The 249,705-nt window shown below is 34.8% G+C and overlaps 14 protein-coding genes and 3 non-coding genes across 31 annotated transcripts; 7 read left to right on the top strand and 10 right to left on the bottom strand.

Annotated features, from left to right (window-relative positions):
• Positions 1–1,207: 1,207 nt before the first annotated feature.
• On the bottom strand, positions 1,208–43,877 carry LOC132701209 (uncharacterized). 3 transcript variants are annotated; one of them, XM_060668975.1, is made up of 6 exons: positions 42,985–43,877; positions 21,995–22,194; positions 16,207–16,455; positions 10,130–10,316; positions 4,185–4,322; positions 1,208–2,736 (listed from the first exon to the last, which is right to left on the bottom strand). In XM_060668975.1, coding segments are annotated over exons 1-6 (906 nt in total). In that variant the 5' UTR covers positions 42,987–43,877; the 3' UTR covers positions 1,208–2,606. The 3 variants fall into 3 exon arrangements, with proteins under 3 accessions (XP_060524958.1, XP_060524956.1, XP_060524957.1); XM_060668973.1 differs by lacking the exon at positions 42,985–43,877 and adding an exon at positions 38,908–39,211; XM_060668974.1 differs by lacking the exon at positions 42,985–43,877 and adding an exon at positions 38,920–39,210.
• On the top strand, positions 32,212–32,807 carry LOC132701170 (probable NADH dehydrogenase [ubiquinone] 1 alpha subcomplex subunit 12). The gene is made up of 2 exons (XM_060668894.1): positions 32,212–32,466; positions 32,526–32,807. The coding sequence occupies exons 1-2, from the start codon at positions 32,266–32,268 to the stop codon at positions 32,775–32,777; spliced, it is 453 nt and encodes a 150-aa protein (XP_060524877.1). The 5' UTR covers positions 32,212–32,265; the 3' UTR covers positions 32,778–32,807.
• On the bottom strand, positions 41,349–41,422 carry Trnai-aau (transfer RNA isoleucine (anticodon AAU)). The gene has a single exon. It is a non-coding gene; the product is annotated as a tRNA-Ile (tRNA).
• A 155-nt stretch (positions 43,878–44,032) lies between the features above and the next one.
• LOC132701213 (uncharacterized) lies at positions 44,033–45,077 on the top strand. Of its 2 annotated transcripts, none has more exons than XM_060668980.1 (2): positions 44,033–44,416; positions 44,952–45,077. In XM_060668980.1, exons 1-2 carry the CDS (start codon positions 44,171–44,173, stop codon positions 45,030–45,032), a joined length of 327 nt encoding a protein of 108 aa, XP_060524963.1. In that variant the 5' UTR covers positions 44,033–44,170; the 3' UTR covers positions 45,033–45,077. The 2 variants fall into 2 exon arrangements, with proteins under 2 accessions (XP_060524963.1, XP_060524962.1); XM_060668979.1 differs by having other exon boundaries at positions 44,064–44,416; positions 44,949–45,077.
• A 429-nt stretch (positions 45,078–45,506) lies between these two features.
• On the bottom strand, positions 45,507–47,480 carry LOC132701208 (sorting nexin-4-like). Its single transcript, XM_060668972.1, has 5 exons — positions 47,283–47,480; positions 47,118–47,224; positions 46,147–47,061; positions 45,979–46,093; positions 45,507–45,926 (listed from the first exon to the last, which is right to left on the bottom strand). The coding sequence occupies exons 1-5, from the start codon at positions 47,331–47,333 to the stop codon at positions 45,876–45,878; spliced, it is 1,239 nt and encodes a 412-aa protein (XP_060524955.1). The 5' UTR covers positions 47,334–47,480; the 3' UTR covers positions 45,507–45,875.
• A 105-nt stretch (positions 47,481–47,585) lies between these two features.
• LOC132701207 (microfibrillar-associated protein 1) lies at positions 47,586–49,097 on the top strand. Its single transcript, XM_060668971.1, has one exon. The coding sequence runs from the start codon at positions 47,666–47,668 to the stop codon at positions 48,995–48,997; it is 1,332 nt and encodes a 443-aa protein (XP_060524954.1). The 5' UTR covers positions 47,586–47,665; the 3' UTR covers positions 48,998–49,097.
• On the bottom strand, positions 49,053–50,168 carry LOC132701211 (ER membrane protein complex subunit 10). The gene is made up of 5 exons (XM_060668976.1): positions 50,009–50,168; positions 49,693–49,956; positions 49,456–49,640; positions 49,283–49,379; positions 49,053–49,231 (listed from the first exon to the last, which is right to left on the bottom strand). The coding sequence occupies exons 1-5, from the start codon at positions 50,060–50,062 to the stop codon at positions 49,148–49,150; spliced, it is 684 nt and encodes a 227-aa protein (XP_060524959.1). The 5' UTR covers positions 50,063–50,168; the 3' UTR covers positions 49,053–49,147.
• A 54-nt stretch (positions 50,169–50,222) lies between these two features.
• LOC132701212 (uncharacterized) lies at positions 50,223–57,642 on the top strand. Its single transcript, XM_060668977.1, has 4 exons — positions 50,223–52,008; positions 52,075–52,369; positions 52,420–52,535; positions 57,521–57,642. The coding sequence occupies exons 1-4, from the start codon at positions 51,960–51,962 to the stop codon at positions 57,541–57,543; spliced, it is 483 nt and encodes a 160-aa protein (XP_060524960.1). The 5' UTR covers positions 50,223–51,959; the 3' UTR covers positions 57,544–57,642.
• On the bottom strand, positions 53,231–58,817 carry LOC132701206 (RUN and FYVE domain-containing protein 2). Of its 4 annotated transcripts, none has more exons than XM_060668969.1 (11): positions 58,580–58,817; positions 57,097–57,275; positions 56,932–57,041; positions 56,671–56,878; positions 56,463–56,623; positions 56,111–56,411; positions 55,916–56,056; positions 54,912–55,009; positions 53,775–53,991; positions 53,496–53,720; positions 53,231–53,444 (listed from the first exon to the last, which is right to left on the bottom strand). In XM_060668969.1, the coding sequence occupies exons 1-11, from the start codon at positions 58,728–58,730 to the stop codon at positions 53,307–53,309; spliced, it is 1,929 nt and encodes a 642-aa protein (XP_060524952.1). In that variant the 5' UTR covers positions 58,731–58,817; the 3' UTR covers positions 53,231–53,306. The 4 variants fall into 4 exon arrangements, 3 of the variants coding, with proteins under 3 accessions (XP_060524952.1, XP_060524951.1, XP_060524953.1); XM_060668968.1 differs by lacking the exon at positions 58,580–58,817 and adding an exon at positions 57,563–58,504; XR_009618733.1 differs by lacking the exons at positions 53,231–53,444; positions 53,496–53,720; positions 58,580–58,817 and adding an exon at positions 57,563–58,495 and having other exon boundaries at positions 53,941–53,991; positions 54,912–55,541.
• Positions 58,818–59,407: 590 nt separating this feature from the next.
• LOC132700958 (uncharacterized) lies at positions 59,408–76,237 on the top strand. Of its 2 annotated transcripts, none has more exons than XM_060668558.1 (7): positions 59,408–59,483; positions 60,020–60,236; positions 61,844–61,932; positions 61,994–62,127; positions 73,076–73,238; positions 75,496–75,633; positions 75,687–76,237. In XM_060668558.1, exons 1-7 carry the CDS (start codon positions 59,445–59,447, stop codon positions 75,927–75,929), a joined length of 1,023 nt encoding a protein of 340 aa, XP_060524541.1. In that variant the 5' UTR covers positions 59,408–59,444; the 3' UTR covers positions 75,930–76,237. The 2 variants fall into 2 exon arrangements, with proteins under 2 accessions (XP_060524541.1, XP_060524540.1); XM_060668557.1 differs by lacking the exon at positions 59,408–59,483 and adding an exon at positions 59,676–59,964 and having other exon boundaries at positions 75,687–76,236.
• Trnag-gcc (transfer RNA glycine (anticodon GCC)) lies at positions 72,641–72,711 on the bottom strand. The gene has a single exon. It is a non-coding gene; the product is annotated as a tRNA-Gly (tRNA).
• A 1,808-nt stretch (positions 76,238–78,045) lies between the features above and the next one.
• On the bottom strand, positions 78,046–203,827 carry LOC132701563 (protein scalloped). Of its 5 annotated transcripts, XM_060669611.1 has the most exons (12): positions 203,654–203,827; positions 150,852–150,902; positions 137,023–137,121; positions 110,965–111,083; positions 110,418–110,556; positions 86,587–86,717; positions 84,502–84,639; positions 83,395–83,435; positions 82,848–83,031; positions 82,555–82,787; positions 82,247–82,481; positions 78,046–80,608 (listed from the first exon to the last, which is right to left on the bottom strand). In XM_060669611.1, exons 3-12 carry the CDS (start codon positions 137,081–137,083, stop codon positions 80,495–80,497), a joined length of 1,395 nt encoding a protein of 464 aa, XP_060525594.1. In that variant the 5' UTR covers positions 137,084–137,121; positions 150,852–150,902; positions 203,654–203,827; the 3' UTR covers positions 78,046–80,494. The 5 variants fall into 5 exon arrangements, with proteins under 5 accessions (XP_060525594.1, XP_060525592.1, XP_060525593.1 ...); XM_060669609.1 differs by lacking the exon at positions 150,852–150,902; XM_060669610.1 differs by lacking the exons at positions 150,852–150,902; positions 203,654–203,827 and adding an exon at positions 203,048–203,179.
• Positions 189,594–207,933, top strand: LOC132701564 (UDP-N-acetylglucosamine transporter). Of its 4 annotated transcripts, none has more exons than XM_060669615.1 (7): positions 189,594–189,681; positions 189,745–189,866; positions 205,146–205,245; positions 205,805–205,859; positions 205,914–206,036; positions 206,672–206,829; positions 206,877–207,933. In XM_060669615.1, exons 2-7 carry the CDS (start codon positions 189,796–189,798, stop codon positions 207,516–207,518), a joined length of 1,149 nt encoding a protein of 382 aa, XP_060525598.1. In that variant the 5' UTR covers positions 189,594–189,681; positions 189,745–189,795; the 3' UTR covers positions 207,519–207,933. The 4 variants fall into 4 exon arrangements, with proteins under 4 accessions (XP_060525598.1, XP_060525597.1, XP_060525600.1 ...); XM_060669614.1 differs by having other exon boundaries at positions 189,604–189,681; positions 206,615–206,829; XM_060669617.1 differs by lacking the exons at positions 189,594–189,681; positions 189,745–189,866 and adding an exon at positions 203,401–203,541 and having other exon boundaries at positions 206,615–206,829.
• A 30-nt stretch (positions 207,934–207,963) lies between these two features.
• Positions 207,964–208,936, bottom strand: LOC132701567 (peroxisome assembly protein 10-A-like). The gene is made up of 3 exons (XM_060669621.1): positions 208,662–208,936; positions 208,367–208,609; positions 207,964–208,317 (listed from the first exon to the last, which is right to left on the bottom strand). The coding sequence occupies exons 1-3, from the start codon at positions 208,920–208,922 to the stop codon at positions 207,979–207,981; spliced, it is 843 nt and encodes a 280-aa protein (XP_060525604.1). The 5' UTR covers positions 208,923–208,936; the 3' UTR covers positions 207,964–207,978.
• A 47-nt stretch (positions 208,937–208,983) lies between these two features.
• Positions 208,984–210,267, top strand: LOC132701565 (uncharacterized). The gene is made up of 2 exons (XM_060669619.1): positions 208,984–209,124; positions 209,174–210,267. Exon 2 carries the CDS (start codon positions 209,182–209,184, stop codon positions 210,265–210,267), a length of 1,086 nt encoding a protein of 361 aa, XP_060525602.1. The 5' UTR covers positions 208,984–209,124; positions 209,174–209,181.
• Positions 210,268–210,390: 123 nt separating this feature from the next.
• Positions 210,391–212,000, bottom strand: LOC132701566 (fructose-1,6-bisphosphatase 1). Its single transcript, XM_060669620.1, has 4 exons — positions 211,761–212,000; positions 211,331–211,475; positions 210,716–211,222; positions 210,391–210,588 (listed from the first exon to the last, which is right to left on the bottom strand). The coding sequence occupies exons 1-4, from the start codon at positions 211,928–211,930 to the stop codon at positions 210,397–210,399; spliced, it is 1,014 nt and encodes a 337-aa protein (XP_060525603.1). The 5' UTR covers positions 211,931–212,000; the 3' UTR covers positions 210,391–210,396.
• An 18,541-nt stretch (positions 212,001–230,541) lies between these two features.
• On the bottom strand, positions 230,542–230,613 carry Trnad-guc (transfer RNA aspartic acid (anticodon GUC)). The gene has a single exon. It is a non-coding gene; the product is annotated as a tRNA-Asp (tRNA).
• Positions 230,614–249,705: the final 19,092 nt, after the last annotated feature.

Here is a 249,705-nt window from a genome sequence, read left to right on the forward strand (position 1 = left end):
AAACCGCCGGTATTTTTTTTTTGGTATCGGTCAAACTTGATTTTTTGCTGGCTGAGGGAATATTTGGCTATTTTTCTTCCTTTTACGTGTTGGTCTCTTACCAAAAAAAAGTGAAAATCCTCGACAGAAGTCGGCAATGGGCTAATTATTTCAGCAGTCGTACCGAACAGTAATTGTTATTCCCTGATTGGTACCGAGGATGGCTCGGTTGCTAATGCGTTGACCTGCCAACTCGAATTTGCCGGAGGTCGTGGGTTCGATTCCAAGCTTTGGGTGTTGTGTGCGTGAAAAATTGTTATCGGTCAATTTTCGTCGGTGGATGCCGGAAAATGCATATCCGAATTTGAGATGAGCCCAATTAAGCGTAAAGAAAAAAAATCCCTGATTATTACAAATTACAGGTTGAGTGAGATTTTCATTATACAGTGTTAGACAAGAATATTATATTCCCTTAATAATATTAAGGCGACATTGTTATTTATGCCTATTAAAACCTTTTGTAGGTCTTACTTAAAATTTTTTGAGGTAACTTTCGACAAGTTAACAAACTTTTTGTCTGACAGTGAACCGTTGTTTGGAATATATTAAATAAAGATAAACAATAATGACGTTTTTACAAATGGGGTTACAATTTTGTAGATAAGAATGAAAGTGTTCCAAGTTAAATTATTGATAAGTTTTTCGGTGCTTTGTGGTATATACAGAGACCATTACAGCAATAAAGCACGGGTAATAAAACAAATTGGGAATCAAAAATGAAAAATTCGTTTTGTCGAAAATAGGATTTCTTGATGAGCAACAGATCTATCAAGTTTAGCCGGATGTGACTAAAAAAAAACAAAGAATTTACAAGTATTTATAGTAAACACATGTATCTACACTTCATCTTTCGTGATTGCGACTTTATGAAAAATTTGGTAGTAGACGCATTGCAATATTTATATGCAAAAATACATATAGAAATTGTACTCTGTCTATCTTGCTTAAGGTTTTTTTTTAAATATTTTACAAAATTATATTTATGTTATCGCGAACTATCAGAAAGGGCGATTATTTCAAATGAAACGAAAAATGCAGTAATATACAGGGTGATCCATTTAAAATACGAGAGTAATACCTAACATCCAAGTTTTGGTTAGTTTTATATCATAATCAGGTCACTTACATCTTTTTGCAAAGGAATTAGGTATAAAAACACATATTCTGGGCTATAATAAATTTATTTAATTGATTTGTTCCTCACATTAGGACACGCCATTTGTCCTCTTAGCTAAAACTATTAGTTACATAATTATGAGTGAGCAAGTAACAATTAAGAGCATCATTTGAAGAGTATTCTTAAAGAATGTGAATACTTTGCAAAACCTCAAAAAATCAGACGCCACATTTCCGGTCGACTACTATGTAGTCGAGTGCTTTGTAAACAGACGAAGACATTAAATCCGAGTACAAGTTATTTGTGGAACGAAAAATTTCTTTTAAAATTTTATTGAGCAGAATCTAGAAGGGAAAATTTAAAATGTCTACCATATCTTACAATATAATCAGCCTTACACAATATCTAACCACATATCACTTGTATTACAATAATTTCAACACTACAGTTTAAAATTTCAAACTAGACCCCTCACAACTGCCAGCGAGACAAATTGTACTGATTTTCTTAAAGTTACCGAATACTGACGCAATTATTATGTAAATTTGCTAGTTTTTGATATTTGAGGGACTAGTGCTAACAGAAAAAATATATATTATCCCATATCATTATATGTACAATTTCACCTAAGATTACATATAGTATACAGTTATTTATTATAAAAAATCGGGTGGTGCAGTGAATGTTGTTACTGAACTATGCTAGACTCTCCTCGGATTAATTCAATTTGAGGAATGCTGAAAAATGGGGACTAAAAAACTGTTTTCAAATTTTGTGAAACAATTTCCAAGTAGAAATATCGAAGTCAGCGCCGACATTACACTGAAAGGGCGAAATACGGGCAATGGGTTTTTATTATATATTTTCTAGGTGTCGACTCCCGCATTTTTTACTTAGAAATTATTTTATACCTTAACTTCCTTCAGTTAAAAGAGAGAGCTTTCCTTTGAAATTCAAATACCTACCCGAACAATGGAAACTGCATCAAATAACTGCAACAAAATCTCAAAATAAGGTAAATTGATAGTGAGGCAGGTAAAAATACCAAATAATACAGAACAAAATCAGTCTTTTCTCCTCGACAATCGTTCATAAAATTCGGTCTCAATCTAACACAAGTCAAAAATTGATCTGGTACTTTTGAATCCGTTTTCCTAATATTAAAAATATTATACCTAAAAAATATTTCCTATAATTGAATACATTCAGTCTAAGCTGCTCGTGCAATCGGGACTATTATATACTAAATTGAAACTGGTTTACAAAATCGACGACCTCTCAATAATTATTACACATAAATAACAATACGTAAATAATCTAAGCCTACGTCTTTTTTACGCAATTATACCCTTTTAGTTAGGCGTTTGTAAAATTATAGCCGCCCGCATTACTACAAAAATGTAATGGGGTTAGTTCCCGAGCATTTTCCTGGAAACTAAAGTTCCACTGGTCATCCCTTCTCCTCGGTCGGTAACACGATCGATACCGATTTCCTTGGCACTTCTCGGTGTACCGGCACTGTCTCGAATTGAGAATTGACCAAACTTTCCTCGTCAGGGATGTTCACCAAGTTCTGACTCCTGAAATCGAACCAACATATTTGTTACAAAGCACTCAAATAACCTAAGAAATTGTATTCAAAATAGACCCAACAACACCATTTTATTTACATTCTAAACAAACACGCTTACTATTAGCGATTCGCATCTTGCATTGTTTCTTAATGCGAGAGTGTGATAATTCATTATTGAACTGTAAAACTTTGGTGGATTTAGGCGTAATATTGCACATATGATGATTGTCAAGCTTCCCGAGAGTAGGAGGTAATAGACTATTTTGGGCCTTAGTGTTTAAAGTGAAAATAATAGTAACTTTTAAGCAGTTGTTTGAAAAAGTTCGATCTTAAAACGCCACCAAAACTCAGAATTAGTTGCAAATAGTTGAAATGGATTCAAGTATGGCTGGAGATGTAGACTCAAGAATATTTCGACTTGTGTATCTATTATATTATTCTTACTTCTAATATAAGTTTTTATTTAATTATAATTATAATAATCTATAATTATTATTCTCATAATCTACTTGTAGTATGTATGCAAATTAGTGTGACCCTAATTTAGGAACGATTCGAGCTGGGAAACTACGGGAAATTGCCGTTGAAATTTGCCTGAACCTTTAAGGTGTCCACCCCGTTGAATGGAGAAAATAGGTATAGAATACCTACAAATTTTGACCTATCAGAGTTGAGATTTTATTCAGATGTTCTATAGTCACAGTTCTCTCTTATGTTCTGTGATGATGCGTTGGGACTTTGACCTTCGAAGGTTTTGCGAAGCATAATATATATAACAAAAATTGAGAAAACGTTTTCCAAAACCATGTAGCTATATAAAATATTTCTTTTCGTGCCAAAAAATTCAACTTTAACACTGTACGGTAAGTTTTTACACATTTTATTTTATGATGAAATGTTTCCTGTACTTCTGTGCATCGCGTTTAAAATTTAACATTTAACGAAATCTAGGCATATTTTTCGAAAATACAGCCGTAAAAAGACCATATCCAAACTTATTAACGATCTGTCAGCGGCCATGTTGGTTGTTAAATACCTCAAGGTCATTGCTTAAAAACGAAGTTTTAAATATCGCGTATGCGCATGTTCAATTTTTTCCTAGTTGCTTCATAGATTCCTGTATTATCGGCATAGCCTCTATATTTCAAGTAGCCATATGGGCGTTAGCAATCTCATTCACAAATTTGATTTTCTAATAAAACAAAGTTGTTAGGCGAACTCTAGAGTTGTTCGAACTAAGTTATCGGTTACCAGCGTCCAACGACGCTCATCATTAATTCATAAAGGATATCCTGTGCATCCTCTCCCAAATAAAAATACCCAACGACCTCGGGACGATACGAATTGTCGAGCATGCGAAAAAAATATCGTTATCCTTTAATTCAGCGCAAAAGAAAACCCACGCGATTCGATTAATCAAAATAAAGGGACAATCGGCGACCCACTCACACTCACCTCTCGAACGTAGTTGGAGGAGGAGTAGGAGTCCTCGACATGGGGAAGCTGGCAACCTCGCGTCCCACAGTGAGAGACCGGATTGATCCGAAAGATTGTTCGGGGGATTGCTGTACCGGTGGGACCGTCGATATACCCCTGAAATCGATAAACCTCTTGAATGAACCGGGAGAACGCGTCCGCAACAAGCTGTCGTTTGATGACAGCCGTATTTCATGGCAAGAAGCAAATTCGAGTGCATTCGAGTCCTCTCATCGAAAAAAAAAATCGTCTAATAAACTTTCATTCATGCTTCCACAGGGTTTTTCTCACATTCGTTATTTAAAAGTTGAGTTGCGACTATAGAAGGCAGTAAATTCAATTACGGATTTAATTTAGATTGAGCCACGTAATAATGGGGATTCTCTTTTTTTGTTATACACGTTAATTCCAATTCCAATTTTTGCGGGTAAATAGTAAATGGATAGTTTCTAAAAATATTTCAATTCTTTGAAGTAAGAGATTGTTATATACTTTGACTATTTTTGACGGTGACAATCTTATGTTTATAGAATACATACTATTAACAGATAACAGTAATAAAAAAATAACTATAAGAGATTTTTTATATTTATTTCTCAAAATTATTTCAATCACTGATTTTGGTAGTGCCATATTTTGACGATTATGTTTGCAGCATTTTTTAAAATGGTAATTTCTTGCGTTGCATATGGTTACAGGAATATATACAGAGTGCCTCAATAAAATAACATCCTGTAGATTCGACGAAAGAAAGTTTATTATATAACAAATATTTCTATTAAGGAAAATTATTAATTTAATTTTATCAATTGCATGACACGGTAATGTCAGTAGATAAAATCTGTATTTTGAAATCGATTTAATTGATTTAATTGTCACAAAAGTGTAAAAAGATCTTTTTAAAGAAGGTAGATTATTATAATAATTTTCATTTTATCCATTATCGTGAAATAATAATGTGTAAAAAATTTCAATAACAATTCATCAGTAAATAAAGTTATTTCTACTGATAAATTTGCCTCACTTTTTTATCACGCTGTTGTCATTTCGGTTTAGATCCATGTAATTTATCTTATTATCTTAAAATATTTTGTTTAACTATAAATCTGAAAGTTTGGTTGCCGCTTAAAGGGTGTTTGAGTGATTTTTAAATTAAATTATAATGGATAACGATTGATTCTTGATTTCAATAGCTGAGCTTTACAATTACGACGGAAATTTGCTGTGATTAAACACCCTGTATACGAAGATGTGGAGGTCGACTAAATAAAACATCGAATACATATTTAGATCGATTGTACTTTCCAATACGAACAAAACAGGTGCCAGCTACTGACTGATCGAATGACGTCTTTGGACAACATTGGCTTTGTCGTTCGATAACGAGACACTATTAATAAGCCTAAACGCTTTAAGTCATACATAATACATTAGCCCGGAAAAACTCGCCTTAATATTTCACTTTAACATATTATTAATGCAAAATTAAAAGTATGTGATATGGGGGCGTCCGAAATACACGAGGACGACTATTTTAAGTGGCCCTCGTGAATTATTAACCTGTGGAATATAATCCAGCATTATTTTATATACTTTGCGAATGTCAACCATAGATTTGACTTCCCACCGTCTCTTGAATTAGCGCAGACGTAGAAGCAGTAATTTTAATCAGCTGAGCGTCACAAAAGCTGCGTTCGTTATATACGTCGGTGCTGAGACCAGTAGGAAGCGACATTTAGCCCGACCATAAAGATTAATCTGTGATTGGGAGGTTATATGATACTGAATAAGACCAAGTATACAAGTTTCATTTGATAACGATGAATGGCGACCAAAAATGCGGCCCAGAAACACTGTGGAATAAGTGAATAAAAAAGAATGAAACCATTAAATATAAGTAAATGATTGACCAACGGTGGCTATTTGATCCGGATGTTCGTTAACTCCTCTTTGGTCAGAAAAATCTGTGATCACGTGATTAAAAATCGCTTTCATCTGCGATACAAATACTGAACGCAACATTTCAGACAAAACGCAGCTAAAACTGAAAAATGCCGAGCGAGCAAGAAGCCTTTATTAAAATAAAACAAAAAGGATATACCACAATAGAGTTGAACAGGTGGCGAGGTCTAGCAGCGCTATGCCACCTAACTACTGATAAAATGTAGTAGAATATCCAGAATTTAACAAGAAAAAAAAACGAACAAATATAAATAAGTCCCTTAATTCCACCTAAATTCACAATTTGACATTTTTAAACACATTAAAGGGGGATAAATGCAAAAACAGAAAGAAAGAAAAAAGTAGACACCAGAAAAAGCAAGGGCAATATTCAAAAATGACTAAAAGAAAAACAATAGGCAAAAAAAATTAAGCAGTTCGGCTTCTCCTTAACCTCAGCAGCCCTTTTAATTTCTTTTTAAATGTAGAAGTAGATGAACAACTAATAAAATCCTGCAGAAGTGAATTAAGTAAGTAAGTTTTAATTATTAATTAACGTTATATGTGAAAGAGCTCTGAAACGCAGTCGTACCATGCTTGGGAACATAGAACAGGTTACAGTGACGAGTCACCCTGTTATGTATACCAGTCTATCATAGAGATACCGATGCTTTTCCTACCTAATAATTTTATACACTAATGTAGACAGATGCACAAGATACCCTCAGACAGATTTAACCACTGAGAATCCTCCAGTGCTATCGTTATATGATTAAATTTACCCAAACCAAAGCTGTACATCAGGCAGGCATTTTGCATTTTTTGTACGCTGTAGTGGTCTTTCCCGTCTTAGAGCCAACCAGTATACACCGTCCTCATATCCCAGTAGAGAGAGTATAAGAAAGTCACACAATTTAAGTTTAATCTCAGTAAATAAGTAGACTTTATCAAAAAGCAGCTTACTATCAAGAAAGACTCCTAATTATTTACATTTGTCGACAAATCAAGCGGAGTACCATTTAAGGAAAGTTTCAGATCATTATACTGGATAATTTCCTGTTTTTTATTGCCAAAAAGAACAAGATGACGACAAAGCGACATCTTTGACCGAGAATGATAAGTATATTTGCATATCATCAGCATACTGGCGAGAATAACATTTATTTAGGTATAGTCTGTTCATAGATATAAGAAAGTGACCAATTGCTTTTGAATGGGATTATCCAAGGGTGATCATTAACATACAATGCAACAAGATTATTACCTAAAGTTTCGGAATTTAAATTCAGGTAAAATTGTGGTCCGTAATAGAAAATAATTTTATACCTACCTGTGTTTAATATTCTTTGGTTTGGGTATACTACTTAGTTTAAGTTTATTAGTAATCATTTTTATTTCGTGTGTAATACAGCGTGTGTTGAATCGTGTGCAAATTATGCAAAATATGTGCGAGTCTAGTGTATCTCAGGAGATGCTCCCGCCCAAATGTAAAAAATACTATTCTATTGGGAGTAAGGAAATGATAAACAATGTTTATTTGACTCTCATTGAACATGGTGCCAGCAAGCAAGCATCTTTACAAGAAACGGCCACATTGGCGAAAATTTCAACATCGACTGTATGGAAAATTGTGAATACAATTTCAGCGAGGAAAAAAAGAAGCGATGCTGACATTTTCTCGAGTGTAGACGAAATAGATCACGACATAATACGGCGCAAAATTTACCAGTTATACGAGGAACAAAGCGTGCCTACATTAGATATCAATTAGGAGGCTTGAAAAAGATGAAACCGATGTTAAATGTGGCAGAACTACCTTATGGAAATGTAGTCAACATATGGGTTTTAGTTTTAGAAAAATTGACAAAAGGCAAGTTTTAATGGAATCTTTTAGAATAGGGAAATGACGACTGGACTATTTAGAAAAAATTAGGGTTTAAAGAGAACAACAAAGGCCAATTATTTACTTGGATGAAACCTGGTTCAACACTTATGATATCTCGGAAAAGGGTTGGGTTGACTCAACTGATAAGTGTAAAACAAACGCGCCATCAAAAAGAGGTAAAAGAATAACTATTTTGCATGCTGGCTCTAAAGATTTCAAATAGACTTTCTCTGTCTGCGAAAAATATTAAAGATTTTTCTCTGGATTACCATGAAGACACCACCGCTGATTTATTTGAAAGTTGGTTTAAAAACAAACTAGTTCCAAACATTCCTCCTTATAGCGTAATTGTAATGGACAATGCAAGTTATCACAGTAGACAGTTGACTAAAACCCCTTCCTCATGTGACACAAAAGCAACAATCCAAAACTACATGTATAATAACGACATTCATTTTCTCGAAGATTATACCAAAAAGCAATTAATTGAGGTTCTACAAAAGGAATACGTCTGTGATAATTATGCAAACAATGTAGGGCATACAGTTTTAAGGCTTCCACCTTACCATTTAATCACATTGAACATGTTTGGCACCAACTGAAATCTGCCATTCGTCGTAACAATGTTTTCCCCCGTGTTAACTCCAAAGTCCTCAAACTTGTAGAAACCGAAGTTTTGGTTAGTTTTTTAGTTTTTAACATCCCACCACAAAGTTGGGCAAATTCTGTTAAACATATAGAAAAAGCAGAACAATCGTATATCCATGTTGCAAATAACATAGAACAAATAATAATTAGAACAGGCGATGATAGCGATACTGTTACTGATATATTATGTGAATAATTTTAAGTAATTTAAATAGGTAATAAAAATAATTTGTAATTTTATTTTAGATTTAAACATAAATACATACATAACTAAATAAATATTGTTTAGTGTCTTTCCTAAGAAAACCCCAAATAATTAAATTCTAAGCAAAGTACGGACCTGTTCGGCCATATTTCATTCTTACAGCTTGCCCGGGTCTTTCCTTAATTCGTATCAGTTAGCCACTTTCTTATATCTATGAACAGACTTTACCTAGATATGTCAGAGGTGTACATAGAGAAAAATGCTGCCTTGCGGAACTCCCCTTAAAATTGGTAAGTACTAGCGGTGTCGGTTAAACCGAAGAATTTCAACTTTAAAGTAAGAAGATTATGTCGAACAAAAGTAAACAAGAATTTCTTGACACATCCCGAGCCCTTAAAAGGTCATCAGTGAAATTAAGCAGTGCTGTGGTCGTACTGTGCGCGTACCTAAACCCAGATTGGGAGGCAAGCAAAATATTTTAATCAGCAACATGATTATTAAGTTGATCATACATAACCTTCTCCAATATTTTGGACATGACACAGAGTAAGCACATAGGGCAAAAATGTCAGATTTCAGATGCTGAAGCTACCTTAGGAACAGGTATTACTTGGTGGTAATAATACATTGGTTAATAATAAACGTCACCAATGGTGTCAGATGAGGAGTAAATATTCTCTCCACATCGTTTCATCCGTAAAACTCATGCGTCTGCGCGCATTCGAAATGCGATATTGTCGCAGGGCTCTGGAGAACCTTGTAAAAAAACCCGTTTCGATGAAAGTAAATTAATTTTTTTGCCGCTAATGAAATCCAACGTCGATGTTGTCATTACATTATTACCTTTCCGGGAAATGAGTTTTGCGGCAGTCGTTTTTGCACGACGGCCCAACTGGGACTTGCCCTATCAAATTTTACGGTCAAACGATAAGGGACGCGAATTAATTGCAATTTTACGGAAATGTAGGTCAACTTACGGCTGAACAAAAAAATCGTAATGTGTATCTAGTTGCAAAAAAAAAAAATGGAAAAATAATTTTACGTTTGCTTTGAAATTTAAAAAATGTTCCTGAAGGTGGATAATATCTTAATAGTAGACTATGATCTTATAACAATTTTTTTTCAATCATCTCGTCCAGCCCAAGTGTTGAATGTCCGTAATGGCACGCAAAGCCTAATTGCTTGAAAATGACGCATGCGCAATGTTCCATAGTCTGTTTTATTTTTCCTAAGATAGTAGCTTACCCTATAATTCCCGAATTGACTAGGAAGGGAAGCGGTGTCGGACACTGGCTATGAGGTGAGCTGGCTACCGAACTCCTCGTGCTTGAAATCTGACTGTGAGGACATTGAGGCGGTCCGACTGCGATCACTCCTGGACCTCTTTTGCGTGGCCAGCACAGGGTGCATTTGCCATTTTTCTCGACGATGCCTGAAAAAAAAAAGACTAATTTTCTGGCATGCCTTTTGGTAATAGTGTTTCTGATTTCTCTCCATAGCGAAATAGCGATTTGAAATTTAGAAGCACTAATATAGGCTGAATATCCAATTTTTTGACAATATGTAGTCAATGGTTGGAAAATCATTCTACATAAGATAGGACAACTTTTCTTTTTTTTTGGGTTTTTAAATTTTTATTTAATTTTTGAAATTTGCGTCTTGGAGGCTGTGACCATCAAAAATACCGGGTGACCTGATCACGAAACTTTTCTTTACTTGTATAATGGCAATAACCTAGTTTTTTCAAATAGCACCCTAGTAAATCCGGTATTTTTTTTGCAACAATTTTACACCAAAATTTTCAAAATCATAAGCTAAAGAAAGGACAAAAACCAAATACAAAAACAAAATATTGCTTATGTGGCTTTGTTTCTATTCATCATCAAGTCGGCATGATTGAAAATTCTGATACGTTTCTGATATACGGCGAATGCAGAAAAAACTCTCGGCGGGCACGTGCATTGTATGCAGCCCCTATCCTGCACATTCTTTCTTTAGAAAACTGGAATTGAAAATGTGAAATCCACAAAATAATCGACATGATAATTTGAATATAAGTGAGGAAATCGAAATCAGTGTTGTGGGATAGAAGCAAAGCCACCTAAATAAATGTATTTACTTATCTGGGTTTTTTCTTCCTGTGAGTTTAATTTTTAAAGGATATTGAAAATTTTGGTGTCAAAATGTTGCAAAAAAAAAGGACCGGTTTTAAAAAGTTTTTGTTCCTACTATGGTGCTATTTGAAAAAACTAGGGTATCCTAAAAAATTAATAGTTCATTATATTAAATGCTCTTTGCCATTAGACAAGTAAAGTGCAAAAAAATATAGGTTGTGCCACTTAAAATTCGAAAGTTACTGTCATTGGACATTCAGCCTAAATTAACCCTTCCAAATTTGAAATCGCTATCTCAATCCGTTTAAAAGTTATAGAGTGTTCCCACTTTCTTGTGTCACCCGGTATTTGGCTTATTTTGCAATTGCCCATTGAGTAAAGTTCGTTTCTAAGATATAAGAAGTTTATTTCTTCCTTGCAATAAAATCCTAAATCCTATTTGCTGTATACTGTTTAATATTTTTCTTAAAGAAATGTTTGTTGGTCGAATTGAAAGATCTGTTTTGTTGTTTCAGAAATATAAACTCTAAATCTCATTTATTGTTATCATACTGCGTTATTTTCTTTTAATAAAAAAGTATTCCAGTTCTTTTTTTCATTAAAAAAATTACTATTTTTTATTGCTTTGGGTACTTTTTTAAATTTTAAGTAGAAAGTCTATCTAAGCCACCAGCATATTCAATTTAAGGGCCTCTAGTAAATGCAAACTCGCCAAAAAAATGCTAGAGCCGTCATCAACTACTTATCAGTCACGCGTCTCACTAAAATATAACCGTTCTCGTCTTATTGACGCCTAAACCCGATTGCTATGAGAGAGAGAGTTCATCTATTTTACAAGTGCTTCTGCGCAAAAAGTAAATTATTTACAGACAGAAAACCCCCAAAAAAAATATTATTACAAATTTAGCAATAATTTTGACGTATTGTTTTACTTTACAATTTAATTTGTTGACTTGAATAGGGTGGATAAGATATATCACTAACTCTTTGTTTATAGAGGTATTTTTTTAATACTTCGTGCAAAAATCGCTTTGAACCGCTTCACACGACAAGCTTGAAATTCCGAAAACCATTATATTCGTATAAGCAATTTGTTATCCCGCAAATACCGGCCTCCAACCCCATTCCAATATCTAAATTTAGGCGTTCTTAGATTCCTATTTATAGCCCTCGCCCATACATTATTTAAGGCACCATCCCCCACCGTGCGACATTTTCGAGGCACACGTTATGGATTGGATCCCTAGGAGAAACCCTCATTATTTTTTTTCTTTCGCGCGATGTCTATCTCCATACGTGCGTCAATCGGCGCTGACGAAGATCGTTTTCCTTTTTTATATATACATATACGTCACGTCATACATTAATTAAATTAGGGTTCGGTTATCATTATCGAAACTTAATTTTAAAAACGCGAATTATTCAGAAACTAGGAACAATCATTTGGCGACAATTTGCTCAAAGAATTTGGCAGTCAATCAGTTGCCATCCAACCTGAACAAATCGCAACGCAACCCACTCCTCTTTTCTTTTTAATTTTTTTGAAAATCACACCCATAGGGAGGCAAATATTTTTAATAGTGACTCGAGTAGTTTTTGTCATACCCTTTAATATAAATGGCAGATAGCTGTAATTGTTTATATTACTTCCTGGATTTTGCGTTTTCGGGAGTACATCCTTTGCTAACGGGTACTTCAAGTCTTTAATCTAAGTAGTTCTAAAATATTTTGACTGTTTTTGACGGTGACCATCTTGTATATATCGAATTACATGCTGGTTTGTTTATTCTTTTTGATTTAATTCATTTATTTGTACTTTTGGATTTATTGATTGTATATTTTTAATTTTTCTTTAATAATATAGTATGTATATTTTGTATAACCGGCAAAAGAAATTTTATTTTATAGGTAAGCACTGCCTTTACACCTATTATTGTATATTAATGTGAATTTATTTTATTAATAAATAATAACTCCTCTAGTTGTTACATAAATAAAAGATGTAAATGTGATTTCATAATAAATATTTGATTTTATCATTTGTCCAACATGATAATACTTAATAATAATAATAATAATAATAATAATAATAATAATAATAATAATAATAATAATAATAATAATAATAAAATATAATAATAATAATAATAATAATAATAATATATCAGATACATTAAGCAGAACAACAATAACAATATAAAGGAAAAATATGTAAAAAGAAATATTAAGAAATTAACCAAGAAACATTGTAAATAAAATAAACTATTTTATGTAGATGCTCGTTCTCTGCTGTCAAAAATGTGCTTGCTCAAAAATAGTTAAGGAGGCAAACTGATCTTTGAGAGGGAGCTTACGAATAAGCTTCTCAAACAGCAAAAGAAAGGCAAGAATCCCATTAGTATTCTTTTCTATGTAAAATTTTCCTCATTTCTTAAGATCAAGTTCATTTATCATTTGTCGTTATTCAGTTTGCTGCTAATCTATGGATATTACGAAATAAATATTACATATTTTTATAGTCTATTTAATTATGTCTTTTATTTCATAAATATTTAATTAATAGTAGAACTATTACTGTTATTTTTAATTATCGTGCAATTAGCTCCTTTTAAATGACAAAATAAACTATATTATGTAACATTTCTCTGGCGTAATTGCAGTATTTTTAAAAATGTCGATTTTCGAAATTATATCCGATGGGAGGCGGACAATATCAACAGATACCCATTTTATCGAGCTTTGCTGCGCGTTCATCGCATGTTGTTAGGCTCGATTTATTATTTAACGGCCCGCAAGAGATGTAATGTAATGAGGTGTAATTTATGTCGTCCTTGGGTCGAATTGCTTCCGCATTTTGAATCTGTAAAACGGTTTTCTTGTCTATGTTTTGCGGCCAACTCAAAAATTATACGCGTGAGGCAATCATACATTATAACCGCGCATAGAGAAAAAGCAACTTAAAGGACGCAACTGTCTATTAATGGAATGCGAAACATATGAAAAAAAAACATACCCAAAACTAATTACAAATGTTTATTAATCATGTAACTGCAGCGACGCGTTTGTGCGCGCGTATAAGCGATGCAACTTTCACCGGCAGTAACAAATAAACGTCTTTATTAAACAAAGACTGACCTTTCTCAACCGCGATGACTAACTCATTCCACAATCACAACAAAGAGTTTTAAAAAGCTGCGTTCGCGTAAACGTTGCGAAATAAATTTCCAGCAGTTTGCGCATCTTTTTACTTTTGGAACGGACGTGGAAATAAATGGTTCGCTTATAAAGCCGTTAGGTAGCCCAGATGCATTTTAATCGGCCAAGCAAAGTTCAGATCTAGAGATAGGCAGCGACATTACAGTGTAAATGTTTTACGACGCACGAAAGATTGACATACGTTATATATCTATCTCCGCTTGGATTGTTTTTTAACACGCGAAACGTTTTTTTCCACAACCAATTTACAAATATTCGTTATGGAGCAATAATAATTTATTAATTTATTTTTGAAAAATGCCAGTAATTATGGTTGCTAATCAACTAGGTTAATTCGAAAAAGTACATTACATAGGAATATACAGTGTGTCCCACCTAAGAACTGTACGCCCTTGTAAAATCTTAAAAAGTTTTTTTTATTATTATTTTTCATATTTTTATAATTAAGATTTGTAAGATCTCAAAATCACATACAAAATAATCGTTATTTTTAAGGTTTACAATATTTAGTTGTTCAAAATATTCAAAACGGTGGTCATTAGTCTAGTTACTTTTAGGTAGTCCTGAATACGAATCTGTTGTCATCTTCAATTTGAAAAATCTCTAAATGTACGTCTCGATTTTCCGCTTCAAAAGACTGTGTCAGTTAGCTATGACTTTAGTCAATGATATATGAATAAACCGTTTCATTTCTCTATAGTAATATATAGCAAATATAGCAAAAAAGAATTATCAAAATTGAGCCATAAACGGACATTCTACAGGGGTAATGCTTAAGCGATATTTCGAGCACCCTGTATTCGAACTGTATGGAAATTAGTATAGTTAGGTTAGGTCCCTAATAGCCCTTCTCGATATTTGACATCAGTTGGCCATGACTTTAGGTTGATGTAAAAAGAAACATACGGTTTTAGTGCGTTTTTGAGAGATCTATGCAACAAAAAAAAGTTATCAAAATCAAACCGTAATCAAACATTTTACAACGCCTTCCGTGGGGCGCAAATGATATTTCAAACGTTCTGTATTAAAACATTATAAAAATTGGTATAGTTGCGATCTAAGTACTCCTGAATAAGAATTCGTTGCCAATTTTTCTAAAAATCCGTAATAGTACTCTCTTCTCTCCCTAGTGTTAAATAGTCCCAGTTGGCCTAAGGTCAGTTGAAGCAATAAGCAAAACAATGCAACAAAAAATTATTAAAATCACACACTGTATATACAGCACAAGTCTAGTTTGTATTACATTTTTATCAATGAAATGAACAACATAAAAGCAACAAATGAAAACATTTTCCGAAAAAAATCTTGGTGTATTATAATTTTATTTAATTTTTTGAATTTAAATTTCTCTTCTCTGCTAATTGAAATGAAAATGTTCCAAATTAATTGTTTTATTACAATTATAAATTATAATTATTGTAAATCGTTAGATAATTTTTTTCTCTTCACAAAACACGAGCTTGCCTTGTAATATAATAATATAATAAAATAATATAATAAAAAATGAATAGAGCAGATTTTTAAGTTAACAGGCGCCAGTGACAGATTATTATTATCATTAATCTCAATGTTTTTACTGAATTAACGAACCTAGATAGACGTTTTGGTTATTTTGCAAGAAATTTGATATCTTGCTCACAAAAAAAAACAATTTTAATAAAAAAAGAATTAATTATTTGTAAGAAATATGAAAAAGTTTTTGTTAGTCTCTCCTACCTTTCAAATTTGGAACACCCTGTAAAGCGAATAAAAAAAAACGGTTTCCCATAAATAAAAATGTAGTTCAGTCTGCGAAATATAAATTAAAATGAACTCCAATAACTAAAGAGGCAGTTTTTAGTGAAGAAAAACCCACGCGCAAAATTTAGTGCGGCTCAAATATGCCAAAAAACATTGTTTTCTCTATATCGATTTTTAACAACCCCACAAAAATCGCTCTATTCAAATGACCGCAGCCGTTCTAGGGTAAAAGAAACACCTTCAACTACTTACCTATAGTTCTAGATCCAGTGACAGGACTCAGGGGATAAAAATCACCGTGCAACGGACAGTGGAACCCGATCGTTTGCTGTCGTCGCCTAGCCCGGTGCGCTAGTACGCATAGCACGCTACCAGCGACCAGCATGAGGAATCCGACGACCATACAAGCGGGTCCCAGAATCCGGGAGTTGCCGGTAAAAGCAATCCGGGCGGCATAGTCATCCGGCTGCTCGTCTTCGCCTGGTCCTCTATACGATGCGGCTACAAACGACACGAAATAGCTCGTTGAAACAATATGGATAAAAAACCACCATCGGAGTTTATAAGATTTTTTGTTTTCCATATAGTATAGTTCGAAAACCAACGCTGTGCCCAAAGCGGCTTTGACGAAATGGTTTCATTTTTAGCGATAAAATACTACCCAGCAGTTTGGAAACCACTTGTACAAAAGGTGTGTTCAAAAAGTAAGGCGACTAAGTTTTATCAAAAAGTATTTATTTATTTAATTAATTTAATTAATGTTGTCCCCATCAATGTAATCCCCCCTCCAAATATAGTACACTTGAACCAACGTTTTTTCCAATCCTCGAAGCATTTCTGGTAAGCACTTTCTGTTATACCATTAAATTCTTCCAGCGATCTCCTCAATCGTTCCAAACCTCTTTTCTTTCATAGGTGTCCTTGAGTTTTGGGAACAGAAAAAAATCGCAGAGGGGCATATCTGGTGAATATGGTGGCTGAGGCACAATCCACGAATTGCTTTCCCTCAATTCCGGACGTTTTCTTCGTATTGCTTCTCGCAAACGACGCAAAACTTCAAGGTAATACCCTTTATTGACTGTACGACCTCGTGGTAACAACTCTTGGATGTACTACGCCACGATAATCAAAGAAAACAGTAAGCGTTCTTCCATTGGGACGATTGGGCTTTGGTTTCGACTTCATAACCATATATCCATGATTTGTCATGAGTTATAACTTTTTTGAGCATATCAGGATCATAATTGACGTAGTGTAATTCTCTAATAGTGATTCGACGAGTTTTTAATACCATTTGTTTCACTTCTTCAACGATTTCATCAGTTATTGACGTGCTGGGGCGTCCAGAGCGAGGGTCGTCATCGACGTCTTCTCGGCCATCTTGGAACAGCTTGTACCACTTATAAACATTTTTTTTTTCTTCATATGCCGTTGTCAACATGTCAAGTGTACTGTATTCCATTTTTTACACAAAATTTTATGCAAATTCAGACACAAAGAAAAGGTAAACGTGCAAACTGGCTGAAACTGTGAACATATGTTAGGGACATGTATACCAACATAACAAAAAAATATCGAAGATCGAATGTGCGTCGCCTTACTTTTTGAACACACCTCGTATATTGCAATTTTTTAACGCTAGTGCGCTTATATTACTTTTCAGTCATTGGTTAATTCAGAATGCTCTTATCTTATAAAGTTCTTTAATATTCAATACTAAATGAAAAGGATTTTTAATCCGTGTACTAAATGTACTACGATAAATATTATAAAAAATAAGAAATATACCTTGATATATATGTTGGTGCCCAAAATAACTCAGCAACCATGGTTAGTTTGGGTGGGGTAAGGTAACATGTAGTAATAGTGTCAGCTACGGAGCGAATAATTGCGAATATTATTGCAATTATTAATTAATTAATATTAATAATTAGTTGATTAAATTATTTTAATTTAAAATATATAAAATTAATTAAATAAAAATTTGTCCTAAATAGAAATAGAAAATTAGACATTGATAACAACTTTTTTAGTTTTTAGTTTTTTTATTCATTTTTTTAGGTTAGTATATAAGTATATTGAGATGGGATGGGAACTCACATCGTTAGTGAAAAGGTCGCATCTTTACTTTCAAAGGTAGAATGGAAAACGTTAAACAAAAGATTTAAATTAGTTTCAGTTTTAAAACAGCAATCACTCGAAATGTGGTTAACATAAGAAAATTTGTGGAAACCACGGGCTTTAAAAATTATACAAGTATTACTTTTTTTTTTTTTCAAATTTCTAAGATCGTAATACTATCCTAGGGCACTGAAGTTACTCTACAGACAATGAGACGTACAAATGTAGTTTGCGGGCAATGAGCATTATTCGGTCAAATTAATATTCTATCCTATGGCGCAATAAAAATCGAACCTGTCCTTGTACCCAGATTAGAGAGATTTTTATGCACATAATGTTAAATTTTCAAATAACTTTCGCTCTTAAATTCTCCATAAAACCAGCAACGCATAGTCAACGATTATTTTCGAATTAGTGGTCGATTGTTTACAATTACTTCCGATAAATCGCTCGAGTTTCGATAACAAAAACCTCGAACCGAGACATAACACGATCCGGGCGAAAATAAATTTTAACTAATAAATATAATAAATAACGGTAAATCAAATCGGCACTATAAAAATCAACGCGGCTAAATTTGAATCGGAGCAGATCGGGACGAAGATTTAAACAATTTGTTTAGCGAAAGGTCGGTGGAAATGAATCTGCGAAAGGTCAGCTAACAGCGATTGAATTACGGTAACTTGGTCACGACAAAATTGATCGTGTTTTAATACGACCCACTTGCGACCTTAATTTTACCAACCCACAGAGTTTGGCTAGTGGATCGCACACAACAATCCCATCATGCCATTGTTTGTTAATGTTAACGTCGTCATGTATGACATTAAAAGTACGGAGACAATTGAAATTTTGACGTCGCAGTGTTGCCAAAGTTTCGGATTACCCTATATGTAGTTATAAGTTAAATAATAACTATAAATCCAAGCGACCCATAGCTAAGTCCGTAAATTTATTTATTTTGGTAAAAAAATACATTTACAGGCGTAAAATAAAATAAGCTAAGTTTGTTTTTGTTAACAAGGAAAGCTTATCTTATATAATTTAATTGAGCATTTGGTCCATATTTAAGTTAAAGTGTGTTCATAGATATAAGAAAGTGACTAACTGATACGAATTAAGGAAAGTCCCGGGCAAGCTGTAAGCATGAAATATGGCCGAACAGGTCCGTACTTTGCTTAGAATTTAATTATTTAGGTTTTTGTTAGGAAAGATACTAAACAATATTTATTTATTTATGTATGTATTTATGTTTAAATCTAAAATTAAATTACAAATTATTTTTATTACCTACTTAAATTACTTAAAATTCATCATCGCCTGTTCTAATTATTATTTGTTCTATATTATTTGCAATATAGATTGTTCTGCTTTTTTTATATGTTTAACAGAATTTGCCCATCTTTGTGGAAGGATGTTAAAAACTTCGGTTTCTATAAGTTTGAGGACAATGGAGTTAACACGGGGAAAAACATTGTTACGACGAATGGCAGATTTCAGTTGGTGCCAAACATGTTCAATGGGATTAAATATACAGTGGTAAGGTGGAAACCTTAAAACTGTATGCTCTAGATCTTTTGCATAATTCTCACAGACGTATTCCTTTTGTAGGTTCAAACTTTGTAGGACCTCAATTAATTGCTTTTTGGTATAATCTTCGTGAAAATAAATGTGGTTATTATACATGTAGCTTTTGTGTCACATGAGGAAGGGGTTTTAGTCAACTGTCTACTGTGATAACTTGCATTGTCCATTACAATGACGCTATTAGGAGGAATGTTTGGAACTAGTTTGTTTTTAAACCAACTTTCAAATAAATCAGCGGTGGTGTCTTCATGGTAATCCAGAGAAGAATCTTTAATATTTTTCGCAGACAGAGAAAGTCCATTTGGAATCTTTAGAGCCAGCATGCAAAATAGGTAGTCAATTTTTTTAAAACTAAAACCCATGTGTTGAATACACTTCCATAAAGTAGTTCTGCCACATTTAACACCGGTTTCCTCTTTTTCCAGCCTCCTAATTAAGATATCTTATGAAGGCACGCTTTGTTCCTCGCATAACTGGTAAATTCTACGCCGTATTATATCTTGATCACTTTCATCTACACTCGAGAAAATGCCAGCATCGCTTCTTTTTTTCCTCGCTGAAATGGGATTATTCACAATTTTCCATACAGTTGATGTTGGAATTTTCGTCAATGTGGCCGTTTCTTCTAAAGATGCTTGCTTGCTGGCACCACGTTCAATGAGAGTCAAATAAACATTGTTTATAACTTCCTTAGTCCCAATAGAATAGTGTTTTTTACATTTGGGCAGGAGCATCTCCTGAGATACACTAGGCTCGCACATATTTTGCATAATTCGCAAACGATTCAACACACGCTGTATTACACACGAAATAAGAATGATTACTAATAAACTTAAACTAAGTAGTATACCAAAGAAAAGAATATTAAACACAGGTAGGTATAAAATTATTTTCTATTACGGAATACAATTTTACCTGAATTTAAATTATGAAACTTTAGGTAATAATCTTGTTGCATTGTATGTTAATGACCACCCTTGGATAATCCCATTCAAAAGCAATTGGTCACTTTCTTATATCTATGAACAGACCATACCAAGCATTTTTTTAAACCGGTTATCTGAACTGTGACCAGAGAGAGATGAATCCAGGACGCCCCCCTCCCAACTCCGTGATAACTCATAAAAACACTATATATATATATATATATATATATATATATATATATATATATATATATATATATATATATATATATATATTATATATATATATATATATATATATATATATATATATATATATATATATATATATATATAATATATATATATATATGTATATATATATATATATATATATATATATATATATATATATACATATATATTACGTTGAACGACAACTCTCAAAACCACTATAGGTGTTTCTTAATTTATAACTTATGCCGTGAAAATTAAGGATAAAGCAAATCATATTACTCAATAAAATGTATGTTTACCAAAAAAAAAATCACTTTCAGTCTCCAAGAAACATTTGTCATTGATTGTTGTCTCCAAAAAAAAGGCAGGTCAAATATAAATAATAATAATTATATATATATATATATATATATATATATATATATATATATATATATATATATATATATATATATATATATATATATATATATATATATATATATATATATATATATATATATATATATATATATATATATATATATGTATATATATATATATATATATATATATATATATATATATATATATATATATATATATATATATATATATATATATAAAATTCATCCAAGAAATCCAGCCAAATGTAAATAACGAGGCTAAAGCATGTGGTAAAATAGCAATTAAAAAAGACGAGAATTAAGCAACCCTCATTCTAATCAGTAGCGGTATCTCCGTTCTAGTATTGTCAATTTCTATAAACCGCTTTGTTTCAGCAATATCTACGTAAAGGAATTAAAAATAACCGCTTCTAATTATAAACTAGAATGATTTCGAGAAACCTGACAAATGTCCATCAATCTCGACAATCTCTGGCATTTTTGGATATTGTTCTCCACACCTATTCGTAATTATAATATTTAGATTTTCCCGTGTTCGTGTATTTTTGTATTTTCTTCCCCCCTCAACGCATCGTAGTAGTTTATTTACTCTTCTCATCTGCAGGGCTAAGAAAATATCTTTGATATAATTGGTATAGCATATTTCAGTAACCAAATGTTCTTTTGCTAGAATTTGCCTTTGGTCACTACATGTTATACATATACAAAATGACACTCTTAATATTCCTTATGCGAATTCAATTAAGGAATATAGGATTTATGAATTGAGGAGTTTTCATTTTGATAAACTTTAAAGTTGCTTACCGGTGAGGACGCAGCCGACAAGAAGAAACAGGAACCCGAATATGGGTAAAATGATTTGACAGTTGGCAGCCACCACTACCCCCGCGACCATTAGGCCGCCCTCGATTTTCTCGACTTTGAGTCGCGAAATTGGGGCGGGACAGCGGAGCTTGCCGCCCCCGCCGGACCCGCTCGTCAATCCGGCGGACACCTCGTTAGGCCTGAAAATAAATAAATAAAAATTACTTCACTTTTATTTGTTTTAATCTGATTATATAGGTATTGCATTAATTTTCGAATAATTAATTGGTGCAAAATGTCTACATTTTCAAAATACATATTATTGATCTATTTCTTAAACTTTAAACGACAAATAAGATTCTACACCGCAACATGGAATCTTTATCTCAGAATTGAATATTTTGGGAGATAATGAGAAAGAGGGTTCAAAAAGAGACACTTTGTGAGTCAGTATACTATTTTGCTTAGTTGTGGGGAGTGACGCAGTTATTAAATTGTAGAGCGAAATACAAATTAGAGTTGTACCTAGACTAGTTAAAAAATGTTTAAAATAATATTTTAAATATAGTTTAAATAAGATGCTTAGCGATTCGGGCAATTTCAATAATATAAATAAATAAATATAAATTTTATAGTATTTTTATAATTATTTTGGTCAATTGACCGGGTAATTCCACAACCATAGTGATTTCCTTGTTATATTTATAGATTTTCCAGAAAAACAGCAATTTCCAAAATAAGTTAAAAGTCAATTTGTTTGTAATTTCCTTTATTTTAAAATAAATTTCAAATTCTCAAATCACTTATTTAAATTATTTTTTACAAAACCTTTGAAAAACAGCAGCAATTTAAACAGAGAAAAATGGCTTTAATGGTGGTTGATTATCTGATTATCGAACGTTCCCGGTTACACTGTAAACTCCTTTTAAAACAAAAATATTAAGCTTGCATAAAATATAAAAGACAAAACATATACATTTTGAGAAAGTATGCTAAATTGTGCTCAAGCAGTCGATAAATAAAAATTGAGAAAATATATAATAATTGTAGGTAAAAGGTTATAAATAAATAAATAATAAATGGAGTGCCAAAAACCAACAAACTAGAAGAAAAAGATTTAAAATTTAATTAAAAGAAAATTTGAAAGAGAATAATAAAAAAGACGAAAGTAATAAATGTCAATTTGTTTATAAATTTGCATAGTTTTAAATTCAATTGCAAATTCTCAAATTACTTATTTAAATCATTTGCCAAAAAAGGAGCAATATAGCGCTATCCTATATAAATAGAGACCAATGGCATTTAATGTTGGTTATCTAATGTTCCCGGTATAAATAGAGAACCTGTTAGTTACACCCGAAGGATTAAAACTAATTTCATAATAATAATATAACAAAAAAAAGATTTTAATAACGTATACTAAATTGTCGACACTAAAAAAAAGAAATATATTAAAATAATTAGGTTAATTTAAATGAACTAACCAAAACTAAAGAAATAAAAAGAAAAAATTTAAATAAAATTAAATTTGAAGGAAGTAAAGTAATAAATGCTCAGAAGGCTCAGAAAAACGAGACAGAATCTAGTAAGCTCGAGAAAGGGTGATAAAATTAAGTTTTATTTCTAAATATCTTTTTCCTTCATTAACGCGTGGGTGAAAATTACATTGAAAATTGGCATATGAAGTACGCATGTATTTAATGACACGTCACATTTCGCATTACTTCCGATAATGGACGCCCTTAATCCGGCTGACGGAAGCAATCGAACCTACTATTCCACGGTAGGCAGAAAATATAATACAAACGACCGTTTAATAATGCACAATTATCGAGCTACTTTGTCTAATGGAAAAATAACAAAATTACTTCCTTTGAGTCGTCCGGTTTTAATAATTTAAGTTGCCGATCGTTCGTGTGGGACGATTCCGCCCATGCCAGGAAAATCACATTTCTCGGATTTTTAGATTCGTTGTCGCCAACATAATTCAATTCTGCTAATTCGAATTATGTCCACATGAACGTTTCCGATAACATTCGCAAACAAGCGGATCGTTAACGGTAATCCGTCTGACATTCTTCGGTTAATCGATTTAATACACGAGTACGCCGACCGAACACGTGTTGGTCTATCACGTGCCACCATAACAACGACATAATCACCTTTTAGTCCGGTCTATAAGCATCTAAATACTGAACTATGCGAAAATTTGCGCAGCTTTGGAGGCCGATTTCGGAAGACGCAGTAACCGTAGTGTCATGAAATAATAACCATTTTTTAGTAGTCGAAAAGGTTCCACGTCTCAATACACTCTTCAATATATTATTTTTCACTGAAATTTCTGAAAACCCTTTTATTGCTAAATATTTGGATGCCATTTTGAATTGTTAAGTTAAATGTCACCCAAATAACACAAAACTTGGTGTAAAATACAATAAAAGTTCATTTAAACAAGCGCGAAAAACTGAATTCTTTACTTTTGTCCACTTTAGGGATATTCCGATACTAGTAAATACGAGTACGTACTCGATACTTTTGATTCGATACCAAGTATTTATAGCATCGAATCAATCTTGCAATACTTACTCGGTATCGAAACAAAAGTACTTGGTATCAAATCGAATCAGCCTCACCATTAAAAAAAAAAACCCGAACGCATCAGACAAACATAATCTCTATCTGATCTATGGTGGCGCGTTGTCTCGCGCCAGCCAAGCCGAACTCGTCCGACTTCACTCCACCGAGCCCGAGCCAAACGCAAGAAAGACGTCCGCCCTTCATTTTTTTTCATTGTCAAACATACAAGAGATTGCTTACGAATAATTGTATTTATTGTAATCATCAGCTTATTATTCCAATGTTATCATGGAGTTTTTTGTTTAAAGTACGTGCTTAACGCGACGCAAACCTTTATGCTCTTCCTTCTTAATTTTCTTTAAATTATTGTCCTTCAAAGTTCATTGTTAGTTTCCTTAAAATAAATTAAAAAATAATAAAGTGCTAAAAGTAGTGATATGAGTAAGTATCGATACTTTAGGAGTATTTATTTGAGTAGTATCGAAAAAAGATTTGAGTACTATCGAAATGAGTAGGTATCGATACTTCAATGGTATCGGAACATCCCTAGTCCACTTCAAACTTAAATTCTTTGTGACAGTTTATCTGGTGCCATCTCACCCAAGAGCTGTAAAACTCTATCGTTAGTCCATGCCTTCTCTTTCGAACACTCTCTATAAATACTTTTATAGTAAAATTCCGATAATTAAATGTTTACTTTTTCGTTCACTGATAACGGAGACTGAATACCAATGTTAGATGTTAGAGGTTTTACAACATCTACGTTGCTACCTGAGTACACAATAGTTATTTTATTGAATATAATTCCCTAATTACACCAAAATTCGAGGAAACGTTATAACAGAATTCTAGAGTTTATAGGGCTTGCTGGCCATTTTTAGCGGAAGTCGATATCAGAAGCGAGCTACATTCCTCAGTGAACGTAGTAGCGAACCCAAGCTGGTTTTTGCTAAACACTAAAATGTTTTGTCAATAAGATTACATCTTAAAATACGACTACGCGTGGTGACATTCGCCAAAATTCCTATGAGGGGCCGCGCGTAACTATTTTCGAAAAGTAACTGCTGAGTAACTCTATATCCGCCATAATGTAAATTTAGATTTTTTTAGTCAGCAAAATTCCTGCCAACTTTAACTTAATTTTCTCAACGCGGCGGCTAAGTGGATAATTGATCCTACCTTTTATCGCCGAACATTATGCTCGGTGCTTTTATTGAGCCATTAAATGTATGCTCGGCGTCTTCTGGTCAATTGCCGTTTACTTATTAAATTAAGTATCGTTAACCGCTTGTTTTTTGTGCCGTCGCGGGAAGAACAACAACGTAACGAGATACTAAGAATGAAGAGCCAAAAAAACGCTTTATTATTAGTTGCTTTAACCTAAAAATAACAAAGAAAAATTTTTTGATTTAAAAAAATATAAAATTATAGATTTTAACATTCAATCTTGAAGTAGGAAGAATAAATAAGAAGGTATAAGAAATCTAAATATGATTTCCGCAAGCCTATTTTTGAGTCCCATTTCACTGCATATTTATTTTAGAGAAATTCATAAATTTTTGTTAATATATCAAAAGAGCCCCTCTGGTAACATCACTCAAAATTAAACATATCACAGGTTAGATGGGTTTGATGAAACGATAAACTTTATTGAATTGTGTTTAGTCATTTAGGAATTATAGTAGTTTATTTAAAGAAACAATGTACCACCCTCACAACTTTTATCTAGATTGGCGGAAAAGAGTTAAACAAAAAACACTTGAATAAATAACATTAAGAACCATGTTTTTTTATATATTCACTTGGTTAATTTCAGAGAAAAATCCTTGCAAAAATCACTAAAAGATGGTGGTTATACCCCCTGACGACCATATTGAAAATATGAAAATATTTTCCGCAGTCTTCTTTTGACCCCTTTAATATTGACATTTTTTACAGCAATTGAACAAAGTAAGGAGGATATTTTTATGCACCAATTGGCTGACAAAAAGATGCTTTTATTTGATTACGACTTTTAATAGTATATTATGCAACAAGTGCGGTAAACGGCATTTGACTCACGAGTATATTTGACACGAACGGAGTACAGCGGAGCGAGTGTTTAATAAACGAATGAGTTAAAAAGTTTACCGAACGTGTTGCTCGCAAATCCGTGCGGTAAAATCCAGGAAATGTCCGACACGGAACTGACGTGGTAAAATGACGCTTCCCGCACGCTAGATCGGTGGGTAATTAGGTATTTTACAGACGGGAGTAGAAAAATATAATATTACACCCTAAACTGGACATTTAGAATAGATTTTGACTTCATTCAATTCGCTGTAGCCGAAAAAATATCCAACAAAAATTGTTCACTTACACTTTTAAAAATTTGTATTTTTATAATATACAGGATGCATTTTCGTGGACAAATAACAACTTTATTTTATAACATAGAATACCCATACATTTTTCAATTGCCCGTTTCCGACATGCGTCGAATTTCACCTTAAAAGTGACGTTTGCAGGTATAAATGTATCTATCCATTTCTACTGAGAAATTGATAGAAAGAGACGATTTGCATAAATACAATGGGATCTACTTTAGCAATCGGCGTTGCTATTTTAAAAATATAAATTAAAAAATCATTGACAGCTATTGTTCCGAAATGGCATCACGCCAAGTTTATAATTTTATCGTACACGCTAACACAAACACAAAACACAATTGTCGTCAAAAATGTGTTTTTCTGTGTTTAAGTGTATAGCATAATTAAAATCTAGACTATTGTTTTAAACGCTCTTTTATGTTCGTCAATGCGTTTCTTGAAGGATCTACCTATTTGTCCAATATACATTTTAGGACAAGATCCGCATTTCAACCTGTAGACACCTGATTTTTGGGATTTTGGACATTTCGTTTTATTGTTTTTTAAATATTTTCCTATTGTGCTGTTAGTTCTGAAAGCTATTTTTAAACCACATTTTGACAAATGTGTTTTAAATTGTTCGTGTTCTGTATTAGGTTTGGGATAAATAGAGTTTACTGTTGTCTGGATTTGTTTTTTATTTATAATTTTATCTATAATGTTCAGTGCAATTTGTTTAATGATATTAAGTTCTTTGTTGTAATTTTCTGTTGAGAGTGGCGCATTAAGAAGTCTGTGTATAAAAGAGTTAAATGCAACCATTTTGTGTGTATAAGGGTGATTTGAGCTGTTATGTCTTGTCTCATAGACCTAATCCCCTAGAATTTGACACATTTGATTATAAAGTTCGAACAGACATTTCATCTATGATTCATAAAACGTTTATTAGACAAAAACTAAAGTTAAACAAATTAATTTCTAATTCAAAAATAACTGAAACCAAGCCAGTTATTATAAAGTATAGCGGCCATCAATTTTACAACAGGTTCATAACATTTTCTAAAAATGAAGTTGAATTTCTGGAAAAAGGTTTCAACTTTAACTTACAACACTCGTACATTAATAGGAGTCGATTGTGAATTAGCAATTAACGACATTAAGGATTCTAATTTAAACAAACATGTATTAGCGAATATAATAAACTCTCAATGAATAGATAACAACCAACACAAAGAAATTTCTCAAATGTCACAAGTAAAAACTATCAAAAACAAAGCTTCTGAAAATAACATAATATTTACACGTGCAGATAAAGGGAAAACAGTAATAGCTATCAATCTCCCAGAATATATTTCAAAAACCAACCATTTTCTTTAACCAGAACTTTTCCAATGTATCAAACACGATCCTACCGAGTTATATCAAAGACAAGTCAAGGAAGTAATTACTAACTTCGCACTATCAAAATCAAAATCCCTTCTAACGCAACACTATTGTCTTTTGATGTACAAAACTTATTTCCCAGTATTCCACCTATGGATGTGATAGATTTGGTAGATTTCACCCTAACTCGGAAACAGGTGAAACAAGATTTATTAGATATCTTAATAGTATCTTTAGACCAAAATTATTTTGAATCTAATGGACAGATTTACATCTTTAAATAAGGTTTGATTATGGGAAACCCACTTAGTCCTCATATTATATCATTATATTATATCATATCATACTAGAACATCCTTTAAAAGTTTTTTATGGTGGTACAGATACGTGGATGATTGATGTTTTTGCTTGCTTTGTTGGAACGGACAAACAATTGAATTCTTTTTTAAATTACATTAACTCGTTACATAATCGTATAAAATTCACTATCAAAATTGAACAGGATAATTCTATTAATTTTTTAGACCGAACTATTACGAAAACGCAAAACAAATTAGATTGTTCACTCTTTTATACACAGACTTCTTAATACGCCACTCTTTATATCAGTTTTGTTTTATTTTTTGCAGGTTCTGGGATAATAATAAACGGACCATCTCGTACACGATTTGGGCAGCCCCTTGGAGGTGGGAGGAAGAGTGTTCGAAAATGTTTAGATTCCAGATGCAACAACGGTGTTGCATGAATGTTATGTGCAGCGGCGCGTGCACTACTCGGTGTTAAAAATAACTACATTTCCGTCCAATCGAATGTTTTTAGTTCAACGAACCTCGATGTTTCGCGTTACAAGACCGCATCAGAGACATCAGATTTATTTACGTTTCCCTCCCAAACGACCCGCGGCCGCTAATCGAAATGATATTCGCGATTTTTGAAAGTTTAGATAATGTAATATTAGCGAGACGATCAAAGCACCAGACCGAATCATCAAAAGCTTTGATGGTCGTTTTATAAGTATACAGGCGCTTGGTGCCAGTTTCTAAAATGGCAATGACGAAAGCAGATAAGTAATAGAAAGTACGGTCAAGGATATTGACGTTTTAAGACTTTTACCGTTGGGCGTTTTCACTTCGCGCCGTCAAATCAAGTTCTTTTTCCGACATTTTGCCCAAATTCGGAGCGAGAAAAAGAAATCGCTTTGCGTACAGAGTGTCCGTTAAATACAGTATGTTTGTAATTTAATTTGGCTATATCAGTTTTGCCATTAATTCAATCTGGTTATATCAGTTTTGTCATGAATTTCGCATAGTGATTTAATTTTTATAAAAATTCATGGAAGTCCATGGTGAATTATTTTCTTTGTTTCATGCAAGGTATAATAACACCTTTACCTGCATTTCTACATCAAAAAGGTCTAATTACTTATTCACTGTAAAATTAGACAGCTTACACGTTCTTTCTCATAATCAGCAGCTTTTATCGCTAAATAATAAAATAAAAACGACACTTATCAAAACTGTCAGTTACGTCGCCGTGTTCTAACTTTGGGTTTCTAAAGGAAACAGTTTTTTGTTTATACATTGTCTAATTTTTGCTACATTATATGCAATTTTTTTATTTGTGGGAGATTTTTTTTCCATTGCATAAAATAATTCGTTAAAAATTTTCTGTCTTTTTCATTTCAAGTCATTGTATTAAACAGTTTCTAAAAAAGTGCTAATTTTGATTTCTACCTTTCTCAACTCGTTGACGAAACTCAAAATAAACGAGTTTTATTTTTAAGTAAACGTAGTACAATCTGTACTCAATAATAGAACTTCTCCTTGAATTTAATTACGAAAACTAATGAAAAGAAAGGTAATTTTGCAAATTCTACGCTCATTTATTTCAGTGCCAGTGAAATAGCACGACATTATACCGTTATCGTTCTAAACTGCGGCGTTTTAAAAACCTCGACGACTTTTACAACGGCTGTTTTGAATTTTGCCACAAAATCATAGTACCGTGAAATTTGATATGTCGGAAAAACTGCTGTTTTTCAGTAAAGCGCGTTTTGCCGTCAAATTAAAGAACGTTGATGTCGAAAAATCTGTATAGCTTGGAGACACGAAGGTGAAATATAATTAAATAATTTTGTAGACAAAGCAAACAGATAATAACTCAGTCGATTATCTCTCTTCGGTCCAAATTACACGGTGCGATTAATTGTGAATGGCGTATTTAAAAAACGCGTTTGTGAAAGCTGAAATTTTATTTTGAACGAAAAAAAAAACAAATTTTTCGAGTGTGACAATTAAAAAAAAATTCAATGTTCACTTATTGTTTTTTTTTTGTAATATATGATTGAAAATATATACCAGTTAATAAACAATAATAAACGTAATAATTATTACATAGTATTAAAACATTAATACTACGTAATAATTAATGGCTAATTAATTATTAACAACAGCTTCACTCAATTTGTCCATTGCTAAGGATTTTCGAGGTATTTATTTGGAAGAAACGAAAATGAAAAGCCTATATTAGTAAAGTTGGCATCCTTTTATGAAGTATTTCATTCCATTTATAACTGCGTTGAAAAGCGAAATACTCGGGAATAAGAACGTGATTATAGAGGCGACTGGAATATTCGACCCCCTGCAATCTATAAAAGCTCTGCTATACACTTACTCAGTAAAATGAAGCCTGAGGGCGAGGAAATATAAATATTATTATTATTATTATAAATATAATATTATATTATATAAATTATGGGTAATATTATATATAACATATAGTGTGCAAATAGTTAGTGTTTTTAATTGTTACTTTGGAATTCCGTTAAGTTTCACTAGGCGTAAGTTGTTTAATTTCATAGTCGCGTTTGACGAACGCTAACGATTTTAGCTGTTTCAGAAACGTAAGAATATGCCAGCTTAGCGATATTTCTACTTAACATTTACAAAAGAAAATATGAAAATGATGATACTTCTATTGACCAAATATATTGTTATATTATTGTTAAAAATTATTAATTTTTAGCAGAACTTTTTGCTCAGTTACTTTATAAATACCACACAACACAATCGTTTCATTTTCATAGACGTTAAATAGACGCGATACAAACATCAAGTATGTCCGAATTAATCGATCTAATGATCATAACAGACGATAACGAAAACGTTAACATAAAAAATGATGGCTAGGTAAATATTTACTAATTACGTACTCCGAAATTGTTTGCACGGATAATAAATCTTGGCAAACATGGACAACACGAAATGCGCTTTATCCCAAACCTAATGCGGCTATAAATAAATGCGGAAATATTTGACAATAAATGCTGTCTTACACATTTACACGGGAACATAATTGCCGTGGGTGTAGGAAGGATTAGCATCAAGTCCTTTGCTAGATAGCCACCAGTATAACCTAACAAAAGATATTACATGAATCTATTTCTTTCTGACAAGTAATACCCATGTTCAAATCCAAATTTGGAAGAAATTAAGGATGATCTGTTGGGAAATGATATCAGTGTCATATAAAAATTGACTGTACTACTCTAAAATAGGGAAGTTCTAGCCTTCCGTATTTATTGGCCAAATCCACTAGATACATTTAACGTTTCTTGAAACATATCTGTCAATTTGTGTTGTGTTTGAATTTAGAACTGGAAAGCTTTCTCTATAATGTTGAAGACTAGGATAAATCCATAAAGGTACTGAGTCGCTATGGATACCAAAGGAACTATTTTTTAAGCAACATCAACATAGACTATACTGCGCAAACATGAAATTGATATGAAAACAAACTTTATTTTCCAAGTAGATTAACATTTTCTCTGCTAGAGGTCTCATTGAATTGTAAAATCGGCAATAGCCGAAAGGGTGAAACGGGCTTTCTTTTATAGTGTTATTGATCGTTGCCATGGAATTTCACCAAAAATAGAATCGAACCGATCAACTTGATTGACGTAAAATGGCGAATATCTTGAAGTTCTTTGGCGTGGATCGCGTGATGCTACTTTACGAAACCGTCAAACAGTACGGAGGTGTCAAAGCTTGCCTCTACAAGATGTACATAACAGATAGCTTGAAGCCGGGAAAGCTGATGGGAACAGACGAATTCGGGAACACTTACTACGAGAACCCCAGCTACTTTTTCGGAAGGGACAGATGGGTTGCGTTTGTCCCTTTTTTTTTAATTTTAAGCTTACAACATATTTCTGTAATTATTAGGTAGTGTACGTTCCTCACTTCGCTTTAGAGTACGACGCCAGTCAGGTCCCAGCGGAATGGTACGGATGGTTGCACCACAAGACCGATTTGCTTCCGCACTGTGATCCGTCTAGACCGAAATACAAATGGATGGCACAGCACATCGAAAATCTTAGCGGTACTCCGGGACAATACGTTCCGTATTCAACTACGAGGCCTAAAATACAAGCTTGGGTACCACCGTCTAATAAAAATATCCTTAAATGTCCCTGAATTAAAAAGGATACTCAAATACAATCTTATCATACAAACAAAATTTAATTTTTCAAAGAAACTTCCACAGGCTTTTACAAAACTTCTGGATTCCTCCTGCGTCGGTTTTGGCTTAGTCGAAATTGCTGACGTTTCGCCAATCATCCTGTTGACTTCTTCAGAGCTTGACTGAAACTGAAGAAGCCAACAGGATGATCGGCGAAACGTCAGCAATTTCGACTAAGCCAAAACCGACGCAGGAGGAATCCAGAAGTTTTGTAGGCATATTAATCCCTATTTATTTAATGTAAACTCTGTTCATAGATATAAGAAAGTGACTAACTGATACGAATTAAGGAGAGGCCCGGGCAAGCTGTAAGAATGAAATATGGCCGAACAGGTCCGTACTTTGCTTAGAATTTAATTATTTAGGGTTTTGTTAGGAAATATACTAAACAATATTTATTTATTTATGTATGTATTTATGTTAAAATCTAAAATAAAATTACAAATTATTTTTATTACCTACTTCAATTACTTAATAATCAGTATCACTATCGCTATCATCGCCTGTTCTAATTATTATTTGTTCTATATTATTTGCAATATGGATATACCATTGTTCTGCTTTGTCTATATGTTTAACAGAATTTGCCCAACTTTCTGGAGGGATGTTAAAAACTTCGGTTTCTATAAGTTTGAGGACATTGGAGTTAACACGGGGAAAATTATCACAGACGTATGTATTCCTTTTGTAGGTTCAAGCTTTGTAGGCACGCTATGTTACTCATATAACTGGTAAAATTTACAACATTGTTACGACGAATGGCAATATTTTTCGCAGACAGAGAAAGTCCATTTGGAATCCAACCATCTTTACAGCCAGCATGCAAAATAGTTATTCTTTTACCTCTTTTTGATGGCGCGTTTGTTTTACACTTATCACTTGAGTCAACCCAACCCTTTTCCGGGGTATCATAAGTGCCGAACCAGGTTTCTTCCAAGTAAATAATTGGCCTTTGTTGTTCTCTGTAAATCCTAATTTCTTCTGGATATTCCAGTCGCCGTTTCCGAATTCTAAAAGATTCCATTAAAACTTGCCTTTTGTCAATTTTTTTAAATCTAAAACCCATGTGTTGAATACACTTCCATAAGGTAGTTCTGGCACATGTAACACCGGTTTCATCTTTTTCAAGCCTCCTAATTAAGATATCTAATGTAGGCACACTTTGTTCCTCGTATAACTGGTAAATTTTACGCCGTATTATATCTTGATCATTTTCATCTACACTCGAGAAAATGCCAGCATCGCTTCTTTTTTTCCTCGCTAAAATGAGATTAATCACAATGTGGCTGTTTCTTCTAAAGATGCTTGTTTGCTGGCACCACGTTCAATGAGAGTCAAATAAACATTGTTTATAACTTCCTTAGTGTCAATAGAATGGTGTTTTCTACATTTGGGCGGAAGCATCTCCTGAGATACATTTGACTAGCATACATTTTGCATAATTCGCGCACACTTCAACACACGCTGTATTACACACGAAATAAAAATAATTAATAATAAACTTAAACTAAGTAGTATACCAAACCAAAGAATATTAAACACAGGTAGATATAAAATTATTTTCTATTACGGACCACAATTTTACCTATATTTAAATTTCGAAACTTTAGATAATAATCTTGTTGCATTGTATGTTAATGACCACCATTAGATAATCCCATTCAAAAGCAATTGGTCACTTTCTTATATCTATGAACAGACCATACTCGCAATAACGAGGTATATCGCGTACAACTAGCGCCCTCTCCATATTAAAAATAAGAGAATGTAAACTTCAACAATCTTATAAATGAGCAAATTTGGCTCAAAATCAATATTAGGTATCATCAGTTTGATCTGGAGAATTGCTTTTCGGTACATTTATTGCCCCGCGGTTACGCCTATGTCTGTAATATACAGTTATCCGATTTACAGCTTGATGTCTAACCGAAAAAGATTACGCAAACACGATGAAAGTACTGATTGTTTTGTTTCCGTCGAGCATGGATGGGAGAAAGAACCGCTCGTACTTTTCGTTCCACTCCTGACATCTTGTCCGTTGACCCTTCGAATAACCGGTTAATTAACCGCAGAGCCTGTCTGGTCGACCATAACGTCAGGCAGCTTTTGTCGCCATACTTGGACCGTATCACCTATCAGCTTTAATCACGGGTAATTGCTTAGAGAGAGACTGGATTGTTTTGCCAGGCAGTTTATCAATGGGCAATTATTCGGGAGATAAGCGATTAAGGACGTTGGGGTTTTCGATCGAAGTTCGTTTGCTTTAGAGAGCGGATACCATTTGGGCACAGAATTATTATTAGCTATTCCGAACTATGATCACGGTTGCGTTCTTGTCCGAGTTCAATAATAAAGCTAATTAACGTTAATTGACGATCTCATCATTGTTGAAGCGCCTAATTATCTGCAGACAGCACTTAAATTTGCTTAATTGCACGGAAATACTAAACGATGCAATTAACGTCTGGTTTCGGGAATATTCCGCTTTTGTTCACAAGAGGCGGATATAATTGAAATGCAACAGTTCAAATAAACAAAGGCAAGTGTGCTTTCGTGATGAAAGAAAAACATACCTCGAAACATACATAAGCATTTTCTGATCAAAACGAGATAGTAAAAATACAGTTGAGAACAATGGGCTTGTTGGGCTAGAGACAGTTCCAGCAAATCTTGATTCCATAATTAATGTCGAATTAATCACCAGTCCTCATTTCTTCGACGCTATAAAGATCTGCAAACTCTACCTGAAATACTAGAATCTTTAATCTGAAACTTTCAGATTAAAGTAGGAAAAAAATTGTTTACGGAATTCAAAAATCGCATATTCAACCTAATGTCAGCGTGAATAAAATGTGCAAAAGGAATGAATATTTTTAAAACAATTTTCTAAGAGTTTTGCAAGTGATGGTGATTAGTCCACAAACTCAAAAGAGCAAATTTGCCAACCGGAATGATAGACTTTTCCGTTATATGCATTGGGCATATTCTCGCAAATGAAGCATTAGTAGAGAGTATTCACAACTTCAGAGTATTTTAAATTGCCTTTTGATAGAGAAGCCACTTTAAAATGTAGTTAGGTAAACTAATGCGTAGTTAAGAATGTCAAACTTTGGAAGCTCTTCTAGAATTTGTTGCGAGTAGAACTTAGTCTTCAAAATTTGAAATCTAATGTTGAATCGTAGTAATGCAAAAGACAACGCTGATAATACGAATTTGAAATAGGAAACTGTAGAGTTATAAATTAACTAAACTTCTTGTCATGATTCTTATCAGAAGTGCTTTTGTATTTTTGTGGATTCAGAATGTGATTTTGTTGACGGTTGTCTGGTCTCATTTGGGTTTATTTTATCTGAAATTCGTTGAAAATATAACAAATTTGGGTTGGGCGGTCAGAGAAATTCCTATAATCAGTAATGTATATTGAGTATTGATACAACACTGGAAAACCTGAACATTAAACTAGACCAGATAAAATTATCAAGTTTTACTTATGTATTTTATACAGGGTGTTTTCCAATAGAATATTAATAATTAACTTATATGAACATATGTCCTAAATGTCTTAACAATATCGTTAATATGACAATTATTATCATTATTAATTCTTACTTAAGTAATTGTCTATTTTTTTACGGGATCCTTTTATATAGTTTACAAATCTATTAATAATATTTTTTTAATCGTTACAATAATGTTGGATTAAAAGTGGTATATAACATAATACAGAATAATAACCTGCATGTTAGTTTCTTTAAAATGTGGAAAACATGACTCACAAGCAGGTATCCAGTTTTATTGTTTGATCGCTTTGTTTGTCCCGACGCAAGAAGGGATGATTGTCCTCGTGGAGTTCGGCATAAGGATGTACTTTAAGGGCAGAATAAATTACACTTTATAATGGTTCGGATGTTTTTACTTTTTTCTCCTCTTTATTAAAATACTTCAAAAAATCGATGTACGGATATGAAGTACTTCAACTGTGAGGTGTAGTTTTGAAATCTTTATAATTATGTCTAATCATTGTAGTAGGCTGTGTCTTATTAATTCTGTTGTTTGGCATCAGTTTTTAAATTTAAATTTATTGATATTAAAACATCCGAGCATTGTGATTTTAAAAAAGAATAGTCGAGTTTACTAATGAGGACTTAGCAGATATGCATTTTATGTATGGTTCGGCTGATGGCAGTGCGCCGGAAACTAAGGCGATTATATCAAGAGCGCTTTCCTAATAGAGTCATACCAGATAGGCGAACATTTTCAAATGTATATATGTAGAAGGTTTACTGAAACAGGGCAAATAATCATTTAAAAGGGGCCCATCGTACTATAAGAACCCCAGAAATCGAAGAAGCAGTTTTAATTGATACAAATCCTGAACTTAGTACTAGAAAAATTGGAAATAATCTGAATATCTGCTCCTCCTTGGTTTGGAAAATTTTGCGCGATTATCTATAGAGATTTTCCCTTGTGTGTTAATTTTTGTAAATGGTTTTTGGACTAAATTGCCTGGTTTGACCAAGAAAAACTATTTATACGTGAAGCTAACTTTTCCAAAAATGCAATCAGAAATTTCCACAATAACCATATTTAGGCCGATGAAAACCCCCGCGCAGATATAAAATTTAAACAAGACAAATATTTGGGCCTCAATTGCTGGAAATTACTTAATTGGACCTTTTTTTTAGAAGAGCATTTACCAGAAGAAGTACCATATATTGGGAACAGAATGTGTGTGCTCACTTTAGTGTTACAGTAAACGAATATTTAAACCATACATTTAATAGCCGATGGACAGGTCGCGGCGGACTTCAACCATGGCCTTCTAGGTCCCCAGATTTAAATAGTTTGGACTTTTTCTTACGGGAGCATCTTAAAAGTCTGGATTATCATACCCCAGTTCACACCGTAGAAGAGCTGAAAGATCGTATAAGAGCTCCCTGCAATTTAATAAGAAACACTGGATGTATACTTCAAAGAATGCGCGTAGCAAAAAAGCTGAAGCCTGTATCCATCAAGGTAGAGGACAGTTTCAACATATCTAGTTTCTATGTTCTACTTTTTTTCAAACTAACAATTTTGTTAAAAATTGTTAATAGTACGTAGTATTTTTTAAAAATAAGAATCGTTTATTATTTATCTTGTTATTAGGATTTTATGTTATTTCATTAAAACTGTAAAAGTAAAAAGAACAGTCTTCTAATTTTTTTTTCTGAAGGACACTAGTAACTAAAAACTAGATATTTTGTTTTAAGAAAGATATTTTATTTTTCACAAAAAAAGTTCTCGATTTAACCAATGCAGTGGCGACCTAATTAACCAAAATATTATTTGTTCATGGATAGTGAGTGGCACGCCACAGATTTCTTAAAAAAAATTAAATTTGCATACATTTATACGCAGATTTGATCTCTTAATTTGCAGAGAAGAGGTTTTTATTTTCTTTAGCGGAAACCGTACATCGGATTGAAAAAATCAAGAAATTTAATAACTTTAAAAATGATTGGATATTGTAAGAATAATTTTGATTTTCAAAAAAATCAATGGCGTACCACCAATGCCTGCCAAAATAGACAGTTGAAATTCTGTGCGCCCGCCAATGGTGTATTTCAAAAAAATTGTTGTGCACTAAGTAATGCCTTTTGATAGATAGTACATGTGTGCCAGATTTCATTAAAATATCTCAAGTGGTATTACAGATTTAAAAAAAATATATATTTTATTTTTGAAAACCACCCTGTATCTCAAAAGTGAAGGCGTTTAGAACATATGTTCATATGAAGTTTTCTTATCGTTTCTTAATTATTGACATTCAATTATAAAGCACCCTGCATTATTAATGACTCGATACTTAATATATATAAATGGCCATGTGGCGAACCTGGAGATGTCCATAAAATTTTTCAAGTGTCAAGCGCCCTCATTAAAATGCATATTTTCGATAGCGACCGTTAAAAACTAGGCCTGCGGGTGATCGCTATACCGCCACAAGAAAGACCACTAGCGTTCCCGCGTGCGTGTTTCTGGGATGCAACGACCGCAGCTACCGCAAAAAAAATCAATCGCAGACGCAACAAAAGCACCTACATTTTGACATACCATGCCTCTTTGACCGTTCCCGATTCCAAACGCGGCAGGCTGTCCTTGCTCTTCTCTCGCAGGTGTGACATAAAAGTCATATTCACCAAAACTCAAATGCTTGGAAAGCGATAGGCGACACACCACCACTGACCTCAATTCACATGACCGATCGCGTTCTCGCGATAACGCTCGCTGGGTAATGAGAAAGCCGCAGCTTTCACCAGACCAGCAAGTCGGTACGCGACTGACTGCTGCAGGATTGCGACGCGCGCGCTCCCGAGATTTTTCCTGCTGTGCTGCCGCCACCGCCAGCAGCTCCGGGGAGACCGTCTCCTGTTGGTACGGGTGAGAGACAATCGTCTGGGTTGCGTATCTTCCGGCGCGAATCCCACCAAATATTGAAGCGTTGAACAATTCAGATACGTTAGGATTTGACTGCGGGCCATAGGGAGGGTGAAACTACCTCACGCTACATCTACATTTAATTTAAGTGAAATTTTCGTTTGTTAGCCTCTAAAATCGTTCTTCAAATGACTCTAGTGGACACCTAACTACCTACTATACTTTTTCTACGACCTTTAGTATTTGGGAACATTTTCGCAAAACAACACGGCTCGGATCGGATCCGTGAGAAATCAAACTGACGTGGTAAAGTGACATCTCCGGCACGCTAGATCGGTGTGTAATTAGGCATTTTACAGGCGGGAGTAGAAAAACTCTTTATCTCACTCGTGCCAAATAAACTCGTGAGTCAAATGCCGTTTACCGCATTTTTTGCATAATATACTATTTTTGGTTAATTTTTCAGACACTTCCATAGGCTACTGCGATGCTATTTACAAATGTTCTTCTGCTCTTATGGCTTGTAAACGTATGCTTTAATAATGGCGAAAGTGTCAGTAATACGTCCTCAGTATTTTAATTAATCATTCTGGTAAAAAAAAGATCTTGGAGGAAGGAAAACGTGGACCATTTTGCTATATAAAGGAATTGTTTTACTGTAATTACATTGCTTTGCTTTGTTACTTGATGTTTTAGTGGCAAAGTGTCTCTTATCTTGGCATTAATCACAGCGTTCTCTGCATTTTTTCTTTGAAGATTGATTAGCTTCTGATTTCCGAGTGACTTTCATTCTTCTGAAGTGGTTTTGCTTTTGAGAGGACGATTCTGTTGACTGCTGGTCAAAATATATGAAAAATTACAAAAGTTACTGATGATATTTAATAAATTTTATTGCAATTTCTTTGTGCACTCAAGTTTTTCCAAATATTGCCGCCGGATTAGTATTGAGTTTCTTGTTATTAATTTCTTAATTGTAATAATTGTAATATTGAAATAATAAACATATCTCGAATTTTGAGAAATTATTACGCCATGGGCATTTTGTGATTGCCAGCTAATATGTTTGCGCAAGTAGTAACTGACATGTGGAGTTGACAAATGCTGACACGCGCCTACCTAGGACAAAAAAACAACATCATAAATTTGAGTGTATTGTAGAATATTGTCCCGTACCTTCTTATATTTTAAGTGATTATCAAAAATACTTTGTTTAAATACAAATAAGTCTAAAATGGACAGAGTTTGACAGCCTAAACAAGAGTACCTTTCAATGAAAAATTAAACATTCTTTTAAATGTTCATCATGTTTCAACCATAACTCGACAGATAAAACTAATCTGAATCGATTTATCTGAATAATATGTTGAAACTAACGCCCCCTAGGAGCAACATCGAAATAAGTTTGAAATTCGTAATTGTCATATCAATATTTATATTATAAAATTCAGAATAAACTTGGCGTCTATTATCTCTTATTACTCGACGGTAAAAAGTACTAAAGTAAAGTAAAAGTAAAGTTTTATTAAGTTTTAATTTTTTAAAAACGAAATGCAACTCCTTAAATATGTTCTGTTTTTACTTTGTTGACTTACAATTTCGGTTTTTGTTTTAATAAATGATTACGATTTAAGGAAATTTATTCACAATAAAGCGATATTTACAAAATATGATTTGAGATTCAGAACTCGTACAGTACATCATGTTGTATAACGATTTATTAAAAATATGATTTCTGAACATCTGTCGGTTTTAGGGAGCACGTACAAGTTACAACGTTGCCTTTTGCTCCTTTGTCAACGCCAAATGAGCTGTTGACCTCTGATCCCTTTGTCGTGACTTACACTCCAATTCTTGTAAATAATAATAGCTAACTATAAGAGCGACTCGATTACTAATTCACCTTTTATTCTACAAAGTTGAGTCAAATTAAGCGATATCAATATGGTAACGACAATTTTTTATTACAATAAGCGCTTTTCCCGGAACTTATAAATATCAATCCGAACTCCTCTCTAAAGAAATTCGATTCTATACAAAATAAGCTTAAAGAAGTGACGAAATAATTTTTAAAAAATAAATCGCAATTCGAAAATGAAAAAAAATCTTGGCCCATGAGGGGATCGAACCCGCGACCTTCGCGTTATTAGCACGACGCTCTAACCAACTGAGCTAATGGGCCGCTCAACTACAAAGTCCAGCTTTTAGTACTCCCTCTCGGACAACATTGTGACAGTAAATTAGGATATTTTCCAAGAACATGATCGAGCTCTATTTCCAATAATACCACTAGATTCGTAATTTCGTAATTATTTACAGCATCTTAGCTAAGTGGACTTATTTTTGCATGCGCCTATTAATATTTTTCTCAAGGAATTGACGATGACAGCGCGTTCGGGTGATTTGGTTAAGAATATCTTCTCGGAAATCTTGGCACGGACGCACAACGGGCATTTTTCGCCAGAAACGCGTTTAAAAGAACAGATACAAAACTAACGACGGCGAAAGTAGAGTAAAAAAAACACCTGCGGGACATCCTTACGAAACAGAGCCCTCCAAATCACTTTTGATACTATTCTAGACTCTAGGTAGTTTGTTTTTTGATTTTATCGATTAACGTCATTTATAATAGGCAACAAGTCCGTTTTGTTTGGCTTCTGGCCATTCTTTTATGTAACCAACTGCACGTGTTGAGGTTGTTTTAAGCTTTGTATCACTGTATGGGCAAATATCAGTTGCGATTCGATTCTCTGACAGCGCGAGAAGGCCGGACGATGTTCTCGAGATGCGTCTGCATTACCAAAACCGCCCCGTTCAAACGCGGCTCGCTGTTTAACGACATATTCGACATGAACAAAGTTATGTGCGTGTTTATCGTCGCAAAATCGATCCGGAAAGCACTCGCACAGCTTTAAAACCAAACCGGTATTATGGATAACCCTTCTTATAGAATGTTAAAATCAAATTTAAAAGACATTAAACTAGCGAAACCCCCCGAAAATAATCATAACCACGGCGAGACACGAGCATTAAATAAAAACAAAGTTAAATTTTATTTTTAACTTTAACACGCAATCACACGGAAAAGTGGTCTATCTGTAAAATTATAGTCGTAAAATTAAACTTTACGTGCAATAAAACATCGTTTGATTGTTGTCTTATTTACAGCGGTATAGAATTCCGGACCTATCCAACAGTCACTAAACATTTATTATAGCTAGATATCTAGCATTTTACTTAGTTACCTCTCTATTGTAATAGCAATTTTGCCATTTGAAAGCTGTAGAAGCTGAATGAATTGTTTGAAATATTATTACGTTAGAAGAGAGCCCAAACACTCTTCCCCCTTTAAAAATTCTAGAGAAACGAAATTTTTGGAAATTTCGGTTTTACGACCCCAGTTAATGATTTTTCGGTCTCGATCGTGGAGGTGGTGTCCCATTTTAAATTGCAAAGTTACCATTCGTTTCGCTGCTGCAAATGTCGACGCATTTCAATAATCAAATGGACTAAATTCTCTAAAAGCGTAATTTGTTTTTAACAAAACAACAAAATTCTTAGTAATTTCAACTTTCTACACCATTTTTTTTATCTATAAATAGATATGTCTGCACACCTGAGGTCATTGGGCATCTAACATATACCTCGAACTCAGCTTGGATTGGAAACAATCATATACTAATTTAATCATATAATAATTTAAAAATCTTACGAACTATGACTTACGGTTATTAAGATACTTACATCAATGGAGAATCCAGGATTAATAGATGAAAGTTATTGTTGACTGGCGCATTAATTACCACGGCAGGTATCGCAGTCCTTAAGTTTAATCACTCTTGTTTTAAATGAATGGAAAATTTATAAAATTTGAGCACGGCTGCAAATGAAACGATACTCTTGAGATTTTTAAAATGTCCGATTCGCACGATGAATCGGTTGAGCATCTCACGGTCTAAACACACCCTAATTATACTTCCCACAGATACATCTAAAATATAGATAACTAACCGCGATGCAACTGCACATGTAGGTAAGAGGTCAACGAACTCCAAAGCAAGACATACGGATCAAACGGGATGGACAATGGTAAGTTTCATTCGCGAGTGTGGCATTTCGTTTTATCGCCGTTTTAAATCAACCCCTACGTTTCTTTCACTCGCCCGCACCAGAACGAAACCGATCGGGCCCGTAGCAACGCCGATAATCAACGAACAATACATCAAACACTTTCTTTACAACCCGTGCGATCGCCGCCCGATTTCAAATTCAAGACTTTCGAGTTCGTAGCGAACTCGGAGAAGATTATTGCCTTAAACGTCAGAAATCCATTGTTATTGTTTACCCGACAAAAGCGCACAGGGCGAAACAATGGACGCTCGGAACGGAGTGGGGGATGCAAGGAGGGCCTTAGCTCATGGCGCAAGAGTCGAAGAATGACGTCACCAGGAAATTGCTCAATCTGGCAAGAATTAAAAAAAAAATGAATTTGGCGGATGCGCCAGGACATTCAAATTGTTATAATTGCGTTTTTGGTAAATTGTAAAAGCGAACCGCCTTTCGAAAGCGGTGAAAGTAAAGGCCATTTTGTCTTTTTTATACGACAACTTACTAATATCGATTTTGTTTGATCATGTTAGATATTATCCGCTTATATGCAGAGTCCGAATTATTTACGGTGCTACGACCTATTTATATAGGCTTCAACTTAGAAAACAAAACGAATGCCATCCCTAATCGATAGACAAACAAACTGAGCCCCCAGCAACCCAGCAAAAACCTGCTATTATATTCCAATAAATACTGTTCTTGAACGCCGTCTTAAATATTTTAACGATATCGATATTTGCGTTACTCATCAGTCGTTTTCCGTTTAGTTCGTTTGGTAAATTCACCTAATAAAAACCGCGTAAGTTAATTTTAAAAAAATATGACCAGCAAGCAGGACGATGTCATAAAAGTCGGTTTAGCGATATGGGTGTGCATTTGTATCCTGTTCGCTATATGGTTCGCTAGTAAATTCTTGAAGGGCAGGAACCAACTCCACGCAAACTTGAACGTCGTGGAAGACAGCCTGAGGAAGATGCAAGAAAGGATCGAGAGCGAGCAGCTCAAAAAGAGGATGGGTTTCGTGGAAAGTCTCGACGAGATAACCGCGTGTTTGGAGGAAGAAAACGTAATTATTTCCGCATTAACATTTCACGTTGTGTGTCAATTAGTTGTCGATTTTAATTATAATTTTTTTTCTATATTTGTTTGATCTGACGGGTAGGTAGGAGACGAGTTTAATGGGTCAAAAAATTAATTTGCCATTGTTAAGTCGGTCGCGTAAATTTCATTCGTGTGTTTATTTCTTTTGGATGGAGAACTTCAGTATTCCAACTAAACTGATTTTTATTATTTTTATTTTCATTTAGCAAAAATATACAAAACATATTTACTCCGAAAAAGAGAAATCGATGAAAACATGTTGTAATCCGTATAGTTTGTTGCCATGTCTCCCGTATGCTCGAGATATTTCCTTTTCTCTACGAGAAATCGAAACTAAAAACACTTCATCGCAAAATACAAACATGAAACACCAGAAAGTAGTTGTAAACGTGTGGAAAATGGTGATATCTTCTTGTTCGTATTTGGCGTTAGCTCTTTTGTTTTGGCTATTCCTCCGACTGTTTCACGCTTGTTTCTGGTTTCCTAAATACTTGCAGAAGTCCAGAGACAACAATCAGGAGAGGGAGAACATAGAAGCGACGCAATGTCGGGTGGAAGATGAAGACAAGAAAACCTTGTAATGTTTGCATTGTTATCGTTTTTACACAATTATATTGTTGTAGTCATTCGATATGAATTTGGTTATTTTTTAGAAAAATGTGTAAATTTTCTATTCCATTATAGAGACCTCTAATTCATTAGCAGTAAATCTTGTTGTACAAAAAGCCATACAGCCACATGTTACAAAATAAAATATCACCGAATTTTCGAGTTGATCTTAGTTTGTGTGGCGGATTTGGTCACTTTGAGGGGTGCATGTTCTTAAACGCATTTTTTTTACAAAGCCCTTTTCTTGTAAATTGATCGCAAGTTGTTTAGAATTAAACATATCTAACATTAATTTGCTTTTTCTTTTAATTTTCTCTGTAACATTGAAAATTAACAAAAGCCTAATAAATGATATAGGTCAAAACTGGGGGTAGGTCCGAGATTAATTGGACATATGCATAAAAGTTTTTAATTGATCCCTGATGACTCTTTATTGCGTCCTTTTAAAGGCAGGTATAATTTTTTTTTGTCTTAATTGATCCTTGAAAAATAAAATTACATCTTTTAAAAACAGTGCTTTAATTATTAAATAGTTATGGGTTGTAACAACTCTTAACAGCAAAAAAAAAAAGTTATATCACAATACTAAAACAAAATATTTCATCGAATACAACAGTAGTGGAATGTTTAAGTAATACATAAATATTTGGTGTAACAGATTAAAATCAATAATAAAATATGTATAAATAACACTGAACGTCATATTATTATTAGAATATCTTTTTTATCTCTATTTGTGATACATCTTCACTGCTAATATACTAACAAATAAAAGGTAAATGATACAAAAATATGATTATTAAATACTGAGCATTTCATGGAATAGTTTCCAGACAGTCACGGATCTGTGTCCATGTTTGTAGACCCTACGATATTAAACTAATAGAAAAAGCAAGATTCGTCTAACAAAAGACTCACCTTTTTAGCAGTTTTTAGCTGCAAAAATGCATAGCCGGCCAATGTTTCTCGCAAATCACGCAGCTTTTGTCCCCTAAACCTTTCTATATCACTCAAAGCTTGAGTGGTGAAAATGCTGCAACAAAGATTACAAAAGGATGCTTAAAACATCTTTACAATTTTGCAAACCTCAAAACCTCTCTGTTGTTGTTAACAGCTACCGCCCCGGTTTGTATCTGCTGGTCTAAGTTCCCAAGTTTAAACTCTTTGACTTCCTCAGTGTCAACAGCACCAAACAATCTAGACATCAGTCCAGTTTTACCTTGCTGCACTTTCGCCCTCTCTATATTCTTACTGGCCAAATTCTCTTCAGAGTCTTCCAGCTCTAACTGTAACATCTCGTGATTCCTGCATACTGATTCTAATGAATTAGCAAAAAATAAGTATTCCTTTAGCTGGTCAGCCAACAATTCTTCCTCTTCCAAAGCTGCATCAATACAAGAAGCAAATGAATCCAAATAATGTCCAGTTTTTTGAAGGGCATCTCCCATTTCTTTTTCACTGGCGCTCCATTCGCTAAAGACCCTTCCATAATTTGCATGTAGCTTATGCACATTATATTGTTTCTCCGCCACACGGCACCTCACTTTTAAAAGGTTGGTGAGGTTTGAATGCAATGACTGGCTGTATTCCTTGATATTTTCAAATTGTGCATCCGGGCGTTTCAGTCTTATTGATACGTTAATAAACTTGAGTTTATTTTCTATAACCTGCAAATAACCATTTGCTTTTAAAGATTCCTTCCAACCATCCTCATCTTGCAAGAATTCTATGAAATGTTTATCCCAGCCAAGAATTTGATGTGACGCCACTCTCAACAAAAAATTTTCCAAGCCTGCTCGACGTCTGTCTATAAAATTTGGGTCAAATGTATCATTGGATATTTTTTGCCAACCAAATAACACCCGTTTTTCAGGCAGTGGTGGCAAAACTATATAAGGGTAAGTAATTTCCAAATAATTCCTAAGCTGCTCAAATTCTGTGTATCTTCTCCATATTGTCGAAAGTTTCAAGAGTTCGCTCTCAAAATTAGGATCAATAATCCTAAAATTCCATCAGATTTATAGACAACATACAATTTTTCCATTCATATTTCTTACCTGGTTTCAATCAAGTACACAGTGAAATAATCCTTTAAGTTTAAAGCGCCATTGGTCCGTTTTTCCGATTCAGAGACCGATATTTCTATATGACTTAATAGAGTATCCTACAATAAATTTACTAGATTAGAAGATACATCAGGTGATTAATTTGATCTATATTACAATCGAATTTGCGTTCAGTTCTTCATTAACTGCCTTCTGTTGAGTATCCATAATCGGGAGACTAATGTCCTTATATACATTCAAAATAAAATACCAACTTTTAATATCACATTATTTGCTTTTTATCACTTTTTTAAATTAGGTCAAATGAACCATTTTGTAAATAAATATTTCAATTTCAATAGCACAAGCACAGATTAATAGTTTTCGCGCCATGAACAAACTAAACGCACAGAATAAATCTTATTTTAGTTACGTTACCCAAAATGTTAGGCAAAATGAAGAATATTAGTCAAGAAAAAAGAAGAACAATTGACGTTTCTTGTCAATACTTTCCATAGATATAAGTCAGTATATGTTTGTTTTCATTTAAATATTACAAAATGATGAACCCACCATTAATATTTGGAATACAAAGTACAGCAGGTGCTGTCCCTGTACGAAATGAAAAAGGCGAAATATCAATGCAAAAAGTAAAGGTTCACAGGTATGTATCAGGCAAGAGACCAGATTACGCCCAGGATGTACATTCAGACAGCGAGGAGGACGAAGACGATTTTCTAGAACGAAGGCATCACGTCCCAAGAGAGCCTACACCGGAACCTGTAAAAAGTGACGACGAACTAAATGATCCTAGATTGAAACGGCTCCGGAATGTAGAAGTTGATACTGAAGTAAGACCTGAACGTAGAAGGCATGTTGTGGAGCCTGAAGTTTTGGAGTCGTCCGAGGAAGAAGAAGACATTAACATAAATCTACCTGAGCAGAAACACACATTGGAAGCTGGTCCAGATGATGATGTTTCTGAAGAAGAACTTAGTGATGGAGAAATTGAGCGTAAAAGAGAAATTTTGAAACAAAGAATGTTAAGAACCAAAGCTGAAGAAGAGATATTAAAGGAAGAGGCGGATTCCAGTTCTACAGAGGAAGAAGAATCCGAGGAAGAATATACAGATTCCGAAGAAGAGACTGGGCCTAGGTTGAAGCCGGTATTTGTGAGAAAACGTGATAGGGTAACAATTATCGAAAAAGAAAAAGAGGCAGCAAAACAAAAACGACTGGAGGAAGATGAGGTTCGAAAGGCAGAAGAGAAACGCCGCCAGACATTAAGAATGGTTGAAGATTTAATTAGAAATAAGGACAAGGATAAGGATAAAGAAAATAATGAACCAAATTTGGCAGATGTTTGTACAGATGATGAAAATGACGAAGTGGAATATGAGGAATGGAAACTAAGGGAATTGAAAAGAATAAAACGTGACAGAGAAGAGAGGGAAGCTATAGAAAAAGAAAAGATGGAAATAGAAAAGATGCGAAACATGACAGAAGAAGAGAGAAGATTGGCATTAAGATTAAATCCAAAAACTGTTACAAACAAAGCCACAAAGGGTAAATACAAGTTTTTGCAGAAATATTATCATCGTGGCGCATTTTATCTGGATAAAGAGGATGAGGTGTTCAAGAGAGATTTTGCACAAGCAACATTGGAAGATCATTTTGATAAGACAATCTTGCCCAAGGTCATGCAGGTTAAGAATTTTGGTCGTTCTGGAAGAACCAAGTATACTCACTTGGTTGACCAAGACACTACACAATTTGACTCTCCATGGTCAACAGAGAACCAACAGAATCTAAAATTCCATTCGTCACAGGCTGGTGGTGCCAAACAAGTTTTTGAGAAGCCCGCTTTAAAGAAAAGGAAAACTACTAATTAACATTGTGAAATACCGACAACTGTGGTGGTGAAAGTGCATATTGATTTTCTTATTAGTTGTAAAAAATATTCATAGAAACAATAAAGGCAGATATTTATTATGAATGAAATAAATTACATCCAGACTCACACTATTGGGTTTGGTCATTTATTAGGCTGCACCGCCACCTTGAGTGTCTTGACTTGTGGCAGATGAAATTACCATAATTATGACAATTGGTACAATATACATCCACTAAAAATATTTAATTTAAAAATTGATTTTTTTATATCAGGAAATACTTGCATATTTTGCCAAAAATGACCTATTGTCTTTGACATCTCCTTTTTCTCGAGTCTCTTTTTCCCTCTCTAACTTTTGTATATATGTTGCAGTGTCAGGGCTATAAAATAAGAAATGATTAGAAATCAACAAGAAAACTAAATTATAAAAATCACAATATATTGGTATTTTCTTACATTGGACCAGTTTCGGCATGTCTGACATACACACTTGTAGTAAATTCCTTTAGTTTATCAACATCAAGGCTTGCACCTTCGCAACTTGACTTTGAAGCTATGACCATAGTTACAGCTATTACCCTGCCCATATAATCAAGGGACACAGAAATTCTATCATCTAACTCAGCTTCTCCTAACATACACTTTAAAAAAAGAGTACATTAATAGTACCAAAATAACTACTTGAACCCTTACAGCTTTAACGGTTGATAAAAATGTTCTTTCTGCGCCATCACTGCTAATAACTGTTGATTTAAGTCTATAGAATTCATTGTTTATTGCTAATATCTGTAACTTTTGCTTGTCCTCCGCAGTTAACGGAATTTGTCTGACAATGGCTTGTCCTAATCTTAAGCTATGGATACTTATGTTACCCCTTTCGGTAAAACTTGAATGGGACCCTCCTTGGAGAGAGTGTTGTAGTTTTATTATCACGGAACCATCATATTCCAAACTGCTCTACAATAAACTATTTAATAAAACCGATTTTCACACTGTTGCTTTTATTTACAGAATTAACAACCGAATATAAGGTTCCGATAATTAAAAATTCTTTAATCAACATTTTCACCAAAAGATTAGTTAGGTTATATTCAACTTCCTGCTATTTCTTTAGTATGCACATTTATTCCTAAAACAAAAAATGTTTTTTTCTAAAGTTCTATGGTGCCTATGGAGAACTAAATTGTAAAATAAGCCCACGTTAAGGGAAAGTAAAGAAGAAGAAGTTCTATGGTTGCTAACAACAAAAAAGCTTGGTTGTCAAGGCGTTAGCCCCGCCAGTTTCACTTGCCGGAGGGTGTGGATTAATTTCCTACCGAGAGGTATAGGTGTTACAGTCGTTATCAATTTGTTTAAAAGTTCAAAACCTGGTTGCAAGTTGACCGCACATTGTTGGGACAAATAAATAATTAAAACGTAACACAAAACAAAAAATTGTGGGAGCATTGGGGCTTATGATATGAACAAACTTTATAAAAATTTACAATTTCCAAAATATAAATAAAAACTAATCTTCACTGGAATTTGAATATTCACATTAAATATCACTTAGGTATATTTCACAAAAGACTAAGGATAAAATTAAATAATAGTATTAGAAATAATCACCCTGTTCTGCAAACAAATCAGACCCTTTACGCATAACAATTGAAGTCCCTTTTTTATGTAAATCCATAATTTCTTTTGTTAATTTGTCAACTTCGCTTTTTAATTGGCAACACTTCCTCACTTCAAAAGCCAATTCTTTGATTTTGTTAAAATCCCTCTTTGAATTGAGAAATTTTTCTCCAAGGATATTCAAATCATTTAAAGCTTGAATGAGTCTGTTATAATCCTCTTGGCTAGTCAGAGGTTTAATGTTCTGAGTACTAACACAACTAAACTTTTCTTGTAAAGCCTCATGCATTTCCTTTAGATGCTTCTCAATATCTGATATGTTGCAAACTAAATTCAGTTCATCCATGCTAAGCTGCAGTGCATTCATTTGTTCAATAGCTTCACTTTGATTTTTCAGATTTTCAATGCTGGTAACAATTTCATCATAGGTAGATTTTAGTTTTTGCAATGTCTCTGAAAAAATTATTATTTGATCCCTCAAGATGGTCTCTTGTCCTTTAATTGTGTTTTTTACAATTTCTTGCTTCATTAAAGCTTGAAGGTATTCGCTGTAAGCTAAATCATACTCTAGTTCCAAATCATTGACTGCTGCATTCAGTTTGGCCTTGGACCGTGCATTTTCAGATCCAAACATAGTTATATCCAGATTTCTCCGAACAGTTTGATTCAGATTAGAAGTGCTTGCAGACATTGATCGCGTTCCTATCAACGTTGCATTCAGATCTTGTTTTCGAGAACTTCTAGGTTTTAAAAATTTTGATCCAGAGCCCAAGGGTAACAGAAAATTCGACCGTTTTGGATCCATTCTTATTCAAATCACATTAAGGTTAGAGTGCAAATAATTTCTTGTGTGCATCGTCCATCATGGATCACAGAAATGTACGTTATTGCACACACATGGTTATTTTTTTCATGAACCATATTTGTTAAATGTAAATCAAGCTGCTGTTAGATTTAGTGAGTAGTAAATTCAGTGTGGTTAGAGACGCAATCTCAAAATCTCACACGCAAAATGTAATATAAGGAAAACCGCAACGAAAAGCGTTTTTACAAAACATTTGAAAATCTTCTATGTTGAAAAGTATTTGCTGGTTTTTAACTATCGATGTAAAATTAAAAATTAAAGTCAGAATATTTTCCATTCAACTGAATAAATATGAATAAGCTTACAGGACGTTTTTAAGTATTCGTTTTTTCGGTGGGATAGTTCCCCCTTCCGACCAATTTTGTACAGTTTATCTCTGGTAACAAGTTAAGCCAAATATTTTTTTTGAGGTTAATTCAATCAATTGTAAATAAATATAGAATTGCCTATAAAAACTGGAGCCCTCAAAAGACTCAACATGAAAGTGCATTTATTCGTACTTTTCTTGAGTGTCTTAATAAAAGATGGTAAGATTCTCGACCATTATTGGATTTCATCTATAAAAGGGTGTGGTTGTATAATGGGGACCGTAGTTTTAGGCCTATCCCTTTGGTGTTATCAGTGTGTATCCACACAGCCAGGATGTGGAACGCCATTCAATTGGCTTTGGCACTGGACTAAAGTGTGTCCAGAAGATAATGATGTTTGTGTAAAAATTATAGAACAAAAGGAAGGTACCACAGTGATAACTCGTGATTGCTTGAGTAGTATGCTTGCCATACGAACTGATATTCCAGCGGATCATTACGAAGGTTGCAGACCTGCCGCGGTCGATACTAAACTGGCCAATTATGTGAATAATTCCATCAAAGAGTTAGACATTTACAGGTAATCAGCAAAGGGTTTGAACATTAAGGTACTGAAGTTTGTTTTTCCAGGAATTACTATGATAATACAACTTGGTGTTTCTGCTTCTTGGATGAAAGGTGTAACGATGGCTTTTCATCTCGTCCTTCAACAAATATAGTTTTGTTTGGATTAATATTTATAGTTGGTAACATATTTTTATTTTTATAGTCCGTTGTTAATTTAGAAAATATTTCCGTCCATTAATATGATGCAGAAGGATAGTGTTTCCTTCATGGCTCATAGTGATTGTGGTTTTTCCATTGAAAGAAAAACAGTTATTTTTTATATACTTTTTTGTAACTTTTTATATTGAATTTGTGTGGTGCAAACAATGTGAGATATATGTTATAGCTTGCATATTTTTAAAATGTATACAGGCAGTTTCAAAACAAATGCGAAAAACTTCAGTGGGTGATTCCTTCCTTAAAGGGTAGTTTGTAAGGGCAAAAGCCAGCAATTAGGAAGATCTCGCGGTACAAATAATTTTTTTATTCTTTGATCTTAGAAATGAAAATAATTAGGACAATAAAATATTACAATTATAAAAACACCCCTATGGTGCTTTTCTGAATTTAAGGAAAAATTTATGCATTGACAAAAAATATTTTTTATTTTGTTTTATTTAGAAACTTTTGCCCCTACAATTTTTTCACAATACCATTTCCAAATGAAAAAAAAATCTAGCGGGGGTTTTAAACAAAGAATTGTCTTAAGTTCAAATTTGTTTTGCCGCACCCTGTATATTTGACATTTATTTAAAATAAGGACAATTGCTATAGTAAAAATTATTTTACATTGATTGTTACTCTTTTTGTTTTTTTGAAGTTATTAACAAAAATCTCAACAAATAACATATATTTAATATCCATCAGTAAAGTTGTGTCACATTACAGTATATCTTACTTTAAAACCTAAACTACATCACAGATTGTCTCCCCAAAAGTGTGTTGTTACATGAGTTGCACACTCTCACAGGTTTCGCAGATGACGGTAGTGACATTAGATTTTCCGAGCAAGTGTTACAGAATATCTCGCCACAATTTCGGCAATGGTGCTACAACATTGAAACTATAACACTTCAAATGATGATTCGCTGTACACCTACCCTTCTCCTCGTGATATTAAATTCCTTGCAACACGATTTACAGTGAGTTGCCGTTTTGTCATTTACCCAGGTACTATTCGCATTGTTTTTGTTTACTTCCTCTTTTAAATCTGAAATCTGCAACTTGGTGTCTCTAAGTTGAGCACCCACTTCTTCGAGAGTATGCTCTTGCTCGAGGCAGTGGTCTTTTAGAGTGTAGTACTCTTCCTGGAGGGTTGCATATTTCTATATAGACAAAAACGAAATAATACTAATTGATTTGTATCAGGTTGGGCATACCTCTGCCAATATCCGAAGCTGACTGTTTTCATGCTGCAACTTGGAAATTCTTTCCCTATCTTGGTGCAATGTTTCTTGCAATGAAACACGCCATTCTCTTTCTATTTTTAAGTCTTCCTCCTTATTGTTTACCTTTTCTTCTACTTGTACCGCTTGCATATGAAGCTCTTTTTTGACCTGTTCCATCGAGGCTCTGCTCATCTCACAATTCTTGTACCTTAAATGCAGATTCTAATAAATCTGTCACCCTCAGATGAGTGAAATGGCACCTAGTGTTGAGACACTAATAATAAGCAAAACGAAAGGAAAAACGTATTTTAAAATGAAAGGATGGCAAACCAACAATACAACAAAACCAAAGAAAAAAAAACATGCGGGATGGTTTGGGTTAGAAATAAAACCACCTCATTTAAAAGCTACAGATTTTATTTGTTAAGTAAACATTCGTTTTGGAATGAAAATGACATATTTTATAAAATAACATCTACTTACTATACCCTAAATGTTTACAAGAATATACTCCACAAACATTTACTGGTGACTAGAAACGTTGTTTTATTAAGTTTAGTGTAGTTTTATACGTTGCTAGCTTAGATCATGCAGCTGCTGTAGTGAAGGTTTGCCAACATTTCCAAGTTCGGATATTATTTTGGGTTACATAAAATTGAATAAGATCAACATTTAAAGCTATTTGGAATGCGTTTCGATCTTTTTAAGAAGCACCAACCTCAAGAACTTTCACTGGAACTAACTGATGTTTGCCATTTGCCTACTTGTTTTTCACAGCCTACTATAGACGAAAGTTCTTGTTGTCATTGCAATGATTCCCATAGCTTGCTTAGCATGGTTAAAAAATGTGATTTTTGATATGGTACACACTGGGGCAAAACACATATAAAATTGGTGTTTAAATTAGTCTTATTTCAAATGTTCATAGAAACTGTTTTATATATAGACACTGCATACCAAAACTTTTATTATTATTCAATACATGATAGTTTACTAGATTTACTTAGAGGTTATAAATAAGTCCAGTTGAGTTTTTTTTTGTTTAGTACTAGTAAGTAAAATCATTGTTTGGCCCAGTGTGTGGTACAGTAAACAAAAATTGTTAGAAACATAAAATTGTGTACCTACTTAGCTTCTAACGTCTGTATTGTATCTGTCAGAGTTTGCGCCTTAGCCTCTACCTTCGTAATTAACTCTGTTTTATGTTTTAATGATGCTTCGCTCTCCTGAAATAAGTCGATTGTTTCTCAATGTCCTATTGTCGAAATTCATTAAAGTAAATTGTGTCTTCTAACCAAAAAAAAATATAACCATGCTTAAACTTTTCACATTAAGTTTTGGGAAATACCTATTCTACCATTTATTAAAACAATAAATCATATTTATGCGATTATAAATTTAAGGAGTACTTTTTTCATCATCAGATTTCGTGTCCAAATCGAGTTTAACAAACGAATCTGTCGAATCAGACGATAACGAAATTTTCGCGTCATCATTAGCATCCTGTTCCTTATTACCCTCTTTTTTAGAGGCACACTCTTTAAGATGATCGGGCATTAAGTTTTTAGGGATATTCTCTTTGTTTTCGACCTTAGACTGGCAAGAGCGCTTATCGATTCGCCTATCGAATGATTTCTTATCGTCTTTCAACAGATGATTATACTTTTCAAGATTATTAAGGATCTTGCCGATCTGTCCAGCTTTTGCTTGTAGCCTCGTCACCATCTCTCCTTTTTGCGTAAGTTCCATTTCACACTCCTATAATTCCCCAAATATCTTAATGTACACATAAATGGTCACCTGAACGTAAATAATGCGCAACAAGTCTTTTTCCCATATCCATCGAAATAATGTTACCCGACTAAAATAGCCCAAATTTCCTTTTTTTTTGGGAACAAAATTTCTCCTGATCTTTGCTAATTGAAATAGACAAAATTTACCCCCTTGATTTGGAAAAAGTGTTATTAGTTAAGTATTAAATGATCTACATAAATGAATATATATTTTTTAATCAATCTAAATCGCTTTCTTAGCATTTTCTTAAGTGTATTTTTGACCACGACAAAATATTTTTTACATAAATTTCCGTCATGTTTGACTACTGTTAACTAAATGTTATACCACACACTCACCTGAAGCTTTTTGTACATCTCCAAATTGATCAGTTTTATATCATCCAGCTGTCGCCTCAAGGACACAATTGTGTCCTGTTTTTCGTGAATATCCTTCTCCAATAATTTCATGGCGACTTCCATTTCTGCCTTCAGACACATCTGAAAGTTCCAGTTGGTAAAAATCTCAATCTACAATCCAAAAACCAAAATTACTTGTATTTCAAGCTCGTGGTCGGATTCTTGTCTCAGTTTCCTTTCCTCTTCTAGCCGGTGCTTCAACTCTTCTAATTCGCCAGAAGCAACTTTGGTTTCCTTATCGTTTAAATTTGTTATGTGCACCCCACTGAGGCTCATTGAGTATCCTCCTGGATCTCTGCCGCACTCCTGCCTCAGCTGTCTATTCTCTTCATAGAGAGCAAGCAGGTTATTTTTAGCAATAGCCAGATCTTCTTTCATCAATGCGTTGGTCGTTGTTAAACCCTCAACTTTGTTTTGTAGGTTGGCCACTGTAGCGCTATAAAATAGAAAGGTTATCATCTAAACCTCAGCCGCATCGCTTAGGTACTTTAGATGCCGGTTCAGTTCTTCTATATAATTTTTCTGATCTAAAACTGTGGTCATGTTGTCGCCCTGTTCGTCCCCACTGGAATCGGTGGAAACTTGATTTGAAGACCTCAGATACAAAGAAAAATCAATCACACCCTGAGGACAATCCAAATCTTCCTCCTGGAAACACATAGTTGTACTCCAGTTTACAAGTTACTCAAACACACCTTAACACATAGATTGCAATCGATAACGTTCAAACCCACCAAAAGACCTATAATCACAATGGCCTCATCACTCAACATTAAAGCGTCGGGCTCAAAATATTCAACAAGAGCCTCCTCTTTGTGATCGATCAATATTTTCAAATAGTCTGCCAATTTTTTCTGCATGAGGGCCAATCTAAGCCATGCGCGAGCTCGACCCATGTGCGTTCTAAAAAAACAAAAACCTTAAGTGGAATGGAAAAATAACTGAACGGAGCCTACTTCACTGTAGGTAGGTCTCGCACACTGGCTGTAATATCTTGGGCTTCAGGAGTGTACTTTTCAACCATTTGGAGGATGTCCCATAGTTCTTTTTTTGGACCCAATAGGCCCTAGAGTAAATTTAAAATGGTCAGAAATATTCAGGAGTGGGGTTATTGGTAATACCTTTTTTGGTCTCAGACCGTGACGCAATACATGCTCTAGGACGATAAAAAAGTGTTGGAGGGGCATATGGTCTGAATCCAACATTCGTCCATATCTCAAAGACTGCTCTATCAGCTCTTTCACAACGAGTTTGCTTATGTTAACTAAGTTGCTTCTTTCAATCGACGCTGGATCCCTACCTATAAACATTTTTCTTTGTGACGGACGATATAGAATATAGGTTTATATTAAAAATTCTTTACATGAAAAATATTTTTCATTTATTTAAATTTTAGAGTATGAAAATGAATAATAAACGAATTCATGAAGCATAACTAACATGGCTTCTCAGGAAACGTAAATTTAAAAATTTTTGAGCGTCTATATGTATAAATATGTATAATGTACGTTTATTCGCAACGTTTTGTCATTCCACGATTTTCAGACAAAGGTGATCTTATCAATTAAAGACAACGCGCAAAAGTACCAAATAGAGAAACCGGAACGTCCGGGGATGGTGGGGACATTGCTTTACTGCTGACAGACTCCTGCATGTTGAATTCCACGTCCTGTAGCTCTTTGAGGCAAAGCCATTCACCATCGACGCTCACTCGGAAATTACACAGATAAATGGTGTCTTGGGCACCCGCAACTTCTTGCTCAGCAACATTCGCTACCCCAGATTCGGGCAACTCTTGAACTTTCATGGTACTAATTAGATGTGCACCAAGATATATAATTCACAGATTGATATTGTTGCGTATTTCATCGGAAAAGACGCGCGCGACACAATCAGCCAACGGGCATATTGATTTCATCCTTCATGGCGTCGCGGCGCCACCAGAATCAATAGACGGCGGTGGATTGTTCTATACGGGAGACCGTCGAAAAGTAACGTGTTTGATCACAGAATGAGACCCTGGCGCATGCGGTAAAACTTTGTATAATAACATTTTATAGTGGGCGAATTGTAAAATACCCAGGTAGAAATTGATTGAAAATTAAAATTAAATAAAAAAAAATTAAAAGATTAAAAATATCCCGTTTGAATTATCAGCATTACTTTCAAAACTAATTTTCATTGCCATTAACTGCATAAGAATATAATAAAACAAATAATATAAACTTGGCCCTGGAGGAGGGAAAATGGCATTGTTATAATAAAGGATATTTGATTAATATAATACGATAATATTTCAATTATAAAGGATATATTAGATATATCAGATTTAATAAATTTAAGAACGTGCTTTTCGAGGCACTAGTATGTCTGTATTTCTCGGGTTACTATAATTGTGATTTATGTTAACTACCTATGGAAAACGAATCAGTTTCGATTAATTTTTCTTTTCGGCCGAACAGAACATATTTTAAAAATCTATTTTAGTGCGCTAACCAAAAAAAAAAAGTTTAAACCTTCCATACATCGAGAGAGTTTGAAGAATTTGCGTTGGGGTAGTAAAAACATATGCTGATAGAATTGGAAATTCGATGCACCTCTTACCGTTCAGCTGTTTAGGCTTTTTCTGATCTGACCTCGAAACTAAGAGATTTGACCACTGGAATTCAGACGACACGGACGAAGATCTGGAGAAATTCCACCTGGTATTGGTTTCGACTGGATTTGTTGGCGAACCTTCACTACTAGCAGCCATTTTCACTGCATTGGAATAAAAATATGTATCGGTATGTTGTTTGTTTTGGGGCGCAAACGTCAAACACTGACGCTAATCATATGGAAATCTCTTCCATGTTGCCAAATATTTATCTTTTATATCAGAGTCTAGTTTGGGATGGAATTTCATTACAGCCTAAAGATTACAACACAACGTTCGGCTGTTTTTTTTATATAATAAACATCTTGGTAAACGAGACAATGTGATAAATTACAGATGAGACATTATTGTTACCTTTGGCAACCACGCTAGAGCAATTCAACTGTGTTTACCTGGTTGCATATATTTACATTAGGTCGACCTACCAATATTAAAGCATGGTCTCCAAAAAGACCATATTCTATAAACACAAAATTTTTGGCAAGCAAGAACGTATGTTTTTGATTTTTTTCTCTCACATGATGAAGTAGTGTAGCAAGTACAAAACCTTATTAAAAAGTGAAAGAACTATTTTAAGAATAACTAATACTTAATCGGCAAATAAAATTTAAAATTGCTGTCAGTTATTGTTTATATCTGTTATTTGAAGGGTTCCGTAAACTCCACCCTCTAGCCACAGGAAACGCCCATGCGTTTAACGGGGGTGGCGACAATTTAGTTCGCGCTTGCGTCCCTGCGCTACCCCTTGGGAGTTGTTTTCGCGCGGCAAGATTAGTCGCTACTTAAAAAGGAAGTTAAAAAAAGTGCGGTGCAATGAATTATTTTGACGTGATTAACGGCTATACCTCGGACGTAAGTTTTGCGCATTTGTTACTATAAAAGGTAATGCTATTTTACCCGAGCACAAGAAAAACATTGAATTCGCAAATTTTTTGGGCAATCTCGCTTATTGATAAATGATTTATTATAACGTTACAATTAAACGTCATCCCTGATCAACCCAATCTAGAGTGCTCACGTCATTTTGTGTAAATGTCTGTGGGTTCCATTATTGAACAATTCTTTTTGTGTAAGTTTTAAATTCGACCCGATCGTTTTATCGGTAACATTTTACTTCAACGTTGGTAAGATGAACTATTTCACCCAAAAAGAGAGAGACGGATGCGGAAATATAAAAATAAAATACCGCGATCCTACCGATACGGGAAGGGTGGTCTCCCAGACGTTCTCCTACCATCCAGGACAACCCCCGTCTCAAATTCGCAGAATTGTCGGGCATGTCGCGAGCAGAATCCCAAAAATTAAAATCGAAAAATCACGCGACGATCACCAAGTATATTGCAGTTGTTTCCGTTTAGGCGCTCGAGGAAATATTTACTCCATTTCAGGTGCTTTTGCTCAACGGGTGTCATTCCGATAAAGTTTCCGACATGCATAACGTGAGAAAAGAAGACTTCACTATGCTGCAGGGCTCGGTCCAGTGCGATGCCAACGACATTACTCCTAGTCCGAGAGGTTCGGATAGCGGTATCGAGTCCGATTGTGCCGATGGAAATTTATCTTGGCTCTTGAATTACAAGATACAAGAACTGCCACCGGTTCCAGGTGATTTTAAAATGTAGCCTAAAAAACACAACTCGGTTTATAACTCGTTTTATGATGCGTTGCCGCCTTATTTATTTTTCACTATTTTGCTGTTTATGCTGGTAACCAACGTGTTCAAAATTCGTTTGTTAATGGCAGTCCTGCCGTTTCCTTCAACGAGCAGTATAGTAATGATATGATTGGTTTGTTCCTTTTTTTTTGTTTAGAGAGTAACAGAAATTGCTGTTTTTGATATTACGCAGTTATATAATCCAGAACCTTCTCGTAATGTTCAGCTACATATGGTTTTTTTTATATACGATAGCTTTAGCATGTGGGGCAAACTAAAAACACACTTTGACGCCAGTCAAGTGACCGATGACGGCAAATTTGAATAATTAATAATAATGAATAAGTAATTAAAATGACATTTTAGAGTTGTATACTAAATTTGGAACAAAAGTGGTTGTACCGACTTCTTATAAATAAAAAAAATGCATTCGTACAGCGAATAGTTTAATGTTTAAAATGTTACGCCTTGTAACCGAAACTAGTAATATATAATAAATTTGAAAAATTGATATGGCCAAAAGTAAAGTGAAAAAGATCGAATTAAAAAGTGTTTAGCTTATAATCTATTGATTTAAAATGGTCACGGCATGATAGAAAAGTGATGCAAATTTAGTCTCTCTCTCTCTCTCTCTCTCTCTTGCTCTTTTCGACTTCTTTAAAAACCTTCGAAAAAGGGCATACAAATTATTCTAGTTAATTGTTATGTTCACGAAGAAAATACTTCGCTAGAAGTGCTTTCAATTATACACATCACCGACAACAGAACTGATTTTTTTCTTTCAGTTTTACAAAGCTTTGGTTAGGTTGCAGCTACTGTGCTGTTCACATTTAAGGAGTCTAAAGAAAGCATTACATATTTACTCGTTAAACAACAACAGTTATTATAATAAGAAATTCAAAATATTTAAGTCGCACAAATATTCATTATCACGTCTAGATATATTTTTATTTATGAAACAGGTGTAAATGTTGTATGTAGAGAAAACATTTTTGTTTTGACGAATATATATATTATTGCAGCCATAAGCAATACATAAAATTACCACTTTAACTCAAAAAAATAAAAATTGAAACCCTTGTCTATCAATAGTATTAATGTATATGATAATAGAAAACAATCATCATTACTATGCGTCTCGCTCTGAATAAACCATTGAAGTTTGATAGAGGTCAACAAAATCTTGCAGATCTATTTTTTTGTCGACATTTTTCAAATAATGTTTCAATTCCTTACTCGAAGGTAGAAATAAAATGAACTTTTAAATCCAGTGTGTGCGTTATTATTTTACCGATTCTTAGTTATGAAGAAACGGCTTAGTTAAAATAGAGAATCGAGTTCACATCTAGCCTCCATATTGATGATAAATGGTGGCCGAATAGAAGAGGAAGAAATAGTTGTATCGTAATAAGGTCGTATTCTTGGATGAGTAGATAAGAATGCAGCTTTGTATCGGATTCGTATTTTAATTTGATCCTGTTGTTAAAAAGCGCCAAGTTCTCGAGCGTATACCAACGCAAAACGAGCAATCAGTATGTATCCTTTACCGAAATTCCAGATGCAGCAACAGAAACCGTTGAAACGAACAATAAAACCAATCCGACGTTTGGGTCTGCCAAGTCTAATACGAAGCAAACGATTATAGAGGTGAGGGAAAAAATAAGTTTACGGTCTGTGATGTCGTTTCTATTCCTACCTATCTATCAAGGAGGAGCAGAAATATGCCAATCAACACCGCTACTCGGGGTCAAAAAAACCGCCGTTTACTTACACCGAACTAATCGAGCACGCTCTGAGCGAGAAAGGTGAATTGACCGTCTCTGGAATCTACCATTGGATTTCGTAAGTTGACTTTATTTGGGCGGTGTTTATCCTGTAAGGAGTAAGTTCTCCCAGCGAGAGAGTTTCACAGGCATTAAACGATTACAGACCGCTAATAAATTGGGGATTTTTTCATTACAAAACAATTAAATATTCAAAACTCTTAAAACATATCTTTCGTTGTTAAAGGAAACAGCTTTATTATACAGTGTGTCCCATTTAAGAAGTGTACACACTTATAAAATCTTTGTTTAAGGTTCGATATTGATTTCTTTTTTGTTGGATGGGTCTTTGAAAAATGCACTAAAACTTTGTTTTGCTCATTGTTTCAACTTCAAGTCTACTAAGACTACTTAACAACGGAGAGAGAAGTGGGAAGTGCTATTAGGGATTAAAAAAAAAATTGGGAGTACTTAAAACCCAACAATACCAATTTTTATAATGTTTCAATAAAGGGTGTTTGAACTATCGTTTGCGTTCCGCTTAAGGTTGTACATTGTTTTTTTTTTGGATTGATCTCTCAAGAACGCACTAATACCTTGTGTTTCTTATTACATCAACCTGAAGGCTGAGACTAATTTGTGAGGTCAAATATCGAGAAGGGGTATTAGGGACTTCTTGAAGAATAAATTGTCAACGAATTCTTATTCAGGACTACATAAAACCTAACTATACTAATTTCCATGAAGTTGGCTTAAGCATTACTCCTGTAGAATGTTTGTGTATGGCTCTATTTTGATAATTCTTTTTTATTGGATAGATTTCACTGAAAGACACTAACGATTCCTTTAAAATTAAATATGATTAAAAAGGATTGCAAATGAACGAAACAGACTTTACAACGCTGTATTTTTTTTAAATAGAAGGGATTTTTACTTCTCATCTAATAATGAAATGTCAAAATTGATTGACGTTGGCACACTGTTTCCTTTGTAAAATCAAGTTTGCCATGGAGAAGCGAATATTTGGCAGCGAAATTCACTGGCGAATTTATCTTTTAATTTTGTTTACATCTTTCGGATAGTAAGATTTATTAATGCTGTTTTTATTTTTGAAATTTGTATAATTAAAAATTTTAAGATCCTAACATAGAAAATAATCGTTATTTACAAAGTTTACAATATTTATTTTTTTAAAACATTAAAAACTTTGGTCATTGGTCTAGTTACTTTTAGATAGTCCTGAACACGAATTGCTGAATGTTATCAATTCTCGATTTTCCGCTTCAAAACACTGCGTCAGTTAGCCACGACTTTAGTAGATGATATACGAAAAAACCGTTTAATTTCTTTCTAGCAATCAAAACTATCTATAAACAAACATTCTACAGGAGTAATGTTTTAGCGAGGCGTCAGCGATATTTCGAGCACTCGTTATTTAGGCTTTATGTTCTTCTGAATAAGAATTCGTTGCCAATTTATTTTATTTTTAATCTCAAATAGTACTTCTCTCTTTTCTCTCTTTTGTTAAATAGTCTCAGTTGGCCATGACTTTCAGTTGAAGCAATAAGCGATAAGCAAAGTGCATTTTTCAGAGACCTAACCAACAAAAAAAAATTATCAAAATCGAACCATAAACGAAGATTTTACAAGGGTGTACATTTCTTAAGTGGGACACACTGTATAAATTTCTTTCGCCGCGCTGTCAAATGAATTATTATTGGACGTAGCATTTCAAAGGGAAAAATTAAATGGCATTACGTATTTGAAAAACTAAAAGGTTCGGGCAATCTAAAGAGTTAACCGTGAAATAAAAGACATAAAAATGGTTCCCATTTGAGCAAAATACTTACAAATTAATAGTACAGGAAATATTTACAAATAATAATTGTAGGGCCTATAAAAACGTAACTGTCTTCAAAAATATATAAATTAAATATCATTAAACGAGCCTACTGTCTATTACATGAAGTATATATAGAATTTTTCAAAAAATTGGAAAAAGAATAGCTGCGTGTGAAAATTTGGGCTGCAGGCTAAGTAGTATAACTTTTTTATTAGATTTTGTGAAACAAAATTACCATTCATGGCAAATTTTATTTGTTTGTAAAGGAAAACAGAAATAACATATATGGTGGTCCACAAATAATTAACTTGTGTTATACAAAAAAGTGCATTGTATTTACATAAAAACATAATTAAACGTTTTGTTTAAATTTTATGGGTACATGTTACATTACAACAACCTGCTACAAAAATTAATATAAATTTTTATATGTTATGTCTTACTGGAGACATTTTAATAGTGTAATTGTATATTATCAATTTTCTGTTTTTTTTTTCATTTATTGATATAATGTGTGTATAAAACTTTTTGTTCTACTGAATCTTCTAAATTTATGGTTCTTATTCTTAATAAGCACAATTTAAAATAAGAAAAACTTTGTATTGACAATAACTTCTTATAAAGTTAATTTCAAAAAAGTCGTCCTTATCCCGGAATAAGAAAATATAAGATAAACGTTTTTTTTGTAGTAAAAAATAGAATTTAAAAACAACTGCAACCTCCATTAATTTTCATGTAGAATCACACAAAATGTGGAACTAGTTGAACGGAGACATTAGAGGATCTCAAAAACCTTTTTATGAGGCGATGAGCAAAATTTGAAATTTTTTGTGAAATAGCCGTAACTTCTTCTTTGTCGAGCAAAAATCAAATGTACAAATTATATGAATACATATAGTTTGTGATTTGTAGGTATACTAAAATCAGGTTTCTATGGGGGTTGAAAAAAACACCATTTTCGAAATATATTCATTCATTGGACAAACCGGTGCCCACCCAACGGGTGCATTAGAAGACCCATTATTTATCAACCCACCTGTACCCAACGATCCGGAACGATGTGATAATAGACGGGCAATTATTATAATTGTTTTATCTACTCGCCTCGAGTCGATTTCACGGTACATGCACGGCCCTCGTCTCGCAAGGGTTATTTTATTTTTTGGTGAATTTTATTAATGACGAGGGGGTTATTTCGATTGAAGTATTGGCGAAGGGCTGTTGTTTGGTCGACCTGTGAGAAATTCGGAAATTAGTATTTACCATACGATCGGATTCACGTTCAGCTGCAGTGGGTAGAGAGAGGTGGGGCAACTAAAGTAATATTCTTTTTATCTTTGACTAATTAATCAAAGCTAATATTTGCGCTTTCAAGAACTCCAAATAGATTATATCCGATATGGTCAGACAAACCATGAATTGATGGGACAGGGATAAATACTGATAATAAAATAAGAAATATAGAGATAGGTCATTTAATATGCGCGGTCATTTGAAACTTAGTTTTCAACCAATGTTTTTTTATAATGGAACGGAAAAATTAATTTTGATAGACGGGTTTATTAGAAAAGTCTTCTGCGATATTTTCATAAAATTTTCGGTTCCCAAATAAAAAAATGAAATGTCGAAATAAAAATTTGAGAAAAATAATTTAGTTTGATGTTTCGAAACCACATTTATCATTTATTTTCTGAACAAATAAGTTTTAAAAAATAATTTATTAATTAACATCTTTGAAACTAATAAAAATAAAACATAAATTAAAAAAATGTCTTTTCGTTTTTAAGGTAATAAGTACATTATAATAAAAACATTATTATTCCGCCATATTTGTAGTGCGATATCTTCAAAATGACTGGCTTTTGACCCAACATTTATATAACAATATATATATCTATCGGTTTTTAAAACGTCCTCCGACGTCGTCCGATTCCCAATCTCCATCGATTTCTGTCCTTCCATAGGTCCTCGTCCAGTCGTCTCCATTGTGTTTCACTATCGATGCCCTCTCTCCAGCTCTTTCTCGGTCTTCCCCTCTTCCTTCTTCCTGTAGGTGTCCAGGTGAGTATTTGTTTAGGCAGTCGCTGTTCTTCCATTCTTTGGACGTGTCCGTACGACTTTAACTGTTTTGTTCTTATTTCGTCTGAAATCGTATGGCCCACCTTCATGGTTGCGCGAATTGCGAAAGTCCATCTCTGTTGCCTCCAGCGTTCTCATGGTTCTTTCTTTTAGTGGCCAGACTTCACTGCTGTATGTGACTATGCTTTTTATGATCGTATTGTATATTAGGTGTTTGTTTCGTCTCGTGATTTTTTGGTCCCACAAGAAGGTGTTCAGCATAGTAATGGCCTTTCTTCCTTGATTATTTCGTTCTTTGATGGCGTAGTCTAACGTCCCACAGCTGGATATGTACATTCCCAGGCATTTGTAGGTTTCGCAGCTTTTGATAGCCTGACCGTCTAAGAGGAGGTCGCGTTGTGCTCCACCGATATACTTTGTTTTTGGTAAGTTTACTTCCAACTCCCATTTGTTGTATTCTTCGATCAGTTTTCGCATCATGTATTCTACATCATCGTAGTCTTGCGCCATTATGACTTGGTCATCTGCGAAGCTTAGGGTGTATATGTTTGCATTGTTAAGGGGGATGCCCATATTTCTGCATTTTTGCTTCCATATCCTTAACGCTTGTTCAAGATATATTTTGAACAGGGTGGGGGATATAGAACACCCTTGTTTGAGTCCCTTGTTGTCTTGTCTTGTCTAATGCCTCCCAAAGTTGTGTTAGCGGTATGCTATTGTATACCTTCTTCAGATCTACGAACAGGAGATGTATCTCCTTATTGAAGGCTGACAATTTTCTCGATAAGCTGGGTGATGCAAAACAGATGGTCAACGACGGATTTTCCCGCGCGAAAGCCCGCTTGTTCTTCTGCTTCACTGTTTGTGTATTCGCGTTCTATTTTGGCCTTTAATATTTTACCGTAAATCCGACCGATTGAGCTCGTCACTGCGATACCTTGATAGTTGTCGCAGTTTTCCTTGTTGCCCTTTTTGTGGATAGGGGTAAAGAAGGATAATTTCCATTCTTCTGGGATATCTCCGCCGTTAATACAGTTTTGAAAGAGCTTTGTTAGATGTTCATACAGTTTGTGTGTTCCATGTTTGATTAATTCTGCGGCAACATTACCTGACCCTGGTGATTTTTTATTTTTTAAGTTTGTGCAAATATCTTCTACCTCATTAATGCTGATTCTGGTCGGTGAAGCTGAAACCTGTATTATGCTAGGGCTGTTAAAAGCTTACGGAAATATTCATCCCATTTTTTCTTTGTGACGGGAGTTACTATCTCTCTCTTTGTGTTTTGGCGTAGAGATTTCAGAAGCTTCCAGCTTTCACTACTTTTTGTTACTCCCAGGTAGGTATTTATTTTGTTGCATTTTTTTTCCCATGATTCGTTTTTCTTCTGGGTTATTTTTCTTCTTACTTGGGTTTGTGCTTCTTGGAAGACTATCTTATGGTAGCTTGATTTGCTGGTTAGGTAGTGTTGGTACTTTTGTCTTTTATCTTCAATATCTTGTTTAATTTCCTCGTCCCACCAATAGGGTTTGTTAGATTTCCGGTCATCGCAGTATCCTATCGCTTCTTGGGCTGCTTCCTTCAGGCATTGTTTAATATATTCATAATGTTCTGTATTGTTATTAAAGTGTTGTGGCTGGAGTTCCTGGTCAAGTCTTTTTTTGTATAGGTCTTTCGTACTTTCCTGCTCAAAGCTCTCAAGATTATATCGGGGTTGTCTCATTTGAGTATCCTGGTCTTCTTTTAGTTGGGTCTATTGTCTTTGTTTTCTATTTGATTTTGGTAGTGAGAGGATTTTGGCCTTGAGTCGCTGCCACTTCTAAGCACTCTAACGTCATACGTCCTCATCGATGTAGTTTGTCGGACAATCGTATAATCTATGATTTATCGTAGATTTCTAGACTTTTGTTCCCATGTATACTTATGGATCATTGGGTGCTGGAAGAATCCATTCGTTATTCTAAGTTCATTTTGTTCGCACAGTTGGATTAATTTGCGGTCGTTGTCGTTTGTTACATTCTCGCCGAATCTACCCACCACTTTGTCGCCTAGTCTGGATCCGGTTCTTCCGTTTAGGTCGCCAAGGATTATGACCTCTCTTGAGGTCCCAATGTTTGATATTTCTTAATGCAGCTGTTCGAAGAACTCGTCTTTTTTGTTCACTGGGGCGTCGTCGTTGACTGCGTACACCCCGACCATCGTTAGCCTAAGTCCAAACAGTGTCAAGTTCATTTTGATAATGCGTTCACCAATGGCTATAAATCTTCGCAACTTTTTCGCAACCAGAATAGACACGCCTTGTTGTGCTCTCTTGCCTTTGGCCACGCCACTATAGAAATGATCGTAATGTCCCAGATTTTCGGAGCCTTGTCCTTTCTTTTTAGTTTCCGTTACCACTGCCACCTGTATGTCTAGTCTCTGGCGTTCATAAATTACTTCGTTTGTTTTGTTGGAGATTCCTTGGACATTCCATGTACCAAAATTCGTTATCATTTTCCGTAGCTTGGATCGTCATAAGGGTGTCCATCCTTTCCTTATATAACAAACTAACCTTTATTTTAAACACGGAATATCCCACTAAAATTGTTTTGAAACATCCTGTATACTGAATTTGGCGCACAAGCATATTTCATTATTTTTCATTAAAATGTTAAACTCGTGAACAGATAATACACTTCAAGGAGCAGGTACGATAGAGAATAGGTAAAAAAAACATAAATAAAATAAGAAAGAAAATACCAGCGCAATGAATAATATTTTAGTGTTTTTGGAAAAAAAATAACCTTATTCTCTATGTACACAATACTTATTTTTAAGTTTAAATTGAGCAATATGTTGCGTTTAGTTCGCCATCGTTATAATACTTCTAAAACAGTTGCAACTCGTGTTGCGCTCGTGTCAAATCAAACTCGTGACTAAAATGGCGCTTATCAAACTTGTTGCATAATATATTATTATGTAAATAATTAGATTTATGTGAATATTTTAGGTATAACTTTCTACCAAATTTCAGTTTTCAAAAAATGTCGAGTTTTTTCTTTTTTTTTATAATCATTCATGCAAATACTCACTAACACAAATTACAAAAAATATCTTGCATATAAAAACGACTTTTTCTATTAATACAACAGAGAATATAAAAATTTTAATAAATTTAATATTACTTTTTCTTCAAAAGTAGTTTTGTCAGATTTGTCAGGGATACGGTCAAAAATGTTGTGTTCTACGATCTCGATAAAATACAGTAGTAAATTAAAATTCGTTTTTTTTTTTGGGTTGGAGTTATTCTACATCCTTGCAATATGCTTTGTTGACCACTTGATTTGAAATCCTACACTGAGAAATATATCAGCAAAAATTTATTGCTAATAATAGTAAGTATTCTATTTACTCTACAAATTCTTTCTTTCTCTCTCAACAAAGATGATTTTGCTGTGTCTGTCTGTCTAGGGTCAATCTACTTTTAATAAACGATTTGCAAGGGTAGTTAAAAGGTTTTATTTTTTTGTGTTGATGAATGAAATGAATCTCGTGCGTAGCTGCCATTCAAAAAAGATTCCACTAATTTATACTAATTGAAACGACTACGACAATTTTAGAAGAATCACGATTGATTTGCTAGTGCACTAAAATTTCCTATTAGATAAAATTCTTTATTAATCGGTAGGCACAAGGTTAAAATTGTCGACATTGTTTTACTTTTATGTCCAACGATGCGAGAGAGTCAAAAATTACATTTGGGATCTTTGAACGTATTTAGCCGGTCTTTATAGTTTGTCGTAACTGTTACCGAAAAATCACTTTACTGATTGGAAAATTTGGCTCGAAAACGAAAATCTAATAGTAGAACTTGAATTGGTTGGTTCCGACGATGGAACAGAATTTAATCTGAAGAATGATTGGTCCCCTTTTACCGCGTCAATCTATATATGACAGGTACGCGTCATAAAAAAAGAGCTGCGGCAGAGATTTAAAGGAAAACGAACCACCCTTTATTTATTGTCATGTTATCATTGTTTGCCCCCGCGGCAAAGGGCAAATTTGCTCAATTATTATATGTGGGGAAAACGCGGCCAGGCTCAAACGTTTCGGTGGGTATCATCGAGATCGTCAATATTCCGTACCAGGCGCCGAGGAACCGCAACCCCATCGTGTGCATGTCGCGGGACACATTTCAACTCCCCCATGCCCCGGAACTTTTTGACCCCGAATCATCTGTAGGCCTAGTTACGGCACCACTACCGTTTCGTTATAGTTGCGACCGAATCAGCAATTTTCCGATTAAACTTTAAGATTTATAACGTCGCATGTTCTCGAATAGAGACCCAAGCATGACTGCATGAAGCTTTGCCCGATAAAGAAAATTCGTTTTGCTTCGATAGTTTTTAGTTTTGTTTATTACCGTCTGACTCACTGGGTATTGACCACTAAATGTCAGAAAACGTCGGAATTTTTCCGGTTTTGTTTGATTCTCAGTTTTTAATTGAAACGCGTCAGTAGGATTTACGTGTGCGCAGTGACTATTTTCTTTTTTTTATGCGAAATTGCCATTGCTAGGGTGCAGGACGTTTCATAATAAGATGCTGATCCTTAAGTGCGTGATTCCTCGGACGACTTTAATAAAAGTTTATGTCAATGTAGGTCTGCAATCGCTTTATTTTTGATGAGCAAGGTATATCAGAAACAACCCACCAATTTTTGACAGCTTTTTAATTTTCGGGATTTAAAAAATGTCATTTCTTTTCGAAAAAAGCAGTGGCGTACCATTTTTTCGGATAAAAATAACCAATGCGTTGTCATGCTCATCCCGACGCCACTGGTGAAGGTAGAAAAATAATTTTCAGGCCAAAAAGTGCTCAAATTTCAATAAAATATCTAAATAAAATGAGGAAAACTAGTTTGTTTTTAATTTAACGTCCTGTATATGAAAAATAAAGAGGACCTACATGGACCTTAACTTTTCATAAACATATAAAAGTAAAAAAGTTTATTCTCCAAGTGGTTTTTAAGCTCATTTCCACAAAGCAGGAATTTAGTCGCTAGTTTGATTTCGGTGGTTTATAAACTAGTGAATTAGTAGAAGTAAAATTTAAATCCTCTTGGCTGTGACCGGTTGTGACGTCAATTCGCTCGTTAGACTACGCGCCAGCCGGACGGTGGCATAGACAACTCATTAGAGAACGACAACGCGTTCGTCTTGGTGGTTTTAATTTTAATTTTAGTCTTGATCCTGTCGCTTGCTTTTGTTATCTTGTTTTTAGTATCAAAAAGAAAGGTTTTAAAATGACCGAAGCCGATTTTGTAAAATCTGATCTGATAATTTACCTTTAGTGGATATGTGTATGGTGAAATCTTACAAAACACCGAAAGTTTTCCTTTTGCTCAGGTTCGCGGTGTTAAACCGATATAATATTGTAATCAGCTTAAAGTTTTTAAAATTGAAATGGTATATCAAATAAAATGTAAATTATTCGTAAAAATAAAACAAAAAGGATTTTTTTTTAAACCAGTGGAAACCTAAATACTAATTTTAAAATATCTTGGCATTGATAACTTCAAGTGTTCTTTATTTTATATAGATCGGGAAGCCATTCTTATGGAGACTGCAATAGGATGGGTGCAAGTTCGAAGTGTTAAAAATGTTTGCACGGGTAAAGCTAAAGTGACACCTGAATATCATATTAACAAAAATCGACGGATTTTATTTTCTGGTAGGCGTATAAAAAGTTTATCTGGCGTTTTACGGGTTGTACTCAAACACGATGGCACGATATGTAATATTCTTTTTGTGTTGCTTCCATTATTATCATGTAAAGCACAAATACAAACTTTATACGAGCCAAAATAAACGTAAATGATCGAAAAGCAGCGGTATGACGTCATGATCATTCCCGCGCCATTAGTGTCGTTTAAAAGCAATAGCCGGGTGTCAACTTGAATTATTTATTGCAACCTAAATATTGGGTTTTGAGTTTTGATATTTGTTGTACGGAGTAGGCAAATATGTTGAACGGAACAACAAACATTACAAATCGTCTCTTTTGCGATTACATTGCCATTAATTCAGATTCCAATAGAAAACATTTGACAAAACCCAAACGTTTCGTGGGATGGAATCCGAATCTGTAATAAAAACTGAAGGTCTCTATTTAAGATATTAAAGTTATCCACTCCTCTCCACCAGTGTTTTTGTTTTCTGATCATTTGTGTAAGTCTTGCGATATATCTTTTCTATACTTTTTGGAAATCCCGCATATTTCTATCTCTCAATTAGCGAATTCGATTTCGTCAAATAACTGACGTTTGTCTTTTGAGAAAAACCTATTTCAAAAAAATGGCCTTTATGCATTTCTTACTATATTAAAAAATCAAATCGATACATTTTCTTGCGGAGGATTTAGTAAACTGCTTCGTTGAAACACCCGGTATATAATATGGGCGATGACGTCATGTTTTCGTTCGACCCTTTCTTTGTTTATGGTAAATCAACCTATTGAATACATTAAACGGGGCATTAAATACGACTCGCTTCAGGGAGCACTTATTTGTTATAATTCGGTGGAAATACATCAGCTGGTGTTTCTAATGGTTTAAATTATGCAAAAAACACCTGGCGAGGAGTCAAGACTATTCATATTTCAAAAAAATTTAAGGAGTAAAAATAAAAAAAGACTGCATCGGCCGGGAATCGAACCCGGGCCGCCCGCGTGGCAGGCGAGCATTCTACCACTGAACCACCGATGCTTGATTTTATTTTTCGAAATACCATATAAAACTGTACCTTTGACCTCAAACAGTGTAATAAAGAATTATGTTAGCGCCAATTTCACTTATAATTGTTTGATTTACAAAAAAAAAAAAACTGTATTCCGCTACAGATTTCCATAACTTAATTTTTAATTTCCGTCAAAAGCGTTACAAGTGATGTGAGCATTTATCAATGGCGAACTAACTATTTTTCAGTGTCAAGTGTTTATTCATCATTTTTTGTATTGTGCCACTGTCTATAAAAAAATAATTTAAGGAAGTATTAAAGATGATGATAATAAGTGCTTAACTAAACGAAACGCTGTGAACACACAACTATAGAACCACCCTTATTTTTCAGAGACCATTTTCCTTTTTACAAGCAAAACGATGACCGATGGAAAAATTCCGTCCGACACAATCTGTCCATAAATCCGCATTTCCGAAAGGGCGGCAAAGCTGTTCATGGGGCCGGACATTTTTGGACAATTTCTCAGAAAGACGACAACAAAACTTGGAAGATGGTAAAGAGTTTTCGCTACGCTAAAGATCATTTAAAATACTTTTTGCAATTTTTGTGTCGACATACAGGTACCGATCATTAGTTAAAATGACGTTGGTGGGGGCAACCTGAATCAAATAAATGGCGGTAAATCCGGATATACAGGAAAATGAATGTCAAATTTCTTATTTTTTAATGGAACGCCCTATATATTATGGGATTTTTGGATTTTTTCTAATCATAACTTTTATATAGTGATGGTTCCTGTTTTTACGCGAACGTAGCGCATGTTCTGGTTAAAATTAATATAGTAATAATAATTGATGAGCTTTGATAATATTTTTTTATGGCAACTGATCACAACATGCAAGTATCTGTATGCAGCGCTAGTCTTGCCGGTTGTAGTGTTAAACTCAGATTAAGAACAAACCAAGTAAAAAATAAAACATAAACGGCAATGTCTCGATAACTTTTAATATTCGATACAACTTAATACGAAGTAGTACTAATTGTTAATTCTAAATAAGGATTATTAAAATACCCGCTTTTCACTTCAACATCGTATAATATAAATTACTGACTAAATTTGTTCAGGGTAAGTTTAGGGTTGTGGTATTGATGGAAATAATTTTAAAAATGTCATGAAATTTATATTTATTTAAATTATGCCTTACATCGTCATCATATCGTTCTGAAAACTAACAAACTCATAATAATTTATTATAAAATCATATTATTATTAAATAATCATAGATTATTGACTCGTTAATTAAGAAGTATCAATTTTCGATCAATTGACAGGTCAATTAAGAAGTGGTCAATTGACCACTGTCAATTAACTACGGTCAATTGAGCAGTCCCAACACTATGTAAGTTAATAGAGTAAAATTTTAAAGGATTTCGCGTGGTACAATTTTTCAGAGATATTGTTCGGACTGCAAATACATAATAATATTAATAATGATAATAATAATAATAAATAATAATAAAAAAAGGAATAATAAAAAAGAAGAAGACAAAAACACCCATTTCCGATATATCCGGATGTGCCGTCATCTTGAAAATATTGTAGCTAAATTGCCCCCAGTATAATCCAAAATTTTCAAATTTTAGCTACTAGTTTTCCCATAGCAGATCGCCGAAGTTTTCGGTGAAACCCCCTGCATACTAAATATTTTTGTATTAGATTTTATGAAATAACATTATTAATCTACAATTTTGCCTGTTTAAAAAAAAAATCAGTAAAAAAAAACAACCACATCATATATTGTTCAGAATAAAATTTTAAGTGTAAATGAAAATAAATATAAATTATTCTCATATTAAGCGTCATTTTTTAAATACCTTATCACAGGTGATAATGTGTTTCCTTGTGTCAATTCTGCGATTTCTCATTTCCACATCAAATTCTATTTCGAACATTTTTTTTTCTGCAGCATCTTCTAAATTGATGGTACTTTGTTATTAGTAAAATAACACATATTAAAATAAACAATTTTTTTATTCAGTCAAATGCATTAAGTACTCTTTATCTTTAATACATGTTGTGTATTCCATTTTAAATAAGCGGAATTAAATTTAAATTTTCACAGTTTTTTAATGATTTATGACAGCTGTTTCGATAACACCGTGCTTTTATTTAAAACTGAAAACACCATAGGACATTTTTTAAAAAAACAATAAAACTAAATTACGAAAAACTCAAAAATCCAGAGTCTACAAGTTGGAAGTTATGAAGATTAACAGAATGAGATATTCGAATCTATTACTTAATGACCAATTGGATTTAAATGCGTGTCTGTTGTTAAAATTAAAATTATAATCCTACCATTACTAGGGGATGGTGCGGCAAGGCGGCCCCCTGAGTCAAGGAGGCCCACCTCAAAAATTAACCAAAATTTTCTAACCAAAACTAACCAATAAAAATTTTAGATGCTTTAGTTAAAGTTAGTAAAAAATAAAACTGCGTGATGGTTAAAAGCCACAAAAAATAATAAAAAGCTTAAGGGTGCCGCCTTGCCCCACCCACCCCTACCTGTTTAGTTATATAGGTGTCGGAATATTGTCATATTTTGTATTTGATAAAAGCGCGGTGTGGCCGAAACAGCTGTCATAAATCGTTAAATGTGAAAATCTGAAAATTTTTTGTTCTACTTTAATTGTGTTCAATGGATTTTTATCAAGTAAAAGCCACCTCAGTCCAATAAAATAAGTAGGTGGAGAGGGATACTAAGTTTACGTGAATAGTCCCGTCTCTAAGTAACGATTGGTTGATTTAGAGGCAACGAATACAGCAATTTCTACAGTCAACGAACCAATGTACGAAGGACGCGAAACCGGACGAGCAGGAGGCGTTCGAGAGTGAACTCCAAGCTGCCACGCAGAGCATATTGGGAGAAATCGAGAGTCGGAACTCGGTACATCGTTCACCGTTAATCAAGTTTATCTTTACTATCGCATTTCCTTGTAGAACACCGTGAACGGTGACGAAATTCACGTGGAATTTATAAACGTTACGGAGACACCCAACGGCCTGGAAGACTTTCTAGCGCCGCCCGTCCCGCCGCAGGATTTGGTGAACGAGTGCGGTCTGGGCGGCGATTTCTTCATCACGGATATCAATCCGAACACGTTGGGATTAAATTTGGCGGACAACGTGGCAGAAGACATAATCTACGATGAAATTTCGTTCGAATATTACGGTATGAAATAGCCCCAGTAGGGTAAAATCGGTGCAACAATTTTACCTAACGGTTTGTATTTTATGTTAATAATACGAAATGCGAGAATGGAGAAGAAACGAAAGAAACAAATCTGAACGGCAGATTTTTATTATTACCAGATAGATACCTATTGTATACATTTTAGAGATAATTTCTATACGATGATGAATATTTTTATAACTTTGACCATGGCCTTGGAAAGTGTAAATTTTATTCCAATATTATAGGTTGTACTTATTGGAAAATACAACGTGCCTTTTTAAAAAAAATTGTAATCATTAACGTCCGCAAACCTTAAAAGGCGAGATTTTTTGGTACAATAATTTTGTTATAACAATTAGGTCCAATACAATAATGTCTTCTCATAAGTTGCAAAAAATAATATATGTATTCAATTATTTCAAATTTTCAAGCAAAACGCGAAATTTTGAAATCTGCTTGCCGCTTTTACTAAATTAAGTATTTGTTATGATTGTTTTCTTGGAAAATGAACACCAAAAGCTACATGTATATATTTTTAGGGTTTCATATATTGCCATTAATATATTGATTATTTATAAGTGCCATTTATCCTGTTAGTTTGGTTTTCTCATAATAAATCAAGAGCAATGCATAAGCAAATTTTATCACAAGCCGGAAAAATTCCTCCTAAGGAAGATGAAAGCTGTAAGCTTAACTCCACGACTTGTACTATATGTGGATATATATAATTAATAATTTATTATATGTTTGCAAAATGAACGCCATCTATACCGATTTAGGTCAATGATGCTTTTGATGGCATTACGCAGCTAGAAATATAGTTTTATATTTCTTAACTTGTCAATCTTACTACAAACAAACTTACCATCGTTTGAATGCGCTTAAAGACATCTTAACCCCCACTACTACTTCTCAAAACGTTAAATTTAAGCTAAAGGTACCAATTAGTCCTAGTCCTAGGAGTCCTAAGAGCACTACTCTTTAATAGAAGATTGTTTGAGTTTCAAAACAGAATGAGCAAATGGCGAAACCAGAAGAACAGTTTGCGATACTTCCTTGTGTGCTGTCTCCGATGCTCTTAAACATATAAACCATCGACCGACCAAATAGGTCCTCAAAGTGCTTTATGTACTCGGATCGCATATCAAGCAAAGTCCCACAATGGAGAATGGACAATGCCTGGAACTCAAAGTCCTGACTATTAAAGGGGAAATCAACTTCGTTCCAACCTGAACAGGGAGTAAGGCTAGACATCGTTTGGATAGACTTCGACTGGAGAACTGCTGCTCTCGTCATACCATTACTCTCAAACCTATAAAAACATATTGAGGAAACAAGACCAAACTCCAAACGAAACAAACAAACTACCATCTGCAACACGGGGTGTAAAAGCAAATGTTCTACGTGCCACGGCATTCGCCATCTTTGTCGTCCAGCCTGGAGAAGATCTGTCCATACAAAGACAATACCTACCAAAGCGGTCTACTTGTATTTATAGTCTCACATTAGATCGTTTTCAGCTCTAAAGAATGAGACAAGCAACTTAATGATCAGTAATTGTAATCACCAATCTGTACCTAGACTGAAATCTAGGCAATCGCAACTCAACCATCAGCTAAGCCCATAAAATCACTCTGGAAACAGAAATACTCGGATGTACTCAAGACGAAGTCTTCCCCCGAGCTTTCACCTGAATTAACAATATTGGAAAACTCTAAACGCTAAATCATGCCTCTTGGGCATAGGCCAATCCACACAACTATATGTAAATGTCAAGAGATAGAAACATCTTCTGGCGTCCTTTGGTGGTTACGTCTGGAGAATGCTCCCAAGCGAGATATGAAATTAATTACGTGTTTTCTTTTAAAGGTGTTTTTTTTATTTTGTTTATTGTAAAATGTCCCTATTATATATACATTCCTACATGTACTAATTTTAAGGTTTTGATTTATCAATGTGTGGTTTGTAAACGATTATATAAATATCAACTAGTGCAAAAATAATTCGACGCTACACTTCAATCTCAGTCGGAACACCAAATATTAGATATAATTTAAAAGTACCTCGCTGTTGTTGGGACATTTCTATAAGGACTCAACGATTTTGGGATAAATGAAACAATGCTTAATATTTTATTATCGTTTTATATAATTTCCATACAAATTATAAACATGATTTTTAAAATACTGTACAACATACAGAGCGGAAAATTCAATAAATTTTATAAACCTTTGATATGGCATTTAGAGATATGGACAAAAAATCTCAATATATAGCACATTTTTTATGAAGATATTTTTTATTATTATCATTAACCGGTCCTTTTTACAATAAAAATAGTCTGTAGCCGCCACATTTCGTTTCGATTTTTTAGTTTTTCTTTTTATTTAAATAGAAATATATATACAATCTGCTTTTGATACGACTGACACCAAGTGAATTTTTAAAATAGACTTTTTTTTGTCACCATTATTGTTCAGATTGAGTTCCGTCCTTCCGATGGCCGTCGTTACGACGTCCTTAAACGGTTTTTAAATTTTTCGTTTACAGCCGCTAGGGTTAGCCGTAAGTTACAAGGATATACCTTCACGGAAGATATTCTACGTATACTGACCAAGCCGATTTCCACATTATTCAAAGAAAACGAAAAGCCGTGTAAAATATTGCGCAAAACTCTGGAAATAAACTTGGTCCACGTGTGTCAGTTCAAAAATGATCGAAACGTGAATTACAAAGCTACCGAAAAATTCTATGTAAAATATAATTATTAAACACAACTTCCAAACACTAAATAAGAGATCAAAATCATTGCCACTTATAGTTTACAAGGTGAAACATACGTTACTTGAAAGTCAAAATAAAAATAGTGTAAACATTTCAAATTGCACGTTGCAAGTTATAGATCCGACTGCAAAATAATGACGTCAGAGCCCGAAAACGCTGACGTTGGAATTTAGTAGCCATTTGCAAAAACGCTCAACGGAACTTAATGGAACCATATATCGTAAAATTAAAGACAAATCAATTATTTCGTTTTGCCTTTATAAATTTTATTTTTAAATAAAAAAAAATAATATAAAAAATTTATAACTACTTATGTGAAATTGTGTTCCATTCAGCGCCGCGGATATCTATAAATGACCGTCGACCGGCAATGGACGCAGTAAATTAACAAAAAATAAAATTAAAATAATCTCATAACAAATTTTCGAAAATGAGTAGCGAAAGAATTCCGGTAAATATGCGTCTTTCAGAAATAAAAAAGAATTAAATACTGGGTCTTTCGTTCGATATCCTAGAAAAAATCAGATAAAAATCTATAATTATTTCTATACACAGTGTTAAAAATTATCATCACAAATAGCAAACTCTTATTACCTATATTGTAACGTTAAACCTAGATAAACTCTCTGCCCCGGCGATTCCGAAAGCTCGGTTCATTATTTGACGGGAAAGTATACGTAATTAAAAATTTACAATAAATAAAAATTTCGCTATCAAATTTCGAACCGCTCTCGCGTATTGCAATAGTTGTTTTACTCGCGCATTTTGGGAGTAAAATGCCCACGTCTCTTGTCATGATATAAAAAAAAAAACGCAACCGATTCAGTAGACATGTCCAGTACACCTACTAATTTTTACGCTATCGTATTAGAGTGCGCACGTTCCCAGAATCAAATTCCTAATCAGCCAAAAAAAACGGGGGTCCAGTGCAAAAACGACGAAGCTTAACTATTTATCCGAAATTGTCTTTTCAACGCCATCTGTTGACCATAAAAATCACTAAAACTATAGTCGGATGCGCTTTGTCCTTGAGAAACAACCTCCCAAGTTACATCCTCAAAATGTTAATAGGACAGATATATAGATAAATGTCAATGGTTAGACATGATTGCTTACCACGTCATTGTGTTGTCAATATACTACTGAAAGTGTGAAAGAACAAAGCAGAGGCCTGAATGTTATACACTTTTCGAAATTGCACACATTATTGGCAGTTTCGTCGCAAAAAGTGGGAGTAAACAATATGCAATATGTTTAAAATTTTATGATTCCGTTTTTGTCGACATTTGGCAAAGTAAAACCTCGTCGTTTTCCCACAGACATCTTCAAATAACATAATAAGTACAACTGAAAATAATTGATATTGCGCGCGTCAGAAAACAAAAAAAAACAACTAAAAGCTAAAAAGTACGTCTCAATAAAATAAAACTATAATCGAAAAAAAAACAAACAAATATACTTTTCTATGATTATTGAAGGTCGATATAGTCCAATACGAAAAAAATGGGCAACCCGACTTGTTTTACACTCGATTGGAGAGGCGAGCAATTTTTTCTTAACCAGCAAATAAGGTTTTTTTTTTTCGATCGAAACCGCCGCACCCGGATGCGACGACTCACCTCAAAAATTACGGCTGCCGTTTATTATTGTTGAACGATACATATCAAATGGCAATTTCGCATTAAAATTATCCGGTCGCACACGCTGCGGGACCAATTAATACTAGTATTGTGGTGGTGTAGGCACTGAAGTGAGGGGGTATAAACACGACGACGCGGGCGCCCTCTCGCTAGTCTTTCACTAACCTGTAGATGTGGTGCTGCGCGCCGTGCTCCGACGTTGACACTTCGAACACGTACGCCGTGCACAGCAGCGTCTCCTGCGTGTCTCGATTGCTTACCACCTAAAAATTTGGTCAATGTTAATCTGTAGTTAATTTCTAACATCATATAATCATATTATAATATTATATTATTAATAAATTAGTATTATATCATATAATCTAATGAGTCGGGTTCTGTTTTGCTTACAAAAATAGCGGCACATTTTACAACTCACGTGCTGTAATTTTCTAATCGTATCCAATCCAAACATCGCTTAAAGTTGTCTGTAATTTCTCATTCTACATTTACAAACACCTTGCACCATAAAGACTTTAACACATGAACAGTAATAGTTTATTCAATGGCAAAAAAAATATAAAATAGGAGTACGGGATACAAAATAAGAAATAGTAAACAAATACAGGGTGCGTACGGTATTTGAGGACATCTGTATATGTGGCTGTAACTTATGGAGAACAGTTTTTTGTTTTTTTTAAAGTTCATCGTGAATCGATATAGAAACTGTTGCAAAACATGACACAAGGAACGCTGGGACACAATTTTGTCCAACAAGTGCACGAAATCTCTTCAATGCCCGTGAGGGCAATTGTGAGGTATCTTAATGGCTCTGTCTCCTTCGAGTTGTCCACGAAAAACTGCACTGTAAGTCCTACGTTATGCGCAGAGGACAGTTTATATCGGCACAAACTCAAGACACAAGATTGAATTGCCGAAAATTTGTATGATCAGATCACCTCAAAGTTATGGCTACCCAGCTCCCTGGATCTTAATCCCCTTAATTATTATGTATGGGGCGCAGTTGAGAAAGAGTTGAACATGAAGAAAGAGCATTTGATTCGGGCATGCAGTCGTGTCCGATCTCGTATTGAGTTCGTTATTGCCGCTAATGGGGATTTTATTGAAGAATGATCTAGTCTAAGAGTCAATTAACGTTATTTTAAAAAATAATTTGTCATTTGTTTGTACGATCACCCTGTAGAATGAACTTTTCTGGACAGTATTTAATACGTGTACATTCATTAAATTATACGATGTCATTTCAATATTACACCCTGTATTTTCAATAAGCAAAAGTTGATTGAAAGAAATACGCAAAAACTATATGAAAAATGAAACAATATAGGACATTGGACACAGCGTTATTTCCCCTTAAAAAAATTTATCCACTTTCCTAATGTCTTGCTGGACACAGGAGGGATCCAGAATATTTGTGAATGAATAGTACTACAGTAGCCTGTACAAGTTTCATTGAAAATCTTAATTTGCGCATATTCAAGAGAAACCAATGACATAGGTGTGTTTTATTATTCATTCGATTGAAAACTTCCAAAAAATGGAAAAAAAACAATAATATATACGATAATAAGTGGGTTCACATTCCGGTGTGAACGGTAATACGGCCATCTCAAAAAAATTTTCAAATTCGCTTTTAATAGCGATTTAGTTTTGATACTCCGATACTGTCGCCTACTGAGAAATCAAACGTTATACTGAACCCAGGATGTATGGAAACAAGTTGAATGGGGAGTCTTAATCAGAGGTTTAACCTTTTGTTTAAGAGTTGCGAACAAAAGCAACCTACAACAAATTCGAGGAAAATAAATAAATTTTTGAGATTTTTTTTGTTGACTTGCGATCTCTGATGCATACTTATTGCTTTAGAATATTGACGAAATAAAAAACGTTCGATGATTTACCTGCAAGATGGTAAAATTCTCAAGCACGCTGTTCATCATGTACTTTTCGGGCAGGTGTTTGAGTTTGTGGATGAAGTTGATCATGTACTCGCACATGGGACTCCTGTGTATTCTGTAAACGAACCTGCCGTTCTCGTACCTCGCGTATTCCGTTTCAACTTTCTCCACCACCTGTTTTCCAAACGAACAGACCTTCGTCGAACACGTGATGGTCATGTTCTCATTGCTCTCGTACCTGCAAACGAGCATAACGCATGTAAGTTGAGCCGCAGGTTCCTTCTTACTCATTTCGTATCACGTTCACTTACGAACTGGTGACTCCATAGAAGGCTCCAGCTTCGTCTTGAATATTTGAATTGAGGTCGGCCCAAAATTTGACCAGAAAGAAGGCGTTCTGAGGTCCTTTGTCGTAAAGCTCCTTGAGACCGCCTTTTTTCTCGGGAAATTTGTCGTATATCTGTCGGACGTCCACCGCCTCCAGCAGAGGGTCGGTGTAGGACAACGCAGGACCTCCTATATGTACGAATAAGTGTTTCTGATACTGCAACAAAGAAAAACGACTTTGAGGGTCGACATTTGGTGAGACAAATGAAATACTCACTGTCTCCTCCCTGCTCTGGGATTCCATAAACGCCGAAAACTCCACGAGCCTCAGTTTGTGAGTCGCTATCGCTCTCCCTTCCCAAACTGGAGGCGGCGCTGCTTGCAGCGGTCCTACTTCACCGGCCGATACGGCCGTCGCCGGTTTTCCGGTAGAATAGGCTGCTTGGGCAAACGGCTTCACACTACAATACGAAGAAAATGTTCAAATATGAATACATATCCAATTTATTTTTTCAAGGCCTGCCTTTTCACACAACCGGTAGCTTATCTTTGAATTTGTCAGTATCATTTTCAATTTCTAATAATACATAATTTAAAATGAATAAATCTTGAAATCCTTAATAAAGTTCTCCTCTGCAGAAGCTTCATAAGAGTGCAAGTTGCAAAAGTTAATATTGGACTTGGGAACCCATTCCTATAATTATTTTAAAACTTTCAAAATATACTTGAAATGTTTGTGGAAATCTGACAACCTTGTCAGAGACAAAGATAAACTCAGGCTGAAGACAGATCCGCAATCTTCTATGCATTTAAGCGAAACTTACTCTTGCGACGTTCCAGGCTGGAGACCGGGTTGCCAAAATTGCTGAAATGGCAACAAAAAAAAATCAATCAACTAATCCGCCCTTGTTTGATTTCGTTTGGTTTTCTACATCATCGACACGAGATAAGCGAACCTAATCTGTCGCAACATCTATTTCCATTTGCGTTTTATTTCAACTGTGACCGAAAATGTTAGAACTTGACGTATTCAGTAGCCCGCAACACACAGCAAGTAAGCACAATCGGCGAGATTTCTGTTAGTCTATAGCCAAACCAATGCGAAAAGCTTTCGAGGCGCGTCCGATACGAAACTGTTTTCCAATAGTGGGTTGATCAAACTGTTTATGAGGAAAAAAATCGACTGTTCTAATTTACGGAGCATCAATGAGTGATCGAGAATTGCAATAATCCAACCGCGTGATATTTAATTGGGTTATTGATTTTCCACCTGAAACTGGCGTCTTCTGGAATTACGTGATATATTCAAGGAAGAGTATACAAGGGGTGAGGGTTACCCAGCCAACAAAACTCGCAACAACAAGGGTTTACTTCAGGTGTTAATGAAGTCTTCGAACCAGTAGATCCGCTTTAAGAATGAATTAACGTGAACGTATATTGAACATTGCTTGCATTTGATATACTTCTATAATAAAATAACAAATTTGGGAAAATAATACAAACTAGACCTCAGAGTGAAGCTAACTGTCCCCTTAATGTCTAACGCCAAAATATAGCTATCTTTGACTGATAGGTGCCTGCGTGTTTGGACCAAAACAGCTGTTTGTTCTATCCTAGGTAGCTCATCGTACAGTAGTAATACAATATAGGTTATTTGGTAATTTTCCGTAACGGATGACATTAAATTATGATTGAAACAATTTGATCAACTTTTATGAAAAACATCGACGCGATAAAACTGTGGTTTCCAATTATATCGTACGCTCGGAAGCAGCCGCCATCACCTTAAGGTTACCCAACTTAAACGCCAGATAACCTTGGTGATGCTGAGCTTCCGAAGACCACAGCCGTCTCCTAGCAAAAAGCAAATGAAAAACCACCTCTCGCACGTTCGAATAAGCGCGAGCGGCCATCAGCAGGTGGGCACTTACCGCTCCCGGATAGGAGACGGGGGTGGTTAGGCCGATGCCCAAGCCCGCCGACTTGCTGTGCATTGCAGTCGCGGATACTATCTGCGCGCTAGACATGCTCGACATCGTTTGGAGCGCCTTCTCCTTCGCGGCATGATCCTACCAAACGAATATGTCCGCTTTTAAAGATGCCCACCGTCACCCCATACGATCCCACAACCATTTTCCTGCTCCTCAAAGAGTTAACATTCAATAAAACGGGCTTGAGGTGAACATAGCATATTACCGCTGACATAAAATATGGTAGCATTTACAACATTACCAATAACCATAACCACAAGAGGATTCAATGATCTCCGTAACTTTGATATGTGTAATTTTTTTGGTTTTTGGACGCGGTGAAACATTTACAGTGATTTATTAGGGATTAATTCAGGAGTCACATAGTTTTACGCTGATTTATAGAGATTTATCACTGATTTGTGAAAAATTTGTAAAGGATTTATGCATCTGTTTACGTATTGACCCTATGATGTGCTTTATCATGGCGGTTTATGATTTGATGATTAAATGGGAAGTGAAGCTTGTAAGCGTTATTAGCTATAAGTGTTCAAGTGATAGAGTCAGCATATACTAGAGAACTAGATTGGGTTAGTTGGTGCCGGTGAACGCCATTTTTCGACAAGCGTAAGCCGAAATAAATCAATGTGGTTAGTCGGTGACGACGTAATATTACAAGAAATCTCCTTAAAAAACTTTGCACAAAATTCAATTAAATCAATTAATTTCTAAATTTAAATTAAAAGCAAAATTAATTAAATAACGTAGTTATCTGATAGCAACTTGGAATAAAAAATGATTATGTATTAAATTTACTTTCAAACCTTTTGTTTAATGTGAAAGTTGGTGCGCCAATTTTGAAAAAAAAAATCCCTGTCTTTTAAATTTGACTTCTATAAAATTGTGTAGTTTAAAAAATCCTTGTCAATAGGATTGGAAATGGATAAAAATGTTGAGGAATTGAGGAGAATTTAGGAACTTTTTGATACTGACCACAATTTTGGCATTAAAGCCCCTGGTATCATGTAAATCCAGCGCTGACCAACACAGCTCGTGACGCAAACCTTTATACATAGTCGAATTTAATTGCAGACAATAATTGCATTAATAGTGAGTTAAGCGAGCCGTCTACAGGAAATATAACGAATCTATTCGATATTAATTAACAAGGGCACGCCTTTAATAATAACAATAATTGCACGAACGCTCATGCACGTCCATTATCGTTAGCCATTAATGGGCTTTACGAAAAAAATTACACGCTCCGATTAACATTGAAAAATTCGCCGGCTATCAATTCGCAATAATAACTGGAACTTTTCCTACTGCGTTGTGTTTAAACGCGACAATAATATTCATTTAATCATATACGAAGGCGCGAATTTTTTTGATTACAACGCGACTACCTAGTCTTATAAAGGTCGGTTCTTCGATTTTCTTCAATTACCCACATTAAAAAAATTATCAATTACCCGCAAAACGATAATCATAATCATTAAATAGCAGACGAACCCTTCATTTGTTAATATAAAAATTTTGTTGGCGCATTTTATTTATTTCTTAAAATTTGAACTAATTGGTTTGTACATTGGTTGACGATCTTTATTAAGCAGAACTAGATGCTTAAAAGGCGAAGAAAAAATAAATTAAAGAAAAAAATAATAAAATATAAAATAAATAAAAGCCCAAATAAAAGTATAAATATAAAACCAGATGTAATCATTCAAAGCTAGTAGCAATTACTATTCAATACACGAAGAGTCAACTTACAACGAAAGTGATTTTCTTCGGCAGCAGTTTAGCAAATTTTTAGCAATATTAGAAATAGCTGCACATATAATATTATAGAATTACAGAAGGCAACATAGTTGAATAGTTCAACCTGATATGTTTTCAGCGATAACCTAACAAAATATGAAATGAAAATATGAAAAATGAAAAATGTCGGTAGTATTGACAAGGTGGGATTCTATTAATTTGAAGTTTAACTATGGATTGAAAAACCGGCCCTCAGGAGTGTTAATTATGGGTTTCGGTTACACTTACGACTTTAAGTTTGGCTTGTATCTCCCTTAATTTTCGTCTGGCTAAGACTTGTATGTGCGAGCTGACCTGTTTTCTCGTTCTCGTCTTCCCCGTCCTTAGCTTAATATACCTTGCTATCAGCTCGTTACGACCTAAAACAATAAAAATATGGTTTTGTTAGGATCCGTACGAGAGGATGAATTGCCTGTTGCGACTTGTTGCTGCCGATTCACAAGTGGAAAAATATAGGCAACTCCATACAACCTCCAACGTTTTCTATCTACATTCTTAAAAATTAATACTATAATTCCACAAACTTTTGATATAATTAAAGATATTTGAATCAGATGCCTTAAACAGGTACATTAAGACCTATATGAGTAGCTACCTGACAAAAAACTTAAAGTTATCAATAATTTCTGATGCGGAATACTGTTGTAATAGTTTTGTTTTGGTATAATATGCTAATATAATTAGTAAATAGTGGAAATCAGTTAAACTAACTCTTATTAAAATTCTTGAAAAGAGCTCTCATCTGTGTTCACATTCAATTGAGACCAAAAACTTTATTGCCATAAGTTGCGTTGTGCAAACAATACGAGATAGTTTGGTCAATTTAATTTGCTTGATATAAATGGATTGTGGCATGCTACATACGATTTATAGAGCGAACCTACAATATAGATATATTCTAAACCCACGTGCTTGATTACCAATGGCCGATGTTACTACGTTCCGTAATTATTTGCGACTCTATCTTCTAGCCAAACTGGGCTGAAAAATTTTTGAGCAGCATTAGAAAGTTGCCTCGTTCACGATTTTGCAAAAACATACAAATAACAGTTGTCACAGGTTAGACATATGGTTTCGCTAATTATATACTACACAAGTTTTGATAAACGCCATCCATTTTTTGTGGCACGAAATTAAATGATCAAAATCTACCGAAATCATCCGATAACTCCCAAACCCATGACTAAAGTACCGGAAACGCTCGAAGTGACCGACGACAGTTCTGACGTATTAGCAGCGACACTGCGCATCATAACTGGGAATTTCGGATTAGGGAATAGAAAAAATATTTTAATATTAGGCTCATTCTAAAACCTAATACAAGAAATCAATACGAGAATATTTTTCCAGCGAAAAGGGCTTGAGAAGCAGGATATTTATTTATTCGAAAGTTCTCATACTTCGACGACGGACTTTCATTTCGTATATCCGCGAAATATTCCTTCACCTGTTACTACCTGCAAAACCACAATGCCGACCGGAAGTCAGATCCTTTTTACTCGGTCCGCAAAGTAAACAGGCGAAACATAAAACATTTATTTATTGTCGGCTATTTGAAGTGTCGACCCCGTTTAAATACGTATAATTAAAAACATATCGCAAACTGCGGGTCCGCAAGGTGCACCATGTGTAAAAATCAAATTAAAACGGTCGCAGTAGTCTGTTTTGTTCCAAATTAACGTTCTATTTGCGAACATCGAAAAGGTCGATCCAGAAATAATATATCGACTTCGGTAAGACAAAATCACGATCGAGCGACTCCCATTGAGTTCGTTTTTAAAATAGATGAAATACATTCAATGTCTCGCCATAAAAAGTAGTGTGGCCTAGACTTTATACAGGATGTTTTCTAAATGAATATAAATATTGAAAAGGTTGAACTTGTCTATGGTAATGTTTTTAAGTTATCAAATTTTTTTAGAAATAATCATAAACTTTATTATACGTAACCATGAATGTCTGAGCAAATATAACGAACAATATGCAAGATGCTTTCTTCCAAGGGAAGGTGCAGGAATTGGGAATAGGGCAAAAAAGAAAGAGGCAAGAAATGCTAAAAAAGAAAAATGTTTTGTCACGAACATGTATGGACATCATTTATTATATACTTCTGAATTAGATAGATAGATAGATAGATTATTTATTCACAAAACCAGGTGGTACAATGGATGTTTCGTCAATAAATACAAATAATAAATTACAAGTTTCATTGTAAAAACAATGTATATCATAATCTTAAGTAATGTATAGAACGAATACGAGTATATATTTATATAACAAATATGACAAACAAGTTAATGTAATTTAAAATAAAAGAGAGTATACATTAGAAAAATCTCGGTAAACTTTTGACGTTATTTACGATGCTCTCAGGTACGCTTCAAATTCTTTCAGGCTGTAGAAAGCATTGACATTAGCCTCTTGATGTGTTTTTTAAATTGATTTATAGATAAATTTTTTAAGCTTGGAGACAGCAAATTATAATAATATGGTCCCGCGTAACTTAGTGATTTTTTATAAAACATTTGGTTGAGTTGAGCAGATGTTCTCTATTGCGAGTATTGTAACTGTGGATATCAGTATGCTTCCTATGTGAATATTTATTTTTATGTGTGATCAAAAGTATTTTAAATAGGTATATACAAGGCATTGTTAATATTTTGTGCTGTTGAAATGTCTCTTTGCATGATTGCCTCGGAGGAAGTTTAAAAATCAGCCTAAGTATTCTTTTTTGCTGTATAAACACTCTCTCAGTATCATTCACTTGTCCCCAGTTGAGAATATTGTGTGAAATGGAAGAGTAAGCTGACGCGTAGTAAAAAGCTATTAGTGCCTTCTCAAGAAATGAATCTCTAATTGTTAATATTGCGAAAAAGGTTTTATTTAGTTTATTGCAGACATTGTCAATGTCCCGGTCCCATCTCAAGGAGCTATCAATATAAGAACCAAGAAACTTCGTGGTCTGATAAGCCATCTAAAGGTTTAATGTACTGACCAGTAAACTCAACCACGACTGTCTTTTCCACATTCACGATCAAATGATTTTGCCTACAGAAGTTATTAAACTGTGAGACAACAAGAGATACATCATCCATCAACACTTCTGCATCTCTTCCAGAGACAAAGACGGACGTATCGTCCGCGTACATAAAGACACGACAGTCGCTGTTGAGAAATTCCGGCAAATCGTTCACATATAAAAGAAACAATAAGGGACCCAAAGTTCCCATCTGAGGCGTGCCCAGGCTGACGCTATAAAGGTCTGAGTACGTTCCATTTATTTTGACACTTATTTTCCTATGGTTCATATACGATATGATCCAATCATTGATAGGCCCCCTGATGCCCAAGCATTCCAGCTTCTTTGCCATTATACTGAAGTTTAAGGAGTCAAAGGCGCGCGATAAATCGAAAAAAACTCCGATTACTGTCTCTCCGATATCTAGTTTATCATAAATATGCTGGACAAGTTCATCTGACCCCGTTTCCGTAGAGTGACCAGCGCGGAAACCATGTTGCACATTTGTTATTATATCTTCTTGATCTAAGAAATGTGTCATTCGATTGTACATGGCTTTCTCTAGGACTTTGGAAAAACAACTTGCGATTGTTATAGGTCTGTAATTCTTTATGTCTGTTGAATCCCCTTTCTTAAACACAGGAATCATTTTAGAATTTTTTAGCGCCGAGGGGAATTGCCCTAATAAAACAGAGGAATTAATAATCATAGTTAAATATGGCTCATATGAAAAACACTTGTCTCGGAAATTAAAACTTTTTTTGAAGAGATACATAAAAGGATATAAGGAAAATAGTTAGCTTTTGAAAATTAGGTTCATTAAAAGTTTAATGACATGTAATTTCGAAATGCCTTTCAATTTTTGCGGTTAAGGTATTTGGCAAGTGTACTTATTTTTAAAAATATTCTCCTCCGGTTCAACGGAAAGTTGCTGTACACTTGCTTATTTCAAATGGAATGCCCTGTATATTATTACATTTTTAAATTTTGTGTAAAATTTTAAACTTGTATTAGTAACATGTCAAGTTACAATTACATTTAGCTCATTATGACGATCAAACATTAAAAGACTATAAAAATGTTGTTTAAGTTGTTTAAGCTGGAGGCACAATTTTTTTTACAAACAGTTAGACATAGGTATAGGACATTATACATAAAATATGTTTAGAAACTCAAAATGAAAACATTTTTGAAAAAAGAAGTACACTTGCCACTTGGGTGAAACACCCTTCATAGTATTGTACTATATTTCAGCTCCGCATACTATTTCAAAAATATATAGTATGCAAAATTACTATATTGGCGTTCATAAAATCTAAACACTGAACTTTGTCGCCATTTCTGATTGTTCAAGCTTCTTTTTATGATGCTGTTTTTGAAAGTATGTGTTTAGAGGAAAAATTGAAGCTTAATAAATAAATATAGACGAACTGTATTTTGCAAGGAATTTAACTCCAAAATAAAGGATTCTCATCATCTTGCAGTAATGGTTCATATTCATTGCTTTGTTAGTTTTTATCGCTGCCACATCTGCGTTTACGGAAAGTAGAGTTTTCGACAATAACCCTAAAACTGCGAGAAGAGAGAAACAGTGCTAGTTTACAATTAATAAAACCTAGCTCTTAATAAATACCAAAAAAGTTAATTTATAATGCTGTAATGTCAGAACAAAAATGCTATTTTGAAATATAAATACCATTTTTCATCAGTGAATAAAGTTTGCAAACCTAGTTCTGACCATTACGGATATGATGATCTACTTTCAAAATTATGCCATATCTACTCGAAGCAGCAATAACTTCACTTTTTAAATTAATCACTCTGTAATATTATAGATTGTTCGAACAAATTTAGAATTTCGAGAACCTAAATGCTACGGACACCAAGGAGTAGATACCTTTTTTGGTAATAAAAATTGTTCGTCACAAAATCTAGCAAATATAGCTACTAGAGATATAGATGCCCCGTCTAATGCTGATATTGCAAGAACTTATGAAGCAACTATTAAAAATATTTCTGAGAAGGTTCATTCAATACGCGCTTGCGTGAGATTTAACCAAAATGCGCTTTTATGTAAACATGAAGATTCTGTAAGATACTAAAGGTATTTTATACTGGTATTAAAAACCACGTTAATGCATTACTTATCAAAAAGCACTGATTTTGAACCGTTTTGAAGTTAAAATCAAACGGAAATTTGGTATCGCCTACTATGTGGGTGTCTCCGCAAGATCTTTTATTCTTCTTGCTCTAACATTACAGGTTTCTACAGCTAATTTCTTGCGAGTGCATATTCGTCACTCGAAGTATTTAATTTCAAACGGATTGCGGTGTTGAAAGTAACTTTTGTCTGAAAGAAGTCGCGATCGAGATATACAGTATCAGACTACAAACGATTAATTTAAAGATGGCGATATCATTATCGACCCCGGTTATGGTGTGAATTGCCAACAAAGAACCGAAACGGCCTACGGGGCCGGGAGAATCGAGTCGCCCGGGTAAAACAAGAAACAGAAGCGGAGGTCACGAAGTTAAACATTAATTACGCCGGCTCCCGACCATATACACACGCAGTAGAGTGCAATCCGCCCGTTTGTATTACTACGATTTAATGTCCTACGAGTTACGAACAAAATAAATCAGCTTTACTGTTAAACCGACGAATACCTACCCGCTCGTTTCGGCGTCCCCCTCCGGCCGCAAAAAACGAGGTCCGGATCGAAGGACCAATTTATGGGACGTTGCGATTTTGGTATATTGTTTTGCATAATCTGCTGCCGTACCGGCGAGTTGCGATTCGAACATGACGCGCCATTAGGGGCTTTCTAATTATAATTAAGTATATAAATGTAAAAGCACGGCAATTAAACGTTTGTTTAATTTAATTACAAAATCCATTTGTGTTAAGTACTGTTTCACTTCGTCTGAACTTTGAATGGGTGTTTAACGCGTTGTTAATTCGATTCGTACGTCATAGCCGCGATTAACGCTTCTTTCTGAAGTTCGTGATGATTTGTCACAGACTCAGACATCTCACGAAAAAAACAACAGTTGGTATTTTAGATTTGTCTGAGATACGCAGATGAAAAGTTGACGAGTAGGTATATATTTTATTTTTAAATTTTTTAATCGGTATAAAATGGTTCTATAAGACGAAAAACTATAATAATCTATATGCAAATTGGCTTAACTACAATGATATCAACGAATTTTATGCGTATTAAGAAATGATAGAGACAAGAAAACTTGGCCAGCTTTAAAAAAATTCAATATATAAATTTCAATATAAAAATTAAACAATTCAGTCCAATGGAAAATTTCTGTTGGTAAACCGCTACCTAAAACATTAAATCCTAATTTTAAATGTTAATGAAATTCGTATCAAAAGGATTTTCCCTGCTTTGTTAAAGATATTTTAAAAGGGCTTGATATGTTGATAGCTTCAACTAATATATTAGATGACATTCTTCAAGCTTGTGATAATAAAATGAGTTCTATTTTAGTGCTTTTAGACTTTTCGAAGGCATTCGATACAATTAATCGCGAGCTGTTGGTGGCTAAACTACGAAACTACGGTTTCAATGAAGAATCTTCTAATCCTCTCAAACCATACTTAACTTTTAGGTTTCAATCAATTTTTTCAAAATGATAAATACTCGGCGAATGTAGAAATTCTATTCGGTGTTCCTCAGGGATCAATTTCAGGCCTACTGCTTTTCCTTATTTATACCCTTCTGGTATTTTGAGTTTTTTAAAATACTATAAAATTCAAGCCCTTGTGGATGACACACAAATTAAATTTTAGAGATTGTGCCAAGAATCTGGGAGTTTTCTTAGACAGCAAACTTAGATTCAAAGAACGCTTAAAAAAATATTTCAAAAATCCTTTGCATCCATAAAAGTTTTATATAATAATAAACACATTTTAAGTAAAGAACTGAAACGAACTTTGTGTGAATCCCTGGTCCTCTCTAATTTCAATTATTGTAACTTTGTCTATAGTTTTTGTTTGGATAAGAAAAGTAAGAAGTGTTTTCAGATAGTACAGAATGCACGTATTAGGTTTGTCTATGGTTTGAGGAAATTTGATCATGTATCAATCACATTTATAAAATGATACAAAATGGCTCAAAATGAATGAATGCAGAATCCTACATTTCTCGACATTTTTGATTAATGTAATAACAAAATCGTTTGGTATTTCGTAACACTGTAGACAATAATGCCAAACTAATTATGCCATATCATAACACTGCACTCATTTTGATGCAAAGCCGTAAAGTATTTCAACTTAATTCCCAACCAGTTATGCGATATGTCATTACATAATTTTAAAATAAAATATAAAAAATATCTTTTAAATCTCTATTAACTAAACTAAAACAACTAATATATTACCTACATATCACTGAGTCCAAAATGTTATAAAACCAATTTTATAACTTAAAAGTAACTATAAGGTTGTCTGTTTTTTCTTTAACTTATTGCCACAGCTACAGTAATTTCTCTAGATAATATTTATATAGGATTAACATAGTATTGTTAACTATGTTTGTCTGTGTTTGATTCAGTAGAGTAGCCAGGGGCTAGACTTGCGCCAAACTTGGACAGGTAAATGAAATTATTTCGTTGTAATAACATATATCATATTGCCAAATAAAGTCAATATTATTATTAATATTTGTATTAATATGTGGTATATTTTTCATTTAATTATCTTTAACTTTTTCATTATGCCTAGCTAATTGTCCTCGTTATGATTGTGTTGATTCAAGTGTCAATTTCAATTAAACTCAATTGTACAGAGCATCTGGTTATAATTTGACACGATCTACAGCGTTCATTATACAAAACTTGAGAATTGTAAAACAGTTGCTTTGAACTTAAATAAATTAAGTTTCGTTTTTTAAATAGCCCACAGTCTGTATTCCTAATGAAAATGTGAATGCCCTGTTTTTTTAAAAAAGCAAACATATATAATATGTTTCCTGTCCTGTATATATAAAACCTGCTGCCGTTTGATAAGTTTTGTTTAAATTTGTTGTTAACTCTTATTAATATTAATGTTAGGTACATTGTACACCCATTTTTAAAACGTATTAATTGCGTAAAATTTCAAGTTGAAATTGGTTCCTAAACGACTGACGCCCCACCTACATCGTAAATGTGCACTAAATTGAAGGCCTGATGAAGTTGTATAATTCTACGAGCCGCATGTCTTCGCCAATGAAGGATTTTCAGCGAATCATTAGATGAACAGCTAACTCACTTTGGTTTTGCCATTTTTGCTACAAACACGTTGCTAGGGCAAATTCCGTTTTTCTTTTAAAATTAGAAAAAAAAATCGCGTTAAGGAATAAATTTCAATAAGTTTATTTTCTATAAAGTTCGACTTTAATTTTGACATTTAAAGGCATTCGGCAAATAAGCACAGTTTCGTTCTCTTTTAGGTGTTTATTCCTATAAAATATATACCTAAAAGTTACATACAGTAGATAGAATAATAAGGCTTTGGCTCTTTTACCAGATTTCTATAGCAAAATCTTCGCTAAAAATGGAAATTCTTCGCTCCTTTACCACTTACCACCAATGCACAGACCAAGGATGCACTAGCGGCTGAAAATCCAACATCAGCAAAGGAATATCGACAAGAAAAAAGAGAAAAACACTTAAAGTAACTGCCATGCATTAGATCAAAGCCGGTAACATGTTTCGCCGTGTTGGGGTACCAACAGACCTTAAATATAAACAAACACCAGCAATATTAACATGTTTGGGTCTCATATAGGACAGGAATGTCTATGGCTAGTTGAAATTTGGAAATTCTTGGGTGGCTCAGTTCATCTGCCGTTTAGTTTATATTATAAAAGCAGGGATACAAAATTTTCGAGCAAAGCGTGTGGTCTACCTTTTAAAGACAGAGTGTTCATTACACAGGTCTACAGTGATTTTGATGTTTGAAAGCTGTTTGCTTCTTTGTTTATTTTTGGGGGTCCTTTTTCCAAAAAACGTCATATTTTTGCCCTATTACGTCATTGTTTTATAGCGTTATAGTTATATAAGAGGGAGAGAGGTTTCACCAGGACATTAAGGAAATGGAAAGGCGATACCAAGGCATGGAGCATAACGATGATGGCGGACTACTGCTGGATGTTAAAACGGGATATGCCCTTACAAATGCACAGCCGAATGTCCTGACAAGCTTTCTGACAAAAAGACGAACTGCATAAAAAAAACAGCCTACCAAGATGATATAAAAATCAGTTTTCAAAATAAAAAATCTGCCAAAAAGTTTAATTTTGTAGGGCTGGTTATTTATGCCAAACCGGTACCGGGAGCTCAACAACATTTTTAAAGCAAAAAGTTATAATAAACAATGTGTAACTAGCAAAAACCGTGTTCGATGATTTATTGCTCTACACCTTTAGAAGACTATAGAATCTTATTGTTCGGAACTGTTTCCGAAAATTATCCAGTCCGATGACGAACAAATTAAATGGACGAATGCGTCGGTAAATTCGAGTAAATATCCGATTTCAATGGGCGATTTAATTTAAAAACGGACCCGAATATAATTTATCGACCGATTTACATTCGGCGTATTTCAAATTTACTCATTGTTCGGCTGCAAATGGAAATTGTTCGGCTAGTTTAAACAATAATCCCATAAAACTCGCCGCCCCCCTTTCCCACCGCGCAATCCCGCACCGATTAATTGCAGTCATAACATTATAGGTACGCGGTAGAATTAAAATAGGAATTTACTCGCAATAACAACGATCGATGCGAAAAATAAAGCGAACAATAATTTTAGCCTTATGAAGTATAGAGTGGAGAACTGCGTCAGATTAAACGAAGAGATCAGTTGGAGGGGGAAGTCTGAATAGCGCACGCTGACCACCATCGACAGGTGTCATTAGTTATAAAGTTTTGTAAAAAAGTTCGAGAGTCTGAGAAAATTGTTTAGTATAAAGCCACACTCTTTGAGAAAAAAGTAAACTTTGTAGGCTTTGGAAGGCAAAGTATCGAAAATTAATCACCATCGAAGCTATGATAAAGGAGTCTAGGGTTTTGCAACATATTCTAGCGTCGTTCTAAGGAACAAACTTTCCCAAAAAAGGTTCAATAGGATGAAAATAAATATTTTTAGTAAAAAGTGGCACTATCTGAAAAAAAAAACGTAAACTCAGGCTTTGGCGGACAAAGTATAGAAACATAATCCCCAACGGGGCTGTGAGAAAGGGGTTTAAGATTTTACATTTTCGAACATCGCTTCTAGGAATAATCTTTTATAAAAAAAATGTTTAAGGTAGCTAATGTTTAGTTAATAGTATATTATGCAACAAGTGCAGTAATAATATATTATGCAACAAGTGCGGTAAACGTCATTTTACTCACGAGTTTATTATTACTATACTTTTTCTACAACCGGTACATTTTCGCAAAACAACACGAATACATTCACTGACATGACCGTCAGAATTGACAAACGTCAAATTCTAAGCCGTGCGGGAAAATCTCCGATTTCTCCCAAATCCATGCGGTAAAATCCCGGAAATGTCCGAAGTGGCTCGGATTAATGGGAAACAAAACTGACGTGGTAAAGTGACGCTTCCCGCACGCTAAATCGGCGTGTAATTAGGCATTTTACGGGAGACGGGAGTAGAAAAACGGTATTTGACTTATGAGTTTATTTGACACGAGCAGAGCGAGTGTCTAATAAACGAGTGACTTAAAAAGTTTACCGAACTTGTTGCATACTATATTTTATCTACGAAAACATCCGATTGCTCCCAAACCCGCGCAGTAAAATACCTTAAATGTTCGAAGTGACACGGATCCGTGTGAAACGAAGCTGACGTGGTAAACTGACATTTTTCGCACGCTACATCCGTGTATAATTAGGTATTTTACAGAAGGAAGTAGAAAAAAAGGTTTTGACTTGCTTTTTCTTGCCTATACGATCTTACAAATTTCAACCTCTTAAAAGCCCTATCCTTGGATGATTTTTCTTCCAATTACAGTCTTTTTCTTTACATAAACTACTTAATGATCAATTGTAATAGCTAAATAAACAACATAACGCTTTAAAATTATGTTTATTCCGTAAATGACATATCCAATAATACATCTCATCTCTCTCTCAGTTAAAAAGAGACAATAATAGCAGAACCGATCGGAACGATAAAGGAATAGGTTTAATGGCAACTAAATATTTTGTTTGAATGGTAAGAAATCTATTAATCCGATAATCTGTTATTATTTTTAATTTGTTAAACTGTGATTTTTTCTTGACGGTCTTAGAATGGAACACGTTTGGTATAGTATATTATGCAACAAGTGCAGTAAACGGCATTTGACTCACGAGTTTATTTGACAAGAGCGGAGCGAGTTTTTAATAAACGAGTGAGTTAAAAAATTTACGGAACCTGTTGGTTCTTGGGTACATTTTCGCAAAACAACATGAATACATTCACTGACATAACTGTCAGAATTGACAAAGGTCAAAATTCAAAGCGTGGGAAATATCTCCGAAAACATCCGATTGCTTCCAAATCCGTGCGGTAAAATCCCGGAAATGTCCGAAGTGGCTCGGATTCATGGGAAACGAAACTGACGTGGTAAAGTGACTTTTCCCGCACGCTAGATCGGTGGGTAATTTGGTATTTTACAGACGGGAGTAGAAAAAAGCTCTTTATTTCACTCGTTTATTAAGCACTCGCTCCGCTCGTGCCAAATATACTCGTGAGTCAAATGCCGTTTCCGCACTTGTTGCATAATTTACTATTAAAAGCATCATATGGAAAAATGAAAGTAAACTGAGGGCAAATGTAAACTATATACGGTGCAATGTATTAACGTTCCAACAAGTGCGACGTTAGTGTTTTTTGTAACTTACTTTTTTGACAAAACAAAAGGAATTTTCCGGGTGTTCGGTCAATTTGACCGCAGCTCATTTTGACCCGCCAACATTCCAACTCTATACGGAGTAAACACGCGAACGAGAAAAAAAAAAGAGAGGATCGACCGCGATTGTTTTCCACGATCGGCGGTGAGCGGTGGCGATCAGCCCGCTTCCGGCTAAATTTGCTTTTTAAAAGCGCCACCTGTGGATCCATTCGAGCCGATTACGTCGCCGGTTTATCTGCTGGTTCTTTCGCGGCTACCGATAGACCGGGATGGTGAGAGAGAAAATATAAAGTTTTAATCATGGTCGACAAAGTTAGCCCTTTTCTAAAGGGCTTTTTGTTCTACAAAGGTCACGTGTCTCAAGGCGACACTCAAAACGCAGAAAAAAGATAGAAAAAGACGGCTAGTAACTTTTTCAAAAACGCCGGAAACAAGCGCACACAAATTGGTATACTTAGAAATTGGAAATATTTAAATCTTTCTAACATATTAAGACATATATGCGTGTTCTCTCCTATACTTCTTAATTAGAGAAAATTATGAAAGAGAATGAATGAAGAAATAGCAGGTAAAAGGTGAACTCATTAATAATATTCGTTTTGTCGATGATACCTTGGTATCAGCCAAGAGAAGCAGATTAATAGCAATGTAGATGCTGGTCTTACAGTTAATATCAAGAAGACAAAATTACTGATTATCAACAAGGCAAATGTCCAGGAAAGACTACTGTATGTTTGTAATAAGGAAGTCGACAGTGGGTACCACGTCAAACAAGACTGAAATAACATCCAGAAGCTGTAGCTGCATTTTCTAAAAAGCAAATTCTTTAATTTTGCTTAGAGATATCTCAAGAATCGAGGAAAACGGTATCACAGTTTTTTTATATGAATGCTCATTGTCTCATAAACCTTGATAAAAAATAAAATTCTGCAAAATCTCTGCCTCCCTATTTTATAAAAATTTATTAAGGTAAATTTATTAATGTAATAGTACCATTGTAGATTTTTTTATTCGTTTCCTCTCAGTTTCATGGCGAGTTTTTAATTTACAGGTTTCTCTATCTAGCGAACATTTATAAAAATGAGATGTTCAACAAAAATATATTTAGGCCTTGTTCCTCAAGCGAATTTTGAAAATGCAATAGATATAAAAAAAATAGATAATGCAAAAATAAACTTTATTTTCGACGCACGCATGTACGCATTTGTTTTATAAAGCATATTAAAGTTATTGCGGGTAATCCCATGGGCGTCACGCAAACTACTGATCTTCAGGCTGTTTTATTTTTAGAGACGAAATGTCTCACAATTTCCAGAAGATTAATGTTTGAAGCAGATATTATAATGCGTGAAATAAAATCAACTCTCTTTTCTGTATTGTGTGACACCTGTTGAAAGCACCAACAAGAAAATGTCAGTAAACTCGTTAGTCGTTGCGTTTTTGAATTCAGAAAAAGGTGGAATGTTTCCAAAACAAATCTTGCTTGAATACAGACATTAATATTTCTTGTAAACTGACTTCGACCAACTCACCTATTGTGATAAATACCGAAGAACACAAAATTTGAGAAAAAATGATATAAGTGAGCTGTCTTTGCTACAGAACTAAATCGGTTCCTAAAAAAACTACAGATTTGCCTATATCTCAGAATAAAGAATCCAAGGTGATATTTTTCTACATTATTTACTCATCCATAGGTAGATACTCTAATTTTTGGTGTAAATATTTATCACAGAATAAATTTTAGATATCGCATCTTCTATTTTCTAAATAAATGAACACAATGAAGCACCCTAATTTTATAAATTTAGTACTTTCTCATTAGTTCGGAATTAATTGCTATATCATATGATTTCCGACAAAAAACAGCCTTTTTTCCAACTTTTTGGGTCATCCTGGCCCACTGTGCGTAGTTTAAAAAAGATAATCGCAAGTTACCAATTCAGTATTCGCACCCTCAGGTCAGGTCAGTATTGTTACTTTTACTGAAAGGTCCATAGTCAAAATACATTTGGGTTGGTATATCTTATGATGATCTTATGAAATGAGGTAAATTACCCCAAATGGGGTAAAAACGAAATTTTTGGGGGTAAAAATGAAACTCTTGTGAGTAAAAAGTATACAACTTCAACTTCAACTAGAGGTCAAGCCATGTCCTCTCAGTCCGTACCATGAAGACAATGGTACAATGAAACCATAGTGTGTTATATGATGGAGGTACTGACTTCAAAATCTTTCAAAAAAAGTGAATTAAAGAAAAATTTTGTTAATTTGCATTCACACCTTTCTGCCAAACCGCGAGAATACTTTGCAAATTTAGAAATATCTGTTAAAAGACAAAGATTGAATATCAACTTGTTTGGTACATTTGATCAGCGTTCAGCATCAAGGGCTAGCTTTGCAGTAGCCTCGTTGATTGCTCGAAATAAGAAACCATACACTATTGGTGAAGACTTGGTTACACCAGCTGCTGTAAAAATGGCTATACTGGGTCATATTAATGTTTTTCCGGCTTTCGTAAAAAAAAAACCCAAATATTAACTTTATTCACTGTATGATTCATCACCAGGCCCTTATGATTAAATCTTTAGAACCTACACTGGAAGCCGTCATGCATGATGTCATCAAGAGTGTAAATTTTATCACGGGACATGCACTAAACAGGCGACTATTTCGTGAATTATGTCAGGACAGTGAAGCGGTGGTGAATTTGAAATTTTTATGGTTGATCAAAAAAATATTCTCGCAGATAAGTTTAAAAAAACTCTTCCTGGGTTGCATATCTGGCATATATCATTGCAATGAGAGAAATAGTGTCAGCGTTTGGATTAAAGCTGCAGCATTGGAGACAGAATGTAGAACAGAGCAAGATAGCTTCTTTTTCAAGGTTAGCTTTGTTTTTGGAAGATGCTCAGAAAGCGGGTTTTAGATTACTTTCCAGATCTTGGTACACGTACCGTCAGTTGGATTGTAGATCGTTTTAAATGTGAAATTGCTATGATACCGGAAAAACCTTCAGGTTTGGCAGAAGCAATTCATTAACTTCGATCTAATACTGAAGCACGAAATTATACATTTTTATATGACAATTGTTTCGAACTTTTAGTTCTTATTTATTTTGATAAATGGATTTTCATCAAGTAAAAGCCACCTCAGCTCAATTTTTCAAAATTGTACATGAAGAGGCGGTTAAAAAAATTTTGCCATTTGGAACAACATAATTGTGCGAACAAGGATTTTCCACTCTAATGAACATAAAAATGAAGAACAGAAGTCGATTAAACGCCGAAGACTGTATTCAAATCGCTCTTACAGCGAAAAGAACCCAAGTTTCAAACAATTGTATTGAACATGGAACAACATCATTTCTCCAAAACGGGAAAGAAGAATGTCTTCAATTATTCTTTGTTTTTTTTTCTATTTTTTCAATTCTAATTTTTGTTTGTACCACCATTATTATTATAATCTGTTACAGTACCCCAAATTGTCAACCCTTAATTGTAATCCAAAAAAAAATTCGCCACGACAATATAAGTATATTATATATATAGTATATATTTTTCTTGTATTATCAGACGAAAAAACTAGATTAAATTTTATATATAGCCCCCCTAAAAAGTGAAATGATTTGTTGTGGCCACGATAAGTAAAACATTTTTGGGGTAATGATTAAAAAAGTTCCTGCCATCGCTGCTCTACATGAATAGAATTATTTCGAGCAGTAGCATCAAAACTTCTAAGAGGAGACGGCATATAAAGAAGAATGATATAAACAAAAATTATCCCGGTAGGCAAAATATTTTTAAAAAATGCAAAAACATCCAAGAATCATTTTAAATATCGAACATGACGTCGTTAGATCGACATGACGAAAGGTTTCAGAACTATACGGCGCTTTCGCTTTCCATACACGCCTAATCATCCACCGTGAACCGCCCTGTATACCACCTTACCGCGAGAGCAAAGGGGACGGTTATTCAAGATGAACAACATATATCGTATTATAATCGCTTTCGCTATTCCAATAAAGCGATTTCATTGTCTCCGCGTCACATCTTTATTTATATATCGCCGAAGCTCGTTTCGGGGAAGTGTTTGAACACTGACTTTGGAATCGCGGGGGGACGAAACGGTCGGGGCCGTCTTTTACCCGACACGGACACCAGCGAAAACATCGCCACGGAGAAGTGAGTGGTAAGCGTAAAAAAAAATTAAAACTTTTTTTTATTCCATAAGCTCGTAATGAATAATAATAATAATAATAATAATAATAATAATAATAGTATTTATTTCAAATTTGTTACATAATTGAATTGACATTAATATATACTGGATGATTTGTTATTAATTGGGAATATACAAATTGTTAAATCTTGAGCCCCGATCATTTAGATAAAATGCAATAATTTGTGGCTTCTCACTGGGTGGCTTATTTAAAATTATTTCATTCAAGTACTGGATGTTTTCTTGTTAGAACTTCGCAGGAATTGTAGGTACTGTTCCTAGCCGCTACCAGAGGCGTACGACAGTTGCCAGTGATTGGGTTGACCGAAGGTTTTTGATTCTAAAATACTTTTTTGAGCGGTAGGATTAATTTAATTAATTAATAGAATTAAACTTTAATTTAATCCGTATTAACCAAAGGGCATGTTGCTACAATATAAATAAATTAGTCATATTAATAACAGGAAAATATCAAAAAACACATCTTATCTGATCTGGGTAAAATTTTAATATATTAAGCTCAGATATAATATATATTAATATTGGTAACATTTTTTTCAGATTTAAGAACTGCAAACTTTTTTAAATTTATAAAATGTTAGGTTTGGAAAATATCACATTTTTTCTCTCCAAGTGGGGTGAATGAAAACAAATAAATTTGTTTTATTAGGTACTTTCGTTTAACTTTAAAAAATGAGTTTAACAATTTCTATTGAAATTCAAAATTTAATATGTCGATTTTGAAAATTTACCTGGTGTCAGCTTAGACTGATAAGATACTTAATGCTTTCTGTCCAAAATTGGATCATTACATACAAATTTTGCCTATACTAGAAAAATGTGGTTCAAACACACGTCGAATTCAAATCTCAAAAATTGTTTTTTTTTTATTTAGTCTGGTTTGAGAAGAAACAACTCTCTTTTAAAAAAACTGTACCGCATTGAATATTTCTAAAGCTTCCTACAGGTTTTCGAAGGGCACAAACTTTTGACGCAATTTATTAGTCAAGAAGTTGTTAACTTGAAACAGTTTTGGTTAGATAGTTGCACAGTAACTTAGTCGTCAACTTGAAAAGTTCTCGGCGGCCAAAATATACTCGGTTTCATTTAGCTTTACATGTAAGAGATGTATAGATTTGTTTCAACCTAATGTTTCAGAACCGTTCCAGTATAATTTTGAAATCGGTAGAACTAGAATTCGGCACCGTTCCAAAACGATTCTTCAGCTGATTGACGTTAGTGTGGAGGTTGCTTAGTTTTCGTTGTGGGTTTTAAAGTCCAAAGTTTTGTTTTATGTTTGCCATAAAAATCGATTAAAATGTTGGTTTCATTTACTGTCCATTTATGGACTTTATTCATTACAATATTGGAGCTAGCAACGCTTGGTGTTAAAGCAGCAACAGAATGTTGAGAAAATTTGATGTATCAGAATTTATTATTATAAATTCTTACGTTTCTCGAAAAACCTTCAATATATTTTGGCTAGTTAAATTAGCTAAATTATTTCAAAGTTACCACATAATACGAGGGCTGCATTTTATATTTCGGGATTTTCTTAAACTAGTCCTGCCATCTGGCGAATAACGTTTTTATAGGGAAGTTTGACAGTTTGAGATTAGGTTTACTCAGTTAGGTTCTGGCTAAAAAGTGTTGTTTGTGTTTTTTGTGATTAAAAAAATTGTGGCGGTTAAAAATGGAACTTAATCGGGAGCATTTTCGTGCAATATTTTCTTACAACTCTAGACGTGGACTAACTCAACAACAATGCATCGATCAACACAATCTAGGAATACTGTTTATCGCTGGTTTTCGGACTTCAGTTGTGGTCGTAGTTTTCTTAAGGATTAATTTCGTGAAGGTCGTCCCAAATCAGTGGTTGTCCAAGAAAAAATTGATGCAGTGTGGAAACTAATTTTGCAGGATCATCATGGGACTTACCATCAGATTGAGGTATCTTTGGGCATTAGTGGGACCAGTATACATACAATTTTGCATGAACATTTGCCTGCTAAAAAAATTAGTTCGCGTTGGATTCCACGGAATTTGACATCAACTCAAAAAAAGGCTCGTGTGGATGGATCGAAGGAAACACGTCTATGATATCGTGACAGATGATGAATCATCGATCTATGCATATGAACCTGAAAGTAAGCACCAGTCGACTGTGTAGATCTTTCAAACAAATGGTAGCCTGTTTTTTCAGGAAAACTGGCCACGCTGCAACTGTTTCTTTGGTGAAACTTAATTCTGCATGGTACACAACTATATGTTTGCCGAAAGTCTCCGAAGAAATTAGAAAAACCAAACGCCGAAGACGAATCACTTTCCAAGACGACAATGCCTAGCTCGCTCTTACCGATCAGTGCAAACTTTTTGACCATTACAAATGTTGATTTCGTGAGTCATCCAACTGATATGCACCTTATGACTTCTTTTTATTAACACACATTAAGAATAAATTACGATTTTTGACACCAGAAGAAGCGATTGATGTGTTTAAAAAGCACGTTTTGGAGGTGCCCGAATGGATGTGAGAAAAGTGCCTTGATGATTGGTTTTATCGAATGCAACAGCGCATCGATCATCAGGGTGAATATTTTGAGAAACAATTGTTATTACAAATCCTGAAACATAAAAGGTAGCCCTCGTATATCGCTTCGCCTTTCCATATTTTATTTATGGCACATAAAATTGATCAGTAAATTGCAGTGCAACGTCGCTTTAAGTGGTGACAATGCCGTTTTGAAGAATTCCCCGGTTTCGCGATACAAAATTATTTGCTCAAACATCAAAAAGGTAATTTGGCATGCAACGAAATCAAATTTTACGCATCAACGCTTCCGTCATGGACTCGCGTTTACGCGTCGAGACTACCCCGCCGCGCGAGGGACGGGGGATACGTTAAACCGGGAAATTGCACGGGTATAGTCGTCCCCCCCCGGTAGGGTAGGGGAGGGATGTCCCGTGCAGCCGCCCTTCGACGCCGGCGTCGCCGGGGGAGGGTGCGGGCTGGAAACTATGTCAAGAATGTGCAATTAGTGAGCGAGCGCGGGGGGATGGGGACGGCGGGGACGAGGCGGGGTGCCCGGCCGGCACCACCAGAGTGCGCCGAAGAAAATATAAAGAAGGGAAATAGGTTTTCTGATGATGCCGCCGTCGTCGTTGTCATCGCCGCCACCGGCGCGGCCGCCGCCACGGCAGTTTGGTTTCGCGATGAAGAGCTCTCTCTGCTTTCGTCTCGTTTTAATGCGACGCGCGCGCTACACCAGCAATTTCGTCGCCGCATAATGTCAACCCCAGTGAAGCGGGAACTTGAAATTAACTGTGTATAATTCCATATACACTGTACAGGACGTCCTAAAAGTCATGGATGAAATTCAAACATGGAGGTCGTGGTAGTTTCTAAAATTTTGCGGTTTTTGTCAACTTCTTCTGTTGGATCAAGAACAGCTACAATAATCGTTGAAATATGGGTGTCTATAAAACGATCTGCTAATTTCTAAGTTACATAGAAAAATCAAAAATAACGTTGCGCTGGTTGCGCTAAGGAGGCCCCAAAATTAACAATTTATTGCAGATTTTAAGGGAGGTACATAGCAACTGGCACCGATGCCTTAGCTATCATATACATTAAGATATAATACATATCTAACAATCATCAGATATAAATACAAGTATTCTATTAATTTTTAATTAATTAACATTAATTAAAGCCGAATCTGCGTTACTCAATTGAAAAAAAAGTAACCACACACCACACAGTTATATTTTCTTGCTAAAACTATACCTTCGATTTCAACAATTAAACGCACTATTAAACAGAGTAATAAACAAGATTGCTTTCGAAAAATCGTCGCTGGGCGGTCAAGTTCGTAGAGCGTAGCGCGAAGCAGCTTTTTATTTAAAAAAAAAAAAGCCGCATCGCGGTTTCTTGTCGTAGTGAGATGCATTGCTTTCCTATCGTGATCCTTCGGACCAATATGGAACTTTCGCAAAATCGATGTAATTTTGTTGTGCACGCACCCTGTATAAAGAGTCGTCGAACTTCAAAGTTACGGAAAACTTCGGCAAATACAAAGGTTTGTATAAAAAATAGTGGTTTCTATTGATATTTTTTCAATTATCTCGGGCGCCCTGTATACTAGACGAAGTCTGAAACTCTTTCCATTCTGTTTAAACCAAATTTCACACTTTTGGGCCTGTTTGCTGTTAAAATCCTGCATTGGGATGCAGAATCTTTGGAGTTGATTCCGAACGCAAACGAAGTCACCCTATTTACTTCACTCGAAGTACGTGGGGTAAACAAGCTGAACCCACCTCAAGTAAAAATATTGTGAATTACTTTGAACCAAAATTTTCTCGGCTTTTTTAAAACTTATCTCAAAGGTATTTCAAAAATACTAAAGAAAAAATAATTTTTTGGCGTCCCTTCTGTGGAAACGTACCTGAATTAGGTACTTTCGGGCATTTTTTTAATACCTAAATTAAACTTACAGAGTAATGAAAAGAGATATAGGGTTATGATTATGGAAGTTATGCAAGACAGATTTATCACCAGCGGATATAGTACAAAAACTGCGTGTGTTTTCATCTCATCAAGTGGAACTGGACAAGAGATAATAAAAAATCATAAATTTTGCAGAGAGACTTGTAAAGAAAAAGGTAGTCCTGGACCGTGACATCGTCCTGAGAGATAGATAGATTACGGTGACATCCATGTATAGCTGGTCAATAGATAAAATCGAAATAATTCTACAACATTGAGCGAGATCCTCAAAATTGTTTGGCTGCGTCACTGGGCCACTGGCATCCTGAGTCAAAAATGCAGACCGTTTATTGGATGTATAAGGATTCACCACCCCGACAAATGTTTCGAAGAGGTCTTTTATACATTATTTTACGATGTTGCATAACACAACGTTCAAAGAACCTTATTCTTCGTGTTTCTATTGGGAGTGCGCAATTCGTATTCTTAAATGTTATTCTGTTAAAAACCAGTAGAATTTTATTCTCTCAATATTTTCTTAAGTTATTTTGGATAATTAATCAATTACCTAACGTCAACAAAAATGTTGTTGTCCAAAGTGATCCCTTTTTATTCTCAATTCAAAATTTTGTGAAGCTTCTTTGTTTACCAACAGCTTATCAATGTTGTTAAACCTTAAAAAAAATCAGCTCCAAAAGTTGAATTAAAGAATTCTTTGGTTTAGCCTTTTCCTTTTTATTCAAGACTACGGTCTTCGATTGCAATGATTTTGTTCTATCGCCATCAAGAATAATGGCTCTGTAAACAAAATGTCCGTATCGACGAGAGTTTCAAATTCTTGAACAACCGGGTTATTTTTCAGAACTGACATCTAAAGACTCCCACGTATTCGTGAATCTAAAACACCTTCGCAGAAGATGAGACGCTGGTATTAGATATGAAGATTTGCAGCACATAGTATAGGCCACTACTTTTTTAAGATTTTCTATCCAATAGTTGAGACAACGCCTTAGCGAAACCTATTCGGAATAAAATTTAAGTTCGGACATTTATAGGTCGTAAATAGAAGTCGAGACGGAAGTGAGAATGTCTCGACGCAAATTTCGACGGATGAGTCGGAACGGGACAGATAGGTTTTGTCCGGCGGACGGACGACGGACGGTCAATATCTTCGCGACGCTGCGCCGATGTCCGCGCCGATTCTCCGTTTGCTTTCAAATTTCCGGCAGCGTGCGAGTCTGGTCATCCCTTAAGCTATTTGTAATTTTTAAATTTGTCCCCATCCGTTTATTGCCATTCCCGGGAAACGCCGGTGCATTCCGGCGCGTCCGCTCCGCTGCGGTCAATTTTGGTCGTGTCCGGGGGACGCTCGTGAGGTCTTTATTTGCGGACGATGTCCGGTTTTTACGAACGTTAATAAGTTACGGACTTTCGGGTATTCGGTGCGTGCGTGAAAATGCCGGCAGCGTGATGGAAAACTTTTTTCATATTTGGTTTAATGGAGAGAAAGTTTTGATCATATTTAAAATTTCATGTCCGTGAAAAAATTAATAAAATATTATTACAGAGTAGTGACAGATAATATTAATAATAATAATAATAATAATAATAATAATAATTATTATTATTATTATTAATATTATTATTAGGGCTTTTTATGTTTTCTGTATTTATTTATTTGGTTTAATTTTTCCAAAGCTTGGATTTCACGTACTCCATTTTTTAAATATTTTAAAATTATGTGTTTTAATTATTATTAAGCCTTTAATTTAAATTCATTCCATTTCAATTTAAAGAAGTTGAAATGAAACAAAAAATAGGGGAAATGATTAAATAAGTTAAGCCTTTACAGCTTATTCAATTTGTTAATAGTTTTATACTTATACTTTATACTTATCTATACTTATACTTATCTAGTTGTAATCAAATTAAAGTATCTTCAGTCATCTTCAAATGAAAACGTGATACACTCAACTCCTTTTCATAAAAGAAAGCAAAGGAACCTCAAACATATCCACAAAATCATCAATTCCCCAACTGGCTACCTGACGTCTAAAATACCTTTCTCTACTCCCTTCTGTACCTAATTATACACCGATCTAGCGGCCGGAAAGTGTCGTTTTAATACCTGAGTTTCATTTCCCACGGATCCGAGTCACTTCGGACATTTCCGGGATATTACAGCACGGATTTGGGGGCAATCGGATCTTTTCGGAGATTTGAGTGAATGTATTCGTGTTGTTTTGGAAAAATATACTCAAAAACTAACGGTCGTAGAACAATTGTAATATGCAACACGTTTGGTAAACTTTTTAAGTAATTTACTATTAAGTACTGAAGTACTTAACAGTACTGAAGTTTTTGAGCTCTGTGAACTATTTGCGAGAATTTTGGCTGGTCCCCTCTTTTAACTATTGCAGTTTTTTGACTTAGGTTGAAGTGATAATTTTTTATTCCTTAGAGTTATGGATTTTGTATGTTTTCTTCCTCATATTGTTCCTTGTTGTTTTTCTTGATTGTTCTATTGTAATTGCTAAATGGGATTGACCCACTAATAAATAAATTTCGAATATACTTAAGACCACATCTGTGCATTTCATTGTCATCCATTTTAGTTTGTTTTAATGAAATTACAGTTTTACCACAGTTGCTTTCTGGTTACAAATTTAAAGAGCCTAGCTTTTTTCTTCTGAGATGTTTTGAGTGCGCGGCCCGATTATAAATATAGTTAAATTGTTATAATTGTTATTTCTAGGTCGTGTTTAGGGCTCAGAAAACCGAATTTAGATTATTTGCAGCTGGGGGTAACCTCTTATGTAAGCTCACATCCTTAGCCTTAACATCGCCCTTTCTATTTTTTTACAATAAAATTTTATATTATTATTATTATTATTATTATTACATATCATATTTTATGTGGTCAAATCTCAGCGACATGTAATAAAAAAAAGAAAAACAAAATTTTTCACGGTCATTTTCAACACATTTCGGGAATTTATTCTTAAATATTGTAAATTAATTTTTCAGGTTCCCGTCGACCAGTTCAGGTATTCCAATTTTATATTTTTCAAATCACTGACATTTCCGAGCAGTTCGTACAGATCTCGGGCATTAAAATAGCGATTTTAAAAAACGTCAATCTTAAGTGCAAAAGTGTAAAAGTAACACAGACGCAATGGGAATAAGGTAGGGTAATAGGTAAAATAGGCGAAAATGTTTGGCACTATTGCAAAAATACTAAAATAAATTTCTGGACACAAAAATTGTGAACCGTTCACATTTGAAAAACCAAAAAAATGATATATGAGAAGGGTACTTTTGTACATGAAAACTCATTTCATCCGCCACCGCTGCTTTTTTGTAGAGGTAACATGGACAGTGCAAATTTTTGAAAATTTTTTCAGAGGATCTTTTACTTACCGTACATTTTGCCTTCGTCTGATAATATAATTTTTCGGCGCCCGCAGGGCGGGTAAATGGCTAACGCCTCTTGAAAACTCTGTTCAATGTCCGGACTCCAAACCCCTTCGGCGTCGGCCGCCGCCATATCCTTTTCGTCCTAAAAAACAAAAATTGGTATAGACAACCGATCGTAGTCATGCACCGGCGCTCTATTACGCTCAGATAAAAGCAACGACCTTTTTTAGAAAAAAGTAAAAAAAGAAATATAGTTTTAAATAAATAGACATACATAGCTAAAAAGATGTAGTACAGCACGGAAAAAAGAAGTAAACTTGCATCTCCATTTAATAGTCAATAAACAAACTAAAAAAAATAAATAATTTATTTAGAAAAAGTTTTGTATATCCGGTTCCGTTCCCTTACTGGGCACGGTCCCTGCCTGAATATCGATAGAATGAATTGGTTTAGAGCTTTAAGAAGAAAAAGTGGTGGTTTAAGTTATTGGATTGGTCTTTTGTAAAACGGTGAAAAGTGTAAAATTTCTGGGATGCACCAATTAACTTACATCGCTGATGTCTCCGACGTCCAAATTCTTCGTATCCGGACCCGCCCCATTGGAATCGGTCGGCGGGCCGGTTACCGGCGTCCACGGTGAGGAAATGGTGCCTGGGGTGACAACGCTGCCTGAAAGAACAATATATATTAGTTACCAAAACCAATTCATTTTATTTCCTCATAATATTCCAAATATAAATAGGTATGCTTTATATAAATTCCCTTTTCATTTTTTCATTACTAAAGCGACCACATGGTTGTTGGGAAAATTGAACCAGAACGAGGTCCTTTCAGTATAGGCGAGGGATGATTAGCGAAACCAGACCACTAAAGGTATGACTTCCAGACATATCCAAGATGTTTAAAATAGTGTGTTGAAAGCAAGCCCAAAATTGTGGTTTTTCTAGGCACGTAACTGGCCGATTAGGACTAGCGAACAGATGTTCCATATAATCACGCCTTACTGGGGACGAGAAGCCTTAAAAGTATACGTCTAATGGTACGCACTAGCCGAGGGGCATCCGCGTACACGCATGAAATATTGTCAGTCCGTTCGTTGACAGCTTAACTAATCAAAAGCCTCTTTGTAGCGTTCGATGCGGTTACGAGGGAAAGTCCTTAACTTAAAAATATTATCGTATTCCAACGAAAGCTACAGTTTAACAAAATCAAGAAGATTATCATTCACAGAATCAAATGTTCCGTTTTTACAAATAAAAAAAAAGTGGATACGCCTGTCATATAACCCATCCACAACTAAAAATCTTCTTTTAAATTTCGTCTTCTTTCTTTCGCATAGAGCTATAGCACATTGCACCCATAACGATAGATCGTTTAAAACAAAACACATTTCTTTAGTTCTCCCAATGAAGAATGAATCTCATTAAAGGCCGTTTTACATTTTCTATTTTATTCGATTGGACGTTATTTTCTTTTTTGATGTCGTCGGCAGTTTAATCAACTGCCCGTCCTTTTTAAAGTTAATAATCGGCGATTACTTCAATTGTGTCATTTATAGTTCAATGCTTGTTTTTATTTTCTTTCAACTATTTTTTTTTCAATTCTTCTTCTTCAACTAATGAATGTTTAAGACAACAATTTGTTCTTCTCTATTCCTTGCGGTGTGTATTAATGCCTGTACATCGTGTCTGTCCACTGTCAGATATATCGCAGGCAAGACATTTTTTCCTTCCGATCCCTCTACGGCCATCGATCTTGCCTTCGATCAGCAGATGCAAGAATTGGTATTTCGTGTTTCGTTGTGCCATTTTACTCTTCTTAATCGATTCAAAGAGTTCACGTTGTTTGTTGGTAGGTCTCGTCTTTTGTTAGCTTAGCTGTCCAAGATATTTTCAGGGTCCTGCGGTGCAGCTACATCTCCAATTTATTGATTGTGTTCGCCTTATCCAACCTTCTAAATCATAAAAAAGCACCGACCAAACGTAGCATTCAACGAATCTGAGTTTTAGGTTAAGGTCAAAATAGGAACATGTAAATACCTTTTGAAAGCTCCAGAATGTCTGTCGAGCATGTTCAGTGCGACCTTTTATTTCTTTGTCTGGTGTCCATTCTTCGCGAAGTCAGATCCCAGGTACTTAAACTTAAACTATTTCTATGGGCTTTGCGTTAAATGTTATGGTGGAGTTTTCAAACATATTTTGTTTCTTTGGTGTTGATATGCAGGGCAAATTGATTTGCTCTGTTTTCCTATGTTGTTAACTAGTTGTGTATGTTATCAGCAATTTAGACCGTGTCGTCAGCATAGCGGATATTGTTGATCCACACTCCATTCATTTTGACTCCCATCTCCCCCCCGTCTTCCAAAGCCTGCTAAAAACTCGCCTCCGAATACAAGTCGAACAGGAGCGGAGACAGCACACAACCCTGCTGCACTCCCCTTCTAATCTGTATGGTGTTGCCTAGTTTGATTTTCTCAATTTAGTTTCAATATAGGTTTTCAATGCATCTGTTGTCTTTCTGGTCTGAGCAGCTGTATTAATTTGTGGTTGTATGCGATCAAATGCCTCCTTCTCGTAATCTATGAAACATGGACACACATCCTTACTCTGATCATAGCAGCTTTTGGTGAAGTACTTGTGTTACGACTATGGCTTCTCGTTTCCTCTTTTCCAATTAAATAACCAAAAACAATCGAAGTTATAACCTATATCAATAATATTTGCAACACAGTTGGTAATTTTGGATTTGAAACGAGTTTATAAATAATAATGTAATATAAATAATAATAATAATAATAAAATTACAAGGAAAGGAAAAATTGGAGAGCCTAGAGGGGCGTTGTTTTCTGATTTTTACAGTTATCCTTACAAATAAAAAAAGATGTATCACACCATGGTTTCAATTCAGATTTATATTTTTGTATATACCCCTCTGTAAGCAAAACTATAAGCTAAGTGTGCAAGTACAGGAAATTTTTAATGGATTCTAGCAGTGGTTGGCTGCCTACGTTCATGGTTTTTCGGTATTTTTTCTTCAATTTTTTCTCTGTTTTATTTTATCGTTTTCTCCTATACATTATTGATGTACCAGGGCTGTTAATTTGCTTGGAACAAAATTGAATGCAGCAGGTCGTTATATAGTTTATGGCGGTCGTAATTGAAGGATCTTTCAAATATAATAATGAATGAAATAATGATCCATGAGTGTCGATACAAATGTATACTTCGGCAGTGTCCCCCGTAGCACGCGACATTAGTTATCCCGTCGGGAGGGCCGCGCCGGGTATTACAACATGGCGTCGACCGTCTTAATTAATTTGTCTCACGTTCGAAACGTCGGCGACTGTCCGATGAACTTGGCGACTAAAAATACCAAAACGGCCCGCCGCCGCCGCCAAGCCACTTTCTTTTTTCTTTCCACTCAGCTTTTTAACGGACGTAATAATTAATCCCGCCGATTCCGCGAATCAAATCGGAATCAAACAAGTCGAATAAAAATAACGCGAGATTGATGATGGCGGACGCACGTGTGGACGTAGACGCATTCGAAACTTCAAGTGAGAACTTAATTTTCATTTTGGAGTAAACAAAAATGCTGATTTAATGCTTTTCTGAAATTGGCGCTCTCATATTAAAGGTCGCCTTGTGTCAAACCCCGAATCAGTATACGTTACAACAGTAACCCCCTTTTGAAGCCATAAACAGTTTTTACAGTTTATTTTTAAGTCTTTTATGTATTTTTTTCTATTTTCCTTATGTAAAATACCTAATTCTTACCCCATGAATCAGAGTCACTTCGGACATTTCCGGGATAATATGGCCTGGGTTTACGAACAATAGGATATCTTCGGAGATTTTATTTGTTTATTAAACACTCGCTCCGCTGCGCTCCGCCCGTGGCAAATAAACTCGTGACTCAAATGCCGTTTACCACACTTGTTGCCTAATATACTATTTTCTACTTCCTTCGGTAAAATACCTAATATACGCCGATCTAGCGTGCGGGAAGCCTCACTTTAACAAATGCGATTTTTGTTCCCTGAATCCGAGCCCCTGCGGACATTTCCCCAATATTATCGCACGTTTTTGGGAGCAATCGGATGTTTTCGGAGGATTTACTCAGCTATTAAACACTCGCTCCACTGCGCTCCGTTCGTGCCAAACAAACTCGTGACTCAAATGCCATTTTCCTACTCCCGTCTGTAAAATACCTAATTACACACCGATCTCGCTCTGCTGCGCTCCGCTCGTGTCAAATAAACTCGTGAGGCAAATTCCGTTTACGGCACTTGTTGCATAATATACTATTTTAACATTTAAATTTTGGTAGCGGAACCTTATACAAATTTAACTTACAATTTTCAGCAGCCATTATTGCCTTTTGCATGTTAAAGTTTCACTATTTATTTTCAAATATTCTTCAACCTGAAAAAGTGTGTGTGTGTGTGTGTGTGTGTGTGTGTGTGTGTGTGTGTGTGTGTGTGTGTGTGTGTGTGTGTGTGTGTGTGTGTGTGTGTGTGTGTGTGTGTGTGTGTGTGTGTGTATAATCTAGCATAATAATAATTATAATAATAATAATTCGATTTCTTTTTACCTTTCAAATGAACAAAAGGGATTTTAGGGGCGTTAATTCCTTTTGCTTTAATTTTGTTGCCTAACTTGTTAAATTTAATTTGTTATTGGATAAGCTTACAAAAATTTTAGAGACGAACCAATTGATATTAAATCTGATTTCAAAGGTCTAATTCGAATCTTTTTTCGAAAACAATATGGAACTAAGGGCGTATTTAACGTTTCGGCGTTTGCAATTCAACGTAGCGCGAGGCTTATACAATCTGCGAGTAATTCCTGTTAGGAATGCGACATCATGTACTGTTCTGTAAAAGCCATGATGGAGAATGCGGCTACTACGTGACCACGCATATTATCCCAAATCTGAAACGGTACCGATTTTAACTGTGAAATTTGTTTCGTTCCGCCATTGACTTTAGAACGACCCCCGTTTTCTGCTCTCTCGCCCCCCTCACCGCCGTCCGACTAATATAGCTTCTTTTTAGATTTTGTATGAAAAAAAAAAAACACGTTTAAGTACTTTTATATACTTTTGCTGTATTTAGCGTTGTACTGTTAATGTGTGTTGGCGTGAATAATTATCAATTTAAAAAGATTTTTTTTTATTTTTTGTGTGCAAAAGGAGTATAATATTCTTTCTTTTAATTCTTAAACTGGAGTCAGCTTCTTTTGGAGCACATGGACAAATTCAAATATTTTAAGGTAAGCATCATACAACAATTTGCAAATGTTTTTTTTTATTTCCGAAATTTTACAATCCTTAATATTATTCTCACTTCTTACTTAAAATATAAATTGTGCGTTTTGATTTGAGTTTCGTATTTACTGAAGTTTGGTTTTATTTTACAAACAAAAGATACAACCGTACAAAATCACAGTGTTGTTACCATCCATTTTTCAATATTTCACTGTCATGTGTTCTATAAATATATTAAATATATTCAATCTGTTAAGACTGTTTCGGGAAAACATGCGGCAAATCTAAATTCAAGAAAATCTAAACTATGGGTTTTTGGTAAAAAGAAAAGCAAGGAAACACTAGTTCTGTGATTCACCGCCCAACCTCGATGTCCTACTGTACTATATGTTTAAGTCATATATTTCCCTCAAACGAATTAATTCCAATAGGCACATATTAGTGTTAAACTAAAAAAAAACATTTTTGGATTAAGGAAAATATGAGAATATTTTATTAAATTAATGAGCTCCAATGGTTAAATATCCTTCACCTGTATCCAAAAAATCTTACAAGCAATAAAGAAATTTTTGGTTCCTAAAAAAAAATTATTAGTTGCAATTTATTAATTGCTATCTATTTCAGTAATTTTATTTGTTGAAAGATTTGAACGTAGTATTTGGATTGTAGGTGGTCCGATTGGGTTGAGTATAAATAGTCATGTCAGTTTTGAGTTTTGTGTCCGCACTTCTGGATACCTCCGGCATCAGCAACAGTGCTCCAAGCATAGACTTTTTAGGCTGTAAGATCTCTTTAGATTACTTTGTATTTTATGTATTTTAAGTATACATTCCTCCCACTGCTGCCAACTTCGAAGTTGAGAAGTTTTTTGAATCTTTGTCGTCGCTGGACTTGTTGTTTGGTGGATCTGTCTTGTTATTGGGTGACTTCAATATTCCTTCTTTCACTGTTTCAGCTCCTGTCAATGTCCGACATAGATCCCTACTCAACCTCAGCGCCATATTGAATCTTAAACAGCATAACTCTGTAGCTAACAACCTAAATCACCGTTGCTTAGATCTCGTTTTTGCCAATTTCGACGTTGCGATAGTGAGAAACGCAGTACCACTCATCGACGAGGATCCACACCATCCCTCGTTAATAGTTTCTCTCCAAGTCTCTTTTCCAAACATCTCTAATTTTCCAATCAATAGGAACGATCAAACCGAATTTAACTTTAGGAAGGCCAACTATCCTCATATGTATGGAGTGATGCAGCATGCAGACTGGAATAGTGTTACGGAGTGCTCGGATGTCGACAGGGCTCTAACACTTTTTTACGACATGCTAAACAATATTTTTGCCCTTTGCACGCCCACTAAAACACCGAGACGAAGGCGATTTCCATCATGGTTCACTAAAGAAATGATCGCAACTATATTTGAGAAGGAGAAAGCTTTCCGCAATTTCAAGCAACACAAATCTGCTTATTATTTTGGCCGATATACCGCGCTACGCAAGTCAATCAAGTTCCAGTCACGCATTGCCTATACTGATTTTCTTCGTCGTGCTGAGTTAAGTATACATGATAGTCCTATCAATTTCTGGTCATTTATTCAGCGGAAGAAGGCAGATTCGCGAATCCCAGCCTCGATGTCCTACCCTAGTCAGCCATGCCAAGGGCCTAATATGGTTGTTGCAGGTTTTGCTAAGTACTTTGGTAGCGTTTACACCATATCCCAGCCAGATCCATGTTCATCTTCAAGTGTGTCCTCTAATCCGGAACTAGTGAACATACCTAAGCTTACTATCCAGGATGTCTTGTCAGCAAGCAAAGCACTCAAGAACAAAATTACCGCTGGTCCTGATGGCATACCAAGTTTTATCGTGAGAGACTGTTCCCACGCACTGTGTACTCCTTTATGTCACGTTTTTAACCTGACACTTGAGACGGGTGTGTATCCAGAGCCTTGGAAATATGTCAAAGTTTATCCTATTCTCAAAAAAGGTGATCCCTCTGTTGTTGAAAACTACCGGCCCATTTCGATCTTGTGCAACTTTTCTAAAATATTCGAGATTATATAAAATAAATTTATTTTTGCTCAAATAAACTATCTACGCAACAACATGGTATTTATGCGAAAATATCATGTATCACTGTATGCTCCCTGCCTTCGTATGTCTGTGACTCTCTGAACAAGCAAGGTCAAGTTGACATTATATACACTGACTTCCACAAAGCATTTGATCAGATAGATCATCACTTACTGATTGAAAAAGCATCTCATAAAATTGGTTTCTCTGATTCGCTGATTACAGTGTTGAGGTCCTATTTGGTGAATCGTCGACAGTTTGTTGAGATTGAGGGGTTTAGATCAGTTCCTTTTGTTCCAACTTCTGGCGTGCTTCAAGGTTCTAACCTTGGACCTCTGCTTTTCAATATATTTATAGATGATCTCTTCGATCATCTGCAACAAGCTTGCCTATGCGGATGACCTAAAGCTATACGAGAGCATTGAAACTGGCATGGACTGCATGACTCTCCAGGACAACATCAATATTGTCAGTCAATGGTGTACTAAAAATAAATTGTATTTATTTACAATATGGATGGTACTGTCCTGACTAGACTTGCTACTGTGAAGGATCTGGGGATTTTATTTGACCAGTCGTTCTCTTTTGTACCTCACATTACAAAAATGGTTTCCAATGCAATGCAAATTTTAGGATTCGTAATAAGAAATTGCAGGCATTTTTGTAGCTCAGCTACTGTTAAATTGTTATTTAACTGTTACGTTAGGTCCAAGCTTGACTATGGCTCGCTGATATGGTCACCAATTTGTAACTGCCACACTCAGTCCATTGAGAGTGTGCAGAGAAGGTTACTAAAGTATCTAACGTTCAGGGAGGACGGTTCCTATCCTGAGAGGGGAGTTGATGGCGATCTTCTACTAAGAAGGTTCGCTATACTGCCCCTGAGCTTGCGCAGAGACTTGCAATCTGTTTCATTTCTCTATAAGTTGGTTCATTACGGAGTCGATTGTCCGTTTCTTCTGGAACAATCACGTTTTCATGTGCCGCGGCTGGAAGGGAGACATCAATCTACTTTGTTACCGCAGTTACCCAGGTCCAATATCCATTTTCAAAACCCTATTTACAATATGTGTGCTACCTTCAACATACTATCATCGTACTGCGATTTATATTATGATGGTCTCCAGGCCATACTTCAGCAACTTCGAATGGCGTCGGGTTATGCGTACCGATAAGTCTTATCCTTTTCTTTCTCTTTCTCATTCTATCCTTCTTCATTTTTTTTTAGATTAGTTTCTACGTCCCCTAGTATATATATTGATGATTTATATTTAATATTTACTGTAATTGGGTCATGTTACCTGTTGGAAATAAAGTGCTATTATTATTATAATTATTATTATTATTATTTTGTATTTAAAATAAAAAACGATATATTATTGTCATTATTATTTTCTTTAGATATATGATTAGATAAGAAGTATATTCACACAGATGGATATTTACTTAATTTTTACAAAACGTAGAAAGAAACAATATAAGAAAATGTGTTTTTACACAATCATTTTAAACAATCGTTGCATCACCACACAGTCCATAAAAGAAACTGTTGCAAGCTATTAATTATAAAATTACACTCATTACACTCACAAATTACACACATATTTTTTTGAATATATCTCTTCAACGGTATACAGCACAAAAAATATGGAATACTTTTGTTACAAATATTTCTTTTTTTCATAGTTTCCTTAAAATTGGAATTTACTTTCATTTTCAATTCAAAATTACTCACCTTTTAAAACAATAACCTTACGAAATTAGTATTTACGTCCCCCTCCCTTAAAATGCAGCTTCAATGCGATTTTTTTATTCGCGAAAAAAAAAAAAATGCGGCTTTCCTCCGTCGCAAAAAAAGCTGCACGAAACAAAAGGCCCACCAATCCGCGCGCCTCGCGGCACATTTATTTTTATTTGTAAACGGAATCGAGCGAAAACCCAAAACTAAACAGCGCGTCGAGCAATAAAGAAAATTCCATTCAATTCAGTATAGCAGTTAATTTATTCAATTAAATCCGAGTGGGCTTTGATCCAATTATACGAATTTCAATGAACAGGTGGATTATTAAAACACCCGGGTTTGCCGGCGCGGCGCGTTCGTACAATTCCGGCGTTCTGCCGATCTCCCGATCGTGAATGTAAGGGAAGAGGGGGGGGACAAGAAGTGGGGGTGGGGAGATAAATTCGCCCGCAAAACGAATACTAAAAACTGCCCGAGCGGATTCCGCCCTTTGTGCGTCCAAAACCCCAAAGGTGGGGATGGGGGTTGTACGCGGGAGGCGGCCGATGCGTTTCCACGCGCCGCCACACAACAGGTCGCCGATTGCAAAGTTTAAAGTTAAATAACATGGCGGATTCAATATGGAGGCTTACATTCAACACAGCAGAAGCTTAAAATTAGAAGTTTAAAACAGTATAGTCTGTTTCACTGTATTGTAGAGTCATAAGACTTCGTAATGCGAAGGACTATAAGCAGCTATACTGTAATTTTACTATTATTGGCAACAACGCAAAAATGTTACTGTAGGTTTATCTTAAACATCATTTAATGCAGTCTGTAAATATGTAGGGCGGTCGTTATTGGGGTATTTTAACAAGAAAGAAAACCCGATGTTTACAATATTTTTAAGCAAGTATTTCTGATTCGGATAAAAACATTATAAAAGCGGTTTTTCGAGACCTGCTCAGATTTGTGAAATAGTTTTTCCCTTTTTCGAATTAGTCATCAAAAATGGCGTGGATATAAAACATTCTCTACTGGATGTTTCATGTCCTTTCTTTCGCACGCTAGATGGGTATATAACTTGAACTTTGAGCTAAAACTTCTAATACAAACTGCTTTTTTCTACTCCCATCTTTAAAATACCTAATTAGACACCGATCTAGCGTGCGGGAAGCGGTACGTTACCACGTGAGTTGCGTGTCCCATGGATCCGAGCCATTTCTTACATTTCCGGGATATTACCGTACGGGTTTGGGAGCAATCGGATGTTTTCAGAGATTTTACCTTATGGCTTGAATTTTGACGTTTGCCAATTTTGAGAGTCATATCAGTGAATGTATTCGTGTTGTTTTGCAAAAATATAGCGGAAAACTAAGGGTTGTAGAAAAAGTATAGTATGCAACACGTTTGGTAAACTTTTTAAGTCACTCGTACATTAACTACTCGCTCCGCTGCGCTCCGCTCGTGTCAATTAAACTCGTGAGTCAAATGCCGTTTACCGCACTTATTGCGTATATATTTTAACGATTAAATTTTGGTAGTGGAACCTTATACAAATTTAACTTACAATTTTCAGCAACATTATTGCCTTTTGCATGTTAAAGTTTCACTATTTATTTAGTCGGATTTAAAATTAATTCCTATGCCTAAAACTGCTATAATTTGAAGTGGTTTATTAATATATTAAAACCCATATAACAAATACATACATAATAAACTAGTGGCATACCTACTCAACTACAAAAACTAAATAAGATCTAAATATAAACTAAGTATTAAAAAAATGAGTGACTTCATGTAACCACTATCAAATTAATAAGATTTTACTAAACATAAAGTAAATTTACTCATTATTATCAATTTTTTTTATGAAAAGGCAAGTCAGGCATTGTTTACAACGTAAAAAGCACACAAGCAGTCTTAACATTACGTTGATATGTGTGCCTATTTTGTATTTGGACAGTTCAAAATACTGTAAAATTTGCACTTATTTATCGATAAAAACCCCTTTTACATTGAGTAAAAACGACAGTGGTGGTTGCATTTGCGTCACTCGTTATTATACACAAGAATGAATGATTTATTCAATATCATAGAAACATTTTCGTACGCCACTGCGAGTTACACAATCGCCATCGTTACCTGGAACAGAAAACCACCTCTCGCGTTTTCTTTTAGATGCGTCTATATATGACAGCCTCACTTCTTTCAACATGTCGGGCTCTTTGTTCCGCTTAATGGAAACATCGGACCAGATGCAGGTAAAACAACCTGATCTGCGCTGGGCATTAAGTGACTGGCGGACCAAAATCGTCCATTCATAAAACAACGAGGACTCGTAAAACGGCCTTTTAAAATTAGTTCCACACGAAAAATTGCAAAAGGGACAAAGGTTGATGTGCGATTTGAACGTCACATTTAAAGATAAAAACATTTTATACATAATACATACATAATTTAAATCTTCGGAAAACATTCTTAGCCTAAACTTTACAATGTAAGTTGTTGTACACTTTGCAAGTAAGCAAATAATGGTATATTATGAAATACGTGCGGTAATAGTATATTATGCAACAAGTGCGGTAAACGGCATCTGACTCACGAATTTAGTTGACACGAGCGGAGCGCAGCGGAACGAGTGTTTAATAAACAAGTGAGTTAAAAAGTTTACCGAACGTGTTGCATACTATACTTTTTCTTTGACCGTTACTTTTTGGGTACATTTTCGCAAAACAACACAAATACATTCACTGACATAACCGTCAGAATTGACAAATCTTCAAAATTTAAGGCCTGCTCAAAAAACTTGTGCGATAATATCCAGGAAATGTCCAAAGTGGTTCGGATCCATGGGAAACGAAACTGACGTGGTAAAGTGACGCTTGCCGCACGCTAGTTCGATGTGTAATTAGGCATTTTACAGACGGGGGTAGAATTTAACTAAACCGAAATTTTATTCAATGAAAAGGTGAGCTAAATTGAAATCAAATCAAATCAAATATGCGGACATCATGGTCGTTCAATACAAAAAGAGATGTTTTTTTCTCCCAAGTGAAAAAAAAACACAATATTTTAGGAATTAGACAAGACAAAAAAAAATTGGTTGTACCACTGGAGGAGATGGCACTTTCGAAGCCACCAATGGCAACAAAAATCGTATTGTGGCTTGGTCTCGTCTTAAAAGAAAACGTGCGATTTTATTTTTAAAAAAAGGATGTTCCATGGAATGTACGTACAGAAACGTAAGAATAAAAATCTGCGATTTTCTAAACGCTATTTATGTGATGCAGAAGAAATTGGAGTTTTAAATAGCAGAAAAAAAATTCAAATAAAATGCAAGGTTTAATTTGGCAGTAGCTGATCCGGATTTATCAGAACATATCTGCTGTTGATTAATTTTGCTATTGTTTTTTAATATGTTCTTGTTAACTTGTTAAGTTTTTACAAATTATGTAAAATAATAATTAATAACAATTATTAATCAGTGTTACTTGCAGAAGTAAACAGGTCTTCTCGCCCAATGTTGCTTTCAATTTTCAAATGTCGAAAACTTACATATTGAATGTTTTTCATTGCACTAGTGCTTGTCATAGGGGAAGAAGTACTTTGTCATTTTTACGTAAAAAACATTATTAGCATAGTATTTTTCTTTAATTTAAGTAAAATAATGACTGACTTCGGCCAAACAAGACTAAAATTCACATTTTTGGAGTGGTTTTCAACTAGCATTCAGTCACAGGGTTTTAAATTAAAATATCTTTATCTTTCTCCAATTGCTGACGAAAATGCTGGGCAAACTATTTGGAAGAAAGGCTATATACAATGACAAGGATATAAACGAATGGTTTGATTGGTTCTATTCTAAATGTCTAATATACAAGAATTTCTAATAACAAATGTTATTTTCATATTCAAAGCAAAATGTCATTTTACGCGATAAATGATCGGATGTTTATTTCAATGTAAAGAGGCAGCTATGCAGTTAATAATACAAAACAATATATTTGACTTATATTGTTTTCCATTATTAACGGCCATCACAGCTACGCTTACAGGCCCACAGCCTTTTCATGAAATTCGCAAAGTGGCTGCTGTATGAGGTCTTGAATCGACGCTGGGCTATTTCAAGTGATCCCAAAGGAAGAAGTCGCACGGTGTTAAATCATAAGATCTCGATCTCAATTGTGAACACCTCTTCGAGAGATAACACGGTCCGGAAACTTTTCCCGTTTCGTTGACAGCTCAGCTTAAGACAAGCTTTATCCAAATACGGTGTAATAAAGTTTGTGGAATGCCCAATTCCAATAACGAACGAGGAATGAACAAACCTGTGTTTTCATCAACGGACAGACAGGGAGCTTCACGACGTCCCAAAAGTGTTTTAGTTTTACAAACCGTCGCTGCCAAATTTACACCATTTTTGTAGTGAATTTTAATAATTTCTGTGCATTGTTGAAGCGTGTATCGTTCCATTTTTATTAATGGCGTAGTTTCTACTTATCAAATGGCAAAAAATTACAGCTTCAAAATATCCAACTATTCAAAATAACACGTCTTATTGGAAAACCATTTATTATTTCCGTGTAATTTGCTTGTTTGTGTGTATGTAACTTACAAATATATTTGGAGGAATAGGAAGGGCAAATCTTTACTTGGGAGACGGCCTATGCCCTAGGAAAGAGCTGTACAGAACCCGCCTTTTATCCCTTTAAGGACGATATTATTAAGTGAACTGAGGTGGCTTTTACTTGATGAAAATCCATTTATCAAAATAAATAAGAACTAAGAATTGTTTGTGTTCTGTATTAGGTTTTGGATAAATAGAGTTTACTGTTGTCTGTATTTGTTTTTTATTTATAATTTTATCTATCTTGCTTTGCTTGCTTTGAATTTGAATTCTTTTTTAAATTACACTAACTCATTACATAATCGTATAAAATTCACTATCGAGATTGAACAGGATAACTCTATTAATTTTTTAGACTTAACTATTGCGAAAGCGCAAAACAAATTAGAATTTTCAATATATCATAAACCTTCACAAACAGACACAGTCATACATAACAGCTCAAATCACCCTTATACACACAAAATGGCTGCATTTACCTGTTTTATACACAGACTTCTTAACACGCCACTCTCACAAACAATTTCAAACAATTATATACAAAGGAGAACCTAGTGAAAAAGTTCCAAAACATCTGTCAAAATATGGCTTAAAAATAGCTTTCGGAACTAACAACACAATATTAAAATATTTAAAGAACAATAAAACGAAATGTCCAAAATCCCAAAAATCAGGTGTCTACAGGTTGAAATGCGGATCTGGTCCTAAAATTTATATTGGACAAACAGGTAGATCCTTCAAGAAACGCATTAACGAACATAAAAGAGCGTTTAAAAACAATAGTCTAGATTCTTATTATGCTACACACTTAAACATAGAAAAAACACATTTTTGACGACAATTTTGATATTTTACATACAGCCACAAAAAGTAGAAAATTAAATTTATTGGAAGCCATTGAGATTAACAAATTGAGACATTCAAATGTATTGCTTAACGATCAATTAGATTTAAATACCTCTCCTTTATTGAACTTAAATTCACTCACTGCATTAATTAAGGTTTTATGGTCATATTTCGATATATATAGTAACAGGTAGTTTGTAAATATTACATTTGATAAAGACACTGTGTTGTCGAAACAATTGTCATGTCAAAATATATAATTTCGTGAAAATCTGAACTTTTAGTTCTTATTTATTTCGATATTATTAGTTGAACTTGATGCAATCAAAAACCCTAGTTGCGAGGTTTGGATAAGTCTAAAAATAAACAAGTAACAACGGACGTTTCATACTTCGCGCAAAACGAGAAGCGATCATTAGAATCGATACTCGGAAGGCAGGGAGCAAAGAGACGGCCGACCGGCAAACAGTCGGGCAGGCATTCGAGCCATCGGGAAAAAAATGAACAGGCATCCCAGATCTGATGACCGATGAATCCGAATCGGGCGGCGCGATCGAACAACGAAGCCAGAAGGCGGGCAAATGAGAAACGCTCGGAATGACGCCATAACCAGGTAGAATACGCTGCGGAATTCAATCGGCCGCCATAATTAATACAGCCCCAAAACAATACAGTTCGCGCGGCATTCCTCCCGGTAAAAACCATCTTTGTTTTTGCCCCCGCGCGTACCCCACGGCCCCGGGGCCCTATTCAAAACATCCGCCGGAATGCAATATTCCGCGCTCTCTGTTGTTGTTACTGCGTGCGGTATCTGGTTGCTCGCATCGATGCTTTTTGACCAATTTCACGTCGAACTAGGCTCCGTTTTTCTTTGTCCTTCGGGCCACCATCGGTTGCTATTGCACTATTTCACAATTGAACCGACAAAGTCCACGTTACTGAACACAAAACTATCTAAGTTCTAAATCGTACAGATCAGAAAACCCAAGTGGAACAGAAACAAACATGATTTCCCTTATTTAAATGGGGATCTCAGGAAGATCTGATACCGCACGCTATCTCACTGGAGGTAATGCTTTTAGAAGCCAACATTTAACGTTGCTTTTAATTTTTAGATGTTGGAAACTTATCAATAAGAACGGGACTTGACAGCTTATCTCACACAGATCGCTAACCTAGAGTGGAGTAGAGGGGGCTAGTAAACAGAGCCCTTTCGCACACCACTAAAGTGGCACAGAAAGTCAAACAACCCGCTCAGAAGATTGTGACAAGAAGTAGTAAAAACAACAGAATTGTGTGTACATCTAAACTTCAAGTTCATGTTGATGAGATGGTAACCACTGGTGGTAAACTAAGGTGAAATAGGTACCAACATATCTTAAATCTCGGGTACAATTAACTATGCTAATGACCTTTTTTCTTCTTCTTTTTAGCGTTTTTTAACTTTCTCACTTTCAAGTTCCTTCTTTAATTTTCTTGGGATTAATTTTAAATCATCCGCCCATCTCTTCCCCTGGGTGTTCGAAGTTCGTATGACTTCCAAACCAGGACTGATTTGCGTATTCCTATTTCAGTCTTAGGGCTTTGTGCAATACGTCGGCTACCCTTGTTCTTTGTCTTATCGATTTATTTGTCCTCTTATCGTTGAGAGCAAACTAAATTGAGACAGGAAACCAAACATTTGAACCAAACAACACTAACCCAAATTTGAAGCTGACGGCCATCTCAGTTGCCTGTTTGCCTAAATATAACATATCGATTGATTTATCAAAAAAAAAGATCGAAAATCTAACCTTCCACAGAAAATCAAATATGCAAGTATCAAATGCAATTCAAATGTGGATGTAGAGTGCAAGTTGACGTCTAGCTCACCCATGAGATTACAAACGGTGATAACTGCTTATTTAACTTTTACAGATAAGTAAACTAAAATGGAATGAATGGGAGCCAAAAATATGTGACTCCTAAAACATCATAAAGAAAATCAAGGACCAAACGAGACTGAAGTGTAGATAACTAACCAAAATTTGAAATTGAATTTGATCTCATCATCACACTCCAAGCAGTTCATCATGACGACTGTATATCCAAATCGTATTTATCACTAAACTAAAGTAGAACAAACTAAACTAAACTAAAAAAAGAAGATTGTTCTGTGTTAGTCTTAGCCTAAAAGGTCTGCAAATCATCAATGCTTTTTTTGGGCGACGACAATACTCCTTATAGATAGAGATCCCGACGACCTCTGGAGACCGCAGATCGGTTTTCTTCGATCCATACAAGATTCTTTCTAAAAGAATATCGGTGAAAATGGTAAGGTTGCTATAGAAACTCGCGTTTGACTTATAAAAAAAATAATTATCCATTACAGAATTTCAATCTCTTTCCGCAAAGCGTCAGATTAGTCGCGGCGGTTCCTGCGACGCCAACGTAAAATAATTGCCGCATAAATAACGCTTTGGTGACTGCCTTAACGTGTTATTACGACGAGGCCCACGCGAAATATAATTAAAATTGAAAATGATTTAGTGTAATTCACGGTGTATATATACGGCGGGGCAGGCGATTTATTAAACCGATTGCTAATAATTAAATCTGTGTACAACACAAACTGAAGCCGTTTTAGATGTTAACTTTAAATAACCTTTGCGCTACCGCCAGTTTGCTCAGGTTTACACTAAATCAGATAGAAGCGGTGTACCTTTGATTGATGTTGCAGATGAAATGTGCACAAATTTTATTACACTTAACAAGAGGCAACAACATTAACAGACACAAACTATTCTTCATGCGATTAAAATCTGGTGATGGTGCTGGCCATACAAGAACCTATACGTTTTTCTCTGGAAATCAATCCTGAAGTAACTAAATAACCCCATAAAAACATCCTACCTTGTTTAAATGTTGACATAACATAATTTGGGTGATATCTAGTTTCAACCAGAGGCGCCAGCGTAGCATCGTGAAAGAGGAGGTATTCATTTAAAAATTTTTGAAGGCCCCATAAGATTCGAAAATCTTTAGTTGTTTACAATTTTTAGAGTGAACTGTAAAAATTACCTAGAACCAAAGGAAAACTGGAAGCCGAGAGATTATCACAATTGCGATTATAGCAAATTACTTTTTTTCTGTGTTTCTAATCCAGTTTACAATTAGCTAAAATTATGCCACATTTTAGAACTTCAAATTTTAGAAAAAAATCGCGCCTCCTAGCGCTCTTTTAAATAAGACTAAGCTGTTTGATTCCGATAAACTAGTCCGGAGTTATTTCAATTATTATTATTATATTTAAATTAAAGGCGACCTAACCTTCCCCCACCACTTTGTATTTGCAGATTAGGGAACACGAAAAACAAAAATCCAACCAACCAAATTATGTATAATTTTTTTTCCCGCACACTAGATGTTGCGCCATCTAGGACGCATTTTAGGAACCTTCCGAGGTACAGCCGAGCGTGGGACATTCGGTACCTACAAAATATGTAAAAATAGGTGTGTCCAAAGTTGCATCTAAGTGTTCCAAATACATTTTTTTTAAATCAATTTCCATGGTAATTTCTGTATATTTACAATAATTGTCGGGTTAAGAAGAAAATCTGTGCTCGTCCCGACCTCCATCGGCCGCCTCCCGTCTAGCGACACCAGAACGTGACTGCTCAAATTGCGTAACACCCGCCGTTAAAAGCCGGTAACTAGCAGCGACATGAAGAGCTAATCATCGCCAAGACGTGAACCTAAGTGCAATAATACAACAACAATGGCCACTTGGACGCGGCGTTAGATGATTGTTCATTGGGTCGGGCGCGCGGCGTTGCCGCTTCGTCGGAGACTCAATTAACAGTAACCGAGCCAATGACTCACGCAAAAACTCGTTTCGTATTATCCTTTTTATATGCGTGTTCCACTCCTGCCAGGTCGTTCCGCTGCAATTCTGTTGGCCCGTTGTCTTTACTCTACAGCGCGATGTTGTCGCACTTACGCGGTCGGAAGAGCGACGCGGTGCTGTCATTAATCTCTTCGTGTCCCGAGTATACGATTTGTTTTGCGTTAGGTGTAATGGTAAGATGAGGCGAGATCACAATCAGGCTTTAAAAGAGGTTAACAAAACTAAGTTTGAATTTAAATCAAAGTTTTATGGACGTGGTTTTATCATATTTTTGAAATCAAGAGCCAATTAAATTTTGTAAGGAGTTCTATAAATCGCGCCCAGCTTGTGGTTGTAAAACTGGTTTGTCAGGAAGTTGCTAGTATATGGCTGCAGGTTTTTAAGGTGTGCTGGAGTTGGTTTAAAGAGTACAATTCTTAAATCAAAAACTATTACCAAGACATCCATCATCCATCAACCATCAACTTAGCAATTCGTGTCGTGTCTGGATTTGAAACTGCTAAGCTTTTACCCTAATGCTGAAGACTCGGATGAGACCATGATACCAAACGGACTAAATTCAACCTTCTTTGCTTTCCAATTAGATTAAAAAAATTTCCACCAGAGGCCTAATTTAATTGTACAATCATCTATAAGTTTATTGTATTCTATGATCATATTCTGAGTGCAAAATGACGGAACCTGTGGTTGGCATTGCTCAGCTGGTTTCTGTTGAAATTTTTTGGCATCAGCTTGATTGTGTCTGTTGTGTATGTTTGAAGTGCTTAACAATTATACGTTGTTTTCGTTATTCTAGCCGGTTGGAGACCGGATGAACCCTGATGATCCGTAGCGGGTGCGGGGGAAGCTTTTTAGGTTATACCATGACCAAAAATATAGTGCTCTTACAACCGGCTCAGTTATTAACTTTGTCTACTGTTTACGACTCCAAAACCGCAACCCCTGATAGAACGCCCTGCCGAGCAAACCCTTACCTGTAACCAATCCAGGGAAGTACGTGTCTTTTTTTCCGAGCCATTCTTGAAACATGTACAGAAAAAATAGTACAAAGTAACAATTTATTAAGTTCTTTTTCATTATATTTCTACATAGTATCAATATTAATATAAAAAATATTAAATATAATCACTTAAGTAACATAAAAGGATCGTCATAAATTATAAATAATTTCTTCTTTTATTACTCGTTTTTTACAGTTCTACTGATATTTTAGCTACCTCTTTCCCAATTACGTTTATGGTACTATCACTAAATTTTAGTGCAGTGTCATTTTTTCTTATATGCGCTTTCAACTCAGACCAAATAATCTTAATCAGGTTAAAATACAATGATTCGGGGGTAATCTCAAGATACATAATATAATATATAGCCTTAAAAAAGACTGTTGTTGTTTACAAATCGAAGAACTATGCAGAAGACACGAAAATACAAAAAGAAGAATATTGTTAATCGACAGAGTACATGTGAACTGTCCAGGGAAAAAAGCCTAGCAGGGTTGAAGCTCGAGAATCAGGTACATAAATGCGTACTTACAGAAAGGAGCACATTCAAATAGGCTTCTACTTATACCCCGCAAGTTTGTACAAATATTCGTTACGGTCCATCTCAGGCAAGACCTGCTTCTCTCTTAATTGTTCGTTTTGAAACTTTATTCCGAGGCTCCGATTGTTACTATATATTCTTAACAGGATCACTTAATTTTTAGACTTTGTGACCTATAACCTTAAATTTCCGTTATAGTAGCCGAAAATTCGTTTAGATCTCGGTGCAAGGAGAAATACCAAAAAATATTTCTCTTAATATTGAACTCAGCTTTCAAATAGTTGGCGCGGGGGCGATGTTTTATCAGCGTCTTCACGACACTTTTCTGCTGTCTAGAATTACTGAAAACTTCTAATTTTCGTGGACATGACTATTCGTAATTGCCTCTTAGACTAAAGGTCGTAATTTTATTTCGAAAGTTGTCCGACAAGAAGTTGGGTTTCTTATATCAGTATAGAGTGGCCAGTGAAACAACTGCTAAGAGTTTTTCCAAAGTCTATAACCTAGAAATGTAATTAATTTTTGTGAAAGTTTCATTCGCCGAACTTCAAACAGGTTAAATTAGAGGAATCTCGGCGAAATCAGGAAACGGACTGTTTGGCAACGCCGCGATCGCGTGTCGCGGCCTGCCTTTCGCCATGGGCGCCCCATCGTTTATTTCACTTTTTATCCCAATTTGACCTCCATCTGGTTACGTTGTACGATTTGTTGCACGTTTCGTAACTCGATTCGATTCATGAATTTTTCGTTTGCTGCGGGTTCGTTAATGGGAAATGCAAATTTCGCTGGAAACGACGAATAAGCGTATTTTATCACGCGACCGATGTTTTATTGAACGCATCTTTTTTTCTTGCGAATATTATCCTCGTTTGTGGTGTCTCGATTTATATTTTTCTCCTTCCGGTATATTCGTCTAGACCTTTTAGCATTTTCATTCGGACTTGTCTGCGAATATCGCACATTCGCCTATTCGTACGCGATGGCAATTGCTTTTCCACGCACACATACTATAATTAGATTGTTAATAAAACAGAATGACTCACGGTTTTTAACCAAACGTATATTTAAACGAATCTTTTTATAAACGCAACACAAAACGGCAAAGGTCGCGTCTATGAATACATTTTCGAAAAGGCTGAAAGGCGCCCGAAGCTGATTTATTTTTCTAGCGAGAAATAATATTCATGCGAGCAAGTGAGATATATAATTTTCTTAGGCACCGCTTAGTTGCCCAGACCGGCGTTTAAACGCAATTAAGATTTAAACCGAACTGGACCGTTCGATTGCCAAAAAAAAAAACACGGAAATGCATCGGTTTATGTTCAAGGTCAATCGTGGTTGTTCGGGATCATATCTGGATTTCACTGAAGAGAATCCCCAAAAAACGCTGAATACAAAAATGAAAAATGGTATTTTTCACATGAAGCTTTGGAATTCACTAATGGGAGTTTTAAAAAATATTCTCCCAATTTCTAGGGAAAATAGAATATTAAAAAGTAACGTTGGTTTGGTTAAAATTTGACACCCCCTATTTAAAATTAAAAAAAATACTGTTTTAAAGTTATTTAACTTTCAATTTATTAACAAATTATTTTATACAATTTTCAGATAGAACTATGAGGTGAAAATATTATTTTGAACACTCAATTGTTATTTGTGGTATCTTATACAATATAATAATAATATAATATTTATAATATAAAATATAATATAATAATATAATATTATAACAAAATTAATGTAATCTGTATAAGTGTGGCTCAATAACTGATGAAATCAGCTTACTAAAGGAAGAATCATACATTCTTCTGCACCTACACATTAAGATGGGTCCATAAGGTCCCTAGTGTTTCTTAAGTTTTTCAAATAAAATAAAAATCTCAAATCCGCATATGACGTATGGGTTTTCAGATATTCTAAAAAAATATATTTAAAAACCTAATTTGACGTAACACGATAAAATTTCCATCCACTGGATGGTGCCCAGGCGTTTTCGAACAGTGTGACGAAATGAAACCAAACAATGCCCGGGCCCTGTTTTTTAAAGTGTGTGCGGTTTTATTGTATTCAATGACGTCTGCTCGCATCACAAATTAACGTCGAGGCGGCATTGTATGTTAAGTAGAGGCATTAAATACAAACGCCGTGCCATGTGAGCGCACGTGTCGTCCGGATAGGTTCGCGAGCAGCTCGATATTAGGTTTGTTCCTACACGAGTCGAAGAGTCTGTGTCTTCCTGTGCAAAAACAAACATAAATGTATATTCCGCCAAGCAATGCCGATAGTTTGACAACTATAAATGAAATGCTGAGTTCGAGTTATCACTGAGTAAGCAAAAAAAAATGTACGCCACAGGTTAGGACTTTTCTTCAAATGATCGAGGGACTTAAGCTGAATAATAAAGAAAATGTTTAGTATATAGAAACTCCTACTAAGTACGGATGTCGGAGTTGCAATGGAGCCGTGAATTTCAGCAATTTTTTCTTTTAAGAAAAGATGTGTCAATATCGTTCGATCACCTTGTCTTTTTGTTGTGTCGCACATTAGTTGCGGAAATAAGTGGTAATTGGAAGTATAGTAGTAAACAGTGGTCATTATAGGAATTACAATGGTATGCACAATATTAGAAAATTTAAGTAAATTTGGGAGGTAATCGCAGAAAATTTTTTGGTACTAAATTGTTAAAAATAAGTCTGATTCCGAAAACCTGTCAAGAAAAAATCAGAACTTCAATCTTATAAAAATAGATAAATATACTGATGAGGGTGCGTGATATTTTTGGAACAATCGATAAGAACAATAATAATGAAATCAAGTCAACAGTGTCATAGGTTTCATTAATTAAAAAAAAAACTATCTAATGTAAATAAGGAAGACTTCCGACTTCATAACTGGTTAGAGGTTGGACCGCTATTTTCAGTTAAAAGGTTTATTAAATATAAACGAAAACGGCAAAGAATTTTATAAGAACCTTAAAATTTACTCCCTATTTTGTCACTTACTTATGCAAAAGACAGAAAACTTATTTTTAAATAATTTTGGATGATGAATCTGAATCTGAATCTTTTCAATAGCATATTTCAGGATGAATTAGATTTTCGCTATTGGACTCTCTTATTACATAAATTTGTTGTTAAATTCGATCAAAGATTTGTTTAGATTCCTTGTTCTTATGTTTTTCCTGCGTTTTAAAAAAATGGCGTTTTATTATAACTTGAATATGTTCCAGAACATTTATAACGTTTCTTCAATGTTTCGATCACACTTAACTTTTAATGATAATGTTATTTTTGTAAACGGTCTTGAAATGAATAAACTTGCCTTTCGTGGTAATTCTTGGGTTAATTCCTAATTTTAACGAATTTAGTGTCCACTGCTGAAGCCTCAATCGCCTATGCTTACTGTTTCTGTGATACCGATCCGTTTGGATTTTTAGCTCGAAACGGAATCAAATTTCGACGAAAACCAGTAATTTAATATTAAACCTAATGAACCGTTTAATTGAAAACACGGACGCGAGTGTCTCGTCCGGTATATTTAACAACCAATTACATTAATCATATAACGGGTATTCGATGGTACCGTTCGGTACTGATGACAAGTACGCTTAATAAACAATTTTGCATAATTACAACTGTATAGGATAATTAGGATCGGGCGTTAATAGTTCATTAAAATTTGTCCTCGTTGATATTACACAGGGATGTTATGATTCCGACCCGAACCGAAATCAAAAATTGATCTTTTTTTTTCAAACTAACAAATCAGAGAGTGTAAAAAAAATCTAGATTAAAATGATGTTGAATATATATATGGTAATTCATATAAACAGACACATATATCATCATATTAAAATTTCTAAAGGTGCCCAAAGTTGAAACACATTATTACTAGGTCGTCAGTTTGAGCGGAAACGACAGTAACTTTCTTTGTGTTTTTGGATCCAGGAGATCATTCTACGTAGGACAGGACGGCATTCTAAAGAAATAATGTGCAGGAAGGTGACGTCCCGGATAACGGGCTGCATACAATGCACAGGTCTGTCGAGAGTTTTTTCTTCATTCCCCGTATATCAGAAGCATATCAACTTTTTCTCCATTTGTAAATTGATTATTGTTTTCCATGATAATCCAAATCGATAACACGACAAAATCGATAATCAGATAATAATGTACAAACTGTCAGAATTTTCAGTCACAACTAAGTAATGTTTTGTTTTTATAAAAATGTATTTACTTATCTGGTTTTTTACTTTTTGTGAACTTATTTTTTAACGGATTTTGAAAATGTTGCAAAAAAAGTACCGGTTTTAAAAAGTTTTTGTTAACAGTAGGGTAGTATATGACTAGTTATACCCCGTCACCGCAAAGAATTATTTAAAAGATCATATTCCTATAATATAACCATTTGCATTAACTCTATTACTAATTTTGATATTAATCAGTCCAACTCGACGTTTAGGAATAATTTCAAAAAGCAGTTGTTACGTACGCACTAATATTAAGCTCTTCTACAAAACATGTGCCCCTTTCCTTTCCTTTCCTTCCCCCTCCATTTCTTCTCTTTTCTTTTCTTTAGAATTATGTGTATCTACGCTTGGCGCTTTCAAATAAATTCTATGAAATTTTTTATTATTATATTTTCGCTGTTAAATTGAGGCCTGAACAGTATCTAGAACTCCTAGATGGCTGCCCTAACAAGGCCTATTGTTGACCATTATATCGCTTATTTAACTTTGGTTATGTAATTATTTCTATGTAACTTTGATGGTTATAACAATAAATGTCTTATTATTATTATTAAATAGAGTATCCTAAAAAATTAATAGTTCATTACATTAAATGCTATTTGCCATTATACAAGTAAAGAAAAGTTTCATTTACAATTTTTCCCATAATCAGGTGACCCGGTAAATAGCATTTATGATGGTCCAAAAATGCAAAAAAAAATAGGTTGTGCCATTCAAAAGTTACTGTCGTTTCCGGTCAAATCGGAAGTGCAATCATTGACTACATATTGTCAAAAAATTCTATAAATACATATTTTCAAATTGTTTGTAAGTTTAAAATAATTTTGTGCTTTCCCACCTTCCTACAAATATAATAAGAAACTACCACTATCGCATTATAATTATTTGCACGAAATTCTCGAGAAAAGTAGAAACCGCGAGATTATCAACACACGTGTACAGTGATTTTGATGTTTGAAAGCTGTTCGCTTATTTGTACTTTTTGGGGGGCCCTTTTTCCAAAAAAAACGCCATATTTTTGCTCTAACACGTTGGCCTCAAATAGTACGGCTCTCTAGAACAAGCCTTACACCTGATAACAAAAATGTATTAAGAGTTGACGCTAAAAAAGTTTTACTGCCTCCTTTTCATATCAAACTTGACTTGATGAAGCAATTTGTAAAAAGTGCTTCAATCATTTGTGCGAGAAATTTCCAGCCATATCTGATGTCAAGATAAAAGAAGGTATTTTTGTTGGGCCGGAGATGAAAACATTTTTATATTATATACTATAAAGACAAAGATTTTCAAAAAAACAGTGACCAATGTCGAGGAAAACGATTGGGTTTCATTTCCAGAAGCAATTGATAAGTTTCTTCGAACTCTTAAGTTCGAAGACAACGAAAGTATTCAAAATATGCTACAACACTTTCATCGCCTAGGTTAGGTAATATAAGTTTGAAAGTGTATTTCCTGTGCTCATACTTGAACTATTTTCCTGAAAACCTTGGAGCAGTTAGCGAAGACAGGGAGAGAGGTTTCACCAGGACATCAAGGAAATGGAACGGCGATACCAGGGCAGATGGAGCATACTGGCGGTATACTGCTGGAATGTTCGGACGGCGCAGCTTTCTGGCAAAAAGACGAAGATATCACTCAAAAAAGTCTAAGTGAACTTTTTTTTTTTACTTTTTTTAACTAGGATTATAAATTATTTTAGGAACATCGTTTGTTTCCTTTAATATTTGCAAAAAACCTTACGTGATAGATACAAATGCACAGAATTTTTGAAATCAGCCTTCCAAAATTACATAAAGTCAGTTTTCAAAATAAAAACATCTGTCGAAAAGTTTAATTTTGTAGACCTGGATAATGGCTACAATTGTTTGTTGTCCATTTAAAGATTATTCGGGTTTTTACCCTAATTTATTGTAAACACAGTTGTAGCAAAAATGTATAAAGCTCTTTTCCGCGCTATATTTCGACCAAATTTGAAACCTCTAACAAAACCCATCGAAAAAGATCAGCTCAAAAATCAAATTTTCGACATTTGAAACAAAGTGTTTAAACAAAACTGGATGGAAAAATTACAGTTATCTTTTTTCGACGCCCCGTGGCCGTATTAAATCTTTGAATGACGTTGTTGATGTTCGGCTTTACACGGGGGAACCACTTAATCATTAAGACGAAGCAAGAAAATGGGAATTAAATTGAGACGGACGGACGGTCTCGGGAAAGCACGAAATTCGAACTGTTCTTTCGATTAAATATTTTGGTTTCAAACGAACGTCTGTTGAAGACTAATCGAAACTAAAGGCATGCATCGGGCATTATTCCCCAGCAAGTGCTCGTATTTTGGAAACGTTCTGGGATCAAACGCGTCTCTAGAAAATTTTGATTGGTAAAATGACTTACCATTAACCTTAATTACGTCACCTTTGGCCATTATGTACTCCGACGGTACAAATGTGCACATAACCCCCTTTAATTTTTAGTGAACCTCAGCCGCTCCGTCTGAAACCAATCAATTAAGGGTTTTTTAGTCATCTGAAGCTACACAGATGATAATATTCGTTAAAAACGGGCCTTTTGCGACCAACCGAAACAAACTGTAAATTGTGTTTTGCAGAGATCCCCAAAACTTAAGGAAATAGTATGTTCATTGATTATATTTAAAAAAAAACATCAATAACAATAATCATAGCCTTTATTGAGGTATTTTTAATTATTGTACAAAATTTAATTTATACCAATACAAATTTGTGATCACAATTAACAGACCAATAAAATGTCGGTCACCTTTAATGTTAATTTTCTCCCGAACTGCTGACTCGATTGGGATTTTTTTAATTGTAGCTAGATCTTTAGAAATGTTCTTATAAAAAACAATATTTAAGTTCATGTTTGCCAGAATACAAGATGATTTTTAAACTGCCAGACCACATACTGCAAAAAGAATTATTTATTTAAATGAAGTAAATATTGAGACCTTGAATTGGCATCCGCGCAGTTCAGACATTGACCCAATGGAACATTTATGCGATCAAATGGCTACGTAGCTTATAGAGATCATCAACCCCCACCTGCCTCGTTGGATGATGAAGAAAATATTACCAAGGAAATATGGACTAATATCGTTCAAGCAAAAACTAACAAATTATGAATATGAGTATTGACTCTTAATTTGCTTAATGTTTATGATTTTGTTCTTTTTTTTTTCCAACAAACTGTAATTGTGCCTTTGATACTAAATTCGGTATTAATAAGTGAGTTAAAGACGGGAATAAAAAAGCAAAATGCTAAGCAAAAATAGGGAAACGCATTGACTTAGACAGACACCTAATAGCGTAGGAATTCCCACAGAATATGACAAATATTGAGTATAATGTTTTTTGTTTAAACAGTCTATACACGCAATTTGAGTCAAAATAAAAACATTGTTTCTGCAGATTTAAGCTGCAATTAAAAAAAATGTACCTATATCGAAGTCGAATCAGTAGTTCGCGAGAAAATTAACTTTGAAATTGACTCAAATTTTGATGATGAGTTAATTTTCATGCGAAGTATACTACTTACATAGTTACATCTCAAAAGCATGAAGTCTATTTAGCATCAACCAAATATAATACTACCAAAATATTTAATATAATTATTAGACAACTTAATAGCATTGTAGGTAAAGGAGCGTTCTAATTTACAAGAATTTAACCATAATATTAAAAGTTCTGAATGAAAATTGAAACATTTCAGTCATTTCAACTCAAATATTTTGTCTGTTATTCTGCCATTCTGAATTATTCGAAATCTGGCTTTACAAGCAACTTATAATATCTGATGGTACAATGGAAGCAGTATATAACTTATGTTCCATAAATTAAAAAAAACGGGAAAATTTATTTAATTTCATTCTCTAAATTTGGATATTCGATAATATTTGACAATTAGTTTCTGTTCTTCCGCGGCGTTTCTAATCGAACCCACAACCATAAAGGAGGCCGCCATGTGATCAACTATAGTCAACCGTTTTCGCTACATCGGCCATCAATTCGAAACAGTTGCAGAACCATGACTTTTACGGCAATCTTATTCCTGTATCGCGCATACATTTACCGCAGGAAAGCGTAATTATTCTTAGTTATTTAATCTAGTTATTCGAACCATTTCGGTATTTTTAAAATGGCCGCTGCGATAGATAGCGTCGCGAATATTTCCGCTAATTTTCTCTCAACTTAAGAGGCATTGACATTAAGTATGAGAACTTTTCATATATATAATAATTTTATGTACATATACGGAGATAGAGATTGTATCGGGTTAGTTTTATGCTCTTATGTGAGCGCGCGATATAGTTCACACGGCACTGAATCGCGATATAGTAACCCATATGGAACATTAAATTCTAACCAAAACTTGACATAGTCGAGTGATAAGCCGTTCTTTATTCTCAACGAATGGCAGTCCATGCTCGACTAAAAGTTGACGAGACGAGTATTAAACAAACAAGTATTAAACTAACCAACTATCAATACTAAAGGGGCGATCTTGGACTCATTTTAGAGAAAAAAAATCGGATGAGCATATTGACATATACTGGCAATTTTTTTCTATATTATTTGAGATGCACCGTTGCTATTTAAAATAAACAGGGTGACTGGAGGAATTTTTAGAGAAGATCAATGTCCAAGGATTTTAATATATAAAATAATCTGAACGAACTAATTAGACGAAGTTTTTTGCACAGTGCTGTATTTTAAATTACGTGAAAAAAACTCATTCTGAGTTAAAAGAATATTCTGCTCCTGGACCTGATGGAATTTCCAGTAAAATCTATTTATATTATTTGGAGAAAATCTTTAGACTCTGGCATACTACCGACCCAGTAGTTATCCGCAAATGTAACACCGATTTAAAAAAAAGAGTGACAGCTCGATGTTTCAAATAACCGTCCTCTCAGCCTAGTGCGTATTATATGTAAAGTTCTTGAACGCCTTATAGTAAATCAGATGTTACCGTTTTTAATCGACTGCTATATTATACCTACATCGCAGCATGGCTTTGTTCCCAGCAGATCAGTCATATCAAATGCATTGACATGCTTAAATCACTGGACATTATCTCTAGACTCAGGTGACCCGGTGGATATTATTTATCTCGACTTCAGCAAACTGGGGGTAAACTGCTAGAGATAGCGGCGTTTTTAAGCCACCGGTCGTTCAGAGTTCGAATTGGTAACGCTTTTTCACTGCCACAAAACGTGCCTAGTGGTGTTCCTCAGGGATCGGGGCCGGGACCAGTGCTATTCTTTGTGTATACCGTGGATTTGGTCTCCAGCATTGATTCTCATGTGAGCGCTTATGATGATGACACTAAATTATTTAAAAATCCTTCAACACATGCGGACGTATTGCAGAGAGACTTGAATACTATTTCCAAGTGGTGTTCAACTTGGCTATTGCCGCTGAATGCTCAAAAGTGTTCTGTGCCGCATGTTGACAAGAACAAGCCCGGTTTGAATTATTATATCAATGGAAACTTTGTGTCCAGTGTCGATTCTCAGATGGACCTAGGTGTGACAATAACTAATGATCTTGCGTGGTCTGTACATGTATCAAATATAGCAAAGAAAGAAAACTGCGCGTTATTTTTGTTAAAAAAGACTTTTAAAAATCCTAGTCCTCGCATCGCTTGCAGACATTTTACCACTTACACTTACAAACGTCGCTCGGACAGTGTATTCTTTCACAGCAATCACTAAATAGTTACTATATGTTTTACATTCTCATGCTACTAACTGTCAAAGTGCAAAATACGTTCTCCTCTGCACTTTATTCTTTGTATTAATAATAAATTATAATAATATTTTTTCCAATATTTTGTTTTTTCCAAAGAACAAAACTAGTTATGTTGCGGGACCTGTCTTTAGGTTGTGCTTAAATTACGGACCCCAGAATATAAAAAACCAGAACTTAACTTTTTGAGATACACCATTGCGATACTACGACGAAAGCAAAGAAATTTCATATCAATCACTTAAATTTTATATTAGCTAAATTATTACAAAAATTCTTGGAAATGCCATGCTTTCGCTACCGCTTGTTCGAATATTCCAGCATTATTTAGTATAGTTTCACATACTACATAATACTAAAGAGATAATTAAGAGTGAAGATTTTTATACATTATATTTAAGATGGCCGCATAAAAAGAAATTTATATCATTGAGATGGGGGACCTTGCCAGTCATTGTTGACGCAATCCGCTACCTATCCATCGATTCGAATAAAGCGTATCTAAATCATATCCAGAAATGCCTGTTGATGGTAGAGAACGCACTTACCAAATTTAACAAAGATTTGTTTCTTAGATACTATAAAAATATATAACATTGAACACAACAGGAACCTAAAAACTTTACTACTCATCTCAGAAGTTCAGACGTTTAGAAACTCACAGATTATCCCTATCAGTATTGTCACACCATTAAGCAACAGCCTGTATATAATGACATGCACAAATATATAACGATGGGCCATTCTGGAGACAATTTAAAAATCGCTTATGACACTAACAGTGGAGTATCACAATTTTTCGTATCTGGTTACAAGTGAAAATGTTTAAGATGAATTAGATTGGAGGTATAAACAAACTCAGTTGTAATAACAATAACAAAAAACGAAACTTTAATAATGGAATTTCATTTCCACTTGAGTAAACTAAAAAAGGTTCAACGAAAAGTATTGATTCCGATATTTCTAAAAAAAATACGTAGCGGATTTTCATTCAAGTCGATAAAATAGTAGTGTCTTCGTGTCGACCGAGAATCTGTAATCAGAGCTGTCGAAGTTCTTAGAATAGCCGGCGTTGGAAACATCACGTAAAAAGACAAAAGTAAGAGGAAACCCTGACATTTAAATGTCTTTATTTACGGTTGCGGTTCTGAAATGGAAAAGAGCGCATTCACGTGATGGCGACACCGCGGGGCGTTCACCCTATATATTCAGGCACGCCGTTCCACCTTTGTATCTCGAAAATACGATGTCATAGAAGGCACTACCTATAAGGAAAAACTCACGTGACCCAAGTGTCAACAATCAGTCAATTGAGCATCCACTTTAACAATATGAATAACAGGCAAATAGAAAACTAATCCAAGTAAATCTAATTTCGATATAGGATAGTTTTGGTTAGTTTTGGCCACCCTTAGAAGATAAAAAAACATTTTCTTTCTCGTACATTTAAATGATATGCTATCAATCTGAAATGATTTTCATTTCACTAGTTCAAGGAAATCATGAAAATATTTCTTCTATGAGCGTGTACTAGTACGGAAAACGAACAATGGATAGTTCTTCATCGAAAGAATTCCTTAACAATAACAGTAGCATTTCAAATGACAACTGCTTACAAAAGTAAGCAATAGATATAATAAGGTCTCTTTTCAGTTACAGTTGTGAATATAAAAGATTTAAAGTTCTGCCGTTATGTTATTATTCTGTTAAGTGATTGTTTGGGTCTTGAAAATATTCTTTATATTTATAGACTACTACCATTAAACGTTAATAAATATACAACAAGTACACACATTCCCTGAATATCCCTCTTCATGACTAAAATTTTTCATTTACTAAATTCTTTTAAGGACTATAAACATTTTTTCTTCTTCAGTGCTACTGCCACCGAAGATACCTCAAGACTGATACAAAATTAGCGTGATATAAGATTTTATACGTTTGACTATTCATTATTCTTCTACCATATCCCACAGTTTCATGCTTTAGACATACAGAGTAAATACGTCAAAATAAAAGTTGACTAAAATCTGTCAAAAAATCATTAGTTGGTTTGGTAGCCGGGCTATGGCCTACTATGCTTAAAACAAACAAGTAAGTTCCCGTTTACATTAATTTGAGGCTAACAAGCGTTTGAAAATGTCAAAAATACCCTCAAAAAACTTCTAACGCCAAAAATTTGTTATGTCCGGTTTCGAAAATCAACAAAGTCTATACTTCTACACAACGCTGTTTCAAAAAATCATTTGGCATCAGAGATTAATTTGCAACTGCCAAAAGGCCAAAGCAGAGGTAGAACGTGAAACGGAGGTTAAACAGTCTCCTATATTTTCGTAAGCATTTCTGATACTGAGCCATGTTTATCCCCACCACCAACCGAAATTTTGACAATAAACTTCGACCTTTCGGCCCATCAAATGAGTCATTGATATCCGAATCGCAAATCCGGTGGTCCGACAATGTCAGAGGCGGGCAGGGGCGCGGTGCAGCTTCTAAACTTCAAATTTTATATAAAGTTTGAGTAGTGTGAGTGTGTGCGGAGTAATTCAAGCGATTCGCCGCAACAAAGTGGAAAAGCTTTGTGCAAAGAACACGGAACGGGAGGCGTTTAATGTAAACGACCCGCAAGTAAAGAAGCTTCTCTATATACACTCGCACACGTACACAAGAGCCGAAATTTGCTTTGTCCTACCCCCGAGAGGAACAACTTTGATACACAATCGTCTATTATTGCACCTCGTTCGGTTAGCCGTAGGGAAACAGGAGGAGAGCGCTTTGTTACAATTACTCCAATCTCGGGGGTTCTGCGCCTCAAAATAACAAATTTGATGCTGTTAACATGTAAATGCAACAACATGCGCAAATGCTACAGATGTTACAGCGGCAACAGTTTGCGAGAAACATTAATATTATACCTGATTGATAAAAAAACTATTGTTTACAGGTGAAGGCAGCATGGGCAAAAGATAGGGCAAAGTGTAAGTACCTAATTTCACGAAAAAATGATCTGATGCAGAAAGTTGAATTTAAACTTTGAGGCAATTAATAACTAAACAAAAATATTAAATAAACATAAATAAACGATGAAAAGCAAAATGAACCGATGACGAACAAGTTTAACATTAGAATAGTACAAAAAAAGAGCCAAGGCAAGTAGCACGGACAAAGTGCTTCCAATGACCAGCGTTCGAAGCCCGCCAAAAGACCAAAACACTCATGTTTCTGGTTCGTTATCTCATCTCAAAATGGACCGTCCTCAAAGCATCAAGGGCGCGACCTCAAACAGGACACCAATCAAGAAGGTAGAACCGGCAGTACCTAATGCATACAAGATACCAATATATCTGATAAAGCAAAATTTTTTGTCACAAACTTACTTTAGTTTTACAAATATTTTACTTTTGCGAAATTTACAGATTTTAGTTATTTTGTTATTATGTTATAAAATTAATTAATTTAAGAAAACGTGAATACGTATTGATGACGTATTTTATGCTTTAGATTTTTAATAACTATGTGCAACTGCCCGTGGGTAAATTTCTTCATTGGTTGGGTTGACAATATTGGCGGAGAAGAAAAGGAAGAATCCACGAACAACACGAACATTTTGCTGGAACTTTACAGTTCCTTTCGAGTATCACCTTAACTATGAACTTACATTTTTTCTGCTCTGTAGCCAGTAAACATTTAACCTATTCTTTGAACATTACCCAAGCTCCTCGGTATCAGAGCCGAGTCGTCAATCTAAAGTTAAATATCATAAACAAAACTCTCGATTGAATGACGAAAAAGATAATTGTGTAAGTCATCCTGAAATAGTCCTGAATAGTCAGTCTGAATCAAATCTTCCACTGTTCTTGAGGAGAGAACGAACTCAAGTGTGATTGATCATAAAGGAATATATTAGTTAGTCACTTGGGATGTTTCCGATATTTTAGTCGCGGGTTTACGGGCGCCGGTGACTAATATGGCGTCTAGCAATCTTATTGAATAGTAATAACCTTTTAAATATTTCTTCTGCAAAAAAACGCAATTACATTTACGATTATAAAATTTAGATCAGATATAAATTTCTAAAACGTATAGAGCTCTTATTTATGCAAGGAAAAATAAATCACAAGAGACCCCAGCAATTTAAAATGGAAAATTTTATGGAACCCCTCGTTTTGAAACAATCGAATCGGATCAAGCGCAAGCGCTAGCACAAAACTCCCGTCCGCCACCCATCGATGTGTATTCGCTCAAACCACTCACCCCGCGGGTAGGATACGGGGGTTGTACGCCGCAATTTATGCGGCTGTTGGCGGAAGCGTTCGGCTTTGGCTAGCACGTAGGAAATGTAGGTACACGCCGGGCAAAAAATGCGAGCAACGGGAACCGCAACTATTTTGAAATTATCTCCCGGAATATCTTGCTCAAATTTTGGAACTAATATATAATAGGAAACTATCAACCATCAAAAAGTGTATAGGTTCAAAGCATCTTAAAAAAAATATATTCAAATCAGTTATAGTTCTCGATATTATTTTTCAAACCTTTGAATAAAAACAAATTAGTCTTTTCAAACCACAAAAATTCAATATAACATATATACACCTTTCGAATTTTTGGTAAAATATTTGTATCATATTTAAAGATGTGTCGGCCTTTGAACAGGCAGTTGGTGTAGACAAAACCTAAAAATTTTTTTTACGATAACAGAAAAATTTGGAAAAACGTATTTAGTTTCATCACACGCCATTTATGAATATGGTGGCAGGTTTGGTCAGTTTGCGGTCTTTTCCTCCTTTCGGATAAAGTTTCCTGATCTAGGAGAAACTACAACAATTATACCAACCTTTTTTAAAAAGATTTTTGAATTAATCTGAACTTCTCGGACTTTCAATTTCAATTTGTTAACGAAAAATTAAGAGGAACCGCAAATGTGCCCCAATCGTCCAATTTGGATGATAAGTACTGGTTACCTTTTTCATATAAATGTTTACGGGTTTTTTAGTTGTTACGCGACTTTTAATAATTAAAGACTATCGAACGGAATTTGTATCTGCTTTGTATAAAAATTGGAAATGAATCAACGAAGTAGAGTGTTTTTTTTTTATGAAAATCAAACGTGATATGTGGGATATATTCAGGCACTCCTATAATGGCACTCTCAAATAATCACTTTAGATAATTAATTTCATTGAAAATAATTAATATATTCGTTTAATTATTATTTATTTATTAATATTAAATCGATTAGAAAATAATTGTTAATCCTTACAGGAATATAACTAACGACACTAAGGGAGTCAAACATACTTTGGACTATTTTTAAAATTTGGAATGTTCGCTAGATGAAACGTATAACAAATCCGTGGACACGGCTCCAAAATTCAATTTTGAAAGAACAAAATTACACTCGATATCACGGGACAATAAATTTAATTTAAAGCTTGTGAATAATGAACGGACGAAAACTTACAAAATCTTTCTTAAAGACAGCCATATAGCCCTCAGCTCTTATATCATTTAAATGATTCCAGAAAGTAAGCCTACAATCAAGCCAGATATTTCCTAGAGATGATATTTATAGGAATTTTATGGAAATGAAAAGAACAAAACAATACGTTAACCCCGAGGTATGGTCTGTTCATAGATTTAAGAAAGTGACCAATTGCTTTTGGATGGTCATTAACATACAACGCAACAAGATTATTACCTAACGTTTCGGAATTTAAATTCAGGTAAAATTGTGGTCCGGAACAGAAAATAATTTTATGCCTACCTATGTTTAATATCCTTTGGTTTGGTATACTACTTAGTTTAAGTTTATTAGTAATCATTCTTATTTCGTGTGTAATACAGCGTGTGTTGAATCGTGTGCCGAATTATGCAAAATATGTGCGAATCTAGTGTATTTCATCAACTGTATGGAAAATTGTAAATAATCCCATTTCAGCGAGGAAAAAAAGAAGCGATGCTGACAGTTATACGAGGAACAACGCGTGCCTACATTAGATATCTTAGTTAGGAGGCTTGAAAAAGATGAAACCGGTGTTAAATGTAGCAGAACTACCTTATGGAAGTGTATTCAAAAGGCAAGTTTTAATGGAATCTTTTAGAATTCGGAAATGGCGGGGTTGACTCAACTGATAAGTGTAAAACAAACGCTGCAACAAAAAGAGGCATGCTGGCTCTAAAGATGGTTGGATTCCAAATGGACTTTCTCTGTCTGCGAAAAATATTAAAGATTCTTCTCTGGATTACCATGAAGGCACCACCGCTGATTTATTTGAAAGTTGGTGTAAAAACAAACTAGTTCCAAACATTCCTCCTAATAGCCTAATAGCGTAATTGTAATGAATCACAATAGACATTTGACTAAAACCCCTTCCCCATGTGACACAAAAGCAACAATCCAAAACTACATGTTCAATAACGACATTTATTTTCACGAAGATTATACCAAAAAGCAATTAATTGAGGTTCTACAAAGCTTGAAGCTACAAAAGGAATACGTCTGTGATAATTATGCAAAAAATCTAGGACATACCGTTTTAAGGCTTCCCATTGTTTATTTAATAAAATTGAACATGTTTGGCACCAACTGAAATCTGCCGCGAAGTTTTTAACATCCCTCCACAAAGTTGGGCAAATTCTGTTAAACATATAGAAAAGGCAGAACAATCGTATATCCATATTGCAAATAATATAGAACGAATAATAAATAGAACAGGCGACGATGGCGATAGTGATACTCATATATTATGTGAATAATTTTAAGTAATTTAAGTAGGTAATAAAAATAATTTGTAATTTTATTTTAGATTTAAACATAAATACACACATAAATAAATAAATTTTGTTTAGTATATTTCCTAACAAAACCCCAAATAATTAAATTCTAAGCAAAGTACGGACCTGCCCGGGTCTTTCCTTAATTCGTATCAGTTAGTCACTTTCTTATATCTATGAACATACTTTACACCCGAAAGAACCTGTGGGTAGGGTATATTTTGATTTTTATTACAATACTTTTAACTCTTTATTTCATTTCCAATTATATTTACAAAGCAATAATTGAATAGTATATTAATTAAATAAAAAAAAACACACAAAAACTGAAACAATTTTATAAACGTCGACAAATGCAAAAAAAATGGCCGTCCTAGATCACACTAGTACGTCCTGTTTGAATCGCCCTAAGAGATAGATACCTACCGTTTCCGAGATCCCGATAGGCCAGTGCCGAATTCGAAACACTGGGTGGTAAGTCGACGAACCAAAACCACGCGCACATGTTTCAAGTATTCGCTATTCGCACGAGCCGATTATTTTCCTTTTTGTTAACGTATATACGGTTTAAACAAAATAAAACACATGCAGTTTATAATTAGAACACCGAATTGGTTCGCTGGCAGATTTACGGCGTATAAACGGTTCTCTCTCTTTGGACGGACCCGCGCCTATATCGGCAAAGAAATTCTGTTTGTTCAGCCCACTTTCGATTTTCCAGAAAATAAAAACCGTCGACCACATAATATATAAATCTAATCGTGTTTGTTTCCGTTGCCGTTTGGCAATCGATTTCCTAAACGCCCGTAAGTTTTCGGAAATTTGTTTGTTTAATGTCGCGGGAAAATGTTTAATAAACGGAATCGAACCGATTGTGCCGAATCGATAGAATAGCTGAACTTTTGACGCAACCCAAAACTAAACCCGAGGTCTGAGCTCCACTAAGATACAGCGATGGTCGTTTTGTATATTGCATAGTCGAAACAAAATAACGAAAATAATCAAATACTTCTTACATTTTCATCTCTGTATTATTATGTTCAGTGTGATTTGAGAAAAATGTTATCAAAACTATTTGAAAATGCAATAATAATTCGGTTTAGTCTGTTGTTAATGTTACTGCGAGGATGCTGGCCATTCCAACAATTTTAACAATTTAGTTTCAAGAGCATAGCTTCTATCAAACTCGAAATACCAAAAGATGATGATAAGAAAACAATTTCTGGTGAAAAATTCGACGAATCCTTACTGAAGGAAAAAGAGATAATAAGTAAAAGTGAAGCACTAAACAAAAACAACACAAATTTGTCGTGCTGCAATTTAATGCTCCAAAAATGCTTTTTTATATTAAAAATGGCGTCAGGACGTCAGTACATGTTTCTTTCAAGCTCTGAAGTCGCCACATTCAAATTTTAAAAATTAAGAACGACAATTTTAACAATTTAGTTTCAAGAGCATAGCTTTTATCAAACTCAAAATACCAAAAGATAATGATAAAGCAATTCTAGTAAAAAACTAAACGAATCTTTACTGCACTCACTACTGAAAGAAAAACAGATAGTAGGTAAAAGTGAAGCAGTAAAAAAAAATTAAAATTTGTCCTGCTCCAATTTAATGCTCCAAAAATTCATTTTTATATATAAAAAAAAGGTGCCGAGACATCAGTACATGATTCTTTCGAAGTTTGAAGTCCAGATATACAAATTTTAAAAAAATAATAACGACAATTTAAACAATTTAGTTTCAAGAGCATAGCTTTTATCAAACTCGAAATACCAAAAGATAATGATAAGAAAACAATTTCTGGTGAAAAATTCGACGAATCCTTACTGCACTCACTACTGAAGGAAAAAGAGATAGTAAGTAAAAGTGAAGCAGTAAACAAAAAAAATACAAAATTGTCTTGCTCCAATTTAATGCTCCAAAAATTCTTTTTTATATAAGAAATGGTGTCAAGGCGTCAGTACATGTTTCTTTCTAGCTCTGAAGTGCTCATCAAATTTTAAAAAAATAATAACTTTTAAAAGAAACGCGGTTAATACATATTTAAAATAGTATTACTTAAAAAAAAGCAATACAAATGTTTTTTCTGTGATTTCAATTTTTTCTTTAATGGTCTTTCAGCCCATTGGTTTAATATACTCTATAACTGAACGTTCATTATCATTATCAAACTGATTACGCTAACTTTGTTTCCATTAGCGAAAATTTTAATTTGTATTCACGTTATATGGCGGTTTCAATTTGAAAATGAATCCAACAATTATTCAAAAGGCTGGGGGGTTGAGTTTGATTGAGTTGTAATTTAAATGTCAATGGGAATTAAATTAACGTTTTAATTTAAACTTCAGCGGCTTTGACGTGTCTATACCTAGCACCAAAAACAAAAACAACAATAAACAAAAGAAAACCATAATGTTCGAGCTATTTCAGTGAATTAACGACAACGATTTTTCAATAGTCTTATGTTTTGCTATTTTTAAAACATTTCCTACTTGCAAAAATATTTATTTATCAAAATATTTATAATTGTTTTAAAAACTCAGGCTGATCACGCACTTTTAACTTTTTAAGTCAATAGGATATCGTAATATGTACCTCAACATGAATATACTAAAATATTTTTCAATTTATCGCCAAGACAAAAATGCGTTACGAACGATTTTAATAGAACTTATTGCATCTTATACTTTTATTCATTTTTCACTACTCCTCTCTAATTTAACCGATGCGCTATCGATAACCGTTTCCCGATAGCGAAATTCTTCAATATAATTATAACCCAATTAAAAGTGAAAGTACGGTAGATTTTACGAAGATTTTTTGGAAAAAATATTATTTAATATATCGCCGTTGAGGATTGGCATTTTCAAGAATAGGAAGAGTGGCTTAATTAATCCTAAAGGAAAATATTTTTTTCATATTTTTTAAAACTGAAATGGTATTTGGACGAAAATGGTATTTGGACGAAAATTTTCGCATATAAAGGCTTATAGTTTTGTTCGATTTTGCAGTTGTATCTTAAATTGGTTAATTTCTGATGTACTGGTGAGACAAGATGTAGTTACCCCCCCACTTTTCTTTACAGCTTTGAACATCTATATTTGATTTTTTAATAGAAAAATGAGTGAATAAAACCCCATTTCTTGACGTATTTAGATTGTTGAAGTCGCTTTCGGTTTAACCTTACAATTTTGAATAAATATCTCCAATCTCCATATTTGAAATCTGCGCGAAATTATCATCAAAATTATGTATATGCTGACATTGCTTTCCATGATGGCCGCCAAATAAAAAATCTTAGTGGGACCATTGCGCGTTCCACCATGACAAGTACCATAAAATAGACACGTTTTACGGCCACCTTTTTTTTCAAATTTCAACTAGATGTAAAATCGCAATTTACCGCACACAGATTGAATGATGTTTTCCACAAATGGTCGAGAATTTTCACGCATGTCACATTAGACGGTGGACCTTGCTTATGAGGTTTAAATTAAATAGGATAAAGTTATAAAAAAAGGCCCAGCGGATAAAATCTTTATATACCCAAGCCCCTGTCTTTTATATCTTTTCTATCTTTGCGGATATGCGTATCTGAAAACAGTCCACACATTTGTAGTTCATTTCAAGTCGAGCAGCAGGTATATAGCGATCTATAATCATAATCAGACATACCGACTAGAACTGAGCAGGCATCATCCCGGGAAAACGATCTGATGCACTTACCTGAAACAAAAAAAAGATTAGTTACCTACCAACGTTTTATATATAAAAAAAAACATTTTCTTTAAACGGTCGCCAGTCATCTGGAGTTAAAAAATCGCCATTATCTCCTGGTGGTATCTATCCGAGAACGCATAACCGAAGATAAGTCATTGATGCATGCCGGAAGCCGGGCTCAGCGAAGCGAAAAAGCCACCTCCGTGCCTAATTGGACGGCAATTAAATGGCACAGATTTGCAAGAGCCCACCACAGCCGATCGCATATCTGCATATACAGTTTTTACCTACTTTTGGGGACCAACTGGATATCGAAAAACTTCACGATTCACGGGATCGAGGTTGCCGTGCGAGAAGGTCACTTTTTATCTCGATTACGCAGGGTGTATCTATATAAAGTTTTGAAAAAAATCATTCTTTTTACTTTATTTTCAAAATTATTTTTAATAAATGTAAATGGAATAATTCGTTGGAAGTGTAGGCTAACATGGCCACCCAGATCCTTAGATTTGACGCGCCTTGAGTTTCATATGTGGAATTTCTACGAATGAACTACAATGAACTACAATGAACTACAATAATAACCACAATACAAATACGAGAACAACACAGATGTGTCAGAAATGGAAGATTCTGTTTATAGTGTTCATTTTTTACCAAAATTTTACCAAATATGTATTGTCTACAACTTCCTCAGGTGTTTTGTTTTTGAAAAAATGTTATTTACATTAAAATACAATGTATTTTGCCGTTTTGCTTACTAATAATTTTATACTACTACTATTTAGCTTAGCTTTTTTATTATTTAGATAAAATATTCTTAAAAAAACTATTTTGGAAAATATAAAATACAGCATCTTAAAAAATTACTATTATTAGTATATTGAAAATAGTGAAACTTTGCATAATGCTATAGAATAATCTGCTTTACGGGTCAGCTAATATACTTCGACCAGAAATATAGTGCCTTTACAACCGACCCCGTGACGAACTTTGCCTACTGTTTATTTCTCCAAAACCACAGCCCCTTATAGAACACCCTGCCGAGCAGGCTCTTACCCGTAACCATTCCAGGACCGTCCTAGGAATTTATCTACTTACACTAACAAGCGGGATATAACTACGTTTTCAATGTTCTTCGCTGAGTAATTCTTGAAACATGTACATAAAAAAATAGTACAAAGTAACAATTTATTACGTTCTATTTCATTAAATTTTTTCATACTATCATAATTAATACACAAAATATTAAATATAATAATAATAAACTATCAGTCACTTAAAAAATCGTCACTATCGCTACTGTCGTCAATTAGTTCAATGATCAACTCCGCCACTAATCGTTCTCGGTAAATATTGTCTTCTTTTATTACTCCTTTTTCACAGTTAGACCAGCTTTGTACTGATATTTGAGCTACCTCTTGCTGAATTATATTTATAGTACTGTCACTAAATTTTGGTTAGTAATAACACTGAAAACAGCTTCGCAGGGTCGAGAATCAGATACATAAATACGTACTTACTGGAAGGATCACAGTCACACCTTCGTAATATATACTGAACAAATTGTAATTTAGATTAAACTCTTAAGAGCGATATATATCACCTCATGTTCAAATAAACACTTCTCCTTCGAAATTACCCCGCAGCATCAATGCTTAATCAAATTTAAAACTATTCATTTAAGTTTAAAATAAAAATTTCTACAAATATTCGTTACGGTCCATCTCAGGCAAGATCTGCCAAATGCAGAATAAACATCTGTTTTAATGGGTTTTACCACGGTCCTGCGAAGGTTTGCGGTTAAAGTAGTGTAAAATACTTAAAACGTCAAAGCAATAAAAGCACTATATTTTTGGTCGTATTATACCAACCAGAGAGCTTTTTATTTGGTGCCTTCTTAAGCAAAATGCAAGACGCTACGACAACCAGCAGCGTCTTCTTAATCGTAATTCTGTGTGCATATCGGTTTAAACGTTGACGTCTCTGTGTTATGTTCTACCCCCGTACAATTGGCCACAGGAAAACGGTAGCTAAGCACGCAAATCGCATTTCGAGAATTCTTTTACCGTAATTACGGCCGTAATGTATTCCGCGTGGGGCACTTTTCAGATCACCCGATTTGGGCCGTTAAAGGTTTACGCCGCAAAAGTAATCCAAACCTGCGATCGTCATTGCAATGATTTTCCAGAGCAGCGTCGCTTCATTGTGTCCACGGGTTGCCTCCCGTGATCGCTCAAAATTAGTTAAAAACGTTAATAAACGCGGAATGCAGTACTGTAAAAAGAAAATTCTAAAATGAGATCCTCTGGTTGTATATAAAAAAAAAGTCAAATGAAAGGCCTTTTTTCACGCTTCTGGATCTTATTGTAGGAAGCAGAATTCATTTCTAATGAACTGTACACAGAGAGAATTTTTTCCCTGAGATGAATTAAATCATTTTAATAACAAACGTTACATTTACAGTAAATAAGCTTTTGTTGAGACAAAATTGATTATAATTTTACTTAAAATGTCTTAACTAAGTTATTTAATTCAATAATCCGCAACTTTGTAAATTATATTCTCATTGCGCCAATAAAGTTTGGTTGAAATTTTCTACAAACCGATATTATCAAAATTTATATTATATAATTTATTCCATGAATTAAACAATTCTTAACATTACATACGTTTAGTTTTAACTGAAAAATTATTATTTTTAATAAAGCGAATCTTAAACTAATGGTATGGTAGCATATTTCCTGAAATCAAAATTTATTTGCTGCCAGTAAATCTGTAATTCCCGGAAGCATAATCTTTTTGATATTGACCTGAAGATAACATACGTCATTTTGCCAAAACGTCAACTTTCCCTACATATCGCAAAATTAAATATTATTGATTGCTATTTACATATAATGTTAATTAATTTTGCACTGACTGAAATAAATATTTAGCTTTTGTTACTTCAACGAAAAGTTCTCGCAAAATAAATAATACCCCAAATAGTATAAGGGGTATACTAATTGGGGTATTATTTTTCTCGCAATAACTGAAATAGAATTGTAATAATACGAACATATTTCTTGTAATAGTGTAAGACTCGATACGATACGAATTAAATTGTTTCATTAGAACAAATGTGCTTTATTTTCAGGAACTAATTATTTTTCTCAGTATAGCATTTAAATCCTGGTCCAGTACCAGATCAAATTAAACGAAGAGAAATTTTCAAAAATATCTACAGCATCTTAAAGGTTGTAGAACAAATAACGACTCAGCCAGATTGTGAATTACGTAGTTATCTTACCCGAAATGTTGGGCACTATAAACTTTTATGTCTCAGCTAGAGATCTTCTCATACAGTAACTTTTATAGTCATCATTATCATAATATTGCTTACAATAGAATAGTTACAACGGCCACTGAGTTTCCAAAGGTTTCCAGTTAAACCGAGTTCTGAACTGAAATCTGTAATCTTCAACTAGTCTAGTCAGATGGTTGTGTGCTTACTATTCTCAATTCATTTCATTGTATATTCTAACTGTGTACTCCATGTAATATTTAATATTGAAATTGTTGTTTTTAAACATATTTATTTATTTTAGTTCTATTTTTCTAGTTATTATGAATATTTCTAAATTGTAAGAGCAGAGCATGCGCATTCATTCGCATTCACGAGTCGACGGGCTGTTTTTGGAACTTTGATATGAAGTAAGGATAGACTATGTACGCTTATGACACTAAGCCGCTTAGAATGTATGCTGACAATCTAACAAAGTTGCACAGACGTGTGTTAAAACAAAATGGCCAATCTGATGTCTATTACGCCGCCGTAAAATGTATAATAAACCATGTTTTGTGGTTAATTTAAAACACTTAGACAACGGCGGTAAGTTTCGCATATTATGTAATAACTTAACGTGCGCCAGTGGCGGTGGGGATGGCCGGGAAAAAAATACCTCTTTGTCGAACGCAGAAAGCACACGGTGTTACAAAATTGCTTATTGTAACGCTCGTGTCGAGATCATTTACATATATCTATCGGGAACGTTATACCTTGCTCCTTGCCCATTGCGTTTGACATTTATGGCGGATGTTTCTTTTTTCTCGGTGCATTCGACGGGAAAGGTATACGATGCCGTACCCGGTCATTACGTGCAATATGTCTGATTTGAATTGGCATTTGGCGATTTTTTTTTCGTTACGATTCCAAATGCTTGGCTCTCGCAACAAAAATAATAATGTTGACAATAAAACGATTAAAACCTTAACGAGTTATAAACACCTTAATAAAGAGAATAACTTTTTCCTGTTTAAGAACGTTACGGTACTTAAAAGTACGTAAATGTGTAACTTCGTTTTTAATGTGGCTCTATAGAAATTGATATATGTACATAACTTTTGTGCAAGTTTTTTTTTTGTTTTATGTACGATTAAATTTGTTGTGTGACTAATTTAAGGGTTAGGAATATCTTAAAATATTTTAAAAAGTAGTTAGCACTTCGTCAAAGTATACAAAATTTTTGTGTGTATACAGCATAACCCTGTACAATCGTTGTTTATAATTCGATTTTAATTTTTTTTTGCATAGCTTATGCTTATTGCTTCAACTTAAAGTCATGACCAACTGAAACCATTTAACAAAAGAGAATTCTTATTCGGGAGTACTGGAAACCCAACTATAAAATTTTTTATAATGTTTCAATACAGGGTTTTGATTTTATATTTACATTTTTGATGACAAAGATCGAGAAGGGCTATTCTTTAAGAATAAACGAATTCTTATTCGGGACTACATAAAGTTCGAATACATTGTGCTCGAAATAACACAAACGCATTACTCCTATAGCATTAAGCATTACTCCTGTAGAATGTTTGTTTATGGCTCAAAGAAAGACACTAAGATTTTCTTAAAATTAAATATGATTAGAGAGGATTAGATATCAACTAAACAGACTTTACAAAGCCGTATTTTTTTAATTAAAAATGATTTTTAATTCTCACCTAATAATAAAAATAACAGAAATATCAAAATTGACTTCGGCATAGTTTCTTTTGTAAAACCAAGTTTGCCATGAAGAAGCGAATATTCGACTGTCAAATTCACTGGCTAATTTATATTTAAATTGTGTTTACATTACACCTTTCGAATACTAAGATTTATTAATGCTGTTGTTTTAAGATGGCACACTAAAAATAAGAAAAAGTCTTTTTTATCATTATTTTTGAAATTTTTATAATTAAAATTTGTAAAATCTAAAAATGATATATAAAAAATCGTTATTTACATGGTTTACAAAATTTATTTTTTTAAAAACATTAAACACTTTGGTCGTTGGTCTAGCTAATTTTAAGTAGTCCTGACTACGAATTTGTTGTCATTTTCAATTTGAACAAAATTCTAAAAGTACTTCTCGATTTTCTGTTTCAAAAAACTGTGTAAGTTAGCCATAACTTCAGTCGATGCTATATGAAAAAACCGTTTAATTTCTCTTTAGTAAGATCTATCCAGCAAAAAGGAATTAGGTTTTATGTAGTCCTGATCACGATATTTGACATCAAAAATTAGTCCCAGTTGGCCATGACTTTGAGTTGATTGAAGCAAAAAGAAACATAAGGTTTTAGTGCGTTTTTGAAAGATATTGCTTCTCTCTTCTCTCTCTTTTATTAAATAGTCTCAGTTTTCCATGATTTTAAGTAGAAACAATAAGGAAAACAAGGTTTTAATGCATTTTTCAGAGATCCATCCGTAAAAAAAAAAAAATTAAAAGCGATCCATAAACAAAGATTTCACAAGTTTTGGTTAGTTTTAATTGGCCCAGCTACGTTACACATTTTAGAAAAAAAGATCCTCATTATTAACTCTTAACCGACGACCATCGGAATCATAATTTAATAGACCTCCGATAGAAAACGAAAAGGACAGCGAATAAAATCGCCGGAATCTTCTGAAACGAAATTTTAACGGACTATATTTCGCTATACGGAGTAGTCGAACGGAATTGCCCACTTGTTGCCTTCCGCACACAGCTAGCTATCGATTTGTTCAAGGCCCCACATAAAAAGCGCATCTGAGATACGAAAATGTTTTCTAAAGTCGAGTCTCTTTGCTCCAAGAAAAACATCCCTTTTACTTAACTTTTCCCTGTTTTCCAAATCGAGTCGAGTTCGGGGCGGAGATAGAAGATTGGGCGGCCGATCAAAGGCGAAGAACTTTATTCAATTAAAATCTCTTGTGGTATTTCTAAGGAATTCGGGAGACTCCTTCGAGAGATAACGTTGCCGTCTCGATAAAGATCGCCTCCGCTGAAGCCGCCGCCGGAGCAACGGGAATTGTTTCTTCTTTTCGCTCGTACCTTTGTGGATCGGGATCGTACGTGAATATTTCTGAATTATATAATCTTAACTAGTCGGAAAGACAGCAGCGCACGAAAGACACCAAGGTCGCTTCTAATTTTCGCAAAAAAAAAACTATTACTCTTCCATTTCTAATTCTATATGAACCAGTGAAGCGGTTATAATATAAAAAAACAGTTTTATAATTTACAATATCATTAAAAAATCCTTTTATCCATAATCCCATCAATGTAGGTATAGCAAAATATCTATTTCTCTATAAGAATCTTCCCTTTTGTTGTTGTATTTTACAATTAATTCCAAAGAAGTTTACATTGATTTTGTTGTGTTTTGTTACCGACATTTTATTTTGCTGATCAACTCAAAAATTTTTATTTAGAGTAAAATTGCCCAGTTCTATATATCGTTGTCCATTAAAAATAATTTGGGAGTATAAGAAATAATAAATTCTAGAAATATGCCTTTTGAAATATATCGCATACCTCTATAATTATTGATTAGGAATGTTTTCAAGCCAATCAACAACCCTTAAACATAGGATTTTTTATCATTTTATCTTCGAAAATCTAGTGGACAACCAAAATTTTGATCTACCTGTATGGGTAATATTATGTGACGTAGTATACCAAGTAGTCACTTTCAAAGTGCTCATTTTTGGAATATCCGAGAAAATAGGAGATAACGACAATATATTTCGAGCAATCGAAGACTTGAAATAATGCGAGCAGAATATATTTACAAAGATGGAAATGAACTCAAGGCACCAGCCACTTGTTGAAAGAGGGATTTGACGTATATGTTCAGACAGTTCTTCTTATTTTTTTTTAAATAATAATAATAGTTTATTTACAAATAGCACATTCAAAAGAACATTAAATAAATAGGAGAAGACAACTCAAAAAATAATAAGACATAAAATTTTAAGTTTTAAGTGTGTTGTGTATCACCGACTTACAAAAATCAGGACAAACTATATGGATCTAAGAGTTAATAATAATAATAAAATAACTATTTATTAAATCTACTTGTTGGTAGATATAACGCCCCGGCTGCTGAATAACCCACTCTTTTATTTACTTTTTATATTAAGTACCACGGCAATAATTTTTGTAACTAATACAGGAAAGCATCTCTCTCTTGATATTGTGTAGAATAATCGTGTTCGAATAGAGGTAAGCCGTTCTTGCGTTTGTAATAATAATTCGTAATTTAAAAAAATATATTGCCTAACATCTAAGATCTTTGCCATTTGATAGAGTTCATCTGTAGGATAAATCAGCAGTTAATTATATACAACTTTTAGCAGTAATTAGTCAAACCATGCGACCCCAAGAGACCGTATGTGAGATGCGGCTAAACCAATGCCCTGTACAAGATTTTTGAGTGTTTAATATCACAAAATTCAATAGCATTTTTGCATATTGGGTGAAAGGATCTCAATTTATATTTCCAAGTCATGTGCTTGTCCATGTCCATGTCCATCGCTAAACTCTGAGTTTACACGAAATATATCGTTAATGGACAAAACAAAGAGAAACGGAACCAATACAGTTCCCTGTGGAACTCCATATTCAACTTTTCTTTCACAACTAAGCACCTGGATGACATATTGTGTTCGGTCACTGAGATAATTTAACATTGATTTTAAGGCTACTCCCCTAAATCATTTACGCTCCTAAACCTTAATCAATTTCTTGTGATTTACGCTTTCTTGATATCCTAATAAATACAGTGATTTAAGATTTGTAGCTAATGATTTATAGATATGTTCTGTCGGTATACTAGTAGCAATGGCATCTTGGGTGGATTTACCGCTCTGGAACCCAAATTGAAGGTGGTGTACGATTTCACATTTCTCGAGATAGCTAACAATCCTGTTTTTTAATATTTTTTGAAAAATTTTGAAACGTTTATTTTTTGGCAACACATGTGTGGTCAGGCATCGTAATTTTTAAAACTAAATTCGTTAAACCTGAAATTTGAAAACGCCCCTTTACGTATGGGATGTTTATATCCAGCAATTTGTGTTATTTAAATTCGATTAAATTAAAGCCTTTTGAACAACCTGGTCATTAATTTAACATTTTTAATTAAACTGACTAGCGTATTATTAAAAATTATATTATAAGGCCATTCAAAACAATATAAAGCGACGCAAGACAATTACCGACGATAAATTTTCTCGCACCACTCCACCTGGCGTATATTCTTCCTTGCCTTGCGCAAACTTCCTAGAAAACTCGACGCGTGCCCATGCAATATATATTTCTGAATAATTAATTCCCCTAAATGGGGTTACACGGTTGCGATTTCGCCGCGTCTCAGCTCAACTGGCCTTGCGCAATCTTTAATTTGAGGAATTTTAACGCGGAAACTAAAGCGCAATTAACGGTCGAATAATAAAACACATTTTAATTTTGGCAATTTTAACGCATTTCGCCTTTTTTTTAACGAGTCAGACGAGCATGTCACTAAAAAATGGCCATTTTTTGACATTCCCCACCGCTTTTCTTAGCCCCAAAATTTTTCCACGTGACATTGCAAAAGTTAGATCTATAAAAACCATGACATAAACAGACAATTTTTTAGGCTTTTAAAAAGTAAGACTGGTATCGCGTTTTCTTCCAAAAGTGCTAAATCCTTAATCCGTGTAACATGTTCATCCGAATTCGTATATTTTTCACATTCACATTCAATGTCTTCTCAATGTAATTTCAATGCATTTCACGTAGTACAATTATTATTAAACAAATACATTACGTACAATACCAAATATTTATTGCAGGATATTTGCCATGAACTTTAACAATCAAATTATTGTAGAAATTAAATGACAGCTATCCCTGCCACATGTGAAAAGTCTTTTAGGCAAAGGATTGAAAAAAAAACGTTGTTATGATAAAACAATCGCTCATTCTCGAAGAGACTTGGTTCCAAAAAACTATAAAGATTCAGTCAAACGAGTCGAAGTCTCAAAAATAATTATTTATAAAATGTTACACATTTTAATTTTTCAAAGAAACTTCCACAGGCTACTGTATACTTTTTACAAAACTTCTGGATTCCTCCTATGTCTGTTTTTGCTGAGTCGAACTTGCTGACGTTTCGCCAATCATCCTGTTGGCTTCTTCAGAGTTTTACTGAAACTAGGTCACATTTAATCTGCATTTATATTGTTTGAAATTTTTGAACAAACATCGGGAACAGCTATGGGTTCTCCACTATCACCAGTCATCGCGAATATATTTATGAAAACCTTTGAGAAGAACGCTCTCGAGACCTTCCATCTAAAACCAAAATTATGGAAACGCTGCGTAGATGACAGTTTTATTATTTGGTCATCATTATTTATGGTCACGAATCCCTAATAGATTTTCTTAGACATTTAAACATCCTCCCATTCTTAGATATTCTTATCAATAGAAAATAAGACCTAACATTTGGTCACTGTGTTTACAGAAAACGTACACGGTAAAACTAAAATCCTTGCATGTAATCAATTCTTCTACCAACAAAAAATCCGAGAGTCTATAGAAATCTATAAACAACCTAACAATCTTAACCGCGACTCAGGTCTCTACCTGTCAAGTTGTCAAGCTCTGAAGAAGCCCACAGGATAATTGACGAAACGTCCGCTAGTTCGAATCAACAAAAACCGACGCAGGAGGAATCTAGAAGTTTTATAAAAAGTAAAATGTTACACACGTTATACCCACACCGGCGCGTACAAAGACAAATGAATTAATTTTTAATGTCAGCTTTTTCTAGTTTTCGGATTTTTGTTTTTTATTTTAATTGATTCAATTTATAATCTTTTTTATTTATTATTTTTAACCACTGAAAGATGTAAAAAATAAACCTCATCATTTTTTTTTTCGCTAAAAAAGTGTAAAACTGCATTTCGTACATCAGTATTTAAATTACCGAAACAACGCTCGTTTGGAGCAGACGTCCTTGTCTAGGCAATAAAAAATAAGACCACTTTACATTTTTCGAGTCGAAAAGGACCGCGGGCGAGGGGGAATTACGAATAAAAAAAATGAAATCCCTTAATAAAAAGTCACCCCGTTTCGAAAACACCGCGTGCCGGAGTATATTCGCCATTTTTGGAATGCTGCGAAATCCGCGTACAAACTTTCCGTTTTGTTTTGGTCGTTTTCCAGACCCAGTACGGGATTCGCCCAGCGTCGAGCATAGGCGTGCGTTCTGATTATTTTTCTGGAAGAAAAATATGCCTAACGTTAACGTCGGCTTGAAAATGCTTTGCGGTTTGTGTCCTTTTAGGCAGGTATTTTTATTGGAAATCTATACGCTGATTGGAATAAACATTTTAGAGCCATTTTCATAAATACAGCGTTGCCAGACCTGTCCAAATAGAATCTGAGTTAGATACAAAAGAAATATATTCAAATAAGAAAATAGTTACTTAGATGAAGACAATAAGAAACATTGTATCACTAGAAATTATTATAAGCCCGTAAAATCTCAAAAAGTAATATTTCGAGAAGAATATTTAAGAATGTAGTACATTTTATACTTAGAATTTTTTGTAATTATCATTATCGTTCATAGTTCTAGAGTGTTGAATTAAAATGGTTCTTTGACAGAAAAAGGTACCACGCGACTTGACAGATCGTAAAACATAAAATAAAACTGAAGAAAGAGCTTGTCGCAGGTGGAAAAACACAAAAATCGGAGAGTGGCGTCTATTTTTGGCGGGCAAAATTAATCAAGCGTCCTTTAGAAAATTTAATTTGAAAAAAAGTCTCTCGATCCGTTTTTCGAGTAGACAATATGGCGTATTTTCCGTCTCCTGGAACTAAATTGCCTTTTTTAAGGCCTCTCTGCCAGTTGGAATGCTGATTAAGCCATGGCGTTGCAGCGAATGCGCGGGCCATTCGGCTTGCAATAAACCTTTAAAAACATGGTTCCCGACGGCCTCAACTTGATTTTTATTCTCAAATACCGCAGTAAATTAAGTTCTTGGCATAGTTCTGCCATTTTTATTTCCTCCGCGAATTATTACTAAATTGCTGAAAAAAATTCTAGTGAAACGCTCGGTTTAAATAACATTTTAATGGTCCGCTTTCAATGGTAAGAATTAACATTTTTCGACGCAAAGTCTTTCGTTTTTATAATGACTTTGGCGCCATTAAAATAATTTTTTTAATTTCTGGTAACATTCAACAGACTTATTTCCATTACTCGGCGAACAACGATAATATATTCAAAGGAGATTCGACCATCCTTTAATGTTTAGAAAGGCAACATATAAAACTACTCAAAACTAACATAAATATCATTGCCCGAACCTTATTACTCTTGTGAAAACATAGCTTTATAAATGCTACTTATAAAATATGTTAGATATAAAAATATGGATTGAGGGTTTTATTTCTTCACTATTTTCCGGGATGCGCAAAATTTTCGATGATGCATTTATATCTTTTGCCAGACGATGAAATAATGCGTTACGATTTTTGACATTTAGAGGGCGCATTCAATAGTTTGGTAATAAATTCGACAGAATAAGGTGAAAAAAAGACCCTTCATCATTTTTTCAGATCTAGATTTGCTTTCGGAGGCTGCAGGTTTTCGGGCACATGCAAATAATTTATTTCCAATTAACGTTAAACTATTTATTAATTCTATGAAAATGAAGAATTGTTTATATTTAATGTACAAATGTTGCAAAGAAAAAAACAATATAATGTTGAGCCAGTATCTAACCATTATCGTTTTCTCACTTGGAATATAGGCTCATGTAATTTGCGATGGATTGTTAAACTGTTCCGGCATAAAATACGATATTATATTATTTTACTCACGCTTCGGCCTTGACTTTCACCTTTATTTAATCTTTTTATAACGATTTGGCACTCGACAGTGTAGTTACCCGGCGTTTGGAACTCATCCTTAAATCGATTGTGCGCAAAACAAACCATCCTCTATTTTTGGAAGCGGAATTGAAGTCTATTTAACAGCAGCGCCCAGAGTTTTCAGAAGCAGTGGTAATATAATTTAAGACACGAGCAGGAAAGATAGTGAAAAACATTTTTTTCAAAATTTATTTTAGACATAATCCCTAAAGAAGTGATTTTTTCATTCCATAGTGATCTTTTGGGTACTGATAGTCAATGGTTTCCTTTGGATAATAGCGTCATGTTATATGGACAGAAGTTCTTGTGAACAGATCTGTCATGAATTATTATGGAAAAAGGACTTTAGCTGATATCTGATACACTTTTCATACAATTGATAAAGAGTTGAAAAGAAGTGGAGAAAAGGGTGGACTTCATATCTTAAAAACTATTAAACTTACTTGTGGTGTCAACTTCAGCGCTGGGGCTTTCATAGAAGATAAAGTTCATGCAAGTCTCCAGAACAACTTGTAAACTTAGCATTTAAACCAGATATTTAACATTTTATTACATTGCAATTAAGCTAAAGACTACCAATCAAAAACGTTTAAAGTAAATTTTCTTTGTTACAAATAATACAAAATAATAGAGATTTATTTGGGTTTTTCTCTTACGTAAAACCTGATTTCAATAAATTAGGTAGTTATTTATATCTATATATGATGGGCAAGTCAATCCGCCTTTAACTTTTACATTTTGCGAACCTCAAGAACTAGGATAGGCTAAATAGGCTATTTATTATTTATTAATTTTTCCCTGAACTACTAACGTTACGAAAATTATTACAAAATTATTTACAAGAATAAAATTGCGTTCACAGTAAATAAGACTTTTTTGAGGTAAAATTGATTACACTGGTACTTTAATTATCTTAACTAAAATATTTAACTCAATAATACACAATTTTGTATATTATATTCTTACTAACAAAATACATATTATACAATTTATTCTCTGAATTAAACAATTCTTAACATCACATGCGTTTAGTGTTAACTGGAATACAAAAATTATTGATTGAAAATTAAAATTTATTTGCAGCAAGTAAATCTCAAATTCATAATCTTTGGGCGCCAGGTTTTTTGGATTTTTTGGACCTTCCGACGAGAACAGGGGCTGACACGCTGCCTGCCTCACATCGTCACTTGTATTACCGTCATGTTATTGGCTGATTGTGAATGTGGATAACAGATAAATTATTGTCTGAATGGGGAGGGCGACATCTTGTTCTGGTGTTTCACAGTATAGATCCCTCAAACTTAAAAATTGGAAACCTAATATTGCTGAGTCTGGTGAGGCAATTTTTCTGCAAGTAAAAATAGGTACATTTTTCTATAGAAGAAAATTAATTTTAGGTATGCGTTAGTTAGTTAGACATCTGCTCAGATAGAAAAAGCTATAAGTGCAAAAAGAGAGAAAGAGAAAATATGCCATAACATTACAACTCTATACCATTGTAGAAGCCCCTACAGTCAACAAGGTAACACCTACATTGCTCTTGCTCTTGAAAATTAATATCTCTAAAATTTTATAGGTTTTAGACAGACCATCACGCACCACAACTTTTCATAAAGAATATTTTTTTAATAGCAATACAAAAGTTAAGCATATTTTTCCGAAATTGTAAACTTGCTGCCTCACAATTCACTGGTGACGAATCCAAATGAGTCGAATACCCACAAGCAGCTACGCGAAGAAACTGACCGGAAGATACCAAATTTGGTTTTGCCAAAACGTCGACTTTCGCTAGATTTAAAATTAATTTTACATCGCTTGAAATAAATATTTCACATTTGTTGCTTCAACGAAAAGTTCTCGCAAATAAATAATAATTGTAACTAGTATACCCCTTGCAATAAATAAAATATAATTGTAATAATACACATTATCACATCAAAATATTATAGTTGAGATAAGAATTAAAAAAAAATATTTGAATAATTATTTAATTAAATTATTCATTAATTATTTAGTTAAATTATTTAATTAGAACAAATGTGGTTTAGTTTCACTAACTGATTTTTTTTCTCTTTGCCGCTCGCTTCTGACTACACAGTACTATATTTTTCAACAAAAAATAATCGATTATCTCTTACCTTTCCTAACAAATAATAGATACGTATCAATGAGCTAATCATTTATAATAGACATAAGACAAAGACATGACAATCAAAGTATTTAAAAAATTCTGAATGGTGGCCTGGAACAGGTGTCGATGGATTTGTGTTTATTACTCGGGGTTGTAAATTGCAATCTTGTGGTTGAGGCCCTAATAAAAATTTGAAACACTTAATTAGAGGATTATGTCACAACAACGGGGCCAGCTTCACAGCTTTGGCTTTTGAATAACGCCTAACTGCACGGACATCATTTGGTTATTATTCAGAACTTTATTAGAAAACATGTCCTTTTCGTAGAAAACACGATGAAAGCACGACGCCATCACAAATAAAATTAAGCCAAAACCTACCATCGCGTGCGGGAGCACAAGGGAAAATTAATTCTGGCGATTTTTATTGCGCAACGCTGTTGCCACGTGGTAAACCTAAGCCGTATATACCGTTTGGTTTGGTTTGGTTGGCGTCAAATTCTACCGTAAAGTCGACTCCAGATACAGATGCTTTACAATTACGCGTCAACTAGTGAAACCCATTGTAGCAGCGAAAAAAAAATCCGCAATTTGTGTCTAGTATCGGCAACGTCGCCTCTCTTTTACCGCGCGCTCCGGGGACAAAAGAAAAAGTGATAATTTAGCAGGGGGCCGGATCGTAATAAATGTCGCCCGAATTTTAGGACTTGATCAGTTCCGAAAGAATTTAGATTTAGGGGTTTAATAAGTGCCACCCCGAAATATTTAATCGCCATTTCCGATTTTACGGAACAAAAGTTAAACTAACATTAGGCTACCAAATAATAGAACATTAACGTCAAGGGAGTGGGGAATTGGAGTACCATGTTCCACATGCGCCTGTAGCGCAACCAAGGTTGAGTCAAATTTGAACAAATTGAGTTACGTCCATATTTATTATAGCAAACAAAATACCCATTTTATTTATTATTTTTTTCTTTTATACCGTGTGTACCTGTTCAGTTTCTGTCATATTGTGGGGAAATTAACCAAAATTCGAAAACAAAGGTAAATTGCAAGCGACGTTATTGTACAGTTAAATAAAATACATAATTGGTTTTTATTCTTTTAAGATCTGTTTCCCACAATAAAGATTTCGTTTCCAAATATTGAAATTCAACATTTTAGCTTTATTATGTGCTTAGAGCACGCATTATATATGTACATGTGCATACAAAAAGTAGTTTTGGTTAGTTGGTTGATAATTGATTAGGGAACTTAAGAAGAACCTGGAAATCTGGAACAGGCTAAATGAGAAAAAACTTAAAATCAATGAAAAAAAAACAAAAATTATGGTTACGTCCCAAACAAATTGAATTCGGGACATCGAATTGAATAAGAAACGAATAGAGCAAGTTGACGTTGACAAGTAGCAACGGGTGCCACCAAACAGCACTAAATGCGAGAATAGAGAGTGCCTCAAGACTGTCACACTTTAAAATCAAGCTTAATAGGAAAGAGGGAAATTAAACCAAAATAACTATATACAAGACAGCATTCATTTGGATGTGAAAGCTGGATACTGACCCAAAAGGCAAAAAATAGGATTCAAAACATGGAGATGAAGTACCTACGAAAGGTCCTCAGTATTACAAGGAGAGACAGAAATCGAAATGACGCGATTAGAGAGTGAAACACCAACTATGCTGCTATGGACACCTAAAAAGAATGGACAACAAGAGACCGACAAAACTGATCTGGGAAGCTAGCCGAAGAAAAGAGGAAGACCGAAACTAACATGCATCAGAACATAACGAATATAGTAAGAGAACGGGGACTGGGGATAATGGAAGCAGCTAAAATGGCACTAGATAAGAAAAGATGAAGAAAATTTTTGTTTGTATTTGTAAACATTATTCAACCTTACACCTTAGGATAAATAGGCTTAGGATTGTATATATATTTAGCTTACATCGGAAAAAAAAGGTGGAAACCTTTATGTTTTTATAATTTTTTACATTTTTATTTTGCTTCTTGTTGCGTTTTATATTTTTGACATTTGAAATAAATCCGTATTGATTAGGAAGCATTAGTGATTGATAACTTTTCTCTGAAATTTTAAGATAACTGTCCTCATTCAAATATCTCTCGACTTAACGTTACAAAATGAGTTAGACCTCTATCTCATGGGGGTCGTTTCTATTGGAACACAGTGTATAATTTGGAAACCATTTTAAAGAAAAACAAAGAAAATCCAAAACAATTACTGAAAAGTCTGCGTACGAGAAAGAGTTACTACAGTTTCTAGCTGACTTGATAGGTCAAATTTTTATATACACATTTTGAGAAACAGAAGCGTGACTTGCCCAGACAAAAATTTGGGATTGGCTCATTTTTTCTTTATCTTCGATGCTTCGCTATATAGTAATATATTGACGCATTTTTTAACAAAACGAAGAAAATTTAGATAAAATGGTTACCTATAGTTCCTACATGACTTAACAGGCAAAACATATATAAAATATCGTAATGAGATTTACGACCTACCGTTTGAACTGCTAATCACACAATTTAAAAAACGAATAATCGTTCATTATCTTCTTAATCTTAGGTGCTTTGATATGTATTATAAGAATAAGGCATTTAATCAAACTTATATTCACGTAGGTAAATTTGCGTACATTTCCTAACCAAACTTTTTATCAGGCAATTCCTGGCAGCCCGTACTGCATTTCCAGAAACACATGGCTAACCAATCCAAAACCTTGGTACTAGGCGTGATAGCGTTCTCGTATCTATCGTCTTCGTCGCACAAATAAGACGAAGAACACGCTTCATCTCCCACACATCCCGTTCGCGGTCTTAGTGTGGAGTTTTTCCAATCGCCACTATCCCTGGGACTCGAGGATCCATCTTGGCTGCCCACGTTGACTTCCAGAGATGAGGCCCTTTCAGAGACCATGTGAGAGGAGCAAACTCTCGAAAACGGCGCAGCGCACAGCTTCAATTTCAGTTCCATCATCGTGACATTTTGATTGTATCGTGACAAGCATCTACGTCTCTTGAGAGGTTCTGGTAAGGGTACTTTCTATTCTTTCATTCGTAATTATTTAGATCACGGATTTGAAATGAAGGCATTTTATTCATTAATTTTTAGTCAACCCGTGCTTTTTTATAATATATTTGAGCTGTTTTATAAAATATCAGAATTTAAATTTGATTTTTGTGTTTCAATAAAAGGTTCACTTTGCGAAGAAGTAAGGTGTTCCGTGCCGTCTGATAATAAAAAGTTCAGACAAAATTTTAAGCTACAGTGTATCTAAAAGTACATCGTGTTGCGTTTTAACGGATCTTACAATCCTACAATTACCTAATATTTTATATAGAGAATAAAGAGCACCCCCCAATCACAAGGAAAATATGAATTTCTAACTTTATGAAATACATTAAAAACAAATTAAATAAAATTCAACATAAAATGAACACTACCCTGTTTAATAGGTAATCACACAAATTTTATAGTGATAGATAATGGGCAACATTTAAAAAGAGATGATGCTACTTTTCTACTATAATAGCATCATTGAGTCTTTCAATATAACTTAAGTCTGGTTCAAAATACTCAGGTCATAAAACCCAATTTAAATAAATTAGGTAGAGGTACCGATACTGTTATTATATCTTTATACTCGTAACCCGTATACATCCACCAGAAGATCACGGATTTCCTGCTAAATATTTATTGAATACTCCTAAGAGAGACATGTCTTTTGGCCTATATATATCATTTTTGAATTGAGTTTAGTTGTATGGTCTGTTCATAGATATAAGAAAGTGCCAATTGCTTTTGAATGGGATTACCCAAGGGTGGTCATTAACATACAATGCAACAAGATTATTACCTAAAGTTTCGGAATTTAAATTCAGGTAAAATTGTGGCCCGTAATAGAAAATAATTTTATACCTACCGGTGTTAAATTCTTTGGTTTGATATGTGTGTTGGATCGTGTGCGAATTATGCAAAATATGTGCGAGTCTTGTGTATCTCAGGAGATACTCCCGCCCAAATGTAGAAAACACTATTCCATTGAGACTAAGGAAGTTATAAATAATGTTTATTTGACTCTCATTGAACTTGGTGCCAGCAAGCAAGCATCTTTAGAAGAAACGGCCACATTGACGAAAATTCCAACATCAACTGTATGGAACATTGTGAATAATCCCATTTCAGCGAGGAAAAAAAGATGCTGACATTTTCTCGAGTGTAGATGAAAGTGATCAAGCTATATTACGGCGAAAAATTTACCAGTTATACGAGGAACAAAGCGTGCCTACATTAGATATCTTAAATAGGAGGCTTGAAAAAGATGAAACTGGTGTTAAATGTGGCGGAACTACCTTATGGAAGTGTATTCAGCACGTGGATTTTAGATTTTAAAAAATTGGACAAAAGGTAAGTTTTAATGGAATCTTTTAGAATTCGGAAATGGCGACTGGAATACCTAGAAAAAATTAGGATTTACAGAGAACAACAAAGGCAAATTATTTACTTGGACGAAACCTGGTTCGACACTTATGATTGAATTGAATTCCAAATGGACTTTCTCTGTCTGCGAAAGTTATTAAAGATTCTTCTCTGGATTACCATGAAGACATCACCGATGATTTATTGGAAAGTTGATTTAAAAACAAACTAGTTCCAAACATTCCTCCTAATAGCGTCATTGTAAGTTATCACAGTAGACAGTTGACTAAAACCCCTTTCTCATGTGACACAAAAGCAACAATCCAAAACTACATGTATTATAACGCCATTTATTTTCACGAAGATTACACCAAAAAGCAATTAATTGAGATTCTACAAATCTTGAACCTAGAAAAGGAATACGTCTGTGATAATTATGCAAAAAATCTAGGGCATACAGTTTTGAGGCTTCCACCCCTCTGTATATTTAATCCCATTGAACATATTTGGCACCAATTGAAATCTGCCTTTCGTCGTAACAATGTTTTTGCCCGTGTTAACTCCAATGTCCTCAAACTTATAGAAACCGAAGTTTAACATCCCTCCAAAAAGTTGGGAAAATTCTGTTAAACATATAGAAAAAGCAGAACAATCGTATATCCATATTGCAAATAATATACAACAAATAATAATTAGAACAGGCGATGCTAGCTATAGTGATACTGATATATTATGTGAATAATTTTAAGTAACTTATGTAGGTAATAAAAATAATTTGTAATTTTGTTTTAGATTTAAACACAAATACATAGATAAATAAATAAATATTGTTTAGTTCCTTTCTTAGCGAAACCCCAAATAATTAAATTCTAAGCAAAGTCCGGACCTGTTCGGCCGTATTTCATTCTTACAGCTTGCCCGTGTCTTTCCTTAATTCATATCAGTTAGTCACTTTCTTATATCTATGAACAGACTTTACCTTTCTCAAAGATTTATTTATAAAATGGGATTTGAATAAATTTAAGAGCCCGCCGTTCGTAATATTCTGTCTTTTAATAACCCCCAGTCCGAAGTGTTGCTGGCATCGGCATCGATAAATTCAGGCAAAAGCAAACACGGTATACATCTAGTGGAAGTCCAAAGGAGACCGAACCGAATTAGACAGGTGCTTTGTGGATAATATCTCGAATCTCTTTATCTCTTTGCGAGTTAACGGATGCGAATCACAGATAACACGCAAATGTTTCAACTGTCGTCTCTAGCGATTTCGTTCGGCGCGGATACGTGGAAAGTGCATTTTTAGGTCGGCCGCCATCGAAACAATGGACAACTCGGTGTCGGTGTCTAATTAAATTAAAAGATAAAATTTATTTAATCCGAGGAAAAATCGCAAGTAACGATACGGGCTTGAGTCGCTGCTACCCGATATTAATGGCCTTGCAATGCGGCCGCCGATCGCATATTATTTTATATAACATAGTAAATTTAAATTTATTAAAATATCATTAGCGGATTATTTATCGTTCGCAATTACTCCAATGCCGGTTGCGAAAGAACGAAACGAAGGTATTAAGATAACTGTTCAGGCCGTCGCCGGCAAGAAATCAGGTGTGTGGCACCTGGATTGTGGAAAAAAAAGAAAACGATGTTAGATAGATAGATAGATAGCTGGATAGATAGATTTTTTTTATTTGATTGAATTACAATACAATACATAGGATGTTTACAGCACGTCTAAGTACAAAATAAAAAACTATACAATTATATACATCTATTAATCAAAACTAACGAAAACTAACCAAACAGTGGCCACCGTCAAGAATCGGGTAATCAGGTAATATCTTTTATCTTCTGTTTATATTCCTCTACAGAGTAAAAACAATATTTAAAAAAAAAGGTTTTATTTTGGCTTTAAAAATGTTTCAATAGCAAGTTTGTGATTTGATTTGGAATTAGGTTGTATAAACTTAGGTCATGCTTTTAGTGAATTTAAACTGCCTAGTTCTAAGCAAATTTGATTATTATGATTATGATTATCTGAGTGAATTGGTAACATATTTTTTGAGTTATGAATTTCTAGTACCATGTGATACATATATACGGATGACAGTAGCATAATCCCAAGATTCTGAAACTTTGTTGCATACGAAACATTTTTATGGAATCTATTGAGTTTAATTAAAAAGTGCATCGGAGGGGCGCTTACCACACCCAACAACTTCGCAGATCTTCCTTCCGAAATATTTACATTTTTTGAAAACATTAACGAGTGAGTTTTATCGTCTTTCAATTTTAGGCGATTGGGTGTAAACCACCTATTGGCGTGATTTTCTGGCAACTGAGTTTCTAGATTCGTGTTTGATGTTTTAAATGTAGAGTCATTTGCTAAATTAACCGCAGCCATAGGGTCCCCCCTGTGGAACCCCGTGCATTACATTTCGTAAACTTGACATTTTATCACCAAAAAGTTCGCTAACCAATATTAATAGTAGCGCCCTTAGCCTGTATATGTCTGACCCATAACTAAAAACAAAGATTTGTATAAGCAAAATAATGATATTGATGCCAATCAGAACGAATAAAAATCACTTTAGGATAGCTCTAACGAAGCTAAGAATAAGAAATAAATCAGGTTGCAGGTTGCGGGCTTGGGGATAAATAACACGTTGCCAAATACAATTAAGAATAGTTCCTGTTCGAACAACTTTAAATTTGAGCAAATTTAAATTATGTCAATTATGTTTTCGTGTATATCTATAGTTTGTAATATTTCGAATCGTTCTATATATTGTGTGTAACGACTTTAATATTTTCTTTGATATTTACTAACAGATCCTACACAATCATGTAATTATCAGAAGAATAAAAAAAATATTATATTTGATAATTAGTTTTTCAGAAATTGACTAGAGCACCGATCTGCATTTGCTCTCCGTAAAAAAAATTAACGTTGCTTTCTAATTTTACTTATAAAATTGACCTATCAAAATAGGAAAACGCATTAAACATGCTGGTTCCTTTAGCTCAGCGAAAGAATCGTAGACGTGTCCAGTTAACGGTAAAACAAACAGCGCTGCACCTATCTTTCGGAAGTTCGGAATCTTTTACGCATAAATTAGAGGACTTTAATTTCATCGCACACAATTTATTCACGAAATATACAATAATGAAATATGGCAAGCCAATTACAACGCGTCGCTAGCCTCAAAATATAGCTTATCTTGATGTAACTTAAGTGTAACTCGTGCAAGCGATTGCAACGTAGTGGTTTACAGAAACAAAGAATCAGATATTCGCAAATTCGCTTCTCACTATTGGTGTGTCAAAAGCTGTAAGTACAACGCGGCAAAGACGTGTGTGTTGGTGCATTGTCTAAAGCTGTTTCATTTATTCTATTGTTTGCTATTAATATTAGACTTATGATTGTAAAACTTCGTGGGGTTACCGATCGTTGGAAGAAAATAAATAAAAATTTATAAAATTCCGACAAGTTTCGAGGGATGTCCGGAACAACACCGAAGATCAACTATTTTTATTTATGTACATAAAATTTAAAAAAAATGCATTAAATGATTATTATAAAAATTAACAAGCAATTTAATGTTAAAATAACTGCATATCTCACGCCTCTTATACCACTTGAATAACTTTGAGTTTTATGAAATAAAATGAATGAAACGTTACCACCAACTTCCAAGGTCCATTACACTTCATTTGTGTCACTTGTGGAGCGACTCTGTAGGCATAAACGGTAACCCGAATGACTTTCCAGAACAAAGGGATCGGCGTCAAGTGCCTCCGCCCGAAGAGTGGACCAACAAATCGCCCCTCAATTAACGACAATCGCGTGATTGAGTGTTTTGGTGTTTAGGACGTTACCGGCTCGCTGTTGTGTTCATTATTTCCGTTGAAATGTTGAAAGCCCTCGCGATCGAGGGCCTAAACAAAAACCGCGTTTGCGGATCGAGTCAAGGCCTTCGAGGGACAATATAGACGAATCACTAGGGAAAAAATTTACAAGTATTGTGAAAAAAACCCACCTGGGTAATAATTATGAAATCTCAAGAATTTTTTGGTGATGAAGTTATACAGAAAAAATCGATTTTTGAACATAAAATGAAAACTATAGAAGAATATCGTTAAAAGACAACTTGTGAATAAACAAAATAAAAATATGGAACTCTCGTTATATCGACACCCGATGGATCATTGGAATAAATTACTGCTTCATTTTTGGTACTATTTTTACTTACGTAATTTTGGAAAATGGTGCCGTCTCGGTTGAGGTTGGCGATCACCATGGCAAATTAGTGTCTATGTTAAGGTGTCACCATCTGGGTCTGTCCAGTCTCGTATGTTTCTCAATCACGATTTCTTTTTTTTTTCTATCCTCTCTTCCCTCAATCTTCCCTTGCAGTATTAGTTGTAGCTGTTCATATTCTATGTGTCGCATTATATGACCGAGATAGAGATTATCTGAGAGAGGGTATCTTTTCTAGCTAGTACTTCTACATTGGTCGTTCTAGTAGTACAGCCTATGCGTAGCATTCTTCTATATTGCCACATTCCAGCCTGCTGCTTCTCGCTTTAAAGCCCAGGTCTGACATCCACATAAGACTAACGGCCACACATAACACTTGAGTGTTCTCAGTCTTACACCAGTTGACAGACGCATCTTCACGAAACCCTCTCTAGCTATTTCAATGCGTCTCTTCATTTTTCTAGAATGGAGAGATGATTATTGATTTCTCTGCCCTAGTATATAGGGTGGTGTTATTAATTTCAATATTTATTTGTTGTTCCGGTGGAGTCCGACTAAACACTAATGTCTTGACCTTTGAGGTATTGATGTAAAATCCCATTGTGATACTACGTTCCGTTAATATATTCATCAACGTTTGCAGCTGTTCTTCAGATTCCGTTATGACTACGGTATGGTTTACATATCTGAGGTTGTTGATTACAATGCCGTTGATTTTTGCTCCTGCGGAGAGGTCCTCCAATGATTGTTTGATTATATATTCGGAATAAACATTGAATAGTAACGGGGATAGGAGACATCCGTGGCGGACACCTCTTTCGATATTTATATAGGCAGTGTTACCGTTTGCTATTCGAAAGCATCCCTTTTGGTTCCAGTACATGTTGAGTATCATAATTATATGGCTATCCAATGGGTATATGATTTTTGAAGCGCTCCCAAAGTGAAATCGTTAATCAGTAATCAATGACACCTGTATTTAGTAGACCCGTCAAAACCAAATGTAACCAAAACTAATCAACAGTAATCAATAAACTTGAGAATATAAATTTTAAATAATTTAAATTTACATTAATCCTTAGAATTGCATTTTTCAGTCAGTTAACTAATAAATGAAATAAAATAAACTTCGTAAAATGTTTTACCCTGGCATTAGAAGATTTTCTTTGGAATAGTGGTTAAAATAAATTTAAGAAAGACAATTTAATAAAGCATCCAGCCTAATCCATCTATTCCTTTTTTTTTTAATTAGGATATATAAAAAAAAAGTTAGGTTAGGAGAAAATTGAAAAACAAACAACTCTATCCAATAAAAGGCAGAAAAGGCAAATGTTTAAAAACTTTCTTATTTATTATTTTTTAATAGAACTGAATTCATGAACACATGAAACTTTAAGTTGTAACACTGCATAATCATAAACTCTTTTTTTTTAATTGTAATCGGGACAAGTATCGATGTCTTACTTTACTGTCTTAGTCATAAAAATGTAAATGGGAGCGCTGAAAAAACTTTGGTGTTTCAGTCGCCGTAGCAGCTTTGGTACCTTTCACCACTATCGCTGTAAAATAACGGACAATGGAAAATTATCTGGTAATAATAATTATTGTTGTTGCTGACATTGGCGATATGAATCATGCGCGCGGACTATATGTACATGCGTTTTGCGTTTTATGCATACGTCAAGTCGTTTTAACTCGTTGCAATTAGGACGGGTACGTCGCGTACTGCCGCGGAGATAAGAAAGGAAAACAATCGAATCCGTATCGCGATTCGATAAGATTTCGTCGATGACGGCTCGATTCACGCAAATGTTCAATACAATTAATTTAATTTTAACATCAAAATTTTGTTTTTATTTTCAAAATTATCGATAGAAACACATAGCTATTAGATAATATTGTGGCCCTAGTAGGGTAAAAATTGATGCTATGACATTTTCGTATGGATGGGAATGACCTTCGTCGCATATATCTAAATGCCTCTAAATTTCAACTAGCCATTTTCTTTCTGAATGGCTATGTCCACATACTTAACTTGTTTTCCCAGGACACTTAAGAGATGGGGACATATGCTAAGAAAATAATGGCGTAACAATACATCTAAACTGATGAACGAATTGAGGAACTGTCAGCTACCATGTTGGTTGTTGAACGCCGATAGGTTTTATTGGTTAAAAACAAGATTTTAAATAACTGCGCATGCTCACATTAAATGGGTAATCTCAATATTTTTCATCGTCGCTTCAAAAATTCCCGTATTATTAATATAGGCAGGCAGGTCTTCTATATCTCTAGTAAAGTCTGTTCATAGATAAGAAAGTGACTAATTGATACGAATTAAGGAAAGACCCTGGCAAGCTGTAAGAATGAAATATGACCGAACAGGTCCGTACTTTGCTTAGAATTTAATTATTTGGGATTTTGTTAGGAAAGATACTAAACAATATTTATTTATTTATTTATGTATTTAAGTTTAAATCTAAAATAAAATTACAAATTATTTTTATTACCCACTTAAATTACTTAAAATTATTCATATAATATATCAGTATCACTATCATCGCCTGTTCTAATTATTATTTGTTCTATATTATTTGCAATATGGCTACACAATTGTTCTGCTTTTTCTATATGTTTAACAGAATTTGTCCAACTTTCTGGAGGGATGTTAAAAACTTCGGTTTCTATAAGTTTGGAGACACTGGAGTTAATACGGCGAAAAACATTGTTACGACGAATGGCAGATTTCAGTTGGTGCCAAACATGTTCAATGGAATTAAGCCTGGGGTGGAAGCCTTAAAACTGTATGCCCTAGATTTTTTGCATAATTATCACAGACGTATTCCTTTTGTAGGTTCAAGCTTTGTAGAACCTCAATTAATTGCTTTTTGGTATAATCTTCGTGAAAATAAATGTCAGCATGCAAAATAGTTATTCTTTTACCTCTTTTTGATGGCGCGTTTGTTTTACAGTTATCCGGGGTATCATAAGTGTCGAACCAGGTTTCATCCAAGTAAATAATTGGCCTTGGTTGTTCTCTGTATATCGGATTTTTTTCTAGATAATCTAGTCGGCATTTCCGAATTCTAAAAGATTCCATTAAAACTTGCCTTTTGTCCAATTTTTTAAAATCTAAAATCCACGTGCTGAATACATTTCCATAAGGTAGTTCCGCCACATTTAACACCGGTTTCATCTTTTTCAAGCCTCCTATTTAAGATATCTAATGTAGGCACGCTTTGTTCCTCGTATAACTGGTAAATTTTACACCGTATTATATCTTGATCACTTTCATCTACACTCGAGTGTTTTCTACATTTGGGCGGGAGCATCTCCTCAGATACACTAGACTCATACACATATTTAGCATAATTCGCACACGATTCAACACACGCTGTATTACACACGAAATAAGAAGGATTACTGATAAACTTAAACTAAGTAGTATACCAAACCAAAGAATATTAAACACAGGTAGGTATAAAATTATTTTCTATTAGGGACCACATTTTTAACTGAATTTAAATTCCGAAACTTTAGGTAATAATCTTGTTGCATTGTATGTTAATGACCACCCTTGGATTATCCCATTCAAAAGCAATTGGTCACTTTCTTATATCTATACCTATACTAGTTGAACGCACGTAGCTACTAGATATATACAAAATAGAGGCAAATCAACCGCTATAGCTATGGTTGAACGAAATTAAACAATTTGGAGGTTAAAATAGCTTAGCTCGCACGTGTAAATTTTTCATTTAAATAATTAATGCTAAATATAATAGTAAGGATGTCAATTCGTCAACTCCCCTGATGTTGATTTGGTGAGGTTAAAGCCCTGCATTGCCACCTTCAGTTTCGTATATATAAATAAAATAATTTTACTATGCATATTTCTCACTGCTGGTTCCGTGTAAATCATCGTTCAATAGGAACGTGTATTGTAATGGATCCGATCGATTGGATATTTCAAATAATTTGCTGCAACATATATATGGAATGTAATAAAAATAATTTCCAAGGACCGCATTCGAAAGAATTAGTAGTAATTGCCGACCAGCTCATAGGGTTTACTTAGAGACAGGTAAACGACAATGACTGCGCTCGGCCATAATGGCCTAGTCAGACAAATCGCTGTTGTAAATCAGACAACCGCTCGACACCAACCGACGCCAAAAGATTAACCGGAAGTAGTACTGGCGGCAAAAGAAAAGTACATTTTTGGAGTGGTATGATTCGCAACAAAGGCAGGCACGGTAGGGTTACCATAATGATTATTAATTTTATATTGGAGTACAACACACCATTTGCTTCCTCGATCCATTTAGCAGTAGGGTTTACGTGTCTATTATACGATATATACCTACTAGCACATACATATACTTATTTGACTAACAAAATAAGAGATCTTATGTCGTATTTAAAAATTATACAAAGGTGCGGTTTTCTTGGGTGTGCATCGACCAGCAGGAGAAAACCTCTGTTAAAACAAAGAGGCTCAGTGATTTTTAAATATTCACCCGTCTGAAGCGACATTCAATTAAATCCCAAAATCCATATATATATCGAAACTTTGTTTTTTTTTTTTATAAAAATAGATAACAACAGATAATAACAAGAAGTATGACTGATATGATATGGCATTATATGCAACAAGTTTGATGAACGCCACTTTAGTCACGGATCTGATTTTGCACGAACGGGCCAGTGTTCAACTAGTGCCTGCTACAATCATCTTGCGTTATTTGAATTATTTTCATCTAACTAATCTAGTGAAGATTTTACATTTTTGTCAATAACGATCATGTTAAGTATGTTGGGTAAGGCACATACTGATTATACTTATACTTATACGAGAGCATAATTTTAAATACCTATAATAAATTTATAAATATTTTTGGATGCTACTATAGTGTTGAGGTTTCAGTTAAGCTCTGAGGAAGCCAACAGAATAAGTTCTTGGTCTCCCAGTTATAGCAAACACAAAAATAATAATTAAAAAAAAAAGAAATGCACAAAACAATAAAAGTATGTTATCTAGTTATGTACACAATAAGAAAAAATAAAGGTTACTATCTGCGATAATTATTGCAATATTTTCAATCGCAATGGAACTCTACACGTAGCCGTATATTTATTTTTTAAGACAAATTAATTTTTTAGGCGTTGATGTCCAAACTGACATTGCGGAAATCGCTGGTCCAAAGGACAACAACCTTTTTTAGGATATCGAAATGTTATTTATTTTAAAATATAAATATTTGATTCTCTAGGTAATATTTGCTTCTTTTAAATAAAAATTGTACTTACTTAAATTCTTAGTTGCAAAGCAACGTTAAATTTTGTCAATTGATAGCTATATACGAGGGCAGCGCCAAAATTTTCCGGCATAAATATGAAAGAAACAAAGTAGAGTAACAATTTTTTATTATTTTTCAACATAATCCCCCTTAACTTCAATTCACTTATTACATCTCTTTATTAACAACTCAATCCCTTTAAAAAAATATTCTTTTGGTTTGTCTGCAAAATGAGCTAAAACAGCCTCTTTTAACTCAACTTCGTTGTTAAACCGCCGTCCACGTAAGTCCTTTTTCAAATATCCAAACAAATAATAGTCGTTGGGGGCTATATCTGGATTATAGGGAGGATGATCTATCTGTTAGAACCCACACTCTAAAATGGCAGCTTGTGCAACACCAGCAGTATGGACAGGTGTATTATCGTGCCTTTGGTCAATTTTCCTCGAGGTTTTACACGTATGCAGTCTCACAATTTATGTAATAATGTTGCGTAATATTTACTATTGACAGTGGTATTAGTTTCTTTAATATCTATCAAAAGCCCAAAAGATCGTGGCCATTATATTTTTTGTTGACCGGCAGACTGAATTTTTTTGGAGGTGCTTCACCCTTACGACGCCACTCTATTGCTTCTTCTTTCGATAGAGGGTCATAATAGAGAACCATAGTTTCATCACCCGTCATAATAGTTTCTATCACAGGCTTCGGTTCCGACCCACAGAGTTCCAAAAAGGCCGCGCACACTCGAAACGGCGTTGTTTTTGAATAGCCAAAAGGTTTTTAGCAACCCATGTTGCACTAACCTTATGCATACCTAAATCATCATGCAGGATTCGACGAACACTTGTATCAGAAAGCTTAGAAATTTCTGAGATTTCCTTGACCTTTAAACGTCGATCATTCAATACCACCTCTTCCACAATCGCAACAATATCTTCCGTTATGACCTCCACTGGTCGACCAGTTCTTGAATCATCTTCAAGGGACTCCTGCCCCATTCGAAAACGTTTTGCCCATTCTTTCACTGCAGAATACGAAGGAGAACTTTGGCCGAACGTACACACCATCCAGCCTTTCTTTAATAATTTTAGGTGCTAATCCCTCTTTTGTCAAAAATTTTATGACTGCTCTATACTCAATTTGCGTTATGTGCGACATTTTTTCGGACACGTCTTGTTTAAAATGCTGTCAATAAAAAACTATTTGACACAAGACTACCAACCAAGACAAAGTTTTATCGTGATAATGGAGCTGCATCTATGTCAGGCCGGGAAATTTTGGCGCTAACCTCGTACATTTTGGCCACTACTAAAAATCAATTGCGAAATCCATGAAAAAATTTCATGAAAAGTTAAAAAATAAGTAAAGAAAAATATTACAATTACAAAAATACGACAAATTTTTTAGACCCAAAGAAATAAATTTATTACAAGACAATTAATTAATTAAATACACGATTTGCGGTAAAGTTTTACTATAAACAATTCCACTAAAACGAACGTGGATTAAGTAAATATTCTTTTTACATTCCCATATAGTGAATTTTTGCTTTTGCCATATACATTTGCTTTACAAGTCAAGGCGTGGCTGTAACTTTTTATATAGCGCTCATTTCCAAGTTTCTTTCGCACGCAAAAATTCAAAATCAAATAGGACGAAACGTCTGGATAAAAAAGAGAGACGATCGACATTTCCGTGCCGCGTCAAAATTTATCTGAGCGTGTTGGGAGCGCGTCAATCAACTTTGAAATGACCGGAGATGCACCTACAGAGCAAAGCGGTTTGTTCGGTTCGAAACGTTGCTCGTTCTGACTCACCAGCTGCACCTGCCGTCCTCCTCTAAAGACGACTACCCGTCCACGGTTTACAAACGAGAAATAAGTTTGTTCTCACGACGCGCCGGTTTTTTTATCGATGCCGTTTTACTGTTGAGAGATTGCGTCAACGCGATTTTCCGTGTCTTAATGAAGCAGAACTCGTTATTGTTTAGATTCCATTTTTCGTTGTCGTTATTTGCGCATTCTGGTTGGTTTTTTCCCGCTATACTTAATTGGCCGCGCATTTTTCAGACTTTTCCATTATTCCGCTTTTTCGTGTAGCAAGAACTGTTTCCCGGGCTGCCTACATGCCTAATTCGAAAATCGAGAAAAATATTTCATTTAATAAACATATCTTGGTCTCTTAATATTTTTATTTTTTTATTTGTTACTGACTTTAAAGCAAGAAAAAAATGAAGGCTTCAGTAGTGCATCTGTGTCTACTAAATTACAATTTCTATTATTTAAACTTAAATTACCACCAAGTTTCACTACTAGCCGCCGCCATTACCATGCAATGATGCCGTTTCTATTAAATAAATGGAGACAGGTAAGTAAAGAAAACTTTTTAAGTATTATATTTATTAAAGTAAATGTCCAGGACAATAACAAAAATAACATCAACAAGAGGAAAAATAATACCAAATTATAACATAATAAAAATAAATGCATATGCAGGATATAAATAAAAGGCTTTTCTTAAGACATAAAAAAAACTAAAAACAAGCAATCTAAACAAATCATTATTCAAGATATTTTAGATAGAGAATCTAATATTATAGGTAGGTCCAAGAAAATTAAGAAGCCCATAGAAAATATGCACTTCTATTTACTTAAGCCACGTCAACTTTTTTGGACAATTAAAACTACCAAACTGCTGCCACAAAAAAATGATATTTCAATTTCATTTTTTATGTACTTTTTACAGCATATTTTTCTATTTCTGCAGAACCTAAGTTCTGGATATTTCCAAACGTATCCTAAGAATCAGTGTTTTAATAGCTTGACCATAACATTTCCTCCAATTACCTACTTTTTTTTTAAATTGATTGTCTATTATTCCAACTATAATTCCATTAATGATCACTGATTACTACTATATTTCTGCTAATACCCAGTAATTACAATTCATTTCCAAAACTGCGTTTAGTGTACACTCAAACAAATAATCATAACTACATTTGTATACATAATTCAAGCAGTCAAGTAAAGTAACTCAACGAAAAGCAAAAAAAAAAAACTAACCAAATTAATTATTCCGTGTTTTTTACGTTTAATGGTGCCAATTGTTGCCGAATTGTGTGGAACGGAAACATTTGAGAACAAAGCGGTTCTTATAAGTACATCTACAAAAAAGGCTCACAGCAAGGAGTTCATATGGATATGATACAAGTGGGTTAATCTACATCTGCAGCTGGTCGAAAACTGAGCAAGAAGTTTTAACCGGAGACTGTATTACAGAAACCAACTAGGCCATCAATTGAAACTATGATCCTGAATCATTTTAGTACATCTACGGGAAAGAGAGTAGATTGTAGATTCTTTACCACGTGAAGGCAAATTAACCAAAAGGTCATAACGCAGACGTTGTGTAATATTTCTTCAAGAGGACGTTTCTCCCTACGGTAGTCGCAACTCCAAATTTGGCATTTAGTGACTACCATGTATTCCCCCAAAACAGCAGGGATAGCTTTGTGAGATTGGTATTCGCGACGACGATGATATTGAAGATGAATGATGAGTGGTTTGCAGCCCATTTGCTGATTGTGTTAAAGTTCGTCACTACTATTATATTAAGTAACTCGTAACTAGTAAAAAACAGGCGACAACATTGAAAACTGACAATCGTGTATTATGCAACAAGTGCGGTAAACGGCATTTGACTCACGAGTTTATCTGACACGAGCGGAGCGAGTTTTTAATAAACGAGTGAGTTAAAAAGTTTACCGAACGTGTTGCATACTATACTTTTTCTACGACCTTTAGTTTTTGGGTCCATTTTCGCAAAACAACACGAATACATTCACTGACATGACCGTCAGAATTGACAAACATCAAAATTCAAAGCGTGGGAAATATCTCCGAAAACATCCCATTGCTGCCAAATTCGTGCGGTAAAATGCCGGAAATGTCCGAAGTGGCTCGGATTCATGGGAAACGAAACTGACGTGGTAAAGTGACGCTTCTCGCACTAGACTGGTAGGTAATTAGGTATTTTATAGACGGGAGTAGAAAAAACACTTTTATTGAACGTGGAACAATAATATTTGAAAGAATTCTCGAAAAACGCAGCTGTTATATGCTCGGGCAGCGATTTACGAGCTTTAAAGTAACATACTTCGCATCTCCCGGCGATCGACGGGAGCAGTAAGAAGCGATAAATTAAAGCTATATTACTTTAGTAAAGGCGTTCGCGGGTGCGATTTTTCAAAGTCCTAACCACCGGGTTTGATAGTACGAGCATGCTACGAAGTCGTGTCGGATGACCCCGCGTTTATAGATGATACGATTCGCGAGTGTTTTCTCCCGAGCGCGAAAATTGCCACGATATAATCAACGCATGAAATCTTATTAGAAAACAAACAGTTAAAGGCGCACCGTTAGCGACAGGAAGTTGTTGCCCGACTATTGAATTGGGTTAACACGATCGATTACAATATAATAATAATTTTACGCACGATAAGGCGTCGCGTCTTAATTGGTACTATACGAGGCCGACCACCGTCGATTTGCTACAGCGGCAATATGGCCGAACGTCGTTTTCGCCTCGATTCGCCAGATTATTTATTTATTTATTTATTTAGAAACAAGTCTTTCCAACAGACAATAGAAATAAATCATGAAATATTACAAAAAAAAAACGCAATATGAGTGGACTACTTCAAGTCGTTTGTTAGCCATCATAATAAATAAATTTCATGTCAAAAACTAAACCAGCACTACCACTAAATTTGCAACATCACGAACAAACATTTCTTATCTACTTTTTCCATTTCCAGCGCGGATACTGGGTTGATTGAATTTTATAAATCCACTAGGATAAGTAATTCTGTTTTTGATTTTGTAGTACCTTCTCAAGAAGATAATAGCGGAATCATAAAACAGAATAAATCAAATGCTTCCGGATGGGACGATGTTGCTTTACTTATGGTCTCAACGTCATACTGAATCACATTCCTCATATCATAAATTTTTGTTTAGAGACTGGGTACTTTCCATCCATATGCTTCTCCATTAGGCGTCAATGATATTAGACCAATCAGCCTATTATCTGTGCTAAACAAGGTGTTGTACACTACACTAAAGCACTTTGGTTTCACGGATCGTATTTAAATAATAGGCAGCAGTTCGTTAGAATTAAAATCGGTATATCAGGGTTGGGTAACATTACTTCGGGAGTGCCACAGGGTTCAGTTTTTGGACCTCTGTTGTTTCTCTTGTACCGTGCGTTCAATTTATCTTGATAAAACAAAACACTCAAATTTCTAACCTGCATCGTATTTTTTTAAATGGAACACCCTATATATGATATGTGTTATAGAATATCTTATTTCGATTACTATTTCGACTTTATATTTTAGTCCACTAGTTTTTGACAAATTAAAATAGGTTTATGTTTGACATATTAGTAAACAACGTTGACGGTTGAATTATTGTCCAAGTCATAATTGTTAAAATGGTTGTTCGCGAATTTAGCATCCGTTAAAGGAGTGATATGCTTCAAGTGTACTTTCTGAATATTAAAAGTGCAACCGTAATTCATCGTCAGTTTGTTAGCAAAGCGTCGAGCTCCTTCAAAACAGATATTTGCAAGGATATCAAAGAAATTTGCAGAAAACGGTTATGTATTAAACGCTAAAAAGGTAAGTAATCTTTTAAATGAAGAAAATAAGAGAAACATATTAGAAATGTATAAAGCACATCCCGTTTCCTCTCTTACTTGAGTATATGATGAGACAGCTATTTCTCGGGGACCAATCCAATCAGTTTTGAAAGAATATCAATACAATGCATTTAAATTTGGTAAAACCCAAAAACTAAGTGCAAAATAAGGTCAATGTAGCTTTGTTAGAATTTTTAAATAGAGGTAATGATAATAATAATTTTTTGAAAAACATTGTATGAACTGATGAAAGTTCTTTCACTACACGAAAGGGTTGTTGTAACAGAAAAAATACGCGATATTGGTCTTTAAATAATCCTAGACAAATACAGGAAACAAAAATCAATTAATTAATCGATTAATGTACGGTGTGGAGTGGGCATATTTTGGGTACGATATTTATAGATCAAAAGTTAACTGGTTAACTGGAGATCATTAAACCACAAATAGAACCCCTAAATATATCAGCGCTGATTATATAGCAGCAAGTCAGGGCTTGGATAGGGAACTTTGGATGGGCCCGCCAACAGCCCCGGGTTTTTTCTTTTGGGGACACATAAAAAATCACGTGCACAGAACTCCTTGTGATAATGTCGTGGAACTTCGTCAACAAATTTCAGTTAAGAGAGAATCCGGAAACTAGATGGAAGACATCATGCAATCAGAATGTATGAGAAATGTGTTCAGAAAAACGGTGGTCACATACAGCAATATTTAGAATAGTTAAAGAATTTTTTACTTTAGTGTCTTTTTTTGTTCTACCTTAATTAATTTAATAAAGGCATGTACCCTTTCTAAAGTTATATACTGTCTTCCATTATACTATCCATTCTTAACGCTGCTGATAAATTCAGATTACAAAAAATCCACAAAGTGTGATCGTATATCAGAAAAAATATTTGCGTTTTTATTCGCAAGTTTTGTATTTAAGGTTATGAAACCGACACACCTGAAACATCGTTTAGTGTATCGATATGAAATTCACAATGTTCCTCTAAGGATGAAAATGAATATGCCCCAACATAATTCTTGTAAATTTGATCGCTGCTTTAGCTATATTGCCATTAAGCTTTATAATAACTATAATAAATATTTTCAATCCAACTCAGTTCTAGTATTTAGGAAAGGTCTCTGTCCTAAACAAATTATTATTTTACCAATAATTAATTTTTAGACTCTTTTTATTATTATAGTTTGTTGTTTCATTATTATCGTAATATTCGGTTAATGTTGAGTAGCTGAGATCAAGGGCTATATTAGTTTGTATTAAGTAATTTTGTCTAAATCTTATTATTATTATTATTTAAACGCCTTGTAGCTTAAAGCAAAATTTTGCCTTATTTGGAAGTACGTAGGTTTACTGTTAACAACAAATATTTTTCAGTACAAAGGCATAATAGAAAAAAAGAAAAAGTTTACTCCATCTTTACAAGAAAACACTAGATGAAAACTTGTTCTGCGATTCTCCAATGAAAAATGTCTGTCTATTAAATTCTATCATTTACAGCATCAACAAGTTTATTACGTTGACTACACTGTTGCACTGCTTTGCATAGCCATAGACCATAGCATAGCATGTTCTGTATTAGAATATAAAAAAGGCTATAAAAAAGTTATGTTAAAGACACACGGAATGAATGATACTGATTGTCCCTAAAATAAAACCGGCCAAAACAAAAAGAAGCCCCCAATCCAATGTAACACCCTGGTCCTCTACAGTCGAGATTATTTTTTAGAAAATAAAATGGAGAGACATTTCTCGAGGTTGACCAAGAGTCTATTAAAGTTTGACAAACAAAACGAAATCTGCCACCGAGTGAACGATAAGGAGAATAGGTACTTGTGGAAAAATCCCTGGCAACTTCATATAGGAAAATGATAAACAAAAAGGGACTCAAATGCGACTCTTGAGCCACTTAATTATATCAGTATTTCTTGATTTTGCCCTATTTACCGTGTTTGCTCGCATAAATAACTTCCAGAAGACCTTTTACGTACGACGTCCGCGTTTTCGAGTGGTAAATTTCTATCTGTGATAAGTGCGAACGTTATTTATTGGTTTATGCAACGCGTATTCTGCATTGCAAATTTTGTACTTCTTTTCGTTATCGCCTGTTTTTAATTAGTTCGACACAATAAGCGGTGCATTTTCTGCGATTAGAAGCCCTTGAGCAACAAGTCATTCATAAATATGATATGTGGAAAATTTCAACCGCAACGCTTGGCAACATCGCGAATGATCGGTAAAATAACTATTAACGCTCGCTATTGTTACGTAGAGAGGAATTTTTAATGCTATAAACTCCCTATTTTCTCTCTCATGATATACATAGCTAATAATTTACACTGTATCGTGGTCTACGAGTCTGCCTTACTTCAGATTCTCTCATAATGTTCGTAAGTTTGATCATATTAGTGCGAGTCTTGAGAAATCACGCTGCTTAGACGAACAGTTTAAATCGTAGGTGTCAGTTTTAACCAAAGAATAATCTCTCGCCAAAGCCTCCATATTTTCAGTTCAGTTTAAACGCTACTTTAGCTATACTTTTATCAAAATTTACAATTAACTCTCCAAATGAACAACTTTTAAACAAAAGTTTAGGCAACACATTTTTCACAACTAATGCCATGATGTTAAACAATACAGCTAGGTGCTAGAGATATAGAGGCACTGCCTAATGGTGATAATCTAGGAACTTAAGAAGCACTTATGAAAAAAAATATGGAAAGATCCATTCGACATGCACATGCGCGAGATTTGAAATCTCGTTTTTAACCAATGACCTTGCGGCACAACCAACACAGCCGCTGACAAATCGTCAATAAGTTTGGATGTGGAATTTTTACGGCAATATAAAATTATATTATAACGAATAAAGGGTGTTTCTTATTACTCACTGTCTAATTATTGTTGTTTTAACGTAACCCGTCGTTAAACAAACCTACAACCTTTACAACCAAAAATTCTTTGTACGCAACTCTTTGGCTTGATTGGTATAGTATAGCACCTGTTAGAACTCCGCCGGCACCAAGAAACCGTAACTTAAACCCTTCGTGCTAACTTCTTCTAAAGACAAATCAATTGCTCAGCAAATATATTAATTTTTACTTTGGTCCATATCTGGATGAACTCCGTGGATTCATTGAACTTATAATATCAAATCTAGGCTAAACAATACATTCGGTCTGACGAGAAATGGCGCCTAGACGATTCTGTATGGTAATTTCGAATTCAGCATTTGGTGACACGTGGTCCCACTGCTGATTCTAGCTGAATGTTGACAGTTTATATCTCTGGAATGGTTTAACGCCTTCGGGTAAATTTACAATTGCTACCGTTCGCTTAAAATTATAATCAAAGTCTCACTTTACGGTCGCAGGTCTTGACAAAATAAAATGATCAGAAGTTTACGTCACGATCGCCATTTTAATTTTTTGGCCATGGGCGCGTGGTAATCCGCGTTTAAACGTTCCTAATCCCCGCACGATCGTTTGACTCACAAAATAAACAGGACCGGAAAGCTGTTCGAGCATGTCGTCAGGTGTAACCGTAAACAAAACCAGAAACAGGTTTTTCCTTATCGTAGGCTCTTAATTTTAAATTGTAAATAACGCTTATCGCAGTTACGATGTGATCGCGTCGTAAAATTTCGGGTTTACTTGGACCGTTCGGTTGGTAAAAGGCCAATTCTCGGAATCCGAACTCACCACGCATCCGCGAGGCAAGGAAAACGAGCGAATCGAAACTAACCCAAAAATTCCACACTGGGTGATGTTTCGGATAATAAGATTATGTAATACATGAAATAAATTTTAATAATATAAGACGCAATTAACAACAAAATAAAAAAAATACGGACAAAAATGTTTGCTTTCCGAATGAACGTTGTAGTCTTTGATGTTACGACCAACAGTAGGGCGTATATTTTTTTCGCTGGTGCATATTGATTACTGCTATTCGCTGCTCAAGGTGTCACGTCATATATAACAAAAGTTTAAGTTAAGGTTTATGCTAGACTGTGAAGCTATAAAGAAGATATGCATTTAAAATTAAGAGAAATACCTATTTTTTAAAACTTTCTTTTTTCTAACAATGTCCTTGTTTCTTCTCCCTTTTTTCTAATTGTTTAATTTTATCTTCTTTAATTTGATGTTCTACTACCTGTTTTCAGTTTGTTAATATTATTTTCATATTTCATATAAAATTAGATTACTCATTCAATTCATTCCCGATTATATTCCCCCATATTCTCACATAGTCTAAGAGACGTGGGCCTACGTCAATTTAGAATTAAAATTAATGTTGAAAAATAGTAACGATAGATTATTATACTCGTATTGGCGGGCATAGAAATAGAAGATGTTGCGATGTTTAGACGTTATGTAACACCTTTATCCACTTGTCTTCAATAGCGCCGCGAGATTTACTAACCAACCAAGAAACTTTCTTGAATTTTCATCCATGGGCCTCCGAGAGCTATGATATTGGCGTTTTAAAGTAAAGTTAGGTCATATCTATAAAAAAAGGTACTTTCGATCTCCGAAAAGTGTTATCGTTATCACATTCTGCTTGTCGATTATCTACATTGTGATTTTTGCTTGTTTGCAATGCCATGTTCTTCGGAAACTTTTCAAATACTTTCTCAATGGGGAATAGCGCGTAATTTCGTTTAATATACTGGTGTTGCTTTTGACATCCGATACTGACAGAAATTAGGACCGCGGGTAAGCGGCATCTGAGATCAATGAGGCCAAAAAGAATTGTAGCTTCGAAATTATATATTTCAGCACCCCGCGCACTGCACCTGATCTCTATATCATCCGTCAACGCGCACAAAAATGCGACAGAAGGCTCAAAATGGTCGCCACGTGGCAAACACGAGTCAACCAATATCGTTAGATCATCCCGGGTGAGTTAGCAATATCGTCCACTTGAAATTTTAGATATGTATTATGTCCGTGTCGTCAAAATAAGACTGTTATTTGAGAATTTTGTTTTGTGGCCACTAAATAAACAAAACCAAACGAATTTCTGATGGGAGTATATGACAATACTAAATTTAATACCACGGACATTGGGTACTCTGCCAACCACTTATTTTATTATCAATCATATCTAAATAGATATCACGAGTACTTTCACCAAGATTTTATTTTATTTTATTAATATTGAGTTATGATTTTACGTTTATATAAAAGCGTTTTGATAAAGGCTGTGTTGTCAGATGTAATATATCCTATGCATTGAAATATCCTCACAATAATAAAGAACTGTGAAATCAGTATATGCGTTAAATCGTAAAACCAAATAAAATGACTTTTGTTTATACAAATACATTTTTCGAAATATCAAAATTTTTATATATTGTCAATATACTGAAATAAGTAAACAACATGATCAAACCCTGTATTATATCGCTAAAAGATTTATTAATGTATATACTAGTATTTTTAGCAACTTATACGCCACTACTTGTACTTGACCCAAATTGATTTAAGAGATTTTATAGAGAACGCGATTTTACAACCTATTGCAAGATAACTGTAGGAATATTTAAAATAATTTGGTGTTGATTATATCTGGAAATGCTGCATCGTTGCAGGCATGGCCGCAAATCAAAAACAGAAAATTTTAAATTGTTCATTCTCGTTGGAAATGTTATAGCTAAAGACATTTCAAAACCGAATTATGTTTGTACTAGTATTCCCTATATAATAAATAAACTAAGGATACGACCAAAATGACCAAAATATATATAGCGAGGTGTGTTTACTAGAGGTAAATTGGTGGCAAACCAGCGACGAGATGACGGTAGAAGATCAATGTGGAGACGGTTTACCGTTATAGACTCGCAGTGGCGTGCGCCAGCCGAGATAATCGACAATGCCGTGGTCAATCATTAGACCGGACCTAAAAGCGATAAATTCTCTCGAAGAGTTAGAAACAATGGAGTCCTTTTAGACGTGCAGAAATGATTTTTAAACTGTCGCCTAATAAACATATGTCCCTGCAAACTATTCCTCGGGTTCTTAGATAAGCCTTTGAACCTAATTTTCGATGTTTTGACGCATGATCACTGATCTAACTTTTACACCAATTAAATTTTCATAGAAAACATTTAATTCGGCTTTAGTTTTGAGCAAAAACATTTCAAATTTTACCCTAAATATTCGGAAATGTTTCAAATTTTTCAGTTAAATTTTGATTCAGATAGTTTGGAGTTTTCTTCACAATCGTTTCATTTGAAGAGAAACTTAAGCAGATCTATGACAATTATTTAACAGATATTGTTTTGAGTACATGAAGAAATTTGTTGCCTTTACGGTTACTATCATAAATGCAACTAGTTAGCTGTTTTGGTTGGTCTGCGGTGAATAATCATCTCAATACACTTAACCAGGTGAAACGTGGTGATAATAAAGCCCCTGGAGGTCCAAGCAACCTCTTTTATTCACTCATCATGCATTTTAGGGTTGTAACCTAAAGTTTGAAACTAGTGATTACCTGTTGCAAGTCTCATAACTCAAGCTTCTCTCCTATTGCTCAATTTATTACTCAGAAATACACATTATTACTTTTGTGCAATTTTTCAACGATAAGGATTGAATATTACGATGAGCTCTATAGTTAAAAAAGACAAGCCATACACGAATCTATGAGCTTTCTACACACGGTCTTCGACTGACGTGCGCAGTAAAACTAGTGGTAGATCGGCCAGAGGCTAATCGCTGGTTTTTTCAGGATCCATCTTTTTGACTGTGCACTAAGCTGCCGAACACAATTTCCAAGTTCTCGGTTATAATTTTTCACGTTCTCCAACTATATTACGGGGAAGAACATAAAATCCGATATAACGTTAACGTCGTCTACGCCCATATAATACGTCTTTAACCGCCAAAGTAATAAACCGCTAAACGTTGCCAACGTTATTTTCGGATCTGTGATGCGGAATAACCTATGGAAAAGTTTCACCCGCGAGATTGTGTTAAACAGAAGCCGCGCTACGCAAGTATATGGCGTGGCGTCGTAAACACTCCTCGGCAGGTTTCGGTTATTTTTGATGTTACACCGACGAAATTTTCGCACGAACCGGGTCGATTTCGAGAATCGCGGATTCGAAAAGAGCGGGAAAACTTTGCGATTTGGGAACTATCGAAAACTTCACCTCCAGAATATCCCTGGGATCTCATATAATCTCTCTTTAAAAAGCAGGGAGTACCATAGCTGCTTATTTATTTATTTAAAGAAGTCTACCTAGCAGGCATGACGCCCCACAACAGGTAGGTTGTTGTTGAAGTGTTAAACAGTTACAAAAGCATTGCAAGTAATGAAGATATGATGAAACATAACCTAAAGTCTTGCCTAACTTAACTCTAATAGAGAAGCAAGAGAATGGGAAAAGACTGAAATTAATATTTATAGTTTAAAACACCAAATTATATTTTCCAGAATAATAAATAACTAAGTTTTACCTATTGCTGGATACTCTCATAAAATTATTTTTCTACTCCCGTCTGTAAAATACCTAATTACCCACCGATCTAGCGTGCGGGAAGCGTCACTTTACCACGTCAGTTTCGTTTCCCACGAATCCGAGCCACTTCGGACATTTCCGGGATTTTACCGCACGGATTTGGGAACAATCGGATGTTTTCGGAGATATTTCCCACGCTTTGAATTTTGACGTTTGTCAATTCTGACGGTCACGTCAGTGAATGTATTCGTGTTGTTTTGCGAAAATGTACCCAAAAAGTAACGGTCGTAGAAAAAGTATAGTATGCAACACGTTCGGTAAACTTTTTAACTCACTCGTTTATTAAAAATTCGCTCCGCTGCGCTCCGCTCGTGTCAAATAAACTCGTGAGTTAAATGCCGTTCACCGCACTTGTTGCATAATACACTATTATCCAATAGTTTGCTTTCACGTAAAGCGCTTTTCACTTTGCCAATGTCCTCTATTAAAAACGATGTTCTGTCAATTTTAATATTTTGCCTGGAAGTATTTCTGCTCTTGGATAGAAATCCACTTTGTAGATTACAGTGAGAACTCTGTCCCATACAGCTAGATGCATCCACATTATGACTATGCAGTAGCAGCTCACTTTACGAATTATAACACAGTATCACCGTTTCTTCTTCTTTATGTGTCGTGTCCTCCTAGCAGGTTGGCTGTCATCATGGAAATTCTGGCTTTTGGTGCGGCTACTAGAAATAATTCTATTGACGTACAGCAATATCTTCTTCGGCGTCTTCTTCTCACACTTCTTTTGCCTTTTATTTTCCTTGGTATTATTAATTGTTGCATGTGGTACCTTTCTCCGTACATAACGTGAACTAGTTAAGCAAGGTTGATTGTTTTTTACAGTATCCACTATCTTTGTTTCTTTTTACATTCGCTGGTACTTTTTCTACCAAAGAAACTCTAAGTATTCGTCTATATACTCACACTTCGAAAGTTTGGTGGATTGATAGAATATAAAACACCTAGTCAATCTGATCTTAATCTGATGTATATATATTCCTTATTCTCAATCTCATTTAAGGCGAATGTCCTCCAGTCTCGTTCAACATGGTACCCACATGGTACCCAGTTAATGTGCATTCTTTTTACTGTTATAATACTGTTTTTCTTCTCTTGAGACTATCGATTGTAAATTTAATTTCAATTTCATGTAATTGGGTTGCAATATGTAAGTAGCCTGTGTTTGTTAATTTGCAATTCTCTCTTATAATAAATGATTGATTAATTATTATAGGGGCTGCCGTTCACATAGATTTATTAAAGTATATATATGCATTTATTAGTTCTTCTAAATAATTAAATATGCAATGCCATTGTGGGATAGTAAAAAAAAAAAACTAATTATCCAAAATTGAACACACAAAATATTACCTGGGGACAAAGTTAAGGAATACATTTAAAAATACGTATACTGAAGATCAAATCTTACTCTATATTTTTAACCGAGTTTAAGAGTTGGCGCTTTCAATATCAGACCCGACATTCATTGACACTGACATTGAGCCTTTCCTTGTAAAGTAAATATTGTTCCAGAGTCTTTCCAACTTCCTCAAAACACTACTCCGTGAGAGATAGTAGATTGTATAACACCAAAATACTCTCTGACGTTAAAAAATTGGCTATACTACCGTGGAATTTGTCTAAATTTTTGAATTCTATCTACAAGGTCACAAGCCTACAGGTTCTACTATAATGCATATCTTAATAAGTTACGGAATAAACTGACATATATCGAAATCTTCCGTTCCACACCCAGTTGAATTCCATAGACGATTTGATGTCACTTTAACAAAGTGGTTTCCATCATAACGGTCAAAATGTTAAAAATACATTCCGATACAGTATATTGATCTATTGCGTGTATGATTTATATGGAATGATAATAAGAGTTCAATGTAACGTCGTCTTAATTTAACAGTTAATTTCTTACTTTTTACCGTATTGAGAAACGCATAATTAAAATAATTTATCGATAATGTAGCGCACAAACAAAGGTTCGACAGAAGCTACGGAAATTTTATCGATTCTCTTGCTATTCCGCGCGCTTGATTAATTGTTTAATCGTTAACGTTTAAACAAATAAGCGATAAGGCTTTGTAGGGTTAATCCTCTTCGTCATCTTTACTATACGAGTCAGACGATACTCTATATTCGTCATGAGTTTTGCTAAATCCTTCAATTACTGCAATTTGAGGAAACACAAATTTTTACATGTAGTTGGTTAACTATTTCCCGAAGTTTTTCCATTACAGTCGCCGCAAAACTAATTTAAGGAGGTTATTGTTCCGAAACTTTTAGAGGGATGATGGCAAGTTCATATCATATTATTTCGAATATGTTCTTACCGAAAGAAGTATTTCTCCATCCCTTGTTTTTCTAATCGTCAAAGTACAATTTAAAAGATTTTGTCTAGGTAGATTTTTATCGGTTTAATATCTCTGCAATCGCCATATCGTATCGTATTACCACAATTTTGGAACTACATGTCTCTAAACCTTTCTTGTCTAAAAAAACTATTACGATGCTTTATATTTTGTTTTCCTATGTAGTTCTAAGATAACAGTACTACACAAGTTGCTTTTTTTATGGTGTCGAAACTTAAACAGCAAGTAGTTTACTGAAAGATACCGAGTATATTCGTGGATTTTGGTTGTGACTTTTATAAAAATTTCTTAACTACTTAAACTGACCATGGCCTATGTTGTAATAGATTGCGTCATATGTCTAGCAAATAAAAAAAATCTAAGTCTAGTTCGGCCATCTGTCGGATACGGTGATTGGGAATACAATAATTGTCCCCTCAATCCACGCATATGAATTAGCAGTACCACCTGTAAAGTTTTAATGATTTGTATATCTATTAAATGTCGTTCTTTTGTCTTAAATCCCTGGTAATGTTAACTTCATGCGGAAGTTACCTTTATTACCCTTGAAACTTTCACTTTTTGAATGTTTTGTTTTGGATTAGTTGGATGAGAAGATGCTATCTTCATACTACTAAATTCATTTCAAATTTCACAACCCCATTAAAATTTGCAATTTATAATAATAATTTTCACTGTCTATCAAAAATCCAAATAAAAAAAATACTTGCACAATAATGGTGGAAAGTTCTATTAATTGCTTTTGTTGTTTTTTAAGCCGTATAGAGAGTTAAATGAAAGCCAAAATTTATTTAATATTAATTAATTAATAACATTTAACCATTTCTATTCAAATTTAAGACAAAGAAATTGAACCTAGTCCATAAACAAAATTTTCAGAAATTGCAGGTTTTAAGGGCGGGAACGGGAATAAAGCAATCCTTTTATACCTTGGAGGAGTTGATCTTTTTTCAAGATATCAATAACAATATCTAGTCAGATGAATGCACCTCATCTATTCTCCGCTTTCGGTGGTAAGTTTCTACGATAATCTTCGTCCAGATGCCCGCAAAGCGCTTTATGTTTTATGTATATTGTATGTTTTCAATATTATGTTGTAAAATTGTTATTCCATGTTATATTTTATTGCTAAGACTGATTCTATGTATACATTTTCTATGTTTGTAACATGCTAATAAATGAAATGAAATGAAAATTAGTGCACATATCACATATTAAAAAAATTACAATTGGTAGTAGTAAGTTCCTACACGTCATCAATCCCTATGACGTGTTGCACCAAGTATGGCAGCCCGTAGGCACCAATTTTTAATTTATTATCGAGTTGCAGTAACAGGACAATTTAAACATATTGCGGCAACGGTACCAGATATTCGTAATCGCAAAAAAAGAGCAAATCCGTCATGCGTATCGCGCGCGGCGCGAGCAATTTCCGTACAGTAAAGTAATAATAATATATTGTAATTTTTACTATCAATTTTGCGCAACCGGCATTGTTTCTAATTTTCTATTAAAACGCGTATACGTATAGCAATAAATTAATAGACCGGTTTGCTCGTTGCGGAGCGTTTTCTGTGAGTAATTTTCGCTACCGAACGCTTGCGCAACGCGCAGGTGCGCTCGACAGAGTTGAAATTCATTATACTACGATGCTGCACAGAAAGGCTTAACTCCACCCCCGTATATAATTTACGAATGGAGAACTGCTTGTCGCCCCACTCTTTTGCCGTGTGTGGTGCGTTTCCAGTCAATGTATTTGCTTTCGCTTATCATGAGTCGCAGAAGCGCCATGAAAATTTCAAATTGGCTTCAAATTTTGAATAAAAAAAAAACAGTTAACAGTTGTCGAGAAAGTTGCACTTCATCAATTTAAATTTTCTATCGGCAAATAGTTTCTAGATTTTTTAGCGTATGCATCTTTGAAAGATTTTAGCATTCCGCCACTCAATTTCTGGATTTCCGCACTTTATCTTTACAACAAATAGAATTAACCGACATTACCTATAACATCACACATTTGTCCACTTCGTGCTATCCCTCGCTTAACAAAACTGACGTAAGATGGTAAAGGATGGCCAGATTTGCTGCCAATACTTTTAATACATTTTTTTATTAAACAAAATAGTACCTTTTTGCATGTTCTTAGAAACCGAAAGGCTTTAAAATATCTAATGTGATCTATAATCATAAACATAATAATATAAAACAAACCTTATTGCCAAATTAAGGGTGTGCATGACTAAAAGTCCGCCAATGGTAAAGCAAAACTAAAGATAAAGCATTCTATTAAAAATTAAACCTGTGATTATGCAATTTTAAAGGCTGTTTTCGGTTTAACGAGCCTTGAGCTATTTGAGGATTAAGCGTGGGAAGACGTAACTCATTGAGTAAGTCCAGGGCACTGTATAAAAAAAAATGAGCGTTATAAAAAAACATTTGGAAAACCTACCACAGCAGAAATTTTGGACTGGTCGGGTAAATTTTGATCCAGACACATATTTTACTGCGTTTTATTTGTTTATTTTTCTGTGAAAGGCAATGAAAACTGCTTGAAAACATTAAGAAAAAAAACTCTAGAGATCTCTTTCGGGTTTTAATATGAAGGCCATGCGAACTTCGGTTTTCATATAAAAATACAAATACAAATGAAATTTAAGAGTTCACAATAATGGTTATAGCTAACTCAACCATGTTTGACTAAATTACAATAATTGTTAATTAACGGTATTTTGGTTCTCCACTTTCAACCTAGTTATATAGTTAACAACGTATTTGTCGCCACATTTCTGGCACAGTTATTGACGAGCAATATCGGTAGTTCCGTCTTATTTGAATTGGAAGTGTTTAGGGTTGCTGCAAATTTTTATTACATTCTTGTTGCATTAGAAAATGTGGAAAATCAGTAAGTACGGATTTTTACATACGAATCTTTAGAGAAATGAGAAGATTGGCAAAACAATACATAAGTATTCATCTATCAATATCAATATACTAAATGAAAAGTATGTTAAGTTATTTAGACTCGACAAAGAGGTCAACAGATTATTTCACCACACACAAAATACCAAGTTTCTTCTTTGCTTCTATTGGCCCCGACGCCTGCTAGGGTCGTTCGGTGAGTCTTCTCGGTGAATGGTGAAGTCCTAGTTAAAAAGGATTGAAAGGATCCATCGCCCTCAAAGGAGGTAGAATAAACTCATAAAATTGGATAATTCATTGCAATGCAAATCTAGATTAATAAATTTACAGACTAAACTAGATGCACCTTTGATGGTAGGTGAAAGAGTCTGTATGACAGTAGATATGGCAGCAAAGAAGCGAGCGACTCATACACCAGTGCAAAGCAAACTCAAATAAGATGTGCTGGATGGAAAACCTGGTCTCCAGGTTTTGTCACCAAGATTTTTTTGGGGAGCTTTCAAATTTAAACCATTGCTGAAAGTTTAACCTAGCCAACGCTGGAACCATGCAATCCGAACATTATGTTTCAATCTAGGAAGGAATTATCTATACTCTAGCAGTAGTACTAATTCCAGTATGGTTTGGAATCTAAAACAAACAAAATCTCGAATCCCATTTGAGTTCTTTTAGGAAATCAGCTTGTGTTTTGTTTCTAATGTCAAGGTTCAATTTCGTGCTCTAGATTGGAGCGCACTTTTTAATTCAATCGAAATTACTGTGACAGAAGACAGAACAGCATTATTAAACGTGTCTGATGATATACATAAAGCCAGTGATCAAAGATTAAATATTGTCTGTATCGTATTGCTGGACTATAGTAAAGCATTTGACGACTTCGATTACAGGCTGCAGACAGCTAAACTACAGTATTCGAAAAAATACCGTTGTCGGTCAAGTCTTTACAATTATTATTAGTAATATGAAAGAAATGGAATACAATTTGTGTTCATATTGCTGTCGTTCAAGGTTTTAACAAGATTGTTATTAAACGAATACTAATAATAATACTAAATCGCTTCTTTTATTTTGTTTTGTGAGCGTTATGCCAAAAGATCAGTAAATATATTCTGCAAAAAGAGGAAATATCCGGGAAAAGGGACCGTCTAGCCACCCCAAATATCGCAACGTCCAGTGCATTTGTTTCCACCGTCCATTTTTATAAGTACAGCAGCGCTTTTCGAGAGACTCTCGGAAGGAATTCGCGCCTCTCGTCTCTCGACATTTTTTCGCCGCTTCTCTCCTTTATCGACCATAAATTTTATTATTATCCTCTTAAGTACCGTCTCGAAAGTCGCGCGCGGTTAATCATTACGCACTGGAAAATTCGTATACCGGCGGAATAAATCTAAAAAAGGCGGAATGTCCCCCCCGTTCCCCCGTCTTCCGTAACCAGCAACGGTCGCATATTTCGCGCGTTTCTTCGTCTGCGACTGTCTCGCGTTAATTTTTTCCCGTTTGTTTCGGCCCTTTGAGGACGCCGCATGCGAAAAAATAAAAGCGCGCGAGACGAGGTTTATCGCGAGGCGGGTGAAAAAAAGAAAAAAATTCGCGTATATATACGTTTCGCGGGTTTAAAATTTCCAGGACCGGTTTTACGCCAGGTCCGGAGACCATCTTTTAACGTAAAATCAAGAACTTGCTTCTTACAAACTGGTTTCTGATCAATGTAAAAACCGTAGACTTGAAAAATAATAACAAATCGACTTTTATTTCAAAATAAAAATAATAAACTGTTACCTACGTTAGCCCCACTGGGCGAAGTCTAGCAATAGCTAGTCATACACGAGAGAAAAAAATCAGCGATACTGCCCCAATGAATTGGTTTGTTTAAACTTGAAGTAATTGCTCTTCTCCTCCTTGTTGTTTTATAAGGCTTTTGCCTTGTGCTCTATAGTCAGCTCTCATGCCATAATATGAGGGGACGTCCAAGAGGTCTGCTCAGGGCCATCGTACAATATCAAGATTACCGCAAAGTTCTCTGGTGTCTTCGCTTCTTTTGTGGTCCCTCAGTGTGTAGTCTGTTATAGCTCTTAGAGTTCCCATCTCTGTTGTTCGGATGATTCTTTTTGTTGTCGAGTTTTCCGCTCTTGTTTATACAGCGTATGGCCATATTACAGCTTGCAGGTACCCTGCTGGTAAGGCTGCCTTGGTTGTTTGCCATTTTACTTCTTTTTGGAGATCTCCGCTGCTCGTAACGCTAACGCCGAAATAATTAAAACTCTTGACCTACAGGTTCATTGAAAATGGCCAATTTAAATCGTCTGGGCTCTTTTGATATTGTTAGTGATTTAGATTTTGCTACCGATATCTTCATGTTGCACTGGAGGCGATGTTTTCGAACTTAAAGAGCATTCTCTGTAGGTAGTCTTCATCTTCCGATATCAACACGGCATCGTCCGCATAGCAGATTATCTTTATTTCTTTGTCCCCTAGTCGGTATCCCTTTCCAATTTTCTTCACTTCAGATATTAGTTCATCCATTATCAGATTGGAAAGAATGTCGTCTTGTCTTATTCCTGTCTGCATAGGTATTTTGCGTGCTTTTCTGCCCTCCACTTGTATTTGAGTCAGTCAGTCAGTCAGTAGATTTGTTTGAAATTCTTCTTCCCATAGTTTCTTCTGCGGCTTTCAGAATGTTTTGATTTTATTCTTTGCCAGGCAGTTTCGACATTGTCAATTTCTGTAATATGATTACTGTCTATTTTGTCTTTGAGTCTTTGTTGATTGCAATTGCTCGGACAGTGAAAACTTTTTTTAAACATAGCCATTTTATGTTAGAATTATAAAACGGCTATGTTTAAAAAAAGTTAGAATTTAATAAGTTCGAGTTCTTGATTAACAAATTGAAAATTAGTTATTATTTCAAACTGAAAATAAAGTTGTGTTTCACCATCGTATGTCCATATTTTGCAATATTTTCTAGACTTAAGGAAATCGGACGTATATATAATAAAAAAACAACGGAGGCAAGATAGACCCATGTGACACTCCAGACAGTACTTGGCAAGAGAAATAGTCACCTAAATGTACCCTCTGTAACTTATCAGAGAGGTAAGGTCCAATTCAGGGTATTGATTAGGATTAGTCCAACAACACGAGGGTACTTTGCATGCTATGATCGTAAGCTTCCATGATAATATCCATTGCTGTCGTCAGAGCAGCAACTGTTGCATATACTAATTTTGATATCCAGCTAACTTAATCTAATAAGAGGAAGAAGAAAACCCACCGACTCTTTTTAGGTTATCTATGTTGGTTGTTGTTTGGGTTCTGCAATGATAATTTATCATCAAAGAGAGAGTTAGGAAATACACACATTAACATTCGGCTGAACTTTAGTAAGAGTGTGACTACGAAATTATTTACTATAGTTCGAGAAGAATTTCTTCCACATATTTGCTTTCATCGAACTTGGGCACAATTTCCAAAAATTCCAGGTTCGTTGGTCTTAGTCTCTCTTCTAAAAGCATTTTCAAATCAGTGTAGTTAGTGTCGGATGAAATTGAAAATTCATACCTCCTCTATTTCTTTCGTTCTACTATTCAATTCTTAAAAACTAAGATTTATTTTTTTTTACTTGGGAAAAGAAAATATTGATAATAATATATTTATAATAATATAACAACAATTTTCTGGAAGATTATTCTCAAACTGCCCTAACAGGCACCAAACTCTTAGAAAATGATGAGGGAACAACAGAGTAGTGATTTAAAACGAGGTTCAAACTCACGTGTAAATGGTGAAGACGAATTGCGTACAATCCAAACATCCCAAACAAGCTTCAAACTAATGTGAAAGCAAAAACCTTATACGCGCAACTTCGGCACTTTACGTTTTTATTTTCGTTATTTACTACAGCTAAAATAAAATTGGCGGGCCATTAACGTGGCGGTTGCGAATAACCTATTTTGACTGGTTTCTAAAAAATTGGAAAATGATGTAAAATTGGAGCACAATTTTATGGATTTCACATAACCATAAGATTTTCGAGCAATATTTCAGAGATTTCCCAATGATTTCGAAAAATATAATATTGAAATTTCAACAGTCTTTCAAAAATTTGTGTCTAATCTTGGATACAAAATTAAATTGTACCAATCATATTATCAAAAATTTAATTAAAATTTCGCTTTGTGATTCTTTCAAATTCAAATTGTATTCATCGGGGCCAAATTCTAATGAGTGTCTTCGATAAACGAAGAATACAGGTGGATGCTGAATTATTTAAATTGTTTTTGCTTGTATTATTTATTTATTAATTTATTTAGTATTATGCATTTAGTGATGAACGAAAAATGTGTATCTTTTCTTATATACACTACAAACAAATTACCGCATTTGAAAATTTGGGGACTTACTTCCAGTTATACCGGAAGTATGGCTCAACTTGCTTATTTTAAACAGAACACTTTATCTAATTTAGAATTAATAAATAAATTAACTTGTAACTACAAGAATTTAATCTGCCACAAAATCTTGATCGATAAAAAAGTGCGACCCGCACTTTCAAGCCAAGCAACCAAGCAAGATTCCAATCGGAATTCAACAAACGAACGGAAGATACACTCTTGTGGTGATTTCAGAAATAATAAAAGAAATATGTCACAGGTTTCACACATATATACGCAACAATTTCAATAAATGACACTCCAATATATCTAAGTTCATAGATTGCCTAAAAGCCGGCAGCCAACATAAACAAAGGCTTAAAACTGTTCAGGTAGTAATTATGATTGAACTGCCCACCGTTTGAGCCTTAGAGAATATATTTCTGCTAATTTAAATCTCCTCTCCAAAATTCCGCAAAAGTCATAAAAAATCAACAAAACGTGGAAGTGAAAATATGTTGTCAAAATCTTAAGTTAACAGGCTTTTAGTCAGGAATTAAGAGCAACGTTTACAACAGGAAGTTTTAATTTTTTAAATTTATTTTTTTTAATGCAATTATTTTTTTAGTTTTGTTTGTAAATTAAAAAATGCGTTAATTATAATTTCTCTTTAGTATGCAAATAGGTGCCTGGAGTTTTGGAACACCCTATACAAATTGTGGTACGAGAGTGTATCAATAAGTTCGCCAATAAAGCGGGCAATAGTGTGTTCACAATGCCCGTTTTCTTCGACTGAACCAATGTTTATATGGAATATTTCCCCAAATATTGACTGCCGGATTTCAACTGTAAATAAATTGCGAAATTTACACTATAAAAAGAATAAATACGCTACCTAAATACATCGTTCTGTATAAACAGCGTAAATCCCAACCGATCCTACAGCCACGCGCACTCCAAAACGGATTAATCCGTGCAAGATATCAACACAACAAATCACAAAAAAAAAACAGTCCGTAAAATCTGCCCCGTAGCAGACCGGTGCTGGTTTTACATCATCCCGGAAAATAAAATCAAATGTCCCGTCGGTTTGAATAACAACACACGAACCCCCGTATTCCAGCGCGGTTTAATGTTGTCCGGTGAGTGCATAAAACAAAAGACGGCCGCTATATCGTGCTGTCCACCACCGTGATTCACAATCCGTTAACGAGAACGAGGAAACGCACTCATATTACGTTCAAAACGATCAATAGGCCGCAATAGTAAACACAATAAATTCGTCAACATCCTCCTCAATATTTTGTCAATCCGAAATTCAAAATTCAAGTGAAACCGAAACCCGCCGACGTCGTCGGTCGTCGGAACTTCGAACACCAAGCATGACAAGTATGTAAAGTATTGTAGGAATTGTAGGCACTGCTCACGTTACATTCGATATTTTCGCTCGAAACACACTACGAAATGTATGAAAATCGTCCTTAAACTACTAAGTACTTACCAAATTCGAAAACTGGAGCCTCTACGGCAACTTTCACGTTAATTAGGACGGATTTTGGTCCGTTAATACGAAGAGTTTGTCTGTTTGTGGTATGCCAGGAATGGTACAAAGAATCTGGACAACGCGAAGATTACGGCGCACACTAAACGCGCATAGTAAACGTTCTAAAGCCAGTTTTCAGCCAACGCTCTCCCCGCATTAAAAGCGGTTATATTCGTTTTGATCGCAATCACTGTCGCCATCTCGCGGACTCTGAATTGATAACAGCAAGACCACGCCCGTGATGTTACAGATTTCTCCACAAAATTTTCAAATATATTTTGTCTTTTCTTGGGCCACAGAAATTGCCGGAATCGGCAAGCAAGGAATTTAGGCGGTAAATGCAAATTTTTGGTTGAAGTACGTCGAGCGTGCTCAATCATACATAAATATACAAACTTCAGCCAGAAAAAAATGTAAATTGTTATTGTAAATTTTGAACAAAACCAAGAATTAAAATAAACAACCAAACCATTTTAAATTACTATAACAATTTATATACACATTTAAAAAAAAAAAGTATGTCAATTATTCAACTTTATCAGATGGTTCTTGAGCTGTTCCAGTTTTCGGACTCTTCTTCTTTTCAAGCAGCATTTCCAACAGCTTTTCCTCCCTGGCTTTCTTTCTGGCAGCTTTCATTTCCTTCTTTTGTTCCTTTTCTTTCTTTTCCAGCATTTCCTTGAATTTATCATCCTTTGGATCAACTGAATAACCAAAGTGCTTTTTGACCTCCTCAATCAAACGTTCTCTCCGTAACTGCAAAAATCAATATTAAATTGTTTACACTTTTTCAAAAGAGAAAAAAAATCCGCACCCATTTAAATTTATCTTACAATCTTTAGTAATTAATATAACTATAAAACATTAATTTTCTAAATAGACATTAAAAGGCATAAATACTTTAAAAACAAATTAATTAACCTATTGCAATATTAAACTTTTAATATAGAAAGCAAAAATGAAGGTTGTTCAAACAAATTAAAGCCAAATGTTTAGTAATAAAGATCTTCAACCGCTGCTTTTAATCATTAACAGTTACCAACATTTATTAAATGGGAATCTATGCAAACCTGTCTAGCAACTTTCACTTTAACACTGTGAGCTCAGTTTGATCCCACCATACTTTGCAGCACAGTGTAAGAGACAATCAGGTAAAATACACTTTTTTCTTTGGTTACCCATGCACAGCCATTTAATACAATAATCAAGGGGCAAAAAAATACTACCTTTGCATCCAAAGCTTCATTTTCTTTTTTAGCAATTTTGTTTTGCAACTGTTGCTTCCATTCTTCCAGTTTGAGCATTTTCTCAGCAATTTCGTTCTGCCTTTTCATAACCCTTTCATATTTCTCTTGCTTAATTTTCTTAGCTTCTTCGACCATGTGAGGAATTGTAAAGGGATATGATACCCTTTCATATTCCATTGCGTCTTCTAATTCCTCTTTTACAGGCCAACACAAAGCGGGATCGACGCCAGATGCAGCGCCGTATCGACCGTAGACCCGTCTCATGTACTTCAAAGTACCGTGATGCCACAACTTAGGCTCAGGGTAAGGATTTGTTTCCATAAGCATATTGCGGTGAGCTTCATTTAAGCGCGATTTGTTTCGTTTCCGTTCAATTTGGGCTTCTTTATGCCTTAATTCATCGTCAAAAACTGCAACAAATTTTTAATTTTCACAAACTGCCAACATTTTATTCCTTACCATCTTCGCTTTGGGCTTGTTCGCTTTCAAGTGCTTTTATATTTAATTCACTTGAAGCGGTAGAATTCAGTCTATTGCACTGCGCTACTGACCGGCAATGATAAATGAACATTTTTCGAAAACACTCATTTCGAATCATTTCTTCTGCCAACAGGAAAACAAAATAGGTTAGGTTTTCTCACAGACCCTGATTTGGTGGGTTTTACGACAGTGACCTTAACAAACACCTTCAAAATTAGTAAATGGAAACCGACCAACTTCTTGTTTGGCTATGAATGTCAACGTGTCAAAACATTTTTAAAATGTTTGAAACATGATTTTACTTACGAAACGGATTAATTAGACTTATTTTTTAAAACATGTTAGTATTATTCCGATAGTCACCTTTTTACAATTATTTCAGAAAACCGTTTGTGTCAAAAAAGCCATAGAAAATCCCAGCAAAATGCAAAAGAAAGGTGAGTGAGTTTATTATAATTGTTTTAAAAATTGTAACATTTTAACTATTTTAGCCGATTCGAATAATACGCTCAAATACGTTAGCTTGATAACGTTAACATTGCAAAATGCAATTTTGGGGTTGAGTATGCGATACGCAAGAACCCGAGATGGAGATATGTTTTTTTCTTCAACTGGTAAGTTATTGCTTTATTACGCTGGTTCTACAGCAAGTTCTTTTTATGAAATATTTAATTTTTTAATCTGCACGTCAAACTTCTCGAACAAAATGGGGCTTTAGATAAGGATATCAAATTTATTGGAGCGGATTATGTTATCACATGTTCCGCATTATATTTATACACAATTGCTTTCTCTTATACTAACTAACCAAAGCTAACCGTTTTGTTTGATAAAAATAAAAATTTAACACTAGATTTCCTTAACTTGCCCTGAACTCAATGTTTTCTATACACCAAAGACACAAATTTGTGAGGCCAGATGTATGCAAGTATATTTTTTATCTCAAAATTAGCAAGTACCAACTGATGAGTTGCCTTCTTACTATGGATTGAGTTAGTTATTTAGTTAAAAAAAGAGGACAAACATTATGAAGAAAGAAAGAGTTTTCGCTTGATCTAGCAGCTTTCAACTGAGCCAAATTTTGCCATTGAATTTCATTTCTAAGTTTTTAAACCAAAAGACATATTTATAAATAAAATAGATAAATAAACGATTTTTGTGGTGCACGGCTAAGAACCAGTAATATTTTTAGCTGTTCTCATGTCGGAAGTGGTCAAATTTGTAACTTGCGTTGCAATTGTTTACGTAGAAGCGGGTGGTGTTGCCAAACTGATAGACACCATTGACAAACAGTTAATCAAACAGCCCATGGACACTTTAAAAGTTTGCGTTCCTTCCTTTGTCTACCTTGTTCAGAATAATCTTCTTTATGTATCGGCTTCTCATTTAGATGCTGCAACTTACCAGGTAAGCAATTTCTTGTTATGCACCACAAACCACTCTGTTCTTTCCAGGTTACTTATCAGTTAAAAATATTGACAACGGCAATGTTTTCGGTCTTCATACTAAAACGGACATTATTAAATACTCAATGGTTCTCTCTGGTGACTCTCATCGTAGGGGTTGTTCTCGTCCAGTTGGCACAAGGCGGTGAATCTGTCTCGTCCCACAATGCCGAAGGACAAAATCGATTCATAGGGTTTATGGCCGCACTGGCTGCTTGTGTACTCTCTGGATTCGCGGGGGTATATTTTGAGAAAATGCTCAAGGGCAGTGACGTAACCGTATGGATGCGGAATGTGCAATTATCCATGTGCTCCATTCCTTTTGGATGGCTGTCTTGCTACTTATATGATGGAGCAGCTATCAGAGAGAAGGGTTTCTTTTTCGGATACGATAAATTTGTTAATTACTTAGTGCTACTACAAGCGGTAGGAGGTTTAATTGTGGCCGTTGTTGTTAAATATGCGGATAACATTTTAAAAGGCTTTGCTACTTCTTTAGCGATAGTGATCTCTTGCGTGGCTTCTATTTATATTTTCGATTTTCAATTAAGCGCACAGTTTGCTTTGGGGGCTGCTTTTGTAATTTTTTCAATCTTCCTTTACGGCTATACTCCTAAAAAATTGGAATCTTCAGGTGCTTTCAAGGTATAATGATAAGTGAGTTTATGATAAAAAGGTTTTTTAATTTATAAGGCCAGTTTGTTTCAAAAATAATTGATTACATATAAAACAGTGGCACCAAGTGTCAGATGTGAGAAAGACCTCTTCATGTGATATAAGAGAAGCAGAAAGTTTGTTTAATTTGAACAACAAAAATATTAAAAGTATGTCAATAGGAACCAGTGAATATTACAAATATATAGAATAAGGATACTGTATATAGTGATAAAAGATTTTGGACAATTTAATAGCAAACAAGAAGCTAATCATAGTAATGATGAAAATAGGTGAAGGTTTAATATATTTTTGCATACATGGTGATAATCTCATCGATAACAATAAGGTACTAATGGAGGGAAAACATCGTTATCTGTTGTAAAAATAATTAAATAAGTATTAAAGTAAACATTTTTTTATTTCAATATGCACCCTATAACCAGAAGTTCTCTTTTTATATATAATTCTGCAAATATACAACCCTGTTTGGAATCACTGCTTCTCTACACAAAGGGCAGATTTTCTGATAGCTTAGACTATTATGGATGCAGTTCCAACAAAATATGTGACCACAAGGTGTCGCTGTAGGGTTCTCAATATTTTCTGAGCAGACAATGCAGCCTTTTGTCGACAGAGTTGATGTATTGGCTTTGGTGCTTTCACTTCTGTCAGTTGAAAATGCATTAAATAAGTTTTGAAAAATGGTAAACAATGTATAAAATATTGTTAATCGACCCAATATGTTAAAGCTTCCTGAGAATGTGTCATCGTGCATCCACTGACGCAGCAATGCCTAAAATAAATGACATTACCCACTAAAATGATGACAATGCTTAGCTTACATATCTTATGCTGGTCAGTCTATTTGGAACACTGTAGTATTTCTTATCAATGTAAAATAAAGAATGGTGCAGTCGTTTCAATGGCTGCTTTTGGTCTCTTATAAACTGCAGTAACTGCAATAATTTGTCTTTGGCATCTTGAGTTAGACTGGATGAATTTTTTATTTTTTTTTCTGAGATGATTATGAATCTGTCCAGCATTGGTTCACCACCAATATATAGAGCCAGCCATACTGCCTGACACTGAAATGTATACAGAAATTGAGTAAGAATACTTATTAGGGCTTTTACTTACAGCTCGCGATGGAATGGCATTATGTGAAATTCTAATTATTCCAGTGTATTCCTCTCCCAATGTCTGGATATTGCTGAAAGATGTTAAAACGTAGTACCAAGCATTCACAAATAATGAAACAGATTCCCGTAGTCTGTGGTAAATTCGGGTGTTATATTGTCTCAATAATGAATGTATTCTAGTTTCTACCTCGTTCACGAAATTCTCGTCTCTTTGGTTACATCTCAAAATATCCGCAACTTGAGCTTCGTAAAATGACATTTTTTTTTATAAGTTATATTTTTACATTTATATGCTTTTATGTTTTTAATAATACTAAAAGGTTTTATGGGATAGAATATTCCCTGTCAACATAAAGTTTGTTTTGGGATATATGCTTTGGCATAGATCGAGGAAAAGGAAGTCATCTTCACAACGTTTTTGAGTTTCAAATTTAAAAACTTAACCTCAACGTTTAGAGAAGGTAATTTTAAATATTTTCAAAGTTCATTCCTAATGATTGCGAGTTTTAGTCACTGCCATGGATTTTAAAGATCACAGAAAAGTTGAGCAGAAAGTTCACCAAACCCTATATGCCAATCTGGATCTTCTTACAAGGAGATACCCAACAAGGAAGGAATTTAAGGCGATATTTAGAAAGGACATGTTTGTAAAAAATAACAAAGCCGCATTTTTCGAAGTTATGTACTATTTGTTAGAAATACTTGATCCACAATTAGTTAAAGAAAAACTAATAAGTTGGCCACCTTATGATCCTAAGCAAGAGCCAAAATGCCGAAATGAAATTCTTAAATGTATCAATGAGCTAAATTCACGTTTTGAAAATGCAGATATACCATTGTGTCAGGCATCTAGTTTAATATCGCCTGGGGGCTACCGCTTTGCCAAATTTTTGTTGAAGATATCGGAATTGGCTCTGTATGAGTATCTTTGTAAAAATACAGAAAATGACATTCTCTATAAGTTAAAAGTAGCTAAAAATTCGACCAGTGTTTCAAAAAATCAGCTAAATAATTTGCGTAAGGAAACAAATTCAATTGAAAGAGAAACCAAAATGCTCTATTCTAACTTTAAGCATCATTATATAGATTTGTCAGAACAAGCTTTAGAGTTGCATGAAAATATTGTAAAGTTGGACGCAGACACAAGAAAAGCGAAAATTGAATACCAGTCTATGACCAAAGAGTTTAACTTGAAATTTCCATTATATCCATCACTTGAAAGTATAAGGCGAGAACTAGAAAAGTTGCAAAAGCAAACTCAAACAATTCAGAGCATCTATACACTACTTGAAGATTGCGATCGCTTGGTAGAATCTTTGAAACACTCAGAGTTAAGGTTTGATCCTGATTCAGTCCAAAGTGAGTTGCAGATGTGTGTAATCGGCAAGGGGCAAATTGATTTAGCGGCGTTTTTTCGGGAAGTTTCTGTATTTATTGAAAGGCACTTGCTGAAATTACCGAATTTTTCTCCCGCTTTTCTTAATAAAAAAAGAGAGCAGGTGCAAAATTCTATTCTGCAATACAACCGATTATCAACATATTTCGACAACCAGCATGGTCAGTTGACAAATTTGATGGAGGACTTACACACGGAGTTAAGGTAGTTTGGAAATTTTTTGAAACCCTTTGATTGGCTGTACAATAATTTTATAGAAAAACCCATCATGCTATAAAAATATATTTTTTGTTGCAACTGAAGTGAGACAAAAGAAATGCATTTATTTTTATCCAGTCTATTTTTTCTCGTGCTTTTTTATAATTTCGAGTATGTCTTCAACGTCTTCTTTGGATCCGAGGAAAATGGGAGATCTGTCATGTAATCCTTGAGGCTGAACGTCCAATATTGGAATTTTCCCGTTAGACGCAAGGCCCCCAGCGTTTGTAACAATATGAGCCATTGGAATACACTCATATAATAAACGTAGCTAGAAAGGACAATAAACATTTTATATATTTTTACATAATTTAAAATTCAAATAAATATGTGATAATGTAATATTCAATGCTTCATTGTTTTTCTGAATAGAATCATATAGAACACTATATCCATACCTTTCCTTTAGGAGATGACGTGGTTGCTGGATAAATAAATATTCCCCCATATTTAATAGTCCTATGCACGTCAGCAACCATAGAACCTACATATCTAGCGTTGTAGGTTTTTCCTTTGGCCGGGTCCTTCTTATTATTGACATATTCTTTGACCGCCTCGTCCCATTGGTGAGTGTAACCTTCGTTGATTGCATATATCTTCCCTTTAGAAGGTATTCTCATATTCTTATCGGTTAGGATAAATTCGCCTATGCTGGGATCCAACATGAACCCGTTAACACTGTTGCCCAGCGAAAGCACCATCATGGTGGCGCTACCATACAGGGCGTAACCTGCAGCGACCACTTTGGTACCTGGTTGGAGAGCATCTTTCAACGAAGGGATACTGTTATCTTCCTTTTTCATTATCGCGAATATCGAGCCTATTGAAACTAGGCAGTCTATATTGGAGGAGCCATCTAGCGGGTCGAACGCTACTATGTATTTTCCTCTTCTCTCTGTCTCAACCTATGTATTTATTTAAGATAACAGTTAATGGGGCAATTCATTGAGAGCACTATTTTTAGATTTTAAAGTACCATAAAGTGGCGATTTAACAATGTAAAAGAAACATACTTCTATTACAGTTTCGTTTTCTTCTGAAATCAACAGAGCCGCGGTGTACGAAGACTTCAGCATATTAATGAAGAGATCGTTGGCTAGAACGTCCAGTTTTTTTACCTCCTCCCCTTGGACGTTGGTTTCACCAGCCATTCCAAATCTGAAATATTTTGCACCATGGAAAAATTGTTACGCCACTGGTCGCAAAATTGTTTTCGTCATTAACACCGTAAATTTTGGAAATTAAATTAATTTATAACCTATATTTCAGCTCTTTCAGAAATTGACCTAATTTGCATAATAAGAAATGTTTATGCCTCTGATGTTTGCATTCTATTTTTAACATAACAGTTTAGTGCCTATAAGTAAGATAACGGAAAGCGTTTCGTTTTAAAAATAACAGAAACGATCGCAAAATTACAATCGTAAGATAGAGAGTACTAACAGTTGGGTGATCCCTGCCCGACGCACGGCACTGCTGATAACTTTCACTGCCGTCTGGATCGCATTTAGGAGTTGAGTGAGTTCACCAGTAGCGTACGGTACTTTACTTTGTTCGGCGAGTACAAATCTCGTGAGAGTCACACAGTTCGAGTCCAAATGTTGCCCGCTCATGGTTAGGAAAGTTCAACACGACCTCACGCATTCGCTTACATACGGAGACTGACTGATACTGATATAAATAAATTAAAACGAAAATATCACTAACCTTTGCGCGTGGTGTTTTGGAACGGTGTCGATATCGGAATCAAATTGCTGATAAAATTATAATCTCGTTAAACCGCGTATTTACACTCGTTTGTTTTTGAATTGTTTTTCTCTTGAACTAAAGGCTAACTTTCAGGTTTTTATATTAAATTGATTAAATATTAAATCATTAAAAATCCCATGTCTAAAGTTTTATTAATTTCGTCATCATGATGTGAAAATGTGTTCTGACTAAAACTGTCCCAAATTTCAACAAAAGTTATGTACGATTCAAGAGAATTACAAAAGGAAATATTTTGGGGTATTTCCAAAAGCTGGTGCAAAATAGAAAGACCATTCTTTCGGATTAATATAACACCCGCTTACATTAGGTATAAATACATTGCACGGATTTTTTACGTTTAATGAAAGTCGTATGAATGCTGGTACAATATACAAAGAGACAAGATAACTTTAAAGTTATTTTTTGTTTTTTTTTTAACTTTATTGTTAATACTACACGATAATACTACATTGAATGTCTTTTATTTATAAATATAAAAAAGATGTCCCTGAAAACCTGTCGTTTCTACATTCGGTGATATACATAAATAAAAAACCATGTGTATAGTGTGTTGCCCACCTGGCTATCATCTTTCGTACTTAGGCCAACATGGCAAATTTCGGCCACACGATGGTACATAAAACTTTACTTTAAAACATTTATACACTAAATTTTGTAACTACCCGTAACAAATTTTCCCGAAATGACCCTGAGACAGGGCTCTGGGCTGATCAACTCGCATAATGAACCCGATTGGTTTTCCGTCTCTTTTCGGGGGTTTTCGGGCCCGGCAGGTTTCTGCTTACGCGGCTCGAATTCCCCGGAAAGTTCCGGGTTGCGCGCGTAGTAGAAACGCATTTTCCAGCCGGTTTTCCCGGACAAGGTGAGGGTAGTAACCTTAGGTGCAGCAGACGTTATACGCGACGATTGTTACCGAAGCTCTAAAACTTGCACGAAGCCTGACGTCCAAGATTTGAGGGTTACCTGCATATGATCAAGAATTGCTCTAATGATAGACATGCTTTTTTGTAAACCGTACGCTATATACATTTATTATAGCATTTATTTATATACATGAGCACTTTTTACTTATTTTTGTTTCTATTATTTCACACACAATAAAATGTAAAGGTAAAAGGTTGGTTGTTTTTGGGCAGTTTTCGGCGAGTTTTAGGTAAAATAATTGATGGAGAAAACAAACATCAAAAACACACATGCATATTAAACCAATATTGACAAGCAACGAGGTTATTCAAATGCAAGTTAAAAATAAACAATGCCAACAACCAACAACGTGAACGTTACATTTAGCAAATTTAATATATCCGGTTGCGTCTGTAAATTTGCTTGAAATTTTGCTAAAATCATGGTTAATTAAATACCCATCTAGCTGGTATCGGAAAATATCGCCGTTCTGCGTATTTCTCGTACATTTTTTATTGAAGCCACTCCAAATCGGAGAAGCATCAAACGAGAAAAGCTGAGTCGTTTACTGCATCGAGGGACGCAGCAGTATCGACCGAGAAATAGTGATGTGCGATGGAAATTGTCGAGGACTGAGAAATTCAAATGGTGGGGGTTGACTACAAATGAGAAACTGCTACTACTACTACTGAATATATTTTTTGATCGTTTGTTGCTAATAACAATTTTACTACTGCAAGAAAAAGAAGAATGAGAAAGTACGTCGTTTTCTTTTCAAAAAAAATCTGAAAATTTGATGCTATAAAATCTGTGTAGAAATTTTCAAATTGCGTCGCCATTATGAATATAAATAGATGTACTAAACAATCATCGAGGCAAAGTCACTGGTTCGAAGGAAATACTGCTACATCGTTGAATATCGATCACATGTTCCTATTTTAGGAGTTCCGGATTTTTTAAATGGAAGTTTATGAACTTTATTGGCAGATCAAAGGCAACTTTACGCACTGACCATTTTATTTAAAAAAAAATAATGACCATTTAAAAGCTAATGCATATTAACAAGTGTTTTAAAAATACATTATAATAAACTATCAGTATTTTACATTACGCGATTTTGTATTGCTTTAATAAAAAATTATATTTATACAGGTTGTTTGAAAATAAAAATTCGAAATCGTAATATTTTTCGAGTTATAGCTTGCCACAATTCATTTTTTAAAATTTTGTTTTTAACGCAGTGGGCTTGATTTTTTAGGGAATAAGCTGGCATGTTACACAAAGCTGTGAGTTAGTAAAAGTCATCGCTACAAAATAAAAGTGCTTCAGAAATCTTTCACTAGGGGGCACTTTACCTAGAACATTTTTCCCTGTATTTTATTTATGTAATGTGAATTGTAAATGTGAGTTTACCTAAGAGGACTTAATCAAATTTAAAAAAGTCATTGTCACAATCCATTAAAAATTAGGTTCTATTAAAAGAGCTTATTATCCAATTACTACTGTGATGGCCCATCAGGAATATTCAAATATTGAATATCATATCAAGCACGACGGCTTTATATCGAGGTTTATCCCAATAAAAACAGACTTGGTGAAAGAGGGTCATTCCAACCAGGTAATATGAATAAATAGAGACTAAGGTATAAAAGAACCGCTGCAAAAGAAGAAAGAATACTTCAAAATGTGGATGCTGACCCGTCAACGAGTACGAGAAAACTTGCTACTCGGGAAAGAATTGCTTGCTCTACAGTTTGGGAAGTTTTGATTTTCGGCCCCTCATGTTCAAAGGGTTCAGTTGAGAGTAATTTTATGCAATCAAATTGTAGGAAAAATTCAAAATTACTCGCAATTCTTCAATGTCATTTTGTTCACTGGCGAGGGTGCATTCAGTCGTGATGGCATTGTAAATTTTTGAAATATGCATCAGTGAAACATTGAAAACCCGCAAAAATGGAAGGAAAACATCAGCTCCGGCTTTGTTTAAATGTATGTGCAGGAATTATAGGACGTCATTTCTTTAACGGATCGCTTAATGGCAAACGGTATTTGCAATTTATCTTTAATTTTCTACTAAAATTAAACATGTTAAATTAAAAATTTTATTGACGCATTTTGCATTTACAATGTAGTTTAACCTAAGAAAAATAAGAAAAATGGTACCCATACATGTCAATCGAGTAACAGTATTTAATCCAAACTTACTTACAATTGCTAAACTACCAAGTTTACAAGGCGCCGGGTTGATTAAAAACATTTCATTGACTTTGCCATTTTTTCACTTTTTTAAGTTATAGCATACTGTTTTAAAAAATTTAGTGCAGGTCGTCTGCTGGTTAATAATGCGTAACTGCATTTCCACTGGCTTTTCCGTAACAGAAATGCGTATCGCAATATCCTTTCCGTAAATTAGAAGTATTCGGGTCGAGAATGAAAAAGTCGATTTATGGCTCAATGATCTCATCGAGTCAAAAGAAGAGTAACACTTTTTTGCTTAAGGCAATCTGTTCCATTTTGCAATATCAGTCTAAATAAATAAAATACAAGGAAAATAAAAAAAAAATTCGAGGTAAAGTGCCCTCTAGTGACAAATTCTTGAAACATTTTATTTTTTGGCGATGACTTTTACTAATTCAGGACTGTGTGTAAAGTACCAACTTATTCCGTTGAGAATTAAGCCCCCGTTAAAAATAAAATTGAAAACAAAATTTGACAACCTATGTCTTGGAAAATATTACAATTTCGAATTTTTGTTGCATAAGTTACTACCAATATTTTACCACGTTGAATATGGCCTCCAAGTTTCTGAATTCAATTACCGATCAATCGACTTTAGTACTCATAAAAGTCAAAGCGGCCGAACTACGAATACTGTTTGCACCAAAGGCCAATGGTTCTCTTTTTATATGAATTATAGTAATAGAATTGATTTTCACAGGGCATTTTGATTTTATTACAAATTTTATTGTAGTATGTTGGTCCTAAGCGGTTCTTAAACTTTCAAGGCAATCCAGTCCTGTATTATAGTATTTTCTTCTTCTCTTAAATTATTAACTTATGATGTTATATTCGTCACGATATTCTAATGACTACTCGAGTTACTACAACCTATAAAATCACACAACAAATTGAAGTTAACTATTTGAACTAATTTTCACAACATGTGTGGCAAGCGATGTTGCGATTGAACCAATCTGTTCCTTTTATGAAAAAGTTGGATCCAGTTTTAAAATTCCCAGCAGTCACTTAATATTTTTCACATAGCCGATATTATTTCTGCGATTCTAAAATTTTCCTTTCATATAGTTTTGATCACGTCTATGAATAGACTCATATTAAACATACCAAACGATCCAGAGTAGGGTTCGTCCGGATTAATTTATTATCCAATTTTTGTTTCTGACACCTTTCTTCCGGAAACAAAAGGAGATTGATGCCCAAACGCGGTAAAATTCAACATCCGATAAGGAGGGTTCGCGTAAACAATGGCGGTCACCGCCGTCGGGCCGTTAGGAGTTCAACAAATTACTACACGTTTTTCGTTTTAGCGGCCCTTTAAATGATTCAACGTTTTCTTGCATCCGGTCGAATCCGAATCTCTGTATTTTTGGTAAACAAAAATTTTCCTGGGGGCGAGATGCGCTTTTAATTATTAATAACAGTCTGGTTTCCGGGTTCGGCGCGCCCTCTCTCCCCCCTTTCCCCGCCTGGCTTACTTCTACCGGCTACATGCCGGAATAACATCGGGGGTGGGTTCGGGGGATAAACCAGGTGAACGACCGGGAGCGACCCAGACCGCCGACGGGCTGCTACGGACATCGATCTCTGCTGCACCCGGCTTGCGCACTGCGCCCTCTCGACCACCCCCACCTTCCCCCCCACAAGCCGCCCCGTTTATAGTCAGTAACGGACTTTATTGGACGCAAAAAAAATAATACTGATTGGTATTTACGTTTATTGCTTTTCTAATCGAAATAACACATTACGGTAGCCAGGTGCGCGGGGACAAAATTTATTACATTTTATGAGTCGCCTTTTAACCTTAAATGAAAAAAAAAGTGAAAAAAAAACCATCAGAGTAAGAAGAGATTATGTTCCTGAACATATTTTTTGCAACTACGATTATACGTTAACTGGTAGCTGAAACAGACTTAGTATTTTGAATCCATATTATAATATGGCATTCTCATATGGGGAAGTAACTATGATAATATAACAAGAACTTTTAGGTGACGGATGCTAGCGATGCCAGAAATTCCCAAAAGCAAAAGAATTTTTTTTAAATGCATCAATCATGTTGCTCGAAAAATATATAATTAGCTTCCCTTGGGCCCAAAAAATCATTGTTTAGCTAGTTATTTGTAAATATGAAACTGTAAAACCTTTAGATTTCTGATTTAGGCTAAAAATTTCTTATCTTGTAAAATTTGAATCACATCATTTTAAAAGTTGTGACTTGTACATTCTTTAGTTTTGTGTATGAGGCGTTTTTCTTATGCTTAAGTTTTCTTCTTGAATTATTTTTTTTTTGTTGCAGTTCGTTGCTTTTGCATCTTCTCTATGACTCTAAAGTGACTCATTTTATTGCGATGCAATCTTAAGGGCATACTGCTAGTAGTTCGCCACTTTCATGACTATCTCAACAACAACAACAAGAAAATGTTCAAAAAGATATGATCCAGGATCCATTTATAGTTTATATTCATCTATTGAAGTAAACATAATTTGAATATTTAATAATAATAAAGGACTTTTATTGTAGAAAATAAACAAATATATAATTTTCCAAATTTTCTTCCGCTTGTTCATCTTGAAAAATTTATGTATACACAAAAGGTGCTTGCGCACATAAGTAAATTTTAATATTGTAGCTACAAAAATGCTTTTTAAATTTGAGAAATAAAAAACACGCAATGAAGAACGATTTCGAGAAAAGCTCCACATAAAATTGCTTTCATTTTACTTAAAGAAAAAGGGCATTTGGTTGTGCTTCGACTCAAATGATCTCCTTTTTCAATAAGAAGGCGTCCGCCTGGCAATTACATTACGAACCGTCGACGAAAGAGGGAGACAAAATAAAAACAAATTCCTATTGCGAGTTTCCTTTACATGTGCCCGGGAAATGAATTTGCGAGGGTTAGTCCGTCACTGATTTTTAGCCCTAGCCCGATATGCACGGCTTTTCATTTCAGCCCCTCTTCCACGTTTTGATTCGTATTAATTTTACAGCAAAACCCACCCCATTGTTTTGATATATTCAGTCTAATCCTATTACGTAGTGAAATATGGGTTTTTTCCCGGGTATGCAGCCCCGGCGGCGTCGGAAAACGCGATTAAATTTTCGCTTTAATGTTGCCATTTTCGCGAAATAAAATGTATTATTAGGGGACCAAAAATGTTCTTTTGATAAAACGAGATGATTATTTCTACAGCCCAGTCTCCTGTTTCCCTAGGTCGTGCAAAATTCCTCTATACAGGGTGTTTCAAAAAAGTAGACACAAAATGCTTAGTTTGCAAGACACTGATTGTGACAAATTAAGACAAAGCGAATATTGCTGAAACTTGGCAACATCTATTATAATGGTAAAGTCCAGTGCCGTATCAGGAGGTAACTTATATTAATATTGTACGCCACTGACTTTATATTTACTTTTTTTTTGCAAAAAATGTGTTGAGTTATTCTTATTAGCATTTATTTTTCTAGCCTTTTCTTAAAATAAAAAAAAATTGGACAAATTACCAACATCAGCTTCACTACAGCCTAAGGATTTTTGCACTTTTTTTATTACGAATTGCCAGCCCAGCGTTGGCGCATATTTTTCCAAACACCCTTTATATGAAATTAAGCCAATGGAATGTGTGAAAAAACGCAACTTAGTCTGGTACTAACGAAGCCTTGTTCTCAGGACTAAATTGTATCGCCAGCTATACGCCCCTCCCTTTTATCCTTGAAGACACGGCGCCGTTAATACTTCACATTTCTCACGACACCATCTGCGAAGTTGAAATAATTCAGATAGATTGATTGATCCGTCAACAAAGAGAGGGGAAATTAATTGTAATTGTCTTAAAATAACAGATGGTAGTCGAGTAAGGGATAAATTTAAAAGGTTGAAACAAACCGCAAATGCGATGTTCAATCGATGTTCAGCAAAAAAATGCCATGTCAATGCTCCAATAAAAAGAGGTTTAGCATTGGTACCATTCGGGTCTGTTCATACTGTATACATAATACACATAAATATCACAAACTAGAAGCTTGACTTTCTGAAAATAAACACAAAATTATTTTAAGGCAGGTAGTAATTGCTTTAATAGGGATTAAAAATGAGAGTTTTGCTTATACGGGGTCTGCAGAAATAACGTAGCAACAATTTAAAGTTACTCATATGTGTATGGGTCCGAAAACAAATAGTTTTAAAGGCACAGGGTGTCAAACTTTAAAAAAATTAAAAAAATTTGGACTTAAAAATTTTAAGCTACTTCGGTGTAAGTGAGCCTCTTATCACTGCACATAAAACATTCGAAGGAAGCTGGGTAACTTTAATAAAAAGTCGATTTGTTTTTGTTAGCAAGATGCAATAAGTTGTTTCTTTTGACAACGAAGCAAGATATGACAAAAGTTGAATTTTGCATAACTGCTTAATTTGAAAAAAAAAATTAATTGGTGACAAAGTTAGTGGCGCACATTGTTTTTCTTTTTCACAAATTTTCGATAGGTGGACGCCACAGCACTTCATAATTTTAATATAATTAATGCCAAATGACGTGCTTGTTTCAACAAACAAAGCGACCAAATTTCAACAAAATGCATCAAGGGATATTTAAGATATCTTAAAGACCAATTTTTTTAATATTTACACGACTTAAATTATACGAACGTTATTTCCTGACACTCTGTATAAGTATATTTTTTTATTGCACCAAAAATATTGCTATTAATCAATAGGGTTGGATTTAGCTCTTAACAGAAGAGAAGACACGAGAAACAAAATCCATGTAAATCCGTCAAAGTTAATCAACACAATTTACCAATTTAATTTTTCATATACGACACATCTATTTATACTATCAGATTTTAAGTTTAAATTATATTCTTTGCCATGCTGAAGGTGAGCTTTGGAAACTTTGGAATTTTTTGTATTTTAAGCAGATAGAAAAAGATTACACAATTTTTAAGTCAGTTGCATGAACAAATAATAATTATAATAATCTTAAGCTTTTTAAGTTTTTCTGCATCGGGTTTTGACTCTGTCTTGTTGAAGTTTCGCCGAATATGCTTCTTCAATGCTCCGAAAAAATCAGCAGGATGTTTGCAGAAACGTTTGCAAGAAAGTCAATTCTTTTATAAAAGGATTTTTTAAACTGTATTTAAAATACTAAAAATCAGGAATCACGTCTTATAGAATCGATTAGCTCTGATAATTTTTAGACGAGCTGTTCCACTAATACCACCCCTTCGAAGAACGGCAGAGTAATTGCTTGAACTCAAATCGATAACGTCTATTTTCCGTCGACTTCCAAAGGTCGGCACAGGCTCAAAAATAGATTCGCCCTGGACCGAAGGGAAAATGCGATGACGCTCGGTTTTCCAACGCGGTAGGAAAATCGAAGGCGAAAATTAAAAAAAAAAAACGTCTAAAATAGGGTTGGATCGGCGTGACGTTTTTGTGGATATATCTGGATAGACCTCTTGCTCGCGCAAATTGTGGCGAAGATTTAGAGGGGATTGCTAATTAAACTTCAATTAACTTAAGCATTCGGTTAAGATTTATACAAAGGCCGTAGACCACTCCGCAATTTCTGCGAAAGACATTGATTAATGTTTCCGGTTTGCATTTACGCTAGGAATTACCGAACGTACAGAATAATATTAAACTTGACTTAATTAAATCAAATATTCATATAGCCGTGATCTAATTCCGCGCTCGGCACATTTGTAGAGCTATTTTAGGCAGAAATACTGCAAACAATTTGTAGAGGTCTATTCAAAACTTGCAATATATCATTCATTGGTACCATTGGAAAATATCTCCATAATTTGACAACTTTACACTGAGTGTCATATCAGAGGTTGAAAGTGTTCATAGTATTTCCATTCCTATACCTTTAACTTGTGATTTCATTCTACTAATAATGGAAATTTGATTTTCGTGAAAAAATCTCGAAAACACGATATTCAATAGTTTTTCTGTTGGAAAAAGAAAACTTAATAATAATAAAGAAGTCAGCATCAATAACTGGTGGGCTCTCTATAATTTTTATTTTGTAAAACATTTTTGAAAACATATGAGGTGTGTTCAAAAAGTAAGGTAACTTTTGTAATTGGGCGGGCTACGTACATTCGATCTTCGATAGTTTGTTTCATTATGTTGGTACACATATCCCTAACATATGTTCACAGTTTTAGCCAGTTATTGACTAGTGCCACCCATTTTTTTCCGAAGTTCTAGGCGTGAAACGTGTAGCAGCAAAATTTGTTCCGAAATTGTTTAATTTTAAACAAAATGACTGTGGAGGGAGCATTGCTCAAGAGATGTTAAACGACGTCCATAATGATCCTGATATGCTCAAAAAGGTTATGGGTATATGGTTATGACGTCGAAACCAAAGTCCAGTCGTCCCAATGGAAGAACGCAGATTCGCCAAAACCGAAAAAAATCACGTCAAGTTTGATCAATGTTTTGCTTACTGTTTTTTTGTAGTATGATGGCCTAGTATATTAAGCGTTCTCACCACGAGGTCGGACGGTCAATAAAGGGTTATTATCTTGAAGTTATGCGTCGTTTGAATCAATATGCACGATTGTATTATATCTGAGGGCGGTTACTTTGGTTAATAAAAAGATATTTTTTAATAAAACTTAAAGAGTCACCTTACTTTTTGAATATACATAAAAATGAATTCCAGTGATAAAATCTTGAAAAGACACTCTTAAAAGGATTTTTTTCAATTCTCTGCTCTAAAATACACAATTATGCATGGATTAAGGTTGAGGAAAGTGTCACTTTAACACATAAGCGTTGTTACCCATGGCGCTAACCACTTTCTGGTATTTTAGTCACTTCACTCAAGGAGTGTATTTGTGTTGTCTTGCAAAAATGTACCCAACGAAACAAAGATTCCAATTTATAAATAAATTTACTTTAATTTGATTTAGGCAGCATAACTGAAAAATGCTCAAATTGTATTGAAGTTTCATGCTCTTTGAGTACGTAGTACTGCGAGTGCCAAATCAAACTAGTGGCATAGTGCATTACATACTGTTTACAAGACAAAAAGAAAATCTATTTTACTAATACTATATTCGATCGCTGTCTAAATTGTGTTTTCTGTTAAACGATTTGCGGTAATCAATAAAATGATTGGAATTCGATGTACATTCCAATAATTGCAATTATGTAGGCATGGATATAGTTTCGCCACGTATATACCGCCAGATTTCCGACACAATAGAAGGTTCGTTATCGTTATCGGCCTGTTTTAAATTTGTTTAATTAACAGTTTAATTAATTCAAATATTGCGTCGTTTGATATAAAATTCGCTCTGATTAATATCGTTTGCGTATTAAATTCTAGCCCGCCGATATATCGCTTCGTTTTTGGATTCATTGATTCGATTTTGTCCTAATCGCACTTGAAATTCGAACCAATTTGGCTTACACTACGTGCTTCAACTTGCCGATGAATAAACAAAAGCTATCAATTACCTAACAGCGACGCAACAGGGACAGATTAAAAGTTTTTAATCCCTCCTCATCGATCCTCGGCTACGCTACAGCAGTTTGTAGTTTTATATAGGGTGCTTCACTTTAATTGATAGCATAGTTCTGAAAATATACAAGGTGGACCAAGTTAGACATTTTTACACTCCCCTTTCTGGTAATGGTAAAAATGTACATTTTATATTTCTATGAAAATATTTACAACGCATTTTTAGCGCAGTATTTAATGTCTTAAATAAATATTCTTAATACTAATATTTTATTAGTTACCCTACATATCCTGTATATTTTGAGATCTTTGAAAAAAAAATTACCTTTTCAGAAACAAACCAAGATTAGTTTACGTGAATTGTTTTACAAGTTTTGGTTATTTTTGAAACTTTGCACAAGTAGGCTTAAGAGAGTGCCACCGTAATACAGAAAACAAATACTTGGTCAGATTCTGATTTTGGTTGACAACTAACCAAAACTACCAGCACGCAGTTGTTTCGAGTATTTCCAACATTCTCAAGAAAAATATTAAGTATGCTATATGCTTGGAAAAATAATTTGAAAATAATTTTAGGATGTCCAATATTTTTCCATTAATAACTAATTAACTATTAACTGCACCATTAAATTCTGATTTTAAAGTTGCTTTGGAAAGTGTTCAATTTGGCCACCTTGAACAGTTATTTACCCACAACGCTTCAAAAAAGTATGCTTCATGATTATCTTTGTACAATATTTAGAATTTGAATTACTTAATTAATGCATTTAGTTCCAAAGAACTATTTAGTACGGCATTGTGTCGATTCGTCTTAAATTTTGTACGTACGTATATAGTTTGCCCAGGTCTTGAAAAGTGTTTTGATCCAGAAGCTAATTAATCGGATTATTTTACTAGTCCAAAATTGAAAAATCAGGATTATCATTTCAATACCTTCTTCGCGCTATGTATTTAATTATATTAAATGAGTTATCAAACGAAAGTGGATATTCGACTATATATAAAACAGTGGTTTTCTAAAAAATCTAGAATAGCACCCCCTTCTCTATGCGTTTATACTTCTCATGGAATGTATGGAATGTGGACTTGGTTGATTTTTTCCCTGTATCCATTTGCAAGGACACTTAATTCTGGTTAGTTCTAGTTCAGACTGTTATTTTCTCTATTGGTGTATTGTTATTTCCTATAAATATACAACGAAATTTCGTTAGACACCACAATTAACAATCACATCAATATAACCTCACTTTTCTAATAAATTGAACAAAGAATAATGCTTAGTTTATATTTTATCCCATTAGCTATTGTTTTATTTATATAGTAATATGACATTCAAGAATATATGAACTTATACATACAAAAAGCATTGAATTTAGTTTAATGCGTACATTGTCTCTAATGAAGTTAGAACCTGGATATTAGCCAATTGGAAGCAAAACTCGTAAACCGTTATAGTCGTTCTACCTTATTTGAAACGCTATAGAACAAGGAAGTATTTACAAGTATTTGTACGCTGAATGTACCATGAAAATTTTGAAATAACTATGAGTACACTACGAATAAAACTGAAACATAGCAAGAAAAAGTTCATTTTTAAATTACAAAATTAGAAAACACAAATAACAGATTATATCAACAAAACCTCATATTCGTATAAGGCATGTTTAGCTCGTATAACTGCGATTGACCTTCATGTCCTCCAATGTTTATAAACCAATCACCCACTAGCGGGGTAACGTACGAACTACGAAATATTTAAAGCTTTTGTAGCACAATGATGTTTTTTTAGTTTTAACTAGTCAAGTAAACGCTTTAACTCATATTATGTAAATAATATGAGCCAAGGGTGACTCCCTTGAGGTGCATCTAAGCCAACTATCTGACTGGTATATAGAAATCATCAAAAAACACTAGCTCATCGGTAAATTCAATAATATATATAGGTTGTTCGCATCGGGAACATATTTCGATCACAGCACGTCACAGCAAAGTATTTTTAAAAAGGTTTCATATCTTGTTTTCCATGGTCTAACCTTCAATGCACCTTGAACCACCCTGTATTAATGTGGGTCGGGGTAAACAACGGCTCCGCATTCAGGGGAGGTTCCCGGGTTTTAATCGACGAGCTAAACGAGCGTATGGAGCAATAATTAAATGAAGGAGAAGGGTGTGAATTATGACACGGACCACCTGGCGCAAGTCTAGGAACAAGGACTTTCCGCGAACAATAGCCTTTTTCCTTTTCCTCGTTTTTGCTCGACAAATCAAAACATCGTCATCGAGAGTTTGCTCCGCAAATATCCTAATCCCATCATTATTCCCACCCCCGATCGTCGATGGAAACTTTTCCATTATATTAAATAAACAAGAGAGAACTCAGTTTCGTGTCGCGTATAAAACAAGTTCGGCAAAAAGTATTTACCGTGCGATGTCTGTTTCGCTATGGCGGCATTTATTTTGATTCCGACTACGCGGGGGGTTGCTATGGAGTTGGACCTGGGGCGTCGCGAGGCTGGAGGTGTCGCAGGGGGTTTCTTTATGACGACGACGTATATCGAACGTTTTGATTAACTACGTTCGTTTAAATTTGTTTAGGTTCGGGCTTTATTCACCACGGTGTTACCAATTTGAATTTGAATTGAATTTTCTCTGTATATTTATTTTGTCGAAGAAAAGCTTAGGAGGGATTTTTTCCCTTTTTTCTACCCCACTGCACCGAAAAATGCATAAATAAATGTATATTTAACAACAATAAAATTATAGCAACATATGTTTCCGAAAAAAAGTTTTTTTTAAAGTAAATTAGAGAAAAAAAACTCGTCTCTCGCCATTAGAAGCTCCAAATAGAAATTTCGTTAAATTGGAGCAAAATTTCAATTTTTCAAGAACGCAAAATAATTATATATCCAATCTGGACGTCCAATTTTCGATGACTTTTTCCAACATTTGTGGCTGTATATCGGCAATAACACGGCGAATGTTGTCTTCCAAATGGTCAAGCGTTTGTGGCTTATCCGCAGAGACCAATGACTTTACATAGCCCCACAGAAAGTAGTCTAGCGGTGTTAAATCACAAGATCTTGGAGGCCAATTCACAGGTACAAAACGTGAAATTAGGCCGTCACCAAACGTGTCTTTCAATAAATCGATTGTGGCACGAGCTGTGTGACATGTTGCGCCGTCTTGTTGAAACGACATCTCCTGCCCAAAATGGTTATTCAATTCAGGAATCATAGCTCTATACCGATCATAATTGACTGTAACTTTCTGACCATCATCGTTTTTGAAGAAGTACGGATCAACGATTCCACCAGCCCATAGAGCGCACCAAACAGTCAGTTTTTCTGGATATAAAGGTGCTTCGAAATACACTTGAGGATTAGCTTCGCTCCAAATGCGGCAGTTTTGTTTCTTGACGTAGCCATTCAACCAGAAGTGCGCTTCATCGCTAAACAAAATTCGCTTATGAAAATCGGGAACAACGGCAATCTCGTTCTGGGCCCATTCGACGAATCTACGCCTTACTTGATGATCGTTTGATGAATTGCCAAACGAAACTGAGAATAAATCACTTGGCAGCTGTTAAATCGGTCGCCATCTTGAACAGTAATGCCAACTTAAAGTTTTGTACATCGAAAAAAAACACCCATTACTAGAAGAACTCCTCTGAAGCGCTTTGAATCACAGAATCTATAAACATCATTGCGTGCTATATAATAACTCTGTTTCTCAAAGTGCGAAATCAAACATGCTGTGCGTCAAGAGTCAATTTTGGGACCAACACTGTGTGTCGTCCACAATAATTATTGTAATAACCCTTGAATTTCCTGGTGTGTTAAAGTTAACCATTCTGTTTCGTCAGATGGGCCGACCATTTGTTTCTTTAAAGTTATCAACCGATTATAAATTCGTAATAATCGTTCGTAAGTAATAATGTTTTGACGGTGTCGGATATAACACTTTTCATGAGCTCATAAAATTTTAGTTACTGGCTAATGAGTCTAGTGTGTTCTTGAAGGTTAGCACAACAATTTTAGTGGTTTACCATTTATTTAAGTTGTGTTCTTTTTTATTAAATTCCACATTAACTATGTGTAAGGTCATGGCCATGGGCCCATGCACCCATTTAACAATAAAAAAGAACTTATAAGTATTTTGGAGCCATCTGTGTGTTGTTCTGTTGCCCAAATTAAAAACGCAAACGGACATACTCGACTAAGTTCGGTAGTTTTAGACAGATAGTATTCAGTGTTTTGCCATGTGCATTATCCGGTCGAAATAAAAAAAAAATATATAAAATATGACCGGAGGCGTTTTTACGAAAAAAAAAAAAGGGTCAGATCAAGAATTCTAAGAAAAGTGAGTTTTAGTTTACACATTGATAGAGTTACGAAGCCACTATTCAAGAGCAATTTTTTTTATTTAACATATCCTCAACATGATTTCGTAGTAGTAGTAATAAGACCCAGACAGATATCAGTTGGGCCTTATTAGCCACCACTTGAATTTAATGGACCTTATTACCTTATACATTTTTAAATTTTTTTTTACAAAAAAATGGCCAATTGGCGGCAGGACATCATGAAAGAAACACGGTTGCTTCTACGCCAAGAAAAATCCCAGCGTTATGTGGAAACTAGATGTGGTATAACAAGCCGCGCCCTTAGAAACCATTTGGAAGCCGGAGCTGTTAAAATAATTCTGGGCAAGGTCTACCTTGAATGAGTACGAGAAACTGATTTAGTTCGGAAAATAAATAAATTTTCTGACATAGGATTTCCCTTGACACCACCCTTGTGTTATGTTATGTGGAATTTAGACGTGGTATACCAGGTCGCGCCCTTAAGAATCATTTCGAAGCCGCAGCAGGTTTTAATTTAAATAAATATATTTTGCAACATTTTTGTTCATGGTGGGCGTTAATACCCCCGGGGACCTTATTGTTTTCGCTTTCTCGACAAACAAAACGTTTCATAATTCAAGGAGACGTATTTGGAAATTGATTTGACGTGCTGCACTAAAAACCGCAGCAAAGGAAATGCGAGAGATGGCGACGATTTCCAATTCGCAGCATGCAGGGGGTGCGCTCGGTTACTCCATGTCAAGGCCTGCATCCCGTGCAGCTCGTGCGGCGTTGCCGCTACGTCGGAAAAATCCTTTTTTAACCGTACGGATTTACCGCAAGCTTTGGATACGCTGAAATGTTTTATACACCTAGAAGTGATTATTGCTAACGTATACTAATACAAAATATTGCCATTTTGTATTGGGTTGTGATGATTTGATTACATATGACATCGAATGGAAAGATAAAAGTTTGTTATTTTTTTTAAGGATAGACTTATAGCGTCTGGTGCCAATGGCCCATAAATAACGCCAGTGCGATGTTTTATTACCTCAGCGTCAAGACGCCGAATCCGAGCGGGTCGATAAGACGTCTCCGTCGGTTAGTCGTTGCCATGTTTCCTGGAAAGCTTGCCAAGCCAATTGTAACGGAAGCGAAAAAGAAAAACAACCTACGTGGTTAATCATTTCGATATTTTATCTAAAATGGCACTAGGAAAATGGCGGGAAAAAGAATTGACGTCGTTTAAATGAGTGGCCGAAATTTAGGGAGAGATTCTTTGAATAAAAGTTTTTGTAAATATAGCGTAAAATGACTGAAAACATAATTTAAAATCGTCTTCGGTTAACGTCTTATGTGTTACCACCATAGTCAATAATTTTGATAAGAAATATGGAAATATTATGGAAATATTACTCAACTGTAAGTGTGACTATTTCATTTTCCGCACCTTTTTCGTAGATTGCCTTGTAATTTACCAAGGGACTCCACTGAAATTTAGTAACACCCGATATATATTAAAATAAAATGTTTGCTTTCTAAAAGAAAAATATTTTTTAAAACTTTTTTCTTTGGTTTTCGTTAAATTGGAACTAAAATGATATGATCAGCCACTGTTTTTATTTTTAACACGTTCGGTGGTTTCTTACACGAACATTATTTCTAATAGTGGATATTTTTAAATGGCCCACCGGATAAGAGGCTAGTCACCAAGTGTAAGACTTGAATAGATAAAGTCTGTACATAGATATAAGAAAGTGACTAACTGATACGAATTAAAGAAAGACCCGAGCAAGCTGTAAGAATGAAATATGGCCGAACAGGTCCGTACTTTGCTTATAATTTAATTATTTGAGGTTTTCTTAGGAAAGATACTAAACAATATTTATTTATTTATGTATGTATTTATGTTTAAATCTAAAATAAAATTACAAATTATTTTTATTACCTACTTAAATTACTTAAAATTATTCACATAATAATTATTATTTGTTCGATATTATTTGCAATATGGATATAAGATTGTTCTGCTTTTTCGATATGTTTAACAGAATTTGCCCAACTTTGTGGAGGGATGTTAAAAACTTCGGTTTCTATAAGTCTGAGGACCATTGGAGTTAACACGGGGAAAAACATTATTACGACGAATGGCAGATTTCAATGCCCTAGATTTTTTGCATAATTATATTATAATTATATATTATTAAGATATCTTATGTAGGCACGCTTTGTTCTTCGTATAACTGGTAAATTTTAGCATCGCTTCTTTTTTTCCTCGCTGAAATGGGACAATTTTCTATACAGTTGATGTTGGAATTTTCGTCAATGTGGCCGTTTCTTCTAAAGATGCTTGCTTGCTGGCACCACGTTCAATGAGAGTCAAATAAACATTGTTTATAACGTCCTTAGTCTCAATGGAATAGTGTTTTCCACGTTTGAGCGGGAGCATCTCCTGAGATACACTAGACTCGCACATATTTTGCATAATTCGCACACGATTCAACACACGAAATAAGAATGATTACAAATAAACTTAAACTAAGTAGTATACCAAACCAAAGAATATTAAACACAGGAAGGTATAAAATTATTTTCTATTACGGCGCACAATTTTACCTGAATTTAAATTCCGAAACTTTAGGTCATAATCTTGTTGCATTGTATGTTAATGACCACCCGTCTATAATCCCATTCAAAAGCAATTGGTCACTTTCTTATATCTATGAACAGACCATACTACTGGGATTGTAATCTTTTACCCGGCGGGTATTTTTTTTGACGCAAAATTTGATAATTAGAACCAACGATCTAATAATGCGAAGTCGAATGAACTCCCGGCAGCGAACTTGCAAAACTGCAAGTGAGATCCACTTTTTAGTCTCCAGGCGTGCAGAAGCTTGAGTTTATTCGGTTACTCGGAGTCAAGGCCTCTCCGCATCGTGCAATTGAGGCGGTGGTGCCAAATTTTCCTAAAATTACTTAATTCAAATCTTAAAACCGCAAAATGTTTTGTGCAGGTGCCTGCGCAGGGATTGATAGGTATTTCCTAAATTTAAAGTAAAAATCCTTTCACCAATATTTGAATGTTCTTGAATATGGTTAACTTTAGATACAGAAAATACAGGAAGATATTTTAAGCTCTGAATGTAATGCAAAACTGGAAATGTAAAAGCACTTTTTGTTTAGTTTGATTTTCTAATCCGGAAACCTGGAAATTACTATAAATTATACAACGACTAAGCAATTTTGCGAGAAAATGCGCAACTTGTTTTATCTTGAAACTGAGGACCCTTAATTGAAACCAGCGAATCTATTTTTTGAGTAGTAGTAGTAGTAGTAATTGATAATCCGGGTTTAATCCGGGAAGATTGAAACATATCTCACTTGCATTTTGCAATGCTTTTAAATATAAGAAATAATAAATTTGTTAAGTATGGTAAACAAATAAACATTAAATTAATTAAAAAGAAATGTTTTGAGGAAAAAAAATATCTCTCCGGCCGGGAATCGAACCCGGGTCTCCCGCGTGACAGGCGGGGATACTGACCACTATACTACCGAAGACTTGAAATTAATGTGCTCTTTCATTGTTCTATTGATAGTCTTAAATGTGAAAAATCAACACTATTTAACTAGAAACCATTGTGGTTTATATTATACAGTCCGTACACACCCCAACAATCCTTAAAGCAAAAAATTTACAGGCTTAACTTTAAAGACTTATCTTCAATTTCCGAACAGCGAAGTTTTTCCTTTAAAGATTTCCGGAGTGAGAAAACCATTAAATAAGTAAACTAACCAAAATTATTAAACAAAAAAATTAAATAACAAACATTCTTTAAAAATAGACTGTATTATAAAATTCAGTTTTTTCTACGACTTAGGAAGTGACAATATATCAATTGTTTTAAGCATGAGCATAGTTTCATGGTTCTGGATTGAAATCTGCCACAATGGAAATTGTTGACTAAACGTGACGTTGCTACTGGTTGCGAGATGGCGCTACAGTACTATCCGAAGTCGTACCCGCCTAAAGTGTTCAATAGGTACAAAATCTGTGATTTTCGCTTATTACTTTATTAGTATCCCATGGTATCATTGCTTTCCGTAAAATATGCTGTATTATTTTACCCCATAAGCTAAAATGCCTTCCTTTAAAATTAATTTATTTTTTCCACGCAACCGCGGAGCGTTTACGTTTGAAAGGGTTAGAGGCACATATACGCAAGAGAAAGGATGGCGTTTTATCATTGATTAAAACCTCCCCAGCGGCTGCTGCAACGTTAGCGGTTAGCGCCGCTTTAAGATACAGGCGGGGGGTGAAAAACGCCAGTCACCGTCGTTCCAACAACGCGATGGTGGAAAACGCACCCTTACAGATCGCTTAACCTAAAATATTTTTCAACATATTGTTCGAATTAGTTCGGAGAAAATGAAAAATTTACTCAAGTTTACAATTTGGTCCTGGGGTTGACCTCTTATTGCCAAAGGTTCAAAGGGTATGGAGAACCGACCAACGCATTTAATTTAGAGCTAAGTGCCTATAAGGAAACTCCAGTTACCTTGGTTTATTTTATGGTCGTATTTTGTAAAAAGTTCCCTAAATGGTTTTCTGAAACTGTCCTACAGAACCGTTTAGTTTATTTAAAATCATGATTTCAATACAAAAGCGTTTGTTCAAGAACTTCAAAGGTAAGGGAAAAGTATATTTGAGTTGAACAAAATTTCAGAACGAAAAAAATTCAATAATATATAGCGGAGGAGGTTCACAATTATTTAGAAGCAAAATATTTTATAAAAACAGAGGCTTCTCGTTATTATTTTTAACAAGATTTGCAAGCTACTAGCCAAACAAACCTAAAAAGTTACAAATATATGGAATTATTTTCGTGGTTGGAAGATTTTATGATTTCACCTCCTGAATTTATATTAATTTTTGAGTTATCACAATAAGATTTGTCTTTTGAGTGTCGCCTGATATGTCCGCTCATTGACAAATGTGTTTATAAATAGCAAGGCTCGTCGTTCATACGGGCCCCTTACCCTTTAGTGCAAACAATGGCGGAATCTTAGGTCAGTGTTTCGCATCGAGCCAAAGTACTGTCTGGTCGTTTCTAATAATTACCCAGACCCTCAATTCTGAATTTGAATAATGGCAGACGGATCTTGTTTCGAATCAAAAGCCGAAAATTGTAAAGAACTTTTTTTTTCTACTGTTGTAAAAAACCCTATATATACGGGCGTCTGAGAGGGTCCGCGAGCCCCTTTAGTCTCGGGTTCAAGGTACCCCGGAAGCCATCCTGAGAATGAGCGGAGTGTGTGCATTTGTTATGTTTTATGAATCATTTCAGGAGATCAGGGCGGAACTTTGCAACATCATCGTTAAGGGTGTTTGAGTGATGGACTGGTTTGGACGGTCTACGCATTACCCATGTCATATTCAGATAAAAATTGAATCATATGAAGCAGTGTCTTATTACTCGTATTCAAATTATCCAAGCAACTCTTAGGTACCATAAATTTTGTAACTAAAAGAACTTCGAACTCTAACCGTGAAGTTGTCTACCAAGGACTCTAGCGCTAATGTAGTTTCCAAATCGTGTGCTATACTGTGCTATCCACGGTCTGCATGTTTCCCATTCCATGTGAGTTTTCTTGTGTTCTTGGAGTAGTAAATTTAGACGAAGTTCACTGAATTATGATGTTTTCTAAATGAAAAAATGTAACAAATTATTTTTTTTTTACCCGATAACTTTCAAAATCAAAATGGTCGCACAGAGTGGTTTACTAAACTAGAAGTTACAGCGATTTTGTAAAGAGATCAGAAGAAGAAACCAGACCATTTTTCTTTGATGTACTATTTTTATTGCTTAAAACAGGGTCAACTCGTGTACAACTTTTTTTTCTCTACTCTCTATGCTGTTGATACCTACAATTTCAAGAGAGTAAAAGAAAAAGCAGAAGCGAAAATGTAGAGTATTTTTAAAAAGCCGATGCTGACTATCTGCTTTACTCATTATAGCTGCAAATATGACAGGAGCAAATATGAGAAGCGCGAACTGGTGTGAACGTCACAGAATGTATGATGGAACCTGTGGAAGGTAGGAAGTGTTATTTGTATAGAGAATTCTTTATGTATAAGAACATTCGTGAGATGATATTAGGACATACTGGTCAAAGTTGAAAAACTTATGGAATAGCTTGCTTAAATATTTAAATACCAAATGAACCAAACTCTCAGAAAGTGTTGATTGTCGAAAAAGCAAAAAGGTTACGTAAACTCAAAGTCATGATGGTTTGTCATTATTGTAAAAAAACGTTGTCCCGTTATCAGATATTGCAGAAAGTGATGATCATAGTTGAAGTTGAAATTTATTAGGATTTCTAAATAATCCAGTATCCCGTCATATATTTGTCAAATTGGCTATAATTCTATTGAGAGATTTCTCACTAGAAACATTCTGAAGCAAATCTGTGTTAATATTATTTAATTTTGCATGGAGAGATGCCTGCTCGCTGTATTGTTCGTCTACATAATAACTTTTCCAAATTTCGTTGCTTCAGAATAACTTTGATAGTGTCTTGCTATATGTTGGTTGACATACACCAAAAGACAATGGCAGTTTGAAGTTCTTTTGGTTTCAACACCGAAACCTTGTCTGCCACATTCAAATAAACATAATGAAAAAAAGGACAATTGAAAAAATGCTACAAAACAGTCATAGTTTTAGCACTTTTGGAACAACCCATATAATATGAAAGCCACGTAACAACTCAGTATATCATGTTAAACAAAAAAAAAACAAGTGAACAATAATGCGTTTTTTATTGGTTAGGACAAATTTTATAACAATTTCCGCTCCCTAAAGGGAAATTACGTGGATTTACATTAGCGTTACCTGGATCAGCGTTCCTAAAGGACAATAACCCCGGACGGGGGTGACTCACGAGCACAAGCTGGCTCAAAGTCGTATAATATCGGGCGTATCGCAGGGTAAAAGATATGGAAACGAGTCCCATGCGTATACTTCGCCATCCCCTTCCTATACATAAAACGAGAATTTGGCATCACGGTTTTACAATCGCAAGTTTTGTATAATTCAGGCTGCTAGCCGAAATTAATCGGCGCAGTCACTACGGATAAAAACAAAATTAAAGGAAAGCCTTCTCCTTGGGTTACGCCAATGGATTACAGCGCAATATCGGTCCGATTTTTTTTTATATAAAAAGGAAGGTAATTCGGGTTTGCGGAGATTTATCGGCAGGTGGTGATGCACTGGGAATACTGGCCCGGGTATCAGCTGTTGGGTGGTAAACAAAAACAGGCAGTTGGCAAGACAGCTGTTCGGATCGTCCGATACCAATTTTTCCCTGCGTGTATTATTCGGTTTTTTTCGGTTCTCATCAAATTTAATTTTAAGCGATAGCTTTAAAAACACTGCTGTTTTGGGAAAAAAGAACGAAAACTCTGCTTAAGTTGTAATTTGCAACGTATACAACAGTTAAAAAAGTACGTGGGTTCGGAACTGCGTAATTTCCTAGGGGTGTCCAATATTTTTAAAAAATCGTGTAAGAAAATCTTTATGTTATGGGCTACATGAATGCAGTTAGCTGATGGTGGTTATTTTCAACATTTTTTTATTGTTAATTTTGTAGTATTGAGTTTATTGTCCAGAAAGTAAGGTTCATAGAAATACATTTGGTCAATTTTTATTTTCTGGCTCGAAAACGAGACAAAATACGAAAATCACTCAAAAGTTTAAAAGAGTTGTACTTTTATTGCCTTATTCAAAGTAAATAACAAAAATTGCTAAAAGTCAGTGGCGTATATCTCTTTAACAATATTATTCGTTAGGATGCCTCCCGGAACGGCACTGAATTTCATAATCTAAATCTAGTTAAAGCACAATCATGATCAATAACTTTGCCGAATTTCAACAAAACCATATTATGATATTTTTTGTCCTAAAATGCTTCAAGAGTCATCAGACAATATGCAACATCAATAAATCAATAAATGAAACTAAGAGTAGGCGTGGTTTGTAGTAGACTAGTAGTAAATTTTATTATGTTTACTGTGGCAAACATTAAAAGTTACAATACAAATACAATTAAATAAAATTGTCATTATCCTTAATTTCAGGAAAATAATGATAATATTTTCTATTACATATTGTTCATACTGAGGCAGTTGTATTTCCAGTAGTGATGTTGAATTTTTTTTGAGAAAACTAACTAAAACTTATTAAATAAAACATTTTAAATCAAAGTTCCAAAACAAATGCATACCCGCTTCCAGATGTAAGTTTAGAAAAGATGTGGTCAAATCTGCTTATAAATTCTAGCATTCCATGGTAAGAAAATATTCTATACTATAAGAATAATATTCTTTTTCGGAACAATTAGCAGAACACCACCCTAAATGCCACCACAAACAACTAATATGTAAAAACATTTTATTCATTATATTTCCGAAATTGCCACTTGATATCTCCAACCGTTCAAAAGATTTGTTATATTTATAACATAGTTATACAATGTACGGGGTGGGCCAAATTGTGGTCTCAGTTTAGTCGTTCAAATAATACGATAGTTTGTTATAAAAAGCAGGCAAGAATGAAAAGATTTTTCTGGCCTAAATTACAATTTGACAATTACCAGCCATTCTTTTCAAAATAGAGTTTCCTGCTGATACCTACTGAACTATTACCTTTAAAATTATATTCAGACCATTAAATTATACGCAGAAAGAGGGTTTCCATGGCAAAAAAGCTAAAACGATTTTTTTTCTGAAACAGTTACAAATATCCAAAGTAAGGCGTTTACCGTTGCCATTTTTTTAAATAAAAACTGAGCACCGGACACTGATACTAGTTTTCTTCTTTAGAAAGGTCCGTCACCCTTAAATTGTACGGGGTGGTTACAATTTAGGGGCCACGGTACTTTAAGTGAGACAAATACACTTATGCGAACTCAAAATGAATAATAAAAGTCGGTTGGAGAAACGGCTGGAATAAAAGTAGTTCTATTTTAATGTAGATGAAAGAAGGAAAATCTAGTTTCGTGCAAAGCCGACCCCTTCCCAAACTGCCGTGCATGGTACCTACATCATGCGATTTGTTATGCTAATCAGGACAATTAATTGTTCGATAAATTTGTGTTCGGGGGTAACGTTGTTAGCTTAATAATGCCCGCGGGCCTCGGAACACTACGACCGACTGTACCCGAGCCGCCCGATGCGGAATTGATCATTCGGAAAACTCATTTTTTATACCGTTTCCCCAAAGTGCTAACGCCCTGCGTCTGGCCATTAGATTTCCCCGCGTCTGGGCTACTCGTCCGCCCTTTTCCCGGTTTGGTTGACTACCCCGGAGTGCGGTGACCATGGAAACCCCTCCGCGCCGCCGTCAGCTGTTGAGTCCCCCTGCTTATCATCCTTCTCCTCGAGACGCATTTTCTAGCCGTTTGCCGCTTTTCTCTGCACCAACTCCACCTCCTCCGCGTCTGATAGGGATTAATAGACTTCGACACCTCAATGGTTATTATATTCTCAATACTAAAATCATATTATTTTTTATAAATAGATCCAGAGCTACAGCCATCTTAATATTATAGCGTACCTGCTACGAGTACTAAGTACTCGTAGCAGGTGCTCAAAGGAAATCGGAATAGATGCTAAAGAATTGAGCACATAATTACTTTTGGTATGAACAAACTTTTCGTATGGAAACGGGCACTTGCTTTGGCTTTTTAAGTGCGTGCTCCGGACCACAATGACTGCCATGTATATTTAATTATTGGTAGTATGCGCAGCGTTGCGATAGTGTTGCGGTGTATTTGTATTACAAATAAATTGCAATATAATTGACAATCATTGATTACGAATCATCTAAAATATTAATGTTATTGAAAAATTTCCCATACTTTTCTTGAAATCAAACATACCCCATATTAAAAAAGAAAGCAAATGCACTTTCTAAAATAAAAGGATGTCTAGGAAGTGAATTTAGAATAGTTAGAAAGAAAGTTTAGAAAGTTTAACAACCTGAGAAAGACTGATAAAAATCAAACGGGAAATAAAAGGATTGACTTGAAAGAATTGCAAACAAATTTTTTTTTATTATATGTCAGGAGAAATAAATCCTTCAATTTGCAGAGTATAACTTAAGTAGTTCTACAGTGCGTAAAAGTGTAGAAATTTAAAGGAAGTTTAAATGGCTGTCAAATAATATATTCTAATATTCATGATAAGCATATAATTTTTACAGTTCTAACTCTAATGTAGCTGGAACATGAAAGACTTTTTATATAATAAGACAACCTATAAGAAAAAGAAAACAAAATCATCAATCAAGAAAAAACCACCAGAAAGTGATGAAAAAGTGATTGAAAAATTCCCCATACTTTTGTCAAAATTAGGAAGTGAATTTAGAATAGAGATCAATGAAGCACAATTATGAAAAAAGTTTAACAACCTAAAAGAGAAAGACTGATAAAAATCAAACGGTAAATATATGGATTGGAATGAAAGAATGGGAAACGAAATTATTTATTATATAGAAAGAGAAACAAAAGTGTAATTATTTATAAGCATTTTAAATAACTGTCAAATAATGTATTCTAATATTCATGATAAGGACATAATTTTTAAAGTTCTGACTCTAATATAGCTGGAACATGAAAGACTTCTTCTACAATAAGACAACCTATAAGAAAAAGAAAACAACATCAGCAATTCAAGGAAAAACTTCCAGAAAGTGATGAAACCAGAAAATTTACTACATCAGAACTTTAACGTTTAGTTCTTTTGGTTAGTTCTTTAGGCTAGCAAAAGAAATATTAATTCCGATAAAAGAATAGTAGAATACGCGGCTGTTCAACTCTAATGTTCAAACAGATGTGACTGATGTAGCAACGGAACAAATATTTCCCATTCTTATGAATTTATAAAAATGTATATCCAACAGCATCATCTAATATTTGATCATATTATTTTTAGTGCAACAAAATGCAGTTAATAGTAAAATAATCTGTTATTTAAGAACATGGGCACGTTAAGTCAGTGCGCACGCGCTCCATATTGATAAAGGAGTGCAAAGGGGTACTGGGGAAGGTGAGGAATGTCTCGTTGGTCTGCGTCCCGGGGCACACCGGGATCCGGGGCAATGAGGCAGCGGACGCCTTAGCCAGAGAGGGCTCCTCGCATAGGCATATAGGGCCAGAGCCCCGCTTAGGGATCGCTCCGTGTGTGAGGCGGGGAGCTCTCGAAGCCTGGGCGAGAGACCGGGCTGCGGTGGGCTGGAGAGTTGCTCCGGGAATGAGGCGGACGAGGCTTATGAAGGATGGGCCCGCCCTCCCTCGGACCAGGGAGCTGCTTAGACTGACCAGAAGGGAGTGTAGAGCACTAACAGGGGCCTACACAGGACATTGTATGCTTAGGAGGCATCTTTGCTTGCTAGGCATTGGAGACGGCCCGGAGTGTAGGTGGTGCATGGAAGGGGAGGAGACCCCGTATCATCTGTTCACCGGGTGCCCTGCTTTGACATGGGCCAGATTTGGAGTCTTCGGAACTGCCCTGATCGATCCGGACTCAGTGCACGGTATTGGGCTAAAGGAGTTGCTGATCTTCTAGGTGCAGCATTCTGGACGCCCTCTAGGGCGGTCTGGGGCACAACGTGCCCATCTGGTGGCCTAAGTGCTTGGACGCCCGCAATACCAATAACAATACCGTTGATTCTACTTGGTTGCGCAAATGCTCTGTGGGGACATAAAACAATGTGCCCAGCCTGTTCAGCAAAATTGTCACATAGATATTGTTTTTTAATAGCATATGAATTTAGCGCTTCCAAAAGTTGCGCTTTTTTTAAACTGATTTTAAAAATATATATAATTTTCTAACAAATATTGCTCAATTTCAGTTTTTGAACTTGATGATTGGTGCTTTGCGTAGCAGACGGATGTGGTAGCTTGCGTTATGCATGACAGTAGCACATTGTTTTGAAAACATTTTTCAAAAAGTTCGGCACTTGTATCCTCATGATAATCTGAACTAGAATCCTGAATATTCTTTGCAGACAACAGCAAGCAGTTTGGGACAAATCCGTCTTTTGAACCAGCTTGTATTTTGGTGATGCGTTTTCCTTTATTTGAAGGTGCCTTCGTCTGAAAGTTTTGAGTGGAATCAAACGATCCTTTAGGTGTCGTGTTTATCCAACCACGTTTTATCAAAGTAAATGATGAATCTGTGGTCTAATTTATATCTTTTAATTTCTTGAATCTTAAATCTGTGAGATTCCATTATTACTTGCCTTTTTCGCGGTACTTAAATCCCATTTTAGAAACAACTCTTTGGAGGGTGGCATTATATTGGTTTCATCTTCTTCTAGCTTCTTTTTCAGTTTATCAAGCTAGGAACAACTTCGCTGTGATAAAGACAATATATTTTCTTTCTTATTAGGTCCTGATCACTATTGTCTATACGGTGAGTTTGAAAATCACTATTAATAATATACCTTATCGACAAAGTAAGGATTCTTTTAAAGCTTTTTGTTTAATAAGTCCTCTAATGATTAAACTTTCATACACATTTTTCACAACCTGTTTTGCATCAAGCGACAAATGACTTTAACTTTGAGACAAACTGTTCCATTTACTAGATTCGTCATTTTACTATTTAAGAAATAACCTGAGATTCTACTAGTTGATTTCATTCAACTGCTGCCACTCTCTCCTTCTGATGTTGGGTTCCTCTGCTGAACCCATTGATGCTTAAAAATATTGTGTAAATGCATGGCTAAGAAGATTCCCGAGTTCGGAAAGATTTACCTGTGTGAATAAACGGCGAAACAAATGATCAAAACTCGAAATTGTTTATGGGAATCGGTGAAATTTACCTGAACCTTTCGAATCCGGACGGGTGCAACCGAAAACAGCAGGTGGTTGTTTCGTTCCTCACCTGGTGCACGCGGCGAAGGTACGACCACGTCAACCACGAGGTCCGGTATTTTGGCGCGAAGAAGTGCGACGAGACAGTCCTTATTTTCTATATGTTATACATTTACTTTCCCGAATTATATTTTACGTTATTTCCTGAGACTCGTAATTTGTCGGGTGTAATTTTCCACTGAAACATCCGGTCGCCGCCTCATTTAAAAGGAAAAAAAACAACGATCGGGCCAGGTGACCGTCCGGTATTTATTTTAAGCCTGTACGGTTGCACCTGTCACTGTAGCACATGCCTCCACAATAAGGTTCCGACGAAATAGGTACCTACATGTGCTCTGAAACGTTTTCTTTATTCAACGGTAATTATGCCCGTTTGGATCACATGTATCGCGGTATTCTAACCGATAAAATCCAATTTGTACAGAGTGGCCCAAATCGGACACTTTTAAACGGCAACTCTCCTTGTAGAAAGTAATAAAAGAATGTCGGTTCCGTTTTTAAGTTTTTCGAAAATGATTTTTTTTTATACGGGACGCCCCGTTTATTTTTGGATTATCGAAAAGAAATTACATTTCCGACAATGTCGTAGACAGGAGACAAATGCATCACCAAATTCTGATTTTGGTTGTAAAGACGTCTAAGTTTTTAGTTAAGCCTTTCAAATAAATTTTAAAAAATAAACGAGAAACTCTTCTTATTTCAGTGGAAAGGATATTTGCCATAACATTTTCCATTGGTTCTCCATTCCTTGCGGTGTGCATAAACGACGTGTAGCCCTGTCATCTGTCTGATATTTTGTAGCCGATTTGTTCCGATCCCTCTCCGAACTTGCCTTCGATCAACAGATGTAATAATTGGTATGGTCTGTTCATAGATATAAGAAAGTGACCAACTGCTTTTGAATGGGATTATCCAAGGGTCTATTCTATTGAGACTAAGGAAGTTATAAACAATGTTTATTTGACTCTCAGAACTGACAGAAGAAACGGCAACATTGGCAAAAATTCCAACATCAACTTTATGGAAAATTGATAAGAGTAAAACAATCGCGCCATCAAAAAGAGGTAAAAAAATAACTATTTTGCATGCTGGCTCGAAAGATGGTTGGACACCAAATGGACTTTCTCTGTCTGTGAAAAATATTAAAGATTCTTCCGCTGATTTATTTGGAGGTTGGTTTAAAAAAAAACTAGTTCCAAACATTCCTCCTAATAGCGTAATTGTAATGGATAATGCAAGTTATCACAGTAGACAGTTCACTAAAACCCCTTCCTCATGTGACAGAAAAGCAACAATCCAAGACTACATTTATAATAACGACATTTATTTTTACGAAGATTATATCAAAAAGCAATTAATTGAGGTTCTACAAAGCTTGAACCTACAAAAGGAATACGTCTGTGATAATTATGCAAAAAATCTAGGTCATACAGTTTTAAGGCTCCACCTTATCACTGTATCTTTAATTCCATTGAACATGTTTGGCACCAACTGAAATCTGCCATTCGTCGTAACAATGTTTTTCCCTCAAACTTATAAAACTTATAAAAACCGAAGTTTTTAAAATACCTCCACAAAGTTGGGCAAATTCTGTTAAACATATAGAAAAAGCAGAACAATCGTATATCCATATTGCAAATAATTTAGAACAAATAATAATGATGATTGCGATAGTGATACTGATATATTATGTGAATAATTTTAAGTAATTTAAGTGGGTAATAAAAATAATTTGTAATTTTATTTTAGATTTAAACATAAATACATACGTAAATAAATAAATATTGTTTAGTATCTTTCCTAACTCCAAATAATTAAATTCTAAACAAAGTACGGACCTGTTCGGCCAGATTTCATTCTTACAGCTTGCCCGGGTCTTTCCTTAATTCGTATCAGTTAGTCACTTTTTTATATCTATGAACAGACTTTACTTAGTCTTTGATATTATATGTCTCAGATAGGGCGTTTTACTCTTCTTAGTCAATTCAAACAGTTCACGTTGTTTATTGACACTTCATAGGACCTCTTCCAAGTTATTTTTAGGATTCTGCCACATCTAGAAAGTCTCCAACGGGAAATTCGTACTCTGTTAAATTATGCCCCTATAAAAAGGAGAATTTCCCTTTAAAACTGGACGACCCAAATATACGAACGAAAAGTATTGTACAGGACAACTCTAGTAAATTAAAATAAACTCGGACTATTAATTAGCCTTTAACAAAAATACGGACTCAAGTACTAGGTACTAAAGACTACAGAGAGAATGGCTTGTTCCTTATTATACATAGTCTTACTTAAGATCGATATAATCTCTCGTGTAACACCAAGGTTTTATACCGTGTGCCAAATAAAACGATCCACTATACGATCTGGAAACCCATAGGAGATACGAAAAAAGGCAGAATTTGAGGTTATGTGTTTCTTTTTCAAATTCTGATTGTCTTACATAAAATTGTGTTGTGACGCTCCTGATCCAGATACGGCAACGAAAATTTATCCACAGACTAAGGAGATGATGCACTACTCAATCAGTTTTTTGACAGATGCGCCTCAGCTTGTACAGGGTGTCCCAAATAGGTATATTGTCCATCCTCTGCAATACACATTGTATAGCGCGTCAAAATGCTGGAGACTGCATTTCTAACCGCATCACTATTATTTAATGCAAGACTTTCTTGTCTAATTTTTTAACCTCGAAATTTTTGAAACGTCGAATATCTCAAAAAGTAAGTAAAATTTAAATATAAGATAAATTACAAACTTAGCTTATTTTTTGTTCTAGAATTGATATCTGAATAAAATTGTAGCGTGTTTCATCTGAAAAACTTGATATTTTGTTAATTCAATTCGCCAAAACGGCACAATCTATTTGGTACACCCTGTATAAGCTAAAGCGCACCTGTCAAACTGATTCAGTAGTGCATCATCTCCTTAGTATACGGTTAAGTTTTCGTTGCAATACCTGGATCAGCAGCGTCACAACACAATTTTATCTGAGGCAATCAAAATATGAAAAAAAACATAACCTCAATTTCTGCCTAAACTATGCAAAATTTGAATAGGAATTCCTTAAAAAAGTGATCTCTATTTTAACCAAGGCTGGCAGGGTGTTCCATTTAAAATAACAAAGTTGATATCGGGGGTACTTTTGGGACACTCTGTATCAATAGAATTATGATATTTTAAATGTTCATGAGAGTCCAAGAGACCTTGGTACGAAACTTTTTTTGGAATCGCCAATGGGTTTTCAGATCGTATAGTGGATGGTTTTATTTGGCACACGCTGTACATTATTTCTGAAGACAGCAATAAACAAACGAAACGCATCACACAAGACGACTTTAGTAAATAAAAATAAAGTAAAAAATACGGATTGTAGTGCGGTGTTGAATTATTTCGAGTCTATATTATACAAGCTTACCTAGGTTTTAATTTTTCGAAAAATATCTATTATTTAAAAATTAAATAAATTAAATCTCGCCCTCATTGTTTAATAGCTTAATGATAGTTTTTGGATAGTTAATAGTAAACACTAATCGAGGAGCCAAACTGAACCAGGACCCCTTTGTGGAGTAGCTAAGCCCATTGCGAAATCAGCCACCAAGAAAAGGATGGAAAAAAATTAAGGCGATGATGTTGTAAACACGTCACGACAAAAACAGATCAACAAAGTTCTCAAAAAAACCGTGCGTCCAATCACAGGGAAGCTACTAACTCATGATTGGAAGATCTACTGACGTGCTACAAGAGATATCCAAATCTAATATGAGTGGAAAAAAACACTGAATACAGATTATGGACTATCACTACTACGCACTCAACAAAGGCAACGAGCTATACTAAGCAACCACTATTGAAACTGTAGAGTGTAATTAAAGTATGGAACCTAGATGGAGTAGAGAAGAGATTATCTGGGTGTCATTATGTGCGTTATTATAAATCTTCTTTGCAGTAAGATATCCATCCTATTATGGACGCATACAAAATTTACGAAAGTCCCTTTTTAGTTCGGGAGCCTTTAATAGAACATCGAACTTGTATTCCCGGAGAGAAACTGCAAGGTTTTTCCCTCTCAATTCAATTTTAATAATTTAATCAAGGTAAGTGAACCTTTGATTGTTAATTTGGTTAATTGGCAGCAAATTGCCGTCTATGCCAAGCATATTCTTCTTCTTCGCCTTCTTCCTTTAGTCCGTCGGGTACCGAACGTCCGTAAAATTAATAAAACGTCAAAAAGAAGTACCGGTCGGCGTCGTCGCCCGCAATAAAACAAGTAGGCCGGCGGGAAATTAGCTCCTTTTCATTTAAAGGGTCGTAAAAATTGGCGGGTCGGTCGCGCGCGCGCGCTCTGCGAAAAGCTCCGCTTTTTTGCAATTACGTGTTTAACAATAAATTTTTATCCTTGTCCGTGTCGCATCGCGGTTTACGAGCACGCTGACCTATATCTATACGTCGGAGGGCCCTCGTCGACTGTATAATACCCCCATATGCCTTTGTAGACAACCCACAATTTCATTTTTGCCCAACGGTAATTTTTTTTATGTTCCGCGCCGTAAAATCCGACATATGGGCCGCGGTCACGTTTATTGTTAACGAATTCCGTTTAGACGATTCGAGCCGCTGTTTTTCTTTTTCTTTTCTCGGAGGCTGCTGCAGCGGCGGCATCCTTTCCAAAGGCTCTCCAGAAAGGCTCGCTCGTCATGATTCACGCGGAATAGTCCCCTACTTCTGGACAACCAACGAAGATGACTTCTTCAAATTTGGTCATGCTATACCGGGTAGCTCACTACTGCCAGATTTTTTTAGATCTCCATAAGCCTGCATACATTTAACATATAGTTATGTAATTATCTGAAAGCACGTAACTACTTTATTTTAACTCGAACTCAACCTATAACATTCAGCTTAAAAAATATTTTTTACCTAAAATGACCGCCTAGGCCAACTCTTCCGTATACTATGGGTTAGTTGGTATTTTATTATCTTTTTTTGAAAGTATAGTTACGTTTTTAAATTGGCAAAATTCGTTCGGGTACAAACTCGAAGGTAAAATTTGAAAAATAGCGCTGGCCAATATAACCAAGTCACTAAGGAGCCAATCACACAGGACGAATCTATTAAATAAAAATAAAATAAAAAATACCGACCGTAGTGCAGTGTTGAATTATTTCGAGTCTATATTATACAAGCTTACTTAGGTTTTAATTTTTCAACGAAAAATTAAATAAACAAAATCTCGCGTTCATTGTAGTACGATATAATAATTATATTGATAATTTTTGGATAGTTAATAGTAAAGACTAATCAAGGAGCCAAACTCAACCAGGACCCCTTTGTGGAGGGGTCCTGGTTTGCCCATTGCAAAATCAGCCATCAAGAAAAGGATGGAAAAAAATCCCGGCAATGACGTGGTAAACACGTCACGACAAAAACAGACCAAGAAAGTCCTCAAAAAACGGTGCGTCCAATCGCAGGGAGCCTACTCATGATCGGATGATCTACTGACGTCCTACAAGAAATATCCAAACCTAATATGAGTGGAAGATAACACTGAATGTACATTCTGGACTATCACTACTACGCACTCATTGAGAGTAGGTTTCCATCTCCTGAGCTTACCAACAAAGGCAACGAGTTAGACTAAGGAACCACTATTGAAGTTGTAGGGTGCAATCAGAGTGGAGAACCTAGATAAAACTGTGGTGGGAGTATACAAGAGATTAGCTGGGTGTCATTATGTCTCGTAGTCTTCTAGGTAGTAAGATCTGTTATAGACGCATACAAAATTTACAAAGGTTCCCTTTTTAGTTCGAGAGCTTTAAATAGAACATCTAACTTGTATTCATGGAGAGAAACTGCAAGATTTTTCTCTCTCAATTCAATTTTAATTATTCAATCAAGGTAAGTGTTTGTTTGTTAATTTAGTCGATAGGCAGCAAATTGCCGTCTCCGCCAAGCATATACGCACTATTATTAATTTAGATGTCTCCAGTTGGCGTGCTCTGGCTTCTTTTTCCGACTTACCGACCATGTGATCGCGACGCTTCGCTTCTATACGAGGTATGTTGTATGGTACGTTGTTACGTATTTTTTATATATTATATTATTTATTATATTTTTTTTTGTAGTGTTAGTACACATGTCCCGAACATTTGTTTGCACGTTTATCTCTGTTTTATGAGACAGAAGCGTTAGACGTGTTTTGTGTGCTCGGCGATTTTCAGCTTTCAAAAAAAAGGAAAAAAGAATTTTTGTAAAAACTCACTTGTAATGTTGACATATGGTGATTCTGCTTTGAGCAAAAAAATGTTTATAAATAGTACAAGCGATTCCAAGATGGCCGAGAAGACTCCGACGACGAACGTCGCCCCAGTACGCCAATAACTGATGAAACCGTTGAAGAAGTGAAACAAATGGTGTTGAAAAATCATCGAATCACTATTAGAGAAGTGGCTGAAGACGTAGGCATGGATCGTGATATGCATTTTTTTCCGAAGTTTTGGGCATACAACGTGTAGCAGCAAAAATTGTTTAGAAACTGTTTAATTTTTAACAAAATGACTGTGAAAGGACCATTGCTCAAGAGCTGGTAGACGACGTCAATGATGATCCTGAAATGCCCAAAAAGTTCATAACTGGTGATGAATCATGGATATATGGTTATGACGTCGAAACCAAAGCCCAGTCGTCCCAATGGAAGAAACCAGAATCCCCAAGACCGGAAAAAGCACTTCAGGTTAGATCAAATATCAAGGTTTTGCTTATCATGGCGTAGTACATCAAGAGTTCTTACCACAAGGTTGTGTGGTCAAAAATTGCTGGAAAGACTAAAGGCTATGCCGGAAAGTGCTTAGCAGAAGTGCTTCGAGGATTGGAAAAAACGTTGGCATAAGTGTATTATATCTGGGGAGGGATTATTTCGAAGGGGACAACATTAATTTCGATAAAAAAATAAATACTTTTTGATAAAATTTAAAACTCACGTTACTTTTTGAACAGACCTCGTATTTTGGCAAATGGCGGCAGATCAATTCAAAAGCAAGTGCGATTGAAATTTCGTATAGAAGTATTCTTTATTTTTAATAGGTTTTTATTTTGTTATTAGGCCTTTCTTTACTCTTATTTGTTTTAATTCTTCCTGAGCGATTACGATTACCTATTGAGTTATATATTTCTTAAACTGTTAAACCGTATTTTTCGTTTGTTAAAACAAGGCCAATGTGAAGATATTAATTCTGTAAATGTACATAATGTTCCATGATATTAACCAAATGTATTATATAAAATATTATAATCGCAATCAAGCAGAATCAAGGATTGTCTAATTTGAAAATGTTATTACCTTCTCGGCTTGGGCTCGAACATGAAGTGATATTCATATAAACTGGCTCGTCAAACCAAGCAACCTCTACTAGAATGATTATAACGGAGTTTGGGCTGTTTAACTCTACCAGGTGAAACTGCAAATTAATTGCTGGAAAGTGAGTACAAATAAGTGTAGCAGCTTCTATCAACGACGAGGAAAACTGACGATTCTTTGCTCCTTGCGAGCCTTGTAGTTCAATATCAGCAATAATGCATGTTATGTAAGTTTCATTTATACACTGTTAGTTCTGTAACAAGGAACACTAACAGCATTTTACTTATTTTTATCCATTCGACTCAAAAAAAAAAACAAAGGCATTCGAAGAGCAATCAAATTAAAGGGGACAAAAGACCGAAAACCACAACACCATTGCAGCGTCTGATATGATGTGTCGCCAATGCCAATTCTTCGGAAACCGCTCCAGTCCTGCCGCGACAGCCAGCGGGAACAGCAGACGGGGCACCGGCACGCCACCCCATTGCAAAGCCACCCCCGGCCGCCCTCCAGACTGCTGAGCTGCCACGGAGCAGACCCGGCTGCAACGTCGCCATGGGAACGCGTCCCCCGCCGCCCGGCCATGTTTTCAGCGGCGTAACAATCACTCTAACGCCGATTTTCTCCCGTAACAATGTTTCATCCGAGAGAGGTCGTTGACTCAAATTACCGGATCGTTACCCGCCGCAGATGGACAAACGAATCCAAAATTTAAAAAAATCAACGATCCCGAGCGGTCTGATTATATAGCCTTTATGCAATTTGCTCTGATCCTCAGTTTTGTTTGGGTCGTTTAATGTTGAGGTAGAGTCCGAATAGGACTCAAATTGAATTACGGAAAAACAAAAGCACAGTCTATCACTACTATCACTACTGAGCACGAAAATTACGTAATCCTCTGGTATGTTAAAATCGCACCAAGAGCTAAATCATTTCAAGCTCTGGGTAGTTATTAGATAATATAGTGACAGTCAGGCCGCTATGATATCTTCGCACGCACTAAACTGCACTCTATATACTTAACTCAAAATGGCATCTGGGTACATTTTCACAAAATGCTGGCCATATTCGTTGTTGAACACCTCTAGGCCTAATTGGTTGAAAATAATATCTGAGGATGCATTACAGAATGAACTTTTCAACAATTCATGTTGGCTTCCAAAGTTCCTGTGTTATCAGCATAAATAAGGCTTCTACTATCTATCTAGTAGCAATATGAGCTTTATATGTTGGTAGGAGACAATTGAGTGGTACAGTGAAAATCATGTGCTAATAACCACTTCCATAGAGATTATGAAATTAAGATAGACAACGCGATCACGTAATTAATTGCATACTACAGCAACATAACAAAGCACAAGCAACATTGTCTCAAAACGAATCATTGAACGTCTTCGGCAAAGCCACAAGTGAGTCAAGAAATCCGAACAATCTTCTTAAAACAAAGAACGACTTTGAGGGCCAGTTAAATAACAATGCTGTTTAGTTGACCGGCAATCTAACAGCGCTTAGCAACATTTGAAGAATACAGCCTATAAATAAGATATGAGGAATATGCATTTTAATATGAAGGACTTTATATTCTTTAAATATCAATTTTAGTGGGAAATATGTTTTAAAGATAATAAGGGGACTTCAAATTCTGATAATAAAGAAGATATTAGTTCTATTTCTTTCGTAGAAAAATACAAAGAAATTATGGATTTCCGGAAAACAGAAGATATAGCAAATCAACAGAAAATGGAGATCTGGAAAATATAGCACGGAGTTCAATACTGCTTGAGGCGTAGTTTGCCGAGATGTGAAAATATTGAAGAACAAGTATAAAACTATGAATACAAAAACTAAAAAATCATTAGATTAGGAACGCAGTTTAATCGCTACTAAGTTTGATAGGGAGTTGAACATGGGTCATCTGGCAGGACAACGGATAGGATATATGTACACTTAGATCTGACTTAGAACTGATCTTACAATACAATTGTACAAGCGACACTGAATGTTTTGTTAATAGATTTGCATTGGGTGACCACTTTAGATAATCATCTACAGTTATCACTAACATTTTACTATGCTAGCCTGAAGTATATCTATTTTTGGTGGATATTTACGCATTTTCCGTCTTGGACTGACTTGGTATTTTCACCAGCCATACCATAGCCAATCCGTTGAATATTAATAGAAGTAACCATTAAATAAATTTCAATCTTCTCTGGTTCTATTGACTCGTGGTTTATAATATTCAGGCATAAAGAGATTATTGTTGTTATCACGTCAAACATCAAATAGATTCTGAAAACATCGTAGTGGTTTAATTTTTAGGCTGCGACATAAACGAGGGACAAATGCGA

Source organism: Cylas formicarius, unplaced genomic scaffold (genome assembly GCF_029955315.1).
Source record: "Cylas formicarius isolate icCylForm1 unplaced genomic scaffold, icCylForm1.1 PGA_scaffold_4__25_contigs__length_36172078, whole genome shotgun sequence".
NCBI classification, from domain to species: Eukaryota; Metazoa; Arthropoda; class Insecta; order Coleoptera; family Brentidae; genus Cylas; species Cylas formicarius.

Bases quoted from the DNA above. Each gene is read 5' to 3' on its own strand.
- LOC132700958 (XM_060668557.1), top strand. From the start codon at position 59,761: ATGAACTATTTCACCCAAAAAGAGAGAGACGGATGCGGAAATATAAAA. The intron at 61,933-61,993 runs GTGAGGGAAAAA...CTATCTATCAAG, and splicing joins CGAAGCAAACGATTATAGAG to GAGGAGCAGAAATATGCCAA. The intron at 62,128-73,075 runs GTAAGTTGACTT...CTTATTTTTCAG, and splicing joins GGAATCTACCATTGGATTTC to AGACCATTTTCCTTTTTACA.
- LOC132701567 (XM_060669621.1), bottom strand. From the start codon at position 208,922: ATGTCATTTTACGAAGCTCAAGTTGCGGATATTTTGAGATGTAACCAA. The intron at 208,610-208,661 runs GTAAGTAAAAGC...TATACATTTCAG, and splicing joins ATGCCATTCCATCGCGAGCT to TGTCAGGCAGTATGGCTGGC. The intron at 208,318-208,366 runs GTAAGCTAAGCA...CATTTATTTTAG, and splicing joins GACTGACCAGCATAAGATAT to GCATTGCTGCGTCAGTGGAT.
- LOC132701206 (XM_060668968.1), bottom strand. From the start codon at position 57,782: ATGAAAGTTCAAGAGTTGCCCGAATCTGGGGTAGCGAATGTTGCTGAG. The intron at 56,879-56,931 runs GTAGGCTCCGTT...TTGTTTTTTTAG, and splicing joins CGAGACCTACCTACAGTGAA to AACGCACATGGGTCGAGCTC. The intron at 56,412-56,462 runs GTACCTAAGCGA...TCTATTTTATAG, and splicing joins GAACTGAACCGGCATCTAAA to CGCTACAGTGGCCAACCTAC.
- LOC132701566 (XM_060669620.1), bottom strand. From the start codon at position 211,930: ATGAGCGGGCAACATTTGGACTCGAACTGTGTGACTCTCACGAGATTT. The intron at 211,476-211,760 runs GTTAGTACTCTC...AAAATATTTCAG, and splicing joins CGGGCAGGGATCACCCAACT to ATTTGGAATGGCTGGTGAAA. The intron at 211,223-211,330 runs GTATGTTTCTTT...ATAAATACATAG, and splicing joins AAAACGAAACTGTAATAGAA to GTTGAGACAGAGAGAAGAGG.
- LOC132701212 (XM_060668977.1), top strand. From the start codon at position 51,960: ATGAAAGTGCATTTATTCGTACTTTTCTTGAGTGTCTTAATAAAAGAT. The intron at 52,370-52,419 runs GTAATCAGCAAA...TTGTTTTTCCAG, and splicing joins AAAGAGTTAGACATTTACAG to GAATTACTATGATAATACAA. The intron at 52,536-57,520 runs GTAACATATTTT...CACGATTTTCAG, and splicing joins TGGATTAATATTTATAGTTG to ACAAAGGTGATCTTATCAAT.
- LOC132701564 (XM_060669614.1), top strand. From the start codon at position 189,796: ATGCGACAGAAGGCTCAAAATGGTCGCCACGTGGCAAACACGAGTCAA. The intron at 205,860-205,913 runs GTGAGTGAGTTT...TAACTATTTTAG, and splicing joins CAGCAAAATGCAAAAGAAAG to CCGATTCGAATAATACGCTC. The intron at 206,830-206,876 runs GTAAGCAATTTC...TGTTCTTTCCAG, and splicing joins TAGATGCTGCAACTTACCAG to GTTACTTATCAGTTAAAAAT.
- LOC132701208 (XM_060668972.1), bottom strand. From the start codon at position 47,333: ATGGATACTCAACAGAAGGCAGTTAATGAAGAACTGAACGCAAATTCG. The intron at 46,094-46,146 runs GTTTGCAAAATT...TCTTTGTTGCAG, and splicing joins AACAACAGAGAGGTTTTGAG to CATTTTCACCACTCAAGCTT. The intron at 45,927-45,978 runs GTGAGTCTTTTG...TTAATATCGTAG, and splicing joins AGCTAAAAACTGCTAAAAAG to GGTCTACAAACATGGACACA.
- LOC132701563 (XM_060669609.1), bottom strand. From the start codon at position 137,083: ATGTGCACATTTGTACCGTCGGAGTACATAATGGCCAAAGGTGACGTA. The intron at 82,482-82,554 runs GTAAGTGAACGT...GCTCGTTTGCAG, and splicing joins TTCTATGGAGTCACCAGTTC to GTACGAGAGCAATGAGAACA. The intron at 80,609-82,246 runs GTAAATCATCGA...CCAAATTTTTAG, and splicing joins AGAATTTTACCATCTTGCAG to GTGGTAAGCAATCGAGACAC.
- LOC132701209 (XM_060668973.1), bottom strand. From the start codon at position 38,999: ATGACTTTTATGTCACACCTGCGAGAGAAGAGCAAGGACAGCCTGCCG. The intron at 4,323-10,129 runs GTAAGCTACTAT...TATCGATTTCAG, and splicing joins GTCAATTCGGGAATTATAGG to GGGTATATCGACGGTCCCAC. The intron at 2,737-4,184 runs GTGAGTGTGAGT...GTTCGATTTCAG, and splicing joins CCTCCAACTACGTTCGAGAG to GAGTCAGAACTTGGTGAACA.
- LOC132701565 (XM_060669619.1), top strand. From the start codon at position 209,182: ATGGATTTTAAAGATCACAGAAAAGTTGAGCAGAAAGTTCACCAAACC.
- LOC132701207 (XM_060668971.1), top strand. From the start codon at position 47,666: ATGATGAACCCACCATTAATATTTGGAATACAAAGTACAGCAGGTGCT.
- LOC132701213 (XM_060668979.1), top strand. From the start codon at position 44,171: ATGACCAGCAAGCAGGACGATGTCATAAAAGTCGGTTTAGCGATATGG. The intron at 44,417-44,948 runs GTAATTATTTCC...AAATACTTGCAG, and splicing joins CGTGTTTGGAGGAAGAAAAC to AAGTCCAGAGACAACAATCA.
- LOC132701211 (XM_060668976.1), bottom strand. From the start codon at position 50,062: ATGTTGATTAAAGAATTTTTAATTATCGGAACCTTATATTCGGTTGTT. The intron at 49,641-49,692 runs GTAAGGGTTCAA...CTTTTTTTAAAG, and splicing joins TTTTATCAACCGTTAAAGCT to TGTATGTTAGGAGAAGCTGA. The intron at 49,380-49,455 runs GTAAGAAAATAC...CTTATTTTATAG, and splicing joins CATGCCGAAACTGGTCCAAT to CCCTGACACTGCAACATATA.
- LOC132701170 (XM_060668894.1), top strand. From the start codon at position 32,266: ATGGCGAATATCTTGAAGTTCTTTGGCGTGGATCGCGTGATGCTACTT. The intron at 32,467-32,525 runs GTTGCGTTTGTC...TGTAATTATTAG, and splicing joins TTTTCGGAAGGGACAGATGG to GTAGTGTACGTTCCTCACTT.